This window comes from Hypanus sabinus, chromosome 16, assembly GCF_030144855.1.
Source record: "Hypanus sabinus isolate sHypSab1 chromosome 16, sHypSab1.hap1, whole genome shotgun sequence".
NCBI lineage: Eukaryota > Metazoa > Chordata > Chondrichthyes > Myliobatiformes > Dasyatidae > Hypanus > Hypanus sabinus.
In genome coordinates this window covers 5,564,351-5,848,332 of record NC_082721.1, presented here as the reverse complement: position 1 = coordinate 5,848,332, position 283,982 = coordinate 5,564,351, and the positions used below count along the sequence as shown (strand labels likewise).

General features: G+C 43.0%; 5 protein-coding genes and 1 long non-coding RNA gene across 16 annotated transcripts; 3 read left to right on the top strand and 3 right to left on the bottom strand.

Moving 5' to 3' along the window:
* Positions 1 to 81,234: 81,234 nt before the first annotated feature.
* Positions 81,235 to 108,408, bottom strand: mob3a (MOB kinase activator 3A). 3 transcript variants are annotated; one of them, XM_059991023.1, is made up of 4 exons: positions 108,253 to 108,408; positions 87,198 to 87,740; positions 83,226 to 83,428; positions 81,235 to 82,202 (listed from the first exon to the last, which is right to left on the bottom strand). In XM_059991023.1, the coding sequence occupies exons 2-4, from the start codon at positions 87,613 to 87,615 to the stop codon at positions 82,173 to 82,175; spliced, it is 651 nt and encodes a 216-aa protein (XP_059847006.1). In that variant the 5' UTR covers positions 87,616 to 87,740; positions 108,253 to 108,408; the 3' UTR covers positions 81,235 to 82,172. The 3 variants fall into 3 exon arrangements, with proteins under 3 accessions (XP_059847006.1, XP_059847008.1, XP_059847007.1); XM_059991025.1 differs by lacking the exon at positions 108,253 to 108,408 and adding an exon at positions 108,137 to 108,215; XM_059991024.1 differs by lacking the exon at positions 108,253 to 108,408 and adding an exon at positions 107,632 to 107,770.
* A 13,665-nt stretch (positions 108,409 to 122,073) lies between these two features.
* fzr1a (fizzy/cell division cycle 20 related 1a) lies at positions 122,074 to 178,757 on the bottom strand. Of its 4 annotated transcripts, none has more exons than XR_009516018.1 (14): positions 175,541 to 175,653; positions 171,942 to 172,067; positions 166,994 to 167,057; positions 165,563 to 165,690; positions 164,997 to 165,079; positions 160,023 to 160,206; positions 157,834 to 157,899; positions 157,269 to 157,371; positions 151,546 to 151,730; positions 150,491 to 150,724; positions 146,065 to 146,169; positions 143,535 to 143,627; positions 122,408 to 122,502; positions 122,074 to 122,358 (listed from the first exon to the last, which is right to left on the bottom strand). XR_009516018.1 is itself a non-coding variant. In XM_059991022.1 (14 exons), the coding sequence occupies exons 2-14, from the start codon at positions 175,607 to 175,609 to the stop codon at positions 137,390 to 137,392; spliced, it is 1,482 nt and encodes a 493-aa protein (XP_059847005.1). In that variant the 5' UTR covers positions 175,610 to 175,653; positions 178,630 to 178,757; the 3' UTR covers positions 130,783 to 137,389. The 4 variants fall into 4 exon arrangements, 3 of the variants coding, with proteins under 3 accessions (XP_059847003.1, XP_059847005.1, XP_059847004.1); XM_059991022.1 differs by lacking the exons at positions 122,074 to 122,358; positions 122,408 to 122,502 and adding exons at positions 130,783 to 137,431; positions 178,630 to 178,757; XM_059991021.1 differs by lacking the exons at positions 122,074 to 122,358; positions 122,408 to 122,502 and adding exons at positions 130,783 to 137,431; positions 178,641 to 178,752.
* A 150-nt stretch (positions 178,758 to 178,907) lies between these two features.
* Positions 178,908 to 185,010, top strand: LOC132405968 (uncharacterized). 4 transcript variants are annotated; one of them, XR_009516019.1, is made up of 3 exons: positions 178,983 to 179,121; positions 180,847 to 181,702; positions 183,791 to 185,001. XR_009516019.1 is itself a non-coding variant. In XM_059991028.1 (2 exons), exons 1-2 carry the CDS (start codon positions 178,908 to 178,910, stop codon positions 179,948 to 179,950), a joined length of 324 nt encoding a protein of 107 aa, XP_059847011.1. In that variant the 3' UTR covers positions 179,951 to 180,838. The 4 variants fall into 4 exon arrangements, 3 of the variants coding, with proteins under 3 accessions (XP_059847011.1, XP_059847010.1, XP_059847012.1); XM_059991028.1 differs by lacking the exons at positions 180,847 to 181,702; positions 183,791 to 185,001 and adding an exon at positions 179,841 to 180,838 and having other exon boundaries at positions 178,908 to 179,121; XM_059991027.1 differs by lacking the exon at positions 180,847 to 181,702 and having other exon boundaries at positions 178,963 to 179,121; positions 183,791 to 185,010.
* Positions 185,011 to 189,974: 4,964 nt separating this feature from the next.
* On the top strand, positions 189,975 to 200,860 carry dohh (deoxyhypusine hydroxylase/monooxygenase). Its single transcript, XM_059991019.1, has 4 exons — positions 189,975 to 190,337; positions 193,174 to 193,250; positions 197,920 to 198,154; positions 200,358 to 200,860. The coding sequence occupies exons 1-4, from the start codon at positions 190,064 to 190,066 to the stop codon at positions 200,669 to 200,671; spliced, it is 900 nt and encodes a 299-aa protein (XP_059847002.1). The 5' UTR covers positions 189,975 to 190,063; the 3' UTR covers positions 200,672 to 200,860.
* A 19,861-nt stretch (positions 200,861 to 220,721) lies between these two features.
* Positions 220,722 to 240,054, top strand: LOC132406569 (small integral membrane protein 24-like). Its single transcript, XM_059992391.1, has 5 exons — positions 220,722 to 220,785; positions 231,649 to 231,766; positions 234,073 to 234,114; positions 238,314 to 238,361; positions 239,014 to 240,054. The coding sequence occupies exons 1-5, from the start codon at positions 220,722 to 220,724 to the stop codon at positions 239,075 to 239,077; spliced, it is 336 nt and encodes a 111-aa protein (XP_059848374.1). The 3' UTR covers positions 239,078 to 240,054.
* Positions 240,055 to 261,889: 21,835 nt separating this feature from the next.
* Positions 261,890 to 282,973, bottom strand: LOC132405964 (uncharacterized). Of its 3 annotated transcripts, XR_009516016.1 has the most exons (4): positions 282,947 to 282,973; positions 279,852 to 280,144; positions 269,457 to 276,837; positions 261,890 to 262,410 (listed from the first exon to the last, which is right to left on the bottom strand). It is a non-coding gene; the product is annotated as an uncharacterized LOC132405964 (long non-coding RNA). The 3 variants fall into 3 exon arrangements; XR_009516015.1 differs by having other exon boundaries at positions 269,457 to 280,144; XR_009516017.1 differs by lacking the exon at positions 279,852 to 280,144.
* Positions 282,974 to 283,982: the final 1,009 nt, after the last annotated feature.

Below are 283,982 nucleotides of genomic sequence, written 5' to 3'. Positions count from 1 at the left end.
ACACTACCTCACTATATATTTCTATTTTTTGCTCTTATTTTGCACTTGTTAACTCATTTGTTCATTATATGTCTTGTTGTGTGATAGAGGCCTTTACATGACTGTGACTGATATTGGCAAATTTTTCTGCAGAAGTGGTTTGCCACTGCCTTCTTCTGGGCAGTGTCTTTACAAGACGGGTGACCCCAGCCATTATCAATACTCTTCAGAGATTGTCTGCCTGGTGTCGGTGGTCGCATAACCAGGTCTTGTGATATGCACCACCTTGCCCAGGGGTGACCTGTAGGCCAGCGGAGGGAAGGAGCGCCTTACACCTCCTTTGGGAGAGACGTATCTCCAACCCATCATCATTTGCACTACTTAGTTAATTTAATTTTTATATATATTTCTTATTATAATTTATAGTCATGTTATTATTACGTATTGCATTGTACTGCTGCCTCAAACAACAAATTACACGATATACACCAGTGATTTTAAACCTAATTCTGATTCTGAAAAAGAGAGCGAAGTAGTTCATGGGTTTGTGGACTGATCAGAAATCTGATGGTGATGGCGAAGAAGTTGTTTTATTCCTAAGACATTGACAGCATGTCTTCAGTCTCCTGTACCTCCTCCCTGATGGTAGTCATGTGACAGGACACCCCACAGGATGGTGAGGGTCCTTCATGATAGATGTTTCTGGTGTGGCCACCGCTACATCAGTGAGAACTTACATAGATTGGCAGATCACTTGGTAAAGCACATTTGCTCCATCCACCACAAAAGATGGGATTTCCTAATGGACACACATTTCAATTTGACTTCCCTTTCCAAAACTGGTATGTTTATCTTTCATCCTCTCTACTACTATGCTGAGGCCACACACAGGCTGGAGGAGCAACACCTCATATTCTATCTGGGTACCCTCCAACCTGATGGTATAAACATCTGTTCCTCCACTTCTCCCCCTCCCACTTCTCTATTTTTCCATTTCCCATCTGGCTCCACTCTTACCCCTCTCTTCTCCTCACCCACCCATCATCTCCCTCTGATGCACCTCTTCCTTCCCTATCACCCATACTCTTCTCTAATCAGATTCCTTCTTCTCAGCCCTTTACCTTTTCTACCCATCACCACCCAGCTTCTTACTTCATCCCCCTTCCCCCACTCACAACCTTCCCCTTCAACTGGTCTCATCTATCAACTGCCAGATTGTCGTCCTTCCCCTCCCCCCATCTTCTTGTTCTGGCTTCTGCCTCCTTCCTTTCCAGTCTCAGCCTGAAATGTTAACTGTTTGTTCATTTCCATAGATGCTGCCTGACCTGTTGAATTCCCCTGGCATTTTGGGAGTGTTGCTCTGGATTTTCAGCATCTGCAGAATCTCTTGTAGTGATGACTTACAGACCAGGAAACTCATGTCCACATTGGAAATAACTCGGAAGATGTGTATCTCGGGTGGTTGATGGTTGGGTTGAGTTGTTCCCTCACCTTGGCAATTTACTTGCAAACGTTTCATCACCATCTCTGAATGCATAGCCTTTAGATACTCATCAATCAGTTGATTGGTCATCATTTAGGAAAATCATTTGTGATGTGGGGAGGAAATCTCGTCGCTGATTGGCTGCGTGGTGGACTTCAAGGGTTGTGGTCTGGAGTTCTGCCCATGTCGGCTCATAAGTAGGATGGAGGTCTATGTGTTTGTTTACAGAATGACACACAATGTTGTGTGTTTACAGACACACAACAATCAACAGCTCACTGACTGACGCCTTGCTGTCTCCTCGCATGGTGACAAAACGTTTGCAAGTAAATTATGAAGATCAGAGAGTAACTCAACTCAACCACATGTCCACATACTTCCCTTTTTGGTTTTTAATCAAATCAACTCTCAACTCTTTGCACCTAATTTGAGAGGAGCTTCGTGAGGTAGTTACCAAGGCTGGAAAGTTTTCATCGAGAGTGTACATTGCTAAGGATGGTTCCTTAAGATTATTATTGTTGTGTATTTATTATTTGAGTAATCTTGTAAACATGTTAAACATGAAGGGTCTCGGCACAAAATGTCGACCGAGGTTGAGGGTAGGGTAGTTGGGATAAGCTTCCAGTACTTAATAAATGCTCCCAATGACATGCATCTCACATAACCTCTGACAGCTCCTGGCCTTCACATGTGGCTTCGCTATTAAGTCCGGCGGAACTGTTTCTATTGATGTGAGAAGGGGCAAAAGTGGGTTACTGGCAATTTAAAACCAGTTGCTCAAATGGGGCTTGTAAGCCGAGGTTGGTACCTCATGTAGGAGGAGGAAAATTCTGATCTCAGGCATCGCTGCCTTGGGGCTATACACGCTCATGGGTAAGGCTTTGGGAATAAACCCCGAGGAAAACTCTGGAGTTGCAGTCCCTAAGGTATTCCTATGTTGAGTTCAATGCTGACTGGCAACTCCTGCGATGTTGCTGGTACCAAACTGTATTGGTCTCCGCTGTTCCTTTGGATTCGTCAGCCGTGTGGAGAGGGGAGCCTGCTGAATGGACACCAGCTTGTTCTCCAAAGCATACTGTCCTGGCTTGGGTACTGGCTTGCATATCGACGAACAGCGCTGCACCAATAACATAGAGAGCTAGGGCACGATATCCATGGTCAACCCTGACCAAAGGAGGTCCTCAGGTGGACTGGCGATGCCTGGGGTGTTTCCTTTGGGACGAAGTCAGCTGAGGAGAGTTTTAGAACAACGCACATGAAATGCTGGAGGAACTCAGCAAGTCAGGCAGCATCTATGGACGGAAAGAAACCGTTTCAGGCTGAGACCCTTGAATTCCCCGTATCTGTAGAATCTCTTGTATTTATGGTGGGAGATTTAATTTAGAAATATAAAATCATTGAAGCCTATCGAATATTGAAAAGCCTAGATAGAATAGGTATGGAGAGGATGTTTTCTATAGTGGGTGAATCCAAGACCAGAGGGCACAGACGCAGAATAGAAGGACATACCTTTAGAGGAGGAATTTCTTTATCCATGGGGTGTGAATCTGTGGACTTCGTTGCCAGAGGCAGCTGTAAAGGCCAAGTCATTGGGTATATTTAAAGAAGAGGTGGACAGGTTCTTGATTAGTCAGGGTGTGAAAGGTTATGGGGAGAAGGCAGGAGAATGGGATTGGGAGGGATAATAAATCAGCACTGATTAAATGGCGGAGCAGACTTGATGGACAGAATGGCCTAATTCTGCTCCTGTGTCCTATGGTATTATCATGGAAGGCTGAGAGGTTAAAACAGGTTGCAATTCCTTTGCACAGAGAGCTAAAGATAGATTCAAGATTAGCTTTATTTGACACTTGTACATCAAAACAAACAGTGAAATGCGTTGTCTGCAGCAAATCAAATCGACGAGAGTTATGGGGCCAAACTCAGTCTTCCAGTGCCAATGCAGCATACCAGAACTTACCCTAACTTATACGTCTTTGGAATGGTGGAGGAAACTGGAGCACCCAGCTGAAGCCCACAGGGAGTATTATACCAATTTCTCATAGACAGGGGTGGGAATCAATGACTGCTGGCACTGTAAAGCAATAGCACTAACCATTACACTACCGACCTGGCCCGAGGATAAGCAGAGGGAGATAACCGATAACCGCAGGGCATAGGTTAAAGGCAGAATGGTTCGAGGAGAGGCAGGTATTTCAATCCATGATGTCTAGGGACAACTGTCTGAAGGAGTGTGGATGATGGAAATCCTTAATGCATTTAAAAAGTACTATTAGACAGAGGAACAGAATGAGGCCATTCAGCCCATTAGGTTTGTTCTTCCATTTGGTCATGGCTGATTTATTTTCTCTCTCAACATCTGCCTTCTCCCTCTAATTTTTATTCTTTTTAATTGTTGAATGTTGTTTTTTGTTGCATGTCTCACCCTTACACCACAGCAAATCCCGATCACATGCAAATGTGTATGGGGAATAAGGCAGATCCTTGATTTATCTTTGAAACCCTAACGAACCAAGAACTTATCAACTTCCGCTTTAACTACACCCATAATGTTGACGATCTTTGTTTTGAGTTTGAAGATTGTTTAAAGTCATTTCCACAGCACAAGTGTAAAAGAGGACAAAGTAATTGTTACTCTATATCTGATGCAGCATAAAAAATACAGTAAAACAAATAACACTATAAAAATAAATACTAAGATAGCTTATATTCGTAGATTGAATATATGTCCATAAAACTAAGCTAGGCACAGAAATGTAAGGTGACTTTGACAGGAAATAATAAAGTAGTGGTGGTTGGGGGTGTGGAGGGGTGGGTTAGTGGGTGGAGGTGTTGATCAGCCTTACTGCTTGGGGAAAGTAACTGTTTTCTCCATAGATGCTGCCTGGCCTGCTGAGTTTCTCCAGCATTTTGTGTGTGTTGCTTGGATTTCCAGCAATTGCAGATTTTCTCTTGTTTGTTTGTGAGTCTGGTGGTCCTGGAGTGGATGTTATGTAGCCTCCTCCCTGATGGGAGTGGGACAGACAGTCTGTGAGCAGGATGGGTGGGATCCTTCATGATGTTACTGGCCCTTTTCTGGCACCTTTCTGTATCTACGTCCTCGACAGCAGGTAGGCTGGTGCTGGTGAATATTTAAGTAGGCCTCTGTTAGAAATGCTATTGATATAGAAAAGCAGAGGCTCCCTGGAGAGAGGAAATACTTGTTTTCAGTACAAGATCAGACTTGCTTCTGGTTTGGCAATATTTCTCTTGTGAATTTTATTGACGCACTCTATGTCTTTGTTTCCTTGTGGTGTGTCCTGTATACAAGTGGTTTGCGATATACCTTTCCCTGGAAGAATTACAAATCTGGTAACTTAGAGTTACTACGTGACGATAATCTGAACAGCTCCCTTGTGTTTGCACAGGAATACTGACTAAATTCACCCTTCAAAGATACTTCAAAGGTTCAATGATGCCTTCTTGCAATCACTCGAGTTGAGTATGATGTTCTCCTAAGGGGCTGGTGGATCCCGTTAAAGGTGAACAATAACGCATGACTTTATTTAACCCGGGGAGGCTGATGCACAGGCAGCCACCCATGATCCACGACATATCGGGATCAGGGTCCTGTTGCATGGAGTTCAAGATGACTGGGGACCCTACGCTACTACAGCCTTCACTGCCATTCTGATGTCCGGCTATCTTCCACCAGCTCCATTGTTGAGGTCTTGGTTGGATCGCTCTTTGTCTGGAACCTCTTCCTTGACCTTACCGCCATGGATGACCCTGCAAGGAGCTGGGTGCTAGAGGGTTAAGGTCCAGACACCATTACTCTTGGGATCTCAGGAACACACGAGCCTCTACTATGACAGGACGGTCTTGCTCCACGGTCTATTTCATGTAAACAATCTCCCTCCAAAGATAATTGGCAGGTCAGCTTTTCTGAACCGCACTCCTAAACTGTGGAATTCAATACCCAAAACTTATCAGGGATGCAGACTCAGTTGACAGTTTTGAATCCCAGCTCAAAACCTGTTTATTTCACCTTGCTTTTAACTTGTGTCTCTTGGTCTTTTATTTTCATGTTTGCATTTCATTCCACTGTAAAACACTTTGAACTACACTATTTGTGTAAGAAGTAATCTATCAAAAAGTTATTATTATTAAGGTGACAATCCTCGGAGATGATAATATAATTTACGTCAACTGAAATGAAAAGTAAAGTTGTGAGCAACACACACAAAGGGGCTCATCAGCCATGGTTAGCAGCTTTTCTCAGAGAGGGAAACTCTGATCTCACCGCTGCCTTGCAGCTACACTCACTGATGGGGAAGGCTTCATGGGCAGAGTAAACCCCGAGTGAAAAATCCTAAGGCAGCCCATCACTGAGTGACAACTCCTACAACGTTGCTGGTGCCAAACTGCATCGGTCTCTGCAGTTCCTTTGCGTTCATCGGCTGCACAGAGAGGGAGAGCCAGGTGCACGGGCAACAGCTTGCTCTCCATATTGTGCTGCCTGGACTTGTGTATCACGTGTTCAGCCGGGGTGCAAGATCCATGGTTGACCCCGGCCAACGCCGGCCTCTCCCACTCTCAGGCTACCACCCTGTTGTGAAGCTTATCCCGTGAACCTTGGTTTAAAATAGGTTTAACAACTGAAATGAAGTGAGCCTATCTGGAGAGATTTATTAACTGTACCATGTATAGCTGCTCACTGCGCTATTTTTAAATTTCTCCAGCATCACGATGTGTTTACCACTTACTGGATGTTAATTCAGTGGCTTGTTATCTGGTTTTATTTTGTTCACCAAGGTTAACCAACAGTCTCAGGGACCGAAACACACAGCAGGATTCCAGGTCTCAGGGGAAAACCAGTTTTAGTGAATAGAATACACAGAGAGAGAGCAACGCCAGAGAAACAAGCATCTGTAAAGGCATTAAGACTATCATTAATGACCCTCAGCACCCAGGACATGCCCTCTTCTCATTGATACCATCAGGGAGGAGGCACAGGTGCCTGAAGCCACACTTCAATGATTCAGGAACGGTTTCTTCCCCTCCACCATCAGATTTGTGGACAGTGCATGAACCCGTGAACATACCACACCATTACTTTTTTTGCACTTTTTATTTGTTTTGTAGTTGGCAGGGGTATAGGGGGCTCTGGATAGAGGTAGTACCTTTGATGTCTGGCATGCTGCTCCCTGCCAGACAGGGTGGACAGGCATCACCGGTCCTCATCCATCTCCTAAATCTCTCACGAGATGGCTCCAAGCGCCAAGCGCCAGGAAAGTGGGCAGCATGTAGTGTAACACGATTACAGTGGCTTCAATTCTCACCACGGTCTACAAGGAGTTTGTATGTTCTCCTGTGACCATGTGGGTTTCCTCTGGGTGCTCCGGTTTCCTCCCATAAGCTAAAGACATATGTGTTCGAGGTAGTAAGTGGTGGACATGCTACGTCGGTGCCAGACACGTGGTGACAATGCCAGGCTGCCTGAAGCACACCCACAGACTGCACTGTTCATTAACACAAGCCAGCTCTTTCACTGTATGTTCAGTGCACATGTAACAAATAAAGCTCATCTAACCTTTAATGTTTAGGCAGATGTCTGTGAAAGGCTTGCACATTATTTCTTTAACTGTGCACATTTCCTTCAGGTGCTCCCGTTTTCTCCCACAACCTTGTAGCGCCATCACTTGAGTTGCGTATGATTGCCTCCTTTTTCATGCCATGGACTCCTACTGTGAACCAAGAGGTGGTGGACCCCAGGTTAGGAAACTCCATGAGGGCTTGTCCACTCAGAGGAGAAAGCCTGCGTGTGACTTTGTTTAACATAAGGAGGCTCAAAACCAGAATCAGATTAAGGGTTAATATCACTGGCATATGCCGTGAAATTTGTTCATATGCACAGCAGCAGCTGTACGTTGTAATACATAATTTAAAATGTATAAATTACAATAAGTATGTATTAAAAAATAAACTAACTAAGCTGTGCAAAAAGAGGGGAACAAGATAGTGAGGTTGTGTACACGAGTTCATTGTTCAGTCAGACATCTACTGACAGAGAGGAGGAAGCCATTCCTGAAATGTTGAGTGTCTTCAGGCTCCTCTTCCCCCTCTTTGATGGTAGTGATGAGAAGAGGGCATGTCCTGGTTGATGAGGTCCTTAATGATGGATGCTGCTTTTTCGAGGCATCGCCTTTTGAAGGTGTCCTCAATGCTGGGGAGGCTGGTGCCCATAATGGCTGAATTTACAACTTTCTGCAGCTTTTTCCAGTCTTGTGCAGTGGCCCCTCCGTACCAGAAAGTGATGCACCCAGACAGAATGGTCTGCACGATACATCTGTAGAAACTTGTGAGTGTGTTTGGTGTCGTACCAAGTCTCTTCAGACTCCTAATGAAATATAGCTGCTGTTATGCCTTCTTTGTCACTGCATCGATGTGTTGGGCCCAGGATAGATCTTCAGTGACGTTGACACCCAGGAACTCGAAACTGCACCACTTCCACTGCAAATGCCTCGATGACAACTGATGTGTGTTCCCTCAACTTCCTCTTCCTGCAGCCCACAATTAATTCCTTGGTTTTACTGACGTTGCGTACAATTAATTAGCCGATCTATCTTGCTCCTTCTCCATCTGAAATGCTGCCAACTATAGTTGTGTCACTGGCTGTTTTATAAGCAGGTGCGCAGGTAGCCACTGCATAGTCCTTGAAAGATCGAGGTCAGGGTCCAGTGGCATCGAACGCAAGATGACTGGGGACCCTCCACTGCCATTGTGACGTGGCATCATCTTCCACCAGCGCCACCACCGCGATCTTGGTTGGTTCACTCTTTGTCTGGAACCTCCATCGTGATCTTACCACTGTGGCTGACCCTACAAGGAGCTAAGTATCACATGGCTAAACTCCAGATGGCATCGTTCAGTAGCTGGAGTTCACGAGGTGATGATGCTCGGAGAAGATCCTGAGGTCAGGCTGAATGTTAGATTAATTGGTCTCTGAAAAATACCCTGAAAAGAAGAGGAAAAAGCAATGGGAATATGGGAAGCAAGGGCTGCAGGAAAGCTAACGGTGTTGGGGAGATAAGGTTGCTGTGTGACCCTACACTGACTCGTAGACAAATGGCTTCCTGCAATGGCATGCAGATATATAGAAACAGGTCACAGACTTGAGGTACCTTACCTTGTTTGGCGGCAGGCTGAAGGAGGAAGGGAGACAAGCAGAATCAGGTTTAATATCACTGACATAACTCATGAAATGTATTGGTTTGTGGCAGCAGTACATTGCAACACATAAAATATACTACAAGTATGAAGTATAAAGTAAAAAGTAAATTTTGTTATCAAAGTACATATATGTCACCTGATACAACCCAGAGATTCATTTTCATGTAGATATACAAAGCCAATTTATAGAATAGTAACTATAACAGTTTCAACTAGAGTGCAGAAGACAACAAACAATGCAAATGCAAATAACAAACAGCAAAAATTAACAAGAACATGAGGTAACGAGATAAAGAGTCCTTAAAGTGAGATTGTTGATTGTGGGAACATCTCAATGGATAGGCAAATGGATGCGGTTATCTCCTGTTGCTCAAGCCTGAGGGTCGCGGGGTGGTAACTGTTCTTTAATCTGGTGGTGCAAGTCCTGAGGCTCCTGTACCTTCTAGTTGATGGCTGCAGTGAGAAGAGAATGTCGTCTGGGTGGCGAGGATCTTTGATGTGCAAAAACAGTGAGATAATGTTCAGGTGTTCATTGTCCATTCAGAAATATGAAGGCAGAGGAGAAGAAACTGCTCTTAAAACTTTGAGTGTATGTCTTCAGGGTCATATACCTTTTCCCTGATGGAAGTAATGAGAAGAGGGCATGTCCAGGGTGGTGGGGGTCTTTAATGATGGATGCCGCCTTTCAGAGGCATCGACCTTTAAGAATATCCTCTCTGCTGAGGAGGCTTGTATCCATGATGGAGCTGGCTGAGTTTACAACCCTCTGCAGCCTTTTCTGATCCTGTGCATTAATGCTCCCATACCAGGCAATAATACAGAATGCTCTCTATGGTACATCTGTTGATATTTGCTACAATCTTTGGTGACCTCAGACTCATAATGAAAGACAGCTGCTGGCATGCCTTCTTTGTTATTGTACCAATACGTCGGGGCCAGGATAGATCTTCAGCGATGTTGACACCCAGTAACCTGGAGAAATTAAACACAGGATAGGCACCTCATATCCTGTCTCTAACCTGATCGCGTGGACATCGATTTATCTAACATCCGGTAATTGCCCCTTCCCCTTCCCTCTTCTTCCATTCCTCACTCTAGCTGCCCTCTTACCTCTTCTCTGCTCCTCACCTCCGATGGTGCCCCTTCTCCTTCCCCTTCTCCCATGGCCACTCTCCTCTGCATCGGATTCCTTCTTCCTCAGCCCTTCACCTCCCAGATTCTCGCTTCAACCCCCTTCAGGTTTCACCTAATACCTTCTTACCCACCTGGCCTCACCAATCACCTTCCTACCCACCTGGCCTCACCAATCACCTTCCTGCCCACCTGGCCTCACCAATCACCTTCCTGCCCACCTGGCTTCACCAATCACCTTCTTACCCACCTGGCCTCACCAATCACCTTCCTGCCCACCTGGCTTCACCAATCACCTTCTTACCCACCTGGCCTCAAAATTCACCTTCCTACCCACCTGGCCTCACCAATCACCTTCTTACCCACCTGGCCTCAAAATTCAGCTTCTTACCCACCTGGCCTCACCAATCACCTTCTTACCCACCTGGCCTCACCAATCACCTTCTTACCCACCTGGCCTCACCAATCACCTTCCTACCCACCTGGCCTCACCAATCACCTTCTTACCCACCTGGCCTCACCAATCACCTTCTTACCCACCTGGCCTCACCAATCACCTTCCTACCCACCTGGCCTCACCAATCACCTTCCTACCCACCTGGCCTCACCAATCACCTTCTTACCCACCTGGCCTCACCAATCACCTTCCTACCCACCTGGCCTCACCAATCACCTTCCTACCCACCTGGCCTCACCAATCACCTTCTTACCCACCTGGCCTCACCAATCACCTTCCTACCCACCTGGCCTCACCAATCACCTTCCTACCCACCTGGCCTCACCAATCACCTTCTTACCCACCTGGCCTCACCAATCACCTTCCTACCCACCTGGCCTCACCAATCACCTTCCTGCCCACCTGGCCTCACCAATCACCTTCCTACCCACCTGGCCTCACCAATCACCTTCCTACCCACCTGGCCTCACCAATCACCTTCCTGCCCACCTGGCTTCATCTATCAACCTAGCTTGCACTCCCTCCCCACCCCCATATTTGTGTTCTGGCTTCTTGTCCCTTCCTTTCCAGTCCTCATAAGACCAAAAGACATAGGAGCAGAATTAGGACTTTCAGCCCATCGAGTCTGACCCCAGATCCCACTCAACCCCAGACACCTGCCTTCTCACCTGACCCTTCTCATGAAGGGTCTCAGCCAGAAAAGTCATCTGTTTATTCCTTTCCATAGATGATGCCTGACCTGCAAAGTTCCTCGAGCATTTTGTGTGTGTTACTTGGAGAAAGTACTTGCTAATCACCTGGTGACTGAGATGCCAACGTAACTGAAGGAGGCAGAGCAGGTCTCGAATTCTGTTACACACATGCTGACCTAGGGAAGCTGGGAAAACATCAGCAGTAAACTGAACTGCCAAAAGCATCTGCAAACACTGACGTGTGAAAACAGGAATTGTCTTCACCAACTCTGACATAGTGATGCAGTTACACAGGAGGCCTAACAGTGACAATATTGGGGCTTTAGGAGACCTGTACATCACCAAAGACCCTCACAAGTTTTTACGGATGAATGGTAGAGAGCAAGAGAGCATTCTGATTGGTTGTATCACCGTCTGGTGTGGAGGGGCCACTGCACAGGATCAGAAAAAGCTGTAGAAAGTTGTAAACACAGCCAGCTCCACCATGAGCACGTGTACAACTTTTCTAATTACACATGTATATGTGTTATAGTAATTTATAGATTTATTATTATTATGTATTACACTGTACTGCTATCACAAGACAATAAGAGGCAGGTGAAAGTTCATCTTGATTCAGATTTCATTTTTCCAAACTATTTCAATTAATTAAAAAAAATAATTATCCAAATTAGGTTTAATCTCATCGGCATATGTTGTGAAACGTGTTGTTTCTGGCAGCAGTACATTGCAATAATAATGAAAAAGTGATAAATTTCAATAAGGAATATATAAAAATTAAATTAAATAGGTAGTGCAAAAGAGAGGAAAAAGTATTGAGGTGGTGATCATGGATTCAGTGTCCATTCAGAAATTGGATGGCTGAGGGGAAGAAGCAGTTCCTTAGAGGAAGGGGGATGAAACCAGAATAAGTGGGGTGGGGGAAATGGGTTACTCTGGATTTCCAGCACCTGCAGAATCCCTTGTGATTACTATCAGAGACTTGGCGTTACAGCCCTCTCTTCTCTCTTCCCCAACCTTTGTGGCAGCTGTAAGCATTTTGTGAAGGCAAAAATATTTAGAGCATTCCTGATTTCTCTGAGGACACACTCAACTCTTGAATTCTCTCTACCAGTAACAGCCATTTCATTCTAAAACTTTTCTACATGAGAAGTAAACAGATGCAGCGCTGATTCTAAAATCGAGCTGATAGGCTGGCCCTGACCTCCTTTCAACCAATCAGATCCTCAATCACAGGGAAGGCACTTCAGGAAGTTCTGGAAAGTTAGCACACAGGCTGTCAGCCAGTGAGCCTCAGGTATTGCTAACTGCCCTGTGTCGTGTTGAGTTGACTGGTTGGAATGAGGACAGGATTTGAGTGCTAGCTTCCAGCCCTCCTGGACTGGGCAGCAGACAGCATTGGCCAGGGAATCTGACAATCACTGATGCAAGATATATTTCCTTGAGAGAGGCTGGAAAAGGCCTCCTGCTTATTGACACTTCACCTATTGAGCACTGGGCTGTGGATGGAGTCAATGCTCAGGAGTGTTGTGGATATCAGGGTGACAATCATACTGGTGTCCAGTAAGAGCAGGGTGAGCTGCCTCAATGACTGTCACCCAGTTGCACTCACATCTACTGAGATGAAAGGTTGGTCACTGTCAGAATCAGCTCATGCCTAAGCAAGAACCTGGACCTGCTACAGTTTGCCTATTGTCACATTAGGCCTACAGTGGACGCAATATCACTCAGCCTTAGAGCACACGGTCAATAGCAATACCTATGTCACTCTTCTGTTTAATTGATTACAGATCGACATTCAACATCATCATACCCTTTGTACTAATCAACCAGCTACAAAACCTGGGCCTCTGTACCTCCCTCGGCAACTGGATCTTGGACTTCCTCATTAGGAAGTCAATATTCACCCTTCAGTATTCGATAGGAGACTAGTCAGTGTGGATTGGAAATAGCATCTCCTCCTCATTGACAATCATCACAGGTGCAAATGATTCAAAAATTAAATTCTGAAATTCAGGGAGTAGATCTTGGAGTTGAAAACTGGAACTGGAATTGGTTTATTAGTGTCACAGGAACTGAAATAGAGTGAAATGCTTGTCTTGAAAGCTGCTTGTACAGGACTATTCATTACACAGTGCATTGAGGTAGTACAAGGTAAAGCAATCACAGAATGCAGGATAAAGTGTGATAGCTACAGAGAAATTGTTGTGCAGGTAGACAATGATGTTCAAATTTGTAATGAGCCAGGTTGTGAGGTCAAGAATCTGTTAACTAAGAAACCGTTCCTTAGGCTTATAACTGTAGAATAAAAGCTGTCCTTGGGCCTGCTGGTATGTGCTTTCAGGTGTTTGTACCTTCTGCCCAGTGGGAGAGGGGAGAAGAGAGAATGAAGAGGGAGGTAGGGTCTTTGATTATGCTGGCTGCTTTACTGATACCGTGAGAAGGTATAGAAATAGTTCATGGAGGAGGTGTGATCTTACTGATTGCTTCACTCGACTGTTATGAAACCCACACAATTTCCATTTAATCATAATGGTTTGGAAACTGTTGTGGACAGGAAGGCTCTACAACGGGTAGTCAAGACTGCCCAGTACATCACCGGCAACAGCAAGGAGACATATACAGAAAGGTGCTGGAAAAGGGCCAGTAACATCATGAAAGAAACCACCCGCCCTGTTCATAGACCGTTTGTCCCACTCTCATCAGGAAGGGGAACTACGTAGCACCCATCCAGGATCAAAAGCAGTTATTCCCCTAAGTAGTAACAACACCTCCACACCCCCAACCACCACTCCCTTATCATTTCCTGTCAGAGTCACCTGCCGTACAGACACCCTTGTGCTTTATGGGCATACCTTCAGTGGCTATTAGCTACCTTACGTATTTATATTTTGTGTGCTATTTTTATTGTTGTGGTTTTTTTTGCACTGCATCAGAAGCAAAGTAACAATTATTTCATTCTCTTTTACTGGAATTGACATTAAACAGTCCTGAATCTCGAATGAAAGTCAGAAGATTCTGAAACAACTTAGTGAGTTAACTAATTCTTTTAGTTCAATATATTTCTAATGAACATTTTCATAGATAGTGATCTTGTTCTCCTGAACCCTGGCCTTTCAGTGAAATCATAACAGCAAGTGGGTTCATTATCACTGACTAACATGACAAGAAATCTGGTGTTTTACTGCAGCAGTACAGTTAGTTAGTTAGTTAAAGTCTGTCCCGAGCCTTATAGGCTCATGCTGGTTTCTGTGGAATGAAGCGACTGAGAGTATGAGACTACCCCCCCCCCCCCAATAGGACGCCACTCTATCATGAGGTTAACCCCCAGCATTTTGCCGGTACCCATTTTCAGCTGGGTGGACTGGAGCAATGGGTGGTTAAGTGCCTTGCTCAAGGACACAACACGCTGCCTCGGCTGGGGCTCAAACTCACGACCTTCAGATCGCTAATGCAACGCCTTAACCACTTGGCCACGTGCCACACGCAGCAGTGCAGTGCAAAGACATTATTTTAAGCTACAAAATAACCGGATAGTGCAAACAGAAGGAGTAATGAAATAGTGTTGATGGGCTCATGGTCCATTCAGAAATCTGATGACAGAGGTGAAGAAGCTGTTCCAAGATCATTGAGGTGCATTTTCAGGCTTCTGTATCTCCTCCCTGATGGAAGTAATGAGAAGATGGAATGAGAGGGTCCTGAGTGATGCTGCCTTCCTGATACACTACCTCCTGAAGACCGCGATAGTGGGGAGAGACGTGCCCATGATGAAGCTGACTGACCCTGCACCTCTTGCTATCCTGTGTGCTGACGCCAATATGAAGTGCTTAAATAGCCAAGCTGCCCTTAATGGGACAGGTTTCCAAGCAACTTAATTTCACATACAATATCTCGAACGATGTCCTATATCAACAATCACAACCTAGTGAAGAACCAGTTCAAATGATATGCTTTGCCACAAGGAATATGTTTATGAATCAGAGTCTGGCCTGAAGCTATGTTTGAATTGTGGGACCACATGCCTTTTATACAAAATATAGAACTGGCAGTAGATGAGGAACACAATGTTTCTGTTACACTCACTTGATTCAGCCCAGACGCCGGTCCTTAGCAGTGAGTAGTGATATGACAGTGTTAGTGACTGAGAGAACATAGAAAGCAGATTTTAGATGATCCAGTGTAAATGGCAAGCCCACACAAACCATGGGAGACAAATAAAAACAAACCGTTAAACACCGAGAGATCCTGAACTCAGCTTGTAAGGTTTCTGAATGGATACTAGAGTATGCACCTTTAGTAACCAGGAGTGACAAGCATCTGTGCCCCTTCAACCTCCAGGCCATGACACTCGGGGACTTGGCCGAAGGTTACTTTGCGACTGCATTGTGCTTTGTTGTAGGGGCGTCACGGTAACGCAGGGGTTAATGATGCCATGACAGCTCAGGGCGTCAGAGTTTGGAGTTCATTTCCACTACTGTCTATAAAGCATTGTACATCCTGCCCACGTGCATGTGGGTTTCCTGCGGTACCTTCCCACATTCTGAAGACTTACTGCTGAGGAGGTTAAGTGGTTATTGTAAACTATCCCATAGTTAGGGTAGAGGTAAAAATGCTGAGCGGTACAGCTCATTGAGCCAGAAGGGCCTGTTCCATGCTGTATCTCTAAATAAAATACAATTTAAATGTGACTATATGTGCTGTATCGTAACTATAGGAGTTTGTGTGTGACTATGTGTATTGTGTTTGCAACTCGGCCCTAGAGGAATGACATTTCATTTAGGTTACACATGTATGGTTGTTTAACAATTGAACTTGAACTTTAAGTTGAGGAAGCACAGTTGAAACTGCTTTTAACTGGGCATCTGTAGAGAGGTGGCTCGTTAGGCCCTTGCTGACAGCCACCAGACTCACCTTTCTACCTAGGGTGCTGCCAAACCCGTGAGTTTGGGATGTTTCACCTGCCCGAAACCCGATCTGTGTAACTTACTGCTCCCAAGCAATCACCCGTCAGTAAGAAATAACAGAGCGTACACTGCGTACAATGATAAAGGAAGTGTATTTATGAATGTTAAATTAACCAAAGAGTTATTAAAGAAAAGAAAGAAAAAAAATAAAACCCAACAGTCAAATGTACACAGTTGGACCTCAAATCTTCCAAAAGCCATTGTGTCTGATATACTCACGGGCCAACTCCTATTCACTGATCCCTAGTAGAAATCCCCTCTTGGGCTCCATTGCGGCCGGCTCTCTTGAGCTTCTTCTCTCTCCATCTCCTGCCAAAAAAAACCTCAACCCACCTCAACCTCACCTGCAGCATTCTCTAGAACCTTCTCCCTGTTCCACCCTCCTGATTGAATGAGACAACATTCCGAAGCATCCCTTATCTTTAACGGTAACCTAAACGCTACCAGCAGAACACACTGCTTCTACCAGAAAACTATTAACATGAGATCCTTTACAACATTAACAGTAAAATCTTTACCAGGGCATTACAGTGAAAACTGAACCAAATATCGAGAATAGTTTGCCCCAGGTATGAAAGATTTCCATACAGCTTAATTGTGAATAGAGTGATCACTCTATCTAATTATTTATTTATTGTTTAAAAATAAAGCACAGTAACAGCCCAACAAGCCCACGACGCCCAATTACACCCATGTGACCACTTAACTGGCAGGCCTCTGGAACGTGGGAGGAAACCAGAGCACCCAGAGGAAACCCGCATGTGACGGGCAGATCAGACAAGTTCCTCACTGACAGTGGCGGTCTATGTTTTCGGGCTGAGCCTGATTTGCTACAATCCCAGTTGGAACTCCCCCTGTGGAGGACAGTTTTCAGCAATCCATCAGTAAGTCAGAGTCTTGTAGATTTTCAGCAGTGGATCCACAAAATCTGTAACACTCCACCGAACACAAAACAGAATATATCTGTGGCACCAATTTAACCACTGGACCAGAACATAAGATATAGAACCAGAAAGAAGAGACCCAGATTACTATTAGACCATAAGACATAAGAGCAGAATTGGGCCATTCAGCCCATCAAGTCTGTTCTGTCATTCTATCATGACTGATATTATCCCTTTCAACCCCATTCTCCTGCCTTCTCCCCAAAACCTTTGATGCCCTTAATAACCAAGAACAAAACAACCTGCACTTTAAATATACTCAATGACTTGGCCTCCGCAGCTGTCTGTGGCAATGAATTCCACAGATTCACTACCCTCTGGCTTGGAAATTCCTCCTTATCTCTGCTCTAAATGGACATCTCTCTATTCTGAGGCTGTGCCCGCTGGTCCTGGACTCCCTCACGATAGGAAACATCTTCTCCACATCCAGTCTATCTAGACCTTCCAATATTACCAAACCTGTTCAACAAGATAGTTGCAAATCCCTTATCACAGAACATACTTCCTGTACTGACCTTATCTCTCTTGATTCCCTTAAATCAGAGCTCTTCTCAGCAAATTCCTTGGAGCAACTTCCATTGAACCTCTAATGAGCAACCATCAGCAAGTTAGAACAGTTCCTCAATTATCTCCTGAGCTTTCTCCAAAGACAAGGCAGTGTTTTGGTCATCCCCAAGGATTAGGTGCCTTCTCTTACTCAGTTCTAACATCAACCATGGTTTAGTCTGCTCCTCAGATACTGCTTCAGACAGAGTGATCTCGGGCCCTACATCCATAAATCCCTCAGAGTTGCCACACAAATTTATATGGTTGTTAAGAAAGGCCTTCACTAGTCAGAGAATTAAGTTCAAGAGTCGCGAGGCAATGTTGCAACTCTATAAACCCCTGGCAAGACTACACTAAGAGGATTGTGTTCAGTTCTGCATAGGTTGAGCAAGCTAGGGCTTTTCTCTTTGGTGTGAAGGAGGGTGAAAGCTTACTTGATTGAGATATACAAGATGATCGTCGTCATGGCGATCCCTTCAGGTCGAGGGTGATGGTCTTTGTTTTGTTGGTCTACCTATGGGCTCTCAAGTGGCCTATGAGTCCAATCAGGCTCACAGAGCGAAGACGCCTGTGCGTGTATTTGTTTAACGTGTACTTGATGTTGCACTCCAAGAAGCACACGATACTTCACAAATCAACCAACTGATTCCAATGGCATGGAAACTACGACAATTGGATTTGTTGTAGCCTTCATCTGCCTTCACAGCCAATATCAAGATGATAAGAGGCACTGATTGAATGGACAGCCACAGACTTTCCCAGGGAGTCTTGGTTTGTTTATTCTTCCAAGGGATTTGGGGAATTTTGTGGAGTTGTGATTGTGTGAGATAAGGAGCTGTTGTAGGTAACCTTTCTATCGGATATCATGAGCATTGATTTCTCCAACTTTCAGTAATTTTTCCTATCTCCCTTACCTCTTCTTCATTTGTCATCTCTGGCCCTCTTACCTCTTCTCGCCACGGCTCATCCCAGTGCTCCTCCTCTTTCCCTTTCTCTCATTGTCCGCTCTCCTCTCTAATCAGGTTTGTTCTTTTGCAGCCTTTTGCCTTTTCCATCTTATCTCCTCACAGCTTCTTACTTCATCCCCCTCCCCAACCCACTTGTCTTCATCAATCCCTTTCCAGCTTGTTCTCCTTCCCCTCTCCCCACCTTGTCTTCCTCCCTTCTTTCTAGTCCTGATGAAGGATCTCGACGAATGGTATTCTTGGGCTTGTCCTGGAGAGACAGAGTACCCAGTGCTGAGGTTCTCTCTCAGGCTAGCCTGCCTAGCGTGTACACCCTGTTCAGTCAGCGTAGGCTGCGCTGGCTGGGCCACGTCTGCCGCAACACTATCCTCTACAGTGAGCTGGCTTCAGGCAAGAGAGCCACTGGCCACCCACAAATGTGCTGCAAACGGGACACAAATGTGGTGACATCAACACTGAGCCCTGGGGTATTTTGCAGCTGACCGCACCAGGTGGGGAAACATTCCTGAAAACAGCAGAAGACAAATCGGCCCATAATGACATCTCCTGCTGAGATGAGAAACCTTTAGAACATAGATCAGTACAGTACAGGAACAGGCGCTTTGGCCCACAATGTTGTGTTGAACCAACTGAAAGGTAAATCACAAAACCCACAAAAACTAATTCTTCGATGCATGCCGTCTGGTATTAGACATTTCAACCCTGGGGCAAAGGAATTCCCTGTCCACTCTATCTGTGCCTGAGGCAAAGAAATTCCCTGTCCACTCTATCTGTGCCTGGGGCAAAGGAATTCCCTGTCCACTCTATCTAAGCCTCTGATAATCTCATAAACCTCGATGAGATCTCCCCCCAGCCTCCACTGCACCAGAGAAAACAATTCCAAGAATGCTTAATCAAACGTAATATTTACAATATTACTGATATATTAAACACAGAAGAACTATATTTATATTTATTGTGTTTTAATGCTTATTTTTTGCATCAGATCTGGAGCAACAATCTCCTTTACACTTGTGTACTGAAGAATGATGGTAAAGTATCTTGAATCTTGGCCATTCTACATGCACTACTAGAAATTACAACTTGTTTGCATAAAATTTAAAATAAAATTCAGAAGCCAAGATTTAGATTTGAGGATTTCATGTTCAATTTATGGGAAAAGAGCAATCAGGGCCTGACATTGTAGTTTGTAAGTAAAACAGAATTAGCATACTTAAACAGAGATAAGAAACATGTTTTTCTGAGATTACAAACGTTGTCAGTGATGTTTATAGAGGGCTCTGATGCTGAGACACATCATCAGTAACCTGGGGTCATCAGGAGCTTCAGGTCTTACAGCATCCGACACCCTCACCCAGGTGATCAGGCCCCGGCTTGTGACCCAGCAGCCTTGGTCCAGGGGTCACAACTCCTGATCCATTACCATCTGGAGGCTCGCTCAGCAGCCTCTCTGTCGGTCCTGATGGCTCTTTAGTTTGCAGCCCCCATAATACCAAGGAGAAAGTAGGTTCTACAGAGTGAGCAGCCAGTTAAACTTCGACACTCCACCTCTGTAGGCTCACATCGTGCTCCCACCCCTGTCTGTGGCACTGCTGTACCAGTACCTGCTTTTACGTTCAAGTGCCTCCTGCATCCAGTCTTCCCAAGGCACAGTCAGTCCCACTCAGGGTTTCTGCCAGAATGATGTCAGGCCTTAGTGACGAAGTCAGGAAACATCGAGGAAGATACTGTAGATGGGGTGAATATACACAGTCTTTATCCCGGGGAAAGGGAACCAAAAACTAGAGGACAGGTTTAACTTCTGAGGGGCAACTTCTTCATGCAGAGGGTGGTGAGCATATGGAACGAGCTACCGGTGGCTGAGGCAGGTAGAACAAAAACTTTTAAAAGATATTTTGTCAGGAACATGGATAGGAAAGGAAGAGGGATATGGTCCAAAAGGGACAATTAGATGAGCATTTTGCTTTGTAGCCTCAAAACATCAAACTAAGGAAGATAAGGGAGTCCGAAATGCAGATTAATTTCAGGTTTACTTTAAGCGAGGCACATGTATCACGTGGTCGCGTGATGACATAGGCAATTAACATACTTATGCAAATAACCCATAATGAATTATTTAAACAACCAAGAATGCTTAATCAACCAATATATATACAAGGTTACTCAAATATTATTTAAATATTAAATGCACAACAGGGACCTGGGTCAGAATGGATGCATTGGGCTGAGGGGCCTACTGTACTTCAATGATGTATGACTCCATGCCAGCTTTCTCCTTTGGGTGACAGTAACTCATTTACCTCCAGAGTAACACACACAAAATGCAGGAGGGATTCATCAAATCGGGCAGCATCTACGAAGGGGAATAAACAATCGAGCCTTCAAGCTGTTCTTGTGTAATGGTCAGTTTATTATTAATGGTTTTTCAGCTGCTGTTTCCATTTCTTTCTCTTAGTTAATTTACTTCTGTCCTCAGCACAGTCAGGATATAATGTGATCTGTAACTGACTGCAGCTAGTTGGCGGAAAGTCCCTTCTGAGGTGAAAAGATACACAGCTGTGAACCTGCTTTACTTTTCACTTTGACAGGAAATCACTTCATAGAAACAAATGCAAGCAGCTGAAATGTCAATAATTCAGGACCTCACCACCAAGGAACTGCCCTCTTCTAATTACCAGAGAGGAGGCACAGGAGCCCGAAGACACACACTCAGTGTTTTAGGAACAGCTTCTACCCCTCTGCCATCAGGAGGAGGCACAGGAGCCCGAAGACACACTCTCAGTGTTTTAGGAATAGCTTCTACCCCTCTGCCATCAGGAGGAGGCACAGGAGCCCGAAGACACACTCTCAGTGTTTTAGGAATAGCTTCTTTCCCACTGCCAGCAGATTTCTGAATGGTCCATGAATACTTCCTGACTGTTTTTCATCTTTGTACCGCTTATTTTATACATATTTATGCATATATAATTATAAGACATATACAGAATATAAATTACAGTAAGATATACAGTATGTGATCTATATTTATTACAAATTATATTTTATTAGAGAGACTGGGCTTGTACACGCTGGAATTAAGGAGATTGAGAGGGGATCTGATTGCAACATATAAGATTATTAAGGGATTGGACAAGATAGAGGCAGGAAATATGTTCCAGATGCTGGGGAGTCCAGTACCAGAGGGCATGGTTTGAGAATAAGGGGTAGGTCATTTAGGACAGAGTTAAGGAAAAACTTCTTCCCCCAGAGAGTTGTGGGGGTCTGGAATGCACTGCCTCGGAAGGCAGTGGAGGCCAATTCTCTGGATGCTTTCAAGAAGGAGCTAGATAGGTACCTTATGGATAGGGGAATCAAGGGATATGGGGACAAGGCAAGAACCGGGTATTGATAGTAGATGATCAGCCATGAGCTCAGAATGGCGGTGCAGGCTCGACGGGCCGAATGGTCTACTTCTCCACCTATTGTCTATTGTCAAATATAAAACAAAATAATTGATTGCACAAGTATTCACCCCTGTACATACCCCACCAGTGCTTCTTTCACTTTAGACGGTTGAGGAAGTTTGGTATGGGTCTCCAAATCCTAAGAACTTTCTACAGGGGCACAATTGAGAGCATCCTGACTGGCTGCATCACTGCCTGGTATGGGAACTGTAACTCCCTCAATCGCAGGACTCCACAGAGAGTGGTGTGGACAGCCCAGCGCATCTGAAGATGTGAACTTCTCGCTATTCAGGACATTTACAATGACGGGTGTGTAAAAAGGGCCCGAAGGATCATTGGGGACCTGAGTCCCCCCAGCTACAATCTATTCCAGCTGCTACCATCCAGGAAACGGTACCCCAGCATAAAAGCCAGGACCAACAGGCTCTGGGACAGCTTCTTCCACCAGGCCATCGGACTGATTAATTCACGCTGTTATAATTGTGTTTCTATGTTTTACTGATTATCCTGTTGTACATGCTATTTATTACAAATTACTATAAATTGCACTGAGATGTAATGTAAGGATGTTTACTCCTCATGTACATGAAGGATGTAAATAATAAAGTCAATTCAATTCAAGTCATTATTTAGTCGATGCACCTTTGATTCAGAATCAGGTTTATTATCACCGGCATGTGACATAAAATTTGTTAATTTAGCAGCAGCAGTTCAATGCAATACATAATATAGAAAAAAATGAAATAAAAATAATAATAAATAAATAAGTAAATCAATTACACTATACATATACTATTGAATAGATTAAAAACATGCAAAAACAGAAATACTGTATATTAAAAAAGTGAGGTAGTCTCCAAAGCTTCAAAGTCCATTCAGGAATCGGATGGCAGAGGGGAAGAAGCTGTTCCTGAATCACTGAGTGTGTGTCTTCAGGCTCCTGTATCTCCTACATGATGGTAACAGTGAGAAAAGGGCACGCCTTGGGTGCTGGAGGTCCTTAATAATGGATGCTGCCTTTCTGAGACACCGCTCCCTGAAGATGTCCTTTGTAGGTTAGTACCCATACTAACTTTGTAGGTTAGTACCCATAACCCTCTGCAGCCTCTTTCGGTCCTATACAGTAGCACCCCCCCCCCACCCCCACCCCCATACCAGACAGTGATGCAGCCTGTCAGAATGCTCTCCATGGTACATCTATAGAAGTTTTTGAGTGTATTGTTGAGATCTTGACACCCAGGAACCTGAAGCTGCTCACTCTCTCCACTTCTGATCCCTCTATGAGTATTGGTACATGTTCCTTCATCTTACCCTTCCTGAAGTCCACAATCACCTCTTTTGTCTTACTGATGTTGAGTGCAAGGTTGTTGCTGTGACACCAATCTACTAGTTGTGATATCTCACTCCTGTACGCCCTCTCGTCACCACCTGAGATTCTACCAACAATGGTTGTATCATCAGCAAATTTATAGATGGCATTTGAGCTATGCCTAGCCACATAGTCATAGGTATAGAACCTGAGGTGCACAAATGTTGATCATCAGCGAGGAAGATATGTTATCATCAATCCGCACAGATTGTGGTCTTCTGGTTAGGAAGTCAAGGATCCAATTGCAGAGGGAGGTACAAGAGGCCCATGTTCTGCAACTTCTCAATCAGGATTGTGGGAATGATGGTATTAAATGCTGAGCTATAGTTGATGAACAGCATTCTGACATAAGTATTTGCGTTTTTCAGGTGGTCTAAAGCCGTGTGGAGAGTCATTGAGATTCCATCTGCCGTTGACCTACTGTGGTAATAGGCAAATTGCAATGGGTCCAGGTCCTTGCTGAGGCAGGAGTTCAGTCTAGTCATGACCAACCTCTCAAAGCATTTCATTACTGTTGATGTGAGTGCTACTGGGCAATAGTCTTTAAGGCAGCTCACATTATTGCCTTGAGTCTGTGTGGATAGGTCTTTATCAGCTTTGCAAATCTGGACACTACAATGTGCCCCGTTCTTCTTTACAAAACTGCTCAAGCTCTGTCAGATTGCACAGGGATCGTGAGTGAACAGCCCTTTTTCAAGTCCAGCCACAAATTCTCAATTAGATTGAGGTCTGGACTCTGATTTGACCACTCCAGAACATTAACTTTGTTGTTTATAATCCATTTCTGTGTCGCTTTGGCTTTATGCTTGGGGTCATTGTCTTGCTAGAAAACCAATCTTCTCCCTTGTGACAGTTCTGTTTTACCCTCTACCTTCACAAACCTTCCAGGGCCTGCTGCAGTGAAGCATCCCCACAGCATGATGCAGCCACCACCATGCTTCATGGTAGGGATGGTGTGTTTTTGATGATGTGTGGTGTTTGCTAAACATAGTGTTTAGTTTGATGGCCAAAATTTTGGTTTCATTAGAGTTTAGAACTTTCTTCCAGCTGACTTCAGAGTCTCTCTTATGTTCTCTGGCAAACTCTAGCCGGGACTTCATGTGAGTTTTTTCTCTTTGCCATTCTCTCATAAAGCTGTGACTGGTGAAGCACCCGGACGACAATTATTGTATGCACAGTCTCTCCCATCTCAGCCACTGAAGCTTGTAACTCCTCCAGAGTTGTCATGGGTCTCTTGGTGGCCTCCCTCACTAGTCCTCTTCTTGCACGGTCGCTCAGTTTTTGAGGATGGCCTGCTCTAGGCAGATTAACAACTGTGCCATATTCTTTCCATTTCTTGATAATTCTTGATGAACTGTACTCCAAGCAATATTCAGTGACCTGTACCTTCTTGTATCAACCTCCTGATTTGTGCTTTTCAAAAACTTTAACCTTTTTGTGGAGTTGCTTGGAGTGTTCTTTTGTCTTCATGGTGTAGTTTTTGCCAGGATACTGACTCACCAGCAGTTGGACCTTCCAGATAACAGTTGTATTTTTACTACAATCAAATGAAACACCTTGACAGCACACAGGTGATCAACGTTTAACTAATAATGTGACTTCTAAAACCAATTTGCTGCAAGTGATTATTTGGTGTGTCATATTAAAGGGGGGATGAATACTTAAGCAATCACTTATTTTGTGTTTTATATTTGTGATTAATTTAGATCACTTTGTCAAGATCTGTTTTCACTTCGACACTGAAGTGTCTTTTTCTATTGATCGGTGTCAAAAAATCCAAATTAAATCCACTGTGCTTCAATATTGTAAAACAAAAAAACATGAAAACTTCCAAGGAGGAATATAAATACTATTTATAGTCACTATGTATATATATGTCTTATTGCAATTTACAGGGCACACACACACCACATGCACACGCACACATTCACACACACACACACACACACACACACACACACACACACACACACACACTCACTCACTCATTGGTTCATCGGGGCATCTGTATACTTGGGACAACTCTTAAAAAACAAAAAACTAATTGAGAAAATAGCTGGCATTTCCTTCATTTATTTGGGACACTGTGCCACTAACAGTTTCAAATAAGCATCACTTGTGTAACTGTTAGATACTACACTGTGTGCAGAACAAACGTATTTTAAATAGTCATCTTTGTGTTTGTGTTTGAAAAGCAGTGATTTCTGTCACTGAGAGTGGTGAGGAATAAGCAGTAAGACAATTCAGAACTGATTTGCTCAGTGCAGTTTCAAGCATTCAGGCTCAGAGATGTCAGAAGCAGCCAGGAGTGAAAATGAAACGATTTCACTACTTCAGCAAGGTAGGAACAATGAAGAATTTGAAAGTGTCGACAATCATCTCGAATGTTACAATGGAAATGATTTGAAGGATGTAATCATTGAAAGCTTTGTATGAAAGCAGTCCATTGTCTGCATGAGGTGTCTGCACTGATTTAGTTCATTTGCAGTCAATCAAAAGAACACGGCAGTGTATAGTGAGTTGCTCTGCCGATAACAAATGGGAACTAACACACAGTTTTATAGTACTGAGGTAGTATTAGTGGTCTTCTAATTTGTTCTGTATTTCATTAAATACATAATTTGTTACTCAGTAAAATGGTAGTTTTAACTATTTCCATGAAACTTTGGCTAACTGGGTCAAAATCTACAGGTCCCAATGCATCCCGACTAATTGGAATCCACTTCAGGAGTCCTGATAAAGTGTCTCGGCCTGAAGGATCAGCTGTTTATTCCTCTCCACAGATGCTGCCTGATCGGCTGAGTTCCTCCGGCATTTTATGTGTGTTACTCAGGATGGACCGGATGGGCTGAAAGGCCTGCCACCATTCCGTACTTTATGACTGCATGACCTTAAAGCTTGCCAGAATTGGGAACATTCTGAAAAATTATTGATTATAAATGGCATGTGATGTTAAAGTGCAATTCCAATGTCATGGAGAGAGGGGAAGATGACCCAGGAATGTCATACTGACATTGTGGGTATTGCTGAGCTGGGAACTTCCTGAATCTTCTTAATGTGCTTTGTCCTCGATCTACCTATTTATTTAGTGATACAGCAGAGAGCAGGCCTTTCCAGATCTAATCGCTACACCATCATGGCACCAGTTCACAGATTAAATGTCCACTGAACTTGTAACAGAATGCTTTTTTTAGCTGTAACATATTATGCTGCTACAGATAACTCTATAAGACAGGGGAGCAGAATATAGCTACTCAGCCCTTCTAGTCTGCTCCACACCTCTGCATACGTGACAATACACTGAATTTGACTTTGACTTTTACCTACATCTGCTGCAGCCATTAAAATTTCCCTGAAGTGAACAGACCAGTAGATATAACACCATGAGACATAGGAGCAGAATTAGGCCATTTGGCCCACCGAGTCTAATCCTTTCATGGTTGATTTATTATCCCTCTCAATGCCATTCTCTTGCCTTCTCTCCATAACTTTTGACACCCTGACTAACTAAGAACCTATCAACCTCTGCTTTAAATATGCTCAAAGACTTGGCCTCCACTGCCATATGTGGAGATAAATTTCATAGATTCACTACCTTCTGACAAAAGAAATTCCTCCTCATCTCTGTCTAAGGATACATGTTTGTATTCTGAGGCAGTGCCCTCTTATCCTTGATTCCCCACTTAGAGCTGGGCAGGACCTTTCACAAGTTTCATGAGCAGAACTGCCCACGTACTGTAAGTGATGTTCAAAGCTTTGGTTGGAGTCTGGCAGCAAGTTCTGAGATTCTAAACTTGGATATGAGTGTGCCCAAGTCCGGTGCCAGCTGACAGTAATTAACTTTGAGGCATTAGTCAGGCCTCACTTGGAGTATAGAGAGAGGTCTGGACCCTTATCTATGAACGGATGTGCTGGCATGGGAGAGGGTCCAGAGGAGATTTGTGAGAATGATTCTGGGAATGAACATATGAGTATTTGATGGCTCTGGGCCTGTACTCACTGGAATTTAGAAGAGTGAGGGGGTATCTCAGTGAAACCTATCAAATGTTGAAAGACCTCGATAGAGTGGATGTGGAGAGGATGTTTCTTATAGTAAGGGAGTCTCGGACTAGAAGGCACAGCCTCGGAATTGAGGGATGTCCATTTAGAACAGAGATGAGGAGGAATTTCTTTAGCCAGAGCCTGGTGAATGTGTGGAATTCATTGTCAAGGACGTTTGTGGCAGCCAAGTCATTGGGTGTTTTTAAAGTGGAGGTTGATAGGTCTTGATTAGTCAGGGTGTCAAAGGTTATGGGATGAAGGCAGGAGAATGGGGTTGAGAGGGATAAATGATGGAATGGCAGAGTGGACTCAATGGCTGATTGGCCTAATTCTGCTCCTCCATCTTATGGACTTACAGGTTCCAGTGGAAGGACTGGAGAGCAGAGGTGGCCAGTCCTGGGATTGGAGACCTGCCTGTGTGTGTGTGAGTGTGGAAGAGGGGTTTGTTTTGTTGTGGTTTTCCTGTTTTGCTGTGATGTTGTTGTTGTTTGTGTTGCTCTGCTGAACATAGTGGGCGTTCTATGTTGGCCTCAGAATGTGAGATGACACTTGGGAGTTACCCTACCCCCAGCACAACCCTGGGTGCATTGGCTGTAAACAAATGACACATTTCACTGTATACTGTGATGTACATGTGACAAATAAATTTGAATCTGAATCTGGTTTGGAGCCCCCATGTCCTGAAGCCCTTTAGCTTCCAAAGGACTGATGGGCGAGAGCCAATGCCCGAGCTAGGAGATGAACATCTCTTCCAGTCCAAACCGCCTGAGTGATTTCCATCTTTGGTACAGACTTTCAAATTTGCAACTCATTCCCTGTCACGCATTCTTTCCTTAATAAGCTGCCAATTAATATAAACACAAGAGATTCGGCAGATGTTGGAAATCCAAAGCAACACACAAAATGCTGGATGAACTCAACAGATCAGGCAGAGAAATAAACAGTCACCGTTTTGGACCGAGACCTTTCATCGGAGCCGGAGAGGAAGACTTCAGAATAAAAAGACTGAGGGAGGGAAAGGAGAGAGTAAAAGGTGACAGATGAAGTTAGGTGGGTGGTGTTGAAATAAGAAGCTGGGAGGTGATGCTGGAAAAGGTAAAGGGCTGGAGAAGAAGGAATCTGATAGGAGAGACAAGCTAATCTGATATAAACACGAGAAAGTCTGCAAATGCTGGAAATCCAGAGCAACGCACATAAAATCATCAACCTGCACCAGCCTTCTCGATGGAAGACATGAGCTGTATGATGCAAGTTCCAGGAGTCAGATGGCATGAAGTGTATGAAGTTACCATTATTAAAGAAAAGGGAAACTGATAGGTCTGAAAGTAGATAAGTCACCTGGACCAGATGGCTGAAGAGATTGTGGAGGCATTAGTAATGATCCTTCAAGAATCACTAGATTCTGGAATGGTTCCAGAAGACTGGAAAATTGCACAAACATTTTTGTAAATGTCTCTCCACTCTTCAAGAGGGAGAGAGGCAGAAGAAAGGAAACTAGAGGCCAGTTAGTCTGACCTCAGTGGCTGGGAAGATGTTAGAGTTGATTATTAAGGATGAGGTCTCAGGGTACTTGGTGGCACATGATAAAACAGGCCAAAGTCAGCATGGTTTGCTCCTGGGAAAATCTTGCCTGACAAATCCACTGGAATTCTTTGAAGAAATAACAAGCAGATAGACAAAAGAGAATCAGTTAATGTTGTGTTCTTGGATTTTCAGAAGGCCTTTGATAATGTGCCATGCATGAGGCTGCTTCACAAATAAACAATTCTAACATGAATAAAGCAGTGGCCGATTGGCAGGAGGCAAAGAGTGAGAATAAAGGGAGCCTTGGCTGATTGGCAGCTGGTGACTAGTGGTGTCCCACATGGGTCTGCGTTGGGACTGATTATTTTTACATTATATGTCAAAGATTTGGATAATGGAATTGATGGCTTTGTTGCAAAGTTTGCAGATGATATGAAGATAGGTGGAGGGCAAGGTAGTTTGGAGGCTAGAGAAGGACCGACAGATTAGTTGGGTGGGTAAAGAAATGGAATATCACATCAGGAAGTGTGTGGTTCACTATTTTCTAAATGGAGAGAAATACAAAAAAAACTGAGACGTAAAGAAACTTGGGAGTCCTTGTGAAGGATTCCTTAAAGGTTAATTTGCAGGTTGAGTCTGGTGTGAGGAAGGCAAATGCAATGTTAGCATTCATTTCAAGAGGACTACAGTATAAAAGCAAGGATGTAATATTGAGACTTTATAAAGCCCTAGGGAGGCCTCACATGGAATATTGTGAGCGGGTTTGACCCCTTTATCTTAGAAAGGGTGTGCTGAGACTGGAGAGGGTTCAAAGGAGGTTCATGAAAATGATTCCAGGATTGAATAGCTTGTCATATGAAGAGTGTCTGATGGCTTTGGGTCTGTATTCACTGGAATTCAGAAGAATGAGGGGTGACTTCATTGAAACCTATCGAATGGTGAAAGGCCTTGATAGAGTTGATGTGGAGAGGATGTTTCCTGTGGTGGGAGAGTCTAAGACCAGAGGACACTGACTCAGAATAGAGGGGTGTCCTTTTAGAATGGAGACGAGGAGGAATTTCTTTAGCCAGAGAGTGGTGAATCTGTGGAATTCTGCCACAGGAGCTGTGAAGGCCAAGTCTTTATGTATATTTAAGGCAGAGGTTGATAGATTCTTGATTGGTCAGGGCACGAAGGGAAATGGGGAGAAGGCAGGAGATTGGGGTGAGAGGAAAATTGGATCAGCCCTGATGAAATGGCAAAGCAGACTTGATTGGCCCAGTAACCTAATTCTGCTCCTATATCTTATGATTTTATGGTTTAAGTTACTGGAGCAACTCAGTAGGTCAGGCAGCGTTTATGGATCGGAATAAACAGTTGACGTTTCGGGCTGAGACCTTTTATCAGGATTGGAAAGTAAGTGGAAAGAAGCTAGAATAAAAAGATGCCTATCTGCCTATCACCTCACCCTGGGTCCCTTCCTCCTTTCCATTCTCCCATGGTCCGCTCTCCTCTCCTATCAGATTCCTTCATCTTCATGCCTTTATCTTTCCCACCTATCACCTCCCAGCTTCTTACTTCATCCCCACTCCCCACACACCTGACTTCACCTATCACCTTCTAGATTGTCCTCCTTCCCCTCCCCCACTTTGTAATTCTGGCTTCTTCCCCCTTCCTTTGCAGTCCTGATGAAAGTTTCGGCCCAAGACGTCACCTGTTTATTCCTCTCCATGGATGCTGCCTAACCTGCTGAGTTCCTCCAGCATTTTCAGATTCAGTTTATTGTCATTTAGAAACCACAAATGCAATGCAGTTAAAAAATGAGACAACGTTCCTCCAGAATAATATCACAAAAGCAGACAACAAAATAGACCACACAAGAAAGACAATATTACGTTTGGTAATCCCCAGTCCAGAGTCCAGAGAGGCTGCTGCGTATTAATATCGTGCTACCGTCTTAACGTGTTCCCTGGAAAGGAGCTCCAAATCCACCAGACAAAACAAGACCAAAAACTAAAGCTATAAGGCCTGCACAAAACCATATAGCTACAACAGTGCAAACAATAGCATAATTGATAAAAAACAGACCATGGGCACAGTAAAAATAGTCCAAAGATGTTAAAGGACTGTATTTTGTGTGTGTTGCCAATGAACATGTCTGGATTTTGTTCATTAAACATATTCACAAAGCACAGCTGATTTGCGCAGTGGGCAGGAAACCGAATACAGCGTGATGTGAATAGTGAACCCCGTATTAAATCCATGGAAGTGATGCTGTCAGCAGCAAACAGAGCGGTGGGTACAATCGGTTTATAATAATGACATTCAAAAACAGGATAAATGTTCATTACGGTACCAGTGTCAGGAGCCAGACGGAACACACTGTAATCTTAGTGCAGATTAGAAATGTATTTGTTCAGTTGGGTGTACTCCAGTTTTTCTGTCCTGGACCTTTGCCAAAAATCCTTCTTAGTTTCAATAGTTCAGCAAATTCAGGAGCCACAAAAGTATTGTGCTGTATACACTCCTGTACCCAATAAAGTGGCCACTGAGTGTATGTTTGTGGTCTTTACTGCTGTAGCCTGTCCACTTCACGGTTCGACGTGTTGTGCATTCAGAGATGCTCTTCTGCGCACCACTGTTGTAACGTATGGACGTTTGAGTTACTGTTGCCTTCCTGACAGTTTGAAACAGTCTGGCCAATCTCCTCTGATCTCTCTCATTAACAAGGCCATTTTCCCCACAGAACTGCTACAACTGGATTTTTTTTTGTTTTTCATACTATTCTCTATAAACTCTAGAGACTGTTGTGTATGTGAAAGTCCCCGGAGATCAGCAGTTTCTGAGATACTCAAACCACCCCATCTGGCACCAACAATCATTCCACACTCAAAGTCACTTAGATCACAGTTCTTCCCCATTCTGATGTTTGGGCTGAACCGCAAATGGACCTCTTGGCCATGCCTGCATGCTTTTAAGCATTCAGTCGTTGTCACGTGATTGGCTGATGAGATATTTGCATTAATGAGCAGGTGTACGGGTGTATCTAATAAAGAGGCTACTAACTGTACAGCATATCTGGCCGCAGACACACTGTGGCTTTGCAACTCAGACCAAAAGCCCCGGCATAACTCAGCAGACTGTCAGGTGAATGGAATCCTGAGATATGGAATCCCGGAAGGAAGGCTCCTCACATCTGTGATTCATTTGCAAAGTGTGCTATATAAATGCCACCTACAGAGGACAGATTGTTTAAAACATAGGGATGACATGGTAGAGGAACAGTGAGTGTAATGTTATTACCACTCCAGCGGTCCGGGTTCAATTCTTTTTGTGGTCATTTAAGGAGTTTGTACAGTACTGTACAGAATAACACATAATACAGTATATATAGCCAGGGTGCCTAAAACTTTTGCACAGTACTGTATCATTTTATGTATTGCACTGTACTGCTGCCAAAAAACAAATTTCATGACAAATTTGAGTGATGATAAACCTGATTCTGATCTGGGTCTCTATTGTGGACTGAGAGTGGGAAGGGGGTATGGAGAGGGGAAGGAGTGGGAAGCACCAGAGAGACATTCTGTAACGATCAATAAACCAATTGCTTGAAATCAAATGACCTTGCCTGGTGTCTCAGGGCTGGGTGTGTCTGCACCACACCACCCTCCCCTGCCACCTGTCCCGCACGCCTCCCACGGCATTCCACCCTCACCGTTCACAACATTCTTTGCTCCCACCAGATTTACAAATTCGCTCTCCACTTCACATTGACAAATACAGGACTGTGCAGAAGTTCAGGCGCCCTAGACTTTAACACAATACTGAACCTTCTCCCCGTGACTGCATGAGTTTCCTCAAGTTGCTCCAGTTTCCTCCCAGACTCTGAAGGCAAACGGTCAGTAGGTTAATTGACCAGATGGGTGTAATTGGGTGTCATGGGTTCATTGGGCTGGAAGGGTCTGTTACTGTGTAGTATTCCTGAAAAAAAAAATCAGAGCTAGAAGAAGGTGCCAGAAGATCATCAAAGTCTGTGACAACTTTTGCAGGTGTACCATGGAGAGCATTCTGACTGGTTGTACCATGGCCTGGTATGGAAGCTCCAATGTATAGGAAAGCAAGAGGCTCTGTCCCATCAAGGGAAAAGTCTTCCCGCCATCAAGGATCTCTCCAAGAGCTGAGATCTCAGGAAGATGACATCCATCACTAAAGGAAGGAATTCCTTTTGCCAGAGAATGGTGAATCTGTGGAATTCATTACCACTGATGCCTGTAGAGACAAGTCACTGGGTATATTTAAAGCAGACAGTAATAGGTTCTTGATTAGTAAACGTATCTAAAGTTACAGACAGAGGCAGGAGAGTGGGTTTGAAAGGGATAGTAAGCATTTTAGGATGCATATTGTATACATTTCTCTGACATTAAATAGGACCTTTGATAATAAATCAGCCATAGTGGAATAGTGGAACAGACTCAATGGGCCAGTTGGCTGAATTCTGCTCCTGTCGTATGCTCTTATGGAACCTCGCCTTCTTTAAAAACAGCTTTTGTAATTTCCAATATACATATTGGAAGCAGGATGAATGTCAAGATGTCAGATTTCACAGCCAGGCATAAAATAAATCAGATTAATTAACCACAAAGAAACAAGTGGTTAGGTTTAGTTTCGTTTCAAGCTGTCAGTTTGGTTTTTTAATCTAGGTTTCTACGTTATGAAGATCCTTTGTTCTCTCATACCTGACTGAAGATGACCAGCTGACAGGAGTTCAGTGATTTGGCCCAAGTGATGAGGGAGAGACACAGAGACAGAATGAACTGTTCATTGAGTTCGAATAAGAATCGTTCAGAACTAAGGGAAATAATAAATGCCAGGCCAACAGGACCACTAACTAAAATCTCTCAAACTTACTAAGATCTAACACTGCCACTGGGACTCAACAGCAGCTTAGAACTAAATTAATACCGCTCCTTTAGCAATGCCTATCTGAATCATCTATATTCTTTCTCAGAACATGGGCTAAGGTCAGGAGGGAGCGTTGTCATCACTGTGCTTTAATCAATACCTGACAAGACTGAAACAAAATGAAGGGAGTTAAATACAATTACAAAGAAGCCTGAATTGGCTGGAGAGTGAACGTTCTCACGTGCGTGATTGCTGTCTTCTTTCAGGGACCCGGCTGTGGGAGCGCTCAGACTCCACGGCAGTCTCGTGTGCCACCAGCCTATCTCATTGCGAGATCCATTAGCTGATAGGACAAGGAGCAGAATAAGTTATCCATTACTGTCAGTCAAACCATCGCTTCTAAGTGCACCCTATGTAGATTACCATGTGGGTGCAGACCAGGTCAAGTTAATTGGAGTTTCTTGTCACATGCACAGGAACGGTGATAGATAGCTACAATGAAAATCTTGTTTGCTGTAGTGTCACGGGCACAGAATTTCAGACAACTCACAGAATAGAAGTTTTACCTAAAATATATAGAAATTATACAAGACAGTAAAGAGAGTAAGGCGGTGCCGTTAGGCGGCACAGTAGCATAGTGGTAAGCGCAACACGTTACAGTACAGGCGACGCAGGTTCAATTCCGGCCTGCCATCTTGGACATTCTCCCTGTGACTGCGTGGGTTTCTTCCAGGTGCTCTGGTTTCCTCCCACAGTCCAAAGACCTTCCGGTGGGTAAGTTGATTGGATATTGTAAATTGACTGGGGTTAAATCAGGGTTTGCTAGGCAGCGGGACTCAAAGGGCCAGAAGGGCCTGTCCTCACCGTATCTCAATAAAATAAACAAATAATACAAATAAAAAAGACTTTGTGAAACTAAACATAAATGCAAAAATGCCACAATGCGAGATGGTAGTGCATGAGTTGGTCCATAGTGTCGGTTGCTGAGATACTGTTAGCTTTCTGTGGGTTGATTCAGAAACCTGATGGTTGTAGGAAAGTAGCTGTTCCTGAAGCCAGTGGTGTGGGACTTCAGGTTGCAGTATTTCCTGCCTGACAATGGCAGTGAGAAATGTAAAGCCCATCACCCTGATGGGGCACTGGCCGCCGACAGCAGCTCGCCAGCGTCCTCTGTCCTGGGCCAGTCTTTCAAGATGTCCCCTGGTGTAGTCCATCTTCCTGCTGGGTCCTTCCTCTCCCAGGGATGAGGTCTCCAGCACCCCTGCTGACGTTTCTGTAGCTCTGGGTTTTTAAAGGATAGGGTTGCTAGCTCCCATGCTCAACCCTCCTCCTTCAGCAGCTGAACCTGCGACTGTACATGGTGGTGTTAGTGAGCAGTCCTAACCCGGATGGTGGTGACCCTTGACAACAGATGCTGCCTTCCTGAGACAGCGCCTCCTGTAGATGCTGTCAGTGGTGGCGAGGGCTGTGCCCATGGCGACCTGCAGCTTCTTGCATTCCTGTGCTTTGGAAATGCCTCACTACCCCCGTACCCTGCAAAACTGAGGGTGTTTTACGAAGAAGGCATGCAGCTATCAGACTGTGGAAGAGGCAACTGCAGACATGAGCAACAGAGGGTTGCCCGTTAGTGTGGTCAGACTGAGGGAAATCCTGGCTGAGCAGTTATCCCGATCTGCTTGGGAAATAGTGAGAGAGTCGAGAAAGCAGGGGACAGGAGGAAGACGAGGGAAGGATATTAGGAAGAGACTGTGAGTTCTCTGATGACAGCCCCCATCTCCTCCAGAAGAGCCATAAGGTCTGGCTAACTTTTAAAGTGCTGATAAACTTAACGGAAGCAAAAATAGACTGATATACCTATCTCGAGAAATACATATCATAATGTGGATTTTATAATACTAATTTTTTTTATTCTTTCATTCACTCCTTTTCCCCCACCTAAATGAGAACACATACATGGAAGGAATACACAGGGAAATCATTTCTGTGTAATGGACATAAATTTTTTAACTTACTTTTATAGTTCCTGTAGCCGGGGGCCCTCAAATCACAGGTAGGAGGGGCTACCCACACAGCTAGACGTTTCTTCTAGCTCAACCCAGGGACGCCTGGAGACCACAGCCTTGGAATCACACCTTTGTTACCTTCTTTTATTATTTGCATTTCTTGGCTCTTATTTGTTCAGGGAGTAGATCGATTTAAGTTATATTCTACAAATTTACTTCTTTAAATGCGAAATACCTTTAGAGAATAAGACCATATATTTTGGGTATATACCTCAAGAATGGTTGAAAAGAGATAGATATTTAATGAATATATTGCTGGTGGCTGGTAAAAAGACTCTTACCAGGAAATGGTTTTCGCAGGAGAGCCCAACTTTAAATGTATGGATGGAAATTACAACGGACATTCACAAAATCGAGAAGATAACAGCATCTGTTAATCATAAGCTGGAACAACTTGATTCATACTGGGAAAAATGGTTTAACTACATAACAACTCATAGGCCTGATTTTATTCTGACAAGTCGATAAATATGTTGTAAAAAGATCACTCCCTACTTTGTACATAGTTTTCTTATTTCGATTGTTCTTTCTCTCCTCTCCTTTCTATAAGTGTATACCTCAGATAATTATTATGTGGAGAGTTGTGACAGATATGATTATATGATCTATATGTACAGTATCTGAAATACATCTTATGGAAATGTTTGTTTGATGATAAACTTCAATAAAAAATAAATTACAAAAGAAAAGGAAATGCCTCAGCACAGTGTGGTGCAACTAATGAGGATTATTTCATCAGCGCATCTGTGGAAGTGTTTGATGACATGACAGACCTCCTGAAGCATCTGATTGCATCTATATGCTGTTAATGCCAAGGAATTTAAAGCTGCTAATTCCTTCCACCCCTGACCCGTCAATGTGAAACGGGACCTGCTCTCCAATTTCCCCTTCCTGAAGGCCTTCCCCTGAGAACTGGCACTCGGCGGTAGTGGAAGGGCTTTGCTATAACTGAGCCACTTCACCTGGGCATTCATTGCCTCCTGCTCTCTCCGGCCAGTGCCTTCTTCACCAATGTTTCCAGAAATAAAGAATAACCTCCGCTTTCAGAGCAACATGCACAAAACGACCAAAATACATAGGAACAGAATTAGGCCATTCAGCCCATCAAGTCTGCTCTGCCCTTTCATCATGACTGATTTATTATCCCTCTCAACCCATTCCCCATTCCTGTTTTCTCCCCATAACCTTGACACCCTTACTAATCAAGAATCTATCAACCTCTGCATTAAATGCACCGGATGATTTGTCCTCCACATTGTCTGTGGCAATGAATTCCACAGATTCACCACCCTCTGGTTAAGTAAATTCCCTCTCATTTCTGTTTGAAATAGCTGTATTCTGAGGCTGTGCCATCCGGTCCCGAGCTCTCCCACGTCCACTCTATCTTGCCCTTTTGAGGAATGGGTTGATTGCACATCAAGATTAATAGGTTGAATTGGAGAAGAAGGAAAATTTAGGCCAAAAGCCTTCATCAGGATTGTTAATCAGGTAATGATTAAGGAATGTAGGGTCTTTATTCCTGTCCCACTACCTATTAAATGCTCCCAATGGTGTGCGTCTCCAAGAAACCTCTGCCAACCACGCCCACCTCTTGGCCCTCATGTGTAGGTTAGCTAGTAAGACTGGCAGAACCGTTTCTACTAACAGGAGAGGGGGAAAGGTGAGTTACTGGCGCTTTGAAACTAGTCATAGAAACATAGAAAACCTACACCACAATACAGACCCTTTGGCCCACAAAGTTGTGCCGAACATGTCCCTACCTTGGAAATTTCTAGGCTTACCCATAGCCCTCTATTTTTCTAAGCTCCATGTACCTGTCCAAAAGTCTCTTAAAAGACCCTATCGTATCCGCCCCCACCACCATTGCTGGCAGTTCATTTCACTCATTCACCACTCTCTGCGTAAAAATCTTACCCCTGACATCTCCTCTGTACCTACTCCCCAGCACCTTAAACCTGTTTCCTCTTGTGGCAACCATTTCAGCCCTGGGAAAAAGCCTCTGACTATCCACACGATCAATGCAGATGGGAATCATCAGCCATGATTGGAAGCTCATCTAGGAGAAGGAAAACTCTGATCTCAAATTTTTTCTAACTTGGAATAAGCTCCCACTCATGGGGAAGGCTTTGGAGTAAACTTTGAGAGAAAAATCTGGAGCTGGAGTCCGTAAGGTAAGTCCTATGTTGAGTTCAATGCTGACTGGCAACTCCTGCCATGCTACTGGGGCCAAGTTATATCGGTCTCTGCTGTTCCTTTAGGTTCATCAGAGGTGTGGAGAGGGGGAGCTGGCTACGTGTGCAACAGCCTGCTCTCCATATCGTACTGTCCTGGCTCATGTAGCTGGATCGCTGGAATGCAACATCCCTGTTCGACCTTGACTGACGGAGGCCCCAGGATCCTTGTTCAGTCACTTATTTCTGCGTGGCCTTAAGTATGATTACATAATATACAAGAGATCAACCAGAAGTTAAGAAATAGTTTTGTAAATATTTCTTACAGAATTAACAAGGAATTCAAAGCAAGAAAAGAAATTACTTGTGCCGATAATTCACGGATCAGATTTATATATTTATAGACCAGACTGAGAAATGAGAAAGAATTGCAGGAGGCGGCGGACTGTTGTAGACTCTGCCAGCTCCATATGGACACAAGCATCTCCACCACGGACATCTTCAAGAGATGCTGCCTCAGAAATGTGGCATCCTCACCACCAATAACTGCCATCTTCTCATTGCTGTCATGAAGGAGGAGGAACCAGAGGACCCACTATCAATGTTTTAGGAACAGCTTCTTTCCTACTGCCATTCGATTTCTAAATGGTCCGCGGACCCATGAACACTACGGTACTGTGCAAAAGTCTTAGGCATATATATGTAGCTAGGAAGCCTCAGACCTTTGCACTGTAATGGAGTAATTTTATCTATTGCACTGTTCTGCTGCCACAAAAAAACACACTTCATGATATGGTGAGTGATGATAAACCTGATTCTGATCTGGGTCTTTATTGTGGATTGAGAGTGGGAAGGGGGCAGGGAGAGGGGGATCATGGCTGGGAAAAGGGGAAGGGAGAGGGGAAGGAGTGGGAAGCACCAGAGAAACATTCTGTAATGATCAATAAACCAACTGCTTGGAATCAAATGACCTTGTCTGGTGTCTCAGGACACTCGTGGCTCTTACCCCTCCCCCCCACCTCTGGTACTCCTTCTCCTTCCCCACCCTCCATGGCACTCCACCCTCACCGTTTCCAACCTCCTTAGTTCCCACAGATTTATAAATTTGCTCTCCACTCCATAGTACTGTGCAAATGTCTTAGGCATCTGATATATGTAAATATTTGCCTAAGACTTCTGCTCAGGATTGTAATTCATTGGACTATTTACTTATTTTGGTGATATATTGAACTGCTGCAGCAAAGCTACAGATTTTATGGTATATATGTCAGTGATTCAACAGTTTTCATTCCTTTATCCAGCTCATTTTGCTCTGAACTACCCTGGCCCAACGTATTGATGCAATTATGAAGACGGAAGAGTTTCATTAGGAGTCTGAGGAGATTTGGTATGTTGCAAAAGACCCCAGCAAATTTCTATCAATGTACAGTGGAGAACTTTCTGACTGGTTACATCACCATTTGGTATGGGGGTCCAATGTCCAGAATTGGAAAAAGCTGCAGAGGGTTGTAAACTCAGCCAGCTCCATCATGGGCACTGGTATCCCTCGCATCGAGGATATCTTCAAAAGGTCATGCTTCAATAAGGTGGCGCCCAGGACATGCCATCTTCTCATTGCTACCATCAGGGAGGAGGTACAGGAGCCTGAAGACAGATACAATGTTTCAGGAACAGCTTCTTCCCCTCTGCCATCAGATTTTGGAATGGTCCTTGAACCCACGAACAATATCTCACATTTTCCTCACTTTTTACGCTAGCTATTTATTTTTATATTTCTCATTGTAACTCATAGTAATTTTATTTTGTATTGCACTGTGCTGCTGCCATAAAACAATGGATTTCACAACATATATCAGTGCTAATAGACCTGATTCAGATTCAGAAATATGTCACTTCATGTACGGGCCGTGCAATCGATCTATGTACAACAGCTAGCTGAAGTATTTCTATTTATTGTGTTTTGTTTTATTATTGTGTTTTTGATCTTCCAGATGGCACTAGACTTGAACTCTGAACTCTGACAGCCCGGGTTTTAATAGCATCACACTAACTGCTATGCAAAAGTGGTGCCATTTTGCAATTTTTTTAATGTTGCATCGGATCTGGAGTAACAATTATTTTGTTCTCCTTTACACTTGTGTACTGGAAATGACATTAAACAATCTTGCACTCTGTTCGTCTCTGATACTCTTTACTAAAGCAAACATGAGTGGTAAATAGTGTTGGGACAAAATAAATTCTGGTGTTTTGTGTGAGCAACAACTCCCCTCCAGGAGATAGGCTTCACTCACAGATGCACAAAAATCTGCTGGGGGAGCTCAGCATCTGTGAGAGGAGAGGAATTGTCGAGGGTTTGGGTTGAATTGCCTCAGGACCTGCTGAGTTGCTCCGGCAAAATGTTTGTTACTCTAGCCTCCCGTGCTGCCTGTACCTACAGACTCAACCCCGCATAAGTACTGGTGGGCAAGGGTGTCCACATTCCCGACACCAGGAAGGTCAATAACACGACTCGAGAGGTGGATGACGGGTGTGTGCAGCGATCTGGTCTACAGTCAGCCAGCGGATATGGTTTCAGTGTTGTATTACCAAGCTAGACGTGGAGTCAAAGGTTCCAACCCACTCCACCTTAATCTGTGTCAGCAAATCTGAAGCTGGTTGTTATTCACTTTTTCTATAGGGAATACTTTAGTTGTTGAATTAGACTATTAGACAGTAAGACACAGGAGCAAAATTAGGCTATTTGGCCCATTGAGACTACTCCATCATTCCATTAAGGCTGATTTATTATCCCTCCCAACCCCATTCTCCTCCCTCCTCCCCATAACCTTTGATGCCCTGACTAACCCAGAACCTATTAACCTCTGCTTTAAATATACCCAATGACTTGGCCTCCACAGCCACCTGTGGCAATGAATTCCACAGATTCTCTACCCAGTGGTTAATGAAATACTGCCTCATCTCTGTTCTAAGTGGCCATGCTTGTACTCTGAAGCTGTGCCATCTGGTCCAAGACTCTCCCATTACTGGTAACATCCGCTTCACGTCTATTCTGTCTAGTCCTTTCAAGGAGAGAGTTGATTGCACGTCAAGATTAGCAGGTTGAACTGGAGAAGAAGGAAATCGCTGTATGTTTAGTTGTTTTAATGAACAGGTAACAACTAGTGGGAATGCGATCACTCAAATTGAGGATAGTGTTCTCCTGAGGTGGATTGCCCTTCATAGATAACCCTTGTGCATAAATTTAACATGGGGAGGCTGATGCACGGGCAGCCATCACACAGTTCTCGACAGGTATGGATCAGGGTTCAGTGGGATGGAATGCAAGATGACTGCCATTGTGATGTGTCATCATCTTCCACCAGCTCCATCGTTCAGGTCTTGACTGGAATCTCCTGCTGGATCTTACCACCAGGGGCGAACATACCAGGAGCCGAACTCCAGACGGCGTCACTCTCGGGATCTCAGGAGCTCACAAACCTCTCCAACATGATGATCCTTAGAGAAGGGAAATAAAGCTAAATTAAAAGCTAATCATAAAAAACTCTACTCCCTCTTCACTTATGACTGCGTACCTGCATTTGACACCAATACCGTTGTCAAGTTCACAGACAACACAACAGTGATTGGGTTGATTTCCAACTGAGATGAATCAGCGTACAGAGCGGAGGTACAGAACTTAGTGAGCTGGTGTTCAGAGAACAACCTGTCTCTTAGTACAGTAAAGACTAAGGAGCTAATGATCAACTTTGGAAAGTCACAGGATGACGAGTATGCTCCAGTCTACATTAACGGAGACACAGTGGAGAGAGTGTCCAGTTTCAGATTTCTGGGAATACACATCTCAGAAGGGCTTACATGATTCACTAACACCACAACAAGAGTTAAGAAAGCACAGCATCGGGTGTTTTTCCTCAGGACGCTGAAGAAAGCTGGTCTAACTGAACAGATGCTGGTGACCTTTTACTGCTGCACCATAGAGAGCATCTTAACATACTGCATCTCTGTGTGGTATCCCAGTTGTACAGCAGCTGATAGGAAAGCACGTCAGTGGGTCATCTCTAGCGCACAGAAGATCATTGGGACACAGCTCCCAGTCCTGGAGGACACCTACAGCTCACGCTGCCTAAGGAAAGCTACAAGCATCTGTAAGGACAATACACACCCACGCAATCATCTGTTTGAACAGCTTCCATCTGGCAGACATTATAAGATTTTCTATGCCCACACTTGCAGACTGAAAAATAGCTTTATCCCCAGAGCTATAATTGCTCTGAACCAATTGATCAAGCATCATCCATAAATTTGTTATATTGCTACTTTTAATACTGGTTTTATGGCTGTCATGCATCTGAGTTGCGCTTTTGTACTGCTGGACATCGCTTGTACTGGCTGGTTACTTGATTTTATTTATTGTTTACTTATTTTATGTGTTGTTTTATAGCATTGAGTATGAGAGTTGCAAACTCATTTTCGCTATTGGTGCGTGACAAGTTGTACCATGCAATGACAATGGATCTGCAAAGTGGGATGTTCTGCATTCTCTTTGTGACATCTGTCTTCCTCCACTACATGGGTCAACCCAGCAAAAATCGTTATCCACTTGTAAGGATATATCCGATGCATGATATGGTAACTTCCCTGCCCTAACTGCAGAGAGTAGGGAACACAGCCCGGTCCATTGTGAAAAAACAGCCTTCACTCTGCTAACTCTGTCTACACTTACGGTTGCCTCGGTAATTCAAAACCTCACCCACCCATTCCCTCTTCTCCCCTCTCCCTTTGGTAAGAGGATACAAAATCTCCAGAGTAGGTACCAACAGGCTCAAGGACAGCTTCTGTCTCATTGTTATAAGACCTCATGTGTGACAAACTTGCAGATCTCTCAATCTACCTCTTCATGGCTCTTGTCTACCTGCACAGTACTTCCTCGGTGACTGGTACTCTAAAGTTCAATTTAATGTCAGAGAAATGTATACAATATACATCCTGAAATGCTTTTTCTTTGCAAAACATCCATGAAAATAGAGAAGTGCCCCAAAGAATGAATGACAGTAAAAAATTCCACCCTGCCCCCACAGATTTTTCTTTCTGCTGAGAGGATGCTTCTCTCTATGGACTGGGCTGTTTTCATAACTGTCCGTTATTTCTTGCGGTCTTGAGCTGGACCTTCCAGGGCGTGATGCATCAAGTGTAAACTTCGAAGCAGAGAGCACCGAACGTTGTCCTTCAGACCTACCACTGGGTCATCCCATGTAGAGGAGAAAGGTAGGTGCTGCAGGGCAAGCACATGCAAAGTGCTGGAGCAACTCAGCAGGTCAGGCAGCAACTAGCAAAAGGAATCAACTCTCGACATTTTGGGCGAACTGGAAAGGAAGAGGGAAGATGTCAGAATAAGAAGGTGGGGGGAGGGGAAGGAGGACAGCTAGAAGTTGATAGATGAAGCCCAGTGGGTGTGGATGAAGTAAGAAGCTGGGAGGTGTGATGCACCATCAATAACTCACACTGAGACGTAAGGCGAGATATCGGCTTTTATTGACTGGAAGAAGGAACCAGGAGTGAGTGTCCATCATCCTGGAGACTGAGGCCGAGCGTCAGGCCTCAGATCGCCTTTATACAGGGGCCTGTGGGAGGAGCCACAGGAGCATTCAGCAGGGGGCATGTCCAGACAGGCACACGTAGTTCACCACAAGGTGACAGGTGGAAAAGGCATAGAGCTGGAAAAGAAAGATTCTGATAGAGGAGGAGAATGAAACATGGGAGAAAGGTGGGGGTTACCAGGGGTAGGTGGAGAGAAGAGCTAAGAGGCCAGAGTGGGGGATTGAAGAAGAGGGAAGGGAGAGGGTGAAAAGCTGCCAAAAGTTGAAGAAATCAATGTTCATGACATCTGGTTGGAGATGGAAATGAGGTACTGCTTCTCCACCCTGAGATTAGCCTTATCATGGCATGGACCAATGTGTCAGAATAGGTATGGTGATAGGGATTAAAATGGTTGGCCACCAGGACATTCTGCTTTTTGAGGATGGAGCAGAGGTATATCTGCAAAATGATGTCACAAAAAGAATTCACTTTCACATCCAGACCTTCTGATTAGGTAAGATTATGTGGCCATTCTATAGTGGATAGGTAAGAAGGAAGTGGATGATATTTAGGTATATTGATTGTTCATTAACCCTGTTGTTTATTACTTGTTGAATAATAATTACTAGTTAAATAGTTATTATTTACTAAGATTTTGCGTGCAATCTTTCTGGATGGCGACCAGACAGAGCTTTTCACTGCATCTCAGTACATATAACAGTACTAAATCAACCAAAACCAAACTTATGGATGAAAGTATGGGGGGAATGTCAGAGGTAAGTTCTTTACACTGAGAGTGGGGGGTAGGTGGAAAGCCCTGCCAGGGGTGGTGGCAGAGGCAGATACATTACAGGCATTTAAGAAACTCTTGGATAGGCATATGGATGATTTTGAAAAATGAAGGGTTATATAAGGGGAACATACACAAAATGCTGGAGGAACTCAGCAGGCCATTCAGCATCTATAGAAAAAATTACAGTCGACATTTCGGATTGAGACGCTTCGGTAGGACGCAACCTCGGCCTGAAACGTTGGCTGTATTTTTTTCCATAGATGCTGCCAGGCCTGCTGAGTTCCTCCAGCGTTTTGAGTGTGCTGCTTGGATTTCCAGCATTTGCAGATTTTCTCTTGTTTGTGATTATATAGGAGGGAGGTGTTAGGTTGACCTGAGAGTAGGTTTAAAGGTCAGCACACATGAAGGGCCTATACTGTCCTGTAATGTCCTATGTCCTATATTCTATGTTCTATATATTTTATTCTCTATCCTATGCTCTCTGTTCTATATCCTATGTTCAAACCAAATGAGTGTTGCATTTATGTTGAGAGTGTGGAAGTGTCAATGTCAGCCTGTGGTGTAGGTGCACTTGTCTTCATATCACAGGCCTTGGCTTTCTACAGTGGGAGTTTCCCCTGCTTTGTGGCAACTGATGTCAGGGGGAAAGCTCGCCTAGAGAGCACAGCCTACTGCTTGTGAAATCTGGTGTGTCGGCAGCTTCTAAAGCTTTGGTTCAGCATTAAAGGAAACATTGTAATGATAGAGAGGCAAATGGAGCAATTTTGTTCAGAGTGGATTCAGGCCTGTTTATGCTGGAAGGCTGGCCTGTGCTAAACCCAGGTTGCGATGTACTGCTGCTGAATTACCCTCAACATTCAGGCATTGCGCCTTGCTCAGTGCTCTGCCCTGCCAGCGTAGCTGGTTTCAAACTGTCCATGTAGATCCCAGTAGGGATCAAGACAAGGATTAACCTAGCCTGCTCTCGAGCAACGTTAGGCCCCACGTCATTGATAGAGCTGTCTTTGAGGGTTGGCCAATCTTGTCAAGCAGCTTCACCCCATCTGCCACAACCAAGCATGATTTTACCCCAACTTAATTCTACTTCCCTTTCCCATTTAGTTGTATTGGTCCATGGCCTCCTCTACTACCATGATGAGGCCACTCTCAGGTTGGAGGAGAAACACCTTATATTCTGTCTGGTCCATTCTGATGGCATAAACATTAATCTTTCTAACTCTGTTAAGTTCTTTCTCCTCCCACTTCTCTATTTTTCCATTCCCCATTCTGGCTCCCCTCTTACCCTTTCTCCTCATCAGCCCATTACCATCCTCTAGGGCCACTCCTCTTTCCCTTCCTCCCATGGCCCACTCTCCTCTCCTATCAGATTCATTCTTCTTCAGCCCTTTCCCTCTTCCACCTATCACCTGCAAGCTTCTAGTCCTTCCCCTCCCCCGCCTTCTTATACTGGCTTCTGCCCCCTTCCCTCCCAGTCCTAACGAAGAGCTCGACTGTTTATTCCCTTCCATCGATCCTGACCTGCTGAGTCCCTCCATCGTTTTGTGTGAGCGTTGCTCTGGATTTCCCCCATCTGCATAATCCCTTCTGTTTAGGAGTGATCAAGCCTGGTCTGAAAATGTGGAGTGATCCAGTTCACATAGATCAGCTTCATAGCTGGATAGTAGCATAGAGTCAAAAAACCTTCTGACTTTGAACTATGAGCAAGGCAGATTGTTCCAAGGTGAGAGTTGAGATCATTATTTACATCTGCAGTTAACTTACATGATACGTTAGAATGTATTGCCTTATGACAGGATCACATGTGAGGTGTTTAAGAGCTTTGCCTGTTGTAGTCTCGGGCTTGTTCCAACCTACAGTTGTTTATTTTTAAATTTAGGAAACCTTTAGATGATTTGAACCGTATGGTACGATCTAACTTCAATACAGCACTGCTGCCAAATTAGGGAGTCCTGAGACTTACAGTTCAAATAAACAGTTAAAAATTCCACTGGGTTTACACTATTGATACAATATTTGCTGACCAAATAAATGATCAGGCTGACGAATATTGGGGCAAATTGCCAATTATATGGCCTGGTACAGAAACACCAATAGAACCTCAGCAGGTCAGGTACCAGCTATGGAAAGGAATAAAGAATCGACATTTCGGGCCGAGAACCTTCATCACTGTTCAAGGTTCAAAGTAAATTTATTATCTAATGACATTTATGTCTTTTTCTTGTAGGCATTCAGAGTAAATACAATGAAATGCAATTGACTCAATGAAAGACCACACATAACTGAGTGTATGTTCGTGGTCTTCTGCTGCTGTAGCCCATCCACTTCAAATATCGACAGGTTGTGTATTCTGAGAAGCTCTTCTGCCTCCACTGTTGTAACACATGGTTATCTCAATTAAAATCACCTTCCTGTCAGCTTGAACGACTCTGGTTTTTCTCTCTGAATTCTCTCATTAACAAGGCTTTTTCACACACAGACCTGCACTCACAGGATTTTTTTTTCGATTATCACACCATTCTTGTAAACCCTAAAGACTGTAGTGCATGAAAATTTCAGGAGATCAGCAGTTTCTGAGATACTCATGCCTCCCTGTCTGGCACCATCAATCATTCCGCAATCAGTCGCTTAGGTCACAGTTCTTCCCAATTCTGATGTTTGGTCTGAACAACTGATCCTCTTGACCAGGTCTACATGCTTTTATGTGTTGAGTTGCTGCTAGATATTTGCATTAACAAGCAGGAGTAAAGCTGTACCTAATAAAGTGGCCACTATGTGTAATTATACGAAAAGAAAAGTTAAAACAATGAAAGAGGAAATAAATGGGAATAGTGCAACAAGGGTTATCATAGACTGAGAGGCTGAATGGCCTTTCTAGGTGTAATTTCAAGAATGACGTTGGAACAGGTTTTAGATCTATTTACTTCTCAGGGCTTTGCCCCGATACATCAATTGTTCTATGTAGATGCGTTAGAAAGGGTGCAGAGAAATTTACCAGCATACTTAAAATGTTACAGATATTCAGCACTCTCAGCCTGATTGTTTGCTCATGAACTGGCACTGTTTTTGACAGTAGGAATTTTTGGGAACTCCTAAGCAGCCTACACACTTGCCACAATATAACTGAAATTTCCCTGGTGACAAAGTTTATTTCTCAGTGGGATTTTAGCTAAAGATATGCTCAGCCCAACTGCAATCCACATCGGTGGTGAGTATTGCGTTCATAAGACCATAAGACCATAAGGTATAGGAGCAGAATTAGGCCATTTGGTCCATTGAGTCTGCTGATCCAACTTTCCTCTCAATCCCAATTTTCTGTCTTCTCATATCCTTTTATGCCCTGGCCAATCATGAATCTATCAGCCTCTGCCTTAAATATACATAAAGACTTGCCCTCCACAGTTCCTGTGGCAATGAATTCCACAGATTCACCACTCTCTGGCTAAAGAAATTCCTCCTCATCTCTGTTCTAAAAGGCCACCCCTCTATTCTGAGGCTGTGTTCTTTGATTTTAGATCTCCCACCATAGGGAACATCCTCTCCACATCCACCAATCCAGGCCTTTCAACATTCAATAGGTTTCAATGAAGTAACCCCGTATTCTTCTGAATTCTAGTGAATACAGGCCCAGAGCCTTCAAATGCTCTTCAAATGACAAGCTATTCAATCCTGGAATCATTTTCGTGAACCTACTTTGAACCCTCTCCAGTTTCAGCACATCCTTTTAGTTATCTTAGTGAGGTAGGTAGTGTTCGTGGTTCATTGTCCATTCAGAATCTGATGGAAGAGGGGAACAAGCTATTCCTGAATTGTTGAGTGTGTGTCTTCAGTCTCCTGTACTTCCTCCCTGATGGTAACAATGAGAAGAGGGCTTGTCCTGGGTGATGGGGGTCCTTAATAATGGACACCACCCTTTTGAGGCATCGCTGCTTGAAGGTGTCCTGGAGGCTGGAGAGGCTAGTGCCCATGATGTAGCTGACTGAGCTTACAACTCTCTGCAGCTTATTCTGTCTCTGTGCAGTGGGCCCTCCATACCAGACAGGGATGCAACCAGTTAAAATACTCTCCATCGGACATCTGTAGATATTTGTCAGATCCTTCCCCAACAGTCTTCAGTAAATAAACTATTCTGCTAGTTCTTCAGAGACATCATCTTCAATGTTCCATATAGTATTTAAATAACAGCTTCAATATGACTTTTAATGCCTTTGTTAAAAGGCGATATCAAACCTTCAGTAATGAGCCTAATCAATAGCTGTCACATAATTGACTGATTAGATATTTAAATTAATGAGCAGGTGTACAGGTGGCCACTGAGAGTGTGTATGTGTAATTGTTCAGTGAAGTTTCCAATAATTGTAGTATAGTTCCTTCAGTGTTTTTCTAGAAGCTTCTTATTTTTCAGTAGCAGGTATCGCACCACTTGATTCTGGCTATTTTAGAGGTTATCGTTATCACTTGGATGTTGCAATCTTTTTAGTCGAAGCTATTTTTTTGCATAAGATCATCAGAACTTCTCTGTCTTGTCTTCTTTCCTTTGTTTATTCTCTGTTCTTGTAACTGCTGTAACTAACAAGCTTTATGCTGCATTCTCGACTTTCAGACCTCTGGTTTGTAGAAACACCAGGATCCAACACTTCAACATTGAACTCTCTTCAGTAACATGTAAGTGTCATTACAAAGAAGACAAGGCAGTGCCTCTACTTTCTTAGAAGCTTGTGCAGATTCGGCATTTCATCTAAAACTTCGACAGATGCACAGTGGAAGTATATTGACTGGATGCATCATGGCCTGGTATGGAAACACCAATGCCCCAACTGGTAAGACACACAAAAGATGGTGAATACAGCCCAGTCCATCTCAGGCAAAGCCCTTCCCACCATTGAGCACATCTGTAAGGAGCACTGTCACTAAAACACAGCATCAATCATCAAGGACCCACACGATTACCATCAAGAAGTAGGTACAGAATCCTTAGGTCCCCCACCACTGGGTTCAGGAACAGTTATAGCCCCACAACCATCAGGTCACTGAACCAGTGTGGATAACTTCACTCATCTCAACCCTGAACTGTCTCCACAACCTATGGACTCACCCTCAAGGACTCTTCATCTCATGTTCTCAGTATTATTTGTTTGTTTCTTTATTGTTATTATTTGATTTTATTTGTAATTGCGCAGATTGTCTTCTTATGCACACTGGCTGTTTCTCCATCTTTGTGTGCAGTTTTTCATTCATTCTATTTGTGTTTCTTTATATCTACTGCAAATGCCCACAAGAAAATGATCCTCAGGGCTGTAGATGGTGACATATATTTACTTTGTACTCTGAATGGTCGTTCCTCAAAGCATTCTGCAATGCTGGAAAAGCTTGTAGCAACCTCACCTCTCACAAAGCAGTCTGCTCTGCACACCAACCACAAACTCCTCCAGAGAGATCGAAGGAGGAAATGCATGACAGCAGAGTGCTAATGATTCTGATTTTGTTCTGAATGTCAGTCGGTTTTCATTCTTCCACAGCAAAGGGTTTCAACTTGAACTAGATGGGTAAATGTTCTCAGGCACCGTACCCCGCACAACCCAAAGCTGTTTTAGAAAACATGGTAGCATAGCGATTAACGTGACAACTCTGAGTTCAATTCCAGTGACCTCTGTATGGAGCCTCTCTATGTCCTCCCGTGAAATAAGAGGATTTTCTTCAAGTGCTCCGGTTACCTCCCGCAGTCTAAAGGTGGTCATTGTAAATTGTCTGTGATTATTAAATCAGGGTTGTCGGGGTTGCTCGATGAGCCCACTCCGCACTGTATCGATAAATAAATAAAATTCTGCAAGATGTAACTGGCACTCTGAAAGGGAGAGAGAGTGGTGTTAAATATCAATGTCGGAAAAATATCAGTTTCACGATGCGTATCGTTCTCTGAATGTAAGGAGAGCAGCTGTTTGTGACAGGGAAGAGATCGGTCATGGGATATGAACTGTAACAAGTCATGGGACTGGTGTGAGCCGCTGTACTGGATTTAATCCTCAAGCGAAAATCTCCAGCATCGTTTCCCCTGTTGCCTTTCACCAAGAGTCAAGAAATTGCTGTGTCTGCCCAATAAATGCAAATAGAACATAGAACAGTACAGGAACAGGCCATTCAGCCCACAAAGCTGTGCTGAACTAATGTCACCCAATTCCTTCTGCCCACACATGGTCCACATCCCTCCACTCTCTGTACATCCACATACCCAAGAGCCTCTTGCTCCACTCTTTAAGAAGAGCCTCTTAGACACCTCAGCCATATCAGCCTCCACCACCACCTCTGGCAGCATGCTCCATGCACCCACTGCTCTGCGTGTAAAAAAAACCCTGCCCATCACACCTCCTTTGAGCTTACCACCCCCCCTCACCGTAAATGCATACCCTCTGGTATTAGGAGAAAGATATCAACTGTCAAGGTCTCTAATAATTTTATAAAATTATATCAGGATTTCTCTCAGCCTCTGACGCTCCAGAGAAAACAACTCTGGTTTGTTCAAGCTTTCCTAATAGCTCACACTCTCTAATCCTGGTGAACTTCTTCTGCAAAGCCCCCATGTCCATCGTGTAATGTGTCAACCAGAACTGAATCCAATGCTTCAAATGAATTTCATCATTGTCATTTAAAACACCCTCCAAGACGACCACAACCTTGTTGTTGGGTTTGGATGCTTGTGTTCCTCAAAGACCCGGAGATCTATGCTGGCTGGAGTCAGGGCTTTATGCTTTGGCTCTTGGTAGGGTCACCCATGCCAAACAGGTCAAAGGGTAGAGGTGGTCCACCGGTCCTCTGGGCTAACAACCCAGGCTGGTAAAACAAAGTGACTACAGAAACAGCAATGAAGAATCATCAAATAAAAAACACAAAATGCTGACAGAACTCAGCAGGCCAGACAGCATCTATGGGAGGAGGTAATAACGATGTTTTGGGCTGAAACCCTTCATCAGGAATCATGAAGACATGAAGACCCTTCATGAAGAATCCTCCTATGTCAGAGTGTGATGGTATTCCTGAGTCTCCATCTGGAAGGTGAGCATCCTCCCTGAAGAGGCTGGCAGAGTTTGTCATCAAAATGTCAGTTACAATCAATGCTTGTATCTGGCTGGAAGCCCGAGAAGAGTTTATTCATCATACGTGCCGGGAAGGCACTAGATCTTGTTTCATTGTTGGTGATTGCTCATCGTGTCTATCAATGACAGGAAACCTGCGTGAGAGAGTTTTTAAAGTGGAAAAGCCTTTGCACTGGCGCAGTTTCACTCTCTCGATCTCAGATGTCCAGGTGCAGTGGTACAAACAAGCTGGGGTCTTCCTCGGTTGCTTTGAATAACCATGAAATTTTCTGTGCCTTGTCATATATAAATTGATTGTATGTCCATAAAGTGACGCTAGGCTATACATAGGTGACTGACGGGAAATAATAAAATACTGGGTGGAGGTGTTGATCAGCCAGACCGCTTGGAGAAAGTAACTGTTTTTGAGTCTGGTGGTCCTGGTGTGGATGTTACGTAACCTCCTCCCTGGGACAAACAGTCTGTGAGCGGAGTGGGTGGGATCCTTCATGATATACTGGCCCTTTTCCGGCACCTTTCTGTATATATAGTCTTACTGGCCTCAAAAATTTGCAAACTACATAGTGGAGTTTCACCAGCAGATATTAAAGGGTAGCGGAGCAATTAATGCATCGCTAGTACTGCTCAGGATTTTGGAGTTCAATTCCGGTGCCATTCTGTAAGGGGTCTCTGTACGTCCTCCCCGTGGAATGTGTAGGTTTTCTCCTGGTTCTCCGGTTTCCTCCCTCGATCCAAAGACACACTGGGTAGGTTATTGTAAATTGTCCCACGACGAGGTTAGGGTTCATCGGTTTTGTTGGGGGTTGCTGGGGTGACATGGCTCAAAGCGCCAGGAGAGCCTGCTCCGCACTGTATCGCTAAATAAATAAATAAATAAGTTGTTACGAGAGATGCTTTTAAACTTCTCTTTCTTTTCTCTTTTCCTTAATCCATTCACCTCCCTTCTCCCTTTACTCTTTCAAATGTGACTCATTCACTGTTTCGGTGTTCTTGCCTTACATTAACTGGCTCTGAGTTCGACCAAGTGACTCATTGTTTGCAAAGTCCCAGAAGCCTCAATGTTGAAGGATCAGCTGTTTCACTGTACACGGTTACACGTATCAGAGTTTTGCAGGTGGTGTACTGGTTAGGGCGGGGCACGTACAAAAAATAACACACAATTACAAAAAATAAATAATTACGTGTCAGAATCAGGGTCAGATCTAATGTCACTGACTATGCTTTGAAGGGCCCCAGCTGACTGTTTATTCACTTCCAAAGATGCTGCCTGATCTGCTAAGTTCCTCCAGCAACACAGCGTGCAATTGGCTCTGTGAATCACACTGCCTCGGCAACCCTCAACAAACCTGATCACAGGACAATTTACAACGACCAGTTAACCTAGCTGGTTAGTCTTTGGACAGTGGGAGAAAACCAGAGCACCTGGGGAAAAGCCATGCATTCCACGGGGAGGGTGCACGGAGACTCCTTTCGGAATGGTGCCTGAGTTGAGATCTGAACGCTGGAATGCACTGGATCTGTAACAGCATCGCGCTGACTGCTGTGGCACTGGGGCACTTCATTTTGTGTGCGTGTTGTTGTGAAACTTGTTATTCTGCAACAGCAGTACATTGCAATGCATTGTAACTAAAAAACTACAAATTACTACACGGAAATATGTATATACACTCCATATAAACACTTACGTTAAATGAGAAGTGTAAAAAGGGAGCATGAAAGAAGTTTTTTAAACATTGAGGCAGTGTACATGGGTTCATTGTCCATTCAGAAATCTGATGGTGGTGGGGAAGAAGCTGTTCCTAAAACATTGAGTGCGTGTCTTCAGGCTCCTGTCCCTTCCTCCTGATGGTAGCAATGAGAAGGTGGCATGTCCTGGGTGATGGGAATAAAATTATGAGAATGGATATGGAATCAAATGTGCATCAATACACAAACACCGGCATATAAACACGCTTATAAAAAAGTGGTTGAAGTGTTTACCGATCAATAGTTACTGGTGTAATAGATGGAGGGAGTGTGGGGGGGGGGGGGTTGGCTAACTAGAATGGTTGGTCAGATTGACTGCCTGGGAGAAGAATTTTTTAAGATGACATGATTGTGCCAAGATGAGGCCCACCCTAAGCAGGGAGGAGCAACGCTTTATATCCCGTCTGCGTAGCCTCCAACCTAATGGCATGAATATCGATTTCTCCTTCCAGTAAAAAATGTTTCTCTTCCCCTCCCCTCTTCTTCTATTCCTCATTCTGGCCTCTTCCCTTTTCTCACTTTCCTGCCTTTCACTTCCCCCAGGTCCCCTTTCCTTCCCTTTCTCCTATGGTCCACTCGGATTCCTTCCTCCCGGCCCTTTACCTTTCCCACCCACCTGGCTTCATCCATCACCTTCCAGCGATCCTCCTTCCCCTCCACCCACCTTTTTCATTCTGGCATCTTCCCCTTTCCCTTCCAGTCCTGAAGAAAAGTCTCGGCCCAAAACGTTAATTGTTTAGTCATTTCCATGGATATGCTGCCTAACCCGCTCAGTTCCTCCAGCATTTTGTGTGTGTTGCTCTGGATTTCCAGCAACCTCCCATGTTTACGATGGTGTGAAGTTTTTGTTTTAATAGCCCTACAACACTTTTCAGATGTGATCTACACAGGTCTCAATTTATACTTCCAGCAACTGGCAATTAAAAAAAACTATGGAATTAAAGGGTGGGGTGAAAACGAACCCCAGTTCACAGCACACACTGTGGGACACCGCACACCGGCATGATCAATATCAGGTCTGACTCTTTGTCCTTTAGTTTATCGTCCCAAATGGTTCAGATGCATACAGATCCATTCTCCTTGCAAGTACTTTAAAAGTTAAAAAGCAAAAATAAATAATGGCCAATATATATATGTCCATAATGAACTATATCTGGATAGCTCCAAATAATGGGAAGTGTGTCATGATGACATTGGAAACAGGATGATTTAACTCACCTCTCTTGCTGTATCTTGGCATATTGCCTGTACTGACGAGACAGATGATGAAATATTGATTTAACCCTGCAGTGCACATAGAAGGAACTTGAGAGGTTTATAAACAGAGAATTAAAGCAGACTCACTTTACTGGAATGATTGTTGGTGTCAGATGGGGTGGTTTGAGTATCTCTGAAACTGCTGATCTCCTGGGATTTTCATACACAACAGTCTCTAGAGTTTACAGCGAATGGTGCAAAAAACAAACAAAAAAATCTGGTGAGTGGCAGTTCTGTGGGTGAAAATGCCCTGTTAATGAACGAGAGCAGAGGGGAATGGTTCAAACGGGTGTGCAGAAGAGCATCTCTGGCAATAGGGCAGCTATGAAAGTCCTCCATCTCGGTCTGTCCCTACCATCACACACAGATGTAGAAGGACTCTTCATTGCTGTTCCTGTAAGAACTTTTTTTGACCAGTCAGGGTTGTTAGCCCTGAGCTGAAGCCCCAAACCGGGAGGACTGGTGGACCACTCTTGGTCTGAACTCTAACCTTTCACCTGTTTGGCATGGGTGAACCTACCAGGAGTCAAAGCACAAAGTCTTGACTTCAGCCAGCGTAGCTGTCTGGATCACTGACCTCCAAACCCCACAACAAGGTTGTGGTCCTCTTGGAGGTACTGTGCACTCAGTGGCCACTTTATTGGGTACCTGCTGCAGCTAACAAAGTGGCCGCTCAGTGTATGTCTGTGGTATCCTGTTGCTGTACCCCATCCACTTCAAGGTTCGATGTGTTGTGCATTCAGCGGTACTCGTTTCCACACTACTGTTTGACCCAGCCTGGCTGTTCTCCTCTGACCACTCCCATTAACAAGGTGATTTAGCTTTCAGAAAGGCAGCTCACTGGAGGCTTTTTTTTTGGTTTTTGCACCACTCTCTGTAAACTCTATAAACAGTTGTGTGTGAAAATCCCAGGCAATCAGCAATGTCTGAGATACTCAAACCACCCCATCTGGCACCAACAATCATTCCACAGTCAAAGTCACTGAGATCACATCTCTTCCCCATTCCTTTATTTGGTCTGAACCACAACTGTGCCTCTTGATCATGTCTGCATGCTTTTACATATTGAGCTGCTGGTTAGATATTTACATTAATGAGCTGGTGTACCTAATAAAGTGGCCACTGAGTTATAATCCAAAGTTCATGCACCTTCATTTTGATGTTGTCACTGGCTCACTCCACTGAAATCCGAACCCCCTCCTTCAAATCTACTGTTCTCAACCCCTAAGAAAATAAAACGTCACCCCTCCATCCTCAGAAACCAATGCCCCATCACCCAACCTCCCTTTCCTCTTCTTTCCTTTGGTGTATTGTGGGCCCCAGATCTTCGAAAAGATTACCTAGCATTGTAGAGGGTCCAGAAGAGGTTTTCAAGAATGCTCCTGGAAAATGAGAGGGTTAATGTATTCTGAGTGTGTTTTGGTTCTGGGCCTGTATTCATGGGAGTTTAGAAGAATGAGAGGAGATCTCACTGAAACCTACTAAATACTGAAAGGCCCAGATCGAGTGGACATGGAGAGGATGTTTCCTGTAGTGGGTCAGTCTAGGACCAGATGGCACAGACCCAGAAAACAAGATTAAACACAAGAAATTCTGCAGATGCTGGAAATCCAGAGCAACACACACAAAATGCTGGAGGAAGTCAGCAGATCAGGCACGTAGAGTATGGAGAGCAATAAAGAGCTAACATTTTGGTCTTAGACCCTTCATCAGGACCTTGGTCCAAAATATCGGCTTTTTAATTCCTCTCCATAGATGCTGCCCGACCTGCTGAATTCCTCCAGCATTTTGTGTGTGCTGCTCGAAATACAAGGATGTCCCTTTAGAACAGAGGTGGGGAATTTCTTTAGCCAGAGCGTGGAGAATCTGTGGAATTCATTGTCAGAAACAACTGTGGAGGCTGTGACTGCAGCAGTGAGGGATTGAAGATGTCCTGAAACACTGCAGACAGCTGGTTGGCAAAGTTTCAGAGGCTTTCCAGAAACCCCGTTGGGGCCTAATGCCTTGTGAGGGCTTCCCCCCTTCAAAGATATTAGAAACTAAGTCAAATGTGCAACAGAAACATTTGCTACTCAACCTTTGTTGCTGCGTATGTTCATTTTTAATGGCTGGGCTGAGTTGTTCTCTGATCTTGGCAATCCATTTGCAAATGGTTTGTCACCATACGAGGAGACTTCATCGGTGAGCTGTTCGTTGCAGTGTGTCCTCTGAGTGCTTATATACTTACTAACCAGCTGATTTACTGTCGTTATGGAAACTCAGCTGTGATGTAGGGAGGGGGTCTCATCACTGATTGGCTGCATGGTGAACTCTATCCACAAGGATCCATGAACATCAACTGGCCGTGAAGCGACATGACCAACTCTCCCTGGTCACCACCCACGAAGATCAAGAGGGGCATCAGTGAAAATCATGCCATCAGCAAATATGTGGCATGCTGGAGAAGCCCTAAAAGCATGGTTTTCTGCAAACAATTCCATAAACAGATATCTAGACCTCGATACCATTTATAAGGAATTATGGGCAGAAGTTCCAGATCACAATGCATGGAATTCACCCTGCAACCAGTGACGAGACCCACGAGGTTGGAGAAGAACTCAGTCCAACCTTCAACCACCTGAGCTCCACATCTGCCGAGTTATTCATTTTTAAACCCCTGAAAAACGAGAAGCAACCGGCGTCACCAGGCAACACGCACACAAAGTGCTGGTGAAACTCAGCAGGTCAGTCAGCATCTATGGAGAGGAGTAAATGGTCGATGTTTTAGGCCTTCACCAGGCATTATGTATTTGCAGATACTAACACTTAGTAGACCTCTGACTCATAGTAGGGAGTGTAGTGAAAGGGATTCAGATCCCAACATGCCTGAGAGTCAGGCAGACAGAAACCAGAGTGCCACACTCACAAAGCCAGAAAGACGAAAGGGGTGGTTCATTCAGTAACAGAGGTTCTGGAAATTTCCATCCAATTCCAGAACAAAAGGTAGCACATTGCTATCTTCACTCACACATCAGATAATTTGTGCTGCATTTACTGTTTCGCCTCTCTACACCATCATACTTGTTTCAGCTCATGGGAATTACAGAAACCAACCTACCTTCTTCACTTCCTCACAGGAAAACTCCCTGCCCACTCACTGGCTTAGTGTGCAAATCATTTCCTGGACCAGCGTAACCTTCAAGCAACTTATAGATCCACAAGCTAACTACTGTGCAGTGACTTCCTGTAGCTTTTAGATGGAGTTGAAAGTTATCTTGCTTTTTTTTTATAAGCTCCTAATAGTCTAGGATGAGAGTACATCACAGAATCATTTTTGTTTTACAATCCTGCTCAAACTCTCAGGTCTTCTTCCTACAGTCTTTTAAATTTAAACAATCTCCTTCAAAAGACAATTAGCAGGTCAACTTTTTGGAAATGTGCTCTTAAACTGTGGAATTCAATACCTAAAACTACAAGGGATACAGACTTAGTTGACACTTCTAAACATCAGATCAAAACCTGCTTATTTAACTTTGCTTTTAACTAACGTCTTTTTGTCTTTTATTTTCATGTCTGCACTTTATCCCATTATAAAGCACTTTGAACTGCATTGTCAGCTCGGGGTGTCAGAGTTCAGAGTTCAGTGCTGGTGTCCTTCGTAAGCAGGTTTGTACGTTCCTTTCTGTGTGTGTGTGTGTGTGTGTATGGGTTTCCTCCCACAGTTCAAAGATGTACCAGCTGGTAGGTTAATTCTTCATGATAAGTTTTCCTAGGTTTAAAGTTGGGGGTTGCTGGCTGGTGTTGCTCAAAGGGCTGGAAGGGCTTGTTCTGCGTAAATCTCTAAATTTTAAAAAATGTATTATCATTAATCTATAGAAGCATGTTCTTCTTACTGCAAACACTCACCAGGTCAGGCAGCATCTGTGGAAGGAGAAAAAGAGTTAACACTTTGCCAGAACTTAAAGATAACGAAGATTAAGTTCAAGCTTTTTGTAGTGAGCACACAAACCCAGGGTGTCATGAAAAATAGCTTCTTGCAGCAGCAGCAGGATGGTGCATGACAAGCCTACATTACGTGAGCACAAACTAAGAGAAATTACTCATTATATACCTGGCAGAATGAACCAAATGTGGGAAACAGGGAGCACGGTAAAATTTGAGCTTATCAACCCAGTTCAGGAACGTGATGGTAGTGGTGGAAAAGCTGTTGTTGAACCTTGAGGTGAGGGTCTTCAGGCTCCTGTACCTCCCGCCTATTGAGCAGAGGGGGTGGCCGGGATGATACCTTCTGATACCTTCTGGGGTAATTCCTCTTGTAAATGCCCTCGATGGTGGGGGAGAGCTCTACCCGTGATGGAACTCACCCACTCCACCACTCTCTGCGGTCTCTTGCGGTCCTGTTCACTGGGATTTCCAGGTCACAATGTAAACGGTGAGAATGCTACAAACCAGAACAGGTCTGTTCAAGTCTTCAATGACATGCCGAATCCCCTTAACCTTCTCTGAAAGTAGAAACACTGCTACACCATCTTCATGATGGCATCGTACCAATGACTTTATCTAGGCCGCACTTGGTGTATTGTGAGCAGTTTTGGGCCCCTTATCTAAGAAAAGTTGTGCTGATATTGGGGAGGGTTCAGAGGAGGGTCATGAGAATGATGCCAGCAATGGAAGGTTAATTCATGAGAAGCGTTTGATAACTCTAAGCCTGTACTGGCTAGAGTTTAGAAGAACGAGGTGGAGTCTCATTGAAATCTATCGATATTGAAAGTGGATGTGGAGAGGATGGGGGAAGTCAAAGGCCAGAGAGCACAGCCACAGTAGAGGGATGCCCATTGATTACAGCCAACCCTAACCTTAAGCCATAGAAAGCTGCAGCATAGAAACAGGCTCGTTGGCCCATGTATTCCATGATGACCCATTGAAGCTGCCAAGAACAGAGATGAGGAGGAATTCCTTTAGCCAGTGAGTAGTGACTTTGTGGAATTCATTGCCACAGACAACTGTGGAGGCCGGGTCATTGGGTAAATTTAAAGCGGAGGGTGATAGGTTCTTGATTAGTAAGCAGAAGAATGGGATTTGGAAGGATAATAAATCAGCCATGATGGAATGGCACATCAGACTTGATGGGCTGAATGGCCTAATTCTGTTTCTAAGTCCTGTGGTCTTATGGTCTTTAACATGTGCACATTCTGGGTTAGATCCTCCGAGATGTTGACCCATGGAAATTGGAGCTGCTGACCTGTACCACACAGACCCATCAACGTTGACTGGTGTGTGTGTCTAGATGCCTTTCCCTTCCTATTGTCCACAGTCTATTCCTTGGAAGGCCTAGATAGAGTGGACGTGGAGTGATTGTTTCCTGTAGCGGGAGAGGTTAGAATCAGAGGCCACAGCCTCAAAATAGAGGGGTGTCCCTTCAGATCAGAGAAGAGGAGGAATGAGAGATAAGGTGGTGAATCACTCAGGCTGTGGAGGCCAAAGCAGAGGTGAGGATGTCAAAGGTTATGGAGAGATGGTCAGAGAATCGGGTTGAGATGGATAAATAAACTTTCCATGATCAAAATGCAAAGCAAACTTGATGACTGAACTGCCTAATTCTGAAGCTATGTCAGTATCAGAGTCTAAATCAGGTTTTTATTCCTGACATATGTCGTGAATCTTTTCATTTTGCAGCAGCAGTATAGTGCAATACGTTAAAATATGCTATAAGTTACAATAAGTAATATTTTAAAAAAATAGATAACCAGTGCAAAAAGAGCAAAATAAGGAGGTATGGTTCATGGGTGAGAAGTTCAGAAATCTAATGGCAGTGGGGAAAAACGTTGAGTATTTGTCTTCAGGCTCCTGTACCGCCTCCCTGATAGTAGAAATGAGAAGAGGGCAGGTTCTGGGGGATGAGGGGCCTTAATGATGGATGCTGCCTTCTTGAGGCATCTCATTTCAAAGAGATCTCTGATGGTTTGGAGCTGGCTGAATCTTCAGTCCTCTGCAGTGAGTGTGACCAGTTAGTGAGAGTGTGACTAGTTAGTGAGGGTGTGACCAGTTAGTGAGAGTGTGACTAGTTAGTGAGAGTGTGACCAGTTAGTGAGAGTGTGACTAGTTAGTGAGGGTGTGACCAGTTAGTGAGAGTGTGACTAGTTAGTGAGGGTGTGACTAGTTAATGAGAGTGTGAACAATTATTGAGAGTATGGCCAGTTAGTGAGAGTGTGACCAGTTAGTGAGAGTGTGGCTAGTTAGTGAGAGTGTGACCAGTTATTGAGAGTGTGGCCAGTTAGTGAGAGTGTGACTAGTTAGTGAGAGTGTGAACAGTTATTGAGAGTGTGGCCAGTTAGTGAGAGTGTGACTAGTTAATGAGAGTGTGAACAATTATTGAGAGTATGGCCAGTTAGTGAGAGTGTGACCAGTTAGTGAGAGTGTGACTAGTTAATGAGAGTGTGAACAATTATTGAGAGTGTGGCCAGTTAGTGAGAGTGTGACCAGTTAGTGAGAGTGTGGCCAGTTAGTGAGAGTGTGACTAGTTAGTGAGAGTGTGACCAGTTAGTGAGAGTGTGACTAGTTAGTGAGGGTGTGACCAGTTAGTGAGAGTGTGGCCAGTTAGTGAGAGTGTGACCAGTTAGTGAGAGTGTGGCTAGTTAGTGAGAGTGTGACTAGTTAGTGAGAGTGTGGCTAGTTAGCAGCCAGTTGATCAGAAGTTGACTGAGGTCAACAGAAAAAAAAAGAGACTTAAAGATCCTCTTCCAATGTTCCTGAAGCTTTTTAAAACTGACATTCCCAGCCTAGTGGGAATGAAGAGCATTGGATCATCCTGTTTGGCGCAGCCACTTGAAAAGCAGAATCTTCTTGTGTGAGGAAACTAAAACTGAGTAAGCAAAGAAGAAAAGAGAATGTTGAAGAACCATTGACATTACAACATCCCCGCAACTCTGTCTCCTGTGTGAAAGGCACTCTGAGCAACGGCATCACTGTCTGGTACGGGAGTTCCGAGGCACCTGATCGCAAGTCCCTAAAAAGATTGTGAGGACTGCTGAGAGGATCATCGGTGTCCCAGATAACACCAGTGAGAACACCAATACGGAGCGTTGTCACAGGAAAGCAGCATCCATCATCAGACCCCTCCCCACCACCAATGTAATGCTCCCTTCTTGCTGCTGTACAGGAGCCTCAGGAACACCAGGTTCACCTCAGGTTCACTATTACACCTCAAATACTAGGCTTCCAAACCAGAGGGGATAGCTTCGCTCATTCCAATGCTGAATCATTCCCATATTCTATGAGCTCACTTTCAAGGACTCTTTACCTCATGTTTTCGATAACTATGCTTGTTTATATGCATAAATATGTGTGTGTGTGTGTGTGTGTGTGTGTGTGTGTGTGTGTGTGTGTGTGTGTGTGTGTGTGTGTACTTTGATAATAAATTTACTTTGAACTTTGTGCTGTGATTTATCAGGAGCACTGCATACACAGGGCCCTTGGTGATGAAACACATCAACTCCTGCCCAGATGTGACTTGAATACACTCCAATTTGCCTACCAGCACAACAGGTCCACAGCAGATGCCACTTCATTGGTTCTTCACTCAACGCTGGAACATCTGGATTGGTAAGATGCATACATCAGGATGCTCTTTATGGATTATAGATTGGCATTCAATACCATCATCCCCTCAAAACTAATCAAAAAGCTTCAAGCCCTTGATCTCAGTACCTTCCTTGTACAACTGGATCCTCAATTTCCTCACTTGCTGGTCCCAGTCAGTTCGGATTAACAACATTTGCTCCATGATCTTCAGCACAGATGCAATGCAGTAGGGCCCTGCTCTTCTTGCTTTATACTTGTGACTGTGAGGTGAAGCACAACTCAAATGTCATATTTAAGCTTCTGACAACACCACTATCGCTGGCCAAAAATCACAGGTGGTAACAAATAGGAGGGAGATTGAAAATCTGGCCTAGGGTGCAACAACGTCTCTCTCAATGTCAGGAAGACCAGGGGGATGATTATTGACTTCAGGAGGAGGAAACTGAAGGTCTATGAGATACTCCTCATTGGGGGATCAAAGGCAGAGAGAGTCAGTAACTTCAAATTCCTCATTTATCATTTCAGAGGATCTCTCCTGGGTCTAGCACGTAAGTACAATTACGAAGAAAGCCTGATCATCAGCATTCTCCTCCCTATATCACTGGTGCCAATGTATACCAAGACTCCTGACTGCTCACCTTCCCCTTTTAGAATGTCGTGGACCTGATCCAAGATGTCTCTGACCCTGGCACCTGGGAGGCAACATACCACCTGGGTATCTCTATAGGATCTCATGTCTAACTATGGAATTCCCTATTGCTACTGTGGTCCTTTTCTCCCCACTTCCCTTCTGCTCCACTGCACCAGACTCAGAACCAGAGACTTACCTTCTGCCACTGCCCCCTGGTAGGCCAACCCTTAAACAGTATGGAAAGCAGGGTATTTATTATGAGCGGAAAAGCCGCGGTGGTACTCTGCACTGGCTAGCTGGCCCCATTCCCTCTTGTGACAGTCACCCAGGTACCACAGGGGTGACTAACTTCCTGTAGCTCCTATCTGTCACCTCCTCATTTTCCCATACTAGCTGAAGGTCGGTGCACTGCAGCTCCAGTTCTTTAACACGTTCTCCGAGGAGCTGCAGCTTGATGTTTATCCGGGAGAATGGACATCTCCCAGAATTCCCACATTGCACACAAAGAACAGAGTACGGCCCCTGGAGCTGCTCCAACTGCACTAATGGGCAAAGAACGAAGAAGAAACTTACCAGAAACCTACCTCACCTAAGCCTGTTGAGCCAAGCCCTCCCCATTCCAACAATGGTCACTCTGCTTGACCCTACCTTATTTTTAATTTACCCTTGCTAATGTATCACGATTTGATTGGGCCACCGGAAAAAGCCAAAAGCCTGCGAACGGTCCTTTTTAAATTTCTCGCCTCAACCTGTGTTCAGCCTCCTCTCTTGATTTGATTGGGCAGCCAGAAAAAGACAAACCTTGGCATTAGGACAAGAACTGTTAAGATGGTAAACAGGCTGTGAGATTACTGAACTCTCTGTCAGCACCCGGGTCTCATGAAACAGGTGGTGAGATTTCTGAACTCCCTGCCACCACCCGGGTCTCGAGGAATATTGTCTCATTTGGTGGTATACATGTGTATGGTTGAATAACATTAATCTTGAACTTCAGCTTTTGAGTCTAATTGTCCAGTTCTGGACATGTTGCAACATTATAAACTAGATGAACACCCACAAAATGCTGGAGAAACTCAGCAGGTCAGGTAGCATCTCTGGAGAGAAATAAATTCAGTCAAAATTTCAGGCTGAGACCCTTCGTCGATACTGGAAAGGAAGATGACAGAAGCCAGAGTAAGAAGTGGTGTGAGGATGGGGAGTACAAGGTGGAAAGTGATATGTGAGACTGGGTGAGGAGGAAGTTGGGTGCGGGGGGGATGGTGATGTAAGAAGCTGGGAGGTGATAGGTGGAAGAGGTAAAGGGCTGAAGATAAAGGAATCTGATAGGAGAGGAGCGTGGACCATGGGAGAAAGAGAATGTGGAGGGGCACCAGAGAAAGATGATAGGTAGGTGAGGAGTAGAGAAGCAGTAAGAGGGGAGTCAGAATAGGGAATGGAAAAAGAGAGAAGGGGGAGGGGAAACAAGTTGCAGGGATCATTGTTCATGCTGACCTGTTTGAGGCTACACAGATAGAATATGAGGTGCTGCTCTCCCAACCTGCACGTGGCCTGATCATGGGGGCATTAGGCTGACATGCTGGAGTGGGAACGGGGACTGGAATTGAAATCGGAGGTCACAGTGGGGAAACCTGCCTGTTGTGGCAGGTGGAGTGAAGGTGCTCCACCATAAACTAGATGCCATGACAAACAGCAAGTCTGCCAAACGACAGCACAGCTGATCCTTTCCTGCTGTTTAAAGTTTACACTTCAAATCCCATGTGCAAATACATCAGTAACCCTGAATCAATATTTTGCGGAGTCTGAATAGGATGCAAATGCATCAAAACGTCAAACGTCTACACGTCTCGACTTGTCCACAAAATCTATTTTGAAAAGTCTCACAACTGGGAAGGAAAGTATGACAAGGTTAGGAAGAGAGTGGATCGGTTGAAAAACTGGTGTCAGTATACAATGGGAAGAACACTTGCACAATTCTGTACAGGTTAAAGGAAATTCACTGTTTGTCAAAGAACAGAGTTACTTCTGAGGGTTGTGTGTGCCCATTTCCTTCACATGTCTGAACATGGGAGATCTGTAATTAATCTGGTGATTAGAAGTATTATTATAGGAAATCAGGAGAGCACACACTAGTTCTCATCGAGGGGTCGTCAGTAGAAAGTGAGCAGCTTCAAGTTGCTGGGTGTCAACATCTCTGAAGATCTATCCTGGACCTATTTAATGGTTTGGTGTGACATGGTAGCCTGGCAGTTAGTATAATGTGGTTTAGATTTCATCTGCGAGGAATTAGCATGTTCTCCCTGCGACCGCATGGGTTTCCTCTGGGTGCTTCAAAGGTGTACAGGTTAGTAAGTTACTTGGCCACATGGGTGCAGTTAGGTGACGTGGGCTGATAGACCATTCACAGATGGAGGAGGGCAAGAAGCTGTTCCTAAACCATTGAACATGCATTTTCAACTCCTGTACCTCCTCCCTCTTGGTGGCAATGAGAAGATACCATGCCCTGGATGGTGAGGGTCCTTCAAGATGGATGCTGCCTCCTTGAGATACTGCCTTTTGAAGATGTCCTCGATGGTTCAACTAGTTCCATTTAATATTAGAGAACGTAGACTGTCTGAAATTCTTGCTCTTCACAGACATCCACAAAATCAGTAGAGTACCCCAAAGAATAATTTACAGTAAAAACATCGGAACTCCAAAGCCCCCTCCCCCACTTGTTTCGGCAAAAGACATCAGCAGCCACCACCCACCCAGCAAGCCCCAAAGAGAGACCACGATCTGCAGTCCAACAAAAACTAATTGTTCACCCCGACATGCCTCAGACTCTCTCTTTCTGCCACACAGAGGGCAGAGAGGTGGCACACAGCGAGAGGGGGACGAACAGTTCGCTGATTGCAATGTTAAAGTCTGCTGTGTTGCTTGTTTTCCCGAGTTCTCCAACTCGAGATTCAGCAACAAACTCTCCCCCACCACTGAGAGAGAGTGATCTGAATGCACAGGCCTCTGACAGCAAGGTTCTTTTTTCTCCCGCGATACTTCACTCGGCTTGGAATCAGCTCACCCCCAGGGCCTCAGAACCTTGAAGGTGTGCACGTCCTTGGGAATTGAGAAAACGGCTGGCTGGTGAGCCCTGGGAGTGGGAACCATCGCTGTAAAGAACCACAGTTTGAGTGCAGCTGTGGATCAAGAATCCTGACAGAACTCCATCCACCTTGAAAAGGAAGAAAAAAGTCATTAAAGGAAGAAATTAAACTGTTTTCGCAGATGAGATTGAAGAAGCTGCCCTCTGGTGCCATCTTAACTCCACCCACCAACGTTTCTAACGTCGTTAACAGAATGGGACATCTAGTTCAAGATCACTTGCTCCCATATATTTCATCCACCCCAAAGTCGGATCTCCGGGTTTTGTTTCTAAGTTCAAGTTGAAGTTTAATTGTCATTCAATCACACACATGAATACAGCCAAACGAAACAGCATTTCTTCGGGGCCAAGGTGCAAGACACAGAATCAACAGTCACACACAGCGCACAGCACATATAACAGCAGCAAAACCTATGATTACAAAAAACATATAGCTCATGGCCTGTGGTCTGATGGTCCTTGGACACTGGCCTGAAATCATGTTTCAGAGGAACAAGTCGGCAGCAGTTCCTCAAGTGATAAAATACAGCGGCAGATAAAAGCAACCCAGCTTGTCTTTCACTGGAGGGCAGCCCCCAACCCAGCACCGAATCCAACTCTGGCATCTCCTTCCCTGGCAGCTGGCCCAAGGTGTGAGGGCCTGTTCTATGCAACATCTTGAATTCTTAAATGATGTCCTTATCTCCAACATTTCATCAGGACGTCACTGCTTATATTGATAACAGTATGTTAACGGAAACATTACGCGTGAAAGATCATTTCTTAATGTCAGTCCCACGGTTTTGAACCTGAATCTCTTTCTCCTCCCAGTGCCACCTCACTGTGCAAGGATTGAAAGCCTGTTTCAGTCTCTCCTCGTAAACTGGGCACCATGGAGTAAGCAGTTGGTGACGTAATTACAGCTTGAGGCACTGGAGTTCAGAGTCAATCCCGGCATCCCCTGGAAAGTTTGTCTGTCCTCCCTGTAAAATGCATGGGGTTCCTCCAGGTCATCCCACAGTCCAGAGACATACTGGGTAGGCGAACTGGTCATTGTAAATGATCCTGTGATTAGGTTAGGGTTAAATACTGATTGATAAAGCTCAAAGGGCCGGAGGGGCCTTTTCCGCACTGTATCTTTCAATAAATAACTCTGGCACGTTGAATATCAGAACCAGAAAGATCTTACACTCAGGATGTCAGAGGGTGGAAGCGGCTGTTGGGATAGACTGCATAATTGTTATTTTTTCTGCTGTTTAACAATTTATGCCTGGTTGTATTTTACATAACTACCTATATAGTGTTTAGTATATTTCCTAGTGGTCACAGTTTGTATATGCAATGTTCAGTGTATCCCCTAGTGTTACAATTTACAGTTCTGTCTCTTTCTGGAAGCTTCTTGGTACTATACTATTTGAATAAGGGCTATCTGGTCGGCTGACTCTTACCTACCAATTTGAATGGAATGCCCCTTATCTGTGGGGTATAAAAAGGGCAGAACACATCGGTGCATCATCTTTGCTTCTTCTTTCCATTCCCTCTCTGCCTCGCCCCATTTCCATTTCTCTTTGTTTTATTAACACTTAGTAAAACCACCATGAAACATCAAGTTTCATGCCTCTTTCGTGACTTGCAAAAAATAAAACTTGGATTAAAGAGATCAGAATCCAATAATGGCTAATAAAAGGTCATTGGGAGAAAGCCTATGTCAGTGGTAGGTTTACTTACACAGAGAATGATGGGTGCACGGAATATGCTGCCAGGGGTGGTTGTACAGGCAGATACCTAGCAAATTTCATGACACTTGCCAGTGATAATAAAACTGATTCTGTTTCTGAGATAGGGGCATTTAAGAGACTTTGGTTGATACATGAGGATAGAAAAATGGAGGTCTTTGAGGGAGAGAAGGGTTATATTGATCTTGGGATATGTTAAAAGATTAGCACAACATTGTGAGCCTGCCCTGTATTGAGACCAAGCTCTCATTCATGCCTTGGGGTTGCCTTTTGTGGGTGATGAGGAAGGGGACCCCGGAGCTGGCTATGTACCACTGGATTCCGTGCTGGCTTGGGGGCTGCCCCTCCCATTGGTGCTGCCCTCTAGTTTTCACTCGGTGGAAGAAAGCTGAATTGCTTTTGTCTGCTGCTGCACTGCATGATATGAGGAACTGCTATGGGCTTCTCCTTGCAGAAACGTGGCTTCAGGACAACATCCCATACACCATCAACCTACAAGCCATGACAATCAGGGACCTGGACTACTCATTACTTTTTAACTATATTCTTTGTAACTGTCCATTTTTCTGCTATTATAGCTATGTGTGCTGTGTGAGACTGTTTGTTCTGTGTTTTGCACCCTGGCCCCTGAGGAACAATGTTTTATTTGGATGCATTCATGACTATGGGTGAATGACAATTAACTTGAATTTGAACTGTACTGTACTCAATGTTCCATCCAAAATTTTATACAGCTGTGCAGACCAACCATCGCTCTCAGCAACAAATCTGTACACACCCTGGAAAATGCATTGTACTTTAAATGTTTTTTTTGTAATATGCACATCAAACAAACAGAAACCACAACTCACTACACAAATAAACGTTGTCAGGCAGCAAAGACAACTGACAGGTACAATGACAAAAGTAAAATGTTTTGACTAGAAGGCATCGGCACTCAGCGGGCCAGCAGCTTATTTACAATGAGCTACCGACTTCCATTCTGTGTTTATTGTTACAATTTGTAACAGTGTTGTAACTTGAAACACTGACAAAGTAAATACATTGAAGGTCTAAAATGTTCAAAGTAAAGGTAATGATACGTCTATTATTTAGAAAAGTTATGTATTACATTTATTAACACATAATTAATTACAGGGATTATCACAATTATATTAACATAGATTTCAAAATTATATTAACATTGTATGAAAGAAAATGGCAGCAGCACAGCGACGATGGCTATGTGCGTGTGAGCGTCTCAGTTACCGTGCGGCCACACACCCATACAATGGGAATGGTGACTGCAGTGTTCCATGTTTTCCTTACAGAATTCCTTCCATGATCTCAGACCTCCCATCACTGAAACATCCTGAAAGCAGCTCTGGGCTGAATCAATGTGGCCTTTTTGCCAACACATTTGGAAGTGGGGTCTCTTCAGAAGTGCTGTGGATCGGTTGTGTCAGCTGGGGAGTGAAGATGTGGCATTGGTGTAGTATTTTAGCTGAGAATCAATGATCTTTTGGCACCCCTGCTAAAAAAAAATCCGCAGATGCTGCAAATCTGAAATAAAGAAGTGAGTGCCTGGGATGCAGTATTGAATTCAACTATTTCAGCTAACCAGCTTGGTAACACGAGCAACACATTTTACCATATGTCTGTGTGATAGGTAAATGAATTTGAAAACTGAACATAAATCTGCATCTCTGAAGATATGTTGTGGAGAGTAGACCCATTCAAGGAGCTAGCTGGAGCGAGTTTTAGGGTATGTGCAGATTCATTTCTCCATCATCGTAGAAACATCTCACAAAAATAAGCTCATATTTATAACACCTTTTTGTTTTATTTTGAGGCTGCTGCCATGGCATGGTAGACATGATAACTGCAGGAATATCCATGTAAATAAATGCACAGGTACCGATCAGCAATGGATGATGTAAACTTGTTCAGCCATTAACACCTGATAACTTATCAACTGTACTCCTGATACAAGAGGCAACTGTGTCTCGTCGAACACAAAGGAAACCCGTCGTGCTACTCACAGGGATTCTGTGTTAGAATCATAGAAAAGTACAGCACAGAAACAGACTGTAACAAACGATTTAAACTGGCTACTGCCAATGACCTGCACCCGGACCATAGCTCTCCAGATCCCTACCATCCTACCTGTTCAAACTTCTCTTAAATGTTGAAATCAAGCTCACACGCACCACTTGCAGTGGCAGCTCGTTCCACACTTTCATGGCTCTCTGACTGAAGTTTCCCCTCATGTTCTCCTTAAGTTTTCAACATGTCAGCCTTAACCCATGACCTCCAGTCCTAGTTTCACCCAACCTCAGTGGAAAAAGCTTGCTTACATTTACCCTATCTATACCTCTTATAATTTTATATACTGTACCTCTATCAAATCTCCTCTCAGTCTTCTATGTTCTAAGGAATCAAGGCCTAACCCATTCAATCTTACCTTCTAACTCAGGTCCTCCAGACCCGGCAACATCCTCGTTAATTTTCTCTGTGCTCTTTCAACCTTGTTTACATCTTTCCCGTAGGTAGGAGATTAGAACTGCATACAACACTCCAAATTAGACTTCACCAATGTCTTATACAATTACAACATAACATCCCGTGTCCTGTACTCAAAATTTTTGATTTATGAAGGCCAATGTGCCAAAAGCTTTCCTTACTCCCCCATCTACCTATGATGCCACATTTTTACACCACAGTGAAGTCTTCTGCCTGTCTATCAGACGATCCACTTAAAGGCAATCCTAAGATTGAAACCTTAGCAAAGTCGACCTATTATTTATTTCACAGTCTCTAAAGATTAGACCCAAATGACTTGCACAATTTGTTCTCTTATTTTGTGCATCGGGTATTTGATGTTCTCCTTGAACGGGCTCCATGGTGTTCCTTTGTTTCATGACTGTCTGGTGATGGAGAATATCAGGACTGTACACTGCATACAGACTTTGATAATAAACGTACTTTCAATCTCCTCAGCCATCTTGTGGCAATGAATTCCACGGATTCACTACCATCTGACTCAAGAGATCCCTCCTCATCTCTGTTCTAAAGGGGCACACTTCTATTCTGAGGTTGAACCCTCTGGTTCTAGACAATTACACTACTGAAAACATCTTCTCTATGTTAACTCTACCCAGGACTTTCAATATTCAATGGTTTTTAATGAGCTCCCTCCTCATTTTTCTAAACTCCAGCAGGCTCAGAGTCTGTAAGAGTATTTACAACACAGAAAAATCAGACCGTTCACTTAAAGGCAATGTGGAGACTGTAAACTTAGCAAAACTGACCTACTATTCCCATCAGACAGACAGACAGACAGACAGACAGACATACTTTCAATCAGACCATAAGGCACCAGTTCCATTAAAGATACCACTTATAATACCTCCGTATCATGCTGTGATGCCACAGTAACAGTGAGGCTAGCAATGTTCCCTGCTGTTAGGTTCAAATGTGACAGAAACGACAATGCAGCTGAGATGACAGGTTGATCACCAAGTCACAGGAAATGTTGCCTTAGAACAGAGCACATGGCCCTTCAGCTCATGATGTAGCGCCAATCTTTTAACTTACTATAAGATCAATTCGACTCTTCTCTCCTATATAGGTCTCTATTTTTCTTTTTTCTGTTGCTTATCTCTTAAACGTTTCTAATGTATCCGCCTCTACCACCATCCCTGGCAGCTCGATGCACAAACCCACCTGTACCTCCAACCACCTTAACAGTCTGCCCCTTGCAATAGCCATTTCCATCCTGGGAAAATGTCTCTGGCTGTCCAATTGATCCATGCCTCTTACCATCTTGTACGCCTTTATCAAGTCACCTCTCATCCTCCTCCTCTCCAAAGAACGACGCCCTAACTCTCTCAACCAAACCTCGTAAATCATCCTGGTAAATCCCCTGTGCAGCCCCTCTAAAGCTTCCACATTCTTCCCCTAATGAGGTGACCAGCACTCAACACAATACACCAAGGGTGGTCTAACTGGAGTCCGTTAGAGCTGCCTTATCTCTGCATTTGCAAAATCATCACAGGCTCTTGGGCGTTCCATTGCAATTAATTGAATTGTGCGAGGATTGTGTGGGAACTGAGGACAGAAAATACATGTCTCAGATCTTTTACGTGTATCGCTTACACATAACTTACATGTTTGTTGGACAAGTTTTTACACATTTACAGGAGGTGAGCACCAGTGACAGGCCAAGGTTGGTGAACTATCCTGGTTATCCCTGATCCCCCAATGTACTGGCTTTGCCTAACTTTGAAAGTCAACTATTACAGGAGCTTCAATCCCTTACATTTTAATTGTTTGTACTTGCTCTTTTGGTTCCTTAAAGTTGTCATAGCCGAGTGGGGGTGGGGCAGAGGCAGTAGGGATAAGCTCCATCTATCTATTAAATGCTCTCAATGGTTTAAATGGAAGCCATAGAAAGGGTGCAGAGGAGATTTACAAGGATGTTGCCTGGATTGGGGAGCATGCCTTATGAGAGTAGGTTGAGTGAACTTGGCCTTTTCTCCTTGGAGTGAAGGATGATGAGAGGTGACCTGATAGAGGTGTACAAGATGATGAGAGGCATTGATCGTGTGGGATAGTCAGAGGCTTTTTCCCAGGGCTCAAATGGTTGCCACAAGAGGACACAGGTTTAAGGTGCTGAGGAGTAGGTACAGAGGAGATGTCAGGGGTAAGTTTTTCACTCAGAGAGTGGTGAGTGCGTGGAATGGGCTGCAGGCAATGGTAGTGGAGGCGGATACGATAGGGTCTTTTAAGAGGCTTTTAGATAGGTACATGGAGCTTAGAAAAATAGAGGGCTATAGGTAAGCCTAGTAATTTCTGAGGTAGGGACATGGTCGGCACAGCTTTGTGGGCCGAAGGGCCTGTATTGTGCTGTAGGCTTTCTACGTTTCTATGGTTTTCATCTTAAATTGTCTCTGACAACCAAGTTCAGCTCCTGGCCTTCATGTGTGGCTTAGCTACTAAGTCCAGCAGAGCCATTTCCACTGACAGGAGAAGGGGCAAAAGGGGATCTTAAAACTTCCGGCAGATGTGGATCATCAGTTGTGGTTGGCAGCTCACCTAGGAGAAGGAAAACTGATCTTAAACCTCCGCTGCCTTGTGGATATACCCACTCTTGGGAAAGGCTTTGGGAGTAAACCCTGAGGGAAAATCTGGAGCTAGTGTCCCTACCGCAGTCTTACGTCGAGTTCATGCTGACTGTCAACTCCTACAATGCCGTTGGTGCCAAACTGTATCAGTCTTTGCTTTTCCTTTGGATTCATCAGCTACGTGTAGAGGGGGAGCTCGCTACATGGGTAACAGCTGGTTCTCCATATCCTACTGCTCTGGCTTGTGTATCACGTAGACAGCTGGAACGTAACATCCCTGGACAACCCCGACCAACAGAGGGACTCATTAACTTGTTCTTTTATTTCTTGTAATTCATTCCCTCTTTCACTCTCTGCTTACAGGTTAACATAGAACACAGCACTGGGACAGGCCAGTCAGCCTACACAGTGATAATATCCCTCTGTTCTCTGCACATTCATTTTCCCATCTAAGAGGCTTTTAAAAGCCTCTATCATATTTGCTTTGTTGAAACTCTGGTCTGGAATCCTGTGTTCCAGCAATTCTTGCGGTCTGGTGTGGTTTTTTTCTCCAGTACAGATCTGTATTCATTAACTAATTCCAATTAAAATCTAAAATTAACTGTGATCTGCACTAATCTGTAAATAATTAAGCTATCAGTACAAGTTTTGCTGCCTCAGCTAGCGGTGTTTCAGACTGATATAAACTTAAGGTCACAAACAGTCCTTGGAAAGTTTATGAAGGGAGTAACACTTCAGAGATCTGTCCATAATCCAAAGTTTTTCTAAAAGGGAATAGATCTTCTTCTGCTAGGAAGATAATAAGAGGCTATTTCCATAGACATAAGACAGATGAGCAGAATTAGGCCATTCAGCCCATTGAGTTAGCTCCACCATTCCATTATGGCTGATTTATTATCCCTCTCAATCCCTTCTGCCACTTCTCCCTGTAACCCCTGAAGCCCTGACCAATGAAGAACCTATCAACTTCTGCTTTAAATATACTCAATAACTTGGTCTCCACAGCCGTCTGTGGCAATGAATTCAACAGATTCACCACCCTCTGGCTAAAGAAATTCCTCCTCATCTCCGTTCTAAACGAACATCCCTCTATTCTGAACCTGTGCCCTCTGGTCACAGACTCTCCCACTAATGGGATTATGGGATGAATGGGATTAGTGTAGGATTAGGGAAAAAGGATAGTTGATTTTTATTTATTTATTTAGAGATTCCCCACACTGCCCAGCAAATCCTGACAACACAGATTTAACCCTAACTAACCTAGTCACAGGACAATTGACAATGACCAATTAACCTACCCGATATATCTGTGGACTGTGGGAGGAGACCAGAGGACCTGGAGTAAACCTGTGCAATTCCATGAGGAGGATGTACAGAAACCCCTTATAGAGGATGAGAAGATTGAAGTCTGACAGCCAGAACTGTAACATCATTGCGCCCGATTGTTGGCATGGACTCGATGGACTGTGACCATCCTTGCACTCTTTTTTAAAAATAATACTCGTCATTGTTCGGTGAACAACTAACATTGGCCCGAATTGAAAAGTAGAGTCAGTAAACTCAGCTCTGTTTTTGTAACCTTGTGGGTGTTGTATCGGTGAAATAGGTTAATACTATGGTGAGCAAAATCAGGTCAGTTGTTGGGCTTTGGATCTTGCAACGCCTTCATCGAGCAGGCGTCATGTGCCACCTGCTGGGAGGAACTTCCAACACAAACACAAGAAATTCAGCAGACACTGGAAATCAAGAGAAACACGCAAAGATGCTGGAGGAACTCAGCAGTTCAGGCAATATCTGTGGAGAGGAATAAACAGTCGACATTTTGGGCCAAGACCCTTCATCAGGACTGGAGACCCCGGTGCAATTTCATCAATCCTACTACTGCCTTGGGCCAATGGTTTAAATTGAGGATTCCCATTACATCAATGCGGTTTCTCTCTGAGTGTGACCTACCAATGAGTTACAGAACCTCCATAACTCACAAGCTCCACTTGGGCTCCTGAGACCCATACAGGAATTAACCCCCTCCTCACTTACACTCATTCTGCTGAGGAGCACAGCATGTCCCCACCACTCCCTTCCAGCAATCTGCTTCCTGTTCCAGTCCTGGTGAAGGGTCTTGGCCCCTATTCTCCTCTATAGATGCTGAGCTCCTCCAGCATTTTGTGTGTGCTCCTCAAATGCTCTTTGAACACCACATTTGCTAAGCTAGCAGAGGCTGGGGAGAGACCTGACTGAGGTTTGTAAGGTTATGAGAGGCATAGGTAGAGTAGACATACAATATTTTTTTCCCAGGGTTGAAATGTCTAATACCTGAGAGCATGCATTAAAGGTGAGAGAGGGTAATTTCAAGGGAGATGTGAGGAGAAAGGTTTTTTTCTTAGACAGAGGGGCGGGTGCCTGGAATGTGCTGCCTAGAGTGGTGGTGGAGGCAGAACCATTTGGGATTTTTAAGAGACAAGAATCAAAAGACATAGAACATAGAAATCTACAGCACATTACAGGTTCTTTGGCCATGGTTGTGCTCACTATGTAACCTACTCTAGAGATTGACTAGAATTTCCCTAGTGCATAGCCCTCTATTTTTCTAAGTTCCATGTACCTATCTAAGAGGCTCTTAAAAGATCCTATTATATCCACTTCCACCATCGCTGTTGGCAGTCCATTCCATGCACCCACACTCTCTGTGTGAAAAACTTAACCACTGATATCACCTTGATATCTATTTCTAAACTGCTTAAAACTATGCCCCCTAGTGTTAGGCATTTCAGCCCTGGGAAAAAGCCTCTGTACTCTCATAAGGAAGGCCCTCCAAACTAGGCAACATCCGTGTAAATGTCCTCTGCTCTCTCTCTATAGTATCCACATCCTTCCTGTAGAGAAGTGACCAGAACTGAATACAGTACTCCAAGTGGGGTCTGACCAGGGTCCTATATAACTGTAACATTAGCTCACGGCTCTTGAACTCAATCGCATGGTTGATGAATGCTAACACATCATACTCTTTAACAAAACTGTCAACCTGTGCAGCAACTTCCAGTGTCCTATCGACACAGACCTCAAGATCTCTCAGATCCTCCACACCGCCAAGAGCTATCACTTATATTATATTCTGTCTTCAAATTGGACCTACCAAAACGAACCACTTCACACTTACCTGCGTTGAACTCCATCTGCCACTTCTTAGCCCAGTTTTCCATCCTATCAATGTCCTGCTGTAACCTCTGACAACCCTCCAGACTATCCACCACACTCCCAACCTTTGTTTCATCAGCAAACTTACTAACCCACCCTTCTACTTCCTCATCCAGGTCATTTATAAAAATCATAAAGAGATTTTTATCCAGAACAGATCCCTGCAGAACATCAGTGGTCATCGACCTCCCATGCAGCATATGAACCATCTACAACCACCCTTTGCCTTCTAGGCAGGCCAATTCTGGATCCACAAAGCAAGGACTCCTTGGATCCCATGCCTCCTTACTTTCTGATGGAGCCTTGCATAGGGAAACTTATCAAATACCTTACTGAAATCCATATACACTACATCCACTGCTCTACCTTCATCAATGTGTTTTGTTACATCCTCAAAGAATTCAATCAGACTCGTAAGGCATGACCTGCCCTTGACAAAGCCATGCTGACTATCCCTAATCAGATTGTATCTCTCTAAATGCTCATAAATCCTACCTCTTCTCCAACAACTTGCCCACCACTGAAGTCAGACTCATTGGTCTATAATTTCCTGGGTTATCCCTGCTTCCTGTCTTGTACAAGGGAACACCATTTGCAACCTTCCAATTCTCCGTTTCTTCTCCCGCCTTTATTGATAATGCAAAGATCATCGCTTGAGGCTCAGCAATCTCCTTCCTCACTTCCCACAGTAACCTTGGGTACATCTTGTCCAGTCCCGGTCACTTATCTAACTTAATGCTTTTCAAAAGCTCCAGCACATCCTCTTTCTTAATGTCTATATGCTCAAGCATTTCAGTCACTGTAAATCATCCCCACAATTGCCAAGGTCTTTTTCCCTGGTGAATACTGAAGCAAAGTATTCGTTCAGTACCTTCACTACCTCCTCCGGCTCCATGCACACATTGCCACTTTTGCACCTGATTGGTCCTATTCTCTCATGGCTCATCCTCTTGCTGTTCAGATACTTGTAGAATGCCTTGGCGTTTACCTTAATCTTGCTCACCAAAGCCTTGTCACGGCTCCTTCTGGATCTTCTAAATCCATTCTTAAACTCCTTCCTAGCAACCTTGTAATTTTCTAGAGCTCTAACAGTCCCTAGTTTCTTGAACCTTTCATAAGTTTTTCTTTTCTTCTTAACTAGATTTTCTACATACTTTATACACCATAGTTCTTTAACTCTAGTATCCTTTCCCTGCCTAAATGGGACATACCTATGCAAAACTCCACCAAGGAACATTTCTGCCGTGCATTTCCCTGAGAACATCAGCTCCCAAATTCCTGCCTAATAGCATCCTATTTCCCCCTATCCCAATTAAATGTTTTCCCAAATTGTCTGTTCCAATCCCTCTCCAGTGCTGTGGTGAAGGAGAAAGAGCTGTGGTCATAACCTCCAAAATGCTCTCCCATCGACAAATCTGAAACCTGACCAGGTTCATTTCCCAATACCAGATCAAGTACAGCCTTTCCTCTAGTTGGCTTATCTACATATTGCACCAGGAAACCTTCCTGAACACACCAAACTCTACCCCTTCTAAATCCCTTGTGCTAAGGAGATGCCAATCAATACAAGGAAAGTGAAAATCACCCATCACAATAACCCTATTATTATTCCACCCTTCCTGTTTCTAACTTCCAACAACACTGACTCAGTAGACAATCCCTCCACGACTTCCTCCTTTTCTGCAGCCATGACGCTATCTCTAATTAGCAATGCCACACCCCACCTCTTTTGTCTCGCTCTCTGTACTTTTTGAAATATAGAACATGAAACTTAGGAGCAAAATTAGGCCACTCAGCCTGTTGTATCTGCGTTATCATTCCATTATGGCTGATTTATTACCTCTCTAAACCCGGTAACCTTTAATGCCCTGACTAATCAAGAAACTTTAAGTATAACTTGACCTCCACATACTGATGGTTTAGATGGGCACGTGAATATGAATGATAATGGAAGAATGTGGACATTGTGCAAGCAGGCGAGATTACACTGTACACCTTAGACTTTCAGTACAAATCTGAGTCCTCTCACTTGCAAAAGTTCTCTGCGGTGGTTCGATGTATTGGAGACGGGCAGGAATCGGAGCACAGAGGACCGGTGGACAAGTTTGTGGACTGGTGCGGGAGGAATCACCTGCTCCTGAACGTAGCCAACACCAGGGAGATGGTGATTGATTTTAGGAGGAAGAGGACTGTGACAAGCTCTGTATACATTCTGGGTGAAGAAGTTATGCTGGTAGAAGAGTACAAATACTTGGGTGTTCACCTCCATAACAGACTTGACTGGAAAACCAATACAAAGGCTGTTTACAAGAAGGGGATGAGCAGACTCTATTTTCTAAGGAAGCTGAGATCCTTCAATGTGTGCAGCAGGATGTTGGAGATCTTTTACCAGTCTGTTGTAGCGAGTGCAGTCTTCTTTGCGGCTTTATGTTGGGGGAGCAGGGTCAGTGCTGGTGATGCAAAAAGACTAAATAGACTCATCAAAAAAGCTGGATCTGTCCTTGGCTGCAACCCCGACTCTTCTGAGTTAATGGTGGAGAGGAGGTCACTAAGCAAACCTTTATCTATTATGAACAATCTGGCACATCCTGTTCATGACCTACTCAATAAGCAGTAGAGCACTCTTTCAAACAGCTCCACTGTCACAAGGATCATTACAGAAAATCTTTCTTACCAAATGTAATAAGCATATACAACAGTTCGTCTATGTGTGACAGGAGAACACACATCGGTGTACAATAGTCTGTTCTATTATTTTGTACATTATTGCACGTTGGTAAATTCTGTACTTATTATTAAGCATTATATATATTATTGCCAAGAGTGTTTTTAAATGTTGCTACTGTAACAAAATAATTTCCCACTTAAGGTCAATAAAGTACTCATTATTAGTTTAGTTTGCCATTTGATTACTGATTTAATTGGATCTGGGTCTGTTCATGTGCAGCATTATAATGTTCTATTAAATTTTAAACAATAATCTATGTAAATATTAATTGCTTTGGCCTTCAGTCTGCCTGATGAAAGCATTTCATTGACAATCCCCTCCAAGGGTCTAGAGAACAAAATGCATCCTTGTAGATCAAGAGTTCCCAACCTTTTTTATGTCCTGGACCAATATCATTAAGCAAGGGCTCTGTGGACCTGGTTTGGGAAGCCCTGTGTAAACAAAAATACATACAGAAAGGTACTATGGTTGGCAGATAGTACAGCCCAGTACAGAGTGATACTGACAATTGAGTGAAATCTTGGAAACTGTGGTACACTGTTCTCTCCAAGCTGCATTGGTGCACAGCCGCAGGGTAACTGAAATGCTCCCATGCACACAGCCTTTGTTGTCACACAGTTGGAATAAGGACAGAACATTTATGAAATGTGAAAGATTTTCTTTGTTGCACTGTATTTCCCTATCTTCAATCTCTCTCGTCACCTTTTCATGTTGGTCAGGCATGACCAGCCCTGCATAAAGCTATGCTGGCTCTCCCTAATTAGGCCATCGGTTTCCAAATGATTGTATACCCTAAGAATTTTCTCCATCAATTTTCCTACAATTGACATGAGACTCACCGGTCTATGGATTTTCCCTTGTTAAATAGAGGTACAACATTACCAGTCCTCCGGGGCCTTGCCTCTGGCTAGAGAGGACAAGAAAATACTGGTCAAGGTCGCAGCAATCTCTACTATTGCCTCCTTCAGTAATCTGAGGTAAATTGTGACTTATCAACCTTAATCCTCATTAGGAGGCCCAACATTTCCTCCTACTCGACTCCTAAATGCCCTTATCGTATTTATACACTCAGCACTGATCTCCTGGTCCTCCACATCCTTTTCCTTGGCAAGTACTGAAGTAAAATGTTCCTTAACTACCTCACTCACATTCCCCACATCCATGCAAATATCCCTCTCTTTATCCTTGAGTGGTCCCACCCTCTCCCTTGCTCTTGATGTATATATAGAATGCCTTGGGATTCACCTTAATCCTTCTTGCCAAGGGCTTTTCATGGCCTCTCCTGGCTTTCCACATTCCCTTCTTTAGTTCTTTTCTGGCTTCTTTATAATGCTCATGTGCTCTGTTTGGTCTCAACTTCTGAAGCTTCACATACTTTTCCTTTTTCCCTCTTTATTAAATTCATCACCTCTCTGGACATACAGGGTTCTCTTAGCTTCCTTCTAAGAGGAACATACTTTTCCTGTACTCTTTAACTACCCTCCACATGTCTGATGTGGATTTGCCAGAGGAAAGGTGTCCCAATTAACTCTTCTTAGTTCCTGGCTAATGTCCTAATAATTTTCCCTACTCCAATTTAAAACTCTTGTGCAAGGACTGTAGCTATTCTGAAAGTTAAGACGTGGTCACTGTTCCCTAACTGCTCACCCACTGGAAGGTCAGTCACCTGGCTGGGCTCATTACCCAACACCAGGTCCAATACAGCCCCTCCTCTTGTTGGACTGTCCCCATATGGATTTAAGACAACATCCTGAATCTACTGTCCCATCTAAATCTCTTGCATTACACTGGTCCAAATTTATCTTAGGTAAGTTGAAATCCCCCATGACAACAATTTTTGCACATTTCCTTAATCTGATTAAATACCTGTTACTCAATGTTCTGGTGGCTACTGGAGGGTGTGTGTCAGTAGTACAATCCCATCAGTGTGATTGCACTCTTCCTATTCCAAATGGACTGTGTCTGACTCTTCCATTATGTCTCCTGGGTGCAGCTGTGATATTATTCCCCACCCCCACCTTTTACTTCTTTATCTTTTCTAAAACTTTGAAAACCTGCTACAGTCCATTAATCACCCATTCCTGTCCCTCTCTCAAACAAGTTTCAGTAATGGCTACAACATAGTAGTTCCACATACTGATCCATGCTCTAAGTTCATCACCCTTACCCATAATATTCCTGGTATTAAAATAACACTTCAAATTACCCAAGCCATCATACCCATTATTTTGATTTTGCCTTTCAATACTGACATTTACACCTACCTTCTGGTCTGATCCTTCCGGGAAAGTGCAGTGCAGTTTCCTGCTCATGTAAAAATTTCCTGCTCATAGCAATTGGTTAGTCTGCACAGAAATATATATAAAAAGAGGGAAACGGTGTTGTAGACCTAGGTGACTTGCTCTGTCCATTTTACAATAAATATTAGGAGTTACACACAACCCTACAATCTCTTCTCTCCTCCCCCCCACAAAAGAACCATAGATTAACTTTATTTGTCATATGTATATTTAAACATACAGTGAAATGCTGCAATTGGATCAAATCAAATCAGCGAGGACTTTGCAGGGAGCCAGCAAGTATCACCACACCTCCTGCACCAGCCCACAACTCAATAGCCCTAACTGTACATCTTTGGAATGTGGGCGGAAGCTGGAACACCCAGAGGAAACTGACTCAGTCACAGGGAGAACATACAAACTCCAGACAGGCAGTGACAGGAACCAAACCTTGATCTTGCAGCTGGCTGCTGTAGGGGACTGCACTAATAGTCACTGTGATTAGTAACTTTTCAACACATATGAAGCAGCAAAAAATAGAGAACGAAACTTATAATGTTTTAATAACATTATACTTTAATCTGAAGCAGAAATTTTCACAGAATCAAAAGCAAAAATAACAAATTTCAGACAGTCAGATATCAGAGCACATGATATAACAAAGAAAAATATGATATAAATTTTAAGAACTTGCTTTTACCACAGATGTCCCCCTTGAACTGCAAAACTATACTGTATCATTCATTAACAGTAAGATTTTAAAGAAATATAGTAAAAAAGTATATCGTTCTTTTTTAAATATTTAAAAAAAGTCTGAAAACTTTTCTTTCCTTTGGAACAAATATTCTATGTACCGTTCAGGACAATTTATTTTCTAAAGACTGTGCCATATGGAGCACTGTACCATTACAGGAAGTATATTTTGAAAAGAATGCCTGGTATTCCTGTTAAAGAAAGACGAATGAATTAAATATGACAGGAATGTTGCAATCTGTTTTTACAGAGGTTTTTGGCACCAGCCAAACCCTGTAGTATAGCTATAGTTACCGTGCAAGTAAACCTAATAGATGAACTATTCTGTTTTTCTGGTGGTTGAATGGTGCTTTATCAAATTTACCAGAAACATTCAGAAGCGCTTCACATACAATAAAATGCATAAAATTTCCACAGATTTTATATCAAGCAGGATATTTATCATCAAAATGCTTTGTTGTTTGCACCATTGTAGCTGCAGAATCGTGTTATTGTAATGAAACAATTAACTATCCCAGGAAGATGCTTCAGTGGTGAATAGAATTTTCTGTAATCATTGCAGTTGCCGACAGCAACAGAAAATTCCCCATCAGTTGTTTTAACCTTTCATGTTTCAACGTCAATGATCATTTGAAATAGGACCAACATTTTTCTTTCGAAATTTCTTTTCTGCTCAGATAATCCATTTCAATAATGATGTGGATGGTACAGCTTCTTGTGTGATCGATGAGTTGATGCTTTTCAATGGCACATTCTCATGGTCATCTCCTTCTGTGGAAGGAAAGGAAACTGTTACTAGCAGACGGAAAAGCCCTGAAAATGTTCTTGCAGACTGCTGGTGGCAAAATGAAATGCTGAAGCAAATACTGCAGCTTTTAAGGGGGAGAAAAAAGAAGAGTTGAAAAGCAAGGAAAATATCAAAAAAGGAATTGTGAGAACACATAGTGGCCACTTTATTAGGTACACCTGCACATTAATGCAAATATCTAATCAGCCAATCATACAGCAGCAACTCAATGCATAAGAGCATGCAGACAGGTTCAGTTGTTCTTTAGACCAAACATCAGAATGTGGAATAAATGTGATCTAAGTGTCTCAGAAGTACCATACAGTGGTATGTGGTACCAGTGGTGGTTTAGGTATCTCAAAAGTTGCTGATCTCCTAGAATTTTCACACAGAACAGTCTCAAGAGCTTACAGAGAATGGCAGTTCTGTGAACGAAAACGCTCTGTTAATGAGAAAGGTCAGAGAATGGCCAGACTGGTTGAAGATGACAGTAACTCAAATAACCTCACATTTTAACAATGAGCAGAAGAGCATCTCTGAACGTTGAATCTTCAAAATGGATGGGCTACATCAACAGACCACAGCGGGTTCCACTCCTGTACCTAATAAAGATTTAAACACCCTGTGGCCCTATCAGGAGGAGAACATACAAACTCCTACAGAGGATGCTGGAATTGAACTCAAGTGTCCAGAACTGCAATAGTGTCACGCAGGGTATGAATGGGACCTCAATGTGTATTGAGAGGTAATGTGTGAACTGACCCCAACATGTTTAAAACTTAGGAACAGACCACTGATGGCAAATCACCAGGATTTCACATCAACAGGGTAGTGGAGTATCAGGTTTACTGTACATTGAAAAAGATCCTCCCTAACACACTGTATTAGTCTCCACTTTCTCTGCACATCACTATTGTTATTGTGCCTTTTTAAAAAATATTACAGACCATTCACTAAAGGTATTAAAATCTACCAAGTTTCCTTATGGTAAACTTAAAGTTACATACCAGGGGTACTAATTCTTTGTCGTCTATAAGATTGAATTCCTTAACAAAGTAGTAAAAATGTTTGTAACAAGTATTAACGTGGGCCTCTGCTCCCATGAAGCCAATTCGATCGAAGTGGTGGATGTACACATGGACAAAAACACGGAAAAGCCGAGAAAGGATCTTCTTGCAAACTTGCTGGAAGTTCTTGGGGAACGGGGTTCCTGAGGAGGAATGAAAAATACATGGTTTAATTATCTAAACACAAGAGATTCTGCAATGCTGGAAATCCAGAGCAGCACACACAAAGCGTTGGAGGAACTCAGCAGGTCAAGCAGCATCTATGGAGAGGAATTAACAGTCAAAGTTTCAAGCTGAGTTCTGATAAGGGTTTCAGCCCAAAACGTTGACTGTTTATTCCTCACCATAGATGCTGCCTAACCTGCTGAATTCTACCAGTGCTGTGTGTGTGTTGTTCTGGTTTAATTCACTTGCTGATCTGAATGTTGACAACCATTCAATATCTCTATGCAGTGGAGATAGCAGTAACTCAAAGTACTGGAGGAATTCAGCAGGTCAGGCAGCATCTATGGAAAGGAATAAAGAGCCAAACTTTTGGGCTGAGAGACTTCATCAGGACTTGTAAGGAAGGGGGAGAAAGCCAGAATAAAGTAGGGGGAGGTGAAGGAGTACAGTCGGAAAACTGAAAGCAACTGAGGGGCAAGGCGGGTGTGTGGGGGAGGTGGTAATGAAGTGAAAGGCTGGGAAGTGATAGGTGGAAAAGGTAACAGACCACAGGAGGGAAGTGATGGACAGGTGAGGAGAAGCAAAGGGATGAGAGGAGAGTCATAATGAGGAATGGAGAAAGACAGGAGAAGGAAGGGGCAAGAAGTTACATAAATTGGAGAAATCGATGTTTATGCCTTCAGGTTGGAGGCTAACCAGATGGAATATGAGGTGTTGCTCCTCCGACCTGAGAGTGGCCTCATCGCAACAGTGAAGTAGTGGAGATCAAAGCTTTCCTTTCGATCTGAAACCATCTCCTTGATAAATAATGACTGAAGTAAAATATGAAGGGTGCACAGGGCAAGTGAATAACGTTGAATGACAATAAAAATCGGTTGAGTGTACTGAAACTGTCAAACTGAATTAAGTTTTTATGGATAATTTCTTTACAGGTTAGTAGATCCATATGTTAATCAATACTTTTAAAATATCTTCTATTTCTGAGGGATTTGGTGTCTACAAATAAAATTAATTCAAGATTCAGCTTATTTATCACATGTACAGTGAACATACAGTGAAATTCGTTAATAACCAAAACACCCAAGGGTGTCCTGGGTGCACGCAAGGACCACCACATATTTTGGCGCCAGTGTGACATCCCTCAATACTTGGCAGAACAACACAGAACACAACATGCAATGAAACAACACCAGCAAAACAAGCCCCATCCCTCCTCCCACATCCCTGTGCTTACACACAGACACAGTTCCTGAACCCCAGGGCAGAGTCTTTAGCAGCGGACTTGGACACACAGGTATCAGGCCTTCAACTACCACAGTGGATTTACAGAGATTGACACACCTGGGTTTAAATTAGATTTTCAGCCAGCAGTGGTTATGTCATTAAAAATCATTTATAGCTCTTTTAGCATGTTCCAACACCTCAGTAACTTTGAGAGAGAAAATAGCGTGAAATCACTGAGTGATCATGCGTAAGTCTCAGTGTGTAGACTGTGGAAGGGCAGGATATCACTGGAAACAACTGCCTGTCACCTAAACTTTCAGTGTGGGTGCCAGAAACTAAGTTTAAGCCATAAGATACAGGAGCAGGATTGGGTAATTCGGCCCATCGAATCTGCTCTGCCATTCAATCACGGCTTTTTTTTCCCAGCCTTATACTCCTATTTTCTTCCCAGTAACCCTTTACCAATCAAGAACCTATCTCTAGCTTAAATACACCCAATGACATTACCTCCACATCGATCTGTGGTAACAAATTCCAGAAATTCATCAACAGTGGTTGAAGAGATTCTCTGCGTACCACAGTAGTATAGCAGTTAAGACACTATTATAAGACACTATTACAGCTCGGGGAATTGGAGGTTGGAGTTCAATTACAGTGCCGCCTGTTGGGAGTCTCTGTAGATCCTCCCTGCACCATCCTCCCCCCCCCCCCCCCCCCCCCGGTTTCCTCGTGCAGTCCAAAGACGCATCGGGTAGGTTAATTGGTCATTATAAATTGTCCTGTGATTAGGATAGGATTAAATAGGGGTTGCTGGGGCAGTGTGGATTGATGAGCCAGAAGGACCTATTGTATCCTTAAATAAATAAACAGTTTATTTACAGATACAAGTGCAGAACAGAATGTTCCAGCCTAACGAGCTGCACTAGCCAGCAACACACCTATTTAACCCTAGCCTAGGATAGTTTATACTGACCAATTAACCTGTCTCTCTGGTGCTTCCCACTCTCAGTCCACAATAGAGACCCATGTCGGAATCAGATTTATCATCACTCACATATGTCATGAAATTTGTTGGGGTTTTTTTGCAGCAGTTCAGAGCAATACATGAAATTACTACAATATTGCGCAATATATCCTAGCTACATATATGTGCCTAAGACTGGTATTGCAGATGACTCTCTATTCTGAGGCTATGCCCTCTGATCCTAGACTCCCCCACTATTGAAAACATCTCCACATCCACTGTAGACCTATGAATGTCTGATAGGTTTCATTGAGATCCCTCCTCATTCTCTAAACTCCAGCAAACACATCGTAGGTGCGTAGTCGGTAATGTAGACAGCCCCTCCTTTACCTGAACGTTCATTTATATTTGAATAAAGACACTAACTAACATGAAGTCACATTGGCAGCTCTTCAGTTATTCAGAAAGTTTACACAACCATTTTTATTTGCTGTTTTTGTTTTAACTGGATGTGAATGACATTGAGATTCACAGTGAAAAAGTTATCAGAGCTGCCGTCTCTCAGCGTCAGAAACCACGTGTAATTGTAACCTCGGTTACTGACTGTGGAATGTGCACATGTTCCCTGCGACCACAAGGGATTCCCCACCCCACCCAGGGGCTTTGGTTTTCCCCCAGGCTGCAAAGACATGTAGGTTGGTGAATGAACAGGCCTCTTTGAACCACGGCCTGTGCGTAGGTGAGTGACAGGATCCGATGAGGGAAGTTGATGTGAGTGTGGAGAGAATACATTGCAGCAGGATTAGTGCAAACAGGTGTTTGTGGTCAGCAGACACAACTGACCAAAGGCCCAGTTGCTGTATCTATCAATCAGTACAACATTTTCTCAGAGAAAATAGGGAACTTACAGGAAAAGACATAAGACAGAGGAGGAGAATTAGGCCATCATTGTTTTGAAAAATAAATCAGCCATGACTGAATATGTTTCGCCATTCCATCATGGCCGATTTATTCTCCCTCTCAACTCCATTCTCCTACCTTCTCCCCGTAACCTTCAATGACCCGACTAATCAAGAACTTATCAATCTCCACTTTAAATACATTCAATGACTTGGCCTCCACAGGCATCTGTGGCAATGAATTGCACAGATTCAATGCCCTCTGATCCTAGACTCCCCCAACATAGGAAACATCCTCTCCATATCCACTCTATTTAGGCCTTTCAATATTCCATAGATTTCAATGAAATCTCCGCTGATTTTTCTAAACCTCAGCGAGTACAGATCCAGAGCCATCAAACACTCCTCATACATCAACCCGTTCATTCCCAGGATCATTCTTGTGAAACTCCTCTGTACACTCTCCAACACCAGGACATCCTTTTTGGATATGGAACCCAAAACTTCACACAATACTACAGATATTGTCTGACCAGTATCTTATAAAGCCTCAGCATTACATCCTTGGCTTTATATTCTAGTCCTCTCAAAATGAAGGCTAACGTTGCATGTACCTTCCTTACTACCTGCAAAGACAAGACGACAATTGTTCTAACTCACCAACATTGGTTGGGAATATGCTCTCATTGTTGACTTGGGTTTCAATCCAGTCCATAAGCAGACTCATGTATTGTGGTGCTGAGAGGGCGGTGGGCTTCCTGTACTTATTTTCATCTTGCCACCTGTATTCATACCGAGGTCCTCCGGACATGACAGGGCAGGTGGCATCAGTGCAGAACTCCGATACAGTTCCATAAATCAGATTGATACGGTTGAAGAAATCCACCACGTGGACAGCTACCCAGTCATTGAGATCCTCGTTTGAGGGAAGCTGAACTGCCACTTTCAGATCCAGACCAGCATTCAGCGATGCTTGTGCCCTCTTGTGCAATTCGAACCTCTGTGTACCTGGCTCAAACTTGCGCTTGGGACGAAAAGTCTTATCCTTATTAAACACTTGTTTCAAGGCCACGGCCATATTAAACTCTTGGTGGCAGTCTGCAAAGAGGTGGACTGGGAATTCTTCGAGATAAAGAGGGTTACTTGAGACAAGCTACTCTGCTTGTGCACCTCAAAAAGTTCCTTTTACTCAATTCTTCAGTTCTGTGAAAAACAGAAAACAAAAATTAAATCATATTGTACTTCATAACTATATCATACTTCTGGTTGTTCTTTAGAAATTAAACCTGTCCCAGTCATAAACTTAAGAGGATAAATGTAGAATTATGCAAAGTAAATTTCCATGTAATAATTAGTGCCAAAATTACTCCTAAGCACATAGATTGCTTTTTATTTCACTCAGGTCTAAATTGAATAAAAGCAGTCAGTTGGAAAACAAACACAAGATTCTGCAGATGTTGGAAATGCAGAAAGACAAAAACACACATAAAATGCTGGAGAACTCAGCAGATCAGGCAGCAACTATGGAGAGGAATAAATAGTTGACATTTTGGGCCAAGACCCTTCATTAGATCTGTTCATCCAATGGCGACAGTTTATTTATTTCCATAGATGCTGCCTGACCTGCTGAATTCTTCCAGCACGTGTGTGTATCGATTTGGAAAACAGTATGGCTCCTTCACTGGTGGTGTAGTGGCATCAGCGCTGGACTTCGGAGCGAAGGGTCCCGAGTTTGAATCTAGCCGGCTCCCTTGCTAGCAACTAAGCCTCGTAAAATCAAGAAAGCCTGCTAAAAAAACACCGCCACGACGGCGTCCCGATGACTCCACTCTTTGTCTTCAGAAGGAATTAAATAGCATTCTTGTTTGCACTCAGCAAATCATGTCTAATTTGTGTTCATCACCTTACACCCTACGTAAATACTGGTGATTGAGGAAGTACATTACTGCAATGAAGTTTATTATATCAGTGGTTAATTCCCCTCCTACTTCCTCTGATTAATGAATCACACAGGGTTAGAGCACCACAGGCAAGTAGAGGCAGTGGTTTGGATAGAGTACGAGTTTGCACACAGTCCTGAGCGAGCAGGTAGACCAATTCTGTAACACACGCCATGGCTCTGTAGAAAGCTAGTGGTTTAGTTGCTTTAGTCAGAAAACAGATGATTCACATCATGCATCAGGGAACTTCTAAAGCCATTTGTTTTAAGTTTTGAAATAATTTTTAAAAAGTACTATTTGAGCCATTTCTCTGAGATGGGGTAGTTTGTGCTATGTAGATATTAAGCCTCTGATCTGGATTAAGTTATTTTAAATGATTTCTTGATATGCCACATTCAGGCTTAAATGTAGACATGGTACTTCATTCCTACAGCTTCATGCTCCAACATGATAGTTTCTTCGTGTTAAAGAAATTACGTACAGCAACTTTTCTTATAACTCTGCCATGAACGGTTTCAAGCTCGGTTGTGAAAGAAGGGTTGGGCATGGGTCTAGCAATCCCATCCTGTTAAAAACCCAGAAAGAGAAAGTGCAACTAAAGCTCAAAAGACCTTATCTCTGAAACATACACTATACCCCAGCAGGAGTGATAGGCTTAACTATATTTCTACATGTGAATGGAGCCTCTGATGGACCAACAGATTTATTTACAATCAGACAGAACTGGAATACAAGAGAGATTCTTCTATCTGACCTGTGCCAATTACTACAGGCATTTTGATTCTAACCAGTTATCCTCTGGTTGGATCAGTCCTGCTCCCGATTCCACACAACACAGATATTCCCTCTGCATCACAGTGAAAACAAGCTAGCACAAAAGCAGGCACAGTCATGAACCTTCCATTTATTCTGTTACAGTGTGTTGTGGCAGTGCCACAGCAACTGACTCATATGAACATTAATCATATAAGAGGAGATTCTTCAGGAACTTGCATTTCTCAGCTGTGCAAAAGCACACGTAAACTTTGACCATAAGACATGGGAGCAGAATTAGACCATTCAGTCCATTGATTCAGCTCCAGCATTCCATCACAGCTGATTTATTATTGTTCTCAACCCCATTCTTCTGCCTTCTACCTGTAACTTTTGATGCCCTTACCAATCAGGAGCCTATCAACTTCCTTTTTAAATATACCCAATGACTTGGCCTCCACAGTCACCTGTGGCAACAAATTCCCCAGATTCAGTACCCTCTGGTTAAAGAAATTCCTCCTCATCTGTCTTAAATGGATGTCCCTTGACATAAAGTAATAAATGTGTATGTGTAGATCCATAATCTGTTATTTGATGAAGACTGAATATTTGACACAAACGCAGGCTGACTTAAAGTACAATTATCAAAGTATGTGTAATAGTTTATTTGTAATGTTTCACTGCTAATGTAATGGCTTCTCTGTAATGTTCACTGCTGAGATAGCGGTTTCTCTGTAGCAGCAATGTTTGGGTTATGGCTTGGAGATAATGGGGTTGGTAGGCAGGGGTTAGCCAATGAGAACATGTTGTTCGTTCTTGTGTGTCTGGGAGCTGGGTTTTCGCGGTCTTTTGTCGAGGAGAGATGAAGAGGGAAGACACGAATGGAGTACGCCAGACGGAGTGGACTGGGATCTGAGGGTACAAAGGTCGGCGACTTTTGGAGGAGATCGATGGTGAAAGCATGACTACTGAGTGAACTCGAACTTGGGCCTACTTTTTTGTTTTGTTTATTTTCATTACTAACCCTATATTCAGATTAAGATTCATAAAGTCTATCATTTAATTGCATATGGTGTACTGTCTGCTATTTTGCGTTGTGGGTTTGTAACTGGGGGTACATTACACAGCATCCACACAAACGTGATTACCCAGTTTGGTGGGGCCGAAGGTTGATTTTTCTAGATGAACGCCTGAGGGTTACACATGTATACAGTATATAACCCTGAGATTCATCTCCCCAGACAGGCGCGAAACAAAGAAACACCATGGAACCTCTTCAAAGAAAAACATCAACCCCTTTTTCCCAAATGAAGAAAAAACAAATTGCACAAAAGGGTAACAAAAAAAACCAAGCGAAAAACAGAATATATAACAAAATCGAAAGAGTCCAGACGTATTCAGTCAGCTCAGTGTTCGTTATCCGCAGATTGCCTCAATTCAAAGTCACCCAAAACAGCAACAAAAAAAAAGGAGTACCTAGAAATCAGAAATGCATCATAACATGAACTGCACAGTCCAATCCTCCGTAACAACAGTAATTGACAGAACACAGAACATGAATTACATAATGTTATAAATTCAATATAAAATCAGAAAATAATAAATATGGACTTAATGATCCCAAATTAACAAAATTCAAAGAGAGAAGCCAGAATGGTCTTTCAACTTCTTGCCTACTGAAAATTCAACATCTCAGGACAAGACCAGCCTGACACACATCAAATCTCAGATGCTCTTGGTTTGTACACTGGAAAACTCAATGAGTGTTTCATCCTCTCGAAATATCTTACATAAATATAAGGAAAATGAACAAATATGGGCAATTGGAGATGTACAAATTGCATAATTGCTCAAATTATGAATTTAGGTACTTATTGATATGTTGATCCTCATTATTTCAGAACACTGCCTTCCTATAACAACCACAACATACTGTTTAAATACAGAGCAATTGCATACATCAGCTATATTAAAGATGAATAAAAATGCGCAAAAATACAGTACTCTGAAATATATATGTAGAGCTAGAGTGCCTCAGACTACTGCATTTGTCAATGTGGAACAGTGAGTGAATTTGTAAATCTGGCAGGAGCAAAGGATATTGGGAATGGTGAGGGTGTCACAGTGCAGGAGGGGTCTGGGATAGGTGGCTGAGAAGGAGTGCCGGGGGCAGGGGGTGGTGTGGTGCAGACACACCCAGATCTGAGACTTCAGGCAAGGTCATTTGATTACAAACAACTGGACTATTGAACATTACAGAATGTCTCTCTTGTGCTTCCTGCTCCCTCCCCCTTTCCACTCTCAATCCACAATAGAGACTCCTATCAGAATCAGGTTTATCATCACTCACATACGCCATTAAATTTGCTTTTTTTTGGGGAAGCAGGACAGTGCAATTCATAAACTTACTACAGTACTGTGCAAAAGGTCATTAGCTATTTATATGTGCCTAAGACTTTTGCATAGTACTACAATTATAATAAGGACCTTACTCTTATTCTGGCTTCTGCCCCCTTCCTTTCCAGTCCCAAAACTGTTTATTCCCATCCTTTAGATACTGACTGACCTGCTGAATTCCTCCAGCATTTGTGTGTTGCTGAAGATTTCCAGCATCTGTAGAATCTCATATTTATATTAAGGGCTTTTTCTGTAATGTTCTTTTACCTTTTACATAAGGAACTCTTCCGAGTGTGATTCATTCAACAGCAATTTGCATGCATTTGGTTCTTCCACTTTCAGAGCATTAATCTCCAAATCAATTTTCAAAAAACAGCAAACCTTAGAGACTGATGAGAATTATGAAATTTGAAAGCCAAAATACACCCCAAACATTACAGTATTTAAAAAAAATATTCATGTTGCCTCTCTGTAAAAGAATGCTTTGTTTTACTGATACGTTCAAGTCTTTTTGCAGGCAACAAAATGTTTCCCCTACCTTCAAAATGATGCATTCACTTACCTTTCTACACAAATAAATCTCTGACCATCGCTGGATTAAGAGTATAGGTTTAAACACGAAAATAACTTATCCTTGGTCACTATTTTCCTGAAAATGTGATTTCACAGTTTGAATATAAACATTAAACGAACAACAACTGAGCAAAATGTCTATGCACTACATGACTGGCTTTGTTCATTTATAATGCTCAGATTCTCTCAAGCAACTCTACTGGAATATACCATGGCAGATAAAGGCACGGGGAAATCCAGCAACAATATAATACTTAGGGAACTTCCCAGGAGAGTCATTTCCTGTGTGCTTTTTTGAATTATTACATGAAATGCCCAAACACTAACAAGAAATCTGGAGATGTGTGGGGTGTGCAGGGAGGGTAGCACTGGTGAAGGAGCTTATTGTCCTGGACAGTCCTGAGCAGCTCACTCAGCTTTAGGCCCCACCGGACATTCACTCTCACCTGTGGCTCCAGTAGCTGTTTGCATGTGACAGCGGCCTCACCCCAGTAGACTGCTTTGACAGGTGGGCTAAACCAGGTGAGGGTAGCAAGCGGGATTCATACCCCAGTGATGTCTATCCTAGCACGCAAAGTCTGTTCCAGCATACCGGACAGATGAGATCTACAGTGAGATCCAATGGCCAGGAAGGTGGTTCTGGAATGTTCCATGAAGAGTGAAGGGCACAACAAGGCACAGAAGTAGTCATGGTCCTCTACTGCAACCAAGGAAGAGCCCAGTTTGTGATGAATACTGGACTCAGATCTCTGAGGTCAAGAGAGTGGAACTGCCCCAGTGCAAGGGCTTTTCCACTTTGAAAACTCTCCCACAGAGGTTTCCTGTCAGCATTGGATATGGCATAGAAACCACCAAAAAGCAATTCATTCAAATAACTGACTGTTCTGATTCTGTGAATAGTTCTGGAGTCAAGTTTCCCAAAAAAGCTTAGGCAAATAACATTTTTTGTCATCTTGCAAAAAAAAAGTGGCTTGGGTACACAACTGACCTGTCCTAGAACCTCAGATGTTTGCTTGGACTAGCTTGAGGAGAAACAAGACCATAGAGATATAGGAGCAAAATTAGGCCATTTGGTCCATCATTTCATCATGACATCAATTTTCCTCCCAGCCCCAATCTTCTGCCTTCTCCCAGTATCCCTTTATGCTCTGACTAATCAAGAACCTATCAACCTTTGCCTTAAATATACATAAAGTTGGCCTCCACAGCTGCCAGTGGCAAAGAATTCCACAGATTTGCCTCTGTCTGGCTAAAGAAATTCCTCTTCTTTGTTCCAAAGTGATGATGTCCCTCTATTCTAATGCTGTGTCATCTGGTCTTACACCCCCCCCCCCCCCAAACATAGAAACCACCCTTTCCACATCCATTCTATCAAGGCCTTTCACCCCTCATTCTTCTGAATTCCAGCGAATCAGGCCCACGGCTATCAAATGCTCTTCATATGTTAAGTGGTTCCAACCTAGAATTATTTTCGTGAATCTCCTTTGAACCCTCTCCGATATCAACACATCCTTTTAGAGATAAGGTGCCCAAAACTGCTTGCAATATTCCAAGTGAGGCCTCCCCAGTGCTTTATAAAGTCTCAGCATTACATCCTTGCATTTATATTCCAGTCCTCTTGAAATGAATGCAAACATTGCATTTGCCTTCCTCACCGCAGACTCGACCTGCAAAATAACCTTTAGGGAATCCTGCTCACAGACTCCCAAGTCCCTTTGTGCCTCAGTTTTTTTTTAATATTTTCTCTCCATTTAGAAAGTATTCAACCCTTTCATTTTTTTTTATTAAGTGCATGACCATACACTTTCCGACACTATATTCCATCTGCCACTTTATCACCCATTCTCCAAATCTAAATTATTTTATAGCCTCTCTACTTCCTCAAACTATCTGTTCCTCTACATTGTCTGCAAACCTTACAACAAAGCCACCAATTCCATCACCCAAATCATTGACATTTAAAATAAAAATAATTAGTTCCAACATTGACGCTTGTGGAATACCACGAGTCACTGGTTTATCCATGCTAGAATCTTTCCTGTAATACCATGGGTTCGTAGCTTGTTAAGTAGCCTCATGTATGGCACCTTGTCAAAGGCCTTCTGAAAATCCAAGTACGTATCAACCAATTATTTGTCTATCTTGCTTGTTATTTCTTCAAAAAGGTCCAACAGATTTGTTAGGCAAGATTTTATCATGAGGAAACCATGCTGATTACAAGCTATTTTATCATGTGCCTCCAAGTACCCTAAGGTCTCATCTTTAATAATCAACTCTCAACATCTTCCCAGCCACTGAGGTCAGACTAACTGGCCTCTAGTTTCCTTTCTTCTGCCTCTCTCCCTCTTGAAGAGTGGAGTGACATTTGCAATTTTCCTGATTTCCAAAACCATTCTAGAATCTAGCATTTCTTGAAAGATCATTACTAATGCTTCTACAATCTCTTCAGCCACCTGTTTCAGACCCTGATGCGTACACCATCTGGTCCAGGTGACTTTATCTACCTTCAGACCTCTCAGTTTCCTTTTTGTTTTTTTTTTGTAATTTTTTTTTATTGAAGTTCATCATCAAACATTTCCATAAGATGTGTTTCAGACACTGTACATATATATCATATAAATCACAAATCTCCACAAAGTATTTATCTGAGGTACAGACTCATAGAAAAGAGTGGAAAGAAAAAACAAGCAAAAGGAAAGAACTATGTACAAGTAGGGAGTGATCTTTTTTTTAACAACAGATTCATTGATTTGTGAAAATAAAATCAGGCCTATGAGGCATTAAGTAGTTAAACCATTTTTCCCAGTATGAATCAAATTGTTCCAAATTGGATAAAATTCTCCTACGTTTGATTGGATTTACTAGCCCATTGACATTAAAAGAAATTAATTTTACCTTGTCCTTAGCCATCTGTATTTATCTGTCAATGTACCATTGAAATTAGAATGAAATTGATCTACTCCCTGAACAAATAAGAACCAAGAAACGCAAATAACAACAAAAATGGCAACGGACGTGTGATTCCAAGGCTGAAGTCTCTAGTAGATGACCCTGCATTGAGCTAGAGGAAATGTCTAGTTGTGGGGGATAACCCCTCCTACTTGTAAGTTGAGGGTCCCCAATGCAGTATTCATAAAAGTCAGTGAACAAATCCATTACACAGAAAAGATTTCCCTGTGTACTACTCCTATATATATTACGCACACATACATATATAGACACATTACATACACATATATATTCTCATTTTGGTGGGGGAAAAAGGAGTAAGTGAGAGAATAAAGAATAACAACAAAGTAATTATAAAATCCACATTATAATAAGTATTTCTCGAGATAGGTACATCACCGTATACTTCTGTTTCCGTTTAGCTTCTCAACATTTTTAAAGTTAGCCAAACCTTATGGCTCTTCTGAAGGGGGTGAGGACTGTCTTTGGGAAACTCCCGGTCTCTTCCTGATATATTTCTCTCGGCCTCCTCCCGTCTCCTGCCTTCTCGATTCTCGCACTATTTCCCAAGCAGAGTGGGATAATTCCTCAGTCAGGCTTTCCCTTGTTTTGGTGATGCTAACGAGCAACCCTCTGGCCTTCTTGTCTGTAGTCGCCTCTTCCACCGTCTGGTACAACTGCTTCCCGTTGTCATAAAACACTCGAAGTTTAGCAGGGTTGGGAGTTTGAAATCTAATCTTGTTTTGTTTTAGTACTCGCTTTACTTCAGAGTATTCTTTGCGTTTCTTCAGGACCGCGGGGGGGGGGGGGGGGTAATCTTGGTCGAAATATATTAATTTATCATTGTAAAACACTCTCTTCTTACCCCAGGCCCTTTGTAGAATCTGTGCCTTGGTGCTGTACCGCAGGAATTTAATTACAATTAAGCGTGGCTTTCTATCCTGGGTAGGTTTCAGAACGAACGCACGGTGGGCTCTCTCGACTTCCAACTCCATAACCGAGGGAAGATCCAGCGCGTCCTGCAGTAACTTTTCAACAAACTCCGTCATAGACGAGCCCTCTGCTCCTTCCGGAATGTTGTAGATTCTGATATTTTTCTGCCATGATCTTCGCTCCAGGTCAAATAGTTTACCTTCTTGGTGATGTATGATTTTTATTGTCTTACTCAGTATCCGTTCCACGTTTTGAATGCAATCTTCCACCTTCTCAATTCGAGTCTCTGCCACCGCTATTTTCTGATTAACGCTGGCGAGTTCTGCCTTAATATCACGGAGCTGCTGCTTTATATCTTTCTGGACCTCCATTATTTCTTTCAGACTTTGAAGATGTTCGCCTGAATGAGGCCCAGCAGCTGCCTCACTCGCATGCGGACAGGTAGGAGAGCCGCTCGCTGCACTCCTCTCCGACACAGGCTCTGCAATGTCACTTTTTTAAAAATTTTCATTTCTTCTTCCGACTCTTGCCCCTCTTTTCAGTTCAAATATTTTTCTAAAAATATATTTGATGGGCTAACGGGGCTTAATACGTGTTTTTCCGGAGGAGCTTGTGACTTAAGCTGCCATTCTCGACGATCACCGAAACCTCAGACCTTTCAGAACCTTCTTCCCAGTAACAGTAACTTTATACACTTCATGACCCCCAACACTTGGAATTTCCACCATACAGTTTGTGTCTTCCATAGTGAAGTGTGATGCAAAATACTTATTCAGTTATCTGCCATTTCCTTGTCCCCCATTACCTCTCCAGTAATGCTTTCCAGTGGTCCGATATCCACTCTCGCCTCTCTTTTATACATATGTATCTTAAGAAACTTTTGGTATCCTCTTTAATATTATTGGCTAGCTTACTTTTGTATTCCATCTTTACCTTCTTAATGACTTTTCAGTTGCCTTCTGTTTAGTTACTACTGTCTGGCATCAAGGGGCTACTGCATAGGACTGAAAGAAGCTGCAGAAGGTTATAAATCTAGTCAGCTCCATCTTGGGTACTAGCCTACAAAGTACCCAGGACATCATCAGGGAGCAGTGTCTCAGAAAGGCAGTGTCCATTATTAAGGACCTCCAGCACCCAGGGCATGCCCTTTTCTCACTGTTACCATCAGGTAGGAGATACAGAAGCCTGAAGGCACGCACTCAGTGATTCAGGAACAGCTTCTTCCCCTCTGCCTTCCGATTCCAAAAGGGACATTGAATCTTTGGACACTACCTCACTTTAAAAAAAACAGTATTTTTGTTTTTGCACATTTCAAAAAAATCTATTCAATATATGTAATTGATTATTACTTTTATTTTATTTATTATTTTTTTCTCTCTGCTAGATTATGTATAGCTGCTAAGTTAACAAATTTCACATCACATGCTGGCGATAATAAACCTGACTCTGATTCTGTTAGTTTTTAAAATCTTCCCAATCCTCTAACTTCCCAGTAATCTTTGCTCTATTATATGCCCTCCCTCTGGCTTTGACTTCTCTTTTTAGCCACAGGTGAGTGTTCTTGACTTTGGTGTACTTCTCTTTGGGATGTACGCAACCTGTACCTTCCGAATCGCTTCCAGAAATTTCAGCCATTGCTGCTCTGCCATCATCCCTGCCAGTGTTCTTTTCCAATCAATTCTGACCAACTCCTCTCTCATGCTTCTGTAATTCCCTTTACTCCACTGTAATACTATTACAATAGACTAACTCCTTCTCAAATTTTAGGGTGAATTCAATCATATTATGATCACATCATGTTATTGTACTGTAGTTTGGAGAAACATCTTGTTTCTATATGCATTATATGGTTATATACATTATATACATGTTCATAGTTAAATGACAATAAACTGGCCTTGAGTTGCATCTTAAGCTTTATCTTAAGCTTTCTAATCAAATCTGGTTCATTGCACATAACCAAATCCAGAATAGCTGAACCCCTAGTGGGCTCAACCACAAACTGTTCCAAAAAGCCACCTCATCGGCAGACTAGAAATTCCCTCTCTTGGAATGCAGCTTCAACCTGATTTTCTCAATCTACCTACATATTGAAATCCCCATGACTATTGAACATTGCCCTTTGGGCATGCATTTTCTATTCCCCATTGTAATTGGTAGACCACATCCTCACTACTGTTTGGGGGTTTGTATACAACTCCCATCAGGGTCTTTTTACCTTTGCACTTACTTAGCTCTAACTTCAATGATCCAACACCTTCCAATCATGTCACCTTTTTCTAATGATTTAATTTACTTTTTTTAACCCAAACAATGCCACCCCCTCTGCCTTCCAGGCTATTCTTTCAATACAATGTGTATCCTTTGACATTAAGCTCCCAGCTATAATCATCTTTCAGCCGTGATTCAGAATTGCCTACAAGGTCATATATGCCAATCTGTAACTGTGCTACAAGTTCATCTACCTTATTCTGTAAAGTACACACATTCAAATATAGCACCTTCGGTTCTGTATTCACCCTTTTGATTTTGTCCACCTTTTCGGTGCAACAATTATGCCCTATCAGCCTCTTCTTGCTAGGAATCTCACTACACACTGTCCTCCTTTAGGGAATAATTCTTGCACAATTCCACATGGAACTACGGAATTACATGGAGCATTGTGGCAGCAAAATAGCATCCATCATCAGGGGCCTCCAGCACCCACCTCATGCTCTCTTCCTGCTGCTGCCGTCAGGAAGGAGGTACAGGAGCATTGCGCCTCTCACCACCAGGTTCAGGAACAGTTATTACCCCTCAACCATCAGGCTCCTAAACCAGAGGGGATAACTTCACTCACCCATCACTGAAAAGTCCCCACAACCCCTGGGCTCACTTTGGAGGACTCTTCATTCCATGTTCTCAATATTTATTTATTTATTTTCTTTTTTTGCACACTGGTTGTCCACCCCACTGGGTGTGGTATTTTATTGATTCTATTACGGTTATTGGATTTACTGAATATGCCCGTAAGAAAATGAGTCACAGCGTTGTAAATGGTGACATATACACACTTAAACAATCAATTTACTTTGAACTTTAAACTGTTAAAAAAAAAATCAGCTTGCCAGGAACTGGACTGGAGAAACAGTACAAATCATGTGTACTTTACAATAAATCGATCTACAACCAAGAGCACAGTAACATTTTCAGTTCTACAATTCTAGTACCTTTTGGGAATTCACGGGCAATTTCTTCAACCACTTACTTGTACATTGTATTCTGACGAATTGCTACTCTACCAAATAGGTCAAGTGGCCTAATTCGGCAATGTCTTATGATCTAACAATCTCTTTGAACCCGGACCATCAGACGGGGTACCACAGCATTAGGACAAGAACTATTAAGATAGGAAACAGCTTCCCCCCCTCCAGGCTGTGAGACTACTGAACTCCCTGCCACCAGCTAGGTCTTATCACATATGAAGCACTAGTAGTGATATACTGTATACAATCTCATTCCAGGTAGTCCCCGATTTACGGACAACTCGGACTTACAAACCGAGGAAGGAGAACGCTGCCCGCCATTTTAAGTCATTGCCGTTGACACTGTGTTCAGTGTGTAACTTTGTATTTTGCTTAAATTTTTCTTAGCAAGAGTCACCCTGAACCCCCACCCCACCGTTCCGGTCAGCTGGTGGCGCAGTGAAATCAACACCGGGCTCAAGACAGACCGCTCCCACCTTAGTGTGCCGGGTTGATGTCGATCCAGTGACTCCCGTACCATCCGTGCTGGGTTGATGTCGATCCAGTGACTCCCGTACCATCCGTGCTGGGTTGATGTCGATCCAGTGACTCCCGTACCATCCGTGCTGGGTTGATGTCGATCCAGTGACTCCCGTACCATCCGTGCTGGGTTGATGTCGATCCAGTGACTCCCGTACCATCCGTGCCGGGTTGATGTCGATCCAGTGACTCCCCTACCATCCGTGCTGGGTTGATGTCGATCCAGTGACTCCCCTACCATCCGTGCCGGGTTGATGTCGATCCAGTGACTCCCCTACCATCCGTGCCGGGTTGATGTCGATCCAGTGACTCCCCTACCATCCGTGCTGGGTTGATGTCGATCCAGTGACTCCCGTACCATCCGTGCCGGGTTGATGTCGATCCAGTGACTCCCCTACCATCCGTGCTGGGTTGATGTCGATCCAGTGACTCCCCTACCATCCGTGCCGGGTTGATGTCGATCCAGTGACTCCCGTACCATCCGTGCCGGGTTGATGTCGATCCAGTGACTCCCGTACCATCCGTGCCGGGTTGATGTCGATCCAGTGACTCCCGTACCATCCGTGCTGGGTTGATGTCGATCCAGTGACTCCCCTACCATCCGTGCTGGGTTGATGTCGATCCAGTGACTCCCGTACCATCCGTGCCGGGTTGATGTCGATCCAGTGACTCCCGTACCATCCGTGCCGGGTTGATGTCGATCCAGTGACTCCCGTACCATCCGTGCTGGGTTGATGTCGATCCAGTGACTCCCGTACTGTCCGTGCCGTGTTGATGTCGATCCAGTGACTCCCGTACCATCCGTGCTGGGTTGATGTCGAGCTCACAACTCGACCTCGTAAAAAAAAAAGCACTGCCACCTCCAGTTTAAATTCCCACACGAAATAGTGTGGAGGATCAAATACCCAAACCCAGCACAGCCCCCACTTGTCCCATTTAACCTGTGTCAGAACGATGGTCCTTAGGACCCGCTGCCCGCCGTGTTTCTGTTCTATTGATGGGAAGTGATCGCGATTGAAAATAAAGTGGAAATAATAAAGAGTTTGGAAAGAGGTGAAACGCCATCGGTAATTGGAAAAGCATTAGGCTACAGTCGGTCAACGATTAGAACAATTTTAAAGGATAAAAGATAAAGTGAGAATAATGGAGCATGTGAAAGGTTCTGCCCCGATGAAAGCTACAATTATTACTAAGCAATGCAGTGGTTTAATTATTGGAATACATACATTTCTGAAGTGCTTTATATAATAGAAAAGTCAAATATATACTATATACCCAAGACAAACGTTTGACTAAATGACGCTAAATAATATTGGCTGTACTTGTTCCGACTTACGCACAAATCTGACTTAAAGACGGACTCAGGAACAGCACTCGTACGTAACCCGGGGACTGCCTGTTTATTTTTTTTCTTTTTTGCAGTACTTATTTTATATGTTTATATGTATACGTGTTTATATTTATTATTGTAATTTATATTATTTATATCATTATTGCAATTTTTGCTGCCCCAAAAATATTTTGTGGCATATGCCAGAGCTATTAACCCCGATTCTGAAATCTGTGTATATTAAATAATGCTGGGAACTGTGGTGCCTGGACAGCCACATATTGGGGTTTTCTTCAAATACTAAGAAACTTTGTGTGATTCAGAAATGACCTGAGAATTCCCCACCACTCATATGTCAATTCATTACAGCACTGCAGGATCACATTGGTTGCATTTCTCTCCACGATCAGCTCAAACAGGTACTAGAAAAAAAACAAAGTTTGTTTTCTTTTTTGTGGCTGTAGCATAGCAACCAGTCGTTAAAAATGCAGCTATTGCAGGAAGAAGATATTTTAAGATTTAAGGTGGGGAGAAATGAACAATACTGCACCTACAAGATCTACAGTCAGTGCCCACTTTATTTGGTACAACTGCTCATTAATCTAAATGTCTAATCAGCCAATAGTGTGGCAGCAACTCAATGAATAAAAGCATGAAGACACAATCAAGAGGTTCAGTTTTTGTTCCAACCATGGTATAATTGCTGGTTTCAGACGGGGTGGCTTGAGTACCAGCATCTCAAACTGCTCATTTCCTGGGCTTTTCACACACAACTGTCTCATTACAGAGAATGGTACAAAAAACAAACAAATAAAATCATCCAGTATGCGGCAGTTCTGTCAGCTAAAATGCAATGTTAATGAGAGAGGCCATACGGGTTCAACTGACAGGGAATCAGAATCAGGCTTATTATTACCAGCAAGTGTCGTGGAATTTAACTTAGCAGCAGCAGTTCAATGCAGTACATAATATAGAACAAAATAAACAAATAATAAATCAATTATATAATATGTATATTGAATAGATTAAAAATCGTGCAAAAACAGTAATAATATATCTTTAAAAAGTGAGGTAGTGCTTAAGCATTCAATGCCCATTTAGGAATCAGATGGCAGAAGGGAAGAAGCTGTTCCTGAATCACTGAGTGTGTGCCTTCTGTACCTCCTAGCTCAGAGGTCGGCAACCTGCGGCTCCAGAGCCACATGCGGCTCTTTGATCTCTGTGATGCGGCTCCCCGTGGTTTGTTAGCTTTTGAAATGTAATTCGAAATTTGAAGATTATGGTGATCTTGTACAATATGAAAACTTTGCGGAGACACCGTTTCCTGGCACATCCGAACCGGCTCACAATTAGCCACCGTTCCGGCTAAGGGAGATAGCCTACGGGGGTTTGTGAGTACGTGTCTTTTGGAACATCCGCGCCCACGGGGACGGGTTGAGCGAGGCTTTAAAGCAAGGCTATTTAGTTCGAATAAAGTTACCTTTGACTGCAGTCTTTATTTTAGCGCTGCGTGTAGCGCTACACCGCTACGTGTTTTTTATCGCTATTAATATACATCACAACTGCCAATGCCTGACACCCGCCAGTGCGCGCATTCTTTTAATTCTTCGATCCAAGGTAGGCTAACTATGTAGTAACCTTCAACCCAACGTCTTTTTTTCGGAGTTCAAAATGTTTTTGTTGCATGCAGAAATGTAATTTCGTTTTCTCTGCAGGAGTTCATCAATTTCAAAAATGCAACACATTATAGTTTGTTTATACATAGCATAAAGGCAAAAAAAAAACCCGTTGTATGCAGTGTTATTTCATTTTGTGGCTCCCCGTGTTTTCTTTGCTGTGGGAAATGGGTCCATATTGGCTCTTTTAGTGGTAAACGTTGCCGACCCCTGTCCTAGCTGATGGTAACAGTGAGAAAAGGGCATGTCCTGGGTGCTGGAGGTCCTTAATAGTGGACGCTGCCTTTCAGAGACACCACTCCTTCATGGAGTGCCGAAGAGTGTGTCTGAATGCACAACACATTGAACCTTGAAATTGATAGGCCACAGCAGAAGATCACACAGGGTTCCACTCCTGTATCTAATAAAGTGGCCACCGAGCAAATAACTATTGTAAAAACTTAAACATTGATTTGCTCAGAGTTTTCAAATAGGTTAAATTGGGGAAATAAATATATACTTGGGTTATATTTTCAGCTCTTCCTTTTAGTAAACCAGTGTCATGAGAGAAAGCAGATATAACCGAAAATGTACCTCTCCAGTGTTTTAAAGTTTAAAGTAAGATTTACTATCAAAGTATGTAAATATCACCACATACAACCCTGAGATTCTTTTTCCTGCAGGTATACTTAGCTAATCCATAGAAGAATAACTGTAACCAGGATCAATGAAAACCAAACTGTGCAAATGCAAATATAAGCAGCTATAAGTAAAAAGCATGATACTACATTGATGGAAACATTTGCAGTATTCTGGGCCGTACTTGAATATTGTGTGCAGTTCTTTACAAGGAAGTTTACAAAGATATTGCTAGGACTTGAGGACCTGACTTATAGGGATAGCTGGATAGGTTATGACTTTATTCCTGGAGCATAAGAGATTGAGAGGAGATTTGATAGAGGTATACAAAATCATAAGGCTTTTTTCCACTGAAATTGAGTGAGACTAGAGCTAGAGGTCGGGGTTAAGAATGGAAGGTGAAATATTTAAGGGGAATATGAGAGGGAACTTCTCCACTCAGAGGGTGGTGAGAATATAGAATGAGCTACTAATGCTGGATGTGGGTTTAATTTCAATATTTAACAGAACTTTTATAGGTTCATAGATGGGAGGGGTATGGTCTAGGTGCAGGTTGATGAGAATAGGCAAAATAAAAATTCTGCAATGAATAGATGGGCCAAAGGGATTCATTAGTACTATCCTGGCTTGCACATCGACTAAAAAACGGCTAGGATGCAACATCTCTGGCCTCCGTTAGTTGGGGTTCGTCAAAGATGAAATGATGAAGGAGAGGATTTTCACAGCGACAAACTGCTATACCTACCCATTGAACCTCCTCCCTCACCTCCAGTCAGGGCCCCAAACAGTCCTTCCACTTGTGAATCTGTTGGGGTTGTCTATTTTATCCAGTGCTCCCAATATGGCCTCCACTAGATTGGTGAAACCTGTCATAAACTGGGGGACAACTTTGTCCCCCATTTCATTCCATCCACCAAGAGTGAATTTCCCAGTGGCCAGCCACTTTAATTCCTATCCCCATTCTAACATGTTGGCACATGGCCACCTCTTATACCACAATGAGGCCACTCTCAAGGTGGAGGAGCAACACCTCATATTCCATCTAGACAGCCTCCAACCTCAATTTCCCCAACGTTTCTCCTCCCCACTCTGGCCTCTTACCTCTTCCCTTTCTCTCATGGTTCTCTCTTCTCGCCTATCAGACTCCTTCTCCAGCCCTTTACCTTTCCCAACCATCTGCCTTCACCTACCACCTTCTAGTTTCTCCTCCTTCCCTTCCCCCCACCTGACTTCTTCTCCCTTCCTTTCCAGTCCTGATGAAAGGTCTTGGCCCAAGACATCAACTGCTTATTCATTTTCATAGATGCTGCATGACCTGCTGAGTTCCTCCAGTATGTTATGTATGTTGCCCTAGATTTCCAGCATCTGCTGAATTGTTTGTGTTTACCCTTTGTCAAAACTCAGAGGATCTGTCCTTAAGATAGGAGGCATCTAGTAAACGAACTGCTTTGTACAAAGATACTGATAATACTGAAATGCAACCGTCTTAATGGACCATAGTGAGCAAGTTTGAACACAGTGAACAATCTACAGTAGATATGAATGGAGTGGAAGAGTACAGTAGCCTAACGGCTTACTGTGCCAGAGTTTGTACCTATTCCCAGTGACTGCATGTGTTTCTTCTGGTTTCCTCCCACATTCCAAAGAGACGTACGTATGGGTTGGGGGTGAGTAAGTTGTGCGCACGCTGTGTTGGCGCTGAAAGCATGGCAACACTTGGCAGGCTGTCCCCCAGCTCGGGCTGTGTTGGTCATTGATGCAAACTAAGTTTTGATTTTTCGATATTCATGTGACAAATAAAGCTTATCTTTAGAAAATGGATGACAAATGAAAAACAGAGCCCAAATTACAGAAGGTTGGAAGTAACTATAAAATAGGATGCATTATACAACAGTCAGGAGATAATAGTCTAAAGCTGGTTTACTAAATAACCCAGCATATTAGATAACCAGCTCTGTTTTAGCAGATCATCTGTGATTTTCATGAGGCCCAATCTGTACAGCTGTCTCCTGTTTACTTGTTAATCCGAGGATAAGAACAGTCGCTAATGTCTGCTTCATCTCTACACTGCTCGTAACTTGTCCAGCTGGTCACAGTCAGGGAGGATATGGTCATGAGACAGAATGAACCTGCGTTCTAGTCTGAGCATAGAAACAGAACCGATCTTCAATATAAACATTCCTGCAACAGTGCAGGAAATAGGTCGCAAAGGTAGTCAAATAACTCCTTACGTACTTCATGGCATTTGGATACACAGGGCAATTCCCCAAATAAACACAAACACTCCCGCATAAAATGTATAAACAATATGTAAACAGAATAAAACATATTTAATGCCTGAAAATAGCTTATAAATCTAATTATCTATTTACCTTCCTTCAATACAAGATCATAAGAGATAGGAACAGAATTAAGACTTTCAGCCCATTGAGCCCATTCTGTCATTCCATCATGGCTGATTTATTATCCCCCTCAACTACATTCTCCTGCTTTTTCCCTGTAACTTTGATGCCCGGACTAATCAAGAACATATCAACCTCTGCTTTAAACATACCCAATAACTTGGCCTCCACAGCTGTCTGTGGTAATGAATTCCACAGATTCACTACCCTCTGGCTAAAGAAATTCCTCCTGTTTGATTCTCTATTCTGAGGCTGTGCCCTCTGGTCCAAGACTCGCCAAATATAGGAAACATCCTTTCCACATCCATTCTATCTCAGTCTTTCAATATTTAATAGACTTTAATGAGATTCCTCCCTCCCACCCCCACTCTTCTAAACACCAGCAAGTACAGACCCAGAGCCATCAAAAGCTCCCCATACATTAACCCTTTCATTCCTGGAATCTTTCTTGTGACCCTCCTCTGGACCCCCTCCAATTCCATCACAAACAAAGAGAAAATCTGCAGATGCTGGAAATCCAAGCAACACACAAAATGCTGGAGATACTCAGCAGACCAGGAAGCATATATGGAAAAAAGTACAGTCGATGCTTCAGGCCAAAACCCTTCTGCAGGACTGGAGAAAAAAAAGCTGAGGAGTAGATTTAAAAGGTGGGAGGAGGAGAGAGAACCACCAGGTGATGGGTGAAACTTGGAGGGGTGGGGGATGAAGTAAAGAGCTGGGAAGTTGATTGGTGAAAGAGACAGAAGGCCACGGAAGGAAGCAAAAGGGGGGGGGGGGGGAAGAGAAGGAGCACCAGAGGGAAGCCATGGGTGGGCAAGGAAGTGAGGTGAGAGGGAAAGGGGGATGGGAAATGGTGAAGGAGAGGGGGGTTGGGGGCCCCAGAAGTTTGAGAAATCAATGTCCATGTTTGGGTTGGAGGCTACCCAAACAGAATATGAGGTGTTGTTCCTCCAACCCAAGTGTGGCCTCAACAGGACAGTGGAGGCCATGGATGTAGATATTCATGAAGTGGTCTCCCAATCTACATCGGGATTCACCAATAAACAGGAGGCCACACCGGGAGCACTGAACACAGTAAATGACTCCAAAAGACTCACAGGCGAAGTGTCACTGGTGCGGCCTCTTGTATATTGGTGAGACCCGACGTAGACTGGCTGGAAGAAAGCTTCACCGAGCACCTACACTCCACCTGCCAGAACAAGCAGGATCCCCCCAGCGGCCCCCCATTTTAATTCCACTTCCCATTGTGATATGTCCATCTGTGTCGTGATGTGGCCACACTCAGGCTGCAGTAACAACATCTTACATTCTGTTTGGGTAGCCTCCAAGCTGATTTCTCAAACTTCTGGTAACCCCTCCCCCTCCATCCTTCTCCAGTTCCCATCCCCTTTTCCCTCTCACCTCATCGCCTGCCCATGGCCCCTCCGTGATCCTTACCCCCTTTTTCTTTCTTCCATGGCCTTCTGTCTCTTCCACCAATCAATTTCCTAGCTCTTCATCCCTCCCTCTCCAGTTTTCACCTCTCTCTCCCCTCCCTCCACATTTAAAATTTACTCCTCAACTTTTTTTCTCTCCAGTCCAGCCGAAGGGTTTTGGCCCAAAACATCAACTGCACTTCCCCCCCCTCCCCCCAATAGATGCTGCCTGGGCTTCTGAGTTCCTCCCAGCATTTTGTGTTGCTCAGCTTTTATTCTCTAGTCATCTGGAAATGAACGCTGACATTGCATTTGACTCGCTCACTACCAGCTCAACCTACCTTTGGAGAATCCTGCACGAGGACTCCCAATTCACTGACACTGGCCATTAAGCGCGACTAAACCGCTCATTTGCAAAGCACCAGCCTCCTTCCAGCCTGTGGTTTCAGATTATTTGCAACATCTCTCAGCTCACTGTTGCGGAGGGGAAATTACCACCGTTTTATCTAAAAAGTGAGCTGACCATATTTCGCCATTTTTCAACACAGCATCAAAGCAAGCACATGGCTCACAATAAGCACAAGAAATGCTGGAAATCCGGAGCAACACACACAAAATGCTGAAGGAACTCAGCAATTCAGGGTGAGAGGGAGAGGAGGGGTGGGGACGGGACTGGACAGTATGGGAGGGGGTGGGTGGGGACGGGAGGGTAGAGGTGGGGTGAATGGGAAGGGGAGGGGTTGGGTAGGGAGGGAGAGGGTGAGGATAGTGAGCCCAGGGTCCGCGACAGCTCAGCCCGGCCGTGAAGGGATTAAACTCCCGCTTCATTCCCTAACTCCAGCTCACCAGCTGAGTGGAGTGTCCGGGGCCGGCCCACCCGGTGCAGCCACCACACCTGAACATCCTCCCTTCTTCTCTGCCCGGGCTGGAACGACCCACCCACCCCGACATCGATAACTTACCGCCAGCCGCCGCCGCCTCCTCCTCCTCCACCACCTCCACCGGCCGCGCTCACTCTCCGGCTACGGCCCCCTTTGCGCAGGCGCCGGGACCACCGTGCATGCCGGGAATCGTAGTTCGATCCGCAATCCGTCTCTCGGTCTGCAGCTACTGCCTGCACTGTGAGAGCGCGTGTACCGCCATGCATGCCGGGAACAGTAGTTCCGCTCGGTTGTCCTGACGCGCAGGCGCCTAGACCACCAAGCAGGCCGGGAACCGTAGTTCCATTACGTCTGTCCGGCCGCAGGGCGTTGGCAGGGCAACGGGGTAGGCGGGATCATCTCAACATTCAAAATTGTTTAATGTCATTTCCTGTACACAAGTGTAAAGGAGAATAAAGTATTTGTCACTCCGGATCTGATGCAGCACAAAAACACATTAAGATAAAGAACGCAATAATAAAAACACTCTAAATAAACGATTGTATATCCATAAAGTGACACTAGGCACATAAGACGTCTGACAGGATATGATAAGGTAGTGGTGGTTGGGGGCGTGAAGGGGAGAGTTTGTGGGTGGGTGGGTGCAGGCGTTGATCAGCCTTATTGCTTGGGGAAGGTGATTGTTCCCAAAGTGCAGTAGCAATCTATTGCCCCAATTTAAAGGATAAAACTGCAAAAACGAAACATCTTATCTGCAATAATCCCTCAAAGATCTGGGACCGGAGTACATCAGAGAACTGCTTTTGCTTTACAATCCTGCTTGAGCTCTCAGGTCTTCTGTCAGTCTTTTAAATTTAAACAATTTTCCTCGAGAGATAATTGGCAAGTCAGCTTTTTTGAACTACGCTCCTGAACTGTGGAATTCAATACCCAAAACTATAAGGGATACAGACTCAGTTAACACTTTTAAACATTATCTATTTAACCTTGTTTTAAACAAACATCTTTTTGTCTTTTATTTCACATTTTCACTTCATTCCATTGTAAAGCACTTCGAACTACATCGTCTGTATGGAAAACATGCAATAAATAAGTTGTTATTATTACTACATGCTGGTGATAATAAACCTGATTCTGATTCTGAAAAGAAGGCAAGATAGTGACTATACTTCATTAGGAGTTTGAAGAGATTTGGTATGTCAATAAATACACTCCAAAACTTCTATAGATGTACCGTGGAGAGCATTCTGACAGGCTGCATCACTGTCTGGTATGGGGGTGGGGGGGGGGGGGGTGCTACTGTATGGGACCGAAAGAGGCTGCAGAGGGTTGTAAATTTAGTCAGTTCCATCTTGGGTAGTAGCCTACAAAGTACCCAGGACATCATCAGGGAGTGGTGTCTCAGAAAGGCAGTGTCCATTATTACGGACCTACAGCACCCAGGGTATGCCCTTTTCTCACTGTTACCACCAGGTAGGAGGTACAGAAGCCTGAAGGCACACACTCAGCAATTCAGGAACAGCTTCTTCCCCTCTGCCATCCGACACTAACTCACTTTTTAAATATATATTATTTCTGCTTTTTGCACAATTTTTAATCTACAGTATACTGTAATTGATTTACTTATTTATTGTTATTGTTTTCTCTCTCTGCATTGATGTATTGCATTGAACTGTTGCTGCTAACAAATTTCACGACATATGCCAGTGATAATAAACCTGATCCTGATTCTGAGATTCCACAGAAGCTGGGAATCTAGAGCAACACACACGCAAAATCTTGGAGGAACTCAGCAGGTCAGGCGACATATATGGAAAGGTTGACGTATTAGAACATAGAGAACATAGAATAGTACAGCATAGTACTGGACAGCACAGTGCATTCCATGCACCAGCCAATCTGAGTGAAAAACTCAGAGTGTACAAGAGGACATGGCTTTAAAGTAAGGGGAGGGAAGTTCAAGGGGGATATTAGAGGAAGGTTTTTCACTCAGAGAGTGGTTGGTGTGTGGAATACACTGCCTGAGTCAGTGGTGGAGGCAGATACACTCATGAAATTTAAGAGACTACTGGACAGGTATATGGAGGAATCTAAGGTGGGGGGGATATATGGGAGGCAGGGTTTGAGGGTCGGCACAACATTGTGGGCCGAAGGGCCTGTACTGTGCTGTAGTATTCTATGTTCTAACCTTCCTCTAATATCCCCTTTGAACTTCCCATCCCTTACCTTAAAGCCATGTCCTCTTGTATTGAGCAGTGGTGCCCTGGGGAAGAGGCGCTGGTTGTCCACTCTGTCTATTCCTCTTAATATCTTGTACACCTCGATCATGTCTCCTCTCATCCTCCTTCTGTCCAAAGAGTAAAATGCTAGCTTCCTTAATCTCTGATCATAATGCATACTCTTTAAACCAGGCAGCATCCTGGTAAATCTCCTCTGTACCCTTTCCAATGCTTCCACATCCTTCCTATTTTTGGGCTGAGACACTTTATTCACCTCCAGCCTTTTGTCTATTGCTTTGGATTTCCAGTATCTGCAGAAGCTCTTGAGTTTCTGGATGGTCATTGAAATGTTTTCTCTTTTTCTTGTACATAGCTTCTTACTTTATAATGGTGGGATTCTGCCTACATCAGATTGCATGGATGTATTCCACAGGTGATCTTTGAGGAAGAGCACATGTAAAACATTAAGGGTGGAACGACAGCGAAACAGTCAGCTTATGAGTTCATAGGTTAATTGGTCATGTGAGTGTAACTGGGTGGCATGGGTTCATTGGGCCAGAATGATCTATTACCGTGTTGTAACTGTAAAGAAACAAAATAAAAATAAATTAAAACAAATTGATTATCAGCCCTCTTAGTTGAGTGAGTTGGTTGGTAACGTTGGCTGCTGCAGACTACTGAAGCTGGAACTTCATCTGTGAGAAGCCATCTGCTCAAAATGGAGCAAACAATTGGCCATAGAGTCATAGAGCACTAGAGCAGAGATGCAGGCCCTTCAGCCCATCTAGTCCATGCTGAACTGTTATTCCGCATACTTCCATCGACCTGCACCTGACCATAGTTCTCATCCATGTACTTAAACAAACTTCTCTTAAGTGTTGCAGTTGATCCTACATCCATCACTTATACTGCCAGCTTGTATCACACTCCGATTGAATAAGCTCGCCCTCATATTCCCCTTAGTATTTCACCTTTGCACCGTAACCCATGACCTCTAGTTTTAGTCTGCATCAACCTCAGTGGAAAGACTGCTTCCATTTACACTATGAATGTCCTTCATGAAACACTGTCATAGAAAAGCAGCATCTGTCATCAGAGACCCCTCACCACCCAAGCCGTGCTCTCTTCTCGCTGCTGCCAACAGGTAGAAAGTACAGAAGCCTCAGGACTCACACCAGCAGGTTCAAGAACAGTTACTAAGCCTCAACCATCAGGCTCCTGAACAAAAGAGGATAGCTGTACTCACTTGCCTCATCATTGAAATGTTTCTGCAATCAATGATCTCACTTTTAGGAATATTTATCTTATTGCCTCATGTTCTTGTTATTTATTGCTATTTATTTACATTTTCATTTGCACAGTTTGTTGTCTTCTGCACTCTGGTTGAATCTTCATTGATCCTGCTATAGTTCCTATTCTATAGATTTGCTGAGTATGCCTGCCCGGGTTGTATAGGGTGACATCCATATACTTTGAAAATATAATCTCCTTTGAACTTTAGATATTTAACTGTCTTTATGCTGAATGGTTTTTGGTGAATTCCATTGTGTTTCTTTGTTTTGTGGCTTCCTGCAAGAAAATGAATCTCCGGGTTGTATTTGGTGACATATATATACTTTGATAATAAATTTACTTTGAACTTTGATAATTCTGTATACATCTATGAAATCTCCTCTGATTCTCCTATACTCCAGGGAATAAGGACCCAACACATTCAATCCTTCCCTATAAGTCGGGTTTTTTGGCCCAGGCAACATCCTTATAAATCTTCCCTGCACTCTTTCAATCTCAGTGATGTAGTTAACAAAAGTGGTTAAAGGTAACATTAAATTTTCAACTGGACATTATCTTGACCACCTTTTGTTAACTACAGATTGTGCCCATTTCTCATGGAATTACTCATTCTCGTTTGGGGCCTCCGTTGGTTGGGGTTGGCCATGGATGTTGTGTTGTGGCTGTCTATGTTGTTGCCGTCAATCAATATGCAAACCAGGGTAATCAATCCGTCTAATTGGGGTAATTCCCTGCTGATTGGTATGGAACGATAGTCCCTACTCGAACAAACCATCCCCACAGAGTCAAAGCACAGGGGGGGTGGGGGGTGGGGGTTAATCCTGTATTACACTTCGTCCATTCAAATCCAATAACAAGGCTCTGAAGTCGAAGAATATATTTGAAACTAGCAAAACTAACAATCTTAAAGTGATAAAGACTATTGACACTAAAATTAGCGATATAACAAAATATATAAATATATAACAATCTCAGAGTATTGAACATGTTTTCTTCAATGTAATTAAGCTAACTAAGCAATTTTATATGTTATTAAGTGGCTTTAAGCAGTCAACAAAAAAGATATCACCTAAATCATCGATTTACTAGGATGTTACCTGGGTTTCAGCACTTAAGTTACAGAGAAAGGTTGAACAAGTTAGGTCTCTATTCATTGGAGCGTAGAAGGTTGAGGGGGGATTTGATCGAGGTATTTAAAATTTTGAGAGGGATAGATAGAGTTGACGTGAACAGGCTGTTTCCATTGAGAGTAAGGGAGATTCAAACGAGAGGACATGATTTGAGAGTTAGGGGGCAAAAGTTTAAGGGAAACACGAGGGGGGATTTCTTCACTCAGAGAATGATAGCTGTGTGGAATAAGCTTCCTGTAGAAGTAGTAGAGGCCAGTTCAGTTGTGTCATTTAAGGTAAAATTGGATAGGTATATGGACAGGAAAGGAGTGGAGGGTTATGGGCTGAGTGCGGGTAGGTGGGACTAGGTGAGATTAAGAGTTCGGCATGGACTAGGAGGGCCGAGATGGCCTGTTTCCATGCTGTGATTGTTATATGGTTATAGCTCTAGACTCTAGCTGAACTTCCAAAGACAAAATTACTAAAACTAAAGCTCTTCATTTCTACCATGCCCCCACCCATGTGACTAACTACCATAATAAATGGGTAAGACAAAATATGATGCAGAGGGAAAACAAACAGGAACAGCTGTTTGACTCTCTGTTCATTTGCCGAGCAGTTGGTAAACTCATTCCCCCAGTCCACCTGAGACAACTGCATGCTTCCTATCACTATCGTTACTCTGATTCAAAGTCTGTGGTTTTGGTGTTCTGACGTTCAACTCCCAGGCTACATTCAGAATTTTACCATATTGTGGCCACCAACGCCTAGGGGTTCTTCAACCACAAGGTCTCTTCCTCTTTACTCATGAGCAAATCTAAAGCTGCTCATTTCCGAGACGTTTCCAGAACAATCTCTGGCACATTGCACAAATGACCATGCCTGGTATGGTTTGTCCTCAGTGCTGCAGCTGCTGGTGTAATGGTTTACAGAGCCGGTGAGTGGGGATGCATTCCTGACATAGTCTGTGAGGGTTTGTACCTTCACCCCATGACCGCATGTGTTCCCTCCAGAACTCCCATGTTCTAAAGACGCTTGGATTAGGGTTACTGAGTTGTGGGCGTGCTACGCTGGCAGCCTGCAATGCATGCTTGGACTGTGTTGGTCACTGACGCATTTCCCTGAATGTTTTCATGTATGTACATGTGACAAATAAAGCTAATATTTATCTTTAACATGGCCCATCAACTCTTCCACCCCGACCCCTCACTGTCCTGCACCACAGCTAATATCCTGTACACTGTCACTGTCCTGTACCACAGCTAATATCCTGTACACTGTCCTGCACCACTGCTAATATCCTGTACACTGTCACTGTCCTGTACCACAGTTAATATCTTGTACACTGTCCTGCACCACGGCTAATATCCTGTACACTGTCACTGTCCTGCACCACTGCTAATATCCTGTACACTGTCACTGTCCTGTACCACAGCTAATATCCTGTACACTGTCACTGTCCTGTACCACAGCTAATATCCTGTACACTGTCCTGTACCACTGCTAATATCCTGTACACTGTCACTGTCCTGCACCACTGCTAATATCCTGTACACTGTCACTGTCCTGTACCACAGCTAATATCCTGTACACTGTCACTGTCCTGTACCACAGCTAATATCCTGTACACTGTCCTGTACCACTGCTAATATCCTGTACACTGTCACTGTCCTGTACCACAGCTAATATCCTGTACACTGTCACTGTCCTGTACCACAGCTAATATCCTGTACACTGTCCTGCACCACTGCTAATATCCTGTACACTGTCACTGTCCTGTACCACAGCTAATATCCTGTACACTGTCACTGTCCTGTACCACAGCTAATATCCTGTACGCTGTCCTGCACCACTGCTAATATCCTGTACACTGTCACTGTCCTGTACCACAGCTAATATCCTGTACGCTGTCCTGCACCACTGCTAATATCCTGTACACTGTCACTGTCCTGTACCACAGCTAATATCCTGTACACTGTCCTGTACCACTGCTAATATCCTGTACACTGTCCTGTACCACTGCTAATATCCTGTACACTGTGCTGTACCACTGCTAATATCCTGTACACTGCCACTGTCCTGTACCACTGCTCTGACATGTCTTCTTGATTGATGAAACCTGACTTTTTTGGAGTCCTGTCCCCTCCAAATTAGCTTAAAGTCACAATCTCTTCTCACTGCTGCCATCAGGAAGGAGGTACAGGAGCCTCAGGACTCACACCACCAGTTTCAGGAACAATTATTATCCTTCAACCATCAGCCTCCTGAACCAGAGGGGTAACTTCACTCAACTTCACTTACCCCATCATTGAAATGTTCCCACAACATATGGACTTACTTTCAAGGATTCTTCATCGCATGTTCTTGATATTCATTGGCTATTTATTTATTTGTTGTTATTATTATTATTTTGCTTTTTCTCTTTTTGCATTTGCATGTTTTTTTTGTCTTCTACAAATGGGATATTTGTTCATCCTGTTGGATGTGGTCTATTGTATTTCTTTGCATCCACTGTGAATGCCCACCAGAAAATGAATCACAGGGTTGTATACAGTGATGTATATGTACTTTGATAATAAATTTACTTTGAAGATATATCAAAACTTCCCAGATTCTGGAGAGGCCCCAGGGGATTGAAAATTGCCAGCACAATACAGCTTTTCATAAAGTGGAGAGGGGGTGGGGAGAGAGGGAGAGAGAGACATGGAGGGAGGGAGGGAGAGAGAGAAAGAGGGAGGGAGGGAGAGAAAGAGAGGGTGAGAGGGAGGGGGAGAGTGAGAGAAAGAGGGAGGGAGGGAGGGAGGGAGGGAGGGGGGAGAGAGAGAAAGAGAGTGAGAGGGAGGGGGGAGAGAGAGAAAGAGGAGGGAGAGAAAGAGAGTGAGAGGGAGGGGGAGAGAGAGAAAGAGGGAGGGAGGGAGGGAGGGGGAGAGAGAGAGAGAAAGAGAGAGGGTGGGATGGAGGGGGAGAGAGAGACATGGAGGAAGGGAGGGAGAGAGAGAAAGAGGGAGGGAGGGAGGGAGAGAAAGAGAGAGGGTGAGGGAGGGGGGAGAGAGAGAAAGAGGGAGGGAGGGGGAGAGAGAGAGCGAGAGAGAGAGAAAGAGGGAGGGTGAGAGGGAGAGAAAGAGGGTGAGAGGGAGGGGAGAGAAAGAGAGTGAGAGGGAGGGGGAGAGAGAGAAAGAGGGAGGGAGAGAAAGAGAGAGGGTGGGATGGGGGGGAGAGAGAGAGACATGGAGGAAGAGAGGGAGAGAGAGAAAGAGGGAGGGAGGGAGAGAAAGAGAGGGTGAGGGAGGGGGGAGAGAGAGAAAGAGGGAGGGAGGGGGAGAGAGAGAGCGAGAGAGAGAGAAAGAGGGAGAAAAAGAGAGAGGGTGGGAGGGGCGAGAGAGAAAGAGGGAGGGAGGGAGGGAGGGGGAGATAGAGAGATATGGAGGGAGGGAGGGAGAGAGTGAAAGAGGGAGGGTGAGAGGGAGGGGGGAGAGAGAGAGAAAGAGGGAGGGGGAGAGAGAGAGCGAGAGAGAGAGAAAGAGGGAGGGAGGGAGAAAAAGAGAGAGGGTGGGAGGGGCGAGAGAGAAAGAGGGAGGGAGGGAGGGAGGGGGAGATAGAGAGATATGGAGGGAGGGAGGGAGAGAGAGAAAGAGGGAGAGAGAGAAAGAGAGAGGGAGGGAGAGAAAGAGAGAGGGTGGGAGGGGGAGAGAGAGAAAGAGGGAGGGAGGGGAGAGAGAAAGAGGGAGGGAGGGAGAGAAAGAGAGAGGGAGGGAGAGAAAGAGAGAGGGTGGGAGGGAGGGGGAGAGAGAGAAAGAGGGAGGGAGGGGAGAGAGAGGGTGGGATGGAGGGGGGAGAGAGAGAGAAAGAGGGAGGGAGGGAGGGGGAGATAGAGAGATATGGAGGGAGGGAGGGAGAGAGTGAAAGAGGGAGGGTGAGAGGGAGGGGGGAGAGAGAGAGAAAGAGGGAGGGGGAGAGAGAGAGCGAGAGAGAGAGAAAGAGGGAGGGAGGGAGAAAAAGAGAGAGGGTGGGAGGGGCGAGAGAGAAAGAGGGAGGGAGGGAGGGAGGGGGAGATAGAGAGATATGGAGGGAGGGAGGGAGAGAGAGAAAGAGGGAGAGAGAGAAAGAGAGAGGGAGGGAGAGAAAGAGAGAGGGTGGGAGGGGGAGAGAGAGAAAGAGGGAGGGAGGGGAGAGAGAAAGAGGGAGGGAGGGAGAGAAAGAGAGAGGGAGGGAGAGAAAGAGAGAGGGTGGGAGGGAGGGGGAGAGAGAGAAAGAGGGAGGGAGGGGAGAGAGAGGGTGGGATGGAGGGGGGAGAGAGAGAGAGAAAGAGGGAGGGGGAGGGAGAGAGAGAGAGAGAATGAGAATGTATGGATCATCCCACCAACACACCCAGAATGACTGTTTATTGCTGTGGTCACAATGGGTGTTGATTACTTTCATGCATAAGACCATACGATATAGGAGCAGAATTAGGCCATTTGGCCTGTCGAGTCTACTCTGCCATTTCATCTTGGCTGATCCAATTTTCCTCTTAGTCCCAGTCTCCTGCCTTCTCCCCATATCCCTTCATGCCCTGACCAATCAAGAATCTATCAACCTCTGCCTTACAGGGAACCAGTGATTTGGCCTCCACAGCTGCCTGTAGTAACAAACTCCACAGATTCACCCACTCTCTGGCTAAAGAAATTCCTCCTCATCTCTGTTGCAAAATGATGCCCTTCTATTCTGAGGCAGTGGCCTCTGATCTTAGACTCTCCCACCATAGAAAGCATCCTCTTCACATCCACCCTATCAAGGCCTTTCACCACTTGGCACACTTCAGCGAGGTCATACCTCATTCTTCTGAATTCTAGTGAATACAGGCCCAGAGCCAACACGCGCTCTTCATGTGACAAGCCACTCAATACTGGAATCATCTTCATGAATCCCCTTTGAACCCTCTCCAGTTTCAGCACAATACTCCAAGTGAGGCTGTCGTTAGTTCTGACACTATAAAGGATTCAGCATTTTCTTGAGGGAGGTAATGGCGGTGTCAGTACTGATTAACTGAAAACTCACACTCATTCTTCAACCATACTTTATTTTACTTGCGCACAGGGAGAACAGCATGGTCCCTGTAACCCCACTGTCTGGAATCTGAATAGAGAAATGCCATTTTTATAAAGACTTGACAAGCAGTTATGATATTAACCATTTAGAAAACAGTATGGTTGAGTTCCTTACTTGGGAGAACAATCACCATTCACAATAGAGGTGTTGAAGTCAGTAGAAACCACAAGCTGACAACCGATGATACTTTGAAGTTAGTAAAGTAATTGTTGGTGTTTGTGTTTCACATCCTTGGGTTAAATAATTCTCTTGTCTCCAGTAAGTGAGAATGGCTCTGGGAATCTGCTCTGTAAAGGGGAGTGCTTCATCGCCGGGCTGTCTGCACTCCATTTGCAATCTGTCATTGTGTTAACCCTTGCCTCCCCACAGCTTCCGCAGAAGGATATTTAGAAAATCACAAGACAATCATGCTGTCAACACAGACTTACAAAGGAGAATGTGTTTGCTAGAATTATTTGAGATTGCAATGAAAAGCATGGATAAAGGGAACAAACATTTGTATTTCCCCGAAGGCATTTGGTGAGTAATTGCTGCGGATTGTTCTTGCAGAAACATGGCTCTGGGGCAACATCCCATGCACCATCAGGCTACAGGCTGTGACAATCAGGGACTTGGGCTATGTTATTTTTTGTGACTGTATATATTTCTGTTATTATAATTATATTCTCTTTGTGCTGTGTGCAACTGTTGGTTCTGTACGTAGCCTGGAGCCTGGAGGAACGCTGTTCTGTTTAACTGTATACATGGGTGAGGTTCAATGATAAATGAACTTGAACTTGAGACACCTCATTAAAAAGGTCATCGAAATGCAAAGCATGGAAGGGGAACTGGATGGCTAAAGAGAAAACAAGAGTTATGATAAATGGCTCATTTTTCAACTGGCTCCTGAGCCAGTATGGATAACTTCACACAGCACAGCACCCAACTGATCACTGAGCACAACCTGCGAACTTTCTTTCAAGAATGCTGCAACTCATGCTCCCAGTTTTATCTATTTTTTATCTATCTATTTATTTATTTATTTATTTACTTACTTACTTAATTGTTTTTGCACAGTTTGTCTTCTGAATATTGGTTGCTTGTCAGTCTTTGTAGTTTTCATTGATGCTATTGTATTTCTTTGTTCTAATGTGAATGCCCAAAATGAAATGTATTTCAAGGGAGTATATAGTGACGTATATGTACTTTGATAATAAATTTAGTTTGAACTTTGACCTTTGTACGTGGAACTATAGCTATCAATGCTTGGGTCTCAGTGACACTAATGACTCTGATAAAAGGACAAATGTAACTGCAACTAAATTCGCATATGGTACAAAGGAGACATAACCTGTAAAGATATCCAGATGGCTGAGGTGACACTATGACCGTAATGAGGGAAAGTGCAAGGTTATCCACTCTGAAAGCAAAAGGAAAATAAATAGAGGCTATTACAGCATTGTTTGACTGGGGTGTAGAGAAATGATTACAGCATTGTTGGACTGGAGTGTGGAGTAATGATTACAGCATTGTTTGACTGGGATGTAGAGTAATGATTACAGCATTGTTTGACTGGGATGTAGAGTAATGATTACAGCATTGTTGGACTGGAGTGTGGAGTAATGATTACAGCATTGTTGGGACTTGGGTGTGGAGTAATGATTACAGCATTGTTGGGACTGGGGTGTGGAGTAATGATTACAGCATTGTTGGGACTGGGGTGTGGAGTAATGATTACAGCATTGTTGGGACTGGGGTGTGGAGTAATGATTACAGCATTATTGGACTGGGTTGTGGAGTAATGATTACAGCATTGTTGGACTGGGGTGTGGAGTAATGATTTTCCTGGTAGTTTAACTTTCCTGCGCTTGCTTGTATTTTTATATAAATATGTATATGTATTTGTTCAAACGTTCATTAATTATCAAAGTATACAACTCGGAATTTCTTCTTCTCCTGTTAGCCTCGAAACCTAAAATGAAAAGAACGACAGTACAATAATCAACCCCCAAATCCCTCCTCCCCACACAAAAAAATAAATGAAAATGGAACAGGCACATCAACCCACAAATCTTCCTCTTCCCTGCACACACAAAAAAACCAGGAAGATTGGGCAAGTAGCAGAATATTTAAAAAAAACTATAAGAGTGAAACAGAGCATGTAGTCCAAGTTCATATCCAAAATGCAGGAAACATGGGTAGCGTCCTATGGCACAGCGGCAGGCCTTTCCTTCTCCGGTGGCAGAGCGATCCCACCAACAGTCAAAAAACAGTCTCCTCTCTCCAGCAGCAGAGAGATCTCACCACTGATAAAAAGGAAGTCTCCCCTCTCCGTAGCAGAGCAATCCTTAGCGATAAAAAAGCAGGCAGCTGGTGCTCTCCTTCCACATTCATTTCGATGTTTCAATCTTCCTTATTGCTTTAATTAGCCAATTATGGAAGCTTTAATTGGCCAAACATCGTCTCACAGCCTTCTCCCCATGGGGTACGTCTGTCTGCCAGAATCCTCTTGGGGACTGCAGACGGCAGAAACACCCAAACGATCTCCAGACTGCCAATCACAGGCTCCAGCAGATTCAGCATCACAGTCAAGGTCATGGCAGACATAGGAGTGAAATACAGTAAGTGGTTTCATGATCTATCCAGAAGATATTGACTGAAGGAGCGAGGTGTGGGTCAAAGCTTACAATTCAGTGGATTTTCCAGTAATTGTGACGCAGTTGCTTCTATGTCTTTGTCAGTCAGTGGCAGGTGTTATGTTATTTGACTCTGGCTGTTTTATTGGTTAATTGCTTATCAATGCCATTTATTTATTTAGCGGTACATTGCGGAACAGGCCCTTCCAGTCCAATGAGCCAGACCACCCAGCAGCCCACCTATTTAACCCTAGTCTAATCACAGGACAATTTATAATGATCAATTAATTTACTAATTGGACAGTGGGAGGAAACCGGAGCACCCACAGGAAGGAATGTGCAAACTCCTTGCAGAGAAAGCTGGGAGTGATCTCTGAACTCCGACACCCCGCACTGTTAATAGATCACGATGACTGCTACTCTACCGTGGTGCCCAGTATTGGTGGATGGGGGTGTAGAATTCTAACTTTTCTTGCATTGTTTTCTAGTAGTTTAATTTTCCTATGCTTGCTTGGATTTTTACATAGTCAAAGTTCAAATTAAAATTGTTATCAAACTACAAACACATATGTCGCCCTGATCATTTGTTTTCTCGTGAGCTTTCACTGTAAATCACAAGTAACGTAATAAAGTCAATGAAAGATCACACCCAACGGGATGGACAAACAACGTGTAAAGACAAACTGTGCAAATACAAAAGAGAAAAATAATATATAAGCAATAAATATTGAGGATAGAGGCATTCCTTATTGTAATAAAGCAGTAGTCGAGTATGCTGGGACTCCTGGTGCCACAGGATATATGCTGACGATAACTGGGCAGAGATTTCTTCAAACAAGCCTGATTGAAGACTCTTTATTGAAGGATGTTAACACGCAGCCTCTCTGGACTATTACCAAGAACAGGCAAGTTGTTTTTGAAGAAAGAACGGACAGGTCAGGCCTGCATCTGCTGTAGTGTAGAAGAGCAAAGCCCACCTTATCCTGAGGGGAGCTAACAAGCTGGTGATAATAACTCTCATCAATTGAGGAATAAACACTTCAAATATAAACAGCCTCCTGCTTTCGACCAGAAGAGAGGACAACTTTTGTTGAGGCTCTACCCAAAGAAGAACATCTTTGGAATATTTTTAAGGCAGAGATAAGATATCCAAGAGAGAGCAAGATTACTGGGGGGGGGGAGGGGTAAACAGGAATGTGGGGTTAATGTAACCCTGATCTCATTAAATGAGATTAAATGAGGTATGTGTGCCTAGTCTTGCATCACATCTTCATATAATACCATATGTCATTCCCTCACCTAGTCAGTCAGCCCATTCCCCCAAAGTCTCTGTTTCCAGCTTACACTGTATCATCCCCTTTAAATAGTGTTCTCAAATGTAATAACTTCTAAACAGCCCTGCCTACAAGACAGTTATTAATAGCACAAAGGACTTTGACACTTTTCAAAGTTCAAAGTAAATCTTATTATCAAAGTATGTTTGTTACCTTATGCAGTACTACTTTGAAATTAATTTTCTTGCAGGGATTTAAAGAAAGAAATACAATATCATTTGTGAAAGACAATTTATTAACAAAGACTGACAAACAGAAAGTTTGCATGACAAATTGTGGAAATAAAATATAAAACTGAGAACATGCTGTGTAGAGTCTTTGATAGTGAGTGTGTAGGTTGTGGAATCAGTTCAGAGTCGAGGTGAGAAGCTATCCATGCTCGTTCAGGAGAATGACGATTGTAGGTTAACTATTGTTCCTGCAACAGCTGGTGTGAGAAATATGGCTTCGGTACCTCCTGCCTGAAGGGAGTAGTGAGAAGAGATCATGGTTTGGATGGTGGGGGTCCTTGACAGTAGATGCTGCTTCCCTGTGACAGTGCTCTTTGTCGATGTGCTCGATGGTGCAGAAGGCTTTGCCTGTGATAGGCTGTGCTATATCTACCACTTTCTGCTGCCCTTTTCTGTTCCTAAGCATTGGTGTTTTCATACCAGGATCATCTCCATTGTGCATCCTGTAGAAGTTAATCAAAGTTTTTTAGTGATATACCAAATCTGTCAGGCATCCTGTATTCAGTATTTTTTAATTTGGACAATTTGTTTTTGTTTGCACTTTGTCAGACTATATATTTTTTTTGTAAATTCTATTATATTTCCTTATTTTTCTGTAAATGCTTGCAAGAAAATGAATCCCAAGGCAGTATAAGGTAACATATGCATTTTTTGATAATCAATTTACTTGGACTTTGAGGCTTCAGAGTATAATGCTCAAGGCCTCTTAACCTCACCCTTGTCCTCAAAATGCTGGACAACTCCAGCCAGGCTGACTGCTGGGGCAGGAAAACACAGCTTCTCACCACCAAATCTGTGTCATCAGCCTCAAACCGGTTTGTAGGAAGCAAGTCCAAGTACTTCTTGGAGTGCACGCTGCAATTGTGTACGCTTGAAATACAAGCACTTGCACACTTGTTTTGAAATTCCTGTTTAAAAATATTAAGAAGCGTGAAGCACTGACTCGCCCCATTCGGCTCCACCTGGTGGACGATTAAAGAAAAGCATGTGGTTGTGGGTGGGACGGTAACATAACTGTTAGCATATTACGTGCCAGAGATCCGTGTTCGCTTCGGCTGCTGTCTGCAAGGAGTTTGTATGTTCTCCCTGATACTGCTTGGATTTCCTCTGGGTGCTCTGGACAAAAACGTTCAGTTTAGGGTTTGTAAGTTGAGGTATGTCGTGGGCACACTGGCTGTATGGCAACTCTTTCTTTCAGGCTGCCCCCAACACATCTTTAGCCATTGACACAAACGTTTCATCTCACTGTATGTTGCAGTACACATGACAAATAAAGCTAATGTTTAAGATCTTTATCTTTGACAATTTTACAGTCAGAAATATAGCATAGAGACAGAGTCCGAACATCAAGCAAACATTTACACCAATCCTATATTAATCCCAGTTTCTATTCTCCATATTCTTTATAACATGTAAATCTTTGACAAACTTCTATAGATGGGTGGTGGAGAGTATATTGACTGGCCAAATCATAGCCTGGTATGGAAACACCAATACCCTTTAATGGAAAATCCTACAAAAAGTAGTGGACACGGCCCAGTCCATCACAGGTGAAGCCCTCCCTCCATTTCGCTCATCTACAAGGAGTGCTGTCGCAGGAAAGCAGGGACCCCCACCGCCCAAGCCAGGCTCTCTTCTCGCTGCTGCCATCAGGAAGAAGGTACAGGAGCCTCAGGCCACCAGATTCAGGAACAGTTATTACCCCTCAACCATCAGGCTCTTGGACCAGTGGGGATAACTTCACTCAACTGTTCCCACAACCTATGGACTCACTTTCAAGAACTCTTCATCTCATGTTCTCAATAGTCATTGCTTCTTACTTTCTTTCTTTTTTCCCTTTCTTTTTGCATTTGCACAGTTTGCTGTCTTTTGCACACTGGTTGTTGTGTGGTTTTTCGTTGAATCCATTACGCTTATTGGCTTTATTGAGTATGCCTGCAGGGTTGTATGTGGTGACATCTAAATACTTTGAATAAACTCCCGTATTCTACACAGTGATTACATTGATCTGTTAACCTATGGAAAATCCATGCTTATGGCATGAAGCACATGGAGGAACCCCATGTGCTCACAAAGAGAGTGTGCAAATTCCACAAAGACAGTCTCAGAGATCAGAATTGAATCTGAATCTATTGTGTTTCACCAGACCGGCAGCTCTATTAATCATAGCGCCAGGCTGCCCACTTTCTTCAATTACCCTCAAAATAGTTGCCCTGGACATATTTATCTTTCCCCATCATTTTCCCTCAGGGTAATTGTTTGCCAGTGCATCTGTCAAGATTCTGCCTTGCTTAGCTTGGAATCGGTTTGACCCTGATCAACGTTCCCTCTATTTTTTTTAACAGCTGTGCAGAGTAAGTGTTGCTCTGATCTCAGCAGGATATTTTGACATGGCCTGAAACGTCCAGCTGAGCAGCACATGAAATAAAAGAAAATTCCCGTTGCGTGGCAACAGAGGCCACGTGCACGGAAGCTTTTCAGATACTGTGCGGCCGCGCAGGTTAGAAGGAACAGTGATTGATAAAGCAGCCAGCATTATCAAAGATGCTTCTCACTCTGGACATTTTCTCTTCTCCCTCCCCCCACCCCCACAACATAGCACAGAAGAAAGCCTGAACATATGTACCACCAGGATCAAGGATGTTTTCTGTCTCCATGTCCCCCAAGATGGACTCTTAACCTCACAGTCTACCTCATTATGGCCTTGTAGATCATTGTCTGCCTGCACTGCACTTTCTCTGGAATTGTAACACTTTATTTTGCATTCTGTTATTGTTTTCCCTTGTACTATCTCAATGCGCTGTTAGAACAAAGTAATCTGTATGGATGACTTGTAATTTTGTTGTACAGTTTACCAGCTTTATAAAGGCAAAATTGAGAAATGAAAAAAAAACTGACTAAAAACAAAGTCCAGTTTCTATCTAGAGCTTTGAGACTATAGCCTTCCCAGGGCGATTTCCTGATATAAGACCATAGGACCATAAGATATAGGAGTAGGGTTAGGACATTTGGCCCATTGATTTTGCTCCACCATTTCATCGTGGCTGATCCAATTTTCCTCTTAGCCTCAATCTCCTGCCTTTACCCATATCCCTTCATGCCCTGACCAATCAAGTACCTATCAACCTCTGCCTTAAATATACTAAATACTTGGCCTCCATGGCTGCCTGTGGCAAAGAATTCCACAGATCCACAAACCTCTGGCTAAAGAAATTCCTCCTCATCTCCATTCCAAAAGGACACCCCTCTACTCTGAGGCTGTGTCCTCTGGTCTTAGACTCTCCCACCATCCTCTCTATTGAGGCCTTTCACCATTCAATAGCTTTCAATGAAGTCACCCCTCATTCTTATGAATTCCAGTGAATACAGGCCCCAAGCCAACAAATACTCATCATATGATAAATCTTTCAATCCTGGAATCTTTTTTGTGAACTTACTTTGAACCCTCTCCAGTTTCAACACATCTTTTTTAAGATAAGGGGCCCAAAACTGCTCACAATACTCCAAATGAGGCTTCACCATTGCTTAATAAAGTCTCAACATTACATCCTTGCTTTTATATTCTAGTCCTCTTGAAACGAATGCTAACACTGCATTTGCACAGATTCAACCTGCAAATTAACGTTTAGAGAATCTGGCACAAGGACTCCCAAGCCCCTTTGCACTTCAGTTTTTCGTATTTTCTCTCCATTTAGAAAATAGTCAACCTTTTCTTTTCTTCTACCAAAGTGCATGCCATACACTCCCCAACACTGTATTCCATCTGCCACTTCTTTGCCCATTCTCCTAATCTGTCTAAGCCCTGATGTATCCTCTCTACTTCTTTAAACCCACCTGCACCTCCACATACCTTCATATCATCTGCAAACTTTGCAACAAAGCCATCAATTCCATCATACAAAATTATTGACAAATTACAAGAATCGATCCCAACACAGACCCCTGTGGAACAACACTAGTCACCAGCAGCCAACCAGAAAAGGTTCTCTTGATTCCTACTCTTTCCTTCCTGTCAATCAGCCACTGCTTTATCCGTGCTAGAAAATTTCCTGTAGTACCATGGGCTCATAGTTTGTTAAGCAGCCTCATGTGAGGCACTTTGTCAAACGTCTTCTGAAAATCCAAGTACACAACATCTTCTGATCCTCCCTTGTCTATCCTGCTTGTTGTTTCTTCAAAAAATTCTGATAGATTTGTCAGACAAGATTTTCCCTTGAGGAAACCATACTGATCACGGCCTATTTTATCATGTACCTCCAAGTACCCTGAGACTTCATCCTTGATAATCATCTCCAACATCTTCCCAACTGCTAAGGTCAGACTAACCGGCCAATACATTTCTTTCTTCTGCCTCTCTCCCTTCTTGAAGAGTGGAGTGACATTTGCAATTTTCCAGTCTTCTGGAACCATTCCAGCATCTAGTGACTCTTAAAAGATCATTACTAATGGCTTTACAATTTCTTCAGCCTCCTCTTTCAGAACTCTGGGGTGTACACCATCTGGTCCAGGTGACTTGTCTATCTTCAGACCCTTCAGTTTCCCAAGAACCTTCTGTCTAGTAACTTCACACACTTCATGGCCCCTGACACCTGGAACTTACACCACACCACTAGTGTCTTCTGCAGTGAAGACTGATGCAAAATACTATTCAATTCACCTGTCATTTTGTTATCTCCCATTGCTACCTCTCCAGCATTGTTTTCCAGCTGTCTCATATCCACTCTCACCTCTCTTTTATACTTAATGTATCTGAAGAAACTTTTGATATCCTCTTTATTATTGGCCAGCTTACTTTTGTATTCCATCTTTACTTAATGACTTTTTATTTGCCTTCTATTGGTTTTTAAAAGCTTCCAAATCATCTAACTCCATACTAATTTTTACTCCATTATATGGCCTGACACCTGGCTTTGATTTCTCCTGCTAGCCATAGTTGTGTCATCTTTCCTTTGACATACCACTTCCTCTTTGGGATGTACACATCCTGTGCATCCCGAACTGCTTCCAGAAATTCCAGTCATTGCTGCTTTGCCGTCATCCCTGCCAGTGTTTCTTCCAATCAATTCTGGCAATCAGTTCTTCTCTCATACCTCTGTAATTCCCTTTACTCCACTGTAATACTGATACATCTGACTTTAGCTTCTCCTTCTCAAATTTCAGGGTGAATTTGATCATATTATGATCACTTTCCCCTAAGGGTTCTTTTACCTTAAGCTCTCTAATCAATTTTGGTTAATTGCACAACAATCAATCCAGAATATCTGATCCTCTAATGGGCTCAACCACGAGTTTTTCAAAAAAAACCATCCCGTAGGCGCTCTTGAAATTCCCCTTCCTGGAATCCAGCACCAACCCGATTTTCCCAAGCCACCTGCATATTAAAATGCCCCATGATATTATAATATTGCCCTTTTGCCATGCATTTTTGATCTCCTGTTGTAATTTGTAGTCTACATTCTTACTACTGTTCAAGGGTGTGTATTCAACTCCCACCAGGGACTTAAGACCATAAGATATAGGAGCAGAAGTAGGCCATTCAGCCCATTGAGACTGCTCCACCTTTCAATCATAAGCTGATCCAATTCTTCCAGTCATCCCCACACCCCTGCCTTCTCGCCATATGCTTTGATGCCCTGGCTAATTAAGAACCTATCTATCTCTTCTTTAAATACACCCAATGACTTGGCCTCCACAACCGCCCATGGCAACAAATTCCATAGATTTACCACCCTTTGACTGAAGTAATTTCTCCATATCTGTTCTAAATGCACGTCCTTCAATCCTGAATTCGTGCTCTTGTCCTAGATTCCCCTACCATGGAAAATAACATATTCGGAATGTTTCTATGAGATCCCCCCTCATTCCTTTGAACTCCAGGGAATATAGCCCAAGAGCTGCCAGACTTTGCTCATACAGTAACCCTTTCATTCCTAGAATCATTCTTGTGAATCTTCTCTGAACCCTCTCCAATGTCAGTGTATCCTTTCTAAAATAAGGAGCCCAAAACTGCACACAATACTCCGTGTGGTCTTACGAGTGCCTTATAGAGCCTCAACACCCAATAGGTAAAGCCTACAAGACTTTTTACCCTAGTGGTTTCTTAGCTTTATTTACAATGATTCAACACCTATGTCATCTCATTTTACATTGTGACTTATCCAGTTGACTGCATTTTTGCCCCATCAACAGCCTCTTGTCTTCAAATGCAGTATCTAAACACAAATCAGTTTGTAAGATTGTAAGCGGTTTGGATAGGTATGTGGTTGGGAAAGGTATGGAGTCCTAGGGACCAGATGCAAGTAGATGGAATTGGGCAGAAGACCGTGCTGGAATGGACTGGATGGGTCAAAGGGACTCTGTGCTGTAGTGCTCTATGACTCTATTATGTGTCATACATGGATGTGGCTATACTTTCATAGTGTAGCTCAGAAACTTGGCCAAATTAGTCCATGGCGAACTAAGATTCTTCCAGGAATCCATTGACCATTGTCCTCCATCTCTCCCATCATGTACCTATCCAAACTTTTCTTAGATGTTGAATTGGACCTTTACACACCACTTTCGCTGGCAGCTAGTTTCACACTGTTGCTACCCTAGTTTCCCCCATTCATTGATTCTTCAAAAATGAGGACACCATTGCTGCATTGTACCCCATTCACTTATTGCAATAATAAGAGTTTCAAAAAGAATTAAGAGAAAAAAAACATGGATTTAGTGAATTCAGTGCCTTTACTCTACAAATGTTTAGTCTCCATTCAGAACAATTCTTTAAAATAAAAATAATGCAATATCTTCCTTGTGTTAATTCTTGTGTAAATAACAGCTGTTATTTTTTTATTACAAGACATATTATCATAAAAATATGCCACTTCCTTGTGTATTCATATCTAAGACCTCAAAGGTGAGTACAGGAGTCCCCCACTTTACGAATGTTCGCTTTACGCCGCTTTGCTTTTACAAAAGACCTACATTAGTGACCTGCTTTTGCATTACAAAGAGGATTTTCACTTTTACGAAATTTTTTTCCATATAAATTAATGGTTCTTCACTTTACGCTTTTTGGCTTAAGAAAGGTTTCATAGGAATGCTCTACCTTTGTAAAGGGAGGGGGGACACCTGTACATGGTATTTGCATTTAAAGTCAGAAATTTGTAGATTATCTCCAAGGTATTAACTGCTATTAACCAGGCAGATGCTGGAATTCTAGTTAATTAGTTAGGATATTATCACATCTTTTATAAATAGCACCTGAAAAGTGTCCATTATAGACAAAACATCTACAGCAATCTTACACATCTTTGGAAACCCAGTATTCCAGTGGAAAGGCAAATCATACAGTGAAAACTAATACTGTAAGAGCTGAACATCACCAACCATGTTATGTGATCACATTTCAAGTAGCATTTCTCACTCTCAGTTCTGGCTCCTCAGCGACTGCTTTCTCCTTTCACCCGCTTATCATCTCTCCCTGGTACCTTTCTACCTTCCCTTTCTCACATGGTCATCTCTTCTCTCTTACCAGATTCCTTTATCTTCAGCCCTTTACCTTTTCCAGTTATCATCTCTCACCTATCACCTGCCAGTTTACACTCCTGCCCCTCCCCCAACCTTTCCCATTTGAAGAAGGGTCTTGGCCCAAAATGTCGGCTTTATTCCCCTCCATTGATGCTGCCTGACCTGCTGAGTTCCTCCAGTACTGTGTGCATGATGCTCTGGATTTCCAGCATCTGCAGAATCTCGTGTTAAAATTGCACTTCAATAACAACTTCAGCAATTTATAAAATCAGAACAAAATTGAAAACTAAAAGCTTTGTAGCTGAGAAGTTGAAGATCAGTTGAAGGTACGTTTGTCATGTTCAAACATTAGAAAAGAGAATATTGTGTGGCGCCTACTTCAAAGATCCCAAGGTTAGACTTTGTTTCTTGCTCCAATCAATACTGTTTAAACTAAACTCAAAGCATTCCAACAAAATTTCCAGAAATCTTCTATAATTAATGTCACTGTCAACTTGTATTATCGTTTATCAATGACATCTCCTATCAAGCAGGAGGTTCTGTAGCATTAGGACAAGGACTGTTAGGATGGGAAACAGCTTCTTTCTCCATGTCGTGAGTCTACTGAATCCACTGCCACCAGCCAGGTCTCATATCACACTGTAGTGTTATACTGTTTACTTGTTAATTTGTGTCATAAATTCACTTTGCTAAATATAAATCTTCTGGAATATATTTAAATATCAGTAATTTATTTGTGTTTTTGTACTGTGTTGTTCTGAGGATTGTTGTTTTGTTTCGCTATATACATTTGTACAGTTGAATGACAATAAACTTGTGTAGTCATGACCACAGGAAACATAGCTTTGGTATCACATACAGAATGGTAAAGGAACTCAGCAGGTCTATGGAAATTAATAGTCAACATTTACGACTGAGATGCTTCATCTCTGGTACAAGTTCTCAATAGATTTTTACTTTCTGGATCTCATCACAGAATAACGAACATCACATAATGTATTAGATTGAATTTAAATTAACTCAAGGTGTGCAAGTCTTTCTTTCTCCCTCCCCCACAATCCCCATTTGCTTTCAATCTACCTTCTCTGTTAGGAGGAGTACAGTCTGGTTGCTCTGGGATCCTGTTGATCATCCATGCAAGAATTTGACTCTTTCCTTGAACTGCCATTGCTGCAGTGAGATAAGTGAATGAAAGTCAGAGACAGAAAACACTCAGTGGCCACTTTATTAGGGACACCTGCTTGTTGACGCAAATATCAGCCAATCATGTGCCAGCAGCTCAATGCATAAAATTATGCAAACATGATCAAGAGGTTCAGTTTTTGTTCTGACCAAGTGTCATAATGGGGAAGAAATGTGATCTAAATGACTTTGATCGTGGAATAATTGTTGGTGCCAGACAAGGTGTTTTGAGTATCTCATCAAATGCTGATCTCCTGGAGTTTACAAGCACAACAGTCTCTAGAGTTTACAGAGAATGGAGCAAGAAAACAAACAAAAAAATCCAGTGAATGCCAGCTCCATGGGCAAAAATGCTTTCTTAATGAGGTCAGAGGAGAGGTTGGCAGGTATGATGTTATGGCCATCACTGAGTAGCGACTAAAAGATGATTATAGTTGAGTGCTTAAAATCCAAGGATACACATTGTATCAAAAGGACAGGCAGAGTGGTGGTGTGGCTCTGTTGGTAAAAAAAAATGAAATCAAATCTTTAGAGAGAGGTGACATAGGATTAGAAGATGTAGAATTGCTGTGGATTAAGGAACCAAAGGGTGCTATATACAGGCTTCTGAACAGTAGGTAGGATATGGGCTACACTTTTCAATAGGAGATAGAAAACACTTGTCAATGTTACAATAGTCGTGGGGGATTATTCGATATGCAGGAAGATTGGGAAAATCAGATTGGGGCTGACGTTGGATACCAAGAGAGAATTTGTAGAATGCCTGAGATGGCATTTTAGAGTAGCTAGTGGTTGGTTCAGCCCATTAGAGGATCAGTTATTCTGGATTGGGTGTTGTGTAATAAACTGGATTTGATTAGGGAGCTTAAGGTAAAGGAGCCCTTAGGAGATAGTGATCATATGATAGAATTCTCCCTGCAATTTGAGAGGGGGAAGTTAAAGTCAAATGTGTATTACAATGGAGTATAGGGAATTACAAAAGCAGAGGAACTGGCAAAAGTTGATTGGAACAAGACGCCAGCAGAGCATCAATGGCTGGAGTTTCTGGGACCAATATGTAAGGTGTATGATAGGTGCATCCCAAAGAAGTATTCTAAAGGTAGGATGACAAAACTGTGGCAGACAAGGGAAGTGAAAGCCAACATAAAAACCAAAGAAAGGGCACACAATGGAACAAAAATTAGTGGAAGAAGTTAAAGGATTGGGAAGCTCTTAAAAACCAACAGAAGGCAACTGAAAAAGATACAAGGAGTGAAAAGATGAAATCTAGCCAATAATATCAGAGGATACTAAAAGAGTTTTCAGATTTATGTAAAGTGTAAAAGAAACGGGAGTAGTATCAGACCAGTGGAAAATGATGTTGGAGATTTAGTAATGGTGGACAAGGAAATAGTGGTCAAACTGATTAAGTATTTTGTACCAGTCATGACTGTGGAAGACACTAGTGCTATACAGAAAGTTCAAAGGTGTCAGGGGGCAGAAGTGAGTGCAGTTACCATTACTGGGGAGAAGGTGCTTGGGAAGCTGAAAGGTTTGAAGGTAGACAAGTCATCTTGATCAGATGGACTACATCAGAGGGTTCTGAAAGAATTAGCTGAAGAGATAGATAGTGGAGGCATTAATAATGATCTTTCAAGAATCAATATTTTCTGGCATGGCTCTGGAGGAATGGAAAATTGCAAATGCCACTCCACTCAAGAAGGGAGCGAGGCAAAAAAAAAGGAAATTATAAGCCAGTTAGACTGACCTTGGTGGTTGGGAAGATGTTGAGAGTCAATTGATAAGGATCTTGCGAGCACTTTTTACGTTCTATGCCAATGATTTGGATGATGGAATTGATGGCCTTGTGGTCAGTAAAAAGATAGGTGAAGAGGCAGGTAGTGTTGGGGGAGCAGGGAGGCTTCAGAGGGACTTAGATGAGGAAAATGGGCAAAGTAGTGGCAGATGGAATACAGTGTCAGGAAGTGGATAGTCTTGCGTGTCGGTAGAAGGAATAAAAGCCTAGACTATTTTCCAAACAGACATAACATTCAAAATCCGAGGTGCAATGGTGTTTGGGAGTCCTCATGCAGGAGTTGAGCTGGTGGTGAGAAAGATAAATGCATTGTTCCGATTAATTTCCAGAGGACTAGAATATAAAAACAAGCATGTAATGCTGTTGCTTTATAAGGGAGTGGTGAGGCCTTAGTTGGAGCACCATAAGCAGTATTGGGCCTCTTATCCAAGGGATATACTGACAGTGGAGGGGTTCAATAGAGGTTCATGGGAGTTATTCCAGGAATGAAAGGCTTATCATATGAGGAGCATTTGATGGCTCTGGGCCTGTCCTTGGTGGAATTAAGGAGAAAAGGGGGAGGGAGAATATCATCGAAACCTATGGAATGGTGAAAGACCTAGAGACAGTGCATGTGGAGAGGTGGTTTCCTATAGTGAGGGATCAGAGGATACAACCAGAGAAAAGAGTGATGTCCATTCAGAACACAGATGAAAAGGAGTTTCTTTCATCAGAGGGTGCTGAATCTGTGGATTTCATTGCCACAGGCAGCTGTGGAGGCCAGGTCATTGAGTGTACTGTATTTAAGTCAGTGTTGATAGATTCTCGATAAGTCAGAGCATGAAAGTTACAGGGAAATGGCAGGAAAATGAGTTTGAAGGAAATGGATCAGCCATGATCAAATGGCCTAATTCTGCTCCGATGTCTTATGGAGAATGGTCCCACAGGCTCAAGCTGACAGGAAGCAACCATGCATTACACCAGTGATTTGCAGAAGAACACGTCACTGTTTGACTATTTTTATTTCTGAGTTCTATTGGGTTGTATATAGTACATATACTTCAATAATAAATGTACTTTGAAAGCACAACACATCAAACTTTGAAGTGATGTGTTACAGGAGCAGAAGACCACAGTGGCTTCCACTCCTGTAGTTAACAGCACCAATAAGTGCTATTTCTGGACATTTGAAGTTAATATTTTGGAAGACTTGGAAAAGCATTAACATGGGAAACTGTTGGTGTGTGGAAGGGTTGGAGTTTCCTTGTGCATGAACTAAAGTTAACATGCAGATAGAACAAGACATCATAAAAGGAAAATACTAGGTATGTTGACTTTTACTGTAACTATGTGGCAGTCTTGTACATCTCTTGATCAAGTAACACAAAATATAGTGTGAGCAGTTTCAGCGTCTGGAGCTCAGAAAGGCTGCATTTGCCTTTGAGAGGAGACAAAGGGAAGCATTTGGAGCCGAGGATTGATTCACAAAGTGATGAACAAAAAAAAAATGGGCCTATACTTGAAGTTCAAAAGAATCAGAGATAACTGCACTATGACAAAACAAAAGATTAAATGTAAGAGAATCTGCGGATGTTGGAAACCCAGAGCAACAAACAATATTCAGGAGGAACTCAGCAGGACAAGCTGCATAAATGGAGAGTAATAAACAGTTGATGTTTCAGGCTGAGACTCTTCATCAGGACTAGAAAGGAAGACAATAGACAATGGGTGCCGAAGTAGACCATTCAGCCCTTCGAGCCTGCACCACCATTCTGAGATCATGGCTGATCATCTACTATCAATACCCGGTTCCTGCCTTGTCCCCATATCCCTTGATTCCCCTATCCATAAGATACCTATCTAGCTCCTTCTTGAAAGCATCCAGAGAATTGGACTCCACTGCCTTCTGAGGCAGTGCATTCCAGACCCCCACAACTCTCTGGGAGAAGTTTTTCCTTAACTCTGTCCTAAATGACCTACCCCTTATTCTCAACCCATGCCCTCTGGTACCGGACTCTCCCAGCATCTGGAACATATTTCCTGCCTCTATCTTGTCCAATCCCTTAATAATCTTATATGTTGCAATCAGATCCCCTCTCAATCTCCTTAATTCCAACATGTACAAGCCCAGTCTCTCTAACCTCTCTGTGTAAGACAGTCCAGACATCCCAGGAATTAACCTTGTGAATCTACGCTGCACTTCCTCTATAGCCAGGATGCCCTTCTTTAACCCTAGAGACCAAAACTGTACACAATACTCCAAGTTGGTCTCACCAGGGCCCTGTACAAATGCAAAAGGATTTCCTTGCTCTTGTACTCAATTCCTTTTGTAATAAAGGCCAACATTCCATTAGCCTTCTTCACTGCCTGCTGCACTTGCTCAATCACCTTCAGTGACTGATGAACAAGGACTCCGAGATCTCTTTGTATTTCTCACTTACCTAACTCTACACCGTTCAGATAATAATCTGCCTTCCTGTTCTTACTCCCAAAGTGGATAACCTCACACTTGTTCACATTAAACGTCATCTGCCAAGTATTTACCCACTCACCAGCCTATCCAAGTCACCCTGAATTCTCCTAACATCCTCATCACATGTCACACTGCCACCCAGCTTAGTATCATCAGCAAACTTGCTGATGTTATTCTCAATGCCTTCATCTAAAGCATTGATGTAAATTGTAAACAGCTGTGGTCCCAATACTGAGCCCTGTGGCACCCCACTAGTCACCACCTGCTATTCTGAGAAACACCCATTCACCGCTACCCTTTGCTTTCTATCTGCGAACCAGTTTTCTATCCATGTCAATATCTTCCCCCCAATGCCATGAGCTCTGATTTTACCCACCAATCTCCTTTGTGGGATTTTATCAAATGCCTTCTGAAAATCGAGGTACACTACATCCACTTGATCTCCCTTGTCTAAATTCCTGGTTATATCCTCGAAAAACTCCAATAGATTAGTCAAGCATGATTTGCCCTTGGTAAATCCATGCTGACTCGGCCCAATCCTATCACTGCTATCTAAATATGCCACTATTTCATCTTTAATAATGGACTCTAGCATCTTCCCCACTACTGATGTTAGGCTGACAGGACGATAGTTCTCTGTTTTCTCCCTCCCTCCTTTCTTAAAAAGTGGGATAACATTAGCCATTCTCCAATCCTCAGGAACTGATCCTGAATCTAAGGAACATTGGAAAATGATTACCAATGCATCTGCAATTTCCAAGGTCACCTCCTTTAGTACCCTAGGATGCAGACCATCTGGAAGGGGACAGATGCCAGAATAAAATAGGTAGATGATACGGGGAGGAGAGGGAAATGAAGAAAGCAGCTGAGAGGTGATAGCTGGAAAAGCTAAAGGGCTGGAGAAGAAGGAATCATCTTCTGGAAGAGGAGACTAGATCATGAGTGTCCCGGGACTAAGAAGCTTGATAGATCGAGCCCAAGTTCTTTTGCTGAATTGTTTACAATTATGGCAAATGGTCGCAGGATAAGGGATTCCATGGAAGACCTTTTATTTTGTGTTACACTAATGGTATTGAGCACCGATCATTACAATAGCCTCTTTTACACTCCGCACACAAGCATTGAGTATGTTGTGGACAGAGAGTATCAAAAAATGTGGGGACTGTGCTGGAGAGTAGACTGCTGGACAGCTGATTAGAGGGCTAGTGTGGTCGACAGTTTTCATTTCCCAATTATTTTTAAAAACAGGACCCATTCAAATATCTAGCCCTCAGTACACAAAATCCACAAATATTGTTAAAAAAAAATCACTGAATGGAATAAAAATAATCAGCAAAACAATCCTTATCATTCCAAGACACGTTTGCAATTTTCTGATTTCTATTAACTTTTTGCAAGTCCAGTTCTGAAATGTGTCAAAGACGTATACACTGCTAAACTTCAAAACCTGTCATGTCTCCCTGACCATATTACAATTTGCAGTCATATTGGCTAACAACAATTTTCAGTTTAAACAACTTTACTCATATCCATTGAGCCAGAAGGTTCATTTACAATTACAATGAGAGCAATTTACAGAGTAAAAGATCACAGATGGTTTAAAATTACAGGAGTGAGTGTATAAACATTAACAGCCTTGCTAATGGAGACCACTAAAATTTTAACTAACAAAATTCAAGTGCTTTCCCATCCGTATTTGTATACTTCTGAGACAAGATCATTTTCAACATTACAAGCAGCAAGACTTTAATCTACCCACAAATTGTAGGGCTTATACTTCAAAGGATGCTTATAATCAGAATTTCTGCCAAATTATTACTAAAATACTATACTATTGTGCAGTCCAACATGATGTTAATCTATAGTAGTCAATTTGTAATAACAAAATACTTATTAGTAATCTTCCTGCTTAATAATTTGAAAATTTTGGTAATGCTGTGTGTTTAGGCACACTGGAAGCCACAATCAAGCCTTGGGATGCATTTTCACTGCATTTTTACACAACATTATATTTAATGTACCTTTCCTACATCAAAAATATTTACAGTTAACACTAAATAAAATGTATCAATATCACATTTCATCTGACAATGAAAAGTAGCTGGCTCTTTACATAACTGTACAAAGAAAATTAGAATATAGCACTGTAGCTACACCTAATTCAAAACTTTGGCAGTCTTTTCAAACAGTTCTTTGTAAACAGACATAATTGCAAACAGTCTTTTTTTTAAAAGTTCGAGCTGTTTGGAATGAGCAGCAAGTTTCTTCAAAAAGTCCTTTAAGATCCATCCACATGAAAATAATCAGCACTGGCATGATGAAACAATTCCTTGTATAGTTATGGGATTGTTGCCAGTTTCCCTATTTAACATTATTTCCTCTATTTTCATCGTATCCTCGTAAAGAGATTTAGCACAGATATGGATTCCTGTAAATCAACACAAACAATATTTCATCTTCAGAAAAATAATCCTCTCCCCCCCACCCCCAGAGTTCACCTATTTATATATACTCTAATAGTCTCATGTTTGTGAGCTCAAAGTGCACTGTTCTTTTATAAATCAGACATTAAGCAGCATTCAAATTATGTTTTCACATTTTGCAAGTATCTCATCATTGAAATATGCAGAAGGCACAGCCTCAGAATACAAGGACATCCCTTCAGAACAGACATGAGGAGGAACTTCTTCAGCCAGAAGGTGGTGTATCTGTGGAATTCACTGAAAGGCCTATTTAGAGTGGATGTGGAGAGCATGCTTCCTATCGTGAGGGAGTTTAGGACCAGAGGGCACAGCCTCAGAATAGAGAGATGTCCCTTTAGAAAAGAGGTGAGGAGGAACTTCCTGAGCCACAGGGTGGTGAAGATGTGGAACTCATTACCACAGCTGGCTGCAGAGGCCAAGTGAATTTGAATTGAATTGACTTTCTTACATCCTTCACATACAGGAGTAAAAATCTTTACGTTACGTCTCCATCTAAATGTGAATAAATAGAACAGCCAATGTAATATAGAGTACACTCAAATCAGCATGAGTTCCACCAGCCCATCAGACTGATGAAGAAGTTGTCCTGGAGCCTGTTGGTTCTGGGTTTTATGCTGCGGTACTGCTTCCCGGATGGTAGCAGCTGGAATAGATTGTGGTTGGGATGACTCGGGTCCCCAATGATCCTACGGGCCCTTTTTACACACCTGTCCTTGTAAATGTCCTGAATCATGTGAAGCTCCCAACTACAGATATGCTGGGCTGTCTGCACCACTCTCTGCAGAATCCTGTGATTAAGGGAAGTACAGTTCCCATACCAGGCAGTGATGCAGCCAGTTAGGATGCTCTCAATGATGCCCCTGTAGAAAGTTCTTAGGGCCTGGGGGCCCATATCAAACTTCAAACTTCTGAGGTGAAAGAGGTGCTGGTGAGGTCCTCAGTGATGTGGATGCTGAAGAACTTGAAGCTGTTTACCCTCTCAACCCCAATCCACTGATGTCAATAGGGGTTAGCTCGACTCCATTCCTCCTGTAATCCATAACCAGCTCCTTTGTTTTTGCGACATTGTGGGAGAGGTTGTTTTCTTGACACCACTGTGTCAGAGAAATATACCCAAGTCATTGGGTGTATTTAAAGGTTGATAGCTTCTTGATTAGTAAGGGTCTCAAAGGTTACAGAGTGAAGGCAGGAGAATGGGATTGAGCGGGTTAATTAATCAGCCATGATCAAATTGGAAAAAAGACGTGACAGGCTGAATGGCCTATTTCTTCTCCTACTATGTCTTATGATGTTTTTAAACTCCTGTTAGTTTTGAGCATCATGAGCATACGACCTAAAGACATAGGAAAAGAATTAGGCCAATTGAGAATTACTAATCAAGACTCTTGAACGTACATTTCAAAAATACCGAATGACTTGGCATCCATCGCGTCTGTGGCAATGAATTCCATAGATTCACCACCCTGTGGCTGAAAAAATTCCCCCTTTCTGTTCTAAACGGACACCTCACTATTCTGAGGTTGCGCCCTGTCCTGGACTCCTCCACTGTAGGAGACATCTTCTCCTATTACCATTAGCATGCAAAACATTTTCCAACCAGTACAGCACATACGCTTGGTTCACCAATTCTAGATGTGGCTTCTGCTCCCCCACTAGGCCATTTGTAATTCTTCCACACCCATTTGCAAAATGTCCCCATCCTCCTATTCAGTTACAAACTTGTTTACAAGTACCCAGCTACAAAGTGGCTGTAATAAATAGTTTGGGTGAAGCTGAACCATCAGAAATATGACATTATACACTCAGTGGTCACTTAATTAGTTCAAAGTAAAATTATCCAAGTACACACGCCACCATGTAGAACCCGGAATTTCATTTTCTAGCAGGCATTCACAGCAAGTCCAAGAAACAAAAGAATTAATGAAAGAGTACACCCAATAGGATACACAACCAATATACAAAAGACAACAAACTGCGCAAATGCAAAGTAAATAAGCAATACATAACTAGAAAATGAAATGGGGTGCTTGAAAGTTAGTCCATAGGTTGTGGGAACAGTTCAGTGATGGGGTGAGTGAAGATATCCCCTCTGACTCAAGAGCTTGTTGGTTGACAGGTAACAAATGTTTCTGAACCTGGTGCACCCTGAGGCTCCTGGACCTTCTTCCTGATGAAAGAAAGAAGAGAACATGGCCTGGATGGCAAGGGTCCTTGATGGCGGATGCTGGTTTCAATGGTGAGGAGGGCAATATTCACTACTTTTTGTAGGATTTTCAGTTCAAGAGAATTGTTATTTCCATATCAGGCTGTGATGCAACCAGACAACATATTCTCCACCACACATCTATTTATTTAGAGATATAACTCTGAATAGGTCCCTCAGGCCCTTCATACAATGCTGCCGTGCAACACTTGAGAACTCCAACTCAATCATGGAACAATTTACAATGACCGATTAACCTACCTGATACATCTTTGGATTGTAGGGAGAAAGCAGAGCACTTGATAAAAACCCATGCATTCTACTGGGAGGAAGAACAAACTCCTTACAGAAAATGCCAGGATTGAACTCTGATGCTCTTACCTGTAATAGGGCCATGTTAACCGCTATGCTACTGTGGTGCCCATCTATACAAGTTTATCAAAGTTTTAGATGTCATGCCAAACTTCCAAGGAATTTAAAGTTGCAGATCCTCTCATTATGACTGATTCACAAACCTCTGGTTTCCTCCTCCTGAAGTCAATAACATCTCCTTGTTCTTGCTGACATTGTGTAAGAGGTCGTCGTTGTGGCACCACTCAGCCAGATTTTCAGTCTCCCTACTGTATGCTGATTCTTCACCACCTTTGATTCAGCCAGCAACAGTTCTGTCATCAGCACACTTAAATACAGCACAATCATAAGTATAAAGTGTGCAGAGCAGGGGGCTAAGCAAAGCCTTGTCGTGCATCTGTTTTGAGGGAGATTGTGCAGATGTTTTTGCCAATCTAAACTGACTGGTGTCTGCAAGTGAAGAAATCAAGGATCCAGTTACACAAGGAGGTATTGAGGCCAAAGTCTTGAAGCTTAATGATTAGTTTTGAGGGGATGATAGTATTGAATGTCATCCTGCAGTTGATAAAGAGCATCCTGATGTATACATCTTTGCTGTCCAGATGTTCCAGCATTGAGTAAAGAACTAAAGATATCTGCTGTGGACCTGTTGTGCTGGCAGGCAAATTGGAGTGGATCCAAGTCGCTTCTCAGGCAAGAGTTCATTTGCTTCATCACCTCTCAAATCACTTCATCAAAATTTCAAAAATAAATCATCGAAGTACATATATGTTACCATATGCAATCCTGAGATTCATTTTCTGGCAGGTACATTCAATAAATTCACAGAATAATCATAACAGAATCATTGAAAGACTGCATCGACTTGGGCATTCAACCAGTGCACAAAGGACAACTGTGCAAATACAAAAAGAAAGAAATAATAATAAATAAGCAATAAATATTGAGAACACGAGATCCTTGAAAGTGAGTCTGTAAGTTGTGGGAACTTTTCAATGTTGGGGCAAGTTATCCCCAGTAGATGTACGTTATTACAGTAGATAAGTGCTACTGGATAATGGTCATTGAGGCAGGTTAGTACCTCAGACTCCTGATGCGAGAGATATCGGCAAACACTTCAGCAAGTTGATCAGCACAGGTCTTGAGTACTCAGCTTGGTACCCCATCTGGGCCAGATGCTTTCCATGGATTCACCCTTCTGAAGGATGCTCTCACATCGGCCTCAGGGACTGAAATTACAGGGTCACTGTGAGCTGTGGGAATAAAGGTTCCTTCATGTCTTGATGGTCAAAGTGAGCACAGAAGGCATTCAGATCTTCTGGGAGTGAAGCCTTGTTGTCACCTATATTACTTGGTTTCAGTTCATAGGAGGCAATAGAATTCAAACCCTACCACAGCATCCTTCAGTGATTCAAGTTTGGTCTGGAATTGCCACGTCATAGGTGAGATGACTTTATGGAGATCCTACCTGGACCTCTTGTATCTTACTTGGTCACCAGGCATGAAGGCCAATGATCTGGCCCTCAGCAGATTGCAGATCTCAGGATTTATCCTGGATAGGGAAGGTTAAATTGTTTCGTGCAGACACTTGCCTACGACTATTTTTATAAAGACTGTGACAACCATGGTGTATTCATTCAGATCCGTTGAGTCCTTGAACAGAGTCCAGTCCACTGGCTTGAAACAATCCTGTAGCCGCTCCTCTGCCTCCACACGACCAGCTGTGTTCTCATCTCTGGAGCCTTCTCTTTAGCCTCTACCTGTGTGGGGGTAGGATAGCCAAGTGATCAGACTTCCTGAAATCCAGACAAGGCATGGAGTAGTAGGCCAATCACAAACAAGGGAAAATCTGCAGATGCTGGAAAAGCAAGCAACACACACAAAATGTTGAGTTCCTCCAGCATTTTGTGTATGGAACAGTAGGCATTCCTAATAGTAGTATAGCAGCTGGCAAATACGTTGGGACCCCTGGTGCTGTAGATTATGTTGTTGATAATTGGGCAAAGATTTCTTCAAACAAGCCTGACTAAAGTTCCCACTATGATTTGAAAGCAGTTGGGGTAAGCTTTTTCTCGTTTGGTGATGGCAGCATTCAATATCTTGAGTACCTGATTAACAATGGCTTTTGGTCGTGTGCAAACTGCAATCAGGATCACGGAGAAAAACTCTTGCTAAGTAGAACAGCTAGCACTTAATCATCAGATGTTCCAGGTCAGGGGAACAGTGTGACAAGACCACTGTGTACAAGCACCACTAAGAGCTTATCATGAAACATAGACCCCCACCTTTTGCCTTGTCCAAATCAGCAGTCCTGAGTGAACCATGTCTCCATGAAATAGAGAACACAGCAATTCCTCAATTCCCTCTGATACAGCAATCTTGTCCTTAGGTTCATAATCTTGTTCTTCAGTGACTGTATATTTGCTAAAAAGATGGTTGGTAGTTGAACCTTCATTCATTGGCATTTCTGCCTGGTTTCGATCCTCCCTCACCTCCCTTAAGGACATGATGATGTAACTTCGTCCGCTGTTCATCCTTGAGAGTTAAGTATGCCAAGTCCTTCAAAAGACTGTGAAATCACTAGTTTCTTAAGACGGTTCAAAACTACATGGCTTAAAGGGAAAATACAGGCTGCAGACTGTAGTGAGGATAATTCATAAGAGATATATTTAGAAGTTTTATATGCAGCCTACAATATGTCGCTGTGGTTCACTGGCACCATCTTGACCAATAGGAAATTAGGTACACCTACTTATTAATACAAATGTCAAATCAGCCAATCACGTGGTAGCAACTCAATGCATAAAATCATGAAGACATTTTCAACAACAAAAGACCACAACCTTATTACATACCTGATAAAGTGACGACTGAGTGTACGGAGGCATCTAATCATTAGCTTCAATACTAACATTAATAAGGAACTATTAATGTAATCAAGAGATTACTTCATTGGGCAAAGGAATAGGGTCGCTGTGAGTGGAGAGGGAGCAAACATCACCTGGTGAATAGTCGGAGTTGTTAAAAAGGATGGCGACTCCATCTGGAAGGTCTGTGTTGAGTATAGCCACAGTGGGATATCAGGCGCATGGCATCTAACCTCCAGCAGGCTCCACACTACGGTACAATATCATGCAGGTACAGAGGTCCTGAACCCACTGACACACACACACACACAACAGACAGCTGGTTATTTAGGGAACTCCCACATCATCATTGGCATAAGAAGAAGAAAGCCTGTAACTCCGAGTGGAGTCATTGGGACGCCATTGTGACAGCGTTTTTTAAAGTAGGCTTTCTGCTTTTATGAGTTCGAGTTGCTAGCTCGATGCTCAACCCAGCACAGATGGATGGAAAGCATGCAGGGAGCTGGCAGAACTTGAACTCGGGAGCCTTCGCTCCAAAGTCCGGCGCTGATGCCACTATGCCACCCGCCGGAATCATTGGCATAAACTGGCCCAATATCACCACAGCTACCCATTAACATCTCATACCTTAGTTGAACGAGTTTTACTAAAAACGTTCCAGAATCTGAGTGTTTCATCTCCAGCACCAGTGACGATGGCTTCTCCATCTGGGGACATTGCCTAGAGATTAAAGAGAAAATGTATGATTTAAACACAAGAGATTCTCCTGATGAAGGGTCTTAGCCTGAAACATCAACCGTTTATTCCTCTCCATAGATGCTGCCTGACTTGCTGAGTTCATCCACCATTCATTTTCCAAATACAAGAGAACAGTTACTTAATGCTTTTTAAAAAAATATACAAAATCTACGTTTATCAACTACCTTTCTTTCGTCCATCTTAAATCTTTCTTAACTGGGAAGCACTGATGGGAGTCTCACATAACCAATGATGCTGGAGAATGGGCTAACACAACACTTAAATCCACCTTTACTCTCCTCTTTGGAATTCAATATTCACAATTTCATTTACAAATCTTGATTTTTTTTTATTTAGAGTAACAGGCCCTTCCAGCCCAAATAGTCCACTCCCCCATTTGCAACCATGTGACAAAGTAACGTATAGACCCATACCTCCTTGGAATGTGGGAGGAAATCAGAATACCCAGAGGAAACCCATGAGGTCATGGGGGAGAACATACAAATTCCTCACAGACAGCAACAGGAATTGTACTCGGGTGTTGGCATTGTGAAGCATCGCGCTATCTACAATACTATCTTGTCACCGCTAACCATCCAAATTAATTGCATGATATGTTAGAGAAACACCAGATAACATCCAAACTTCTGCATTACAATGTAGGTCAGCTGGAGGCAGACTGACTGAATTTGAACTGGGTTTGGGGGGGGGGGGGGGGGGGAAGGTGGTTAGGGCCAACATTGAATTACACCTACTTATACATACTCATGAGAAGTATGCTAGATTATTTCCTCCCAGTATCCTAGCGACGTGGGCTCAATTTCCACTATTGTCTGCAAGGAGAATGTTCTTCCCATGATTGTGTGGGGTTCCTCCCATTATTCAAAGACATGAGTTAGGATTAGTAAATTACAGGCCTGGTGCTGGAAGCCTGGCGACACGTGGACAGCCACTAGCACATCCACGAGCTGTGTTGGTCATTGACACTGTTTCCATGTATGGGTGACAAATAAAGCTAATCTTTAAACCTTCAGGGAACCAGTTTCTGTGAGCATATCTTGTTACAAAATATAACATAACCCAGATGATGCGGTGGGCAGCTATCTATAGGACTGCTTTATTGATGCTCTGGAATCTAAACCCAATGTTAAACTGATCGCTGTGGACTAAACTGACAGATATGGATTGGCATCTTCAAGGTGCAAAGGCATCCAGAATGTGCAAAATTAGAAACTGATCGTTCATCACTCAGACTCTTAAAAAAGATGAAGGCTGCCAAGGCATAATTTAACTTCAGCAAAACAATCATCTCCACCAAAGCCCAGCTGTGAAAGGAGGAGGCTAGGCATGGGATTAGCAACCTCATCCTGTAAAAACCCAGAGCTATAGAAACACATGGAAAGGAAGGATCAGGAAATCTCCAGGAAGACCTTCCTCATTGCTGTTGCTGCTGTGAGGTCCGGGACTCTGCTGGGAAGAACAGGCCCCCAGTCCTCGGGGTCGCATTGCCGATGGCCGTTGGCAGGGCCGTCTTAATACGCTTGAGGATGGTGCTCGGAGAAGCTGTGCCGGAGGGGATGGTCGTTGGCTCGGAGGTACGATGGACTCGGAGTCCGCTGCAGTCAGGTCGCTTTCGGCGTGTGCTGCGTCTACCAGGCTGGGTTCGACGGAGCTTTCATTGTGTGCTGCGTCTGTGAGGCCGTGGAAGTCCACAGCGGGGGTACTCCCTTCTGCCGCCGGCGTGGAATGGCGAGTCTGTCGGGACCCTAGGGGACTTGTGTAAACTGTGTGGTGATTTCTTTTGAACTTATAGTCCTTTAACATCTTTGGACTATTTTTTACTGTGCTCATGGTCTGTTTTTTTTTATCAATTATGCTATTGTTTGCACTGTTGTAACTATATGTTGTAAATATGTGGTTTTGTGAAGGTCCTGTAGCTTTAGTTTTTGGTCTTGTTTGTTTGGTGTTTGTTTGGAGCTCCTTTCTGGGGAACGCGCTAAGATGGTAGCGCGATATTAATACGTAGCAGCCTCTCCGGACTCTGGATTGGGGATTGCTAAATGTTATGTGGATTTTCTAGTGTAGCCTGTTTTGTCATTTGCTTTTGTGATATCATTCTGGAGGAATGTTGTCTCATTTTTTTAACTTCATTGCATTTGTGGTTTCTAAATGACAATAAACTGAATTTTTGATGGGCTATACCTGGAGGGAACTTGAAAGGCTGGCCCAAGACAAGATGATGTCGGTGGCCTCTGCCCCTGTAGGAGATGGGCTTAAGTAGAACAGAATTATCAGTTATTCAGAAAGTCTAATCAGCTGAGCAACTTTACAAGGCTGGATACATGGAGTTTATCACAAAGCCAAAGCAGATTCCTGTTCCAGTGTTATATAACTACGTAAAAATAATTAATCAACTCACCAAGTACAGCACTCTGTACGAATGCCCAGTCAATTTGGCTACTTGCGTCAATGAAGGATACTTCCACACCAGGATTTGATTTTGTGAATAACCGTGAGTACTCACCTAAGGGTATGAAAATAACTGCTTTACAAAAAAAAATGCAAACATTAACAATAAAATATGTAGATAAATTATCAATTGTTGTTCAGTCAATATTACAGGTATACCAGGGTAGTTTCTGGATTGCTATCTGTGCCACTTGCCAGTGAGGGTAAAAACAGGATGATCTGGCAGATTAATACAAGGCTGAGAAGTTGGTGCAGGGGTCTGAGCTTCAGGTTCTTGGATCATTGGGATCTCTTCTGGAGAAGGTATGACCTGTACAAAAGGGTTGTACCTGAGCCCGATGGGGACCAATATTCTTGTGGACAACTTTGTTAGGGATGTTGGGGAGGTTTTAAACTAATTAGGCAGCGGGGTGGGAACCAGAGTGAAGGGACTCAGGACAGGACAGATGGTTAAAAAAGCAAAGGTAGAATCAGTCAGACTGACAGGAAGAGGAGGTAGATGACGGGACAAAATTGTGGCCAATTTGATGAATATCAGTGCATTAGGAATGCAAAATCAAAAAAGGGTAGCAAATATAATACCCAAAGTGTTATATCTCAATGCACAGAGTATAAGAAATAAGGTGTGTGATCTTGTTGCACTTTTACAGATTGTTGGGTATGATGTTGTGGCAACCACTGAATCTTGGCTGAAGGGAGCTGAATGTCTAACATTACACATAGTATCAGAGGGATGGGAAAGTAGGCAGAGGGGATGGCGTGGTTCTGCTGGTAAAGAATGGCATCAAATCATTAATGATGTGACATAGGATTGGAACATGTTGAATCCTTGTGGGTTGAATTAAGAAACTGCAAGGGTAAAAGGATCCTGACGGCAGTTTTATACAGGCCCCCAAATAGTAACTGGGATGTGGAAATAGAAAAGACATGTCAAATGGGCAATTTTATGATAGTCATGAGATATTTTAACATGTAGGTAGATTGGGAAAATCAGGTTGGTAATGGATTTTAGGAAAGTGAATTTATTGAATGCCTGAGATGGCTTTACAGAGCAGCTCGTCGTTGAGCATACTAGGGGACCAGCTATACTGGATTTGGTGTTATGTACTGAACTGGAGGCAATTAGGAAGCTTAAGGTAAGGAGCCTAGGAGGCGTGATCACAAACCTAAAAGACCTATAGATACACAAGTCACCTGGACCAGATGAACTGCATCCTAGGGTTCTGAAAGAGGTAGTGTTAGAGATTGCAGTGGCAGTAGAAATGATCTTTCAAAAATCATTGGACTCTGGCATGGTGCCAGAGGACTGGAAAACTGCAAATGACGCTCCACTCTTTAAGAAAGGAGGGAGGCAGCAGAACGGAAATTATAGACCAGTTAGCCTGACCTCAGTATTTGCGAAGATGTTAGAAACAATTGTTAAGGATGAGGTGATGGAATACTTGGTGACACAGGACAAGATAGTACTAAGTCAGCATGGCTTCCTTCAGGGAAAATCGTACCTGACAAACCTATTGGAATTCTTTGAGGAGATTACAAGTAGGAAAGATAAAGGGGATGCAGTAGATATTGTATATTTGGACTTTCAGAAGGCCTTTGACAAGGTGCCACACAAGGCTGCTTACCAAGTTAAGAGCCCATGGTATTACAGGAAAGTTACTGACATGGTTAGAGCATTGGCTGACTGGAAGGAGGCAGTGAGTGGAAACAGAAGGACCCATCTCTGGTTGGCTGCATGTGATGAGTGGTGTTCCGCAGGGGTCAGTGTTGGGACCACTTCTTTTTATGCTGTATATAAATGATTTCGATGATGGCTTTGTTGCCAAGTTTGCAGATGATATGAAGATTGGTGGAGGGGCAAGTAGTGTTGAGGAAACAGGTAGGATGCAGCAGGACTTCGATTACGAGAATGGGCAAGAAAGTGGCAAATGAAATACAATGTTGGAAAATGCATGGACATGCACTTTGGTAGTAGAAATAAATGTGCAGACTGTTTTCTAAATGAGGAGAAAATCCAAAAATCTGGATGCAAAGGAACTTGAAGTCCATGTGCAGAACACCATAAAGGTTAACTTGCAAGTAGTCAGTGGTGAGGAAGGCAAATGTCATGTTAGCATTCATTTCAAGAGGTCTAGAATACAAGAGCAAGGATGTGATGCTGAGGCTTTATAAGGCACTGGTGAGGCCTCACTGAGTATTGTCAACAGTTTTGGGCTCCTTACTCAAGAAAAAACGTGGGTTCAGAGGAGGTTCACAAGGATTATTCCGGGAATGAAAGGGTTATCATATGAGAAATTTTGATGGTTCTGGCCCTGTACTCATTGGAATTTAGAAGGATTGGGGAGGAGGGGAGAGATCTCATTGAAACCTTTCAAATGTTGAAAGACGTAAATAGAGCAGATGTGGAAAGGATGTTTCCCATGGTGTGGGAGTCTAAGACAAGAAAGCACAGACTCAGGAAAGAGAACCAACCAATTGAAATGTGGAGAAGTTTCTTTAGCTAGAGGATGGTGAATTTGTGGAATTTGTTACCACAGGCAGCTGTGGAGGCCATGTCATAAGACCATAAGATACAGGAGCAGAAGTAGGCCATTCGGCACATTAAGTCTGCTCCGCCATTGAATCATGGGCTGATCTAATTCTTGCAGCCATCCCCACACCCCTGCCTCCACCCCATACCCTTTGATGCCATGGCTAATCAAGAACCTATCTCTGTCTTAAATACACCCAATGACTTGGCCTCCACAGCCGCTTGTGGCAACAAATTCCACAGATTTACCACCCTCAGACTAAAGTAATTTCTACACCTCTCAGTTCTAAACGGACGTCCTTCAATCCTGAAGTCATGCCCTCTTGTCCTAGACTCCCCTACCACAGGAAATAACTTTGCCATATCTAATCCGTTCAGGCATTTTAACATTCGGAATGTTTCTATGAGAATCCACCCCCCCCCCCCCCCCCCCACGCATTCTCCTGAATTCCAGGGAATACAGCCCGAGAGCTGCCAGACGTTCCTCATACGGTAACCCTTTTATTCCTGGAATCATTCTTGTGAATCTTCTCTGAACCCTCTCCAATGTCAGTATATTCTTTCTAAAATAAAGAGCCCAAAACTGCATACAATAGTCCAATTGTGGTCTCATGAGTGCCTTATAGAGCCTCAACATCACATCCCTGCTCTTATATTCTATACCTCTAGAAATGAACGCCAATATTGCATTTGCCTTCTTCACATCTGACTCAACCTGGAGGTTAACCTTTATGGTATCTTGCACAACAAGTCCCTTTGCATCTTTGCATTTTGAATTCAATCCCCATCGAAATAATAGTCTGCGCGTTCATTTCTTTCACTTAAGTGCATGACCATATGCTTTCCAACACTGTATTTCATTTGCCACTTCTTTGCCCATTCCCTTACACTATTTAAGTCTCTCTCCAGACTCTTTCCTCAACACTACCCGCTCCTCCACCTATCTTTGTATTGGAATACTTAGCCACAAACCCATTAATACCGTAGTCCAAATTATTGACAAACATTGTAAAAAGCAGGGGTCCCAATACCGAGCCCTGTGGAACTCCACTGGTAACCGGCAGCCAGCCAGAATAGGATCCCTTTATTCCCACTCTCTGTCTTCTGCTGACCAGCCAATGCTCCGTCCATGCTAGTAACTTCCTTGTAATTCCACGGGCTCTTATCTTGCTAAGTAGACTCATGTGCGGCACCTTGTCTTCAGGTGTATTTAAGGCAGAGATTGATAGGTTCTTGATTGGCCATGGCATCAAAGGTTAGGGGGGTGAAGGCCAAGGAGTAGGGCGGGGGGGGGGGTGAAGAAAGGATCAACCATGAGTGAATGACAGAGCTGACTCGATGGGTCAAATGCCCCATGTCTTATGGTCTTTTACACAATAGCTCCAAAAGTACAAGCATAATCTACAGCATATTTGCTAACCAGTCCAAAAACATCCACTCCTTGATAGAATAAAATCCAAAACACAATGTGTTCTCAGTAAATACACATTCCTCCCATAGTTAATTGTTCACGAAGCCCTAATGGCCTAGGCATGAGATTTTTAAATCAGTCAAAACCTAAAATCTGTTGAAGCAGTAAGAGGTAATAAAAGTTAAATTTAAGCAGCACATCAAATCCAATTAGAAGTTTAATTTTATACTTTTTATGAAGATGCAATCGATCAACATTAATCACTACTTCAGGCCTTAGTAGACCAGGACATAGATTGAAAAAGTCTACATGTGGGTGCAGAAGAAACAATCCAAATCAGATTTTCTAAAAATAATGATATTTTGTAGGGGTCCAACAGTTTCACTATTCCCAATACCATAGCGTAAAAATCCAAGTGAAATACTCTGTACTTACCAGCTCATTTGCATGCTTGGACCAGGCGAGGTTACACACTTGGGAACCTGTATCTATGCACTGTAAAGGCTGAGAGGTGAGGGTGTTCCAGAATCGAATACATCGGTCTGCAGTTCCACCACCTGACGCAAGGAGACCATGTTGATGGGGAGACCAGGCAATGGCTTTCACGGCTGCAAGATGCTCTGTATATTGCTGCACTGGTCCTGAAGTGGAGCTATTCCATACCAGAAGCTAAACAAAAAGGTAACATTTATCAAAAAAAAAATTATATTTTCAGCACAAAATGAAGCTCACTGTTATTAAACATTCCTTGATTATGAAAGCAAATCGTACTAAAACCGATTTTCCAAAATCAGTTATACAAAGTGCCAGTTATTTAGTTGGGAGCAGGAGGTTTAACTGAAATGACTTAAGCCAACACAACTTACATGTAAAACAGACATGTAAACATTGACAGGTATGATCTTATCAACAATGTTCTTTGTGGCAATTTTAATTCAAAATCTAATGCTACTTTCACGATGCTTAACCTATGCATATTCCCACAAGCACGCGGCAGAATTGAATGCAGTGGGTTATTTATCAGCGACAGGAACACGCAAGGTGGATTCTGTTCATATGCAACACACACAAAATGCTGGAGGACCTCAGCAGGTCATCTATAGAAATGAAAATACAGTTAATGTTTCGGGTTGTGACCCTTTATCAGGATTGGGAGGGAAGAAAGGTGGAGGAAAGGGATTGAGGACAAGCTAGGAGGTGAGAGGTGAAGCCAGATGGGCAGAGGAGGGGGAGCGGAGTAAGAAGCTGGGAGGTGAGGGATGGAAAAGGTGAAGGATTAAAGATGAAGGAATCTGATAGGACAGGTGAAGAGGTAAATGGGGGGCGGGGGCAGAGTAATTCCAATTATTGGATAGGGATCAGTAGCTGACAACCCATTTTGACTTTCCAAATATATGGATGCTGAGCTAACCAAGATTTCACAGTCAGACCAAGTCAGATGAATTAAAACCAGCCCATGGCCATGTATTTTATGTCATTAATTTTATTACCTTGTTGTCATTTCCTCCAGAAGCCAGAAGCTGGTGATCAGTCGACCACTTCAAACCACAAACTTCTTGCCGGTGACCCTGAAGCCTCCGCTCAGACTGCAATGGTGGGGTGCGAATATCTCTTTGGAGAATCAGACGGTCCCTACTTCCTGATGACAACTGATCCGCATTCCACGCCAGGGCTCCTGCAATACAATCCACTTGAGATGTACTGTAGTAGTGCTGAACATGTGCAGCTACTGACCCCATGTTATAAACAGAAAGTTGTGTCATTTAAATTGGAAAGTAATTAAGTCTGTTGAGACTAGTAAAAATCATTTAATTCTGTGCAGCATATATATAACATCTACAATTTCTTCACGTCTATTTTTGCGCTAAATATTTTTCCAATTGAAGGAATCCATTTCATAAATTACTTGACCAAAACTTCAAGCCAGAAGTTATCATCTTGAATTAAAAAAAAATTAACTATTTGTCATGTGCTTTGAAACATAGTGAAATATGCTATTTGCATCAATGACCAACACAGTGTAAATATGTGCTGGGAGCATCCCACAAGACAGAAGATTAGTTTTCCTTGTTACATGTACATTGAAATATACGTCATTTGTCAAATCAAATCAGCAAGGATGTGCTGGGTAGCCCACAAGTGTCATCATGTCATCAACCATGTCCCCAAGTGTTATCAACAGCGTATGCCCACAACTCACAAACTCTAACTCATACACGTTTGGAATACAAAAGGAAACCAGAGCATCTGGAGGAAACTCACATGGTCATGGGGAAAATGCACAAACTCCTTTAGACAGTGGGAGGAATTGAATCCTGATTGGTGACTCAGTCATTCACAGATATGGGCATCCCGGTAAGACCATTTATTACCCATTATAATAATTTTGATAAGGATGTTGGTGCTATATACCCATAGGGTTCATTTTTTCTGTGGACTGTCACTTTAAAACGCCAAGAGAATGAGACTGACTTTTGGACACTGTTGGGGGAAGGGGGGAGAGAGAGAGGTGGAGTTATTTGATGGACAATGAATGTTTATGGTTTCTTGCAGCTTGTTTTGAATATACAAGGACACAGACACATACAGCTCAGAGTCAAGATGGATTCAGTCAATGGAAGACACCAGATAAGCTACTGTTGGTGATAATTCATACATGGATTCTGTTTGAAGATATTCGTTGAAGATCACTGTCGGTGTGTGGAGTGGAACAACTTCGGAGATAAAACCTACTGCTATTGTTGTGTTGTATTGCTGTCATGGAATCTGTGGAATAGCTATGTAATTGGCTTCTCACAACATTCGCCTTTAGATTACAAATATCTCGCATTAATTAACCTGTGGACTTGAACTGAACTTTTCTTATCACACCATTGTTAAGACTGTATCACTTAACCCCTAAGCTTGTAGTAGTTTGGGGATTTATACATTTACACCTATATATGCATAACACCGTTAACTCTTGATTTATCCGGTTTAATTACTATATGACATAGTTACTAATAAAATAGTGTTTTATTAACAGCAAAACCAGACTCCGGGTATGTTCTATTGTTGCTGATACTTTTACAGGGTTGTGTGTACATAACAGTTGGTGAGACACCCCTTGAACCATTGTGATACTCCACAGCAATTACATAGTTATTTTTTGATTTGGATCTAGCTTTACTTCAGCACTTCAACCTCATATCATAACATGCCACTAAGAGAATCTGCAGAATTCTTTCCCATGCACATCATTCCTGGCCTTGAGGTGATAGAGGTCCGAGCTTTAGATGAGCCTTGGTAAATTGACACAGTACACTATTGACCAGAGTGAATGTTTAAGACAGTGAAATGAGGCTGTCAATTCAGTGGGCTTTTATTTGGACAGCACTAAGGTTCTAGATATTGCTGGAGCTACACTTGTCTAAATTAATAGAGTACATTCCATCTGACTTGCAGACGGTAGGAAGATAATGAAGAGCAAGGAATTTCTTTGTAGATGACAGAAGCAGCTTTGACGATTCAGGAGATCCCCTGTAGATGTCAGAATGCCTCTGGATGTGGAAGTCATTCATTCATCACAGAAAACTCAACATCGATAATGAAGCTTAAGAGCAGTGAAGTTCCTCCTCTCAAATGCAATAAAGTTTCTGATCAATAGTGACGTCTAAGAAAGTCTTCACGAGGAATCTGATTAAGGCAAAACGAGTTGTTAGATTTCCAGCAAAGCAACATATAAAATGGGTTAGAATTCTTCAGGTAGGACATATCTTGCATCACTTAATAGCTCAACATAAAACAGCACCCAAATCGTCTGGTTTTATTGATATGTGTCAGTATGATAACTGAAGGAACAGGTGGGTTGGAGCTATGGTAAGTCTTGGAGCACATTTGGATATTAGAATTAGAATCTGATCACCATAGCAAGCTTAGCCATTGCTGTAGACAGCAGACACCATTGTTTCTTGATATCTTGATATGTGACTGACATCTTTGATGATGACAAGAAGATGTCACGGTGAATCACTTAGTCCACAATTCTTGATGATCCCAGCAATTTCAGTATCATCATTCTGCACCTTGCCAACAACGAGAGTGGAAATATTTGTAAAATTGTCGTTCATTAGTTATTTACTTAGGGTTTGTCACCAATTTGTTTCATGTGGCAGCAACTTCAGAACTGATGCAATCTGTTGGTGTTGAAATGCTTTTGGTCTGGCACTTCCCGTCTACCATGAATATAATTCTGAAGTGTGAATGCTCAGTCTTGGATTTATGAGAATGAAGAACATATGCCACCCTGATGGGACTCCTGATGGTAGAATATAACTCTGCTGTTTCTAATGCCACATATAGCCCCGAGTTTGATCACCTACATCATATGGGGCAACAGCAGTACAGTCATGCCCCACTGGGTGATAAAAAAGTTCAAAGGTAAATTTATTATCAAAGCACATAGGTTATATACCATCCTGAGATTCATTTTCTTCTGGGCATTCATGGTAAATACAAGGGAAAAAATAAAAACAAATAAACAGTAAATATGGAGAACGTGAGATGAAGAATCCTTGAAAGCGAGTCCATGGGCTATGGGAACAGTTCAGTGATGGGTGAGCAAAGTTATCCCCTTTTGTTCAACAGTCTGATGGTTGAGGGATCATAACTATTCCTGAACCTGGTGATATGGGATCAAAGGATTGCACAAGAGAACTTGACCTGGATGATGCCAATCCTTGATGATGGATGCTGCTTTCCTGCTTCGGTACTCCAATGTAGATGTGCTCAATGGTGGGAGATTTATACCTATGATGGACTAGGCTGTACGCACTATTTTTCTTAGGATTTTCCATTCAAGGCATTGGTGTTTCCATTACCAGGCCATGATACAACCAGTTGGTATACTCTCCTGATATTCCCAGAATTGATTGTGTAGCCTTGCTTTTCCAAGTGATGCTCCAATTGGAAGAATACCAATACATCAGCTGAGGGAGGACATAGAGCCGGCAGTTTTCTTACTACGGTCCACTGCCAATCTTGAGGATTTGAGGACCACACCTTCTCGATAGTTTATCCCTGTGCCACCACTTCTGCAAACAGGATAAGATATACCCAGGGATGGTGATGAAAGAGTCTGAGATATCGGGTAGAAGATACAAATCTGTTTGTATGCATAAACCAGGCTGTTAATTAACAAGTTTCTGGGACAGCTCAATTTAGCACATTCCTAGATTGTCACCATGACTTTTTGCATGACTGGGGTGCCTTTGACATCTACAAATCTGCCAATGAAAACAATGCTGCATATCCGTCTGGTCTTATTACTTTTGATTGACCCATTCTGGTGTAGTGAGGAATCAATTGTTGTGGCTCCAGGATCATATACACTCACACAGAGCCAAGGGCAGTTTTCACTAAAGTGAACTAGATAGGATCAACAACTCATTAGTTTCACTCTCTAAGATTTTAATGCATATATATTGAATTAAAATTGTTTTGCTGCTCTTCATTTTTAAGCATGTATGTGAACTCTTGCCATATTGACCTGTGAATGGTAATTTGTGTCAGCAGACTATTAAACAGCTGAGTTTTAGTTTCATTTTTGGTGAATTTGTATGAGCTGAGGGTCTGCTGAGCTCTTTTTAAAAACTTGAGATTCCACAGAGGTACCAATACTCAGATGATTAGGTCCAAATTCATACATAACTGTAGATGATTCATCTAGAGGCCATCCCCAGGGTATCAGCACCTGTTACAGCACATTAAACCAAAGTTGCTGTGGCTGCTTGACTCAATATGAACTACCCCATGGTGCAACCATAGTTTTCCCAGCTTCCATCCCCAAACATCACAGAATATTACGGCACACTGAAGGTCCTTCAGCCCATGGTGTCGTCTTGACCTTTTAACCTACTTTAAGATTAATCTAACTCTTCACTTCAACAGAGCCCTCCATTTTTCTTTCATCCATATGCCTACTGAAGAGTCTCTTAAATGTCTCTAATACATCTGCCTATACCACCACTCCTGACAGTGCATTCGAAGCACCTACAATTCAGTACAAAACCTACCTCTCACATTGCCCCATCTCCAATCACCTGAAGCCAATTCCCTCATTTACCTGACCAAGGCTTGTAAATATTTACTTAGACAAAACACAGATCAAAGAAATTACTGTGCAAAATGCTGAGTTGTACACTGAAAATATGAGGAAAGTACATCATATAGAGAGTGAAAAAAGGGAAAGAAACACTGCTAATCAAGTCACTTCTATTGTCATTTCGAACATAACCGCTGGTACAGTACATAGTAAAAATGAGACGTTTTTCAGGACCATGGTGTTAGATGACACGGTACAAAAACTAGACTGAACTACATAAAAAACACAGGAAAAAAACCACACTGGACTACAGACCTACCCAGGACTGCATATAGTGCACAAAACAGTGCAGGCATTACAATAAATAATAAACAGGACAATAGGGCAGTAAGGTGTCAGTCCAGGCTTCGGGTATTGAGGAGTCTGATAGCTTGGGGGAAGAAACTGTTACATAGTCTGGTCGTGAGAGCCCGAATGCTTTGGCGCCTTTTCCCAGACGGCAGGAGGGAGAAGAGTTTGAATGAGGGGTGCGGGGGTCCTTCATAATGCTGTTTGCTTTGCGGATGCAGCATGCAGTGTAAATGTCCATGATGGCGGGAAGAGAGACCCTGATAATCTTCTCAGCTGACCTCACTATCTACTGCAGGGTCTTGCAATCTGAGATGGTGCAATTTCCAAATCAGGCAGTGATGCAGCTGCTCAGGATGCTCTCAATACAACCCCTGTAGAATGTGATGAGGATGGGGGGGGTGGGAGATGGACTTTCCTCAGCTTTCGCAGAAAGTAGAGACGCAGCTGGGCTTTCTTTGCTATGGAACTGGTGTTGAGGTGATACAGTATAGAACTCAATTTTAATAATTCCTAATGGAAGGTTATGAAAATTACTATGGCTCCATTTTAAAGTTGGGTCTTATATAGCCATTGACACAACTTACAGGGGATTATGACAACTTAAATAAGATACCAATTGAAATTAGTTGCTCTAAAGTTTATTTCCCTTGCTTCATACCTTCATTGTGATTTGTTCCATTCCAACTGCTGTGTCAGATTTGAGAGCTGTTTACAAATGCTCCTGACCAAGTACAGGATTAGTCATTAAAGTTTTCAATAAAATTAAATGCAACAACTTACCCACTCTAGCTGAGTGACCTTCCAGTGTAGATAATTTCTTCCCTGCAGCTGCATCCCAAATTTGAACGTATCCTTTGTGCGTTCCAACAGCTACCAAATTTCCCTAGATTAAGTAAAATAATTCACATTCTAAATTCCTCTTCTGCTTTTACCTGGAAGACAATTACTGCTATCTCATTGTCTGAATATTAAATCAGTGCATTATACAATTGTTTGTCATTATCTAAAATAAAAAATAACCAAAATTTCTGGGTGTATTTTAAATTTACTTTGGTTTTCTTTTAGATAAATTCTCAGTATTTAGTTGAAGAATTTACTAGTTGCTGACACCAGATATTGAAATGAAGTCATAATGAATATATAATTCACAGATCTAAAGGCCTACTCACATCCTTTTATATTTTCTATATTACAAAATTGCCAGTTGTATACAAATACATATAAAAGAAAAACTTCCTTCTTTGATGTCTGGTTTCACAAATTAAATGATTTAGATATTACATGAAAGTTCACTTTTAAAACTTGTACACAGTTATATTTTTAAAATCAAAAAACTGATACTTACTCTCTCTGACCAGCCGACTGATGTCACAGAATCGCCATCTATAGAAAGATCACACAGTCTGGTCACCTAGAAGGCAGAAAGACAGTCTATAATTTGCGCAAACATCAATTTTACAAAAATATGTACTCTGGTAAGACATCAACATTTTAAGATTTGCATTAAAAAGCCAAAATTCATTGCTACTGCATGAACTTTCTAATATTCACAACAAATTAAACTTTTAAAATAATGCATTTCACAACAACATTAATTTAGTACACCAAATTGTATTTGCTTTTTATCCTCTCATTAACATTTAGATTTTATGAGCTGTCTATAAAGCATGTGCCAATAACAAAATAGAAGGATGAATGCAGATTGTCCAATCTGAATGCAAACAGCACAGACCTAACCTGAATGCGAATCACATACTTTTTTCACAGTAGAACCCAAAAAAAAACAGGGAAAATTGTAAAGCGTGAAAAATTGAAAAATCAAATACTGGTACGACAGCAGTCAAAAATATTCACCCTTGTTTGTTCCGTACTTAGTTGAACCACCTATTGCAACAATAACAGCCAGTAGTTTTTATGGACAAGTTTCTCTTAACTTTGCACAATGTGATGGAGCCAAATTTGTCCATTCCTCCTTGCAAACTTGCTCAAGCTGAGCCATGTTAGCTGGGGAGTGGTGGTGGACAATCAAGGTCTTGCCAGAGATGTTTAACTGGGATAAGGTCAGGACTTTGAATGGGCCATTCATGGACATAATTTTTTTTTCCATTTAAAACCTCTCCATGGTTGCTCTGGCAGTGTACTTCGTGTCGTCTTGTTGAAAAATGAACTTCCTCCACAGTTTCAGCTATCTGGTAAAGTCTAGCAGGTTTTTACACAGGATTTTTCTGCATTTAACAGCTGTCATCATCCCATCAATCCTGACCAGATTTCCCATCCTTGCTGTTGAAAAGCATTCCCATAGAATGATGCTACTTCCACTGAACTTTACGGCAGAGATGGCTTTACCTGGCTGACGTGTAGTACTAGATTTATGCCACATGTACCACTACGAAAAAATGACCTTGCCCATAAAGATGTAAAGCATCACACAGAAGATACTATAAATATGTGGAAGAAGGTCTTGTGGTCAGATGAGTCTAAAGTGGAACTTCAAAACAAAGCTCCATGACTGATGCTGTGTGTGGATTTTGAACCTTTTCCCTGTGATTGCACGAGTTTTATAAACAGAATCAGGTTGATTATCATTGACATATGTTATGAAATTTGTTTTGTAGCAGCAGTGTAGCACAAGAGATAACTTACAATGTTACAAAAATGATATAAATATGAATCTTTCCCAAGTGCTCCCACCCACGTCTCAAGGACATACTGGCTGGGAGGTTAGTTGCGTACTGTACATTAGATTAATAGTGGGTGAATTAGGGTGGAACTGATGGGCATGTGAGAGAACAGTTCATGGGGATAAAGTATGGGAAGAACGGGATTAGTTTGATATGATACTTTTTTCTATTGCCCATCAATACTAAATGTAGGATCTTCCAATGATGTATTTTGGTTCTTTCCCCTCACTCACCTTGTTAGAAAATTCAGCTATAGCAGCCAATCTATTCATTTGAGGTGTTAAAACTGTATTTAGCAAGTTCACATATTCAATTATCGTTGATGCATCTTCCAAATGGACAAAAAGGCCTCCTTTTCTATTGTAAGAAGATACAAGAACCTTGGTCTCCACCCTACCCCAAACATTTATGTTATTCTCTATAGCCTTCCCTCTGTTTCCAACCTTCCCATCCCACCACCCTACAATTTTAAGCACATCTGTTCATTTCTGAGAAAGCAACATTGACTTGAAATGTTAGGTGTTTCTCTACCTACTGTCTGAGCTGCTCTCCTCTATTATCAGATTCCTTCCTCAGTCTTTCATCTTTCCCACCCACACGGCTTCACCTATCACCTGTGGCTTGTCATTCTTCCCCTCCCCCCACCTTTTTACTCTCATATCTTCCTTCTTCCGTTCCAGTCCTGATAAAGAGTCTTAGCCTGAAACATTGACTAATCATTCCTCTCCATAGATCTGCTGGGTTCCTCCAGTATTCCGTATGTGATACCCTAAATATTCTCATGTGCTGGAAGTGAATGCTGCAGTGGAAGACTGAAACGTGAACAAGGAGGAAGGGGAAGCTGGAGGCTCACCTGGCTCGTACAGGCACTCCAGAGGTATACACAGGTGCCAAGTCCAACACTTAATACATTTAAGGAAGACCAGTCCACCAGGTTTAAGTAAAAGTCATCCTGCAGTTCTGGCGCATCAAGAACTTTGAAAGGAATCTTTGAGATTTTTCTTGTAGGCTTTCGTGGTGACCGCAACAATTTTTGGCTTTTTGAGAAAGAAAAATAAAAATTAAGAGACCAGTTGTTAAATCCTATAATAGTTCCCGTACATGCCCTGTGATACCAGGATTAAAGTCTACTCATTTTAGGAAAAAGCTACTACATTACTCATGTTATTTGTGCTTAACTGATAAATAAAAGAAAAACACAGAAATCAACTTTATCATGGAGCAGATATTATAGACAATAGGTGCAGAAGTAGACCATTTGGCCCTTCGAGCCTGCACCGCCATTCTGAGATCATGGCTGATCATCTACTATCAATACCCGGTTCCTGCCTTGTCCCCATATCCCTTGATTCCCCTATCCATAAGATACCTAAGCTCCTTCTTGAAAGCATCCAGAGAATTGGCCTCCACTGCCTTCTGAGGCAGTGCATTCCACACCTCCACAACTCTCTGGGAGAAGTTTTTCCTTAACTCTGTCCTAAATGACCTACCCCTTATTCTCAACCCATGCCCTCTGGTACTACACTCTCCCAGCATCTGGAACATATTTCCTGCCTCTATCTTGTCCAATCCCTTAATAATCTTATATGTTGCAATCAGATCTCCTTTCAATCTCCTTAATTCCAACGTGTACAAGCCCAGTCTCTCTAACCTCTCTGTGTAAGACAGTCTGGACATACCAGGAATTAACCTCGTGAATCTACGCTGCACTTCCTCCACAGCCAGGACATCCTTCCTTAACCCTGGAGACCAAAACTCTACACAATACTCCAGGTGTGGTCTCGCCAGGGCCCTGTACAAATGCAAAAGGATTTCCTTGCTCTTGTACTCAATTCCCTTTGTAATAAAGGCCAACATTCCATTAGCCTTCTTCACTGCCTGCTGCACTTGCTCATTCACCTTCAGTGACTGATGAACAAGGACTCCTAGATCTCTTTGTATTTCTCCCTTACCTAACGCTACACTGTTCAGATAATAATCTGCCTTCCTGTTCTTATTCCCAAAGTGGATAACCTCACACTTATTCACATTAAACGCCATCTGCCAAGTATCTGCCCATTCACCCAGCCTATCCAAGTCACCCTGAATTCTCCTAACATCCTCATCACATGTCACACTGCCACCCAGCTTAGTATCATCAGCAAACTTGCTGATGTTATTCTCAATGCCTTCATCTAAATCATTGATGTAAATCGTAAACAGCTGTGGTCCCAATACCGAGCCCTGTGGCACCCCACTAGTCATGACCTGCCATTCTGAGAAACACCCATTCACCGCTACCCTTTGCTTTCTATCTGCCAACCAGTTTTCTATCCATGTCAATGCCCTCCCCCCGATGCCGAGCTTTGATTTTACCCACCAATCTCCTATGTGGGACCTTATCAAATGCCTTCTGAAAATCGAGGTACACTACATCCACTGGATCTCCCTTGTCTAACTTCCTGGTTACATCCTCAAAAAACTCCAATAGATTAGTCAAGCATGATTTGCCCTTGGTAAATCCATGCTGACTCGGCCCAATCCTATCACTGCTATCTAAATATGCCACTATTTCATCTTTAATAATGGACTCTAGCATCTTCCCCACTACTGATGTTAGGCTGACAGGATGATAGTTCTCTGTTTTCTCCCTCCCTCCTTTCTTAAAAAGTGGGATAACATTAGCCATTCTCCAATCCTCAGGAACTGAACCTGAATCTAAGGAACATTGGAAAATGATTACCAATGCATCCGCAGTTTCCAGAGCCACTTCCTTTAGTACCCTAGGATGCAGACCATCTGGACCTGGGGATTTGTTAGCTTTCAGTCCCATCAGTCCACTCATCACCGTTTCCTTCCGAATGTCAATCTGTTTCATTTCCTCTGTTACCCTATGTCCTTGGCCCATCCATACATCTGGGAGATTGCTTGTGTCTTCCCTAGTGAAGACAGATCTAAAATACTTATTAAATTCTTCTGCCATTTCTGTTCCCCATAACAATTTCACCCAATTCATTCTTCAAGGGCCCAACATTGTTCTTAACTATCTTCTTTCTCTTCACATACCTAAAAAAAACTTTTGCTATCCTCTTTTATATTCCTGGCTAGCTTGCGTTCCTACCTCATCTTTTCCCCCTGTATTGCCTTTTTAGTTAAGTTCTGTTGTTCCTTAAAAATTTCCCAATCATCTGTCTTCCCACTCACCTTAGCTCAGTCATACTTTTTTTTAAATAATGCTGTGTAATCTCTGACTTCCTTTGTCAACCACTGTGGCCCCTTCCCCCCTTTGAATCCTTCCTTCTCCGGGGGGGGGGGGGGGGAGATGAACTGATTTTGCACCTTGTGCATTATTCCAAAGAACACCTGCCATTGCTGTTCCACTGTCTTTTCTGCTAGGATATCCACCCATTTAACTTTGGCCAGCTCCTCCCTCATGGCTCCTTTGTTCAACTGCAACACTGACACCTCCGATCTGCCCTTATCCTTCTCAAATTGCAGATAAAAACTTAACATATTATGGTCACTACCTCCTAATGGCTCCTTTACTTCAAGATCGCTTATCAAATCCTGTTCATTATACATATTGTACATTATACATATACAGATCGCTTATCAAATCCTGTACATTATACATATCATAATACATATTCATTATACATATTTTACATAATATAACTAATTTAAAACATACTTTTTTCTAATGATAAAAACACCTTCAACATATAATTGCCTAATTTTGTAAGTAAAAGTGAATCCTAAAAACCTACCTAATAGAACTTAGATTTTAAAGCCACCTGGTGTTTCCATTACCAGGAATGATGTCTTATAGAATAATATGACAAGAATACATCCCAGGGCAAAGGAAGAACAGTATTGTTGCCCCATTTCTCTGCTGTTAATTTTCAGTCTAATGACTGCAACCATCGCTGCAAATGCAGAAACATCATGATCTGTTGCCTGGACTGGAGATGACCAAATTGGTGTTGTTTCTTATTTATTGAGATACAGTGTAGAATAGGCCCTTCTAGTCATTCGAGCCGCATTACCCAGTAATCCCTGATTTTAACTCTAGCCTAATCACAGGATCATTTACAATGACCAATTAACCTACCACTGTAGGAGGAAGCCGCAGGAAACCCACATGGTCAAAGGAAAAATGTATGAACTTTTTATAAGCAGCAGAGCAGCGTAGAGGTCTCAAGAAATCCATACAATGTCGCCAATGCCACAGATAAATTGAGGTGTAATTTTCTGAATCTTTGCATTGGAAAATAAAGCCACAGTTATTGCTGCATCATTCAAACAAGGAATGAATTTGGGAGCATTAGCCACAGCTCTACACACCATCCTTACACACCTGGCAAAGGAGGATGCTTATGTGAGAATGCTGTTCTTGGACTACAGTTCAGCATTCAACACCATAATTCCCTGCATGCTTTACAAGAAGCTCAGAGACCTCGTACTTCACCCTGCCTTGTGTAGCTGGATCCTGGACTTCCTGTCAGATCGCCAGCAGGTGGTAAGAGTGGGCTCCCTCACTCCTGCCCTCAATACAGGTTTCTCTCAGGGCTGTGCCCTAAGCCCCCTCCTTTACTCTGCACACCGCCCACAGCTCCAATCTGTTAATTAAATTTGCCGATGATACTAATTGGCCTAATCTCAAATAATAATGAGGCAGCCTACAGAGAAGAAGTCATCACCCTGACACATTGGTGTCAAGAAAACAACCTCTCCCTCAAGGTTGCAAAAACAAAGGAGCTGGTTGTGGACTACAGGAGGAATGGAGACAGGCTAACCCCTATTGACATCAATGGATTTGGGGTTGAGAGGGCGAACAGCTTTAAATTCCTTGGCATACATATCACTGAAGATCTCACGCGGTCTGTACATACCAGCTGTGTGGTGAACAAAGCACAACAGATGGTTGAAATTTGGCATGAGTTCCCAAATCATAAGGACTTTCTACAGGGGCACAATTGAGAGCATCCTGACTGACTGCATCACTGTCTGGTATAGGAACTGTACCTCCCTCAGTCGCAGGACTCTTGCAGAGAGTGGTGTGGACAGCCCAGCACGTCTATAGGTGTGAACTTCTCACTATTCATGATATTTACAGACAGGTGCGTAAAAAGGGCCCGAAAGATCATTGGGGACCCGAGTCATCCCAACCACAAACTGTTCCAGCTGCTACTATCCAGGAAACAGAACCACAGCATTAAAGCCAGGACCAACGGGCTCTGGGACAGCTTCTTCTACCAAGCCATCAGATTGAGTAATTCACGCTGATACAATTGTATTTCTATGCTATACTGACTGTCCTGTTGTACATAGTATTTATTATAAATTACTATAAATTGCACATTCAGACGATGTAACAAATATTTTTACTTATGTATGCAAAGGATGTAAGAAATAAAGTGAATTCAATTCAGTACACCATGTTCAGTAACTTATCAGCATATTTAACGAGAGCTCACGCAAGTGGTTTCAAATTCCAAACAACTGTGTGGATTTCAAGTATTCATTAATATCTGTTGGCAGACCTTTCCAGATCCCAGACTGAAGGAGAATCAATAGAACAGTAAAAAAACTAGCACAAAGCACAGATTCAGTTTGCTGTTTAATTCACTAATTTCTCATACTTAGCTATAATTGAACTAGGATTAAAATAAAGGTTTCTAGAATTGTTTTATCACTACTGCTCCATTGTAAAAACTGAAAAATTAAGGATTTCTGCAAATTTTCTGTAAAAGCAATTAAAACAGATATCTTCAATATAACGGTCATTTAAACAGAGAATCATTGCTATGTCAGAGTTCTCACTACAGAACGGCAAAATCGAGGTTACCTTTTATTGCTAACAGGAGATAAGGAATAAGGAGAAATGTCATTTCCATCATCAGGATTCGCACGCTTTGTGCTAAGAGAATACTGGAAAATAAAAGAATCATAATAATTTGAGTTAAGCCAATAAAATGTGCTTCAATTCTTTTAAAATAATTCCCAATGGAGCATACAAAAGCAGTTTAATGGATTACTTGAGAGATGAAAAATACAATATTCAAAAGAAATAATTGGTCTGTACAACTTCAGATTTGGTAGCTGTTACCTGGAATTCCATGGCTAGAAGAATAATGGAAGCAGATTTACTTCAGTTTCAAAACACTCATCCAGTGTCAGCACATAAATGAGAAAAAAAGATGAATGACGCCTCATGGGATCCAAGGTTAATATCAGGACAGGACACTAATTCAATTCCTATTGGCTGTCCGTGTCTCTGTCCATCTGCCCATTTGTGGTCATGAAATTACTTCAAGAATATGTATGTGGGAGTGAACAGACTCTGCCCAACCTACTGAATTTCTTGAGCATTTTGTTAATAGACCCGTGTTTTGTGGGAAGAGGAGATCATACCTTAAATAAGCTTTTCTTCTCAGGGGTTGAAGGCTGTAACCGCCTATCTTCAGTCTGAGGGTCCTGCACCTTTTCAATGCCTGCTCCAAGCAGCTCATTTCTAAGTAATGCAGAATAAGCAAGTCCGTCTATAACAAACCATATTCACAGGAAATGTTAAATTTCAAAGATAGCATAATGTGAATACAAAATTTTTTACTTACTGAATCTTACTGAAATGTTTACCACATCACTTATAAAGCTTTTATCCTGGACTATTTAGGATGAAGAATGTAAAGGATATTAAAATGCAAAAGAAAAGATGCTTGATTTACCAATAATAAATCCTGTACAATAAATTCAAAATGCAGGTCATAGTGTTGCACTGCAGTAACATTATTTGTTACACAGTTCATTTGTTTATTGTTGGTGGCAACTCAGCGGATTCTCTGTTATCAAAATTAAAGTTTGTTTATTCATTGAGATTTAGCGCAGAGAAGGGCCTTTGGCCATGCCTCCCAGCAATCCCCCAATTTAATCACTGAACATGCAGAGAACTTAGAACACTACCGTACAGTATAGGCCCTCTTTGGAGCTTTAACCATAAAGGCAGGATAGTAATACATTCCTTTTCAAGTTCATGTATTTTCAAACCAAATTTCATGTTCATAGATTTCAACATTTCATTTCTACGATCAAGTTCTTTGAATTGAACACAGTATATTGTGATGGTCATAACGCAAATGTGTAATACATTTGCTATTGATTACACATCGTAGTACTGAGGACCTGAGTATAATCTCCCCATAAATGTGCAAAAAATTAAAACCAATTTTATTTGTTAGATTAAAATGCCATAGTCAGTGTGGACAGAGAACTAACAATGTAAAAGTTTGCTTACAAAATCTGGGAAAGTTAAGATTATGTTTAGTACCAAATGAAGCAACTGTTTTTTTTAAACAACTAGAGAGCAGTGAGATATTTTCACAGGAACCCTCACATCAGCTTGGCCAATGATTTGGGTTGCACAGCTTGAAGGACAAGAAGGTCCTATTCTGCACTGTAAATCAATAAATAAAATCTTTGTTATTCTAGAAGTGAAATGTCTAATGAAAATTTATATAGTATCAAAAGTTCAATCTACCTTTCAGCTACAGCTTGGTTCCTAGAGACAAGCATTCTGCACCAGGGCTTTTATATCAAACCTGAGACACAACATACAGGTGTTGGACCCTGTATGGTGTTGTCAGATTATTCTGTGCCTGCTAATAAGAGGCTCACAACCCATTAATATAAGAAGAAAATGTGCAAAACAAATCAATTCCCCTGCACTCTTATACTTTATTGGTTTTTAAAAGTCCGTATACAATCTGGAAACGTGCCTATTCCAAATGTGTAAATACTGCAGAACCACATATGTGAAAAATTAAAACATCTAAATGGGTACTAAACCTTTGCCAGTGTCAGACGTTACATCTTTTGCTTTTCTGTTTTGGCTAGGTGACTTTTCATTTTCCTAAAAGAGACAAGAAACAATTCTATAGTGTCATAGAAAAATGGCCGAATCATTTAAAGTGCCTTGTTCCATCAACCTACACCCGAACCATAACCCTCCATACACCTACCAATTCATGCACCTATCCAAATTTCCGTTACCAGTTGAAATTGAGCTCGTATGCATCAATTGCACTGGAACTCTCACCACCATGGCTTTCCCTCAAGTTCCTCTTAAACTTTTCACCTTTTACATTTAACCCATGACCTCTAGTTGTAGTCGTCAGCTGGTGGGGCGTAGTGGCATCAGCGCTGGACTTTGGGGTGGAAGGTCCCGAGTTCGAATCCAGCTGGCTCCTGTGCACGCTTTCCATCTGTGTGGGGTTGACCATCAAGCTAGCAACTCAACCTCATAAAAAAGGAATTGCCTGCTACAGAAACATCAACAGCAAAAAAGCTGATGGCCTATGCTTTCTCGTGAGTTAAAAGGCAATTTCTCTTTCTTCTAGTTGTAGTGTCACCTCAGTGATAAAAAATGTCACCTCATTTGCCCCATCTCTACCACTCTATCAAATTGCTCAATCTTCTACAGTGGTGCTAGCCAGCTTGTGAACCCTGTAAAATTTTCTCTATTTCTGCATATGATCTAAAATATCAGATCTTCACACATCCTAAAACTGGGTAAAGATAACCCAATTATATAAATAACACAACTGTCCACAAAACTGCTTCAACTTTGTGATGTTGGTGGGCTTCCTTGCATAAACTGCCTGCTTCAGGACTTCCATAATCATTTCTATAGCATTAATGTCAGAATTTTGACCCGGTCATTCCAAAATATGAATTTTCTTTTTAAACCATTCTATCAAGATCAAGTTGCTTTTATTGACATTTCAACCATAACTGCTGGTACAGTACACAGTAAAAATGAAACAATGTTCCTCCAGGACTATGGTGCTACATGAAACAACACAAAATGACACTAGACTACCTGAAACAACACAAAACTACATTAGACCTCAGACCTGCATGGGACTACATAAAGTGCACAAAACAGTGCAAGACAGTACAATAATTAAAAAACAAGACAATAGGCACAGTAAAGGGCAAATTACAATATAACAAATAATGTAAATGTAAACAATGTTTAAGCAGGAATTGAGAAAGAAATGAAAAAATTTGCAAAAGGAATGGAGTGGTGTTCAGTTGAGTGAGGAAGTGTGAGAGTGAGCGAGTAAGTTGGTGTCAGACTAGACTCTGAGAATTGAGTCTAATGGCTTTGGGGCGGGGGGGGGGGGGGGGAAGAAACTGTTACACAGTCTGGTCGTGAGAGCCCAAATGCTTTGGTACCTTTTGCCAGATAGCAGGAGGGAGAAGGGTTTGTAAAAAGGGGTGCATGGGGTCCTTCAGAATGCTGTTAGCTTTGCAGATGCAGCATGTAGTGTAAATGTCTGTAATGGCAGAAGGAGAGACTCCGATGATCCCTTCAGCTGACTTCACTATCCGCTGCAAGGTCTTACGATCCGAGATGGTGCAATTTCCGAACAGGCAGTGATGCAGCTGCTGAGGATTCTCTCAATACAACCTCTGTAGAATGTGGTGAGGATGGTGGGTGGGAGATGGACTTTCCTCAGCCTTCGCAGAAAGTAGGGATGCTGCTGGGCTTTCTTGGTCATGGAGCTGGTGTTGAGGAACCAGGTGAGATTCTCCGCCAGAAAATTTGGTGCTCTTAACGATCTCAACTGAGGAGCTGTCGATGTTCAGCGGAGAGTGGTCACGCCATGCCCTCCTGAAGTCAACAACCATCTCTTTTGTATTGTTCACATTCAGTGACAGGTTGTTGGCTCTGCACCAGTCTGTTAGCCACTGCAGATCTTCTCTGTATGTTGACTTGGCATTCTTGCAGATGAGACCCACCACGGTCGTGTCATTGGCAAACTTGATGATGTAATTTGAGCTGTGTATTCCTGCATAGTCGTAGGCCAGCAGAGTGAACGGCAGTGGATTGAATACACAGCCCTGGTGGGGGGGGGGGGGGGGGGCATGCTCAGTGTGATGGTGTTGGAAACGCTGCTCCCGATCTGGACTGACTGAGGTCTCCCAGTCAGGAAGTCTAGAATCCAATTGCAGAGGGAGGTGTTCAGGCCCAGCAGGCTCAGCTTTCCAATCAGTTTCTGGGGGATTATTGTGTTGAATGTTGAACTGAAATCTATGAAAAGCATTCGAACGTACGTGTCTTTTATGTCCAGGTGGAGATTGGTGGCAATGGTGTTGTCTGTTGAGTGGTTGGGACAATACGCGAACTGCAGGGAGTCCAGTGAGGGGGGCAGCAGGGTCTTGATGTGCCTCATGATGAGCCTTTCAAAACACTTCATGATGATGGATGTGAGCGCAACATTGATTTACTAATGCATTTCGGATCATAGCCTTTTGCATATTCCAACTTCTATTAAGCTTTAGGATTACCTTGACATACCTTTGCAAAATGTCTAAATACAATTATGATTTCATTGTTCCCTGAATGATTACAAGCTGTCCAGGCCCTGAGGCAGCAAAGCAGCTCCAAGCCATGATGCTTCTTCCACCGTGCTTCACAGTTGGGATGAGGTTTTGGTGTTGGTGTGCAGTGCTCCTTTTTCCTCCAAACACAGCAATGTGCATTTCTGCCAGAAAGTTAAACTTTTGTATAATCTGTCCACAGAACGTTGTCCCAGAAGCACTGTAGAACATCCTAGTGGTCTTTTGCAAACTTAAGACGTGTAGCAATGTTTTTTTGGAGAGCAGTGGTTTCTTCTGTGGTGTCCCTCCATGAACACCATTCTTGTTCAGTGTTTTTCTTACCGTGGACACATGAACAGAGACTTTAGCAAGTTCTAGAAATTTCTGCAGGTCTTTTGCTGCTACCCTTGGGTTCTTTTTTACCTCCTCCAGCATTGCATGTTGTGCTCTTGGTGTGATCTTTGCACGTCACTCATATAGAGATTAGCAACAGTACTGGACTTCCTCCATTTGTAGACAATTTTGGTTGCTGTGGACTGATGAATACTCATTTCTTTAGAAATGCTCTTGCAGCCTTCTCCAGCCTCATGCACCTCTACAATTCTCCTTTTAAGGTCTTCTGAAAGTTGCTTTGATTGACACATGGTGCACATAAACAGATCTTTTTCATGAAGAGCAGTCTCTGTCAAACCTGACTTTGTGCAATTTTTAATATATAGGTCAGGATACATCTACAATCCACATCTCCAATCTCACTTCATTGATTGGAACACCTGACTCCAAATAACTTCACATATTCTTTCCAACAAATACGTGTAATATTGGATCACTTTTCTCAATAAATAAATGAACAAGTATAATGTTTTGTATTCTTTATTTAATTTTTTTAAAAAATAATCTAGTTTTAGGACTTATTTGAAGACCTGATCACATTTTAGGCTATATTTATGCAGAAATGGAGAAAATTCTACAGGGTTCACTAACTTTCTTGCACCACCTTATGTTAGGTTATATATATTCAGTGCTGAGATCTTTAAATAGCATTGTCCTAGAAATAGCTTGCAGATCTAATGATGAATTATGATATCCAATATACACTTATTGCATTGAGCATTGAGTACAGAAGTTGGAATGCAATGTTAAAATTGTACAAGGCATTGGTAAGGCCAAATTTAGAATATTGTGTGCAGTTCTGGTCACCGAATTATAGGAAAGATATCAATAAATTAGAGAGAGTGCAGAGACGATTTACTAGGATGTTACCTGGGTTTCAGCAATTAAGTTACAGAGAAAGGTTGAACAAGTTAGGTCTCTATTCATTGGAGCGTAGAAGGTTGAGGGGGGATTTGATCGAGGTATTTAAAATTTTGAGAGGGATAGATAGAGTTGATGTGAATAGGCTGTTCCCATTGAGAGTAGGGGAGATTCAAACGAGAGGACATGATTTGAGAGTTAGGGGGCAGAAGTTTAAGGGAAACACGAGGGGGTATTTCTTTACTCAGAGAGTGATAGCTGTGCGGAATGAGCTTCCTGTGGAAGTAGTAGAGGCCAGTTCAGTTGTGTCATTTAAGGTAAAATTGGATAGGTATATGGACAGGAAAGGAGTGGAGGGTTATGGGCTGAGTGCAGGTAGATGGGACTAGGTGAGATTAAGAGTTCGGCACGGACTAGGAGGGCCGAGATGGCCTGTTTCCGTGCTGTGATTGTTATATGGTTATACACGAGGAAATCTGCAGATGCTGGAAATTCAAACAACACACACAAAATGCTCTTGGAAAACAGCAGGCCAGGCAGCATCTATAAGGAGAAGCACTGTCGACGTTTCGGGCCGAGACCCTTCGTCAGGATTGCTGTGTTCCATCAGCATTGTGTGAATACTGCCTCAGTACATTTTTGCACTACTTATTTAACTATATACGAGGGGTAATTGATAGGTTTGAGGCCCAAGGTAGAAGGAGTCAATTTTAGAAACTTATTGCATGGGTGCTTTCTTTTGCCATAGACTGCCCATTGCTTTTCAGGTTACTAGTAAACGTACAATTCAAAATTGTTCACCTCTGCTAGCCAGGCCAGAATGTACAAACCACATGCGTTGTGTGTAGCCATGTACTTTTACTGTCCAGAAAAATGGGGTTTTATTTAAATGAAACTTGGTTAATCAATTATGACAATGGTTTCTACTTATTCCATTCAGAAAAAGAACCTGGTAAATTAATCACAATTAGAATGAGGAATCACATATCCAGGCTATATTTTCATCAAATGGATTCAGGTGTAGTTGGTTGAGAATTCTGAAGCCAATTATTACAGTAGCCTCTTGACTAGAGGGCTCAGTCACCTCAGTCTACTCCTTAATTCACATTTACCACCATTATATCTGCAAAACCAAATGATTATAAAAACTTACATTTATTCTGTGGAAGTTTATACTCCAGTTAGCTGCTGCTCTTGATGGAATAAAGCGGTCACCACTTTTACTTGGTGATGATACTGGTGAATTGGAAGGTGTTAATGTTCTTCTAACTTCTGATATCTGCAAAAAATCCAAAAAAAGGAAAATGACATTAAGTTCAAGCCAAACTGTTTCAAAACGTGTTTTTGTAATAAAGTTGGAGAATAATTAGATTTCATAGCTTCACACTGCCTTATATTATCTACTACAGTTGGCCCTCCTTATCCACAGGTTCCGTATACGTGGATTCAACCAACCGCAGATCGGGAAAACACAGTTCTCGCTCCAAAATGTTGTTTGAGCATGTACGGACATTTTTTTCTTGTCATTATTCCCTAAATAATACAGTATAACAACTACTTACATAGCATTTACATTGTATTAGGTATTATAAGTAATCTAGAGATGATTTAAAGTATATGGGAGGATGTGCATAGGTTACCGCAGATTGGGAATTGAAAAATAAAACGAAAGTTCTCTAAATCAGAACTGGTACATCCAGTATTATTCAGCGTCAGTCAAGCATTTGTCTTAATATATAGTATATACTTTACCTTTCTATGCATATAAAACTCTTAAGAAACGTATGTATTTCAATAATTAAACCACTGTGTTGCTTAGTAATAATCGTTGCTTTCATCGGGGCAGAGCCTTCATATGCTCCATTATTCTCACTTTATCCTTTAAAATTGTTCCGAATGTTGACTGACTGTAGCCTAACACTTTTCTAATGACCTTTCACCTCTTTCAGATCACTTTATTATTTCCACTTTATCTTCAATCGTGATTGTTTTCCAGAACAGAAACACTGCGGTTGGCGGGTCCCAAGCTCCGTCAGGTCCTAAAGTTCACTGCACTGACACAGGTTAAATAAGGTCCAGAACTCCACTGGGTCCTAAAGTCCACTGTCTTCAGCATCTGCGTTTTTTGGTATCTGCTGGGGGTCCCGGAACCAATCCCCAGTAGATAAGGAGGGCCGACTGTACTTGATTTTTAAAATCAGATTCGCGTTCAAAAAACCTGAACATTTAATTACTGCAATTCAATAAATTCTGGAAAAACCAATAATCGAACTTCTGTTCAGAGAAAGCAGTTAATATTCTAGTCATTTTCCAAATGGGATATAACCAATACACATTTTCCCTTATTAACAGAAATTGTTTAAAATTAGCAAAAAAGATGTGATAAAGATTGAAATGGGCAAAAAGTCCTATTTGGAAAAGGATGATAATTTCTGATTCAGGTTCCTGACTGAAATGCCAATCCTTCCTTTGCATCCACAGAGATCCTCCAGAAGATTATCTTTCTGCACAAGTTTGCAAGCATTTCCAATCTTTGATCTTGAAAAGTTTGACCCAAGTTTTAAAACCATTCCCTCTAACCCTCACTCACCACCACAGACATCTGGCTTTCTTTCAACAATTCTTCCTGATTAACATTTTAATAAAGAAAGATTACACTAACTATACTTATAGAGATAAGTATGATTCAGGTAATTCTATGCTAGACCAGGTAAATACACAATATCCAAAAAGTGACACTTATATATTGACAATACTCCAGCAATGGTATGAGTGGTGTGTGCAGAGTATCTGTTACACATTTACTTTCTAGTATTCCTGTCTTTTAAATACAAAGGCAAGAATTTGGTTATTGCTTTAGACTTTTCAAATGTTTTCACCATTTTAGCAGTATTTTCTTCCATTAACTTTCAGTCAAAATGGACAAGCAAATGGCAGCAAGCAATAATCCCCCTCCCCACCAGGTAAGAAAAGCATCAGCACCCGTCACTGAGTACTCAAGCGTGACGCAGACTTGCAGTTACTCCAAAGACTTCATGTTTCACTGAGTATATGACATGCATTCATCATGATCTTTCACTTGATTCTGGCATGGTCCCAGAGGACTGGAAGATAGCAAATGTCACACTCTTTAAGAATACAGGAAGGCAAAAGAAAGGAAATTATAGGCCAGTTAGCCTAACCTCAGTGGCTGGGAAACTGATGGAGTCTATTATTAAGGATAAGGTTTGGGGGTACTTGGAGACTACTGATAAAATAAGTCGAAGTCAACATGGGTTCTGTAAAGGGAAATCTTGCCTGACAAATCTGTCAGAGTTCTTCAAGAAAGTAACAAGCAGGGTGGACAAAGGATAGGCAGTGGATGTCATTTACTTGGATTTTCAGAAGGCGTTTGATAAGGTGTTACACAGGAGGCTGCTTAACAAGATAAAATCCTATGACATTACAGGGAAGATACTGGCATGGACAGAGGAAGGGCTGACAAGCAGGAGGCAGCGAGTGGGAATAAAGGGGACTTTTCTGGTTGGCTGTCAATGACTAGTGGTGTTCCTCAGGGGTCAGTATCAGGACTGCTACTTGTTTGTCAAGGGTTTGGATAATGGAATTAATGGCTTCGTGGCAAAATTTGCAGATGATATGAAGTTTGGCAGTGCTGAGGAAGCAATGCAACTGGAGCAGGACTTCGACAAATTGGAAGAATGGGCAAAAAAATGGCAGATGGAATGTAGTGTTGGGAAATGTATGACGATGCATTTTGTTAAAAGGAACAATTGTGAGGACTATTATCTAAATGGAGAGAAGGTTCAAACATCAGAGGTGCAGAAGGAATTGGGAGACCTCATGCAAGATCCCCAGATACTCTATATGACAAGCTAATTAATCCTGGAATCATTTTCATGAATCTCCTTTGAGCCTTCTCCAGTTCAGCACACTGTAAGATAAGGTGTCCAAACCTACTCAATGAGGCCTCACCAGTGCTTTATAAAGTCCTTGCTTTTATATTCTAGTCCTCCTGAAATGAATGCTAATCAGTTTTTTTTTTAACGATTCCTGATCCGTGGTAACCTATGCACATCCTCCTGTACACTTTAAATCATCTCTAGATTATTTATAATACCTAATACAATGTAAATGCTATGTAAGCCCGCAGAAAAGGAGGGCTGCCTGTAGTAGTCTGCCTGCTTATTTCTTCCAAAGTGCGTGATGATACACTTTCCAACATTGTATTTCATTTGCCACTTCTTTGCCCATTCCCCTAAACGATCTCAGTCTCTGTTTCCACAACACTACCCGCTCCTCCACCTATCTTTGCACCATTGGCAAATTTAGCCACAAATCTATTAATCTCATAGTCCAAATTATTGACATACATGATTAACAATCATTGAACGCCAAGGATGTGGGATCATCAATAGATTGTGTGTGTGTGTGTCCTGGTGGAGTCATCAGGGCGTTATCATGACTAGCTTTTTGCACCAATCTTTTTGGTGATTGCTCATCGTATGGCGTGTCTTCGGCATCTGAAACCTGACAGAGCCCATCCCTCTCCAGGTTTTTTTTTTACGAGGTCGAGTTGCTAGCTCACCACTCAACCCGGGCATGGATGAAGAGCGTGCAAGGGAGCCGGCTGGATTTGAACTGGGGACCTCTCACCCTAGAGTCCAGCGCTGATGCAACTACGCCACCAGCCGGCAAACACCAACAGATTATAAAGTATCAAAAGATCGTATTTTTAACACAAATGGTACTTACACAAGGAACTGTATTTTCATTCTGAACATTAATTTGTCGTAAAAGACGCCTTTCATAGTCTTGATCCATAATTAGAGGAGAAAAATGACAGTAGTTTTCCAAAGATATCAGCTCTGAAATCAGGGAAGAGAAGTCATTTCTAAAAAGCAAATACAAGCTTTTGGCCATGTTGTGTGATTTCTGCACCTACAGCACTGAGGATAAATCTTGACAATACTACAGCAACAGCAATGAGGATAAACCAGTGGATATTCTGATAAATTATTCTTTGGATATTTTCTAACAAAACAGGGTTAAACTGAAATGCCTTCTCACCTTCTCTCCATAGATATTGCCACATCTACACACTTGTAATATTTTCATTTCAAATTTCCAACTGTTACTCAGTATGTAATGTGTTGCCTTGTTTACATAGCCATCTTCGGCAGGAGTGATGTAAACACGATCCCAGATATCAACTACCTGCCAGCACCAGTGACACACATTGCAACACTGAGTTCCCACCCTGATGGCCCTCAACACCTTGTATTCACCAATTCCAACCCAACCAAACACATAGAGCCAAGCATTGTGACTCACCCCAGGACTGTAACCTAGACACCAGGTACCTGCCAGAACCAGGTACACCCTCACCTTTCAGCATTATCACCACCCCAGGGGCTGTACAGCATACAACAACTACTCACCAGCACCAAGCAGTCAGAACCTCTAGCATAGGGCATCCCCCGAGACTCAGTGGTAACTCAGACACCAAGTACCTGCTGAAACCAGATTCACCATTGTCCCCAACACCAGGTACACATCAAACCTACAGAGCCCAACACAGTGACCCAACATCAGGGGCTAGCCACACATGGAGAGACCAGCACTGTGATCCATTCTGGGGTTATATCCCCAACACCAGGTACCCACCACACACACAATGCAACATGACCCACACTGGAACTATAGCCCGGACACTGGGTACAAGTCCAAGTTTGGGTTCTATTATCATTCAGCAGGACATGAATACAGCCAAACAAAAGAGCATCACTCTCAGGGGCAAGCTACAAAACACTTAGTGCTTTGGTCCATATTTTTACAGTGTTGTTGTATGTACTTCATTTAGCAATTCTGTAAGAGCAGTCTCTTCTGTTTTCAGTTTGTTTGGGCTATTGTGAAAATATGAGAGAGGAGAAATGTGTGTCATCCAATGAGGAGGGTCAGATTCAGGGGAGGTTTCTCTGGTGAGGGACACTAAGGTTGGGCTTGGAGTTTTGTTCGAGAGGAGATGGAGAGGTCGTAGAATTCAAACTGAAGCAGGACGAAGCCAGGGATGCGATTGAAGATTGGTGACCATGGAGAAACTGTGAGCACAAATACACATCGGACTGTTTCATTAAAACGGGCCCTTTTCTTTACTAACCCTTTAGTCAAATTAAGATTCATAAATATAATCTCTTAATTGTATGCAGTGGACTGCCTGTTATTTCATGGCACTAATTTGTAACGGGGTAGCAAATCACACAGCATCCACACAAACCGGGCTTTGGGGTGGGAGAGTGTGTCAATTTCACAAGTTTGGCGGGGGGGGGGGGGTGGGGGCCGAGGTTGTCTTCCCTAGATTTACACAGCCAAACAGACTGGGTTTCACACAATACCATCAATCACACACAGCAAATATAGTTATGATCAACACACACACTGGCACGATGGCTCACCCTGGGAGCACACCCTGTACAACAGCTAGCCATGACACACATAGCCACAACGTTATCTGCCATAGACCGAACCTTTTCCCCTCCCCTGATTATTGGTCCAAATACTACAACCCTGCTAACCAGACCCACGCACACTCCCCTCCCCTGCTGACTGGTCCCACACCCACTCCCCTCCACTACTGACCGGTCCCACACCCACTCCCCTCCCCTGCTGACCAGTCCCACACCCACTCCCCTCCCCTGCTGACCGGTCCCACACCCACTCCCCTCCCCTGCTGACCGGTCCCACACCCACTCCTCTCCCCTACTGACCAGTCCAACACACACTCCTCTCCCCTACTGACCAGTCCAACACACACTCCTCTCCCCTACTTTCCGGCCCCACACCCACTCCCCTCCCCTGCTGACCGGTCCCACACCCACTCCCCTCCCCTGCTGACCGGACCCGGACCCACACACATTCCCCTCCTCTGCTGACCGGTCCCACACCCACTCCCCTCCCCTGCTGACCGGACCCACACACACTCCTCTCCCCTATTGACCGGTCCAACACACACTCCTCTCCCCTACTGACCGGACCCGGACCCACACCCACTCCCTGCTGCTGACCAGACACGGCCCCACGCCCTTCTCCTGGTTACCGGACCCGGTCCCACACACACTCCCCTCCCCTGCTGACCGGTCCCACACACACTCCCCTCCCCTGCTGACCGGTCCCACACACATTCCCCTCCCCTGCTGACCGGTCCCACACACACTCCCCTCTCCTGCTGACCGGTCCCACACACATTCCCCTCCCCTGCTGACCGGTCCCACACACACTCCCCTCTCCTGCTGACCGGTCCCACACACACTCCCCTCTCCTGGTTGCAGGACCCACACACACTCCCCTCTCCTGCTGACCGGTCCCACACACATTCCCCTCCCCTGCTGACCGGTCCCACACACATTCCCCTCCCCTGCTGACCGGTCCCACACACACTCCCCTCTCCTGCTGACCGGTCCCACACACATTCCCCTCCCCTGCTGACCGGTCCCACACACATTCCCCTCCCCTGCTGACCGGTCCCACACACACTCCCCTCTCCTGCTGACCGGTCCCACACACACTCCCCTCTCCTGGTTGCAGGACCCACACACTCCCCTCTCCTGCTGACCGGTCCCACACACATTCCCCTCCCCTGCTGACCGGTCCCACACACACTCCCCTCTCCTGCTGACCGGTCCCACACACACTCCCCTCTCCTGGTTGCAGGACCCACACCCACTCCCCTCTGCTGCTGACCAGACACGGCCCCACGCCCCTCTCCTGGTTACCGGACTCGGTCCCACACACACCCCGTTCCCCTGGTTACCGTTACCGGACCCAGTCCTACCCACTTCCCCTACCTCAGAGTTACCTGCGGCCCGGCTCCGAGGCTCAGCCCAGCCTTCCGCACAACATGGCTTCCCTCCTTCCGGCGGCCCGACCGTTACCTTTGTGACGTCATTAGAATTCAAACCGGGGCAGGAAATGCGCCGTTGCCATGGAGACAAACGGGACTCCGCCGATCAGCCGGATGTCGGCGGGTTCCCTTGGCAACGCGACGCCTGTCGTTCTTGCTCGCTGAGGACTCTCCCATGCAGTAAGTCCGGTTCCGATCGCTCGGTTGGCGGCAGGCGCAGGGATGTTAGGAGGGCCATTTCCGGGTCAGCGGACGGCGAGGAATTCCGGCCCCGACCATGACGGAGGCGGCGGTGCCGTTGCTCTTCTGGTTGCTGTCGCTGCTCGCCAGGCGCCGGGCCGTGCGGGTTGCTGCGGGCACCGGCAGGAGGAACGACGCGAGGCGCAGGCTGCGCATCAGGCGCTACTTCCAGCGGCGACAGAGGAAGATGACTTTGGTAAGGGGAGAGGTGGTGACGGTCCGACTCCCCTATCCGCCGTTACCGGGGCCTCGGCCCAGCTCCCCTACCCCCCGTTACCGGGGCGACGGCCCGACTCCCCTACCCGCCGTTACCGGGGCGACGGCCCGACTCCCCTACCCGCCGTTACCGGGGCGACGGCCCGACTCCCCTACCCGCCGTTACCGGGACAACTCCCCGCACACAGGAACGAACGTCTCCAGACCACGGATTTGCCGGCTGCAGTCACCTTGTGCTGGGTCTTCTTCCACATCACCCCTCACTCCCGAGGCACGACACCTTGGTGTCTGGTCAAACAGAGCAGGGAGGGCCGAACAGTCAGGGAGCCAGCAGACTGTGCCCTTTCACTCTCCCATCACAGCAGCTTTGTGGTATCCTCTCCTTGTCCAGCGTTAACCAACTCGGCTGACGAACGTATGTGCACGCAAAGAGAGAGATACACATAGACTCGAGGAATTATCAGCTCAGTACACACAAAGCACTGGAGGAGCTATGGAACTCGATGGACAGTCAAAATTTAGGGCTGAGACCCTGTATCAGGTCCTGCCGAGTTCCTCCAGCATTCTGTGTGTGTTGCTCTGGATTTCCAGCATTTGCAGAATCTCTTGTGTTTATGACTCTGCATTTTGGGCAGTTACCGCCACTGATATTGCCTGATCTGTGGAGTTCCTCCCTCAACTTTGTTTGTCTTGCTCCAGATTTCCGTGTGGAACAAGCTGCCAGATTGTTGGATTCGGATTTACTTTTACCATTTAAGAATAAATTGGATAAGTACATGGATGGAGGGCTATGGTCCAGTGTGGGATGATGGGACTAGGCAGAATAACATTTTGGCACAGAATAGATGGACTGAAAGGCCTGTTTCTGTGTTGTTGTGCTCTATGACTCTAGCAGCTGCAGGCTCTCTTGTGGTTTCAAAACAGAAACCTGTCACAACTTGTGCGCTCAGAGCTCAAGGCACTGGGGGAACTACAGATCAGGCAGCATCTGTTAGAGGGAAATGACCAGTCAACATTTCAGGGTGAAACCCTTCATCTGATCTGAAAGATGGAGGGGAAATAGTTATGCCCATCACCCCTGCTGGGTTATAGGCCACTGGCAGATGCCAGAGCTCTCTTTCAAGTTGTCCCCAGCTGTAGCCCATCTTCTTGTTGTCAGCCTCAAGGTTGCATTGCCAGATGTTCTTTGGCCGGCCTCTCTTCCGCGTTTTCTGGGGATTCCGTGTTAATTCTTGCCCGGTGATGTTGGTACTTGGCTTACGCAGCATGTCCTTTCCATTCCCATCTTCTTTTCCTTAATTCTTCTTCTATGTCCCAGTGGTGGTGGTTTGGGATGATAGAACGGTGATCAGTGCTGCAGTTTCCACAGAACTGCACGACTTTATAACTATTCTAGGCAAAAATCCTTCCTCTCCCAGGGATGAGGTCTTCGGAGCTTCTGTTGGCATTTAGCTCTGGATTTTTAATGGATGGGGTTGTGCAACCCTCCTTTCGCAGCTGAGTTTGGGACCATCCGTGTCTGAGTTCAGAAGGGAGTTAGCCAGTGTAAAAAGATGGAGCAAGAACTGGCAGTTGATAGGTGTAGGTCTAGGTGAGATGGGGTTGATAGGGTGAGATGTGGGAATGGAGTCAGAAGCTGGGAGGTGGTAGGGCTGAAGATGATGTAATCTTACCCAAAATGTCACCTGTCCATCTTCCTCCATAGGTGCTGCCTTGCCAGCTGATTTTCTCCAGTGCTTTTTGTGTTGCTCCGGATTCCAGCAGCTGCAGTCGCTTGTGTCTCCACTGTAAATTGGGGACTGTCGGAACAGACAGGCAGCAGCACTTGCCTTCCCAGGCAGATCCACGTTGTCAGAATGAATGATAACCTTGGTAATTCCTGTGCCTAATGTCATTCTTTGCTTGGATCTATTTCAGTCAAAACCTCAAATCTACTAGAAAGAGAAAAAAGCAAATGCACTGATACCCTTTGAAATATTCCAACACTACAAATGGGATTAAGATTTACAATTGTAATCCTGTTAGAATTATTAGGACTATTGAATGTTACTGCAAAAAGAAGCTGCATTGTTTTGGGGTAATAAGACAAGTGTTTCAGACGAAGTATATTGATCCACCTCAATTGTACCATGATTGTACTGATCCTTCAAAGACCTCAACATCAATCCCAGTAGCTGGGAATCGCTTGCTCTGGACCGCCCAACCTGGTGGAGCAGGACCACTAAAGGAGTGTATGCAGCAGAAATCAGACGCACCGCAGAGGCTCAGAGGAAATGCGCTGTGCGCAAGGCTTGAGCTACCTCCTCTTCCACTGCAGCACCTACCCTCATGTGTCCCACATGTGGGTGAGCTTTCAAGGCCCAGACTGGCTTCACCAGTCACCTCCAGACCCACAGTCACAAACCCTCCATCTGACAGAAGTCGTGGTCGTCTTCAACTCCGAAGGATGAACAACAACAACATTGATCCAAGTACTTGCACCTAGAGCTGATGGGCAAAATAGGATGTGTTTAACAATCTGGAACAGGGTTTGTCTTGATCAACTGATGAATCGGAATCAGGTTTAATATCACTGGCCTATCTTGTGACATTTGTTGCTTTGTGGCAGCCATACAGTGCAATACTTAATAATAAAAAACTATCAATTACAAAAAGAAATGTATATTAAGATATAAATTAAGTAGAAGAAAATGAGGGCAACAAAAAAAAAGTTGTGTGCATGGGTTCATTGTCCATGGCGGAGGGGAAAAGCCCAGTGTTAGAGTGTGTTTCTTCAGGCTCCTGTATCTCCTTCCTGATGGTAGTAATGAGAAGAGGCCATGTTCTGGGTGATGGTGGTCCTTAATGCTGGATGTAGCCTTTTTGAAGATGTCCTCAATGGTGGGGTGGCTAGTGCCCATGATGGAGCTGGCTGAGTTTACAACTTTCTGCAGCTTTTCCCAGTCCATGAGGAGAGGCCCCTTTTCTGTCTATTACCAGTATATCTCCTCTGTTTTAGCATTTGTCTTTATTATCTAAGAATTATGCAGCGTGAGATTTACTTGCTACTCTCATTTAGGATAGATTCAGATTCATTTATTTATCAGATGTACATCAAAACATACAAGGAAATGCGTTTTTTACCTTACCCCAAGAACATGCTGAGGGGAGTCCGAAGTCACCACACATTCTGGTGGCAACGAAGCATGTCCACGATATTCAGCAGAACACAGAACACAGCTATGATCATCCCAGTTATGCATGTACACAGTTCTCTGAACCCGGGATAGGCTATCTTAGGCTTCCAGCCTCCAGTGGACTTGAGGATTTGCAGATATTGGGCTGATTTCCCCAGTGGACCTGCAGAGATTTGCAGACTCAGGGCTCCAGCATAGGATCCATGATGATAATGATCAGTAGGTAAAAAGGGCAGAGCGATGATAGGGATATTGGGTAGATCAGTTCTGTGTGCTGGTTGTCTGTCGTATCCAATGGTGACCGGGAACCTGTGTGGGAGAGTTTTTAAAGTGGAAAAGCCATTGCAGTGGGGCAGATCCACTCTTTCGACCTCATGAGTCCAGATCCGGTGAGACGTGTAGTTGTCACAAGTGGGGTTTTCCTTGGTTGTAGTGGATGACCATGACAACTTCTGTGCCTCGAAATACTCTTTGCTCTCCATGGAGCACTGCAGAACAGTCTTACTGGTTATTGGATCTCACTGTAGGTCTATTTATTTTAACAGTTAAATAAATTGGTTTCATGGAGGTTTTCTTCCGAAATTGGATGTAACCCTGATTTTTTCTTTCCCTGTAAGATAGCATTAGCACAACAGGAGAGATCTTTGTTGCAGTTTGTTGCACAATCTATGACCCAGAAGTAATTAATTCTGATACTGAGTGCCTGAAATGGAAAAGTTCAACATTGAATGCTATCATTGCCAATGTTTTCTTTTGCATGCTAAGCTCAGATTTGAAGGACACCCCTTCAAAATAGAGATGAGGAGGAATTTCTTCAGCTAGAGGATGTTGAATCTGTGGAATTCATTACCACAAATGATTGTGGGGGCCAAGTCATTGGGTATATCTAAAGCAGAGATTGACAGGTTCATGATTAGTAAGGGTATCAAAGGTTATGGGGTGAAAGCCTTTCCTCCTCTTTTCTGTGAAAAAAGTCATTGAGTGTATCTAAAGTGAAGGTTGATAGGTTCTTGATTAGGGTGTCAAAAGTTGTGGCAGAAGGCAGGAGAATGGGATTGAGAGGGATGATAAATCAGCCATGATGGAATGGCAGAGCAGACTCAATGGGCTTATGGTCTAATGATACCTTAAGACAGGAACTAACTGTAATAACAGCTCCCTTCAAAATATAATTTTATATAAAAATGTCAAATCCTGTGGTATTTTTGTTTGTTTAAGGTTAGTGCAATGCCATTACAGCTTGGGGCATTCCGGTGTTCAAATTCCAGCACCGTCTCTAAGGAATTTTGTATTTTCTCCCCAGGACTGTGTGGGCTTCCACCCACAGTCCAAAGATGTACCGATTAATTGCTCAGTGTAAATTGTTATGTGATTAGGCTTGGGTTAGGTAGGTGGGTTGCTGGGTGGTACGGCTCATTTGACACTGTATCTCTAAATACATATACTTGTAAAGATTCTGCTCTTTGTTTGCAGATGGTGCTGGCACGTGGAGGTAGTATCTGTAACTGCTGCACAAGAACCTGGTGTAAACTGAGAGACTCAGAATGGTGGGAATGTGTGGTTTTGAAGGAATTTCAACCTAGCGATTGGTTGGAAAATTTCAGAATGTCTACGGAAACAGATTTTCACATCTGCAACAAACTGAAGCCCAGGGTTTCTTGCTGAAGCACTCACATCTTGTGCTGCCCCCAAAAAGAGGGTTGTGGTGGTACTTTGGCAAGATGCTATGAATGTGGAATATAGACGTTTGTTTGGGTTAGGCCTTTCAACAGTGTGTAAATGTGTATGGGAGGTATGTCATGCCATTGTCTCTCTTCTCAAACCCTTGTACCTCAGGCTGTCTTCTGATGGAGAATTTGAAACTGGGGCTCAGGTGTTTGGCAGCAAGTGTTGGTGCTACTGATCATTGCCACATCCCCATCATAGTTCCTGCCCAATATCACAAAAATTATTTGAATACAATGTGTTGTGGATGACTCAGTTCAGGGTTGTGTGTACTGGGTTTTCCGGTAGTTCTCTTGATACAAAATTTCTGAGGAATTCTGTTCTGTGGAGAAAGGCTACTAAAAAAAATTGTTCCCTGACTGTTCAAAAACCATTATAGGCTATTCTGCATATCCACTACATCAATAGTTTCTGAAGCCATATTCAGAAACTGAAACGTTAACACCCCATCAGCTTGTGTTTAAGTCAAACTCAGACTGTAATAGATGATGCATTTAGATAGCTGAAAGCACGTTGGCAATGTCTTCTGAAGAGGAATGATTGTAGCCTTGAGCTGGTACCAACAATGATCACTGCCTGTTGCATACTTCACAATGTCTGTGAGAAACATTATGACAGTTTTAACAGTGAATGGCTGGGTGTTCTTGGGCAGGAGGAATTTCCTCGACCAAACCAAATTATGTCAGACAGAACAGTTGACAGTCAAGCTGAAGAAATCAGTGAGGTATGTCTGTTTACTTCATAGGTCTACAGAACAGAAAGTTATATTTTAGTTGTAGAACTTTTAGAAATTGTAAATATTTTTCAATACAGATATTGGATACAGGAACGTCATGATATTGTGTTATGACGTGATTACAATAAAACTCCAATTAACAGTGCACTGATGATGTTTCCTCGTATGGTGATGAAACATTTGTAAGTAAATTGTTAGGATTGGAGAACAACTCAACCCAATAATAAAACTCAATTTTCCTCAATTATTGCAATTAAAACGTGTTATATTTGTTGTGTACAAATGACATTTTGCAATAATTTGGTTAAACAATCATTGATAGATTTTTATATTTGGTTCAGTGAAAAAATGTTCACCAGAACCAGGTTTATCAGTGTTACTGTGAAATCTTGTTTTGTGGTAGCAGTTGAGTGCATGCACAAAATACTATAAGTTACAATAACAAATATAAAAAATAGTGGAAAAAGAGAGCAAAATAGAGAGGTAGTGATCATTGACCATTCAGAATTCTGACAGCAGAGGGGAAGACGCTGTGCCTAAAACACTGAGGTTGTGTCTTCAGGCTCCTGTATCTCCTCCTTGATGGTAGCAATGAGAAGTGGGCATGTCCTGGGTGATGGTGGTTCTTTATCATGCCTGGGGTGATGGGAGTCTTTTGTCATATCTGGGGTGATGATGGTAGCAATGAGAAGTGGGCATGTCCTGGGTAATGAGGGTCCTTTGTCATGGATGTGCTTTCATATAAAAAGAAGGTTGCATTAGTTGAGACCTAACTATGGTAGAAATGCATGACAATAAATTGCTTTTGTCTAAGGTATGATGAGTGTCTGAGGCGATGAAAGCTTTGGAGGAAAGGGGGATTGGAGACAGGTCCTTCCAGGTGAGCCAACATTTCACCTGCAAATCTGGAGTCATCTATTGTGTCTGGTCCTCCCAATGTGGCCTCCTCTACATTGGTGAAACCCATCAGGTGCTTTTGTGAGCACCTCCGCTCCATCTGCCAAAAACAGAACTTCCCAGTGAACAAACATCTTAATTCCAATTCCCATTCCTGGTCTTACATGTTGGTCCACGGTCTCCTTTTGTGCCACAATGAGGTAACCCTCAGGATGGAGGAGCAACACCTTATATTTCATGGAGGCTGCCTTCATCGTTGCCAGTGACTTTAAAAGAGTGTCGCTGACTAAAGTCTCTCTGAAGCTTTGTCAGCATATCCAGGTGAATGCATGGGGAGACAACATATTTGACCACTGCTACTCTCCCTTCCGCAACACTTACAAAGCGCTCCACTGTCTGCCATTTGGAAAATCGGATCATTTCTCCATATTGCTGCTGCCAAGGTACAGGCAGAAACTGAAACAAGAAATGGCCATAGTTAATACCATCCAATGTTGGTCTGACCAATTGGCCTCCGTGCTACAGGATTGCTTTGATGACATCAACTGGAATGTCTTCCATGATGAGGATGTCTCCGAGTGCATCGAGAATGTTGTCCCACTCGGTCAGGGTCTATTCAAACCAGAAACCCTGGATAAACAATTCCGTGCAATTAGCACTCACTGCTTACATTGCCGGTGACCAACAGGAGCTCAAGAAATGCAGCTACAATTTGCACAAAGTTATTCAGGCAGTGAAACAACAATACAGGGACAAGATCCAGACACAAGTCTCCACCAACAACACACGCAACTTATGGTAAGGTCTGCACACCATTGCAAACTTCATAGCTAAACACAGTGGAGTTTCTAATATCGCCGCCACTCTCCCAGATGAGCTAAATCTTTCTTACGCTCAGTTCAATGTTGCCAACACTGAGCCCGAGGACAGCCCCTGAAGAGACCTGTAGGTTGGTCATTTCTGAGGCCGAAGTACGCAGATGTTTCCAAACGGGTGGACAGTCGCAAGGCTGTGTGACTGGACGGCATCCCAGGGCAGTTACTCAGGGTGTACACAGCACAACTAGCAGATATGTTTACAGACATTTTTAATCTCTCCCTTTCCCAGTGTAGAGTGCCCTCCTGCTTCAAAACATCCACCGTTGTCCCTGTACCTAAAAAGACCATGGTAACATGTCTGAATGACGGGTGTCCTGTCACACTCACCTCAATAATAAGCAAATGCTTTGAGAGGCTGGTCAAGAACTACATCTGCAGTTTGCTACCACCCACACTGAATCCCCTGCAATTCGCCTACTGATACAACCAATTGACAGATGTTGCAATAGCCAGAGCTCTACACGCCATCCTTATACATCTGGAGAAGAAAGATGCTTATGTGAGAATGCTGTTCTTGGACTACAGTTCAGCATTCAACACCATAATTCCCTCCAGGCTCGACAAGAAGCTCAGCGACCTCGGCCTTCACCCTGCCTTGCGTAGCTGGATCCTGGACTTCCTGTCAGATCGCCGGCAAGTGATAAGAGTGGGCTCCCTCACCTCTGTCCCTCTGACCCTCAACACAGTTGCCCCTTGGGTCTGTGTCCTAAACCCCCTCCTTTACGCCCATGACTGTATCGCCACCCACAGCTCCAATCTACTAATTAAATTTGCAGATGGTACTACACTAATTGGCCTAATCTCAAAAAATAATGAGGCAGCCTACAGAGAAGTCATCACCTTAACACAGTGGTGTCGAGAAAACAATCTCTTCCTCAATGTTGCAAAAACTAAGGAGCCGGTTTTGGACTACAGGAGGAATGGAGACAGGCTAACCCCTATTGACATCAATGGATCTGGGGTTGAGAGGGTGAACAGCTTTAAGTTTCTTGGCAAACACATCACTGAGGATCTCATGTGGTCTGTACATACCGGCTGTGTGGTGAAAAAGACACAACAGCACCTCTTTCACCTCAGACCGTTGAAGATATTTGGTATGGGCCCCCAAATCCTTTCTACAGGGGCACAATTGAGAGCATCCTGATTGGCTGCATCACTGCCTGGTATGGGAACTGCACTCCTCTCAATCGCAGTACTCTACAGAGAGTGGTGCAGACAGCCCAGCACATCTGTAGATGTGAACTTCCCACTATTCTGGACATTTATAAAGACAGGTATGTAAAAAGGGCCTGAAGGATCATTGGGGACCCGAGTAACCCCAACCACAAACTGTTCCAGCTGCTACCATGCGGGAAACGGAACATCAACATAAAAGCCAGGACCAACAGGCTCTGGGACAGCTTCTTCCACCAGGCCATCAGACTGATTAATTCATGCTGACGTTACTGTATTTCTACGTTATATCGACTGTCCTGTGTTTGTCTATTATTGGGACTTTGAAGATCAGGCCACATTTAATAATTAATGCAGAAAAACAAGTAATTGAAAAGGGTTCACAAACTTGTAACTATAAAATGACTATAAATTACAAAATAAATAGTATACAGTATATGAGGGAATAGCCGTCTGGTGGAGTAGTGGTATCAGCGGTGGACCTCAGGGCAAGAGGTCCTGAGCTTGAATCCGGCCGGCTCCCTTGCACGCTCTGCATCAGTGCCTGGGTTGAGTGACAAGCTGGCAACTCGCGGGATGGGCTCCGCTAGGTTTCAGACGCCGTACGATGAGCAATCACCAAAAAGATCGGTGCAAAAAGTTTGTCATGATAACGCCCCGACGTCTCCACCGGGAGTTAAGGGCGCGCACACGCAAACACACACATAAAGGAATAACAGGGTAGAGTTCATGGTCAGTGTTGAGAGTGGACAGTGTTGGAGTGGTCAGTGTAGGAGTGAGTAAGTGTTGGAGTGGACAGTGTTGGAGTGGTCAGTTTTGGAGTGGACAGTGTTGGAGTAGTCACTGTTGGAGTGAACAGTGTTGGAGTGGTCAGCATTGGAGTGAACCCTGATTGAGTAGTCAGTGTTGGAGTGGACAGTGTTGGAGTAGTCACTGTTGGAGTGAACAGTGTTGGAGTGGTCAGCATTGGAGTGAACCCTGATTGAGTAGTCAGTGTTGGAGTGGACAGTGTTGGAGTAGTCACTGTTGGAATGAACAGTGTTGGAGTAGTTAGTGTTGGAGTGGACAGAGTTGGAGTGGATGGTGTTGGTGTGGTCAGTTTTGGAGTGAACAGTGTTGGAGTGGTCAGTGTTGGAGTAGCCATTGTTGGTGTTGTCAGTGTTGGAGTAGACAGTGTTGGAGTTGTCAGTGTTCGTGTGGGCAGTGTTGGAGTAGTCAGTGTTAGGATAGCCGTTGTTGGAGTGGTCAAGAAATCTGATGGTGGAAGGGAGGAAGCTGTTTCTGAATCATATGTGGGTCTTCAGTCTTGTACCTCCTCCCTGTTCAGGGGTTCCCGACATATTTCATGCCATGTACCCCTACCATAACTGAGGCATTGTCTGTTGAAGATATCCTAGCCGGAGCGACGCTCCATTTTGAGAAGACCTTGCCTCAAAACATCAATTACCTCCTGACCTGCAAATACATCCAGCATTGTATTTTTATATTCACGATCCTACGTGAAAAATACTAACTTCAGTCTGAGATACAACTTAATCTTCCGGCTTTTAAGCTATGAATGAGCTACCTGAGATTGAACTACAACTTTATGGTCTTTTCAAACACAGATTTGGTTATATGCGTGTTGCTTAAGATTTACAGCAACTTCAGAATTTACTCTTTTCCATGGATGCAGCCTGACCTGCTGAGTTCCTCCAGCATTTTGTGTGATGCTTTGGATTTCCAGCATCTGCAGTTCTCCCGTGTTTACATATAACTTTATGGCTTTTTAAACAGTTGATGAAGTACATGACATTTTACGGCTTTTCAAACATCGAACAAGCAACTTACTTCAAAGCACACATGACCCGATTCCAATTGGCCGGACACAATGCCGAAGTCATGTGGTTCCAGGCAGAGGCGTGGTTTCACTGGCGAAGTCACGTGGTTCAGAGTTCCGGCAGAGGCGTAGTCTCGCGGACGGAATCACGTGGTTTCGGACGGAGGCGAGGTTTCACGAGCGGAGTCACGTGGTTCCGGACAGAGGCGAGGTTTCACGAGCGGAGTCACGTGGTTCCGGACAGAGGCGAGGTTTCACGAGCGGAGTCACGTGGTTCCGGACAGAGACGAGGTTTCACGAGCGGAGTCACATGGTTCCGGACAGAGGCGAGGTTTCACGAGCGGAGTCACGTGGTTCCGGACAGAGGCGAGGTTTCACGGGCGGGGTCACGTGGTTCCGGACAGAGGCGAGGTTTCACGGGCGGGGTCACGTGGTTCCGGACAGAGGCGAGGTTTCACGGGCGGGGTCACGTGGTTCCGGACAGAGGCGTGGTTTCACGTTGTTCCGGCTGGTGAAAGATGGCGGACGCTGAGGCGGTGGAGGCGATCGGCAGGGTTTTGGTGGACGTGTCGAGGCCGCTGAAGGAGCGGTTCCGGGCATTGTTTACCCTCCGCAACCTGGGTGGACTGGCTGCCATCGAGTGGATCTCGAAGGGGTTCACGGACGAGTCAGCGCTGCTGAAGCATGAGCTGGCATACTGCCTGGGTCAGATGCAGGACGAACGGGCTATTCCGGTGCTCAGGCGGGTGCTTCAGGACAGTAGCCAGGATCCTATGGTCCGGCATGAAGCAGGTGGGCAGGTGTACCGCCTCCGCTAGCTTCCGAGGGTTTGACACGCTACTCACAGAGTCAGCTGCATTGCCACTGACTTATGCTGCGTGTCGTCATGTTGGAAACTAACACGGCATTGTATTGTGATGAATGATTAGTAACTGGCACTATGGAGGGTAAATGTTGTTGGGGTGATAGTGCCATGTCCAACTTTTTGATTAAAATGGACTCATTAGGTGCTCTGTTCTAAGGTGACTGTCGTGGAAGGTGTCAGATCCGTAGGTGCTATCACATGAGGCTGGGGTGCTAGGTAGGTGGATAGTTCGTAAGATAGTGAACTCCTTCCGGCAGTAACGCTGGTTTTAAAAAAAACAAGGAAAATCTCAGCAGGTCAGGCAACATATGTGGAGGCAAAATGATAGTTGATGTTGATAGTCAAGCATCTGTGTCGGTGCTGGTGCATACTTGATAGGCCAAATGGCTGTTTCCAATGTTATGAGAAATAATTTTCCAAAGAAAATGTATGGAAGCATTTTACAGCATTTCTATATCTATTTTTAGTTTTAATACTTGCATAACCTGATGTTTTGGATTATTTCCCCCCATTCCCCCCCCCCCCCCCCCCCCCCCGATGTGATTCATAACTGGGAATATTAGGTTCAAGTTTGTCAAATCTAGTCAAACAAAACAGAATTCCTCTGGGTCCAAGGGGCAAAGCATGCTACCAACAGCACATATGGTATGATAGCAGAAAGCATATTATCCTGAAAAGGGAGGGTCAGCAGCCAGAAGTCATGTTAGATATTGGTACCAATGACATAGGAAGAAAAAGTGATGAGGTTCTGAAAAAAAGAATATTGGCAGTTAAGAAACAGGATCTTGAGGGCAGTAGTCATGGGATTGTTGCCTGTGCCACATGTCAGTGAGTGTAGGAATAGAATGAGGCGGCAGATAAATGTGTGGCTGAAGAATTGGAGCAGGGGTCAGGGATTCAGATTTCTGGATAATTGGGTCTTCTTCTGGAGCAGGTGGGACCTGTACAAAAAAGGGATGAGTTGCACTTGAATCCAAGAGGGACCAATATTCTTTTGGGCAGATTTAATAAAGCTGTTGGGAGTGGTTTAAACTAATATGGCAGGGGGATGGGAGCCAGTATGATAGTTGAGGATGACCCAGCAGATTTACAAGAGGTTGATGAGTGTAACATGAATGTAAGAAAGGACAAACCAATAATTGGATACAAATGCAGACAGAACAAAGTTAATTGTACCACAGGCAGAATTCAAAAAAGGTGCAGGTGCAGGACTGAAGGTACTGTATTTAAATGTGTGTAGCATTTGGAATAAGGTGGAGGAACTAGTGGTGCAGTTATAGATTGGTTGGTATGAAATTGTGGGCATCAATGAGTCGTGGCTGAAACAAGCACATAATTGGGAGCATAACATCATAGGATATACTTTATATCAAAAGGTCAAGCAGGAAGGCATAGGTGGTGGTGTGGAAGGAATTACATCTTTAGAAAAAGGTGACATAAGGTCAGAGAGAGCACACAAAATGCTGGTGGAACGCAGCAGGTCAGGCAGCATCTATAGGGAGAAGCACTGTTGACGTTTTGGGCTGAGACCCTTCATCAGGACAGGTTAGAGAATGTTGAATCTTTGTAGGGCAACCTAAGAAACTGCAAGAGTAAAGAAACCATTATGCGAATTAGATATAAGCTTCTAAATAGTAGTCAAGAGGTGGGTTAAGATTTCAAAACAAGCTGGAAAAGGCATGTAATAAGAGTAAGATCACAATTGTAATGGAGGACTTCAATATGCAAGGGGATTGAGAAAATCAGGTTGGTATCAGATTGTAAGAGAAGGAATTCGTTGAAAGCCTGAGATAGTTTTTTTACAGCAACTTGAACCTACTCTAGGAAAGGCTATCTTAGATTTGGTGTTGTGTAATAACCCAGGTTTTGTTAGGGAGCTTAATGTAAAGGACCCCTTAGGAGGCAGTGATCATAATGTGATTGAATTCGTACTGCAGTTTGAGAGGGAGAAGCGCAAGTCCCATGTATCAGTATTACAGTGGAATAATGGGAATTACAGAGGCATGCAGGAGGAGCTCACCTAGGTGGATTGGAGGAGAATACTGACGGGGATGACAGCGGTCTCTGGGAATAGTTCACAAGGCGCAGGATGGATATGACCCACAGAATGCTGGGGGAGGGAGGAAATGATCTCATTGAAACCTATCGAATGTTGAAAGAACTAGATAAGGTGAATATGGAGAGGACGTTTCCTGTGGTGGGGGTATCCAGAACTAGAGGGCACAGCCTCAAGCTTGAGGGGTGACCTTTTAGAACAAAGGGAAGGAGGATTTTTTTTATAGCCAATCTGTGGAATGCTCTGCCACAGACTGCAGTGCAGGCCAAGACTGTATGCAGAAGTTGATCAGTCTGAGCATCGAAGGATATAGTGAGAAGGCAGTTGTATGGGCTTGAGTGGGTTCTGGGATCAGCCGTTATGGAATGGCAGAGTAGACTCGAAGGGCTGAATGGCCTAATTCTGCTACTCTGTCTCGTGGTCTTATACTCACAAAAAAATATAAATAACCCAAGTCCCTGAATGGCACGGCCTGTAGATTGATGGTGCATCGGATATCGTCCTTGTCCAGCAAGTTCTTCCACTGAAGTTGTAATCTTCATAACTGGTCTTAAAGCAGCTTCAAACTGATTGCCTTTTGTTTCTATTTGCAGTCATGGTGTATGTTTCTAATCAATTTAGGACTGATTACCGTTAAACATTCCAAGAATTTCTTTTCTTGAATTGCATTTGAACTGATGTCTCTTTTTTTTGTAATGTTATTTCAGGAGAGGCATTAGGAGCTATCGGAAAACCAGAGGTCCTTGAATTATTAAGAGAATATTCACATGATCCAGTGATAGAAGTAAGGTATTCTTAACAGAATTTTACAGATCATAGATAGTGTGCCTTGTATCAGTTCAAAGATTTTGAAAGATGTACTTTTCATTGTATGGTATAATTTTGATTTATTTATCCATTTGTTGAGATACAGTGCGGAATAGGCCCTTCTGGCCTTTCGAGCCATTCCACCTACTAACCCCAATTTAATCCTAGCCTAATCTCTATTTGTTGAGATACAGTGCGGAATAGGCCCTTCTGGCCTTTCGAGCCATTCCACCTACTAACCCCAATTTAATCTTAGCCTAATCTCTATTTGTTGAGATACAGTGCAGAATAGACCCTTCTGGCCCTTCAAACCATTCCAGCTGCTAATCCCTTCACCCTAGCCTAATCACAGGACTATTTACAATGACCAATTAACCTACTAACCAGTACACCTTTGGAATCCAGAGTACCTGGTAGAAACGCATGCAATCACAGGGAGAACGTAGAAACTCCTTACAGGCAGCAGTTGAAATTGAATCTGGGTTGCCCGTCTTGCAAAGTGTTGTGCTATTGTGCCACCATTTTGAATGGGAAAATTAATTTATTGGTAAATGTGTGGTAATATCTTCAAATTTTCTATAAAACAGAAATTGTGGATTAATTTATTCCAATGCTGCTGTTGTTTCATTATATAACCACATGGTTCCTGTTGGTGTAGAATTTATCTATTTAAGGGGTTATTTTCTCCCTTGGAAAACAAACATCTGTTTGTGGGTGGGCGGGTGCTGCACATGTTTCTTGCCCTTTTAAGTTCCAATTTGTGTTTGGGAAAGGTAACAAAATTATTAGGGAGCATAAATCATTCCTTTGCAAAGGAGTCACAGTGGTGATCACAGAGAAATAGATTCAGTAATTGAACTGACTTGCTGGTTTTTGGATTACTTAGTCCACTAGTTTCTGGTCTTTTTGAACATAAATCTTGACCCTACTCTTCACCTTTGTAAAATATACAGTAAACATTACCATCAATGCCTGAGAATATCAGTGTTCCAACTCTCCCTGAGACTGCTAGCAACACTAGGCTAGGTAGCCGTCTTGCAGAATGTACAGTATGTTTATTGTTGGCTACTTTTTGTGACTAAGTCACCTCTCATTAAAGCCTCGCCATTTAAACACTCTTGATGCGGTCACTTTCACTGGGTTGTGAATCACTGAGGTAGTTAGTCTTGAGTTGCTCATTTAGTAGGATTTGCTCTTTATCATTGGGTACCTTTACTTATTTAGAGATTGTGGAACAGGCCCTTCCAGTCTGACGAGATGTGCTGCCCAGCTTTCCACCCTAGCCTGCGTGAGGCCTCCGTCGGTCAGTCGTCCATGGATGTTGTGTCCTGGGTGTCTAGATACACGAGCCGGGGCAGTATGATATGGAGAACAAGCTGTCGCCCATGTAGTAGCCTCCCCTCTCCGTACAGCTGATGAATGCAAAGGTACGGCAGAGACCGATACAGTTTGCCACCAGCAGCATTGTAGGAGTTGCCAATCAGCATTGAACTCGACAGAGGACTGCCTTAGAGACTCAAGCTCTGGGCTTTTTCATCAGGATTTACCCTCGAAGCCTTCCCCATGAGTGGGTATAGCCACAAGGCAGAGGAGGTTTGAGATCAGTTTTCCTTCCAGATGAGCTGCCAACCATGACTAACGAGCCTCATTTGCCCAAAGCGACTGGTTTTAAGGTGTCAGTGACCTGCCTTTGCCCCTTCTGTCAGTACAAATGATTCCACTTGGTTTAGTAGCTAAGCCAAGTGTGACGGCCAGGAGCCGGGCTTGGTTGCCCGAGACAATTTGAGGTCATGCCATTGGGAGCATTTAATAGGTAGTAGGGTGCCGCTGATACCAAACTATCAATCTCTGCTGTTCGCAAATGAGAATGTCTGCAGACGCTGGAATCTGAGCAGCACACAAAATGCTGGAGGAACTTTGTCTTAAGTCTATGCAAGCCAGTGCAGTATGATATGGAGAGCAAGCTGTTGCTCCTGCAGCAGGCTGGCCTTCTCCACGTAGCTGATGATTCCAAAGGAACAGCAGAGATCACACAAATTGTTGGAGGAACTCAGCAGGCCATGCATCATCTATGGACAAAGCAGTTGAGGTTTTGAGCGAAGACCCTGCAGCAGTCCTGAAAAGACTGTACTCTTTCATAGATGCTGCCTGGCCTGCTGAGTTCCTCCAGCATTTTGTGTGTTACTTGGATTTCCAGCATCTGCAGATATTCTCTTGTTTGTGAACAGCGGAGATCAACAGTTTGGTACCAGCGGTGTCGCAGGAGCTGCCAATCAGCACTGTCCTCGTATAGGACTGCCTTAGGGAGTCCAACTCAGGATTTTTCCTTGGGCTTTACTCCTGAAGCTTTCCCCATGATTGAGTATAGCTGAAAGGCAGCAGAGGTTTGAGATAGAACATAAGAAATAGGAGCAGGAATAGGCCATCCGGCTCATCGAGCCTGCCCTGCTATTCAATAAGATCATGGCTGATCTGTCTGTAAACTTAGCTCCATCTACCTGCCTTTTCCCCACAACCCTTACTATGTAAAAACCTATCAACTGTTTCTGAAATATATTTAGTGAAGAAGCCTCAACTGCTTCCCTGGGCAGAGAATTCCACAGATTCACCTCTCTCTGGGAAAAACAATTTCTCATCTCTGTTCTAAATCTTCTTCCCTGAATCTTGAGGCAATGTCCCCTCGTTCTAGTCTCACCTACCAATGGAAACAACTTTCCTACTATTAATCTTATCTACCCCTTTCAAAATTTCTTAATGTTTCTATAAGATCCCCTCTTTCTTCTGAACTCCAGAGAGTATAATCCCAGGCGACTCAATCGCTCCTCATAGGTTAACCCCTTCATCCCTGGGATCAACCTGGCGAACCTCCTCTGCACTGCCTCCAAAGCCAGTATATCCTTCCTCGAGTATGGAGACTAGAAATGCACACATTCTGTTTGCTGCCTTAATAACCTGTGGTAAGCCAACTTTTTGAAATCCATGAACGAGTATTCCCAAGTCCCTCTGCACAACAGCATGCTGCAGTCTTTCACCATTTAAGTAATAATCTGCTCTTCTATTATTCTTTCCAAAGTGGATGATCTTGCATTTACCAATGTTGTATTCATCTGCCAGACCTTGGCCCACTCACTTAACCTATCTATATCCCTATGCAGACTCTCCACATCCTCTGCACAATTTGCTTTTCCGCTCAGTTTAGTGTCATCAGCAAATTTTGCTACGCTACACTCAGTCCCCTCTACCAAATCATCAATGTAAATGGTAAACAGCTGCAAGCCCAGCACCCTCTGTGGCACCCCTCTCACCACTGACTGCTAACCAGAGAAACACCCATTTATACCAACTCTCTGCCTTCTATTGGTTAACCAGTACACTTCCTCCGACTCCATGCACCCGTATCTTATTTATAAGTCTCTTGTGTGGCATCTTATCGAATGCCTTCTGGAAATCCAAGTATACGACATCCACCTGTTCCCCTCTATCCACTGCACTCATTATGTCCTCAAAGAACTCCAGTAAGTTTGTCAGACAGGACCTACCTTTTCTGAATCCATGGTGTATCTGTTTAATGGAACCACTCCTTTCTAACTGTTTCGCTATTTCTTCCTTAATGATGGCTTTGAGCATTTTCCCAACTACAGACATTAAGCTAACTGGCCTATAGTTGCCTGTCTTTTGCCTACATCCTTTTTCAAAAAGTGACATGACATTTGCTGTCTTCCAATATGCCGGGACCTGCCCAGAGTCTAGAGAGTTTTGATAAATGATTGCCAACGTGTCTACTATAACCTCCGCCAATTCCTACAGCACCCTGGGATGCATCCCATCAGGGCCATGGGACTTGTCTACCTTCAGGCCCTCTAGTTTGCTCATCACTATCTCTTTAGTGACAGTGATTTATATCAAGGTCCTCACCTCCCATTTCATCCACAACATCCTTCTTTGGCATATTAGACATGTCCTCCACCGTGAAGACTGGCACAAAATAGTCGTTCAATGCCTCAGCAATTTCCTTATCACCCAATATCAATTTCCCCTTCTCGTCTTCCAGGGGACTTTAGCCACCCTCTTCAGCTTTATATATTTATAAAAACTTTTGCCATCTGTTTTTATATTTCGTGCTAATTTACTTTCATACTTTATCTTCCTTTTCCTTATTTCTTGTTCAGTTCTGTGTTGCTTTTTAAAGTTTTCACAATCCTCCAGTCTCCCACTACTTTTTGTACACGTGAGCTTTTAATTTGATACTGTCTTTTATTTCCAAGGCTGGCTCTCCCTACACTTACTGTCCTTACTTTTGACTGGTATATACTTTTGTTGAGCACTGTGAAAAATCTCTTTGAAAGTATTCCACTGTTCCTCAACTGTCCTACCAAATAGCCTGTGCTCCCAATCCACATTTGCCAATTCCTCCTTCATCCCGTTAAAGTCTCCCTTGTTCAAGCATAATGCACTAGTTTTAGGTCTAACTATTTCATCTTCCATCTGAATGCCCGTCTGTCAGAGTTTTCCTTCTAGCTGGTTGTAATGGAATCTAAATGAACGAGGAAAGCTGTGGCTTTAGAGAGACTGGGTAGTTTTAATTTGAATTTGATCACTCATTGCTGTCCTACACTTAGAAATTTAATTTCTGTATTTTTTTTTAGGTGGCTGAAACCTGTCAGCTAGCAGTGAAACGAATTGAGTGGTTACAGACCAACAAAGATCAGAGTGAAAGCCAATACTGTTCCGTTGATCCTGCTCCACCAGCCTCGGAGAAAGACATCAGCAGGTTGAGGGGAATGCTCCTGGATGAATCCTTGCCCTTGTTTGATAGATACCGAGCAATGTTTGCCCTTCGGAATATTGGAAGCAAAGAAGCTGTATTGGCTTTGGGAGATGGTATGAATTTTACTGTACTCCTGTCACACTATTAATGTCATGGACAGGTAGCCTCCAACCTGATTTATCAACATCTTGTAATTTATTCCCCCTTCTCTCTTCATATCAATTCTGACTCCCGTCTTACCCCTTCTCTTTACCTCCCCATCACCCCTTTTGGTATTTCCTTCCCTTTCTCTCGTGCTGTACTTTCCTCTCCAATCGGATTCTTCCCACTAACCCTTTACCACCTAACATCTTCCACCTTCGTACGTCATGCTCCCTCCCCCACTCACCTATCTCCCCCCCCCCCCCCCCACCTATCAACCTGCCAGCTTGTCTTTAAACTGGAACCGGGAAGGTCCACATTCCCAAGTGATTAGTAAGGCAAGGAATACAAGTGATTAGTGTCTTGTCATGCAAGGAAAACCTATAATGTAAGAGCTGGATATCACCCATGTTATATAATCACATCTTAAGTAGCATTACCCCTCCTCTCACCTGCCTCACTCTTCTCCTCACCTTCTCTTCTGCCTGTCACCTCCCTGTGCCCCATCACCTTTCTCCAATAGTCCACTGTCCTCTCCTATTACCTTCTCCTCTTTACCTTCTCCAGCTATTCCTTCTGTTTCTCACTTCAGTCTCCCTCCCCTACCTCCTTATTCTGGCTGCTTCTTCCTTCCCTTCCAGTCCTGAGAACTGTTTATTCATCTCCATACATGCTGCCCGACCTGCTGAGTTTCTCCAGCACTTTAGATTTCCAGCATCTGCAGAATCTCTAGTGTTTACATTTGGATAGAAGCATTTTGCCAGGATTGAGAGGGTGCCCCAGTGGCATGGCAGTCAGAGCGATGCAGTTACAGCTCAGTCTTCTGGAGTTTGATCTCAGTGTCATTCCGTAAGGAGTCTCTGTATATATCGTGGGTTTTCTGAGTCCTCTGTTTTCCTCCCACAGTCCAAAGAGTCCAAATGTTGATTGGTCATTGTAAATTGTTCAGTGATTAGATTAGGGTTAAATTGGGGTTGTCAGAGGTTGCTGGGCAGCACAGCCTGAAGGGCCTATTTGACACTGTATCTCTAAATAATTTTTAAGAAGTTCTTATTGAACAGCAAAGCCAGCTCAAGGAGAAGGTGGATCATTTTTTAAAAAATAAAATTTAATTCAAGATATCACATGCAATATTAGATCTAGACCGAGCTCTTTGTAAAGTAAACCATTCTAAACTGTATGATGGTAGCCAGTAGAAAGTGACTGAGGCATCTCATAAACATAAGTGATTCTACAGGAAATCCAGAGCAACACCCACACAATGCTGGAGGAGCTCAGCAAGTCAGGCAGCACCTGTGGAGGGGAATGAACAGTCGACATTTTGGGCCAAGACCCTTCATCGGGACTGGAAAGGAAGAGGGAGGGGAGGCATCTCATTGCTATTACTAAAAAATCATCCACTTGAAGTCAACATTAGTCTTAAGGCTTTTTGGGATGGGAAACCTAGTGCTCTCTCTACCAAAGTAACAACAAATAAAGGCAATGGATTTTAATTTAAATGGTTTCTAGCTGCAGTTTTTGTACATCAGATGCTGTTTACTATGTACTCAGTGGCCACTATTCGATACCTCTTGTATCTAATAAAGTAGCCACTGAGAGTACGATTGTGGTCTTGTGCTGAAGCCCATCCACTTCTAGGTTCAGAGATGCTTTGTACACCACTGTTGTAAATGTGTAGTTATTTGAGTTCCTGTCTGCTTAAACCAGTCTGGCCATCCTCCTGATTTCTCTCATTAACAAGGTGTTTTCACTCAGAACTGCTGCTTGCTGGATGGTTTTTGTTTGTTTCTCAAACCAATCTCTTTAGACTGTTGTGCATGAAAATTGCAGCAGATCAAGTTTGAGATGCTCAAACTATGGTCAAAGTCACTTAGATCTCATCCCCATTCTGATGTTCGGTCTGAACAACAGCTCAACCTCGGGAATATGTCTGCATGCTTTTATGCGTCGAGTTGCCAGTTGGGTATTTGCATTAATAAGCGGTTGTACCTCATAAATTACACCAGAAAACTGTTTCCATACAGTTCAGAAAAAGATGCCCCCTGTGAAGTAGAAAATTGTTCATTATTTATAGTCTTGATGAGTTTCCAGACTTGGATGTACCCCAGGTCTTGCATGTGGGATCCTCTGAATATAATTTGTGATGTCTAATTGAATATGCATTTTCCTGTCTAGGTTTACAGTGTAGCAGTGCCTTATTTCGACATGAAATTGGCTATGTCTTTGGTCAGATGCAACATGATGCCAGTATTCCTCCGCTGATAACAGCATTGAGAAACATGGATGAAAATCCCATGGTACGTCATGAGTGTGCGGAGGCTTTGGGGTCCATCGCCAAAGACACATGCATGGAAGTACTGAAAGAATACTTGTACGACGAGGAACGTGTTGTGAAAGAGAGCTGTGAGGTGGCATTGGACATGCTTGAATATGAAATCAGTACTGACTTTCAGTATGCTGATGGCTTGGTCAAACTACAGAGAAGCTGATTTGGAGACTCTAACATCTTTATTGGACTTCTGTTAATCAGCTAAAAGACTGTTGAAGCTTCTTGGGATTTGATGTAATGAGTACTCAATTCTTGGAACTTAAACTTTCTCCAGTTTGAGGCATGTATTTTAAAATATAGTTCCTGAATTATGTTGTAGAATTTAAAACAATACATGGAGTGTTATTTATCTGGTGTGTGTCTCATTACAACATGGATCGAGGACATTTGACCCATCAAGCCTATTCTGGCTCTTGTCTATTTCTAATCACTTCCCTGCTGTCATCATTATGTGCTATATACACAGAATGGTAAGTGCATGGAACATCCTGCCAGAGATGGTGGTTGAGGCAGATGCATTTGGGGCTTTCAAAGAACTCTTTAGATAGAAAAATGAAGGGTGGGTAAAAGGGAAAGGTTAGATTGATCTTAAAGTAGGTTAAAAGGTCAGCACAATATTGTGGGTTGAAGGGCTTGTGCTGTAGTGTTTTATGTTGAAATAAAATCTGGAATTGGCTTGAATCTTAGTAATATATGTCAACAGGCCAAGGCCTGCTTATTAATCAACAGATATCTTGTTAGCTTATGGAATGCATGATATACAGTGGCATGTAGAAGTTTGGGCACCCTGGTCAAAATTTCTGTTACTGTGAATAGTTAAGAGTAGAAGATGAACTGAGCTCCAAAAGTCATAAAATTAAAGATGAAACATTCTTTTCAACATTTTAAGCAAGATTAGTGTACTTTTGTACAATTTTAGAGTGAAATAACGGAGCGCCATGTAACAGTTTGGGCACCCCAAGAGATTTGAGCTCTCATAACTTTTACCAAGGTCTCAGACTTTAATTAGCTTGTTAGGGTTATGACTTGTTCACAGTCATCATTAGGAAAGGCCAGGTGATGCAAATTTCAAAGCTTTATAAATACTCTGACTCCTCAAACCTTGTCCCAACAATCAGCAGCCATGGGCTCCTCTGAGCAGCTGCCTAGCACTCTGAAAATTAAAATAAATGATGCACACAGCAGGGAAGGCTATAAGAAGATAGCAAAGCGTTTTCAGGTAGCCATTTCCTCAGTTCGTAATGTAATTAAGAAATGACAGTTAACAGGAACGGTTGAGGTCTGGAAGACCAAGGAAACTTTCCCAGAGAACTGCTTGTAGGATTGCTAGAAAGGCAAGTCAAAACCCCCATTTGACTGCAAAAGACCTTCAGGAAGATTTAGCAGACTCTGGAGTGGTGGTGCATTGTTCTGTGTTCTGTCCTTCATGGAAGAGTCATCAGAAGAAAACCTTTCCTGCATCCTCACCACAAAATTCAGCGTCAGAAGTTTGCAAAGGAACACCTAAACAAGCCTGATGTATTTTGGGAGCAAGTTCTGTGGATTGGTGAAGTTAAAATAGAACTTTTTGGCTGCAATGAGCAAAAGTATGTTTGGAGAAAAAAGGGTGCAGAATTTCATGAAAAGAACACCTCTGTAACTGTTTTTTATTTTTTTAATTGAATTTTCAAATAGGTTACAGAAAGAAAAAAAAATTATCAACCCTTCCCTCCCTCCCCTTAACCCCTCCCCCCCCCCCCCCCCCCCAACATACCCCTGAAGAAAAAAGAAAGAATGCCTGGATATGGGAAGATTCCCACATGCTCCATGGAGTTCATAATAGCTTTAATATGTATTTATTTCTTTCCCCAGATAACCAATAATTTTATCTTTGGAGCACCTATATATTTAATCCTATCTTTTGTAAATAAGGGTGACAAATTTTCAGCAATATTTCATTTTTATCTCAAATTATAAGTAATTTTTTCAAGTGGAATGCAGCTAAAAATTTCGTTCTTCCACCGATACTTAAGTATGAATCTGATTTCCAAGTAACTGCAAAAGCTTTTTTGTCTACTGCCAATGCAATTTTTATGAATTCTTTCTGATATTTATTCAATTTGGATTTCGATTTTATCCCTTCAATATCGCCTAGTAAAAATAATGTTGGATTATGTGGAAGTTGTATTCCAATAATTTGTTCCAGTAAATCTCTTAAATTTGTCCAAAAAGTTTGAATTTCAAAACAAGACCAAGTAGAGTGTAAAAAAAAGTACCAATTTCTTGATTACATTGATCAGATAAATGAGTTTAATCTGTTTTTTTGTGGTGTAATATATATTTGATGTAAAAAGTTATATTGTACTAATCTTAGTTGAACATTTATTGTATTTGTCATACTGTCAAGACATAATCTTGACCAACTTGTTTCATCAATTTTAATATTCAGTTTCCCATTTTTTGTCTTAAGAATTCCTTGTTTAATTGCCTGTTTTAGAATCAAATTATACATACCAGAAATATTTTTTAAAATTTTTCCTTTATGAATTAAAGTATTTATTTCATTAGGTTTCGGCAATAACATTGTTTGATCCAGTTTATCTCTTAAATAAGCCCTTAATTGGAAATAGCAGAAAAGAGTGTTATTTGATATTTTATATTTATTATTTAATTAACTTATTTGCTGATGATCTGATTTATCTAACTAACCCATTGCATTTGTTGCATAAATTATCTTCTAGATTGGAAGAATATGGGAAAATATCAGGGTACAAAATAAATTGGGATAAAAGTGAAATTCTACCCCTTATTAAAGTAAGAGATTATAGTCAATGTCGATTAATAACTCAATTTAGATGGCCAATAAATGATATAAAGTATTTAGGTATAAGAGTTGATAATGATATTAAGAATTTATATAAACTAAGTTATTTGCCATTACTGAAAAAAATTCGAGAGGATCTTGATAAATGGATGATGTTACCAATAACATTAATGCTGTAAAAATGAATATATTCCCTAGATTACAATATTTATTCCAAACACTACCAATACAATTACAGCAGAAGTTCTTTCAAGAGTTAAATAAATGTGTGAGGAAATTCCTTTGGAAAGGTAAGATGTCAAGAATATCGTTGGAAAAATTGACATAGAAATTTGACCTAGGAGGGTTACAACTTCCAAATTTTAAGAATTATTACAAAGCAAATCAACAGATTTATTACATCTTTTTTTGATGAAGATAAACCGGCATGGATTAGAATAGAATTAGATGAAATAGGAGACAATATACCAGAAGATTTTATATATAAATGGGAATCTAAATGGATACGGGAAAAGAAAGAGTCTCCTATACTAAAACATTTGATTGATTTATGGAATAAGATAAATGATGATGAGATAAAGAAATCTTTATTAGCAAAGAGACCTTTAATTCAAAATAAACTTGTCCCTTTCACAATGGATAATCAATTTTTATATAACTGGTTTCATAAAGGGATTAGATATATAGGAGACTGTTTTGAAGGAGGTATATTAATGTCATTTGACCAATTAAAGAATAAATATAAAATATCAAATAACACTCTGCAACTGTTAGGCATGGGGGTGGATTGATCATGCTTTGAGCTTGTGTTGCAGCCCGTGGCACGGGGAACATTTCACTGGTAGAGAGAAGAATGAATTCAATTAAATACCAGCAAATTCTGAAAGCAAACTCCACACCGTCTGTAAATAAAACAAAAAGCTGAAGGTGAAAAGAGGATGGCTTCTACAACAGGACAATGATCCTAAACGTACCTCAAAATCCCCAATGGACTACCTCAAGAGGTGAGAGTTGAAGGTTTTGCCATGGCCCTCAATGAAAATCTGTGGATAGGCCTCAAGAGCAGTGCATGCAAGATGACCCAAGAATCTCATAGAACTAGAAGCCTTTTGCAAGGAAGAATGGATGAAAATCCCCCAAACAAGAATTGAAAGACCCTTCTTTTAAAAATCTGAATGGTATTTGCCTGCCAGTGCTTTCCAAGTACCTACCACTCTGTGTAAAATATGAAACATGCCACTGCTCTCTTCTCCCCAACACCCCACCCACCCAACACAGGTCCAGGCCTTCTAGTATTAACCTTTGGAAGAAGATACTGACTGTCTATCTATGCTTCTCATAACCTGATGAACATGTGTAAGTTCTCCCCTCAGCCTCCAGCACTTTGCAGAAAACAACTCCAGTTTGTCCACCCTCTCCTAATACCACATACTCTAATCTCGGTACCTTCTCCAGAGCCTCCATCTTCTTATGATATTAGGGCAACCACAATTGAATAATATTCACCATGTGTATCCCCAGAGTACGTAAAGCTGCAACATAAGAATCTGAGTCTTGAATTCAATGCTTTCTCAGTAAGGATACTTCAATCAATAAAAGTATAAATAGATGGCATTTAAAGAAGTAAGCTTAGTGCCAGGTGTGGCTGCAGTCAGAAATGTTTAGATCAATGCAAGCATAGTGGAGCTAAGAAAGTAATCAAGTTGCACAGTGGAAAAGCTGGAACTTAATCTCTTCCCATATGCCCTTCATGTTCCTGTTAACACTAGCATGTGTGCACAGACACCATGTGACTCAAGTTCAAGTTTGTTATAAACAGCTAAACGAAACAAGATTCCTCAGACCAAGGTGCAAAGCACAGAACCTATAACCATATAACAATCACAGCACGGAAACAGGCCATCTCGGCCCTCCTAGTCCGTGCCAAACTCTTAATCTCACCTAGTCCCACCTACCCGCACTCAGCCCATAACCCTCGACTCCTTTCTTGTTCATATACCTATCCAATTTTACCTTAAATGACACAACTGAACTGGCCTCTACTACTTCTACAGGAAGCTCATTCCACACGGCTATTACTCTCTGAGTAAAGAAATACCCCCTCGTGTTTCCCTTAAACTTCTGCCCCCTAACTCTCAAATCATGTCCTCTCGTTTGAATCTCCCCTACTCTCAATGGAAACAGCCTATTCACGTCAACTCTATCCCTCTCAAAGTTTTAAATACCTCAATCAAATCCCCCCTCGACCTTCTACGCTCCAATGAATAGAGATCTAACTTGTAGCACATAAAAATAATATTAGCAGACAATAAAGAAATTTCTTTAGGAGTACAAGTTGACAAAATGCATTGTTAAACATACTGCCACTAGTGCTGTCATACATAATGTCCACTGGGTGGTAGTTGGGTGTTCAGAAGTCTCACAGCCTGGGAGAAGTTATTGGAAATGCAGCATTTCTGGTAGATGTCCTGGACGTGCAGTGGGAGAGAGAGATGATGATTCTGTCAGCAATCCTCACAATCTTGCAGTTGGACATCTTGTGTATAGAAGTGTAGATCACATGCATTGCAGCTTGAAATTCAAAGTGTATCTAGATATTTTATGAGTTGGCTGCAAATCATCACCGTTTATCTTAAATATATGGGTACAGTCATTAAGGGTGTCTAATACTAAGATCATCAAGTCTGTTGTGCCCATCGATGTGAATTAGTCAATATACAAAGGTGAACACTAAATAAAATGGCATTTTGGTTGTCTGCCATATCCAACGATGATGGGAAACCTGTGCGGGAGAGTTTTTTGAAGTGAACGAGCTGTTGCACTGGGACAGTTCAACTCTCTTGACCTCGGGAGTCTGGGTCCAGTGGTACAAGCTCTTCCTTGGTTGCAGTGGATGACCATGACTACTTTGCTCTGCAGAACCGCATTCCTCACCTCTGGATCTCACTGCAGGTCTCATCTGCCCAATCCGCTGGAGATGACTTCACATGCTAGGACAGGCGTGTCCCCAGCCCACTGGGTTGTGAGGCCTGCCAGCTACCCTCACCCGACGTATCCCACCAGTTGGAGTGGTCTACTGGGGTGTGGGCACTGTCACATCAAAACAGCTGCTTTAGCCACAGGTGAGAGCTGAGTGTCCGATGAGACTCAAAATTTGAGTGAGCTGCCCTAGAATGGACATGACAAGCCCCTTCTCCAGAGATGCTACTTTTCCCTGGACACCCCATATTCTAAATAGTACTTCTTCACTTTAGAATATAGAACATGACAGCACACTACAGGCCCTTCAGCCAGCAATGTCTGCCTATACCAAGATCAATCTAACCCTTCCCTCCAAATAGCCTCCATACACAATGGGCAAAAATTTATATTAACTATTACCATTGTTACACACTCTTTTGTAGTTTGTCCTTCTAAGAGAGACAACATTTTACCTGCGAATCTGCTGAGGTTGTCTATTGTGTCTGGTGCTCCCAATGCGCCCTCCTCAAATTTCACCCCTCCCCACCTCCCTTTATCTTCTATTCCCCACTTTGACCTTTCAGCTCTTCTCATTTGACAATTACTTCTCCCCTGGGTCCCCTCATTGTTCCCTTTCTCCTGTGGTCCACTCTCCTGTCCTATCAGATTGCTTGTTTGCCAGCCTTTACTTTTCCCACCCACCTGGCTTCACCTATCACCTTCTAGCTATCCTCCGTCCTCTCCCCCCACCTTTTTACTTGGGTATCTTCTCCCTTTGTTACCTGATACTTCATTCCTTTTCTCTTTCCAGTCCTGTGGTGATGAAAATATATCGACTTGAATTAAGAGTAAATATTTCCCTGTCCTTTTGAGAGGTGAAAACCAAAAGGGTAGACTCAGAATCAGGTTTATTGTCACTGATATACGTTGTGAAATGAGTTAGGCAGTGGTATGGCGCAATGCATAAAATATAATGATAAATATATTTCAAAAATTAACGAAACCTGCTAAACTGGCTCCGTGGCTGTCGACTCACTTTCAGGGTCTCTGGTTCATATTCTGTGTGTTATTTATTTACTTTCTCTTGTTTACACAATTTGTTCTTTCTTTTATTGCACATTGGATTTTAAACTTTAAATTCCTGGATGTTTCTATTTCAGAGGACCTGTCCTGGACCCAACAAGTAAGTGCAATTGTGAAGAAAGTATGACAGCACCTTTACTTCCTTCGGAGTTTGCAAAGATTCAGCATGTCATCCAAATCACTGACAAACCTCAAAAGAAGTGTAGTGGAGAGTATATTGACTGATTGCATCACAACCTGGTATGGAAACACCAACATCTTTGAATGGAAAATCCTACAAAAGGAGTAGACTTGGCCCAGTCCATCACAGATAAAGCCCTCCCAACCATTGAGCATGTCCACACGTAACACTGTCATAGAAAAGTAGCATCCATCATCAGAGATCCCCACCACCCAGGTCACACTCTTCTGCTATCAGGAAGAAGGTACAGGAGCCTCAGGACTCACACCATCAGGTTCAGAAACAGTTAATACCCCTCAGCCATCAGGGTCTTGAACAAAGGGGCATAACTATACTCACTTGCCCATCCATTGGCATCTCATTTTAAGAACTCTTTATCTTGTTATTTCATGTCCTTGTTACGTATTGCTATTTATATTTGCATTTGCGCAGTTTGTTGACTTCTGCACTCTGGTTTAACTGATCCTGTTACAGTTGCTGTTCTATAGATTTTACTGAGTACCCCTGCAGGAAAATGAATGCCAGGATTGTATATGGTGACATATATGTACTTCGATAATAAAAGTTACTTTGAACTTTGAACTCTGGATGTTTAACTATCTTTATGGTGTGTTTTTTGTGAATTCTATTGTGCTTCTTTATTTTGTGGCTGCTTGCAAGAAGATGAATCTCAAGTTTGTATATGGCATCTGTACTTTGAGAACAAAATTAATAACATGCAAAATGCTGAAGGAACTCAGCAGGCCAGGCAACATCTTTAGAAAGGAATAAAGATTTGATGTTTCAGCTGAGATTCTTCAGGAAAAAATAATGAGGTGGTCATCAATGGTTCACTACCTGTTCAGAAATCTGACGGAGAATGGTAAAAAACACTGACTCTTGCTTCCACATAGCCAATCCTCTTTATATTTTTATTTTGATTGAGAAGTACAGCACAGAAACAGGCCCTTCACCCCATCTAGTTCATGAAGCTGTTCCTGAGATGTTGAGTGTGTGTCTTCAGGCTTATGTACCTCCTGTCTGATGTGAGAAAAGGGCACGTCCTGGATGGTGGGGGTCTGTGAAGGTTCAGGGTCATGTCCATGATTCCATTCAAAGGCATGAAGGAATGGAGATTTTAGAGGATTAAGAGCAGGAGCGGATAAAGGACATCATTTAATAAAGCGGGTCAGCTGGGGTTAATCTGCACAATATGTATTTAGCAATGCAGTCGTTCTGTAATTCACCAGGCAGCTCCAGACATGTGAGGACTGTTTATACACAGATCAAGTTAAAAGCATGACTAATATGCCAGACCATGCAGAATATCCCTTCCAGTACACGTCTGGAGAGGCAGTTATATACAAAGACTACAAACCACCATCAAGAGATGCAATTCACATTCCGAAATATCTTCTCTACCTGCTTCTGGCAGGCCTGATTGTTGTCTCGGTCGCATATGCCATTGTTGGGCACCTAATCAAGGACTTATTTCACGACTTTGCAGGTAAGACACTCATAAGACACCTCCAATTATAAATTATTTTAAATTTATTTGGAGGCCCTTCCTGTGCCATCCATTTACATTCATGTGACCCATTAACCTGCCAGCCTGTATGCCTTTGGAGGAAGCACAAGCGGCCATGGATCAATGCAATGTTCCCTCTAATTTGTAGTGACCAGTGTGCCCAAAAATCTTGTGCTGTGCAATTTTTTTGCCCTGTGACGACAACAAGTGCGCACTGAATTTTGAAGTGGAAGTAAACCTGAAGCTATTCCAAGTCCAATGAACTACCAAGCCCCAGCTTGTTTTTCATTGTTTAAAAGAAATATGGTAACTGTCAATAAGAACTTTGATCTCCTCTGGGTTTTATTGTTTTCACCCTCATTCATCTCACTCTCATAAAAAATACATAACAGGCCTGTAGTGGGCAATGAAGGATTTTCTCACTGGAGCTTTTGGCCACCGTCCATATGTGATTTGCTTGCTAAATGACGTTTTCAAAAGTTAAATTTTGTGATATCACTCCACTTCTTCCCACTTGTAAGTTCTGCAGCAACTTTTGCATTGCAACAATACATGCAGGTAACACCAGTTTCTGTATTGTACATAAATATTTCTCGTAGCTGTGCGTTCCTGACCTCATGAGCTTTCAGTGTAGCAATTACGACTGTTTCATTAAGCATTCTGTGTTTTTGCACTTCATAGCCTTTGCTTCTTTGGAATTCGACATAGTGGGACAATAATTTAACTAAAAGCAGAGTAAATAAGCCAGTTGTAAAATCTGTGGTTCTAAGATTAGGACTGTCTGGAGGTGTGGTGGCATCAGCACTGGATTTTGAGGTGGACGGTCCTCAGTTCAAATCTGGCTGGGCAGCAGCAGTATCTGTGCCAAAGAAAGGCCTGGCAATTGACTTCTGTATCTTGCCACAGAAACCCTATGGACAACTGGGAAAAGGATTTGAGTACAGGAGCAGGGAGGTTCTACTGAAGTTGTACAAGGCCTTGGTGAGACCGCACCTAGAATATTGTGTGCAGTTTTGGTCCCCTAATCTGAGGAAAGACATTCTTGCCATTAGGGAATACAGAGGAGGTTCACCAGATTGATTCCTGGGATGGCAGGACTTTCATATGAAGAAAGACTGGATTGACTAGGCTTATACTCACTGGAATTTAGAAGATTGAGGGGGGATCTTATTGAAACGTATAAAATTCTAAAGGAATTGGACAGGCTAGATTGCAGGAAGATTGTTTCCGATGTTGGGGAAGTCCGGGACGAGGGGTCACAGTTTAAGGATAAAGGGGCAGCCTTTTCGGACCGAGATGAGGAAAAGCTTCTTCACACAGAGAGTGGTGAATCTGTGGAATTCTCTGCCACAGGAAACCGTTGAGGCCGGTTCATTGGCTATATTTAAGAGGAAGTTAGATATGGCCCTTGTGGCTAAAGGGATCAGGGGGTATGGAGAGAAAGCAGGTACAGGGTTCTGAGTTGGATGATCAGCCATGATCAAACTGAATGGCGGTGCAGGCTCGAAGGGCCGAATGGCCTACTCCTGCACCTATTTTCTATGGTTCTATGTAACTACACTATCCACAGGGTCGACATGAGTCAACAATGACTTGACGGCACTCTACAGCAACAAAACCTGCTCACAAATCATCGTAAAGTCCATGTCGCCACGCTGTCCACATCAGAAACCGGAAAATGAAATGTGATTGAGTATGATCGTGAAATACACTTAACCAGCCAATGCGGTAGAGGGTGACAACCATTTGTGCACAATTTAAATTGATGGGAAAGGCATGTTGGGCAATCACTATGGGCTCTGGCCATTGTCTTTGTTTTGCTTTGGAAAGAAAGTTACACAGAATGAATGGAGAGTTGCAAATGACAAAAAGAGTGTGGGGTGGGGGGAATACAGTTATTAAGTCAGTCAACCTAAGTCTCTCAGTGGGAAATCATCCGGATGTCATAGTTGAAGGGAATAAAAATTATGTAGAAAGTCTATTAAGTTAAGCTGCGGCAATTGAAACTTTCGTTAAAGGATTACTGCACCTTATATGTTCATTATTCACCTTTTCTTATATTCAAACACACTTGGGCCTGAGTGATACTGGCCAACCCTGCTGTAATTTTATCCCTAAAAGCAGGAGGTGAGTCACCTTTACATCCTTAGGAGTTTTTGAATATCCAACATGACATCTAAAACTTTGATAAGCTTGTAAAATTCTTTGGTGAAGAGCATATTGTCTGGTTGTGTCATAGCCTGGTATGGAAACACCAATGCCCTTGAGTGGAAAAGCGTAATGGATACAGCTCAGTCTATCATGAGTAAAGCACTCCTCACCATCGAGAACATCTACATGAAACACTGTTGCAGGAAAGCAGCTTCCATCATCAGGGACCCCCACCACCCAGGACATGCTCTCTTCTCGCTGCTGCCACACCACAAGGATTAGGAACACTTATTACAGCTCAACCAATCGGGCTCCTGAACCAGAGGGGATAATTTCACTCAGCTTCTCTTGCCCTATCACTGAAATGTTCCCAGAACCTATGGACTCACTTTCAAGGACTCTTCATCTCATGTTCTTGATATTTATTGCTTATTTATTTATTTTTATTATTTCTTTCTTTTTGTATTTGCACACTGGTTTAACATCCAAGTTGGTGCGGTCTTTCATTGATTCCATTTTGGTTATTATTCTATAGACTTATTGAATCTGCCCACAAGAAAATGAATCTCAGGGTGACATATATGTATTTCGATAATAAATTTACTTTGAACTTTTGACTTCAAACCACCAAAGTCGGCCTACTGAAGATGCTGCTGAAGTTCAAGTTTATTGTCATCTTACTGTACGTATATACAACCAAACAAAACAAACTTCCTCTGGACCACTGTGCCTCCACAATTCAGTGTTGCAGTGTTGCAGATGAACAGGAGAAACTATGGAGCCAATGAGGGAGGAGCTGGCTAAAGTTGACTGGACGGATAGCCTAGCAGAAAAGACAGTGGAACAGCAATGGCAGGTATTCTTGGGAATAATGCACTAGGTGCAAAATCAGTTCATCCCCCAGAGAAGGAAGGATTCAAAGGGGGGGGAAGGGGCCTCAGTGGTTGACAAAGGAAGTCAGAGATTGCATTGCATTAAAAAAAAAGGAAATATGATAGAGCTAAGGTGAGTGGGAGGACAGATGATTGGGAAGTTTTTAAGGAACAACAGAACTTAACTAAAAAGGGAATATGGGGAGAAAAAATGAGGTACGAACGCAAACTAGCCAGGAATATAAAGGCAGATAGCAAAAGCTTTTTTAGGTATGTGAAGAGAAAGAAGATAGTTAAGAACAATGTTGGGTCCTTGAAGAATGAATTGGGTGAAATTATTATGGGAAACAGAGAAATGGCAGAAGAATTTAATGAGTACTGTTTACACTAAGGAAGACACAAGCAATCTCCCAGATGTATGGATGGGCCAAGGACATAGGGTAACAGAGGAAATGAAACAGATTGACATTCGGAAGGAAACGGTGATGAGAAGACTGATGGGACTGAAGGCTGATAAATCCCCAGGTCCAGATGGTCTGCACCTAGGGTACTAAAGGAGGTGGCCCTGGAAATTGCGGACGCATTGGTAATCATTTTCCAATGTTCCTTAGATTCAGGATCAGTTCCTGAGGATTGGAGAATGGCTAATGTTATCCCACTTTTTAAAAAAGGAGGGAGTGAGAAAACAGAGAACTATCGACCTGTCAGCCTGACATCGGTGGTGGGAAAGATGCTAGAGCCCATTATTAAAGATGAAATAGTGGCATATTTAGATAGCAGTGATAGGATTGGGCTGAGCCAGCATGGATTTACTAAGGGTAAATCATGCTTGACTAATCTGTTGGAGTTTTTCGAGGATGTAACCAGGAAGTTAGACGGGGGAGATCCAGTGGATGTAGTGTACCTCAATTTTCAGAAGGCATTTGATAAGGTCCCACATAGAAGATTGGTGGGTAAAATCAAAGCTCAGAGCATCAGAGGGAAGGCATTGACATGGATAGAAAACTGGTTGGCAGATAGAAAGCAAAGGGTAGCGGTGAATGGGTGTTTCTCGGAATGGCAGGTGGTGACTAGTGGGGTGCCACAGGGCTCTGTATTGGGACCACAGCTGTTTACCATTTACGTTAACGATTTGGATGAAGGCATTGAGAATAACATCAGCAAGTTTGCTGATGATACTAAGCTGGGTGGCAGTGTGACATGTGATGAGGATGTTAGGAGAATTCAGGGTGACTTGGATAGGCTGGGTGAGTGGGCAGATACTTGGCAGATGGCGTTTAATGTGAATAAGTGTGAGGTTATCCACTTTGGGAGTAAGAACAGGAAGGCAGATTATTATCTGAATTGTGTAGAGTTGGGTAAGGGAGAAATACAAAGAGATCTTGGAGTCCTTGTTCATCAGTCACTGAAGGTGAATGAGCAAGTGCAACAGGCAGTGAAGAAGGCTAATGGAATGTTGGCCTTTATTACAAAGGGAATTGTGTACAAGAGCAAGGAAATCCTCTTGCATTTGTACAGGGCCCTGGTGAGACCACACCTGGAGTATTGTGTACAGTTTTGGTCTCCAGGGTTAAGGAAGGACATCCTGGCTGTAGAGGAAGTGCAGCGTAGATTCACGAGGTTAATTCCTGGGATGTCTGGACTGTCTTACGCAGAGAGGTTAAAGATACTGGGCTTGTATGCGCTGGAATTAAGGAGATTGAGAGGGAATCTGATTGCAACATATAAGATTATTAAGGGATTGGACAAGATAGAAGCAGGAAATATCTTCCAGATGCTGGGAGGGTCCAGTACCAGAGGGCATGGTTTGAGAATAAGGGGTAGGTCATTTAGGACAGAGTTAAGGAAAAACTTCTTCTCCCAGAGAGTTGTGGGGGTCTGGAATGCACTGCCTCGGAAGGTAGTGGAGGCCAATTCTCTGGATGCTTTCAAGAAGGAGCTAGATAGGTATCTTATGGATAGGGGAATCAAGGGATATGGGGACAAGGCAGGAACCAGGTATTGATAGTAATTGATCAGCTATGATCTCAAAATGGTGGTGCAGGCTCGAAGGGCCGAATGGTCTACTTCTGCACCTATTGTCTATTGTTTATTGTCTATTGTCATGTATCGTATACAGCACATAAACCAAAATATTACCATAAATAAGTGAATAAAATAAAATTCATTATGCGTGTAATGTGGTGGTGTCCATCATTTCCAACCCACGTAGGACAGTTTTTAAAGTGGAAAAGCCGTTTCCACTGAGGCAGTTCCACTCTCTTGACCTCAAATTGCAGGTCCAGTGATATGAACAAGCATCACAGACCGGGGACTTGCTTGGTTGCAATGAATAACCATGACGTCTTCTGCGCCCTGTCATGCCCTTTGCTCTGCAAGGGGCATTGCAGAGCCACCTTCCTGGCCATTGGATCTCACCCACCCAGTCCGCCAGAGCTGTCTTTTCATGCTCGGTCAGACAAGTCCCTGTCTCACCGGGGTGAGAGGCTGCCGGCTGCACTCACCTGGTTTAGCCCGCCTGTTGAAGCGTGTGGCCACTGTCACACGCAAACAGCTACTTGGAGCCGCAGGTGAGAGCTGAGGGTCTGGTGCGGACCAAAGGTGAGCGAGCTTCCCCAGAACGGACATAATAAGCCCCTTCAACAAAGGTACCACCCCTCCCTGGACACCCTATACACCCAATGTAGTGTGCAGCATAGGTAAACAGTAACTAACAACCGTTGGGTTGGTGGCTCTAGGACTGATGTGAGGGATCAGTGATTGACTGTGGATGGTGTGTGGCCTGCAGGGGAAGGCCCAGGGTCATGGTGTTCCAATTTTCCTGCTGTCTCACATCTTTATCATGGCCTGTGCGAGGGGAGATGGATCGTTAACAGAGTAGCCTGGGTGAGTAACTGCAGTACATAGGGAGCAGCAAGGTACCACGGCAGTTAGCATAACTCTTTACAGCAATAGTGATCACGCCAGGAGTTCAATTCCCACCACTGTCTGTAAGCAGTTGGCATGTTCTCCCTCTGGCCACATGGATTTCCTTCATGTACTCCGGTTTTTTCACACACTGGCTAACGAGGTATAGTTAGGGCTAGTAAGTTGTGGGCATGCTATGTTCACACCAGAAGCATGCAGACACTTGCATGTTGGTCATTGATGCAAACGGCACACTTCACCGTATATAAACCTTTTAACAACCTTGCACCCAACGTCAGTAAGACAAAGGAGCTGATTGTAGACTTCAGGAGGGGTCAGACGAGGGAACATGAACCAATCCTCATAGAGGGATCAGAAGTGGAAAGAGTGAGCAATTTCAAGTTGCTGGGTGTCAAAATCTCTGAGGATCTAACCTGGTCTCAACATATCGATGCAGGTATAAAGAAGGCAAGACAGCAGCTATATTTCATGAGGAGTTTGAAGAGATTCAAAACCTTCTATAGATGTACTGTGGAGAGCATTCTGACAGACTGCATCACTGTCTGGTATGAGGAGGAGGGTGCTGAAAGAAGCTATTGAAAGATGTAAAATTAGTCAGCTCCATCTTGGGTTCTAGCCTCTGACGTATCAAAGACATCTTGAAGGACCAGTGCCTCAAAAAGGCAGTGCCTATCATTAAGGACCCCCATCACCCAGGACATGCCATCTTCTCCTTGTTACCATTGGGAAGGAGGTACAGAAGCCTGAAGGCACACACTCAATGATTCAGGAACAGCTTCTTCCCCTCTGCTATCCAATTCCTAAATGAACATTGAACCCACGAATACTTTTTACTTTTTATATTATTTCTGTTTTGCACTATTTTTAATCTAACTATTTAATGTACGTATATATATTTATTGTAATTGATTTGTTTATTTATTTTTTCCAGCTGTATTATTATGTACTGCATTGAACTGTTGCTGCTAAGTTAACAAATTTCACGACACATGATGGTGATAATAAACCTGATTCTGATGTGACAAATAAAGCTAATTTTTATCTCTAAATTTTAAAGTTCGAAGTAAATATTATTACCAAAGTACATATGTATCACTACATATAGCCATGAAACTAATTTCCTGAGGGTATTCTTAGTAAATCTATAGAATAGTAACAATAACAGGATCAATGAAAGTCCAAGTAGAGTGCAGAAAACAACAAACCGTGCAAATGCAAATATAAATAAATAGCAATGAATAACGAGAACATGAGATAATGAGTCCTTAAAGTGAGATTGTTGCTTGTGGGAATATCTCCACGCTTGGGCAAGGGAGTGTTGTTATCCCCTTTTGTTCCAGAGCATTAGAGTTGAGGGGTAGTAACTGTTCTTGAACCTGTTTGTGTAAGTCCTGAGGTTCTTGTACCTTCTACCTAATGGTAGCAGTGAGAAGGGAACATGGCCTGGGTGGTGGGGGTCCTCGATGGTGGATGCTTACCAACGACAGCATTTCATGTAGATGTTCTCAATGGTTGGGAGGGCATCACCCATGATGAAAGGGCCAAATCCACTACATTCTGTAGGATTTTCCAATCCGAGGCACTTGTTTTTCCATTCCAGGTCATAATGCAGCCAGTCACTACATTTTCCACTGCACATCTACAGAAATTTGGCAAAGTTGTAGATGTCATGCCAAATCTCCACAAACTTTTAAGGAAGTAGTGGCACAAACAAAGACAAACAACTAATATGTAAATACGACAAATTATGCAAATAAAAATACCGGGTGCATTTAAGATAGCGGTTGATAGGTTCTTGATTAGTCAGGGTGTGAAGGTTATGAGGAGAAGGTGGGAGAATGGGGTTGAGAGGGAAATACACTTTGTAGATCAGCCACAATGAAAGGGTGAAGCAGTCTTGATGGGCCAAAGAGCCTAATTTTGCTCCTACATCTTATGGTCTTATGGACTAACACGAGTTGTAAAGAGTTGTAATACTGAGAGCCTGAGTTGTAGAGTCTTTGAAAGAGGAGTGTGTAGATTATGGAATATTCAGAGTGGTGGTAATAGAAGTTATCCATATTGGTTTGGGAGCCTGACATTCGTAGGGTAATAACTGCTCCTGAAGCTGGTGTGTGGGACTGAAGGCAGATAGAATGATGTTAATTTTAACTCCCATCACAGATTGTCTCCTTGGACCAAGTACCGACCCGGAGGAGTGGAAGATGGAAAGCTCCGATGAAGATTTTGAGGTGCAGGCTGAAGAAACAGAAGAACAAGTAGTCTACGTCAATGTTGCAGTTGATCTTCCTGAGATCCGTATTACATCAAGCCAAGAGACCTACTAACCTTTCCAGCATGTAATGCAGCTGGAAACCTCACAGCGTTATGAAAACGTGCAGTCCGTTCCAACACAAGACAAAGATTTGTGAGCAATATTATTGTTACACACTGTCATTTGGAATACTTGTGAAATCAAATGATACTTTGCTGAATAAACAAAAATAAATTCTTTTCCTTATGAACTTTTCTGTCTCTCCAGACTCAGCTTGGTAAATGGAATTGAATAGTTCAGTTTTGGCCTTTACTTTCCATACAACGCATAATGAATCAGACTAAAAGTCCGGACAGCGTTTATTATCACTGACATGTGGCATGAAATCATTGCCTTGTGGCAGAGTGGGAGCAAAGGATGTTGGGATTGGTGAGAGTGGTGTTCTGTGGGAGGAGTGTGGGACGGGTGGCAGAGAAGGAGTAAGCAGGTGCACGGTTACAGAGAAGGGGGTGGCTCGGGTGCAGACGCCTCCAGCCCTGAGACACCAGCCAAGGTCATTTGATTCCAAACAATACAATCGATCATTACAGAATGTCCCTCTGGTGCTTGCTGCTCCCTCTCCTTTCCCAATGATGATTCCTCTCTCCCTGCCCACTTCCCTCTCTCAGTCCACAATAGAGACCCATATCAGAATCAGGTTTATCATCACTTACACATCATGAAATTTGTTTTTCTTTGTGGCAGCAGTACAGTGTAATACATAAAATTACTAAGCTCCCCCACTCTCTCTCTCTCTCTCTTTCTCGCTCATATATATATATATATATATATATATATGTATATATATATATATATATATATACCTAAAACTTTTGTACAGTATTGTATTTATATATAGATATAAGAAATAAAAAGTAAATAGTGCGAAAAGAGATGCAAAATAGTGAGGTAGTGTCCATGGGTTCATGCCGCATTCAGAACCTTAATGATGGATACCGTCTTTGTGAAGTTGTCTTTGATTGTGGGAAGGATTGTGTTTGTGATGGAGCTGGCAAAGTCTGCAGCCTCCTGCAACCCTGGACATTGCAGCATCCAAACCTGGCTGTGATGGAACCAGAAAGAATGTTCTCCACAGTATAAATGTAGGAATTTGCAACTGTCTCTAGTGACAGACCAGATCTCCAAAATGAAGTAGAGCCACTTGGCCTGCCTTCCTCACAGTTGCATCAATGTGCATGAGTTGTAATCTCATATCATCCTTCACTTTCAAAATCACTTTAATAAGCATGTCATTAAATGACATCTATAGATGTGTTGTGGAAGGTGTGGTGACTGGCTGCATTATGGCCTGGTATGGGAACACCAATGCCTTTCAGTGGAAAATCCCACAAAAGGTAGTGGATTTGGTCCAGTACATCACGGGTAAAACCCTCCCAACCTACATGAAATGTTACCATAGAAAAGCAGCATCCATCATCAAAGATCCTCACCATCCAGACCATGATCTTTTCTCACTGCTGCCATCAGGTAGAAGGTACAGGAGCCTCAGGGCTCGCACCACCAGGTTCATTAACAGTTACTACCCCTCAACCATCAGGCTCTTGACCAAAAGGGAATAACTACATTTATTTAAGGACTCATTATCTTGTTAATTCATGCTTTATTGCTATTTATTTATATGTGCACATGCACAGTTTGTTGCTGTGTACAGTTACAATCCTATAGATTTGCTAAGCATGAAAAAGAATCTCAGGGTGGTATATTGTGACATGTATGTACTCTGAGAATAAATTTTACTTTGAACTTTAGTTCTAAAATAGTTTAAAATGGGGTCCTGAAAAAGGGTCTCAGCCTGAGACATTGACTGATAATTCTTTTCCAGGGTTGCTGCTTGACTTGCTGAGTTCTTCCAGTATTTTGTATGTGTTGCTTTGGATTTCCAGCATCTTCAGATTTTCTCATGTTTAAAATAGCGTTTGCTGGTTACTGCAGGTAACCTAGTTTAACACCTTTGTTCAGCCTTTGTAGAACACAGCTGATTTTCAATCCATTACTAGAACAAAACTTGTGCTGATTTGAAAACATTGGGTTAATTTATTACCCCAACGTTATGGATCAGTAAGTGAGGCTAAAATTTCATCTCAAGCCTCTGGGGATAAAATATTCCTTTGAATGGGAATCACAGAGGAATTTTTCCAAGCAGCCTCCAGTTATAAGTATCACCAAATACTGAGCACTGAAGCTGATGGAGCTCGTCTAAAGTTCCTGATAATGAAATTAATATATTAATATATTAATATATGTCCTTAAATTTGGGGAGTTGATTTACGTAGTTTTGCTTTCCAAGTGTCTTTGTACAAAAGCAAAGTTTGGTTTACTGAAATGAGCTTAATCCCCAACTAACTGTTGTGGATAACTTCACTCACCTCAACACTGAGCTGATTCAACTATGGACACACTTTCAAGGACTCTAAAACTCGTGTTCTCAGATTTATTTATTTATCTATCTAATTATTTATTTAGCTAGTTTTTTAGCTATTATATATATGTACAAGAGCCTCAGGACTCGCACCACCAGGTTCAGGAGCAGTTACTACCCCACAACCATTAGGCTCTTGAACAAAACGGGATAACCACACTCACTTGCCCATCCATTGAGATGTTCCCACAACCAATGATCTCACTTTAAGGACTCTATCTCATTATCTCATTCTCAATATTTATTGCTATTTATTTATATTTGTATATGCACAGTTTGTTATCTTCTGCTCTCTGGTTGATCTTGCATTAATCCTGTTGTAGTTACTATTTTACAGATTTGCGGAGAATGCCCGCAGGAAAATGAATCTCACAGTTGTATATGGTGACATATATGTACTTTGATAATAAAATTTACTTTGAACATTGATGTGCATAATTCATTTATTTCACTGTTTGTCTTTTTTTGTGCATTGGTGGTCAGTCTTTGTGTGTGGTTTTTCATTGATTCTATTGTACTTCTTTTTCCTTCTGTGAATGCCTGCAAGAAAATTGAATCTCAGCGTTGTATATTGTGACATATACATACTTTGATAATAAATTTACTTCGAACTTTGAGCATAAAAGCAGGTGAGCATGGCACGTGTCTCACTCTCCAGAAAGAAATGTGTCTCCCAGTCCTGCCATAAAATAATTCAAAGTCTATTTCTGCTCGAAAGTTCATTTGCAACTGCGCCAGACAATAATATGGATCTTGATTCATTAAATCTTGATGTTTTTTAATGTGTTTTCACTAAAACCTCCAAGCAATTTGCATAAAATCAATCCTGTTTTAAATGATCTAATATTCCTAAACATTCATGTAGTTTAATTGCAGACTGCTTAATTGCCTGCAGTGCCCAGAACTTTGATCCTTGACTTGCCCTGTGGATCAGAACTCTCTGATCACCCCTGCTTATTGTTTAAAATTGCCGTGGAGACGCCTAGAGAAGATGGCTTTTGCCAGCCGAATCCTTATTGTTCTGCTTTTAACCAGTGCAGTCAGCGCACAAAACGGTAAGTGGTCTTTTCTTATTGGTCTGTATACTCTAGAACTTGAATTGTAACTACGAGGGGTGATTGGTAAGTTTGTGGCCTAAAGTAGAAGGATTCAATTTTAGAAAACCTACCACATTTATTTTTCAACATAGTCCCCTCCTACATTTACACATGTAACACTCAGCCCTATCTCTTCACGTTTGTCTGGGGGGAAACTGCCGTCTACCCGCCAAACTGTGTCTCACGTTTGGTTAGATACAGACAGACAGACATACTTTATTGATCCCGAGGGGAAATTGGGTTTTGTTACAGCCGCACCAACCAAGAATGGTGAAGAAATATAGCAATATAAAACCATAAATAATTAAATAATAATAAGTTAATCATGCCAAGTGGAAATAAGTCCAGGACCAGCCTATTGGCTCAGGGTGTCTGACACTCCGAGGGAGGAGTTGTAAAGTTTGATGGCCACAGGCAGGAATGACTTCCTATGATGCTCAGTGTTGCATCTCGGTGGAATGAGTCTCTGGCTGAACGTACTCCTGTGCCTAACCAGTACATTATGAAGTGGATGGGAGTCATTGTCCAAGATGACATGCAACTTGGACAGCATCTGCTTTTCAGACACCACCGTCAGAGAGTCCAGTTCCACCCCCATAATATCACTAGCCTTACGAATGAGTTTGTTGATTCTGTTGATGTAATACTGCGTAATGCACAACGTAAAATATCAGACAGTACACAATGTATGATTAAATAATTACACTTTATAAATCTTACTGTGATTACGTAGTTAGTAGGGAAACACATATAAAAGAAAAAGGCAGAGTTATTCAGTTTGTGCACAATCGTTGGAGTTTTCTCTCCACCAGTTGATCTGCAGACTCCTCGACCTTCAGACTGGGACCAACCACAGTGGTCTACCAGACCACTTCCTGCACGTCCTTCCTCTTCGCCTCTCCTCGCTGAATTTCCCCCACACTCACCCAGGTTCCCACACATACAGATAGAATAACATGACTTCCATTGGTTAGTTCCCCGTTGTCTATAATTATAACCCAAACATTCCAGCTACAAAGAACATTACCTCATCAGTAAACATCACAGAGAAGCCATCTCATTATAACACTACAGAGAAGCAATTTTATTGTTAGCAGTTAACAGTTAACATTACAGTAATATTACTGAGAACCCTACACACACTTAGTCCAGCGGTCGTGAAGCATACGGATCTTGGACCTCCAGAAAGTGTCCACAGCAGAGATGATTGATAAGTTTGTGGCCTGAGGTAGAAGGAGATGAGTTGTTAACTTCAAAATTTCTGCATAATCACTCAAAGAGTTGAACTGCATGTGTATGTAACGAGAGCTGTATAACTCATCTCCTTCTACCTCAGGCCACAAACTTATCAATCACTCCTGCTGTGGACATTTTCTGGAGGTCCAAGATCTGTATGCTCCACGACTGCTGGACTAAGTGTGTAAATGTAGGAGGGGATTATGTTGGAAAAATAGATGTGCTAGGTTTTCCAAAACTGACTCCTTCAATTTTGTGCCATGAACTTATCAATCACCCCTTGTAGTTACAAGGAGAAAGTGTTCAATGAAAAGGTATTTAATATAAAGTCTCAATAACCATTTCAACTTTGCCGATTTACTTTTAAGAGTCACGATTGTTTACTGTCATTCTTCAGAAGACGAGTGTAAACGAGAACAAAATAATTGTCAGTCTGGATCCGAAACCACAAATGCTAACATCACATTTGTCTTCCTCACCACAGACTCAACCTGCAAATTAACCTTTATGGAATCCTGCATAAGGACTCCCAAGTCCCTTTGTGCCTCAGTTTTTGTATTTTTTCCCATTTAGAAAAGAGTCAACCATCTCATTTCTCTTACCAAAGTACATGACCATGCACTTCCCGACACTGTATTCCACCTGCTGTTTCTTTGCCCATTTACCTAATCTGTCTAAGTCCTTCTGTAGCCTCTCTATTTCATCAAAACTACCTGCTCCTCCACCTATCTTCATATTGTCTGCAAACTTTGCAACAAAGTCATCAATTTGACTAACTGGATTAAAGTTTCCTTTCTTCTGCCTCTCTTCCTTCTTGAAGGGTAGAGTGACATTTAAAATTTTCCAGCCTTCCGGAACCATTTCAGAATCTAGTGATTCTTACATTACTAATGCCTCCACAACCTCTTCAGCCATGCCTTGCAGAACTCTGAGGTGTATACCATCTGGTCTAGCTGACTTATCTACTTTCAGACCTTTCGGTTTCCCAAGAACCTTCACTCTAGTTATGATAACTTCACTCACTTCATGACCCCTGACACCTGGAACTTCCACCATACTGCTAGTGTCTTCCACAGTGAAAACTGATGCAAAATACTTCTTCAGTTCATCCACCATTTCACCATTACTACCTCTCCAGCATAATTTTCCCATGGTCCATTATCCACTCTTGCCTCTCTTTTACACTTCATGTATCTGAAGAAACTTTTAGCATCCTCTTTAATATTATTGGCTAGCTTACTTTCGTATTCCATCTTTACCTTCATGGTGGCATTTTTTGTTGTCTTCAGTTGGGTTTTAAAAGCTTCCCAATCCTCTAATTTTTGCTGTATAATATGCCCTCTCTTGCATTTATGTTGACCTTGTCTTCTCTTGTCAGCTGCAGTTGTGTCATGTTTCCTTTTGAATACTTCTTCCTCTTGGCATGTATGTATCCTGTGTGTTCTAATTGCTTCAGAAATTCCAGCCATTGCTGCTCTGCCATTATCCCTGCCAGTCAGTTCTGGCCAAATCCTCTCACATGCCTCTGTGATTCCCTTTACTCCACTGTAATACCAATGCATCAGACTTCAGCTTCTCTTCAAATTTCAGGGTGAGCTTGATCAGGGGCGTATAGCCCGATGGGAGTTCGGGGAGCTGGGTTAAGCACAATAGGCAGAGATTCAAACAGAGAGAGGAGAAATGGGCTATATTCTATATTCAAAAATTCTATATCTGAATGCATGAAGTGTCAGAAATAAGGCTCAGGTGCGAATGGGTAACTATGATGTTGTTGGGATAACGGAGACATGGCTGCTGGGAGATCAGACCTGGGAAATGAACGTACAAGGGTATACGTGCTATCGTAGGGACAGAAGTGTGGGCAGAGGGGGTGGGGTGGCCCTGTTGGTGAGGAATGAGATTCAGTCCTTTGCAAGGGGGTCATAGGGTCAGGAGAAGTAGAGTCTGTGTGGATAGAACTGAGGAACAGTAAGGGCAAAAAGACCCTAATGGGTGTTGTCTACAGGCCACCAAACAGTAGCATGGATATTGGGTGCAAGTTGAATAGGGAGTTAACATTGGCATGTGGCAAAGGTAATGTCGCAGTAGTTATGGGGGATTTCAACATGCAGGTGAACTGGGAGAATCAGGTTGGTGCTGGACCCCAGGATAGGGAGTTTGTAGAGTGCCTACGGGATGCATTCTTGGAACAGCTTGTACGAGAGCCGACCAAGGACAAGGCTATTCTGGATTTAGTCTTGTGTAATGAACAGGATTTGATAAGCGATCTTGAAGTAAAGGAGCCATTAGGAGGTAGTGACCATAATATGATAAGTTGTTATCTGCAGTTTGAGAAGGATAAGGGCAGATCGGAGGTGTCAGTGTTGCAGTTGAACAAAGGAGACTATGGAGCCATGAGGGAGGAGCTGGCTAAAGTTAACTGGACGGATATCTTAGCAGAAAAGATAGTGGAATAACAATGGCAGGTATTCTTGGGAATAACGCACAAGGTGCAAAATCAGTTCATCCCCCGGAGAAGGAAGGATTCAAAGGGGGGAAGGGGCCACAGTGGTTAACAAAGGAAGTCAGAGATTTCATAGCATTAAAAAAAAGGAAGTATGACAGAGCTAAGGTGCGTGGGAGGACAGATGATTGGGAAGTTTTTAAGGAACAACAGAACTTAACTAAAAAGGCAATACGGGGAGAAAAAATGAGGTACGAACGCAAGCTAGCCAGGAATATAAAGGAGGATAGCAAAAGCTTTTTTAGGTATGTGAAGAGAAAGAAGATAGTTAAGAACAATGTTGGGCCCTTGAAGAATGAATTGGGTGAAATTGTTATGGGAAACAGAGAAATGGCAGAAGAATTTAATGAGTACTTTAGATCTGTCTTCACTAGGGAAGACACAAGCAATCTCCCAGATGTATGGATGGGCCAAGGACATAGGGTAACAGAGGAAATGAAACAGATTGACATTTGGAAGGAAACGGTGATGAGTAGACTGATGGGACTGAAGGCTGACAAATCCCCAGGTCCAGATGGTCTGCATCCTAAAGTACTAAAGGAGATGGCTCTGGAAATTGCGGATGCATTGGTAATCATTTTCCAATGTTCCTTAGATTCAGGATCAGTTCCTGAGGATTGGAGAATGGCTAATGTTATCCCACTTTTTAAGAAAGGAGGGAGGGAGAAAACAGAGAACTATCAACCTGTCAGCCTAACATCAGTAGTGGGGAAGATGCTAGAGTCCATTATTAAGGATGAAATAGTGGCATATCTAGATAGCAGTGATAGGATTGGGCCGAGCCAGCATGGATTTACTAAGGGTAAATCATGCTTGACTAATCTATTGGAGTTTTTCGAGGATGTAACCAGGAAGTTAGACAAGGGAGATCCAGTGGATGTAGTGTACCTCGATTTTCAGAAGGCATTTGATAAGGTCCCACATAGGAGATTGGTGGGTAAAATCAAAGCTCAGGGCATCGGGGGGAAGACATTGACATGGATAGTAAACTGGTTGGCAGATAGAAAGCAAAGGGTAGCGGTGAATGGGTGTTTCTCGGAATGGCAGGTGGTGTCTAGTGGGGTGCCACAGGGCTCAGTATTGGGACCACAGCTGTTTACCATTTACATCAACTATTTAGATGAAGGCATTGAGAATAACATCAGCAAGTTTGCTGATGATACTAAGCTGGATGGCAGTGTGACATGTGATGAGGATGTTAGGAGAATTCAGGGTGACTTGGATAGGCTGAGTGAATGGGCAGATACTTGGCAGATGACGCTTAATGTGAATAAGTGTGAGGTTATCCATTTTGGGAGTAAGAACAGGAAGGTGGATTATTATCTGAACAGTGTAGAGTTAGGTAAGGGAGAAATACAAAGAGATCTAGGAGTCCTTGTTCATCAGTCACTGAAGGTGAATGAGCAAGTGCAGCAGGCAGTGAAGAAGGCTAATGGAATGTTGGCCTTTATTACAAAGGGAATTGAGTACAAGAGCAAGGAAATCCTCTTGCATTTGTACAGGGCCCTGGTGAGACCACACCTGGAGTATTGTGTACAGTTTTGGTCTCCAGGGTTAAGGAAGGACATCCTGGCTGTAGGGGAAGTGCAGCATAGATTCACAAGGTTAATTCCTGGGATGTCAGGACTGTCTTACCCAGAGAGGTTAAAGAGACTGGGCTTGTACACGCTGGAATTAAGGAGATTGAGAGGGGATCTGATTGCAACATATAAGATTATTAAGGGATCGGACAAGATAGAAGCAGGAAATATGTTCCAGATGCTGGGAGAGTCCAGTACCAGAGGGCATGGGTTGAGAATAAGGGGTAGGTCATTTAGGACAGAGTTAAGGAAAAACTTCTTCTCCCAGAGAGTTGTGGGGGTCTGGAATGCACTGCCTCGGAAGGCAGTGGAGGCCAATTCTCTGGATGCTTTCAAGAAGGAGCTAGATAGGTATCTTATGGATAGGGGAATCAAGGGATATGGGGACAAGGCAGGAACCGGGTATTGATAGTAGATGATCAGCCATGATCTCAAAATGGCGGTGCAGGCTCGAAGGGCCGAATGGTCTACTTCTGCACCTATTGTCTATTGTCTGTATCATAAGACAGAATTAGGCCATTCAGTCCATTGAGTCTTCTCTACCATTCCATCATGGTTGATCCCAGATCCAACATTATGATCACTTTCCCCTAAGGGTTCTTTTACCTTAAATTCTCTAATCAATTCTGGATCATTACACAACACCCAATCCAGAATAGCTGATCCCCTGGTGGGCTGAACCGTGAGCTGCTTTAAAAAGCCATTTCATAGGCACTCTAGAAATTCCCTCTCTTGAAATGCAACACCAATCCACCTGCCTGCTACAGTATCCCATGACTATTGTAACATTGCCCTTTTGGCATGCTTCTTTAAATCTCCTTTTTTAATTTGTAGATCACATCCTTACCACTGTTTAAGGGTCTATATACAACTCCCATCAGGACCTTTTTACCCTTGTAGTTCCTTAGCTCCATGCACAATGATTCAACACCTTCCGACCCTTTGTCATCTCTTTAGAAAGAGGTGACAAATTTAATTTACTTTTTTTTAACCATCAAAGCAATGCCACCCCCTCTGCCTACTTGCTTGTCCTTTCGATACAATGTGTATCCTTAGACATTAACCTCCCAGCTATAATCTTCTTTCAGCGATGACTGAGTGATGCCTCCAACATCATGCCTGACAATCTGTCGCTGTGCTACAAGTTCATCTACCTTATTCCGTAAGCTGTGCTCATTCAAATATCACACCTTCAGACACAAAGTGCTGGTGTAACGCAGCATCTGCAGGTTTTCCTGTGTTTGCGATAACACCTTCAGTTCTGGATTAAGCCTTTTCAATTTTGTCCGCCTTTTACATTGCAACTCACCCTGTTGACTGCAGTTTTGTCCTGTCAACAGCCTCTCCTCACTACACATTGTCTCTCTTTGTGAATCAGCTACCTCATCTTCAGCACTATCACCTGCCTTTCCTATGATACCTGTTGCATTGAAATAAATGCAGCTCAGGACATTGGTCACACCATGCTCAGCCTTTTGATTCCTAACTTTGTCTAAGGTCTTACCAACATCTGCCTCCACAATCTCTCCGCTATCTGTTCTTTCACTCTGGTTCCCATCCCTCTGCAACTCTCCATGCAGCATTAACACACCTTTCTGCTAGGGTATTAGTCCCCCTCCAGTTCTGCTGCAAACTGTCCCTTCTGTACAGGTCCCATCTTCCCTGGAAGAGAGCCCAATGACCCAAAAATCTTATGCCCTCCCTCCTACACCAACTCCTTAGCCAGGTATTAAACTGTAAGTTCTTCCTAGATCTGGCCTCTCTAGCTTGTGGCAAGGACAGCAATCCTGAGATCACAACCCTGGAGCTCCTGCCTTTTAATTTAGCACCTATCTCCCTGAATTCCCCATGCAGAACCTCATCCCTCATCCTACCCATGTCATTGGTACCTACATGGTCCACAACCTCCAGCTGTTCACCTTCCCACATAAGACTTGATTTAAGTTATCCCAGGCCCTGGCATATGGGAGGCAACATACCATCCAGGAATCTTGTTCTCACCTACAGAGCCCCCTGTTCGTACCCTTAAATAACAAATCCCCTATAACACGTCCTTTCCCCTAAGTAACAAATCCTCTATCACCACAGCATGCCACTTCTTTCCTGAGTCACAGAGACAGACTCAGTGCCAGAGATTGAGATTTAAATTATATTCAGCTTAATGGAAGTACAAACATCATGGCCAATAAGTGTTGCTGTGAGATGGAGATTATGACTGAATTCCTATCACTGAGTGGACAAAAGTCCTGTTGATAAATATTCACTCTTTGACCAGCATGATTAGTGCACTGATGTAATTCCCACTGATATTAATCCACCTCAACTTTGCCCATGGCTCTGTGTACAAAGGAGGTAATAATGATGTACAAGGCAGGAAGAGAGAAGATAAAACTCTCCACCGTTCCATCCCAGGTGATTTATTATCCCTCTCAACCCACTCCCCTGCCTTCTCTCCATAACCTTTGACACCACAACTAATCAAGAACCCATCAACCCAATAACTTGGCCTCCACATCCATATGTGGCAATGAATTCCACAGATTTGCCACTCTCTGGCTAAAGAAATTTCTCCTCAACTCTGTTCTGAAGGACATCCCACTATTCTGAGGCTGTGCCCTCTAGTCCCAGACTCCCCCATGAAAGGAAACGTCCTCTCCACATCCACTTTGTCCAGGCCTCTCAATATTCAATCGATTTCAATTTGGTCTTCTCTCATTCTTCTCAATGTTGGGAAGGAGGTACAGAAGCCTGAAGGTACACATTCAGTGATTCAGGAGAAGCTTCTTCCCTTCTGCCATCCGATTCCTGAATGGATGTTGAACCCATGGACACTACCTCACTACTTTTTTATTTCTGTTATTTTGCACTACTTGTTTTAAACTTAACTGTTTAATAGACATATATATATATTTAATGTAACTCTGTTTTTCTCTCTATATTTACTCATCATGTATTGCATTGTACTTCTGCTGTAAAGTTAACAAATTTCATGACATATATTGGTGATATTAAATCTGATTCTGATTATGAATTTCCATGAGTACAAGCGCAGAGCCATCAAAAGCTCCTCACATGTTAACTCTTTCATTCCCAGGATCATTCTCGTAAACCTATTCTGGACACTGTCCAATGCCAGCACATCCTTTCTTAGATAAAGGGCCTAAATTGCTCACACTGCTTGGAAAGTGGAGAACCCAGAGGAAATGCAAACAGTCACTGGGAGAATGTACAAGCTCCTTACAGAGAGCAGTGGGTGATTGCTGGGGCTGTAAAGTGATTGTATGAACCATAACACCACTGTGACACTGTGCAGCATATCCTCCCTGCTCTTAAATTCAATCCCTTTAGCAATGAAGGCCAACAACCCATTTGCCTTCTTGACAGCCGGCTGCACCTGCAAACCGACCTTTTGTGATTCACGCACAAACACTCCCAAGTCCCTCTGCACAGCAGCATCCTGCAATTTTTACCATTTAAACAGTAATCTACTTTTTCATTTTTCCTTCCAAAGTGGATGAGCTCACATTTACCAACATTGCACTCCATCTGCCAGATCCTTGCCCACTCACTATCTCTCTGCAGACTCTCTATATCCTCTGCGCAATTTGCTTTTCCACTCAATTTAGTGTCATCAGCAAACTTAGAAACACTACACTCGGTCGCCTCTTCCAGATCGTTAATGTATATCGTGAACAGTTGCAGGCCCAGCACCAACCCCTCGCTCACCACTGATTTCCAAACAGAGTAACAACCATGTATCCCAGCTCTCCACTTTCTATTGGTTAGCTAATCCTCTATCCATGCTAATACATCACCCCCAACTCTATGCATCCTTATCTTTTGGATAAGTCTTTTATGTGATACCTTACTGAACGCCTTCTGAACATCCAAGTAAATAACATCCATCTGTTCCTCTCTATGCACTGTGCTCGTTATATCCTCAAAAAACTGTATTAAGTTTGTCGAACAGGACCTGCCTTTGCTGAATCCATGCTGCGTCTGCCTGATGGATCCATTTCTTTCCAGAGGCCTCGCTATTTCTTCCTTAATGATAGCTTCAAGCATTTCCCAACTACAGATGTTAAACTAACCAGCCTATCATTACCTGCCTTTTGCCTACATCCTTTTTTGAACAGTGATGCGACATTCACCATCTTCCAATCCACCGGGACCTGCCCAGAGTCCAGAAAATTTTGGTAAATTATCACCAAGCCTCTACCATAACTTCTTCCATTTCTTTCAGTACCCTGGGATGCATTCCATCAGGACCAGGGGACTTACCTATCTTCAGGCCCATAAGTTTGCTCAGCACTACCTCTTTAGTGATAGCTACTGTATCGAGGTCTACATCTCCCATTACATCCATAACATCTCTCTTTGGCGTGTTAGATGCGTCCTCCACCGTGAAGACTGACACAAAGTAGTCATTCAAAGCCTTGGCCATTTCCTCATTACCCAGTATCAATTCCCCTTCTTGTCCTCCAAGGGACCTACGTTCACTTCACCACCCTTTTCCACTTTATATAATTATAAGAACTTTTACTATCTGTTTTTATATTTTGTGCTAATTTATTTTCATAATCTAGCTTTCCTTTCTTTATTGCTCACTTGGTTGCTTTTTAAAGTTTTCCCAATCTTCCAGTTTCTCATTACTCTTGGCAACTTTGTACACACGAGATTTTAGTTTGATGCCTTCTTTTATTTCCTTAGTTATCCAAGGCTGGCTCTCCCCACCCTTACTGTCCCTGCTTTTAACTGGAATATACTTTTGTTGAGCACCGTGAAAAATCTCTCTGAAAGTCTTCCACTGTCCCTCAACCATCCCACCATATAGCCTGTGTTCCCAGTCTACATTAGCCAAATCCTCCCTCATCCCATCATAGCCTCTATTGTTCAGGTATAAATCATGCCGAATAAAACAAAACAATCAAATAAAAATAACATTAATATAAAATAAAGAGAGGGAGGCCTATGTTGGCAGGGGTCGACCATGGATGTTGCATCCCAGCTGACTACGTGATACGCAAGCCAGGGCAGTACGTTATGAAGAGCAAGCTGTAGCCCATGCAGCAGGCTCCCCTCTCCATGCAGTTGATAAATGCAATGGTACGCAGAGACCAATGCAGTTTGAGACCAGCAGCATCGCAGGAACTACTAGTCTAGCGTACAGGACTGCCTTAGGGACTCCAGTTCTGGATTTTTCCGTTGGGATTTAATCCTGAAGCCTTCCCCATGGGTGGGTGTAGTTACAAGGCAGCGGCTGTTTGAGATCAAAGTTCTCCTTTTCTTAGATGAGCTGCCAACCACAGCTGATGAGCCCCATCTGCCTGAAGGGATAAAATACAGCAATAAAATAACTCATAAATTCTGCATGCACATGACCACTTTAAAATTTACTCAGTGAAAAGGTTGAAATGGAACATTTGTTTGCGGAGATGCTGTTTGTTAAACATAATGAGAATCTTAAACTATCTTTTAATTTAGTTTTATTTTTTGAATGAGCAACAGATGGAAATAGTGCCGTGACTTGGCAACCTTGGTTGACGGGATTCACTGCTGTTACCGTGTTCCTCTTTATTGTCTTTGCTTCATTGATCATTAAGAGAACCTTTTGTGCAAGGTAGGTAAACATGCTTAACGTCAAAGATGTATATTAAGATAAATATTGACTCCCAAGGTCAAAGAATCAGCTAGACGTTCGAAAGACAGGTGGTTAAAAAGGGGGAGAGGAGGTGATAGTTTAACTGATGCTGCTAATAAGCTCTTCCTTAGACCAAGGAACAGAGATGGCCATTGATAATTTACCTGCAACTTTGGTGCATTGGAGTAATCTGTGACTCTCTGAAGCATGTTAGAAGAATGGCCCCGGTTAAGAGAAAAAAGGAGGTGCGTAGCAGGTAGGAACAAATGAGGTGCTTATGGAGTATAAGAAATACAAGAGGACACCTAAGAAAGAAATCAGCATAGTGAAAAGAAGGCATGAAGTTGCTTTAGCAGACAAGGTGAAAGAGAATCCTAAGGATTCTACAGGTATGTAAAAAGATTGTAAGGGACAAAATAGGTCCTCCAGAAGATCAGAATGGTAATCCATGTGGGAGATCTTAAAAAAATTTTCTGCATCGAAATTGTTTGGATCTGGGAATACAGGTCCATAATTTGTTGAAATGTCATCACAAGTAGATAGAATTGTAAAGAAAGGTTTTGCACGTTGGCCTTCATAAGAGCATAAGAAATAGGAGCAGGAGTAGGCCATTTGGCCCATCGAGCCTGCTCCATCATTCAATAAGATCATGGCTGATCTGGCCATGGACTCATCTCCACCTACCTGCTCTTTCCCCATAACCCTTAATTCCCCAACTAGGTAAAATCTATCCAACCTTGTCTTAAATATATGTACTGAGGTAGCCTCCACTGCTTTATCAGGCAGAGAATTCCACCGATTCACCACTCTCTGGGGAAAGCAGTTCCTCCTCATCTCTGTCCTAAATCTACTCCTCTGAATCTTGAGGCCATGTTCCCTAGTTCTAGTCTCACCTACCATTGGAAACAACTTTCCTGCCTCTCTTATCTATCCCTTTCATAATTTTATGTTGCTATAAGATATCTCAATCTTCTGAATTCCAGTGTGCACAGTCCCAGGCGACTCAATCTCTCCTCAGAGTCTAACCCCTCATCTCTGGAATCATTCTGGTGAACCTCCTGTACAACACTTTCAAAGCCAATTTTTCCTTCCTCAAGTAAGGAGACGAGAACTGCACACAGTACTCCAGATGCAGGCTCACAAGTACCCTGTGCAGTAGCAGCATAGCCTCGCTGCTCTTAAGTTCAATCCCCTTAGCAAAGAGAGCCAGCATTCATAAATCAATGTATTGAGCACAGGAGATGGGATTTCATGTTGAAGATATAGATGACGTTGGTGAGGCCTAATTGGAGTATTGTGTGCAGTTTTGGTCACCTACCTACAGGAAAGATGTAAATAAGGTTGAAAGAGTGCAGAGAAAGTTTACAAGGATGATGTCCAGTCTGGAAGACCTGAGTTATAAGGGAATATTCAATAGATTAGGACTTTATTCCTTAGCCTGTAGAAGGTGAAGGGGAGATTTGATAGAGGTATACAAAATCATGTGGGGTATAGATGGGGTAAATGCAGGCTTATCCCACTGAGGCTGGGTGGGACTACAACCAGAGATCATGAGTTAATGGTGAAAAGTGAAAAGTTTAAGGGAAACATGAGGGGAAACTTCTTCACTCAGAGAGTGGTGAGAGTGTGGAATGAGCTGCCAGTGCAAGTGGTGCAGGTAAGGTCGATTTGAACATTTAAAAAACGTTTGGTTAGTACAGGATAGAAAGGGTATGGAGGCCCATGGTGCTGGTGCAGGTCAATGGGAGTAGACAGTTTAAATGGTTTCAGCATGGACTAGATGGGCTGACAGACCTGTTTCTGTGCTGTACTTCTCTATGACTTTATGACTCTAAAGGGATTTTGGACTCAGTGACTGGGGCTCAGGTCACATTGCGCTCTGTAAGAAGTTTGTATATTCTCAGGGGTCTTTGATTACAGACCTATGATGGGATGATTAGGTTGTGCGCATGCTATGTTGGCGCAGAATGCATGGGTCACTTGCAGGCTGCTCTAAACACATCCTCGGACTGTGTTGGCTGTTGACACAAATGATTCATTTCACTATATATTTTGAATTATCGATGTACATGTTACAAATAAACCCATCAATCAATGGTATTGATCCATGGCATAAAGAACCCCTGTTGGGAACTCCTGTTCTAAATGAGAGAACCTTCTGATGACACCTTCTGAGAGAGTGTCATCAACGTGAAATGTGATTTATTCTGAGATTGCTCGAGTCACTAAATACCTTCAGAAGGACTGATCTATTTTATTTATTTTGTTGGATTTTACACTAACAGGGAAAATGAAGAGCACGGCATTAACCCAGAGAAAGGTAGAAGGTACATATCTTTATACTTTCTTGTCATACTCAGTGATACTGAGATTGTTTCTGGAAATTCAGCACCCCTTCCTTATCCACAAATAGGAGTAATGTGGAAAAACCTGTTTATTCATTTAGTGGGGCATTGCTATGAGAATCCAAGCTTTTTTATATCTGACTTTTCACCTTGTCAGAGAACTTTTAAAAATAAAGTTTGATACCAGACTTGAAGAGGCAAATTGTTTACTTTAGCGTGATATCATGGAGAGTCCGCATGTCTGGAACTACGTGTTACCGGTAAATCAGCTCGCTCTTATATTTAGTAGCAGACAAGTGTGAATGACCTTAACAGAACAAACGAGTTGGTTCATTATGCTCTTTCACATATCTGATCTTATTTTGCAGCTGTATTATCACTCTAAAGAGGGTTTTGGCCTTCACAATAATCTTAGTTATGCAAGCTTGCAACTTAACCTGAAAAACACAGGCTATTCACAAGGTCACAACGCTTAGTGCCACATTACTCTTTTCACCCCATATTCAAAATTTTCTTCCACACGCCAGTAAAGTAACTGATTACTTTCTTTTTGGAGACTGTCCACATCAGAAGAAGGACCAGGGCAACAATTGATTGGGAAATATTTTGGGGGCAGAAAATCTCTTTTCATTTATTGTTTTGAACTTTATCTGTATGCTGATTTGGAACTTCAACATCCCTTGGCAACAAGGGACAGCGTGATAGAGTAGTGGTTAGTGCGGTGATATTACAGCTTGGGGCATTCCGCAGTTGTAAGGAGTTTGTACACTCTCCTGTAATTGCGTAGGTTTTTCTATGGCTGCTCTGGTTTCAGCCCACAGTCTACCGGATAGTAGGCTAAAGTCAAAGTCAAGGTAAAGTTTATTCTCAGAGTACATACTTGTCACCACATACAACCCTGAGATTCTTTTTCTGTGGGCATACTCAGCTTATCTATAGAACAGTAACTCTAAACGGCGTCAATGGACAACAGTTGTGCAAATGGTGATAGAAACAAATAGCAATAAATAATGAGTGTGAAATAACAAGGTAAAGAGTCCTTACAGTGAGACCATTGGCTGTGGGAACATCGGAAGTAGAAGTAGTTATCCATTTTTGTTCAAGAACCTGATGGTTGAGGGGTAGCTACTATTCTTGAACCAGGTGGTGTGAGTCCTGAGGCTCCATGCAAGAAAAGAGCACGGCCTGCGTGGTGAGGATCTTTGACAATGGACGCTGCTTTTCTACAGCAATGTTTCATTTAGATGTGCTCAATGTTGGGAGGGTTTTACCTGTGATGTACTGGACTGAATCCACTAACTTTTGTTGGATTTTCCACTCAAAGGCATCGGTGTTCCCATACCAGGCCATAATGCAGCCAGTCTGCACTTCCCACCACACATCCAGAGACGTTTGCCAAGGTTATTGATGACATGTCGAATCTCCGTAGACTCCTGAGGAAATGCTTTCTTCGCAATTATCTTTATATGATGGATCCAGGACAGATCCTCTGAGATAGCGACACCCAGGAATTTAAAGTTACTTACCCTCTCTAACTCTGATGATTACTGGCTAATGGACCTCTGGTTTCCCTCTCCTGAAGCCTATTGTCATATATGGCTGTATTTCTTATAGTGTAGTGACTCCCTTAGCATTACTTATTGACAGATAACTTACTCTTACACATTGTTCTGCCGTCCTCTCACTCTGCACAGTGAATATACCAGTTAACCTCACCTCCGTGTGAGTGCTTTCATTTTAAATAGTGTGTAGTTGTGTGGACACAATGAACTGGTGACGAGTACGAACCCGACTGTCAGTAAATATCACCAACTGCACTGACAGTTACGAGATGACAGAATTTGGAGGAAGGGAGAGAGACAGTGAGGGGAAAGAGTGAATCAGTATGGAGAAAGTTGTCACAAAGAGATGCATGAGTGAAAGTGCACAGCACACAGTGAGAGATGCACAGTTAGCAAAACTAAAGTGAAAATCACGTGATGATGGCCTTAGTTGGGGAAGTTGCCAAATTTGATAGTTCTATTGAGGACTGGGAACCGTGTATTGAGAGGATGAACTGTATTGTAATGCTAATGATGTAGATGAGGAAAATATATTTTCCAACGCTTCTTAGCTTAATGGGTGCTAAAACATACAGTCTCTTACACAACTTAGTAACTCCTGAACAAGCAGCAAACCGGGAGCACCGGACACAGTAAATGACCCCACCAGACTCACAGGTGAAGAGTCGCCTCACTTGGAAGGACTGCTGAGGGCCCTGAATGGCAGTGAGGGAGGAGCTGCAGGGTGTGTCCTTGCAAACAGAACGATTGCTACACCTCCTCCCACACTGCCTGGTACAGAAACCACACCATGGCGCATGGGAGAGCTCTACAAAATTGCCCAAAGCATCACCAGCACCAGCCTACCTGCCATCCAGGACGTGTATATAGAAAGGTGCTGGAAAAGGGCCAGTAACATCATGAAGGATCCCACTCATCATGCTCAAGGACTGTTTGTTCCTCTCCCATAAGGGAGGAGGCTACGTAGCATCCACACCAGGACCACTAGACTCAAAAAACAGTTACTTTCTGCAAACAGTGAGGCTGAACAACTAACTCCATTGAGACCCACTAACTCCACCTGTATTGTATTACTTCTCATCAGTCACCTTATGTACAGCCTAGTGTCACTTTATGGACATACAATCAATCTATGTATATGAGCAATCTTATGTATTTACTCTCTCTCTCTCTCTCTATATATATATATTTTTATTATTATTCTTTATCCTTTGTGTTTTTTTGTGCTCCATCTGATGGATCTGGGGTAACAATTATTGTGTTCCCCTTCACACTTGTGTACTGGAAATGACATTAAACAATCTTCCCCTCCCCCCCACTCTCAGCTTTCCACAGGGATTGCTCCCTACATGACCCCCTTGTCCATTCATCCCCCCCCCCATCCCTCCCCACCGACCTCCCTCTGGGCACTCATCCCTGCAAACGGAAGAAGTGCTACACCTGCCCCCACACTTCTTCCCTCACCACCATCCCAGGCCCCAGACAGTCCTTTCAGGTGAGGCACCACTTCACCTGCGAGTCAACTGGGGTGATATACTGTATCCAGTGCTCCCGATGTGGCCATTTATACACTGGGGAGACCCGCCGCAGACCATTTCGCCGAACACCGGTGCACAGTCCTCCAGCAGTGGCGGGATCTCCCTGTGGCCACACACTTCAATTCCACAGACCACTCCCACTCCGACATGTCTGTCCATGGCCTCCTCTACCGTCAAGATGAGGCCACACGCAGGTCAATGGAGCAATACCTTATCTCCTGCCTAGGTAGCCTCCTTCCTGCCAGCATGAACATTCAACTCACAGTCCTCCGTTGATACCCCTGCCCCCCCCTTAACCCCATCTGTATCTATTATTTCAGTCTGGTTCTCTTTCTCTCTCTTTTCCCCCCTCAATATCATCTCCCCCCAGCCCTAACTTTCCTTCTCTTTTATTTCCCATAATTCTCCACCTTCCCCCAACCCATTTCCCTCCAGCCTATCACTTCCTAGCTCTTTACTTTATCCCTCCCCCACTTCTTAGCCTCCCTTGACCACCCCATGTTACTTCACTCCTGATGAAGGGTTTTGGCCCGAAACATCGTCACTACTTCCTCCCATAGACGCTGAGTTCTGCCAGCATTTTGTGTTTTTAAAATTTTCTTCAACCTTGATTGTTGAATTTGTTGCAGTTCTGTGTGTTAACTCTGGGTGATTTCAGAAAGGATAGACATGCCCGGTGGGTGAGACCGCATGAAGTTCTGTGAAGTGAGATTGTCCTGCGTGCAGGGTTTGAGGAGCAGACACCAATGGTCCTTGATCCCCATAGATCTTGCTTGACACACTGCGATCTCCCTGCATCCTGCTATCAGCACCCTGGACTCTGTCTCAGTAATTCTGGTTTTAAAGAGTGACCTTTTTGTGGTTATCTCTATTCTGTAAGTTAATTCCCAATTTTAGCAACTGATTTTGTTTTCCCATCTTCTGAATTATATTTCACTGCATTTTCTTTGTTTTTTCTTCTAACTTGGTGTTGGCCATCTGCGAGGGTGCATTGTCAACACTGAGATGTGGTTTGTACCTGTATCACTGACATACCCGCAGAAGGACCAAAGTATTTCATTTATGTTGTTGAATTTTACAGGAACACAGGGAACGATGACTCTAGCTCTAACTCAAGCATTGAGGAAAGGTAGGGATCTAGATCCTTATATTTTTTCTGTTATAGATTAGAACTTCTTGTTCAGTTACAGAACTTTTTGTGACATTTTAAGACTTGAGATATTCTTGAGATTATTTCTGGAGATACAGTGCAGAATAGGCCCTTCCAGCCCTGCTGGCCAGTAATCCCCTGATTTAATCCTGGTCTAATCTTGGGGCAATTTACAGTGACCAATTAACCTACCAACTGGTACATCTTGGGACTGTGTGAGGAAACTGGAGCACCCGGAGGAAAGACACATGGCCACAGGGAGAATGTACAAATTCCTTACAAGTAACGGTAGGAATTGAACTTGGGTCACCTGTACTGTGAAGTGTTGTGCTAGCCACTACACTACTGTTCTGCCCCAACAGCCTTCTGCTGCAGTAAGGGAAACATGGAATACCTGTTTATTCAGCTTGTGGGGTATTGGTGTTGTGGACCAGTAGAATTTTTTAAACTGAGTTTTTCCATGTAAAAGAAAAGAACAAATCTGTTATTTGAAGATGATCCTCAAGTATATACATTTTAGCAGAAGGACTTGCGAAGGAAGGCCATTGCAACAACTGAGTACAGAACACAAGATTGGGGAGAAAAAGGGATGTAATTTATTGTTTCTAACTTCATGTGTATCTTGATTTAGAACTTTGGCATTCAAGGGTCACACTAACCCAACAATGACCGAGAACACAGAGACCAACTTCTGAGATGCTGTCACTGGAATCTGATGGATGAATTCATTGAATGAGAGAAGATTATTTTCCTCTGAAAATATAAAGGAACAGTTCAGTGATGGTAGCTTTTACCCCTCCATTCCTGTAATAAGTACAAAGATTCAGAAATTCAAAGTACATCCACTTTCGAAGTATGGGTGCAGTATAGAACTGCAAGATTTGTGTTCCCACAGACAGCCACAAAACAAAGTAAAAAAAGCCATGGTACTCTTTCAAAGAGAAACATCAAACTCCCAACACGCAAAAAAAAAAGAAAATATTATACAAACGGCAAAAAAATATAAAATCTGTATAGGTAGCAAGAGACCAGCGAGCATTTAAAACAGAATTTACTTTCTGATGAGTGTTATTCTTTTCAGGAGGTGTGGCTGTTTAAAATGCTACAGATAAATTATAATGGAAATCTGAACTAATAATGAGACCACTTGAATAAGGCTTGTATCACATGGATGGCAATTTGGGATTCAGTGTTAATTTGCATCTATTAAATATTAATGAAATACAACACAATGATGCATTGATGTAAAAGCTAATCTTTCAAAGAGTAAGAATAACTTGTTTCTACTGAATCTAATTTCTCTGCTTTTGATTGTATAATCGTGGATTGTTGTTTCAGTGTTATTAAAAATAAACTCCTTCTTTGTGAAACCACTTGAATGTCTCACGTTCACCAATTTAGCACCACGCTAGCATAGCAGTTATCATGACACTGTTACGGCTCATGGCGTTCTAGAGTTTAGGGTTCAGTTATGGTGCTGTCTGGAAGAAGTTTGTACGTTCCGCCTGTGACCCCGTGGGATGCTCCGGTTTCCCCGCACCGTCTAAAGACGAAACAGTTGCTAGGTTGGTAGGTCATTGCAAATTGTCCTGTGATTAGATTCAGGTTAAATCCGTGGGTTGCTGGGCGATGCAGCTCGAAGGGCTGGAAGGGCCTATTCCATACTGCATCTCTAAATAAATAAAATAAAATAATTTAGCATTAATGTCAATGTCAAAGATCAGAATCAGAGTCAGGTTTAATACCTTTGGTCTACGTCGTGAAACTTGTTGATTTGCAGCAGCAGTACATTGCAGTAAATAAAAATAAAAGCTGTATTTTACAGTAGTAAGTACAAATATATTTATAAAAAGTTAAATTAAATAAGTAGTGCAAAAACAGAAAAAAACATGGTGAGGTAATGTTCATGGGTTCAATGTCCACTCACGAATCTGAGGGCAGAGGGGAAGAAACTGTTCCCAAATCGTCGTGTGTTTGCCTTCAGGTTCCTGTACCTCCTCCTCGATGGCAGCAATGGGAAGAGGGCTTGTCCTGGATGATGGGGTCCTTAATGTGGATGCTGCCTTTTTGAGGCATTGTGTTTTGAAGGTGTCCTGGAGAGTCTGGTGCTGTGAAGCACTGGGCTCAGTTGACAACTTCCTGCAGATTTCTCTGATCGTGTGCAGTGGCCCCTCCACACCAGATGGTGATGCAACCAGTTAGAATGCTCCCTATGGTATATCTGTAGAAATTGGTGAGTGTCTTTGGAGATGTAGGGAATCTTCTCAAGCTCCAAATGAAATATAGCTGCTGTAGTGCCTTCTTCATAACTGCATTGATACGCTGGGCCCAGCTGAGATCTTCGGAGGTGTTGATACCCGGAAACGTGAAACTGGTCCCAACTTCCACTTCGATCCCTGTATGAGGACTGGTGTGTGTTCCCTAGTCTTACTCTTCCTGAAGTCCACAATCAATTCTTGGGCCTTGGTGACGTTGAATGCAAGGTTGTTGCTATGACACCAGTGGGTGATGTTACTCACTGCTGGGCCATAACTATTCAGAGTCTGGACCAACAATTTGCTTGAAACAGCCAGCAAAAGCAACACCCACAAAAAGCAGGAGGACCTCAGCAGGTCAGGCAATAAAAACATAATCAACAGCCTGGTAGACCTGGTGTCTCACAGCACCACCCACCAAGATGCAGTGCAGACCCACTGCTGTCTCTGTGGGTTTTGCACCTTCTTCCAGAGACAAGGAATGGAGGCACATCAGGGCAGTGTGAGAGCTGGCTAACAGGCAGAAAACAAGGAGCGGAGAAATCAGATCGTCAGTGAGACCCTGCAGGGCTCAAACTAGTCACAGTCCAGAGCAACGACGTTTTGAAATGGCTAAACAAAAGCAACACACACAAAAAGCTGGAGGAACTCGGTGGGGGTGGGGGGGGGGGAGTGGTCAGGCAGCGTCTATGGAGAGGAATAAACAGTTGAAGTTTCAGGTTGAGGCACTTTGCCAGGACTGGAAAAGAAGGGGGAAGATGCCAGAATAAGAAGGTGGGGGGGGGGGGGGGAGAAGGAGGACAAACAGATGAGGTGGAAGGTGGGTGTGTGATTATTATCATTTGTTCTACAATGTTTTACAATGAGAGTCACCGTATCAGGATCAGTTTGTGAAAAAGAACTCTTTAATAGAACATTCTCTAAGCCAACCCCCCTCATAGGCTGACTTGCCATCAAATCCCAGATGATTTTCTTATGAACAGGTCTCACTGTTTATAGTGAATGAATTCTTCTGTTAACTGTCTCTGTCACCGTGTCAGCGAACAGAAAACAGGTTTGTGCAGTGGCTGATTTACCAGACCAACATCTACAACACTAGGGCAGGGAGTTTGAATCCCAGAGTTGCAGTGGCTGAATTTAACCAGGTAATTAAATAAATCTGTAATTAAGGAGATAATTAGTGGTGGCCACACAACCATCTGACTCTTATAACCATCCATCTGGTCCATTAACGTTCTACAGATAAAGAAATCTACCATCCTTTCCTTGTTTGGTCTCCTTTGCATGAGCTTGGGATTGAAGATGATTGGGACACCATGGATGAATGTAGTGGTTTGCGCAATGCTTGAACAACTCAGGGTGTTCTGGAGTTTGGAGTTCAGTTCTGTCAGTAAGTTTGTACCTTCCTTCCCACGTAGACGTAGATTTCCTCTGGGTGCTCTGGTTTTCTCCCACAGTCCAAATACCCAGTAGTTAGTAGGTTAATTGGTCAATGTAAATTGTCCCTTGATTAGGCTGGGGTTAACATCAAGGGGTTGCTGGGCAGTGCGGCTTGATGGGCTGGAAGGGTCTGTTCTGCACGGCATCTCTACATAAATAAATAAGTTTGATTGATGAATGGAAGTTTTCTCCCATAGAAGGCTCGAGAAGAATCTGACGGGAGGGGAAGATTGTTCATGAGTGACCTGTTTTTCCACACTTAGCCCACAGGACGAGATTCTGCAGATGCTGGAAATCCAGAGAACCTCTCAGCTTCTCACTTCATCTCCCCTCATCACCCACCCTCCTTCCCCCCTCCAGGCTTCACCTATCACCTCTCAGCTTCTCACTTTATCCGCCCTCCCCACCCACCAATCTTCTCCCTCTCCTGGTCTCACCTGTCACCTGCCAGCTTGTACTCCTCCCCCAACTTTCTTATCGTGGTTTCTGACCCCTTCCTTTCCAGTCCTGATGAAGGCTCTTGGCTCAAGATGTTTCCTAAAGTGGGGGAGTCCAGGACCAGAGGACAGAGCCTCAGAGTACAAGCTGAGGAGGAATTTCTTTAGCTAGAGGGTGGTGAATCTGTAGAATTCATTGCCACAGGTGGCTGTGGAGGCCAAGTCATTGGGCGTATTCAAAGTGGAGGTTGATAGGTTTTTCATTAGTCAGGCTGTTCAAAGGTTACGGGGAGAAGGCAGGAGGCAGGATTGAGAGGGATAATAGATCAACCATGTTGGAATGGCAGAGCAGACTCAATGGGTCGAATGGCCTAATTCTGCTCCTCAGTCTTATAGAACATTGAAGAGTACAGCACAGGAACAGGCCTGTTGACCCACAATATTGTGCTGAACCCGTTAAAATAGTCATCACATGGCTAACTAATCTAATCCCTTCTGCCTATGTGATGTCCTTATCCCTGCATTTCCCTCACATTCATGTGCCTATCTAAATGTCTCTTAAAAGACCCCAATGCTTCTGTCTCTCGCACCACCCCAGGGAGCACATTCCACGCACCCACCACTCTCAGTGTAAAAACTTGCTCTCACATCCCATTGAAATCCCCCCCCCACCTTAAATACATGCCCTCTGGTATAAGACATTTGGAGAAAAGATACTGCCTGTCTACTCCATTTAGGCCTTGCGTAATCTTTTCAACCTCTATCAGATCACCCCTTAGCCTCTGCCAGTCCTTTATTTTATCATCTTAAAGTAATCTGATTATCTTTTGTTTGATAATTATTCATAAAGTCCAGGGACTAGAGATACTCAGAAACTCAGGATTTTGAATTTTCCTGCAGAGATTGAGAGGCGGGACTGATTGCTGAAAGCTACCATTTGGTGTCCTTGAAGGGGTTGGACTCAAGAGGCAGTGTCTCAGGAAGGTGGCATCTGTCTCTAAGGACCCCATCGCCCAGGAAGTTCCCTCTTCTCATTGCTGCCATCAGCAGGGATGATGGCACACGCTCCACGATTCAGGAATAGCCTCGTCCCCTCTGCCATCGGATTTATGAATGGACAATGAACCCATGAACACCTCCTCACTATTTTTCCCCTCCCTTTGCACTACTTAACAAGCACTTAATATATATTTATTTTTGTAATTCATAGTTTTTTATTATTTTGTATTGTGATGTACTATCTCAAAGAAACAAATTTCTCGACATATGCTGGTGATATTAAGCTTGATTCTGATAAATATCAAAATAAATTACATTAAGTAGTGCAAAAAGAGAGCAAATAAAGAAATAAATAGTGAGGTAGTTTTTGTGGACTCATTGTCTATTCAGAAATCTGATGGCATTGGGGAAGAACCTGTTCTTGAAACATTGAGTGTGTGTCTTTAGGCTCCTGTACCTCCTCCTTGATGGTAGCAATGAGAAGAGATCTTGTACCCTATGGTCTTCATTTGAGTCTCCAGAGTTTGAAATTTGTACGTTGAATTTCCCGTTGCCAACATAGATACCATGACCTTTGACATTTGTGGGTGGACTCAATCTACCTACATTTTGTTAGAAAACTACCTGCATTTATGAACAGAACCAGCAGAGGTCAGCAGACGTTCATGTTTGATACAAAACACACCGATTTGCTGTTCAGTTGCCAAGAATCAAACTTAGATTATTATTAATTGAACTTTGAGATACAGCTCATTCCTTCAGTGTTATGGTCAATGTTTAACTCTGTTCAGTCACAAGATCACGGCTGAAACAACAAAGGCCTGTATACGGTCTGGTAAAACACCCTCCAGAAACTGAGATCATGCCACAAAGAGCTGCAGCTTGCTGAAGTTAGTTATTTTTATCTTCATTGGAAAATAACTCAATCGCCCTTAAATGTCTTAATTTCCTTTCTGTATTCTTCTTTGAGATGCTGTTGTACATTGAAAATGGAGGGTAGGAGAAGGGATTGGAGGGTGCGAGATGAGGATAGAGAATGGGAGATGGAGATTGAGGGTGGGAAATGGGAACAGACGTTGGGAGAAGGAGATGGAAGATGGGATAAGATGGAAGGTGGGAGAAGATGGAGGTGGGAGATGGGGATAGAGGGTGAGAGTTGAAGGAATAGGGAAGGGGATGGATGTTGAAGAATGCTGGAGTGGAAATGGGATGAGGGAGTGGGAAACTGGGCCAGGGAAGAAGAAATGGTGTTACAGAAAGGGAGATGGGTCTGAGGTGTATGAAGAGTGGCTGGAGATTTGGTGATAAGAGTAAGATTAGACAATAGACAATAGGTGCGGAAGTAGACCATTTGGCCCCTTGAGTCTGCACCGCCATCCTGAGATCATGGCTGATCATTCACTATCAATATCCAGTCCCTGCCTTGTCCCCATATCCCTTGATTCCCCTATCCATCAGATATCTATCTAGCTCCTTCTTGAAAGCATCCAGAGAATTGGCCTCCACCGTCTTCCGAGGCAGTGCATTCCACACCTCCACAACTCTCTGGGAGAAGAAGCTCTTCCTCAACTCTGTTTTAAATAACTGACCTCTTATTCTCAATCCATGCCCTCTGGTACTGGACTCTCCCAACATCTGGAACATATTTCCTGCCTCAATCCTATCAAATCCTTTAATTATCTTAAACGTTTCAATCAGATCCCCTCTCAATCTCCTCAATTCCAGCGTGTACAAGCCCAATCTCTCCAATCTCTCTGCGTAAGACAGCCCTGCCATCCCAGGAATCAACCTAGTGAATCTATGCTGCACTTCCTCAATTGCCAGAATGTCCTTCCTTAAACCTGGAGACCAAAACTGTACACAATATTCCAGGTGTGGTCTCACCAGGACCCTGTACAAATGCAAAAGGACATCCTTGTTCTTGTACTCAATTCCCCTTGTAACAAAGGCCAACATTTCATTTGCCCTCTTCACTGCCTGTTGCACTTGCTCATTCACCTTCATTGACTGATGAACTAGGACTCCTAGGTCTCTTTGCATTTCTCCCTTACCTAACTCTACACCGTTCAGACAATACTCTGCCCTCTTGTTCCTGCTTCCAAAGTGGATAACTTCACATTTATTCACATTGAATGACATCTGCCCACTCACCCAGCCTATCCAAGTCTCCCTGTATTCTCCTAACGTCCTCTTCGCATGTCACACTGCCACCCAGTTTAGTATCGTCAGCAAACTTGCTGATATAGTTTTCAATGCCCTCATCTAAATCGTTGACATAAATTGTAAAGAGCTAGGATGGAGGGTGATAGGCAGGTGATAGGAGTGGCAGAACAGCATTAGAATGGGAGTCCCAATTTCTGTGGCGGGATGATAGGAAATACAAAAACCAGATAAGGAGAGTGAAGGACGACTGGGGAGAGACAAGTTGCTGCAGTGGGATGTTGAGGCCGATGAGTGAAGACTGAGTGACGAAAATGTTCCTCTGGGCATCATGGTGTGGTGGACAATCAGGGGATTTACAAGGCAGTGAGGAATGAGCTCAACTTCATGGAAAACAAGGTGGAAGAGATTTATTTATCTGAGTTAATGGGCAGTGCAGGGCCTGGCAGGAAACCAAGGCCGGATTTTCATTGAACAAGAAGTTTTCTTTGCAAATAACTTGAGTCACTCAGAGCAAGAGAAAATATTTTTAAGTTCACAGTTCTTGTAGTTAGGAAGAATTAAGATGCTGAGCTACAGTCCCAACAAATTTCACGTTTCAGGATCGTTTAATGTCATTTCCAGTACACAAGTGTAAAGGAGAACAAAATTGTTACTCCAGATCCGAAGCAGCGTAAAAAGCACAATAAGATGAAGGACACAATAATTATTATAAAAATACAATAAATATAAGTACATAAGATAGCTGATATACGTACATTGATCGCATGTCCATAAAGTGACACTAGGCGCAGGAGTGTCTACATAAAATGACTGACAGGAAATGATGAAGTAGTGGTGGCTGGGATTTGTGGAGGAGGGGGAGGGTCAGTGGGTGGAAGGTTTGATCAGCCTTACTGCTTGGGGAAAGTAACTGTTCTTGAGTCTGGAGATGCTCCGTAGCCTCCTCCCTAACAGGAGTGGGACAAACAGTCGATGAGCAGGGTGGGTGGGATCCTTCAGGATGTTTCTGGCCCTTTTCTGGCACCTTTTTTCAACTCATGAAAAGCAGACTAGTCCTATAACTGTGTGTCCCTGACACAGTGATACACAAGAGCTGTGGAATCATTGTGAAGTGACATGCCAGAGTGATTGAAACATGGCAGCAAGATAACGGAAAAATAAATGTGGAAAAACTGTTACATAAAAAGGCCAGATCTGTCTGCAACATCTGTTTTTATGGCAGCGACACTGGTTTCTGATTTGTCACAGCTTTCCCGACTGCTTCTGAGAGCATATAAACATTTGAAAAGAATGACTTTTTTTAAGGGTAGTGATTTCGATTGGGGGGGGTTTAGTCACATTTCAGAGGGTCATTATACAACAGATGGGTGTGCATTGGATGCCAAGACCTTAAATATAAATTCTCAGTTTATAATTGGCTGCTTATTTTTGGAAACTAAAAAATGCAAACTGCCAGAGAATCTCAACGGTTCAGCCAGCATCTGTGGAGGCAAAGTATTAGTGACAGCTTAAAGTTCAAAAGGACTCTTCAACATGAAGAGTTTCCCTCTCCACAGATGCTGTCTGATTGCAGAGTGTTTTTCAGTGTTTTAGGTGACAGTTTAGGTAGGCTCTCACCCTCCTGGTGAAGAGTCCTGGCCTGAAATATTGATTGCTTATTTGTCTCCATAGATGCTGCTTGACCTGCTGAGTTCCTCCAGCATTTTGTGTGTGTAGCTCAGAAAGGGCTTAATTAAGATACAGCCCAAACTACTCATGACTGAAACAAAATGAGGTTAAAATCGATACCTGTACCCAGCTAAAAGCCTGAGAAAAGTTTATTCGTCATATATGCCAGGAAAGCACTAGATCTTTTTTTGAAAAAAACGTCAGGTGAAATTTCCTTCACCACCTTTGACTTTAAGGACTCCTATCACACATTTCTCATTGTTACCATCAGGGAGGAGGTACAGAAGCCTGAAGACACACACTCAGTGTTTCAGGAACAGCTTCTTCCCCTCTGCCATCAGATTTCTGAATGGTCCTTGAACCCACGAACACCATCTCACTATTTTTCTTTATTTTTGCTCTACTTATTTAATTTAATAATAATGTACATGATTCCTTAAGGTTGTCATAGCTGGGGAGAGGTGCTGGGGATGAGCTTCCACTACCTATTCAATGCCCCCAATGTCGTATGTCTCAAATACTCTCTGACAACCAAGTCCGACTCCTGGCCTTCACGTGTGGCTCAGCTACAAAGACTGCTGGAGCTTTTTCTACTGACATGAGACGAGGCAAAGGCTGGTTACTATCGCTTTGGGCAGATGGGACTCATCAGCTCATCTGATGATCTGATGCCAATCATCTGATTGGCAGCTCATCTAGGAGAAGGAAAACTCAAACCTCCACTGCCTTCAAGGCATACCCACTCACGGGGAGTTTCATAAGTAAACCTTGAGGAAAAATCCAGAGCTGGAGACCCTAAAGCAGTCCTACATTGAGTTCAACGCTGACTGGCAACTCCTGTGCCGAACTGTATCAGTCTCTGCTGTTCCTTTGGATTCATCAGCTGCATGGAGATGGGGAGCCTGGTACATGGGCAACAGCTTGTTCTCCATATCGTCCTGCCCTGGCTTGGTACTGTCTTGACTATTACATAGAAAGCTAGGATGGAGGGGCCCAAATACCCAGATATATAATGTATTGAACTTTACAGCTTTTGATGAATTGTAATGAACTGCTGCCACAAAATAACACAATTCATGGCATTTGCCAGTGATATTAAATCTAATTCTTATTCTGATACTAGGTTTGTTTGTCCAAATTATAAAGGATTAGTCAGGTAAGGTGACTGTGGATGTGTTAAGTTCTTTAATGTTCGACCATAAGACCAGAAGACATAGGAGCAGAATTAGGCCATTCAGCCCATCGAAACTGCTCCACCATTCCATCATGGCTGATTTATTATCCCTCTCAACTCCATTCTCCAGCCTCCTCCCTGTAACCTTTGACACTCTCATTAATCAAGAACCTACCGACCTCTGCTTTAAATATTCACAATGACTTGGCCTCCACAGCCATCTGTGGCAATGAATTCCACAGATTCACCACGCTCCTACGTTAACCTTTTAATTCCTGGGTTCATTCATGTGAACCTTCTCTGGACCCTCCCCAATGCTAGCACACCCCATCTTAGATAAGGGGCCCGAAACTTCTCTGAATACTCAAAATTCAGTCTGGCAAAGACCTTACAAAGCCTCAGCATTAAATTTTAGGTAGTTTGTTTGTTTGTTATGTTCCTTGTCATATGACGTGGGTGATCATAGTCTTCGACCATGATTGTTCTTGGCAAATTTTTCTACAGAAGTGGTTTGCCATTGCCTTCTTCTGGGCAGTGTCTTTACAAGATGGCTGACCACATCCATTATGAATACTCTTCAGAGATTGTCTGTCTGGTATCAGTGGTCACATGACCAGGACTTGTGATCTGCACCGGCTGCTCACATGACCATCCACCACCTGCTCCCAGGATTCACCTCGCCCAAGGGTGACCTGCAGGCTAGTGGAGGGAAGGAGCACCTTACACCTCCTTTGGTAGATGCATATCTCCACCCCACCACCCCACAAATAGTCTAATAGTTAAATTCTAGATTCATAGAGATTAGGTTAAGGATAACAGGAGAAACTCTTTGATATTTTGATAGTCCGTGTGTCTGTTTGCAAGATTTTCAAAAGCATCAGCAAGGGTTCCAGAAGGCTTATTAGAAGATAATGTGCCATATGATTACCGCGTGTCATCTCTACATGTTCACCAATGCCATCTGCAGAGGCTTCAGCAGGGACCAGCGTCCAAGCTTGGAGTGACAGAAAGCCAGCCAAAATTCTGTCAGGAACAGGAGATGAAAATCTTTTGCACAATTCCGTTATTACAGCTGTCGGGGTGAGACCCAAATGGCCAGGAACTCCAAGTGGCAGGAGGCCAACAGTGAAGCAAGTCTTGACCCTTCACCCTGATGTTATTGCAGCTGCTTTTCAATAACACAGCATTGATTCCTTTCTTAAATAAAGGAAGAGGTTTCTTTTTCCCACTGCATCTGTTTACAATCCCAATCAATTCTGCTCTGGCTGGGGAAGATAATTATTGAAGCAGTAAGACTTTACAACAGGAATTAAAGCAGTGACGTCTTTAGTCAGTTATATATGCTCAGGATCAGAACCAGAATCAGGTTTAAGATCAGTGGCATATGTTGTAAAATTTGTCGCTTTGTGACATTGAAATAGCTAATAAAAAGAGCTATAAATTGTAGTAAGAAATAAAAATTAAAAATTAATTAAATAAGTAGTGCAAAAGGAGGAAAAAAGGTAGTGAGGTAGTATACATGGTTTCATTGTCCATTAGGTAATCTGATGGTGTTGGGGAAGAATCTGTTCCTAAATACTGAGTGTGTGTCTTCAGGCTCCTGTACCTCCTCCTTGATGGTAGCGATGAGAAGAGGGAATGTCCTGGGTGATGGGGGTCCTTAATGATGGACCCCACCTTTTTGAGGCATCGCCTTTTGAAGGAGACCTGGAAGCTGGGGAGGGTAGTGTCCATGAGGGAGCTGGCTGGGTTTACAAGTCTCTGTGGCTTTTTCCAATCCCGTTCAATGGTCCCTTCATTTCAGGGGATGCTGCGACCAGTTAGAAGGCTCTCCACATTGCACCTGTAGAAATCTATGCTTATTGTATGTGGATTGTAACAAACGATTTGCTGTGCTCCAGCACTGCAAAGTTGAGTGCACTCACTGGTTGGAATGCTCCAAGCTTGCAAAATAAATCATGTAAATGAAAGTGTTCACTTCTCTGGATTCAACTACAAGCAATAATGCCAGGTTATTTTGGAACATAGTACAGTCCAAGGACTTCAGCCCCCAATGTTGTGCTGAACTAATTAAGCCCTTCTGCCTGGACATGGTCCATATCCCTCCATTCACTGCATGAATGGAGGGCCTCAGAATCACCTCTATCACCACCCCTGGCAGGACGTTCCAGGCACCCACCGCTATGTGTGTAAAATAATTTCTCCACAATCTCCTTCCAACATTTCCCATCTCACCATTAACACTTGCTCTCCAGTATTAATTACTTTGATCCTGGGAAAATATTTCGGCTGCCTACTCTATCTATGCCTGACAGAATCTTACATTTCTGCCAGGTCTGCCTCAGGCTGCTTTATTTATATTAGTTTAATTTAGAGACACAGCATCGTTACAGGCCCCTCTGGCTCAATGAGATCCCGCCACTCAATTACAACCATGTGACCAATTAACCTACTAACCTTCCATGTCTTTGGAATGTGGGAGGAAACCGGAGCACCTGGAGGAAACCTACACAGTCACATATACAAACTCCTTACCGACAGCAGTGGTGTTGCTGGTGCCGTAATAGTGTTACGTTAACCACATGGTGACATTTTACGGGCAACAAACAAAACCACTAACTATTCTACTAATTACACTCTTGCTGGATTATGATCACTGCAGTCCGCAGCCTGTAATTTCCCTTTGGGAGTTGTGCTTTTGAACCGCCTGTACAATCTGGATTCTGCGAACTGTACTCCTGAGAGTGCAGGTAGGGCCATGGCGGCCATTGTTGGAGTGGACTTGGGGCCTGAGTGAAAAACGAACCGATGTTTGGCCGATTTAAGCACCGAGCCGGATTGAGAAGTTCAAGGCATCAAGGCCAAGGGCAAAGGATGAACCGGTGTTCAGCTCATTATTCCTGAGGCTTCATTCAGCTCAGCACTGAACTGACTTTGCAGCTGTGGCCAGTAACTATCGACACTCTCTTCACCTCTGTTTTGGCTCCTTGGCTACGGGGCCACGGGGCTCCTGGTCCAGCTTCACTTGCCTCAGCACTGAACTGGCTTTGTGGCTGTGGACGTTCTCTCAGGGACTCTGCAGTTCATTTTCTGTGTGTTATTTATTTAATTGTTTGCACAATTTGTTCTTTTTTTGCAATTTGGGTGCTTGATGGTCTTTGTTGTGTGGGTTTTTTATTGGGTTCTATTGTGTTTCTTTGGGGGCTGCCTGCAAGAAGATGAATTTTAAGGTTGTATATGGTATACATACTCTGATAATAAATGCACTTCAAACTTTGAATACTACTATACAATGTTCAAATGGATCTCCAAACTATTAAAAATTGTTAATTACCAGAAAATCTGTTATCCAGTTCTTTTGCAGCAAACATTAAAATCATATTTCCTAATGGCATAGAGGAACACCATTGGCTCTATGAGTCAATGCTCACTCTCAGAGTAATTCTATCAATGTTATAACTCGACCTTCACACCCGCTCATTAACACTCTGATACTCAGCCATCTATACACTGGGGACATCTGAACTTTCAACCATCGTGCTGTTGGGATGTGGAAGAGAAACCGGAGAACCCAGATGAAACCCACACAGTCACATTGGCTTTGTAACAGACTTCAGGACAACGGCATTCAGCTGCAGAGTCAATCCACTCTGCCACGTAACCTCGATTTTAAATACTTCTGTTTTATTTTGGCCAGATTTCCATGAAAGATTTTGTCAAAGTCTTACTAAAATTCATGCAGTCTGCACCTCCTTCACTGACTCCATCTATAGGATGTATGCCTGAAGAGGGCAGCCACTGTCATCAAGAACCCTCACTATCTGGGCCATGACCTCTTCTCTATCAAGAACCCTCACTATCTGGGCCATGACCTCTTCTCTATCAAGAACCCTCACTATCTGGGCCATGACCTCTTCTCTATCAAGAACCCTCACTATCTGGGCCATGACCTCTTCTCTATCAAGAACCATCACTATCTGGGCCATGACCTCTTCTCTATCAAGAACCCTCACTATCTGGACCATGACCTCTTCTCTATCAAGAACCCTCACTATTTGGGCCATGACCACTTCTCTGTTATATATCAGACAGGAGGTGCAGAAGCCTGAACTCCCACACCACCAGGTTCAGGAGCAGCTACTTCCCTTCGACCAAAGTCAATCTAATGTACATTTATTATCAAAATACAGTATGGATACTGTACACAACATTGAGATTCATCTCCTTGCAACATTACAACAGAGAATCACAATAGAATCCACAGAAACACACACAATGAAGACTGACAAACATCCAATGTGCAAAAGAGGGCAAATTAAGCAAATAATAACAAAACACAGGTAAACAGTACACAGAACATGATCACGTGCGATTCTGCAGATGCTGGAAGTCCAGAGTGACACACACGAAACGCTGAAGGAACTCAGCAGGTCAGGCAGCATCTATGGAGATGAACAGTTGATGTTTTGAGGTCAAGACCCTTCATCAGGACTGGAGAGGAAGGAGGAAGCCAGGATAAGAAGATGGAGGATAGGAAGCCAGGTGGGTGGCAGAGGGGAGGATGAAGTGAGAAGCTAGGTGATCGTAGGTGGAAAAGGTAAAGGGCTGGAGATGAAGGAATATTATGGGAGAGGAGAGTGGACCATGGAATGACAGGGGAAGAGAAGGGACACCAGGGGGAGGTAATAGGTAGGTGAGGCAAAGAGTTAAGAGTCCAAAGTGGGGAAGTGAAGAAGAAGCAAGGAGGAGGGACAAAGTTACTAGAAGTTAGAATGTTCATGCCATCATGGAGGCTACCCAGTTGGAACAGGATGGAACGCGAATTGCAGAGTCCCTGAAAGTGAGTCTACTGGCTGCAGAGTCGATTCAATGCTGAGACGTGGAGCCGGTCCAAGACCCTGGCAGATGCTCTCGAACGTGGCAGCGTGGGACCCAAGACTTCCTGAACCAACCTGCACATCTCCATCCCTACCTCAGCAACAGAACACCACTTACACTACGTTGCACTTGTCTTTGATGTGTTTATGTTTTTCGCAATAAGATTTTGCTTTTGCGCAGACTTCATATTTGGTCCAGTTGTAAATACAATTCACGTATAGTTTATATTCCATGTATTGTCTGCATCTACACGTCCGTAATGCTGGTGCAAGTGAGGTTTTCCAATGTCCACATGTCAACAGTCCTCCCTGCTTCCTCTTCAGAAAATCTAAGCAATCATGATCAGACATGAATTTTCCTCCCCGCCCACCTTCTCATTCTGTCTTCTGTCCCCTTTCCTTCCAGTCTCAGCCCAAAAGGTCGACTGTTCCTTTCCATAGATGCTGCCTGACCTGCTGAGTTCCTCCAGCATTTTGTGTGTGTTGCTCAAGATTTCCAGCATCTGCAGAATCTCTTGTGTTTGTGATTTCCCCCAGACAGCCTCCTTGCTGTCCTTGACTAATCTGTGCTTTTCTAAGTAAATAATTTCCCCTCAGCCAAAGTCTTTTAACTTTTCTGTTTATCGTTTCCTCTTTTTCCAACCAGGGTGTGTTGTGAGTAATTCTCCAGCCTTCTAGCAGCCACACTCTCCTCCCCATGACAAGAATAAACCAGCTCACCAGTTTACCTTTACAATCAGAGATACATTTCATCTGGACCAGTTGGCTTATCCGTTTCTAAAGAAACTAAATCCTTTGCGCTTACTGTATTTATTCCATCCGGTACTTTAATGTGTTCCTCTTGAAGTTCAAAGCTGATGAAGAATCTTGATAATCTGACATTAACATTTTCCCAGTTTTAGAATGGAAAATGGAACACCACTGCGTTGTGTTGAATTTCTACGGCGGAGAACATTTGGATTGTTTGTATCACAGCCTGGTATGGAAGCTCCAGTGCACAGGATCACAAGGAACTGCAGCAGGTTGTAGGCTCAACCAGTTCCATCAAGAGCATAACCTCTCCAACAGCAAGGACATCTTCAAGAAGGCAGCATTCATCATTAAAGGCTCTCTCCATCCGGGACGTGCCCTATTCCCATTGTTACCCTCAGAGAGGAGGCACAGGAGCTTGAAGACACGCACTCACTAATTCAGGAACAGCTTCTTCCCTACCACCAGCAGGTTTCCAAATGGTGCATGAACCCATGAACACTAAATCACTATCCCACTATTTATTTATTTATTAAACTTATAGCAATTTTTATTTCTTGCACTGTATTACTGTCACAAAACAACAGATTTCATAAATGCATGAAATTCTGCAGATGCTGGAAATCCAAAGCGCAGAAAATGCTGGAGGAACTCAATGGGCCAGGAGGCATCTATGGAGGGGAATAAACAGTCACTGTTTCGGGCTGAGACCTTTCAGCAGGACTGGAAAGGAAGGGGGAAGAAGCCAGAATAGAAGGTGAGGGGAGGAGAAGGAGGACAAACTAGAAAGTGATAGGTGAAGCTAGGTGGGTGGTGGAGGATGAAGTAAGAAGCTGGGAGGTGATCGGTGGAAAAGGTAAAGGGCAGGAGAAGAAGGAATCTGATAGGAGAGGAGAGTGGACCATGGGAGAAAGGGAAGGAGGAGGGAAATGAGCAGGATGTGATAAGCAGGTGAGGAGAAGAGATAAGAGACCAGAGTGGAGAATTGAAGAAGAGAGAAGGGGGAAGGAAAACAAGTTACCAGAAGATGGAGAAATTGATGTTTGTGCCATCTTTGTGGCAGAAGAGGAGGCCATGGACTGACATGTTGGAACGGGAATTGGGATAGGAATTAAAATAGTTGGCCACTGGGAAATTCTACATTTTGCAGATGGAGTGGAGGTCCTTGACAAATTTATGACACATGTCAATGATAATAAGTCTGATTCTGAAGTTGCAGCTTCACCACATTGTGAAGGTTTCCCTCTGTAAGAGACGCCTGGAACACTTATAAGTCAAGTGTGGGAAGATTATGTTGGTGTCAATGAAAGGTTTGGTGTGCAAAATTCACTGAAATACTTGTACATTGTTGCTTAAAGTATAAGTGGGACTTCACCGGTGAACTAATAGCTGATTACTTTGTTATGGAATTCTTCTTTTTTAATGAATTCTATTGGGTTTCTTTGCTTTGTGGCTGCCCGTAAGGAGACAAATCTCAAGGTTGTATAAAGTAAACATGCAATACCTTGGTAATAAATGTTCTGTGAACTTTGAACTTTAATTACTCCTTGGTGAACACTACAGATTTTATGTTGCATCTGGATTCCAATCCCTTCCAATAAATTATAATCAATTTGAATCAGAATCGGTGATCGATGGGACTAGGCAGATTAATAATTTGGCATGACTAGATGGGCCGAAGGGCCTGTTTCTGTTTTGCTGTGTTCTATGACTCTAATCAGAACCGGAATCTGGTTTGGTGTCACCAGCATATGTCATTTGCAGCAGCAATACATAATAATAAAGAACACAAATTACGATTTTTATGTACATTGTACGTACATACATGTATGTATATATACAATATATAATATTAAATTAAATAAGTAGTGCAAAAACAGAGCTATATATGTACTGAGAAAGTGTTCATGGGTTCATTGTCCATTCAGGGATCTGATGTCAGAAATATTGAGCGTGTGTCTTCAGGCTTCTGTACCTCCACCCTGATGGTAATAATGAGAAGAGGGCATGTCCTGGGTGACGGTGTCCTTAATGATGGATGCCACCTTTTTGAAGGTGTCCTCGATGGTGGCGAGGCTGGTGCCTATAATGGAGCTGGCTGAGTTTATAAATTTTTGCAGCTTTTTCCAATCCCGTGCATGGCCCATCCGTACCAGATGGTGATGCAAGTTAGAGTTGTGTATTGGCTATGTTACAAGACTAATAACCAGAGTTCTGGACAATGGATCTGGAGACCAAAGTTCAGATCCCACTATAGCAGGTGGGAATTCAACAGCAAGTCATTTACAGTATACAGTACTGTGCAAATGTTTTAGGCACTCTAGATTTTTCAATGGTATGACCTCCATAGGACACTGATCTCAATGTCATTGAGGCTCTCTGGGATTACCTGGAGAAACAGAAGCAAGCAAGACAGCCAAAGTCAGCAGAAGTGCCTTGGCAAGTTCTCCAGATGCTTGGAACAACCTACCAGCCCATTTTCTTACAAAACTATTCGACAGTGTACCTAAGAGAATAGATACAGCTTTAAAGACAAAAGGTGGTCACACCTAATATTGATTTGATTTAGTTCTTTACAGTTCACTGCTCTTTATAGTATTTTTTAAAAGTATTTAGACTCTTTTCAATTCATTATTTTTGAAAGCATCTTCACTTTGTAGATTTTTTTTACATGTGCTTAAGATTTTTGCACAGTACAGCAAAACTTAATACTAACAAGAAGAAGTTAGCAGTAATAACCATGAAATTAATGGAGTGTCATGGAAAACATCTGGTTCGCAAGAGTCCTTCAGGAATGAGGTCCATACCATCTCCTGAGTGTGACTGCATACTCACTAGTCTGTTGAATCTCACCTGTCTCCTCAGCTTGGGGCTGTTAAACTTGGGCACAATATTCTAGACTTTAAAATTAACTATGTTTTAAAATTTTATATATGATACTTCAACTTCTACCTTAATCATGTACGTATGTTCCAATCTCTGGACTACCCTCTGTGCAATTAATAAAACTTAAAAAAACAAATCAAGAGTGGTCTGTTTTCCTAACCGATTTGCTTTCTTTAAGAATTATTTAACGTTACTGATGTGGGTGAGGGGTTGTGCAACACAGGACTTGGAGATTTGCCAGTCAAGAGCAGTTTGGAACCTCCTTTGTAGGTTGTTACTCTGACCACCACCGCAGGATCGATTCATCTGGAGTTCTCAACAGCTCTTTTTTGCCATAACATTAACAAAATTCTCCAAAGGTGGTTCTTTAGGACTTTCTTCTGCAAACTTCTGCAGATGTAAAATAGAGGGCTATAGGTAAGCCTAGTAATTTCTAAGGTAGGGACATGTTTGGCACAACTTTGTGGGCCGAAGGGCCTGTACTGTGCTCTAGGTTCTCTATGCACTTTGGAGAACATTCTAACAGGTTGCAGAACCGTCTGGTGTGGACGGGCTACAGAAAGTTGTAAACTCAGCCGACTTCATCATGGACACGAGCCTCCACGGCATCAAGAACACCTCGAAAAGGTGGCATCCATCATTGAGCACCCCCTTCACCCAGGACGTGCCTTCTTCTCATTGCTACCATTGGGAAGAACACACACTCAACATTTTAGGCTTCTTCCCTTCCATCATCAGATTTCTGAATGGACAATGAACCCACGAATACATCCTCAGTATTTTTCCTCACTTTTTGCACTACTTATTTATTTCTGATATACTGTATATTTCTTATTGTAATGTACAGTATATTGGTTTTTTTTTGTACTTTACTGCTGCCACAAAGCAGCATATTTCACTTTAGATGCCAGAGATAATAAACCCGAATCGGACCCTGATTCTGATTCTTCAAGTCTGGATCTCTGGTGGCTGCTGAACCCAACATGGGAACCATGGACCCCTGCTCAGATGAGGCAGGACCTATATGGGGCGGGGAGGAATGCTGGTTTCTGATGTGGCGAACTCATGCAACTTCATCAGGCCCCCGTCTGCTCCCGATGCACAGATTCAAGAGCCATAATTCCATTCCAAATGCTCCTTGTCCACTTTGAGAGATTTCCCAGTGGGAATGCTACATTCCTTCAAGGAGACCTCCAACAGATCTATGATTCTTTTCCTCTAAACCCATCAGGAATGTTGCAACTGCTAGTTTTCTACATAGTTCTGTATCACAATTAGCATTCTTTCCCACAGTAAAGTATCATGTGGACTTCCATTTTAGTAACATATGGCCACAGACAATGAATGGACCCTATTCTTTTGACTGATTTTAATGATAGAATTCCTTTTGATGTCATGCTGACATGCCACAAAATGTAACTGAAATGCAATTTGTACTTTGACCTTTGAACTTTGATGGCACGGGTTCCATTCACTTGATTGGAATTTTAAGTTTTCCCACCGCTCCCGACAGCAACAAATCTTCCAAAGTAAAAGCTGCTGATTATTAAGTGTGAGTGTTAACCAAAATGCAAGAATCCATCCAGTGGGAATTAACAGAACCCTGGTGTTTTCCAACAGTCGATTCCAACACTGATAACATAGAACACAAAGGATAAGTATTTCTCCTGAGTTATCGAGAGTGCCGTCTGTATTTTGGGGACCAGTACTTGTTACTGTAAGGCTTAGATACAGAGGAGGTGGAGAGATGTGGCCATTAGCAGGTGAGTTTTGGACCAGAGGGCACAGCCTCAGAACTGAGGGATGTCCATTTGAACAAAGGTAAGAGGGAATTCCTCTGGTCAGAAGGTACAGAATCTGTGGATTTCATTGCCACAGATGGCTGTGGAGGCCAAGTTTCCAGCTTCCTCTCACAGTCCAAAGGTTGGTGGGTTAATTGGTCATTGTAAATAGTCCTGTGATTAAATCAGGGGTTGCTGGGCTCAAAGGGCTGGAAAGGCCTGTTCCACGCTGTATCTCTGAATAAAATAAATAAAAATAAATAAGTCATTAGGCATATTTAAAGTGGAGCTTCTTGATTAGTCAGGCCATCCAAGGTAATGGGGAGAAGACAGGAGAGTGGGGCTGAGAGGGAACATCATTCAGATATGATCAAATTCTGCTCCTATGTGTTATCGTCTAAAATGCCTTGTTTTTAGAGAATAGCTTGCAATGATTCCTCCTGGAAGACAAAAACATCCACTTGAGCAGGCTTTGAAGGTTCTTGATTCAAAGTTCAAAGTAAATTTATTATCAAATAAATAATTGTACTTTGATTGGAGTACGGCACAGATGCAGTAGGAGCGTTTCGGTGCAGCTCTTTAAAAGGTGGGAAGATTTTTCTGCGGGAGTTGTTGACCGAGTACAATGCAGACACGGTGGAAGCAATCCTGCACAAGTCCAGTGAAGAACTTTCAAGAACAGGAGTCATTGATTGGAGTACAGTACAGATGCAGTAGAAACATTCCTGTGCAGGTCCAGCGTGAGCTTTAAAAACCCAGACTCCATAAAAGAGGGGTAACGTCTAGCGGAGAGGTCATCATGGGTCATAAGAGTGATCTGACAGAATGGCAAGGCTTTGGCTCAACAGGGCTTCAGCAAGAACTGGCGGAGGCAAAGTAGGTAAGTTCATTCATTATTTCTTATTTAAATCTTGAGAGAGTAGGGGGCATGTCTACAGGGTCAGTATACTGTTCTGGGTGTCAGATTTGGGATTTCTGGGAGACCACCGGTCACATCTGCTCCAGGTTTACCGAGATGCAGCTCCTTAGAGACCGTGTTAGGGAACACGGAACTGGAGCTGCAGCTTGATGACCTTTGGCTTGTTAGCGAAAGTGAAGAGGTGATAAACAGGAGCTACAGAGAGTAGTCACCCCAAGGCTACAGGAGACAGATAAATGGGTGACTGTCAGGAGAGGGAAGGGAGAACATCAGATAGCGGAGAGCACCCCTGTAGATATCCACCTCAACAATAAGTACTTTATTTGAGTACTGTTGTGGGGAAATGACCTATCTGAGGGAAAAAACAGCGGCTGTGCCTCTGGCACTGAGTCTGGCCCTGTGGTCTAGAAGGGTAGGGAAAGGAAGAGGATGGTGGCTGTAATAGGGGACTCTATGGTTATGGGGTTCTGTGGACATGAAAAAGAAACTTGGATGGTAGTTTGCCTCCAAGGTGCCAGAGCCTGTGATGTTTCTGAATGTGTCCACAATATCTTAGAAAGGGAGGGTGAACAGCCAGAAGTCGTGGTACATATTGGTACCAGTGACATAGGTAGTAAAAAGGGGGAGGTCCTGAAAACAAAATACAGGAAGTATTTCTGAGAAGCAGGACCTCAAAGGTAGTCATCTGGGGATTACTGCTTGTGCCACGCAACAGTGAGGATAGGAACAGAATGAGGTGGCAGATAAATGCACGGCTGAAGATTTGGAGCAGGAGGCAGGGATTCAGATTTTTGGATCATTGGGACCTCTTCTGGGCAGGAGTGACCTGTACAAAAGGGATGAGTTTGCACTTGAATGCAAGAGGGCCAATATTCTTGTGGGCAGGTTTACTAGAGCTGTTGGGAGTGATTTAAGAGCCTTCTCTGGTTGGCTGCCAGTGGTGTTTCTCAGGGGTCAGTATCGGGACTGCTAGTCGCATATTGTTTGTCGATGATTTAGATAGTGGAATTCATGGCTTTGTGGCAAAGTTTGCAGATGATACAATGACAGGTGGAGGGGTAGGTGGTGCTGAGGAAGCAATGTGATTCCAGCAGGACTTAGAAAAATTGGAAGAATGGGCAAAAAAGTGGCAGATGGAGTACAGTGTTGGGAAATGTATGATCATGCATTTTGGGAGAAGGAACAATAGTGCAGACTATAATCTAAATGGGGAGAAGATTCAAACTTCAGAAGTGCAGAGGAACTTGGGAGTCTTTGTGCAAGACCCAGAAGATTTATTTACAGCTTGAGTCTGTGGTAAAGAGGCAAATGCCATGTTGACATTTATTTCAAGGGGAATAGAATATAAAAACAAGGAGATAATGCCTTTATAAGACACTAGTCAGGCCACACTTGGAGTTTTGTCAACAGTTTTGGGCCCCATATCTCAGCAAGGATATGTTCTCATTGGAAAGAGTCTAGAGGAGGTTCACGAGGATAATTCTGGGAATGAAGGGGTTAACACTTGAGGAGTGTTTGGCAGCTTTGGGCCTGTAATCACTGGAATTTAGAAGAATGTAGTGAGGGGTCTCAATGAAACCTCCCAGAATTTGAAAACACTAAGTAGGGTGGACATGGAGAGGACGTTTTCTGCGATAGGGGTATCCAGAACTAGAGGGCATAGCCTCAAAATTGAGGGGCAACTGTTTAGAACGGAGGTAAGGAGGATTTTTTTTTCAGCCAGATAGTGGTAAATCTGTGAAATGCTCTGCCACAGACTGCAGTGGAGGCCAAGTCCATGGGTATATTTAAGGTGGAAGTTGATTGTTTCCTGATTGGTCAGGGCATTAAAGGATCTGGTGAGATGGCAGGTGTATGGGGTTGAGTGGGATCTGGGTACAGCCATGATGGACTGGTGAAGCAAACACAATGGGCTGAATGGCCTATTTCTGCTCTTGTGTTTTATGGTCTTGTATACGTCACCATATACAGCCCTGAGATTTATTTTTCTTGTGCATTTTGAATTATATTTATTGATTTATTGGTGGTAATATTTTGTCTTTTATGCTGTGTGTGCTATGTGTTTTGTGAGTGCACTGTGGTCTGGAAGAGCATTGTCTCATTTGGTTGTGTATATGTACAGTCAGATGACAATAAACTTGAACTTGAGTCTCTAAACTTCAGGTACAAATCTTTATTTCAATACCACACTTTGAAAGAACAGTCATTAACAACAAAAAAAAAGCATTTTAAGATCTTGAAGGAAGAAGGAATGAGTGAATAGGATGTATATAGTAAACAGTCCAACATTGGAACTCATCAGGTCAGATAGCGCCTCGGAGATGGATTGGGACAGTGCCGGTGATTATCGGCGACATCCTGTGGGCTGCAGGATCAAAATTAATATTGGTAAGTGAAAGGCCATCATCTGAAATGCTGTTTCTCTCTCGATAGATGCCTCCTGACCTTATGTGTCTGTTCATCATTTTCTGCATTTGCTTTAGATTTCCAGCATCTGTAGACTTAAGCTTTTGAATAGATTTTATCAGTACATGGTGTGCAATACGTATAAACACAAAATAATGTTCTCATACTAAGACAACACCATATTTTATCGTTAAATGCTCCAGCAGTCTGACTGATGGTTCCCACAATCTCGTGTCTCTTCACTCACCAAGATCCTGGTTGTTATTCGAGAGTCTATTTAAAAAAATGCAGGTATAATTAATTTTACAAATCTTCTAATGCATCCCTGGGGGCCAGAGACTGGCCACTGGCCATGACTAATAACCCTCTTGCAGGCTTCAGTTAAATCCACGCCAAAGAAAGTGCCAAGCGATCTGCTTTCCGAACTGCAACTTATCTCTAGCGTCAGAATTGCCTTGTTTTGGAATATTTGGTGTGACTAATGTTCCTATTTTTGAAATAAATACTTCAGTGATCAAACATATAACAGTTTCTTCGACTTACAACTACAGTAACCGTGTATTTAACTGTACAGCCGGCTGAATCAGCGTTAAAGGAAATTTTACCCTAAGTCAATAATATTTAATGATCTCGATTATTTGTATCTGACTGTTTTTGGTATAAAATTTCATAAACTTAAATTACAGCACTTTTAGTTCAAATTTATTTTAAAGTCTGGCGCCGATTTCACATAATGGCTTCCATTCGACGGAAACATTTGGAAATTATGTGGTGGTTTCGACAAATCTGGGTTAGCTCATCTCAGACTAGTTCTCCCCAGTGAACAAGAAATGAAAGATTTCGACTCCTATATTTGCATCGAACGCAATTACTCATTTCTGCCAGTTTCCATTTAATAAGACCTTGGGCATTTTGCGCCTGTGTTTTTAATATACAGTTGTTACAATGGGCTCCATGCAGGTTTGACCCCTAATTGAGATCATATTGCTGAAACATCGCTGGGAAAGTCAACTCAGTTACACATCTGGGTCTCATTTGTCCGCACCACCCACGCAGCGTACTGTGAATTACAGCGCTGAGTTTACAAATTTATTCCCTCCACTCTACCTACGTTAGCCTGTCATCTACTCCGATAGGAAGGAAGAGAGGGGACTGTACGGGCAACCAGGAATGACAACATGACAATTCCCTTCAAGTAGAACAGGAAAACTCCTTCACTGTTCTCAATTACAAACTGTTTGCTTGGTAGTTAGGAAGCTGAAATGCATTCATCTGAGTGTGAAGCAGATTTTGAGACATGCATTGGCTTTCTTACGCACTAAGTTTGAAAGATCAAATGCCCTGAAACTGACTTAAAAAAATTATTAACCATAATGATGGTCCTGAAAATCTCTTTTATATTCATTGTTAAAAGCTCAAACTGCACTGATCTTTTCACTCTAAGCCAGCCGGCGGTGTAGTGGCATCCGCACTGGTCTTCAAGGCAGGTGGTCCCAGGTTCGAATCCGGTGGGCTCCTTGCACGCTTGCATGCTGTGCTGGGTTGAGCATCAAGCTGGCAACTTGGCCTCATAAAAACCAGACAAATGCAAAAGAAACAGCAAGGTTGCTGCCCGGTGCACCACAAAACAATAAATCTTTTCACTCCAGACTAAGAAGGTCCCAGGGAGACAGGGGTCTCCAACCTTTTTTATGCCATGGATGCCTCCCATGAACTGAGGGGTCCTCGGACCCCAGGTTGGAAACCCCTGCTGGGAGGTATGGCATGGAAGTGGTCCCTACTGCCTTTAGTGCACACCTACACGGATTTTATTCTCTCCCTAAGCCCGTCTACTTCCCCCTGAATCGCTTACACTCGCAGTGGAGGTGCCCTACCATCCTTTATACCTCTGTGGGGGGAAATCTGAGCACCCAGAGGAAGCTCGCAGGGTCACAAGGAGAAGATGCAAATTCCACACGGATGGCATCCAAGATCAGGGCTGAACCCAGGTCAGTGGAACCACTAGTACTGGGTTACAGGACAACACCAGTGCTCATTCATTGCCCAGCAATCTTGCAAAAGAAAGGACACTGCACGGGACAAAATGCTGGAGGAACTCAGCAAATCAGGCAGCATCTGTGGAGGTGAATAAACAGTTGATGTTTCAGCCCGAGGCCTCTCATCACCACTGTTTGTTTCCATCTCTATGGCTGCTGCCTGACCTGCTGAGCTCCTCCAGCGTTTTGTGTGTGTCGCTCAGCATTTCTAGCATCTGCAGGTTCTCTTGTGTTTGTGAGTCACCACATTGAATTCATTCTGTGCCTTAACATGGAGTTCTGGGGTACCATCGAGACTCTGCATAACATGGAGAAGTCCAACCTTTGGGTCAAGACTTTGTACATAGAACGATAAAATCCACTAAAACATGAAATCATAAGACCATAAGACCATTAAAATCATTTAGACCTTCAGACCATAAGAGCAGAGTTAGGTCGCATGGCCCATCAAGACCATTCCATCATGGCTGATTTATTATCCCTCTCAACCTCATTCTCCTGCCTTCTCTCCGTAACTTTTGCTGCCCTGACTAATCAAGAACCTATCTACCTCTGTTTTAAATGCACTCAATGACTTGGTCTCCACAGCTGCCTGTGGCAATGAATTCCACAGATTCACCACCCTCAAGCTAAAGAAGTTCCTACTCATCTCCTCATCCAACTTGGACAGGTTGCCCGTCTCCATTGATGTGGAGCCCGTGCTGATAAGTCGAGTGTACACATCTTTTCTAAAATTTGTCATTTCAGTTCTTATTTTTCTTTGTAGGTTTTCCAGGTTGGTTCCAGACTAAGATGTTATGCCTAAGGAATATGTTACTATAGGTATAGCGAAAGTGTTTGTTGCCTTTGTTATACTTTGCTGTTGAGATCTGTTTGGCAGATTTTCTTGAGCTTTGAAGTAAATTGCATCAAAAGTTTTCCCTTTTTTCACACTATGATTTATTTTCTTTGCTGTTATCCCAGATACTTATATGTTTCATATTTATCCATCGGCTGTATTGTATCCTGCTGCTCTATTTAGTATTCTATTAACTCCATTGAATAGTTCTTTATGTTTAACGTTCTGCATTTATCCAGTACAAGTTCATGCTTATATCTTTAGAAAACAGTTCTACTATTTGAACTAATTGCTTTAACTTTACTGATGAAGGGGAGTATAACTTCAAATTGTCCATGTAAAGAAGGCATGCCAAGGTATAATTCATTTGGTTGTATCTGATTTGATACCCAATTTTCATCTGATTCAGTAAATTAGAAAGTGGGTTTAAAGTGGGTGTTAAAGAGTTGCCCTGGAAACTATTATTATTATTATTATTATGGACAAACAATGGGACAGAAGTGCTGGAACCCAGGACAATATCTCCCAGACCCTGGAGCGACTGAAGATTAACCCCGTGTTGAACGGAAGTATCCTCACCAGAAACCAGAGAATACTGGGAACACTCAGCAGATTCGGCAGCATCTGTGCAGGGAAGAAGCACATTAGCGTTTTACGCTTTTCTTTATCTCAGAAGATCTAACCTGGGCCCAACTTGTTGATACAATTATAAAGAAGGCACGACAGTGGCTCTATTTCATTAGGAGTATGAGGAGACTTGGTATGTCATTAAAGACTCTTGCAAATTTCTAACAGGTTGCATCGTCATCTGGTATGGAGGGGCCAATGCACAGGATCAGAGATATATATAATGTACTGCAGCAGCAGTATATAATAAAAAATATAAATTACACTAAGATATATATATAAAATGGCAAGAACATTGACTGTTTACTTTTTTCCATAGATGCTGCCTGGTCAGCTGAGTTCCTCCAGCGTTTTGTGTGTGCTACTGGAACGTTGTCAGTGCTGAGAGTCAGAATCGGAATCAGGTTTGTTATCGCTGGCATATGTCACGCCATTTGTTGTTATGTGGCGGCAGTACAATGCAAATAGGCCAGTGGTTAGCGCAGCGTTATTACATCTCGAGATGTTGGAGTTCCGAGTTCAAATCCAGCGTCCTCTGTAAGCAAGTTTGTACGCTACTTCGTATGAAAGTGTGAGTGTGTGTGTTGTGTGTGTATATGTGGGTGTATATATGTGCGAGTGTGTGTGTATGTGTGTGTGTGTGAGTGCGTGTGAGTGTGAGTGAGTGTGTGTGAGTGCGTGTGAGTGTGTGTGAGTGCGTGTGAGTGCGTGTGAGTGCATGTGTGTGTGTATGAGTATGCTGTGGGCACGCTATGTTGGCGCCAGAGTATGTGGTGACACTTGTGGGCTGCCTCCAGAACATCCCGGGGTTGTGGAGATTGTTATTTATTTATACAGTGTAGAACAGACCCTTCGGCCTCCCAGCAACCCCCCGATTTACCCCAGCCTAATCACAGGGCAATTTATAAAGACCAATTAACCTACCAACCAGAGGTCTCTGTAACGTGGCAGGAAACTGGAGCACCCCGGAAACCCATGCAGTCACAGGGAGAACGTACACAGTCCTTACAGGCGACTCAAACTAAGCATTCCACTGTACGTTTTCATGGTCATGTGACAAATAATTATATCTGAATCTGAGTCTAATTAAATAGTGCAAGGACAGGTATAATGATGCACATTGATGGGTTCAGAAATCTGACGGCTGTTTCTAAAGCTTTGAGTGTACAGTCACTGGAGTGCCTGCTTCACGATAACATCAGTGTGTTGATGCCCATATTAAGGGGTAATAGGAGGGTGGATTGATGAGAGATCTTTAGCCACAGGGTACATTAAGACCATAAGACATAGGAGCAGAATTAGGCCATTCAGCCCATCGAGTCTGCTCCGCCATTCCATTATGGCTGATTTCAAAGGTTCATTTATTATCTAAGTTTACAACTTGAAATTCTTCTTCTCCGGGTAGCCAGGAAACCAAGAAAGCAAAGAAAGGCAGCATGATCATTAACCCCCAAAGCCCCCCTCCCTCCCAGCACAAAAAAACCAATCAAAAACGGAACAGGCACTTCGACCCCCAAACCCTCCCCCCAAACAAAAAAACAAAAACGGAACAGGCACATTGACCCCCAAATCACCCTCCCCACCACACAAAAACGGAACAGGCACTTCGACCCCCAAACCCTCCCCCCAAACCCTCCCCCCAAACAAAAAAACAAAAACGGAACAAGCACCTTGACCCCCAAATCACCCTCCCCACCACACAAAAATGGAACAGGCACTTCAACCCCCAAATCCTCCCCCCCACACAAAAAAAACAAAAACGGAACAGACACCTTGACCCCCAAATCACCCTCCCCACCACACAAAAAAACAAAAACAGAACAGACACCTTGACCCCCAAATCACTCTCCCCACCACACAAAAAAACAAAAACGGAACAGACACCTTGACCCCCAAATCACCCTCCCCACCACACAAAAAAACAAAAACAGAACAGACACCTTGACCCCCAAATCACCCTCCCCGCAAATAAAAAAACAAGGAGGATCGGGTGAAAAACACAGAATATATACAAAACTATAAGACTGAAAGCCGCATCTGCTCTCAGGATGAGGCTTTTCATTCCAGGACGAAGGAGATGTCTTCCTTTTTTAAACAAAGGGGCTTCCCTTCGTCCACTATCAACTCTGCTCTCAAACGCATCTCTCCCATTTCCCTCACATCTGCCCTCACCCCATCCACCCGCCACCCCACTCGGGATAGGGTTCCCTTTGTCCTTACCTATTACCCCACCAGTCTCCAGGTCCAACATATAATTCTCCATAACTTCTGCCACCTCCAACGGGATCCCACTACCAAACACATTTTGCCCTCCCCCCCTTTGTCTGCTTTTCGCAGGGATCGCTTCCTACGTGACTCCCTTGTCCACTCGTCCCCCCACCATCCCTTCCACCTATCTCACTCCTGGCACTTATCCTTGTAAACAGAACAAGTGCTACACCTGCCCTTACACTTCCTCCCTCACCAACATTCAGGGCCCCAGACAGTCCTTCCAGGTGAGGTGACACTTCACCTGTGAGTTGGCTGGTGTGGTATACTGCTTCCGGTGCTCCCGGTGTGGCCTTTTATATATTGGTGAGACCCGACTCAGACTGGGAGACTGTTTCGCTGAACACCTACGTTCGGTCTGCCAGAGAAAGCAGGATCTCCCAGTGGCCACACATTTTAATTCCACGTCCCATTCCCATTCTGATATGTCTATCCATGGCCTCCTCTGTTGTCAAAATGAATCCAAACTCAGGTTGGAGGAACAACACCTTATATACCGGCTGGGTAGCCTCCAACCTGATGGCATGAACATTGACTTCTCTAACTTCCGTTAATGCCCCTCCTCCCCTTCTTACCCCATCCTTGACATATTTAATTGTTTGCCTGTTCTCCATCTCCCTCTGGTGCTCCCCCCACCCTTTCTTTCTCCCTAGGCCTCCCGTCCCATGATCCTTTCCCTTCTCCAGCTCTGTATCACTTTTGCCAATCACCTTTCCAGCTCTTAGCTTCATCCCACCCCCTCCGGTCTTCTCCTATCATTTCGTATTTCCCCCTCCCCCCACTACTTTCAAATCTCTTACTATCTTTCCTTTCAGTTAGTCCTGACTAAGGGTCTCGGCCCAAAATGTCGACAGTGCTTCTCCCTGTAGATGCTGCCTGGCCTGCTGTGTTCCACCAGCATTTTGTGTGTGTTGTTTGAATTTCCAGCATCTGCAGATTTCCTTGTGTTTGAGACTGAAAGAAATTTTTTTTTGACTAAGAACGGATTTATTATCCTCTTAACCCCATTCCCTTGTCTTCTCTTTGTAACCTCTGATGCCCGGACTAATCAAGAACTTATCAACCTCTGCTTTAAAAATACCCAATGACTTGGCTTCCACAGCCGCCTGTGGCAGTGAATTGCACAGATTCACCATTCCCTGGCTAAAGAAATTCCTCCTCCTCTCTGTTCTGAAGGGACATTCTTTGGTTCTGAGGCTGTGCCCTCTGGTCCCAGACTCTTCCACTATAGGAAACAATTGTGGCTACTCCCTTCTCTATTCCTCCTCCCTCTCCTCCCCCATCCTTCTGGGATCTGTTCCTGCTCCCGGGTGATCTCCTTGCTGCCAGATGTCCTCCTGGACTCATTAGGAAGGCAGGAATTTAAAACTAGTCTTTCATTCACCAAGGACCTGAAAGAAATCAAAATTTACTATGGTGGGAGGCATCTTGCTACAGAACAGCATGTTTCATGACATACAGTATGCCAGTGATATTAATTCTGTTTCTGATTTTGATTCAGATTTTCTTTTGCAAATTGATGAGTATTTCCTTCTATCAATTAATCATACCTTCATTCCCGCTGGCAGTCTAGTGGGTCCATCCTTCAGCGTTCTAATCCCAGAACAGCGATGAGCTTGACTTCACCAGGACTGACGTGTGCTAAGACAGCTCACCATCACACTCTCACAGGCCATAAAGGCTGAATACATTTAAAAAGAGCAATTATCGAGTATGGCATGGTAACATTATGTTTTGCACAATAACTTAGAGCATCAGTGTCTGGGGTTCAATTCCCACCCCTGTCCGTAAGGAGTTTTTTTTCTCTCCGTGACCGTGTGGGTTTCTTCCTGGCGCTCTGGTTTCCTCCCACATTCCAAAGATTGATAGGTTGGTAGGTTAATTGGTTACATCAAAGTTCAAAGTAGATTTATTATCAAAGAACATATATGTTGCCATTTAGAACCCTGAGATTCACGTTCTTGCAGGTATTCACAATAAATCCAAAGAAACGAAAGAAGGCAAAAATAATAAATAAATAAGCAATAAATTTTGAGAACAGGAGATGAATAGTCCTTGAAAGTAAGTCCATATGTTGTGGGATCAGATCAGTGAAGTTATCCCCTCTAGTTTGAAAGCCTGATGGTTAAGGGGTAATAACTGTTTCTGAATCTGGTGGTGTGAGTCCTGAGGCTCCTTTACCTTCTTCCTGATGGCAGCAGTGAGAAGAGATCATGGCCTGTGTAGTAGGGGTCCCTGATGATGGACGCTGGTTTCCTGCGACGGCACTCTGTGTAGATGTGCTCAGTGGTGAGGAGGACTTTACCCACGATGGACTGGGGCGTAGCCACTACTTTTTCGTAAGTTTTTCGATTCATGTGCATTGATGTTTCCGTACCAGGCTGTGTTGCAGCCAGTCAATATACACTCCACCACACCTCTAGAGAAGTTTGTCAAGGTTTTCGATGTCTTGCCAAATTTTTACAGACTTCTAAGAAAGTAGAGGTGCTGCTGTGTCTTCTTTGTTAAGCCCGGGACTGGTCTTCTGAAATAATAACACCAAAAAAGTTTAAAGTTGCTGACCCTCTTCACCTCCGATGAGGACTGGCTCATGGACCTCTGGTTTCCTCCTCCTGAAGTGTATAATAGTTCCTTGGTCTTGTTTACATTGAATGAGAGGTCGTTATTGTGGCACCACTCAGCCAGGTTTCCAAACTCCCTCCAACATGCCGATTCTTCACCACCTTTGATTCGGCCAATGACAATGCTGTCGTCAGCAAACCTGAATATGGCATTGGAGCTGTGCTTAGCCTCATAAGTGCAAAATGAGAAGCGTAGGGGTGTAATTGGGTGATGCAGGCTCATCGGGAAGGGCTTATTACGTGCTGTGTCTCTAAATAAATAAAGTAGTTCCCTGACTAGAATGTCCACACTTTCAGAAGCTCTATGCTAAATGCCACAGTCTGCAGACTGAATAAAAAGCATGTTTCATTAGTATTTGTAACAGGTCTGGCAAAATTAAGTTTGGTTACAATCAACCACAAAGTTATATTGGCACTGGTATAAAAGTTGTCAGTGTTTTGTGTATCTGCTTTTAAAGGGCACATTCTGACACATCTGGTCTCCAACACAACATGTGGCAAAGTGAGCGCAGCTTACATTCTTCTGAAGTTTCTTGGGTGCTGTTGGCCCTGACCAACATCCAAAAATATTTCAGAGCAAAGCCGCAGACAATGATAGGAATTCCAACAATTTTTAACTTTCACAGGGATCGTTACTGGGACTGAAGTGGCTTTATCATTTCCTTTCAGTCACTTTATGGACATACGTTTAACCTATGTATATAAATTATCTTATGCATTTATATTTATTGTGTTTGTTATCTTATTGTGTTGTTTTTGTGCTTCATCAGATCCAGAGTAACAATTATGTCATTCCCCTTTGCACTCGTGTACTGGAAATGACATTAAATGTTAAACATTAAACAAAACTTAATTTTGTATTTATTGAGAAATTTCTAACAGGCTTTGTGGAAAACAAACTCAGCTGGAGTTGAAGGGAAATTTTCTTGCCTTGATTCTATCCAAGGTCCAGTTTGACAACACACACAGAATGCTGGAGGAACTCAGCAGGTTAGGCAGCATCTATGGAGATGATGAAGGGTCTCTGCCCGAAATGTTGACAGTTTATTCCTTTCCATAGACGCTGGCTGAGTTCCTCCAGCATTTTGTGTGCATTATTCTGGATTTCCAGCATCTGCATAATCTCTTATGTTCCAGCTTGATAATCTAGTGTGATCTTCTGCTGCTGTAGCCCATCCACTCCCAGGTTTGATGTGTTCTGCACTCGGATATGAGCTGCTGCACACCGCTGTTGTTTGAGTTGCTGTCGCCTTTCTGTCAGCTTGAATCAATTTGGCCGTTCTCCTCTGACCTCTCCCATTAGCAAGGCATTTTCACCCACAGAACTGCCGCATACTGTTTGCTTTTTGCTTTTCACACCATTCTCGAGACTGCTGTGTGTGAAAGTCCCAGGAGATCAGATGTTTCTGAGAAAATCAAACTACCCCGTCTGGCACTGTGGTCAAAGTTACTTAGATCACATTTCTTCCCCATTCTGATGTTTGGTCTGAACCTCTTGACCATGTCTGCATCCTTTTACGCATTGAGTTGCTGCCACCTTATTGGCTGGTTAGGTATTTACATTAACAGGCAGGTGTACAAGTGAACATAATAAAGTGGCTAATGCCACTGAGTGTATACTCCTTCCCTTTCCCTGTTTTACTTTTCTATGCAATTATAAGCATTGCATGTCAATGGTGTCCTGACGAAGGGTCTCGGCCCAAAACGTCGACAGCGCTTCTCTCTATAGATGCTGCCTGGCCTGCTGTGTTCTACCAGCATTTTGTGTATGTTGTTGTTTGAATTTCCAGCATCTGCAGATTTCCTTGTATAAGCAAAGCCACATTTGTTTTCCCACCTCTTCCCTCTTCACCACCCGGGGTCGACTGCATCTGTGTGAAACTGTCATGAAATGTGTTGTTATGTGGCAGCATTACAGTGCAAGGCATGAAAACTATAAGTTACAAGCATCAATCAATAAATCAACAAATTATTAAATAGCTCAAAAAATAGCGTGCAGAAATCTGATGGCAGAGTGGAAGTATGCTGAGTGTGTGTCTACGGGCTCCTGCTCCTGGTAACAAAGAGAAGAGGGCAGGTCCTGGATGGTGCGGGTCCTTACTGATGGATGAGGTATCGCCATTTGAAGATGTCCTGGATGGTGTGTAGGTCTGTGCTTGTGATGGGACTAACTGGGTCTGCAGGCCTCTGCAGCCTCTTTCAATCCTGCACAAAGAGGTGCTTAATTTGCTAGCTGACTCTCTGTCTGTCTAATTATAATCCCTTTATTCCTCCAAAGATATAATTTTCTCTCATTTAAAGATAAATACTATGGAAAAACTGCTTGAGGCAAATTCAAGAAAAAACATTTTTAAAGAAGGAACTAAACTCTGTGTTGATAGCGTGCACAAAATCTCACTAATTCTTGGAATACTCACATGGACAATGGGGAGGATAAGTTGAAACACTTCCAATTAAATATTGTGCTTGTCCCTTAAGAATGAAACACTTTTTATTCCCCAAGGAAGTCATAGAGAGCACAGAATCACAGTGACTGTGGTTTATCTGCTGTTATTTTTGGGTGGAGTACAGGAACAGATTGCTCTTTTCACAAGAGTAAAGCTTTCACCAAAGATGTGACTTTGTCCAGTCTTGTGTAAAGTAAGCTGGGTATCAAAAGAGTCCTTCAGGGATGACTATGCTGCCTTCTGTCTTTTGTGAGTGGCATTTATTTTATACAGAATTTACTCCATCATGGACAGTCCCAAACCTGGCTGTGAAAGGAGGAGGGTTGGGTATGGGGCTAGCAACCTGTTCCTGTGAAAACCCTGAAATGCTAACAGAAGATCCAAAGACCTCACCCCTGGGAGAGGAGCGACCTTCAAAGTTGAGTTTCATCTGGGCTCAACCTGAAAGACTGGCCCAGAGCAGAGGACTCTGGCCAGCTGCTGTTGGCAGCCTATGCCCCAACGGTGGCAACAAGTTTAAGAAAAAGATGATAGAAATCAAAAATCTGCACACAAATTGCTGGCCATTCACGGGAATGAAGGGCTTATAGTCATGTGAAATATTGACTTTAATCAATAATGTTTCAAATATCATTGAACTTGCAATTGAATAGCAGTTGGTGGCATTGAGCTATGGATCACTGTAACAGAAACAGAAGATGCTGGAAACATTGGCAGGTCGTGCAGCATCTGTGCCTGAGAAACAGTGAACTCTTCAGGTCCTGTAACCTTCATCTGAACTGATCACTTGTCAGTCATCATTTTTTAAATTGATGCCTTATGTTGCCCAAGGATTTTCATTTCTTTTTATCATCACAACCTCTTGTTCTTAAACTATGCTTTTAAGAAGATTAGATGAAAGGAATATTAGAGTTTGGTCTGCCGTATAATTTCAGAACAGTCCCAAAAATTCAGAATCAGAATCAGTTTTATTCTCACTGACTTATATGATGTAAAATTTGTTGTTTAGTGGCTGCAGTACCAGAGTTAAGATGTTACGTTGTATAAGATGTTTGTGACACCTAATTTGGAGTATTGTGTCAAGTTCTGATCACCTAACTACAGGAAAGATGTCAATAAGATTGAAAGAGTGCAGAGAAAAGTTACAAGAATGTTGCTGGGACGTGAAGACCTGAGTTACAGGGAAAAGTTGAATAGGTTATGATATTATTCCCTAGAGCTCAGGAAAATGATGGGATATATAAAATTACGAGAGGTATAGATAGGGTAAAAGCAAGCAGGGTTTTCCCAATGTGATTGTGTGAGACTAGATTAAGGGTGAAAGGTAACACGTTTAAGGGGAACATGAGGGGGAACCTCTTCACTTGGAGGGTAGTGAGAGTGCGGAATGAGCTGCCAGCACAAGTGGTGGGTATACATTCTCCTTAAGAATCTGCAGAGAATTGACGTGTCATGAAAAAACTTTGACAAACTTCTATAGATGTATAGTGGACAGTGTATTGACTCTGCATCACGGCCTGGTATGGAAACACCAATGCCTTTGAATGGAAAATCCTATGAAAGATAGTGGATTCAGTGCAGTATATCACAGGTAGAGCCCTCGCAACTATTGAGTACATCTACGTGCCATAGGAGATCAGCACCCACCACCAAAGATCCTCACCACCCAGGCAATGCTTTTTCTTACTACTGCCATCAGGAAGAAGGTACAGGTGCCTCAGGACTCACACCACAGGTTCAAGAACAGTTACTACCCCTCAACCATCAGGCTCTTGAACAAATGGAGATAATTACACTCACTTGCCCATTCATTGAGATGTTCTCCAACCAACGAACTCACTTTAAAGACTCTTTATCTTGTTACTTCATGTTCTTGCTACTTATTGCTGTTTATTTATATTTGCATTTGCACAGCTTGTTGTCTTCTGCACTCTGGTTGATCTTTCATTGATCCTGTTTACAGTTACCATTCTATAGATTTGCTGATTATGCCCACAGAAAACAAATCTCAAGGTGATATGTGGTGACAATTATGTACTCTGATAATAAAATTTACTTAGAGTGTTGAGCTTTGATTAAGATCTAAGAGAAATTTGGATAAGTACATAGATGGGAGGGGTATGGTCCAGGTACAGGTCGATGGGACTAGGCAGAGTAATAGTAACACACACAAAATGCTGGTGGAACGCAGCAGGCCAGGCAGCATCTATAGGGAGAAGCAGTTGACGTTTTAGGCTTGAATTTTCAGCATCTGCAGATTTCCTCGTGTTAGGCAGAGTAATAGTTTGGTTTAGATGGGCTGAAGGGCCTGTTTCTGTGCTGTGCTCTATGATTCTATGAATATAAATTAGAAGAGTAAAGAAGTAGTGGATAATAAAGGAATAGTGCAGTGGTGTAACATACTCAAAATGCTGGAGGAACTCAGCAGATCAGGCAGCATCTAAGAATATGAAACAAGAGTTGACATTTCAGCCAAGGGCCTTCATCAGGACTGGAAGGGAAGGGGGAGGAAGCCAGAATCAGAAGGTGGAGGGAGGGAAAGGGGTATAAACCATAAAGTGATGGGTGAAATTAGGAAATGGGGAAGGTAGGTGAGTTTATGTGTTCTTGGACCATTCAAAAATCTGATGTTGGAGGGGTAGAAGCTGTGTTACGTGTTTTCATTATAATTTCCTCCGTCAAAGGGAGCAGCAATAAACCAGGTGTAGTAATCTCTGCAGAGATCTCTTTGGTGGAGATCCTTTGGAAAAGAAAGGCAGACTAAAGAACACCTGGCAATGCTGCTTTGAAGCTGACACCAAGAAGACGGGCTACACCTGGGGACAACTTGAAAAAGAGCAAAGAATTCTGGCGAGCTGCAGTCAGTGAGTGGCCTGTGCTCCTGTAGAGGTGAATGGCTGAACTAAACGAACTACGTTTGCACAGGAGGATTACAGGTACACTGCAGAGAAAGGCACCAATCCAATGCATCGGTGTAATTCCACCTAACAGTGGCCTTGAGCAGCTGGGAGAGATAATTATCTCAGAGACAAATAAGCTCTAGCTGGGTGCGGGTATTGATAATAACCAAGAACAAAGAAGCCTCACCTTCTCAAAAGCACCAGATCCTCTTTCACTTAACTCTACAAGGAGGAAGTTCACTGCAATATTTGTCACTTTGAATCAGTGCGTGAAGAGAAGGAGAGGCTTCCTTGTTCTTGTTTACAATTACCTGTACCTGGCTGGAAGCCCGAGAAGAGTTTATTTGTCACATCACCGGGAAAGCACCAGATCCTTTTATTTTTAATCTCACAGATGTTTAAAGCTTTTTTCTATGTCCTTCCCCGTGGAATGCGTGGGGTTTCCTCTGCGTGCTCCGGTTTCCTCCCACAGTCCAAAGATGTACTGGGCGGGTTATTTGGTCACCCCGTGATCAGGGTAGGGTTAAATCGGAGGTTGCCGTTGGTTGCTGGGCAGTGGGCCTCACAGGGCCAGAAGGGCCTACTTCGCGCTGTATTGCTAAATAAAATATTTAAAACTCCAAACTACCTTTTCATAGCATGTGTATTGCCTTATTTAATATGTTTTGCTGTTAGTGTTATCAGAACAAAATTAATAGTGCACATTGCCTACACTAAAATATGCCATTGTATTTTTTTGAAATATCCTGCAGCTCTAATGGTTTCCGGCTGAGTTAACACAGAATTACTATAATTTTACATTTGTTTTATTTTTTGGGCTTTTACCAAGACTAATACTAGGGACACTGTGTACTGTGAATTCCATTCCCACTAGGACATGCCTTTAAACAGTCCAAAAAAAATCACTTCTGATCTTTCACTTCTCGTCGGGAGGAGGGAGTTCCATCTGTCAGTATGACTGGACTGGAATCAAACAGAGGTGAATGAATGTCAGTCAGACTACTGCAATCATCCCACACTTTCCACTTTTGAACTAAATTGTTCTGAATTAGTGTATGACTGCTCCCAGCAGGTGCAGGACCCACACCACCCAGCCTTGCTCTCTTCTCGCTGCTGCCATCAGGAAGAAGGTACAAGAGCCTCAGGACTCACACCACCATGTTCAGGAACAGTTATTACCCCTCAACCAACAGGCTCCTGAACTAGGGGGGATAACTTCACTCAGTCCAAAACCAAACTGTTCCCACAACCAACTTTTGACGATTCTTCATCTCATATTCTCAATAGTTATTACTTATTTATTAATTACGATTTCTATTTTTTCTTTTGGTATTTGTACATTTTGTTGTCTTTTTCACATTGGTCTGTATGTTGTGTATGGCCTTTCAATCATTCTGTTGTTTCTTTACATTTACAGTGAATGCCTGCAGGAAAATGAATCTCAGTTCTGTATATGGAGACATATCAGTGCTTTGTTAATAAGTTTACTTTGAAGTTTTTGATCTTTGAATCAGTGTGAGACTGTTCTCTGGAGGCGTAGAAACTTCAGAGGCCTAAGTTTTTTTTTTAACCCTCAGATAGCTAATTTTCTTCGTGGCCTGTTTCTGTGCAATACAGTTCAGAATCAGGATGGAAAAATGTTCCTTTACAATGGAGATAAGGAGGGATATCTTCAGACTGAGGGTGGTGAATCTATGGAATTCATTGGCACAGATGGCTGTGGAGACATTGAGTATATTTCAAGCAGAGTTTGATAGGTTCTTGATTAGTAAGAGTATCAAAGGTTATGGGGAGACAGCGGGAGAATGGAGTTAACAGGGACAATAAATCAGTCAGGATTTTATGGCAAAGTGGAATTTATGGGCTGAACGGACTGTTTCTGCTCCTATGGTCTTATAGAATCAGAATCAAGTTTATTATCTCTGAGATATGTTGTGAAATGTGTTGTTTTGTGGCAGCAGTAGAGTGCAATATATAAAAAAGTTATAAAATAAGTCGTGCAGAGAGCAAAATATTGAGGTAAGGTACATGGTTTTAATTTTCACTAAGTCTGATGGCGGAGGGGAAGAAGCTGTTCCTAAAAACATTGAGTGTGTATCTTCAGGCTCCTGTGCCTCCTCGTTGATGGTAGCAATGAGAAAAGGGCAGTCCTGGGTGATGGGGGTCCTTAATGATGCATGTCACCTTTTTAAGTCATCGCCTTTTGATAACATCCTTGATGGTGTGGAGCCCGGTGCTCATGATGACGCAGGTTGAGTTTACACCCCCACGTGTCTGAGTAACGCTTGATGGCTCCAGTCTTGTACTCGCTGGAGCTTAGAGGAATGAAGGAGGATCTCATTGAAAACTATCGAATATTGAAAGAATGAGCGGATGTGGAGAGGATGGTTTCAATAGTGGGAATGTCTAGGACCAAAGAGTGCAGCCTCAGAATAGAAAGACGTCCCTATAGAAGAGAGGTGAGGAGAAATTTCTTCAGCCAAAGAGATTGGACTGACTCAGTCTTTAATCCTTCAAACCCTGTGGATAAATCATGAGAGGGCAGAGATAAGGTGGAATCACTCGGTCTGTTTCCAAGGGTTGGGGAATAAAGAATTAGAGGAAATAGTTTTAGGATGAGGGGAAAAGACTTAGGAACTTGAGGGTCAAATGTTTTACACAAAGGATTATTATCATCATCATCATTTTGTGCTGTGTCGAATGACATGGGCAGTCATGGTCTTTCCATGACCATGATTATTCTTGAGAATTTTTTCTGCGGAAGTGGTTTGCCATTGCCCTCTTCTGGGCAGTGTCTTTGCAAGATGGGTGGCTCTTGCCGTTATCAACACTCTTCAGAGATTGACTGCCTGGTGTCAATGGCCACATAACCAGCGCTTGTGATGTGCACCGGCTGCTCATACGACTGTCCACCACCTCCCATGGCTTCACGTGACCCTGATCGGGGTAGGAAGTGGGGGGGGGGGGTGGTCTAAGCAGGTGCTACACCTTGCCTGAGAGTGACCTGCAAGGAAGTGGAGGGAAGAAGAACCTCAAACCTCCTTTGGTAGAGTCATATCTCCACTCTGCTATCCACCAAACGGTGGTATGTGTGTGGAATGAGCTGCCAGAGGAACTGACTGAGATAGGTAAATAACAATTTTTATAATATGGTAGTTACAATAATAATTTCCTGCAGGTGTAGAATCTCTGTGACCATTATTTTTGGTACTTAGACACACAAGAAACTAGAAGACATCTTGGGAGACATTGGTAAGGTCACAGTTGGAGTACTGTGTACAGTTCTGGTCGCCCTGCTATAGGAAGGATGGCATTAAACTGGAGAGGGTGCAGAAAGGCTCTGTGAGAATGTTACTGGGATTGGAGGGCTTAGATTATGAAGAGAGACTGGACAGGCTAGGACTTTCTTCCATAGAGCGAAGGAGGCTGAGGATTTATAAAATCATGAGGAGCATGGATGAGGTGAAAAGCTGCTGGGGTAGGGGAGTCTAAAACTAGAGGACATTCGGTGGATTCAAAGTGAGAAGTGGAAGATTTAAAAGAGAGCTGAGGGGAAACTTTTACCACAGAGACGGTGATCAGTACAAGGAACGAGCTGCCAGAGGAAGTGGTTGAGGCAAGCACAATAACAACATTGAAAATACAGTTGGACAGGAACATGGAGAGGAAAGGTTTAGATGGTTCCGGGCTCAAATTTTGGCAAGAGGAACTAGCTTGGAAGAGGCATGTTGGTTGGCGTGGACTAGTGGTGTGATGTGTCTGTTTGTACTATATTGTTCTATGACTAAACATGCCTCCCGTTTCTGAACTGGTTGTAAATGTGGTTGTAGGATATTAATGTTGGCTGAGGTCAAATGTGCCATTCATAATCTGGCAGTTCCTACATAAACCTCTTTCAGATTGCTGATCAAATTCTTGACGAGGAAAGATAACTTTTAAAAAACATTCAAAAAATAATGTTGCAAGAGGATGCAAACCTTGCCAAATGAAAAAGCAAAATCATTTTTCAGATATGAAGGGCGTCACAGTAGCGTAGTGGTTAGTGTGATGCTGTTACAGGTTTCAGAGGTCAATTCTGGCACCATTGACGAGGAGTTTATATGTTCTCCCTGCATAACATGGGTTTCCTCCAGGTGCTCCGGTTTCCTCCCACAGTCCAAAGGTGTACTCGTTATTAGCTTAATAGGTCCTGTCGTTAGGCTGGGGTTAAATGGGTATGTTGGTGGGTCGTGTGGCTCGTTGGTTGAAGAGCCTGTTCCACACTGTATCTCTAAATAAATCAAACATGATTGAATACATAATTATGCAAGAAACTGCAAAAATGATCCTAGAATTGCAATTGGTGCTGCTTGTACATTCCTTGATTTAAAATGTGGAAAAGTAAGTGTGGGAATTTGACATAGCTGGTTAGGAAAACAAATATTGGATTGTGTGCAGCGAGACACCCAGAGAGAATCATTCATTCCTGCTGTTTATTATTTGGAATTTCATTTTCTCATTATTTGGGACCATCACTTCCCATGGATGTGTGGTGAAACCACACCGGTAGTTGTTACACAAGGCTGTGTGGGAAACAAAACTGTGGGGGGAATGAAGACCCTCAGGTCAGTGCGCAGGGAAGCTGAAAACCAAGATCACCCTGGGTGTCAACTATCCCTCCTCACCAACATTATACTTGGAATATTGTATTCTGTTCTATTCAATATTCTATTTCCTATTCTATAGGAAAGGTAGACCGTAAGATCATAAGACAAAGGAGCAGAATTAGGACACTTGGAACATCGAGTCTGCTCTGCCATTTCACCATGGCTGATACAATTTTCCTCTCATGCCCTGACCAATCAAGATTCTGTCAACCTCTGCCTTAAATATACATAAAGACTTGGCCTCCACAACTCCTGTGGCAAAGAATTCCACAGATTCACCACTCTCTGGCTAAAGAAATTCCTCCTCAGCTCTGCTATTCTGAGACCATGTCCTCTGGTCTTAGACTCTCCCACCATAGGAGACATCCTCTCCACAAACAATCTATCAAGCCTTTCACCACTGAAGGATTTCAATGAGGTCACCCTTCATTCTTTTGAATTCTAGAGAAAACAGGTCCAAAGCCATCAAACACTCCTCATGAACTTCTTTTGAATCCTCTCCAGTTTCAGCACATCCTTTCTAAGGTAAGGGGCCCAAAACTTCACACAATACTCCAATGAGGCCTCACCAGTGCTTTATAAAGTCTTGACATTACATCCTTGCTTTTATATTCTAGCCCTCTTGAAATGAATGCCAACATACCATTTGCTTTCCTCACCACAGACTCAACCTGCAAATTAACCTTTAGAGAATCCTGCACAAGGACTCTCAAGTCACTTTGCAACTCAGTTTTTTTGTATTTTCTCTCCACTTAGAAAATAGTCAACTCTTTCATTTCTTCTAACAAAGTGCATGACCATACATTTCCCAACATTGTATTCCATCTGCTATTTCTTTGTCCATTCTCCTTTTCTGTCTAAGTTCTTCTGTAGCCTCTCTATTTCATCAAAACTACCTGAACCTCCACCTATTTTCATATCGTCTGCAAACTTTACAACAAAGCCATCAATTCCATCATCCAAATCATTGACATATAACATAAAAAGAATTGGCCTCATCATAGACTCTTGTGGAACACCACTAGTCAAAGGCAGGCAGCCAGAAAAGGTTCCCTATATTCCCATTCTTTGCCTCCTGCCAATCAACCACTGCTTTATTCCTGTAATACCATGGGCCCATAGCTTGTTAAGCAGCCTCATGTGTGGCACCTTGTCAAAGGCCTTCTGAAAATCCAAGTATATAACATCAACCAATTCTCCTTTGTCTATCCTGCTTGTTATTTCTTCAAAGAATTCTAACAGATTTATCAGACAAGATTTCTCCTTGAGGAAACCATGCTGACTATGACCTATTTTATCAGGTGCCTCCAAATACCTTGAGATCTCATCCTCAATTATTGACTCCAATATCTTCCCAGCCACTGAGGTCAGACTAACTCGCCGATAGTTTCTTTCTTCTGCCTCTCTCCCTTCTTGAATGGTAGAGGGACATCTACAATTTTCCAGTCTTCTAGAACCATTTCAGAATCTAGTGATCCTTAAAAGATCATTACTAATGCCTTCATGCTCTGCCCTAGAAGGCAGTGGAGGCCAAGTCTCTGGATGCATTCAAGAGAGAGTTAGATAGAGCTCTTATAGATAGCGGGGTCAAGGGATATGGGGAGAAGGCAGGAACGGGGTAATGATTGTGTATGATCAGCCATGATCACAGTGAATGGCGGTGCTGGCTAGAAGGACTGAATGGCCTCCTCCTGCACCTACTGTCTGTTGTCTATTGTCAATTCATGAACTTTTCAGCCACCTCATTCAGAACTCTGGGGTGTACACCATCTGGTCCAGGTGACTTCTCTACCTTCAGACCTTTCAGTTTCCCCAAGAACCTTCTCTGTAGGTATGGTAACTTCACACACTTCATGACCCCTGACACCTGGAACTTCCACCGTACTGCTAGTGTCTTCCATAGTGAAGACTGATGCAAAATACTTGTTCAGTTCATCCACGATTTCCTTGTCACCCCCTCCACTCTCACCTCTCTTTTACACTTCATGTATCTGAAGAAACTTTTATATTATTATTTTAATATTTAAAATATTTTTAAAACTTTAATAATATTGGCTAGCTTAGTTTTGTATTTTTTCTTTGTCTTCTATTGCTTTTTAAATGCTTCCCAATCCTTTAACTTCCACTAATCTTTGTTCTCTTGTCAGCCACAGTTACGTCATTTTTCCTTCAGAATACTTTTTCCTCTTTGGCATGTATATATCCTGTGTCTTCCAAATTGCTTCCAGAAATTCCAGCCATTGCTGCTCTGCCATCATCCCTGCCAGTGTTCTTTTCCAATCAGTTCTGGCCAACTCCCCTCTCATGCCTCTGTAATTCCCTTTACTCCACTGTAATACTGATATATCTGACTTCAGCTTCTCCTTGCCAAACTTCAGAGTGAATTTGATCATATTATGATGATTTGCCTCTGAGGGTTCTTTTACCTTGACGTGGAAGTTTTATAGAGGGTGCATATGAGATTTAGCAGGATGCTTCTTGGATTGGATTCTTAGCAGTGTGGAGGAACAGATGGATCTTCAGGTCCATGTCCAAAGATCCCTCAAGGTTGTCATGCAAGATAATGCAATTGTTAAGAAGCAGCATGGTGTGTTGGCTTTCATTAGTCATGGGACTGAATGCAACAGCGAGGTAATGTTGCAGCTCTATACAACTCTGGTTAGGCCACACTTGGAGAATTGTGCTAGTGAGCAGTCCCAGAGATATGGGTGGAGGCAGAATGTGAGCTTGTAGAAGTGGGGTGTAGAGGTTTTGCTGGCTGCTGTCACCCGGTGATCACTGATGATGTGTCCCAGCGCATCCTAGGATGCATCTCAACATGTTCAGTTCTGGTCAGCTCATTACAGGAAGGATGTGGAAGCTTTAGAGAGGGTGAAGAGGAGATTTACCAGGATGCTGCCTGGATTAGAGAGCATGCTTTATGAGAATGAGTTGAGTGAGCTAAGGCTTTTCTCTTCGAACAAAGGGGGATGAGAAGCAAATTGATAGAGGTGTAGATAATAATAAGAGGCATAGATCGAGTGGACAGTTAGAGACCTTCTCCTGTGCCAGAAATGGCTAATATACAGAGTTATCATTTGAGTGTGATTGGAGGAAAGTGTAGGGGCAATGTCAAAGGTATGCTTTTTACACAGCGAGTGGTTATGTGCATGGAGTGGTGGTAGAACCAGATAGATTAGGGGCATTTAAGGGACTCTCAGGTAGGCACATGGATGATAGAAAATGGAGGAAGGGTTACATTGATCTTCGAGTTGACTCTAAGGTTTGTACGGCATTGTGCCCCAAAGGGTCTGTACTATGCTGTGATGTTCTATTTTCTATGTTGTACGCTTACATGGAGACAAAAACAAGTGGTGGCAATAAACGTGTTCGGAAAACAGATTGCAGATACCTGCTGAATTCAGGAAGAGATCACTGGAGATTGTTGATCCAGACACGTCAATGTCAGGAGACCCTCAGTTG

Bases quoted from the DNA above. Each gene is read 5' to 3' on its own strand.
- dohh (XM_059991019.1), top strand. From the start codon at position 190,064: ATGGCGGACGCTGAGGCGGTGGAGGCGATCGGCAGGGTTTTGGTGGAC. The intron at 190,338-193,173 runs GTGGGCAGGTGT...ATGTTATTTCAG, and splicing joins TATGGTCCGGCATGAAGCAG to GAGAGGCATTAGGAGCTATC. The intron at 193,251-197,919 runs GTAAGGTATTCT...ATTTTTTTTTAG, and splicing joins CACATGATCCAGTGATAGAA to GTGGCTGAAACCTGTCAGCT.
- fzr1a (XM_059991022.1), bottom strand. From the start codon at position 175,609: ATGGATCAAGACTATGAAAGGCGTCTTTTACGACAAATTAATGTTCAG. The intron at 160,207-164,996 runs GTAACCTCGATT...TTTCTCAAAAAG, and splicing joins TCTCCTGTTAGCAATAAAAG to CCAAAAATTGTTGCGGTCAC. The intron at 143,628-146,064 runs GTGAGTTGATTA...TTTAATCTCTAG, and splicing joins CGTACAGAGTGCTGTACTTG to GCAATGTCCCCAGATGGAGA.
- LOC132405968 (XM_059991027.1), top strand. From the start codon at position 178,963: ATGACGGAGGCGGCGGTGCCGTTGCTCTTCTGGTTGCTGTCGCTGCTC. The intron at 179,122-183,790 runs GTAAGGGGAGAG...CTTTGTTTGCAG, and splicing joins GACAGAGGAAGATGACTTTG to ATGGTGCTGGCACGTGGAGG.
- mob3a (XM_059991023.1), bottom strand. From the start codon at position 87,615: ATGGCCGTGGCCTTGAAACAAGTGTTTAATAAGGATAAGACTTTTCGT. The intron at 83,429-87,197 runs GTGAGTTAGAAC...ATTCCTCCTCAG, and splicing joins CATATTCCCAACCAATGTTG to GAACCCCGTTCCCCAAGAAC. The intron at 82,203-83,225 runs GTATGTAACTTT...TTCCTTCCACAG, and splicing joins ACAAAGAATTAGTACCCCTG to AAGGAGATGACCATGAGAAT.
- LOC132406569 (XM_059992391.1), top strand. From the start codon at position 220,722: ATGGCTTTTGCCAGCCGAATCCTTATTGTTCTGCTTTTAACCAGTGCA. The intron at 220,786-231,648 runs GTAAGTGGTCTT...TTTTTGAATGAG, and splicing joins TGCAGTCAGCGCACAAAACG to CAACAGATGGAAATAGTGCC. The intron at 231,767-234,072 runs GTAGGTAAACAT...TTACACTAACAG, and splicing joins AAGAGAACCTTTTGTGCAAG to GGAAAATGAAGAGCACGGCA.